Below are 282,424 nucleotides of genomic sequence, written 5' to 3' on the forward strand. Positions count from 1 at the left end.
ACAAATGAAAGAATATTGCTTATGCCTCCTCAAGGATCATATAGAACTGTTCTGAATTTGGGAGGAGGACTATGCTAACACACACATGCACGCATATGTGTGCATGCACATACATGTACCCCAGTCTATTTGCCAGGGATGGCAAATATCAAACAAGGGAAATATGTAACCCAGAATTCTCTGGGGATATCTAGATTCATCCCCAGCTATGTAAGTAGGAGTGACCTCCTTTTATTGGTAGTTCGCATCTTTAAAATTGATGAGACTAAGCAGATCTATCTTTGAAATTGCTCTCTCTCCACCATACTCTTTCTGCTGTACCCAGCCTGGATGCCATGCACTAACCCAGTGAAGGAGGAAGGACTTTCCTTCTCCTGCTCCCCTTCTTTCACCCACCTCCAAAGGGCCCAAGGGCATTTGTTTCTGTTCTGTATTGTTTGTACTCAGTTTCGGGTTCTGGAAGTCATCCCCATAGGACTCAGGAGCTCAAGCCATGGTACTCTTGGAGACTAATTACAGATAGGGTCATACAGCCAACCAGTTTGACAAAGAAGCCCTGAGAAGCGAGAGTGCCTGAGACTGAAGACCAAGGGGTACTTTGGGCTTGGAAGTGGAACTGTGCTCTATTGGAACCAAGATAGGCTACATCATCAAATCCTTTTCCCCTCCCTAGAGACTGATGTGGTGCAGGATAGTGGGGGAGGTAGATTATGCCTCTAACATGTTGGAGGAATAAGTATCATATTTGTAATTACGTCTTCTGAAGTAAATATTTCTGCATAAAAGCTAAACTAATTGTTCATGGCTAAATGGAATTGGGGTGCAGGGTCCCTCCTACAGTTGGGATCGAGCACTATCTATGGAGGCTGGAGCCATTAGCAGAGAACTTAACAACTCCCCCTCACCTCCCAACACACACACACCCTTACCCCACTCTAAACCCCACTGGACCATTACCAGTTGTCTTGACTTATGTCTTGCCACTGAACTCCAATGACTGGAGAAGACAGTGAGGCTGACAATTTTGCATAGCTCTGCCTCACTTACATTCAATTCAAGCACAAATCAAGATATCATCCTTGGGGTGTCATTGGTCCTTTTCAAGAAGAAGCAAGAGCAACATCAAGAACACACCCCCTTCCTCTTAAGAGTATTAGAGAAGTGAAAACACACAGGACCTTTCAGCAGTGAGGGCCAGAGTAGTCTGTCACATAGACATCCAGCTATTCATCAGGGAGACCTAGGGCAAAGTAATGAGTCAAAGACTGATTTTTGAGAGGTATTCAAGATTGAATTCAGACTATAGAGCTTTAGTTCTGAGTCATAAATTACACACCATTAATCGTCAAACAAATTCATGTAAAATACAATGGACAACACTGGTATTGACTGGCTAAAATTAAAGCACACATCTTTCTTTTATTTTAACAAACTGTAAAATAAAAAAGCATAAGTTTGCATGTACTATAGGTTAAAATCATTCTTATGTTTTTTTATGTTGTTTTGCTTAATACTTTCAGGGAATATATTTTGATGGGGGTTTGTTTGTGGGTTTGATTAGGTTTGTCTGCTTTATGAAAATAAAATCTATTTTTAAAAAATTATGTGTAATAAAAGTTTGTACCCAAAGTTATAATAAAGGCAACGACTAAAAGCTAAGGATACAAATGGACAGCAACAATTTCATGTGCCTTCTACTGAGACTGATCAACAGTCAACTGATTGTGTCATATGTTACTAGGGATAAAGTAAACCAATCAACAGAGTATTCATTTATCTATTTAATCTATTTCAAAAAATTTCAAATGATTTTCTGCATCAACCAATTACATCTATAATATGCAACTAATAGAAACAGCAAAACAGATGGGTTTTAGAGGCATATTCATCCACCATTACAATTTTTTCCTCACAGAATCCCTTGGATCGCTTTGTAGAATCCTAGAGTTCCATGGAACACAGTCAAAGAAACATTGCTCCAAGTCATGAAAAGAAGACTTAAATTTTCTTAATAAAACACATACACCAGAAATACTCTCTGAACCTGCTTTTAAATTGGTAGGCTAAAAGTGTCTGATAAAGGCCTCATTTCTCAAATACATGGAGAACTGAGTCAAACTTATAAGAATATAGGTCAGTCCCTAGTTGACAAATGGTCAAAACATATGAACAAGCAGTTTTCAGAAGAAGAAATCAAAGCTATTTATAGTCATATGAGAAAAGGTTCTAAATCATTATTAACTAGAGAAATGCAAATTAAATTAACTCTTAAGCTACCACTTCACACCTATCAGATTGGCTTATGACAGAAAAGGAAAATGATAAATGTTGGAGGGGATGTGGGAAAATTAGGACGCTAATGCACTATTGGAGGATTTGTGAACTGATCTAGCCATTCTGGAGAACAATTTGCAATTATGCACGAAGAGCTATAAAACTGTGCATACCCTTTGATCCAGCAATACCCCTACTAGGTCTATATCCCAAAGAAGTCATAAAAAGGGGAAAGGACCTACATGTACAAAAATATTGATAGATTCTCTTTCTATGTTGGTAAAGAATTGGAAATTGAGGAAATGTCCATCAATTGGAGAATGACTGAACAAGTTGTGGTATATGAATGTAATGGAATACTATTATGCCATAAGAAATGATAAGCAGGCAAACCAGAAAAACCTGGAAAGACTGACATGAACTGAGGTTGAGTGAAGTAAGCAGAATCAGGAGAATATTGTACACAGTAACAACAGTAACAGTGATGATCAGCTATGACTGACGGTTTTTTTCAGCAATGCAATGATCCAAGACAATTCCAAAGACTCATCTATACAAAGAATTATGGAGTCTGAATGCAGGTCAAAGCATATTATTTTCACCATTTTTTGTTTTCTGTTGCCTTTCCCTTTTGTTCTGTTTCTTCTTTCACAAAATGATTAATGTGGAAATATGTTTACATAATTACATATGTATAACCTGTGTCAGATTGCCTACCATCTTGGGGAGGGAGGATGAGAGCTACGGAGAAAAAGGTTGAAACTCAAAATCTTTTTAAAAATCAGTGTTGAAAACTATCTTTACATGTAATTGGAAAATATAAAATATTTTTAAAAAATAAAACAACCATAAACACAAAAAATTAATGTTAAAATTATCTTTACATGTAATTGGAATAAAAGAAATATTATTTTTAAAAAAGAATTGGCAGATTGGATCCCTAGAGCTCTGTTACTAAATCCCCTCAGGGGTCTAGGGGTAGACCTCAAAAGTTCTGGGTTGTCTCTTCTAATGCTATAGCTCATAACTCCACCAATGTGCTTCTTCCTTGATTATCAATTAATAAGAGCTAATAAAAGCTAATGCTTACTATGTATCAGACATTGTGCTAAATGCTTTACAATTATAATTTCATTTGATCTTCACAACAGTAGGTTAGAGGAGAAAGGAAGAGGCCAAGGCACTTTTTATCTCCCACAAGTACTTTCTCCCCAGGCGTTTTGATCTGAAGCTCTGTCTCCTCTGCTGCCACATATTTGAATTCCCAGTTTAACTCTCAGTAGTTTTATATACGCCCCAGAAAGTTTATCCAAGACCCTCACTCAGAAGGAGCAGATTTCCTGTTGTAACCAGGGAGTTCATGCTACTGATAAATCCAGACTATTCTTACTTGGTAAACATATCAGGGCCAAGTGAAATGAGATCAGTTAGATTCTAACTTATTTTGATATGATGATAGGCAAAGATCTGCCTACATGGTGTGAATTAGAAGTGCCTCAGAAGTCCCTGTCTGCTCTCAAATATCTTATCCCCCAGCTTATTAAGTGTAATGTGAAGGGAGTTTGAAGATCCTCCCTTCCCCTTAATAGGTTCATGTGACCTGCTTTTAGCATTGGCCCAGTCCATAGTTTGAGTCACATGAAGCCCATGGTGGGAGGAGCTCGCTGAATGGGTAGAACAGGAAGGGTACAGCAGAAAGAGAGAGTGAGACAGAACTGAGAGAAGCATTGCTGAGCAGAGCAGAGAGGCTAGCATGAGTGAGAGAGGGAGTGACTTTGCCTAAGGGAGTTTATTTGTAGGAAGGCCTGATGGAGGGAAGGTTTGGGGATGGCCATGTTCCCTTTACTGGTAATGTGTATGAACTTTGTTGTTACCATGGTTGAATTGGCTTTCTGGTATCTGAATAAATATCTTGGTTTTGTCTTTGAGGAAGAGAGTTTATATTTTGCGAATTTACCCTGGAGAAACACCTGCATATCCATAGTGGCTGCAGTGGGTATCACACTGGAGTTATACCAAAGATACCAGAAATTCCTACTATCATCATATCTCTGGTTCAAGTCATTGTCTAAAACGCCCATGCATTATTTGGAAAAAGAGAGGTCAGTGAGTCCTCCAGAATACACTTACACCTATTAACATGTCACAGTGGGAGAGACAGCATGATTTGGAGTCAGAAACAGTTGAGTTAAAACCCACTTTTGACATATCCTGACTGAATAGCCCTTGGGAGGGTCACTTTACCTCTCACTGCTCCTAGGTAATTCTCTAAAACTATACATTGCAGAACAGTGGCTGATCTGTAACGACAGAGGAAGTTTCCTCACTAAACATTACCTATGGCAATAAAATCATAAGATTTGAAGTCAGAAAGAAGACAAAAATAAATAACAAAAATAATAAATGATAATTAAATATACATCAGAATAAGCTAATTTATTAGATAATTTGTCACTTTCTAGAAGGCCTAAGAAAGTGAGATATTCATAGTCTCCTTTTCAATCCTACTACCACCATAGCAGTTCATACCCTCATTAACCTTTTTTTAAATAAAATTGATTTATATCTTTTGTTTTTACATTGCCTAAATTTCTCCCTATATCCCTCTCCTTCCCCTTCACCAAAGTCATCATGTAACACAAAATCTTTTTTGAAAAAAGAAAAATTGAAAGAGAAAAAAATCAGCAAAATTGATTGATACGTAGAAAAAAACCTTGACAATATATGTAGTATTTCATACTCATAGATCATCTTCCCGTTCCCCTTACCCTCCAGCATATATACACACAAACACCTATGCAAAGATTTGAGAGGAGGTATTTTCTCATATCTCTTCTTGTTCTTTGTAATTTTGCAACATCCATTTTTTTGTTGTTTTATGGTTGTTGTTCTTTCCATTTATATTGTTGTAGCCATCATGTATATTGTTTTCTTGGCAGTGATTACTTCAGATTGCATGAGTTCATGTAAGTCTTTCTATACTTCTGTGTATTCATTGCCTCTTACAGCAAAGTAATATTCCATTGCATTCATGTACCACAATTTGTTTAGCCATTTCCCATTCATTGGGCATCTACTTTGTTCCCAATTCTTGTTACCAGAAAAAGTTCTGCTTTAGAAATTATGGTGTCTAGTCCTTATTAATTTTCACATGTACTTTCAAAATAGCCTCCTAACTGGCCTTCTAATCTTGTCTTTCCTTCCTTTGATAGATCTTTCATACTGCTTTTAGTCATTTTCCTAAAACACAACTCAGGTTATATTGTTCTCATATGTAGAGACTTTTAAAGGCTTCTCCTTACTGATCAAATAAAGTCCAGATTCCTTAGTCTGATATTTAAGATCCTTCATAGTCTTACATAACTTCATCTCCCATTATTCCCTTTCCTACGCTGCATAAAAAGTGGATTAGTCACCATTTCCCAAGCACATCCTCATACTTTCCCAGTTCTATTTCACTCCTCACACTAAGTTCTTTTCCTAGAATGCACCACCCTCATTCCCATCCCCTTATCCCCCACACATCTGCCTGTGGAAATTCTTGGTATCTCCTAGTTCCTAGTTCAAATGGCACCACCTCCTCCATGAAGCCTTTCTTAAACTTTGCTTATCCCTCTCCCTCCTCTAAACTCCCATAGTACTTGTCTAATTATCCTTGTAGCATTTACTCCACTTTACCTTCTATTATAGTTATTAGTGCTTTATTTTATCTCTACCATTAGGTTGCTAGCTACTCATTAAGATGATTAAATGTGTCTGATCAATATTTTTATCTCTTCCTACCTCCTAGTACAGACTTTATATCTATAGTAGATGCTTATAGAATATTTGCTGAATGAATGAAGAAATAAATGAATTAACAAGTAAGTTTTGATGGAGGAGAAATAATAAATAAATGAGCCCAAGGCATGGGGCATTGACTGGTAAAGGTATATCTGGATACAATATTGCAGCAGATGACCCTGGCAAGCATTGGATCTACATGAAGTTCATGAGTACCTGAATAGAAACCAGGGTAAGGTTGATGGGTATGAGAGAGAAGGGGGCACTGAAAGAAGGTTGGGATATGGGGAGAAAACTTCATCCAAATTTAATTATCTTGGGCCCAACCTGATAATAATGTTCAGTGGGCACTGACTAGGATCAGATGTTCATGACTCAGAATGGTTCTCCATGTCCACAGGATATTGCTCTTTCCAAATTAGGCCTGGTGAGAACAACGTATGAAAAATATCCCCTTTGAAATTTTTAAACTGCTATTATTATTTCTAAAAAATAATAACCAGAGGCTCCCTGAATCAACCACAAGTTTCCACCCAAAATCAAAACATGTTCAATGAGATGCCAGCAAGTAAGATGACTTATGAGTACAATACCATAATTTATTATACTCATCTAGCTGGTTGATGTTGTAATGAGGAGGGACCAGGAATCTTTGCTACTACGGGACTCTACCTTGGAAAAATGCAAATCATTATAAGATCTCAAGAGGAATGTTGTATAGAGCAGAAAATCTTTTTTTAATCATCTTTTGTTGTTAAAACATACTTAGGTAGAACCATGATTTCATTGGCATTAGTGTGTGTGTGTGTGTGTGTGTGTGTGTGTGTGTGTATAGATATAGAGATAGAGATAGATGGCATATATGTGTGTGTATATACATACATATTACACTCAAATATCTCAGGGTGTCCCAAAAATCTTAATGCACATAGTAGGCTTATTTCGTCTGTGTGTGTGTATGTGTGTATGTGTGCGTGTATACACTCTATGTTATCATCTAAAGCTCATTCTCTTTTGTTGAAACAGTGGAAACAGAATGGGAGTTCAGTAGCTAAATTTTCTCTCCACTATCATCCTTCCTTCTCCTCTTTGATTGTCCTCTTGCCCTGAACATAGCTTTAAAAGTCTTTTGTTATTGTTTTTGTCTTTGCAGTCAAATCTCAATCCATGCATGTACCTGAGCAGATTTACCCTTCAGCTACCATCCAGTCCAATCACAGGATTAAGAACTAGAAGGGACCTTAAAGGCCACCTAATTCAACCTGCTCATTTCACACAGATCAGAGAGGTTAAAGTAACCCAGTAGCAGAGCTAAGATTGAAAACCACATTTTCTGATTCCAGATCTAGGGATGTTCCCACTATGCCAGGATGATTTGTTGGGTTTCCATCTCAGAGGAAGGAAGGAAGGAAGGAGGCGGCTAGATGGCTGAAAGGATAGGGCTATTGAGTGAGAAAAACTGGAGTTCAGATTTGATCTTACTGGCTTATTTACTCACTTAACCTCTACCTGCCTTAATTTCCTCATCTATAAAAAGGCCCCTACCTCCTAGGATTATAGTAAGGATAAAACAATTGATTAAAAAAAAAAACCTTTTCGAATCTTAAAACATTGTATAAATGCTAGCTATTATTATTCCCTATTGTTAGAGAAGATCTATGATACTAGAAATGGACTTGATTTGAATTACTTCTAAATCAAGAGATAAAGTTCCTCTGGGACTCAGTCAAACAAAGAGTTTGGCCTTCAAACTGTAGTGGCTTGTAAGTAACTGCTGGAAACCAAAGATCTTATCATCTCAATCAATTTTTATCATCCTGATGATCCAATTATTAGTACTTAATGGTAGAGAGTATTATTTGGAAATTATTGCAGTCTAGAATGCTAGTGATTAATTTTGGGTAAACTTGCCTGGGTATAATATTCTTTCAATGTAATGCATATTTATAGGTCTCTTTTGTTCATACCCTGGGCATCTGGGGTAAATAGGAGTCAGGAAGACCTAAGCTGAGATCCCACCTCAGACACTTACTAACTGTGGGGCCCTGGGCAAGTCACTTAACCCTGTTGGCCTGAGTTTCTCATCTGTAAAATAAGCTGGAGAAGGAAATGGCAAACCCCTGCAGTATCTTTGCCAAGAAAACCCCAAATGGGGTCACAAAAAGTCAGACAGCTGAACAAAATTGTTTCATGCCCTGGATGATCAATGAGAATATGGTGATGCAAAGGTGATGTTTGCTTCTCAGATATCTGAGAACTTCCTGGTATAATAATTATAAATTCAAGAGGATTTCATTAATTTCTCAAGATACTTATTTAGTGTCTTCCTTGTTGATTCTCCTCAGAAGGCCCATGGAACTCTGTAGATTAGTATAAGGCCAATTAATTTCCAGGCTCAAAGACTAGAGGGAGAGACCTGGTGCCCTGAAACAGAATGAGTTCCCTCCCAAGAGCCATTTCAAGTCAGAATCATAGATTTAGAGTTAAAACGAGCTTTGAAAGTTATCTAGTCCCACCTCCTCATTTTTCAGATGAAAAGACTAAGGCCCAAGGAGGTTAAGGCCCAGGATAGAATATATGTACCCCAGTTGGCCCCCAGTCTCTCAGGGACTATATTTGTTATATTTTACCTTCTTTCCAGTACTCTGAGAAGATTAGGAAGTTTTTCTTTTTTTGTTAACTATCTGAGCCCGGACAAATTGTGTTTACCCCATTCTTAGGGGCCCTCTGACTAAACATCCAGTTCTATTTTACCACTTAACATCAGACTGGCTTTTACAAAGGGATTATTTACTTCAAATGTATAGCAAAATGACTATATATTTCTAGTGAGTTTTCGTTTTTCTTGCTTTTTCAGTGAGGAGAGGCGGGGAGGAAGGAAAGACACAATTTGGAACTGAAAATTTAATTTTTAAAAAGAAATATATGGCAAATAAACATACAAACATTTTCCCCCCAACACTTCAGGGACAAAATATCCCCCTTATACCATCACCTCAGTTTCTGGGGAGTGAGGGGGATTAGGTTTACAGATTAGTTCAATTCCTACACAACATTAGTCCCACCAAGTTCAAGTCAAACGTCTTCTGATTCCTGCTCCTTAAGGCCTCTCTCTTTGACTGGCTGCAGCATCCAGCCTGGACTTTCAGATCCTCATGGTTCAGAAAGTCCTGGGCCAAACATATGAACATTAAATATAAAATCCTCTTTCTGGCTTGGTCTTCATAAACTGGTTCCTTCTTAGCTTTCCAGTTTTCTTATACTTTATTCCTCTCCAAGTACTCTACAGTCCAGTGACACTGGCTGCTTTGCTGTTTCTTTCAAACAACATGCCATCGCCCAACTTTGCGTATTTTCACTGGTTGTCTCCCATGCCTGGGATTCTCTTTTTCTCTGTCTTTCTCTTTCTACTTGTCTTTCTCTCCTCTCTTCCCTACCTCCCTTCAACTCTTAGCTAAAATCCCACCTTTTATAAGATGCCTTTCCCAGTCATCCTTACTCTTAGTAATAATCTCCCTGGGAGATTATTTTCAATGCTCTTTGAGAGCAGGAACTGTTTTTGCCTTTAGTATAGTGCCTGACGCATAGTGGGTGTTCAACACAGGCTTATTGACTTGTCTTCTTGTTAAATAACTGACAGAAAGGTCCTCAAGTAGTAAGTGGCAGAAACAGAATATAAATCCTTCAGTTCTTCCTCATGAAACACATTGATTTCCTGGAAAGCACCAAAGCCAAAACCTTCTTGCTGGGCCAGATCAAGAGAAACGGAGAAGAGAGATACTTGGCCAGTGTCTTAATAGCCAACATAATCCAAATCTTGGTCACACCCAGCTACTATACAGCTGAGAGGGTAGTTTTCGTTTGAGCCTCAAGGTACCACTCCCTATCACACAATAGTGAGAAAATCGCATCTCTTTGTTCACAGTATTTTAGATCCCTTTGCTAATTGAAGTGAGTTGAACCTGGAGAACATTGTACACAGTAATAGGAACTATGATAGACTTAGCTCTTTTCATCAATGCAATGATTCAAGACAAGTTCAAAAGACTTGTGATAGAAAATACTAACCACATCTGTAGAAAGAACTATGGAGTCTGAAGACAGAGAGAAGTACACTATTTTCACTTTTTTTTCTTTCTCGTGGTTTTCCCTTTCTGTTCTGATTCTTCTTTCACAGCATGACTAATGTGTTTAACTAATCATGTTTAACATGATTTTACATATATAACCTATATCAGATTGCTCCCTTGGGGAGGAAGGAGAGAATAAAGAGAGGGAGGAAAATTTGGAACTCAAAATCTTACAAAAATGAGTGTTGAAAACTATTTTTACATATAATTGAAAAAAATAAAGTACAAATATTTTACATCTGTCCCCAGCTGCTCCTTGCTTTCAAGCAGAACCATATCTCTAGAGTCATGAAAAAAAGAATAAATATTTATTAGCTCACCTACCCCTAAGAAGAGGAGCTTTTACAAAATGGAATGTTTGTTTCAAAAGGCATAATCACAAATATAAAAATTTCCTTTCCCCTAACACAGGGAAGCATAAACTTCCTTCCCCTTGTACCACCATTGTCTCCAGGGAGGGGAAGGTTCATACCTTAGCTCCATTCCCATTGAGCTAGTCCCATGTCTAAGTCCATAATCCTCCTTGAGCTCAGATCCCAGACACCCTGACTCTTCAAGGCTTCCCTGATGGACTAGCTGGCTTCACCATCTCTTCTGAAGCCTTGGCTCCAAGTCACCGTGGCTTAAACTTCCTGGTCCTTTGAGGATCACCTCTGACACTTGAAACTGAGGAAGACAACACATTTACATAGCCTTTACAAAACATTTTCGATGGGTTATCTCAGTGATCTTCACAACCTTGTGAAATAGGGAGTATAGATATTATCATATCCATTTTACAGATGTCATGGGACTTTGAGGCTTACTTAGACTACCTCAAATGGTGTCACTCATGTGGAAGATACAAGAAGGCTTGCTTCTGGAAGACTATAGGACTGGAGCATGTATGGATATTCTGTATTGTAATGACTTAACGACATGGTTGACTGCATCCTTTTTCCTTTGGCTGAATGATTAAAATTGTCCCATCTTTAAAAATGCCTGATTGAGCCTTGTCAGGGGGTTCGGCTCTATTCAGGGAAAGGAGCCCTTCGCTTATAGATGGTAATACCCTTTAGTAAAGGCAAAGGTCTGAAGGCCACCTCATTTTCCCACTTCCACCCCCCACCTCCCATGTGGCCCTGAGAAAGGCTTTGGCCCATTTGTTTGTGCTTTTATATTCTAAGCATAGGCCATGGAGTACAAGTCATGGACATTCTGGAGTCTAGGAATCCAGGCCAGATGTTGGAGTCAGCCCAGCATTGGGGCAAGGTCCTAAAGTGAGCTAGGCTTGGGATTTGAAAGTAATAATACTAATCCCCCTACACTCCCCAGAGATTTAGATTGCTTAAAGGAGGATTATCCTGCCAAAATATAGGGAAAATTTTGTATGTTTGTTCTTGCTATAGCTTTGAAGTAAATATCCCTTTGTAAAAGCTACTATGATGCTAAATGGTTGAGTGGAACTAGGGTGCTAGCAACTGTGCCCCTAAAATGGAAGGAGGTACAATAGGTGATAGTTTAAACCAACGGCAGAGAAGAGAGACTCCCCAACCCTTTTATAGTAATGGAGAAACCTATAGGCCTCACCCTGAGAGATTTGGGCCTGAGCACCCAAGTTACATAAGCTCCAAGAAGTAACATTAATTGCCCCAGATCTCTCACCTAATAAGTGACTGAATCCAGGTCTTCTGATTCTCAAACCAGTGTTCATTCTACTTATAACTCTCTGCTTTAACTAGTAGGGGCAAAGGACTGGCAAGCACTCACTACATCCAGCTAAGAATTTCTCCTATTTTTAAAGATCTCTAGTGAGAGCAATTTTTGTTGTACGTGCACATCCAAGCAGTTTGCAGTCTCAGTTCCTGCCCCCATATTCCAAGAGGATAAGACAGATAAGCACACTGTTTGCTTGATCTAGCAACATCAACGTATATTACCTTATTGAGATGTCCTTTTGTCTTCTTCAGGGAAAGCATAGAAGCCCTTCAGGGTGAAATGTAGGCTTTGGGATCCAGCTCTCAAATATTTCCCAACAGGTCAACTGTTACATCCATTCCAGTCCAACTTGTATTTATTATGACAAGCATCCTAGCCCTATTGTCTTTCTAGGTCATTCACAAGAGTTGCTGCTGCACTGGGAAGTTGCCCAGCTTCCTCAGGACCCATAGTTGGAATGAACAGAACTCACTTCTTCCTCTACAATATCTCTCACATCAGCTCCCTCCTTAAGTTTCCACTGTAATCACAGTAGTTCTGGCCTCCATCTTGGTCTTCATGCATCTGAAGGGCTGTCACATGGAAGAACAATTCTGTGTGTTCTGTCTGGCCAGATGTTACAGTCAGTCCAGCATTCAAGCACAGTCTTAAACTGGGCTGGGCTTTGGATTGGAAAGTAACGATACCAGAGATTTAGACTGTGTAAAGGGGGAAAACTAGAGGCAATGAATAGAAAATGCAAAGAGGCCAACTGAGACGAAGTCAGAAAAAACTTCCTAATCAGAGCATCTGAAAATGAAATGGTCTGCTTTAAGGAGGCAACTGGTTGCTCTTCCTTGGAGGTCTTCAGAGAAAGGTTGGTGGATGACCACTTGTCAAGTATGTTGTAATGGAGAGTCTTTATTCCGGTATAGGTTGAACTAAGTGATTTTTGAGATTCTTTGCGATTCCAAAATTCTGTGATTCTTACCTAAACTATTGCAATAGTCTCCTAATCAGCCTGCCTGCCTCCCATTTATACCAAGTCCATCCCCTCTTCAACCCACCCTTCAGTCACCTAAGTATGCCTTCCCATGAACTACTCTGATCATATTATGCCTCCCTTCAACAGCCTGCAGAAGCTTCCCATTGCTTACTGAAACACATACACACACACATACACATGCACATGCACACACACATACCCACACATGTATATACTCTCCTGATCCTAGCATTCAAGGTCACCCACATTCTGGCTCCACTTTTCCATCTCCAACATTATCTAAGATTTTATCTTTTTATATTCTCCCTGTTCCCAACAATGTGGATCACTCCTGCCCTTTCTCATTTTCAGATCATTTTCATGCTGTCTTCTACGCCTAAATGCTAGAATGGACTCCCTCCTAACACCATTTTATTGATACCCCTCATTCCTTCAAGGCCCTGTTCAGGTGACACTTTCTCTATGAAGACTTCTGCAACATCCCCCTTACCGCCAAGACAAAAGAGACCTCTCCCAAATTTCTTGCAAATATATGTACATATATATATATACATATATACATATAAATATCTATCTCTTTCTCTATCTAATTTCCTCCTATTAGATTATAAGTTCCTTGAGAGCAAATTCTTCCTCAATATATTTCTGTATTCTCAGAATTTATCACAATTGGGACTTACCTAATGTTTGTTGAGTGAATAAATGAATAAATGAATGAATGAATGATTTGGTGCTACTTGGTATTCAAACTCATAGCTATTACAGGATAATGCTGCCCCGTCTCCAATAATTTCCCTGCTTATAGCATCTCTGAACCACTCTGCTTCTTTCTATATACCCTCACTTACCCCAGGCCAGGAGAAGAGCAATATGCATACACACCCACCCACACCCACACACACACACACATATATATATATACATATATATACACTTGTACACTATATGTATATGTGTGTGTATATATCTGAGACTCCAAGGAGTCTGAGCTTACAGGTGTTAATATGGAGAGAGATGCCAAAATAATTGTCAGCCAATTTGAACCTACTCATTATTTCTGACTCCTTTAGTAATTCATTATCATCATCAAATGGTACTTAACCATGAGAGAGGTTAGGATGACCATACTTATTATCATAAATAATAACAGGAATAATAACATATATCATGAAGGTGACGATGCACCAAAACTGCCCACCAGCTAACCAGCTCGCACAGACATTCTGCTTGAAGGGGCAAATGCTATTGGTAAGCCTCTTGTTTGATTTAGTGCATCTCTGAAGAAAGTCTGCAATTTCCCAAGCTCTGTCCAGGGTCCTGGCACCTAGCCAGCCTCCTCCCCCACCATCCCCTTCCATTACTGGTCAGAGCAGCCTGAGCTAGACATGGGCAGTTAGTTCTTTCTTTCTCACTCAGGTTTATAGGTCAGCCAATTAGCCCAAGTCATAAAATCCAGTAAGCTCAGGAGTTGGGGTTGTGCTTTCAATTAACTAGGAGGCTCCTGCTTGTGTTTGCCCTTGGGTGGAGCTCAATACTGCTAGTGATGTCCAGCCAGTCAAATAGACTACACCCCCTAAAGTCCTTTGTTCTTCCTACATTACAACTAGGTAGATTGTAATGTAATGTTTCCCCCTCCCAAGCTGCCCTGGTGGGAAGAACTGTTCTCACATTGTTTGCTTGAGCAATTTTCTTCTGCTACCACCTGGGAATAGAAATATAGTTCTTCCCCAAAGATTGTATCTGTGGAATTTCCCTTTTTCCTTCTCTTGTCAGGCCTCTCATCCTTCTGCCACAATATCCACTTTTGAAAATTGAGTCATTTTCAGTAATGTCTAACTTTTATGATCCCATTTGAGGTTTTCATGGCAAAAATAGATACTAGAGTGGTTGACCATTTCCTTATCCAGCTCATTTTACAGATAAGGAAACTGAGGCAAACAGGGTTAAATGACTTGCCTAGGGTCACACAGCTAGTAAGTGTTTGAGGCTACATTTGAACTCAGAAAGACTCATCTTCCTCATGCCAGGCCCAACACTAACCACTGTACTGCCTAGATGCCCACAACAGGATATCAAACCATGGCAGTCTTTTTGAAGGTATACAATAATAACAAATTGCATTTATATATTACTTCCCCTGTCCCATCAGATCTGTGAAACAGAAAGTACAAGCATCATCATTCCAATTCACAGATGAAGAAACTAAGACTCAAAGACAGTGGACAGGGCTTCCTTTTCCTAGGTGTTAACCAACAGTCCCTTAATGGTGATGATGATGACGATGGTGATGATAAAAGCTAGCATTTATATAGCACTTTATCCTTTACAAAGTGCAGGAGATATGTGTATGTACAAATATATGTATAGATACACACATATGTATATGTAAAATCTCATTTGAATTTTAAATATTCTAGAATTTTACACAGAATCAACATCATCAGCAATACCACCACTGAGTCTATAGGACTCAAGGACAGAAGGAAAGGCTCCATATAAACACAAATATTTATAGTAGCACTTTTTATGTTGGCAAAAAAAAAACTGGGGAAAAATGGGCACTCATCAATTGAGAAATGACTAAACAGATATTGTTATATTAATATAATGGGGTATAATTGTACCACAAAAACCCAGAAATATGAAGAATTCAGAGAAATTTCGTAAGTTTTGTATCAAATGAAGTAAAGCAAAATAAACAAAATCCAAAGAACCATTTACAAAATCACTACAGTAGTGTAAAGGAAAATCAGAATTGTGGTTAGTCCAGTGACTAATTTTGACTTCATAGAGAGGGGTATTATAGGTTCATAAAGAGTCATAAATTGTCAGTTACCACCAATGGGCTTTGCTTAACTTGCTTGTTTTGCTAATGTAGCAATGTTAAAGAATAAACATTTCTCCTCCATTCTGGGAAATAGCATCAAAAAAAATATGAATTCTCTTTGTCTTTTTGGTAGCTCCGAGTACCCAGCCACAGACAACACTTCTGACAAAGTACTTAGTGGTAGCTCTGTCTCTCTCTTCTCTTCAATTTATATTCCCAGATGAACAATCTCAACTAGAAAATGCTAGGAGTAGTACTGTTATAAAGAGAAAGTGTTTACTAAAACAAATAATGGTAAACAAATTTCCCTCCATGCCTGGAGGAAAATCATCAGGCTATCTTGAAATAATTGAAAAGTGTAAAGGAGAAATCAGATTACAACCCTGGGCTCTGCAGTTCAGAGGTTTCCATAACACACCTGTTCCAACACATCTCATGCCTGATTGAACCAAGCAGCCTTGTTCCCAGAGTCCTGGCACCTTTCTCTGTGATGATGGCTCCTACCCATGATTCAGCTATTTAAGATCCTCAGCAAACCCTTACAGCTTCACCTTTCTCCAGGATTATTCAGCTAGACCTGTAAGGAATTAGGTTCCTCTTCAAATATTTCTCTTGGATTCAATGAAGTGACCTGTAAAGGTCACCCCAAAGTTGTAGCCTAATCATTCTTCATCCCTTTATCTCTAAAGGCAGTTGGGTGATCCAGTGAGTTGAGTGTTGGGCCTGCTGTCAAGGAAGACAAGTTCAAATCCTGGTTCAGAGAGTCAATAGGTGTGTGATCTTGAGCAAATCACTTAACCACCACCTGCCTCAGTTTCCTCAACTGTAAAGTGGGGATAATAAAATTATCAAGTTTGTTGTGAGGATCAAATGGGAAAATATTTATAAAGCATTTATAAAGCCACATAGGTGTCTTTGCTTCTTTCTTTCCTTTATGATTCACTCATTTGATTCATTCTTCTTCATAAAGGGATTACCTGGCATTACCATATTTGACATTTACATTATCCTTTCTGTGCTTAGGACAATGAAAGACCAGCTTTGGCATTTAATTATGTTTCTTTATGAGGGAGGAGGATTTGGTTAAGGGGAGAAGAAAGTTATAGAGAAGTAACTGCAACATAAAAGACAAAAGGGCTTCAATAAAATACATTTAAAAAAAATAAAGGAGGTCAAGCTCCATGGCCTAGAATTTGTAGATTGTACTTTCTTTCTTTTTTGATAATCAGGACAATATTTACCTATCTCTACTCCTGTGGGATTTCTCCAGTCCTCCAGGATCTTTTAGAGATCACAGCCACCAAGTCTTTTTCAATACTTTGGGATGTAGATTATCTTGGCCCTGGACTTGAGCTCATCAAGAGCAGCTCAGTGCTGTTTTGCTATTTCTGTCCTTATCTTGCATTTCAATCCTCTATCAGCCATTTTTCTTCTGTCCTTTTCAGTCCAAATGCCATTCTCCCTGGCAGAGAAAAGAAAAATAATTGAGCAGATCGGCCTTCTCTCTATTGTTTTTATCATCATTCCTTCCACCTCAAGCAATGATCCTAACCATTCTTCTCTTTTTTCCTTAATATAGCTAATAACAAAGCAGAACAAAAACAAACAACCATAACAACCTTTGGGTTTAGCTTTCCCAACAGGTTCAGCTCATTCTGAGTCTTAGCACTCCTGACTACAACACCCCACCCCACACCCCTAGTCAGTAGAGTAAATACATTTATAATGCTGACCTGAAAACTTGGTTAAAGAAAAGGCAACAGGCTAAATGCATACATTTTATGATTTAATTAATTAATCAATCCTTATTAAAGAAAATGGTAACATAATGCATTATGGAGCCAGAAAAATGTTCTGGCTATCTAGTACAGAAATCTTCTGGCTTATATACATTTTGCCATGAGAAAGGAACTCTCTTAGTTGAACAAATCATAAATTCAGTAAGACAAGACAATTAATAGAGCAATGTCAGTTGAGCCTTGCGATTCCAGGCTGGGTAAACATATGTCTCAGTGACATACGACAAGAAAGGAAATCCCACCACTAGTGAGTGGCAGGCTTCCTGCCCTAAACAGATATTCAAAATAGCTGATATAGGAAAGGGTAAACAAAGTTCAAATAGAAGTTACAGCCTAAGATGTCTGTATTTTCTTTACCATTAACATGCCATAACATAGTATATGTCTACAAATATTAAGATATGGAAAACATCCCATTATTCAAGATAGTGTCAGGTTAAAGATCTCCCAAGGAATGTTAAGTCAGCCTTGGCTGGCTTTTGTTGACATAGGAAGAGGCATTCTCTGAGTTTGCTTCAGAGAGAACAAAGAGATTATTCCAAAATTTTATATTAAACACTATCAATAAGTAGCCAGTATAAAGAGGCAAGAGCAGGAAATAAGATTGCAAAGGAGAACCTGGAAGTCACCCACAGACTATCCCAAAGATCAAAGTAGCATAAATTACAAATTACCAAAATTCACAGCTTGGTAATATGTGCTGAATCAGCACAAGCCATCCAGGTGCTGCTGTCAGGATCCTATAATATGTAAATTCAAAACAAACTCCACACCTCTATAGTTCCAAATCAGCAGAATATAAAAAAGTTGCTGATAACTTTGACATGATAACTTGAAAGTTTTACCTATAACTTTAAGATGATTTGGATATGTTAATAAACTAACCTCCACAGTGGCATAGATAAGAGTTAGTCTGTTCCTACTCCGTACCCCAAATGCTATTGAGTAGTTGAAGAGACCTCAAACTCTTGCCCCAACCCCTGGAAGTCTTCCATCTCCATCAGGTTTATACTGCCTAATGCTCCCAACTCCATTCCATGGTTACATGAGTAATACCATTTGCCCTTCCTCCTCCATGTCCTCTTCATCACATTGTCTTCCTTCATCATCCCATGCTCCCATTCCCACGCTATGCCATCTGTATCCTTTTACTACTTATCTCTGTACCCTCTCTGCTTTTTTAAAGTGTAATTACAGCCGCATTTCCCACTGCCATAATGGGCTTTCCCAGAGAGTGCCTGCCCCCAATTCAAAATGTCACAAATTAATTATCAATTTATTTCTATAGCTGCAGTTATACCTAGCTGGTCCCTTTTCTTTCTTCTCTTTGGAAAAAAAAATAAAAAGGCATGTCCCATTTGCTTTTTTAGTTTGGTGAAGCCCCAACAAAAATGGGTACTTGAAGAAGGGGCATGGTCTCTCAGAATTCTCCAGAGAATATTGACCAGAGTATGACCAGAACAAGGCTATCAGTTGACAGGTTCATTGGAGGAACAGGACAACCAGCTTAGAGGACCCTCAAGGGGCTAACCTGACCTGAGGCACTTCATAAGATCACCTCCAACTCTTTACCTTCAAACTGCAATTCCATTGAGAAGAATGGATTTGCATTTTTGTTGTAGTTCAGTCATTTTTTTTCAGTTGACTGTTCTGTGACCCGATTTGAGGTTTTCTTGACTGAGACACTGGAATGATTTGCTATTTCCTTCTCCAGCTCATTTTGCAAACTGGGTTAAGTGACTTGTGAAGGGTCACACAACTAATAAGTATCTGAGGCCAGATATGAACTCTTCCTGATTCTAAACCCAGTGCTCTATCCACTGCACCACCCACCTGCCCAGATCTGCATTACCCATTCCAATGTAGCACTTTTTACCAGGCAACTTCATTTCTATCCCTCTCCATGGGACCTAATGGCAAATGTTTCTTAGAGCTCTCTCTGAGGGGCAGAATACCACAGAAAAAGTTTAGATCTTACTATATAACCGGATTCCTTTAGGATCAAATGTAAAATCTTAACTTAGATAGCCCTCCACAATCTGACTCTGACCTTCTTTTCCAACATTATATATCATATACTCTTCCCATACTCTGTGGTTCAAACTGGTCTTCTTGTCTCCTCACCTGAAGTTTCTTCTCTGCTCCTTTGTACTGAATGGCCCAGAATACCTAGAATACATTGACACCTTACCTCTATCTCTTACAATTCTTGTTTTCTTCAAAATTCTGCTCAGTTGATACCTTCAATATGATGCCCCTTTGCTGCCAGTGACTTTCTACTTACTTTGCATATACACTTTTTCTCCCCAGATAAACTGTAAGCTTGAAGGGAGGAACTGTTTCACTTTTGTCTATGTATCTAGTACAGTGCCTAGCACATCATAGGTACATAATAATAAATGTCCATTGATTGGGTGATTAATTGATATGAGGATAGATGAAAGAATTATCCAGACTAGACCCAAACCCTTCGAGGAGCTGGCAGTGTCCCAGTTAGGGTTCCTAGACTCTAGGGACTCTGCTACTCAGATATTTCTAGGAAAGAAATCTGATCCTCTCGGCATAGATACCACATTCCACCTGCTCCATACTCACCTCTGCTTGCCTGATCTCTTCATCTTGTGTGTATGGATCACAGCCAACCCAAACAGATAGGACATGTATGTGTATTTGGGAAAGGAAACCTGTCTACTCTGACCTGATAGTTCTCTGTTGTACCCCACTGTGGAATTTCATTCTTAAGATCATAACAGAGGCTCCAGAGGCCAGGATCCTAGGACATTTCCATGGGAACAGAGGTGAGCCAGGTTCAGTCTTGCATTTCTGACTCGCTCTGTTCCTGATAAGGCAGGCTTCTGCCATGGCTCGTTGAGTTCAGGAAAAGTAAGATTTTCTCAGCACAGAAAGAGAAGAAGAAGTAGAGGAAAGCTAGAGACTGAAAACAGAACCATGGGGCAGCTTTCATCAACTGAGTAGGGCTATGGGCATCATAGAATAGTAGAAAAAAAGTGGGAATTCTTGATCTCTTCATGTCATGGAGTGCTTTGGCAGTCTGGTGAACCTATAAGGAAAAATGGTTTTTTGTCTACATCTATAATTGAAGGAAATGCTAAATTTCAGTTAGAAATCAATGAAAATAAAGATGTATTTTTTTTTCCATCCAAGTTAAAAAACCTCCTGAAATCTATCCACAGGCCACGTGAAAGTCTAGGGATGCCTAGTTAAGCATCCCTGATGTAAGGGCAAAGAACCTGAGTTCAATTCCCAAATCAGTCACAGATCATTCCTCTGTAAAGTGAAGAGGTTAAATGACATGATCGTATAACTCTATATGACTTTGGTCACACAGACAACTCTTTTAGGGAGGAGAAGTACTAATGAAACTTGACAATAGGTGTGGACTGCCTCCACCCTCCTGTCACAGCTTTCCTGTCAAGTCAGGAAAGAAAACAGTGGAAATGGCCATAGTTTCTGATAAACAGGTAAGATGAAAACTCCCACCCAGTTCTGTTTTCTCTGATGATTTTTAACCAGTTCCACCCTTGTACCCCATTACCTACTCTCTCTGCACCCCTTTTCCTAACTAGATCATGGATTTAGTACTAAAAGGGATCTCAGAGGTAATTTAGTTCAATCCTCTTTCTTACCAAAAGAGGAAGCAGAGGTCTAGAGGTTTAAATGGTTAGTCCAAGATCATACAGGCAGTAAATGGAGAAGCCAGCATTCCAACCTACATCCCTCAATTCTGAATAAACTGACTACCTCCTCTCTATGCCCCTGGTATACTCTTCCACTTAGGTTTTTCTTAAGGCTTTATTGATGCCTTGTTTTTTATACCAGTCACTTCTTGATACATGTTCCTAGGTCACTCTTTTCTAAGAAACTTAAATAAAATCTTGTTTAATTAAAAGGCTATTTTACAATTAAATAAAAATAATTGGCATAGTGACTACATATGACAGTGTATACCACAGTCTTCACTAGTAATTCTTCACATCTCCTCTGAGAGAAAGGAAGTTTCTTCTCCCTGCTTTTGCATCACTGTTGTACCAAAGCCACAGATGAGTAACTGAATGATATTGGACGAGTCCCTTTTATCTCTGAGTCTCATTCCTTGTCTACAAAATGAGACACATATATGTGTGTATGTATATGTATGTATGTATATGTATATATGTGTATATTATATATGAATGAATGGATACATTTTGTAAAGTACACAGCAGATAGACTCTCTCTCCACATGTGTGTATATGTATATATATGCAAATAGTAAAGCATTAAGCATTATACTACAATATCCAGCTTTGACATATCATATGCAAAAGAAAATTTGGGCTTGTGCCCAAATGAAATATCTTCATTCTTTGCTGATCTAGTAAAAGAAAACAGGACTTATCTATGACACATTTGATTTAGTGGCCCTATTTATTTATTTTGTTGCTCTTTGCAACCTGACTCATTTTTTAAATTTTTTATTCAACTTTATTTTATTTTGAGTTCCAAATTCTTTTCTTTCCCCCTCCCCCTTACCTCCACACACTGGGAAGGTAATAAAACTATTATAAATATGTATAGTCATGCAAAACAAATTACTGCATTGGCCATGTCCAAAAGGAAAGAAAAGAATTTTTGTCATGAATCCTTTGGAATTACAGATAGTTAACGTGTTGATCAGCATTACTAAGTCTTTCAAAGTTGACTACAACATTGCTGTTACTGCCTAGATCGTTCTTGTGGCTCTGCTCACTTCATTTTGCAACAGTTCATAAAAGTCTTCCCTAGTTTTCTCTGAACCCGAACTCTTCCTCATTTCCTACAGTAAAGTAGTATTCCATCACATTAATATACCATAACTTACTCAACCGTTCTCCAATTGATGGGCATCCACTTAGTTTCTAACTCTTTGAATGGTCCAGTTTACAATATGTATAAACATATTTAACTGGGTTTCAGACTCAGCCTGGGTCATTTTACATGTCATATTTGCAGAGGGAGATGTGACTTCAAATCAGTAGAGATACTGCTGAAGTGATGCTGTGTACCTGTGTAAGGGGTAAAGTTAGTGTCAGAGCTTCCTGCAGTTTGGACATATGGTTCCAGAAGCCTTCAGAAGAAAAATTTGTAGGCAGAATATACTCCAGGGAGGAGAGAAATATTTTGGAAGCTACAGACACATAAGAGAAGCAAGTTTGCCAACATGTTCTTGATTTCCAGCTTGCCTCCCTAGAGAACTCAAAGAGGAAATTTCCCTTTGTGTAAAGTCAGGCTTTCCTCTCTCTCAGTTTGAGCCCAGATCTTATTTTACTCCCAGCAGAAGAATTTCTTCACTCTTGTGTATTTTCTAATATATTCTAATCTGTACAACTTTTTCTCATTTTTCTTGACTGTTTTTGCTTGGATAAATGGATTTATTTACTATTTTGCTGTTTCTGGTGGCCTTTTCTTTTTTAATAATATTTTCCCTAATTACATGTAAACGCAATTTTAACATCCATTTTTTTAAATTTTGCATTCCAAATTCTCTCCCTACCTCTCCCTCCTCCCCACTCCTTGACACAGTAATCAGTTTGATATAAGATATGCATGTGCAATCATGCAAAATATTTTCCATGTTAGTCATGTGAAAGAAGACAGACCAAAAATTTTAAAACCCATGAAAAAGAGCATTCTTCAGTCTGCATTCAGAATCTATCAGTTCTTCCTCTGAAGGTAGATAGCATTTTTCATCATGAGTCTTTTGGAATTGTTTTGGATCTCTGTATTACTGGGAATAACTAAGTTATTCATAGCTGATCATTGCACAATGTTGCTGTTACTGTGCCATGTTCTCCTGGTTCTACTCACTTTGCTTTGCATCAGTTAGTGTAAATCTTTCCAGGTTTTTCTGAAATCATCCTGCTAGTCATTTCTTACAGCACAATCGTATTCCATTACAATCATATGCCACAACTTGTTCAGCCATTCCCCAACTGATGGACATCCCCTCAATTTCCAGTTCTTTGTGGTAGTCTTTTCTGTAACCAGTGTTTGGTGGGAAGGAATTAAGCTAACAAATGTAAACTAGGGGTTACTCTCTGCCTTAAAAGCAAGCTGGGAAGCAGCTTTTGTTCAGAACCTATTATATCCATAGATGAGCAATAACTGTGGAAGCAGATAGATATAATTCTAGTCCAAATATACCCTTGAAATAGGTGAGGGAATAAGTAAGTGTCCAGCCCTGGCTCTTTTCCTACTCCTTTCAAAGTGGAAATGTAGATATACAGAAATATCTATCCACACAACCCACAAGTCACATCTATACATTAAGATAATACAAGTGAACATAAACATCTTACATGAAGCATACATCCTACACATATATAACCTTGTGCCAGGGCACCTATGGCACATTATTATTGGGGGGGGTGATATGACATTTCATTCAGAAAATTTTCCACTGGACAATCCAGAAGATTGGTGATAGTTGCCTATTTATAAGCACAGTTATTCCAGTACAGTACAGTACTGTACTGTACAGTACAGTAATATGTACTTTTAAGAAGTAAAAACTGGGAGTGGTGATAGGGATAGTGACCCTGTTGTGTAAGATGCTCACACAGAAGAAAGTAAACTAATTTGCTGGCTAGCTCAGAGCTTCTGGCTAATTTAATCTTTCTTCCCTCCCCTAGGCTGGCTCATCTGGACGTAACAATCTGTTTTTTCTGCATTCTTGACCATATATTCCAAAAGGTACAGGGATAATATTTCACCTAAACACTGAATCTCTCCCAAGGCTTAGGGGAGTGTTTGGCACACAACAGGAATTTAATTCATATTTGTTCTATTGGACTGGATGAGTTCTCAAGTCCCCTCCAGCTCTCAACATTTTATGTTTTTAATGTAGGAACACTGCTATAATCTTGACCTGTACTTTCTGTATTCCTGCTGACTCATGTTCCTATATACTGGCAGCACCCACACCACTGATGCCAGACCTCTACATGGTTTCCATGGCTGGCAGGCTACTCTTCTTCATTATTCAACACTGTGAAAGTGCAAAAAAAATGCATTTTAGCCCCAGACACCACCATATGTCTGATTGCCATTTGTCATACTCTGGTCAGAATGGAGATGTGGATACAAAGCTAATGGATACTTGCTTTAATAAGAAAAAAAACTAAGCCACTAGATCTTTTCTTTACCTACATATGTCAACCAAAGACACAATTCACCTGTTTCCACTACAAAGTTCAACAACCTGAAATTTTATGAGAGCCAGCCTACCTCAAGAAGAATATGGTCTAAGTTCTCTTCTTTATCCTTTCAGAAATTGAATAGATCCTTTTCTTCATTATTGTGATAAAAGAATAAAAGTCAAAGAATCTTGATACTAGAAGGGATCCAAAAAGTTAATGCAGCTTATTTCCCCATTTTATAGATGAAAAAAATGAAGTCTTGAAATGACTTGCCCCAGTTGCATACATACAAAGCATAGCCTGAGCACATTGTGTACCTATCTTCCTAGTTATTACTTGGCAAATTTGGATTCTCCAAACCAGACTTGTTCCCTTTGCAGTAGAAATGCCTGAACAATGTACAGGCTAATTAACTGCAGTTGACTCCTTGAGCATCATAAGGGCTCTGTAACATACTGTTCCTACATGTACCCATGTTCTTTCATGGTTTTAAACCTTGGCTCACTCTGTTCCCTCTATGTGCTATGTCCTTACTTCTCCTTTCTACTCATCTAAATATTTCAGGGCCTTGTTCAAGTCTCACCTATTCCAGGAAGCCTGCCTTGAACATTCTATCCCTTTCTCTTCTTACATGGATGTATCTCCCTCACTTCTCCATCCTCCTACAGTGGAAAGAGCATTGGATTTAGAATCAAAGGATTCAATTTCAGTGTCCAGATGTACAACTTACTCCCTGTATGATGACCATGGTTAAGTAATTCAACCTCTTGAACACTAAATTTCCTCATCTGTAAGTTGGGGATAACTGCAAAATCAACTGAACTCACAGGATTTTTATGAGAAAAACTATTCATAAGCTTATGTACTTAGGAGTTTACTATCACTTCTTTTGGAAAGAGATCCATCATGTACAAGTCCAAAGGATTCTGGGGAGTAGGACTGTGGTGTTTTCTCAAAAATTGTTCTTCCATTTAGATCACCTCAGACTCAGATAAAGTTAGCCTAGAGCCCTGAGTCCAAAAGCCCTAGGAACATGAATGGTTCCCCAAACCCCTGACTTTGCTTCAAAGCCAGCCCCTACAATCATCAAGGAGTCAACTCTTGTGGAGATGTCTTTCCTTAATTTCCTTAATGCTAATGTCTTTCCTCCATTAATAATCTCCAGTTTATCCAGCATATGTCATGTCTGTATATAGTTGTTTGCAGGTTGCTTCCCTTATTACATTGTGACAGTGCCTGGTACACAGTAGACATTTAATAAATGCTTGTTGACTTGACATGCAACCTGTAACTGCTTCTCTGGGTACTATAGCACCTACTTCTTCAGTATCTACAATAACTGAAGACCAGGAAAACATAGCTTTCACCACCAAAGTCCTTGGTGCTGTCAGATGGTTCAACATCAGAAATGAAAATAGTTTTATTAGTGAAAATAACATTAAATATGTATTACTATCTGCTTTGCCATTGCACTCTAAGGACCATGAGACCTTTCCATATGACTTGTAGTTAAAACCTCTTATATATGTTGGTTGCCTGTCCTAGAATATGAGATTCTTGAGAGGAGGGACAACCTTTCCTCTCTTGTATTCCCTGTGCTTTGTACATAGAAAGCACTTAATAAAAGCTTTTCCACCCATTTCCTCTTTTTTGAAATATAGACTTTAGACTACATTCAGTGTTCTGATACCTATCCTGTTTTCCACAGTTCCTCCAAGATTACCAGTGACAATTCCATAATTATGTCAGCAAATTCTATCAGTATCTTGGTATATAGCTTTTCTAGGCCTTCAGACTTCAATTCATATCAAGAAGCTTTTACAATCTTTTACAAGCCTCTCTGGGACCTCAATTCCCTCTTAATGTTTCCTCTGCCCCTTGTAATTTGAAGATCCTCTCCTTAGTAGAAAAAAATGAAACAAAATTGGCATTGGATAGCTTCCTGCTTCCTTTCCTTTGCTTACTATGTATAACTTCATGTATATAAACTACATATTATCATTTAACCTCCATAGGGTCAAGTTTCCACATTTATAAAGTGAGAGTGCTGACCTAGAAAGATCTCTAATGATCCCTCCCAGGTATTAATCCTATGATCTTCTGATTAGATGATCTCTGAGAGGCCTTTGAACTTAAATTTTATGATATTATGATCCCTTAACAGTATTGTTGGCAACGTCCATTCTTCTTATTCCAGATATACGTAAAAAAAATTTTTGTTCTCCTTACCATTTCTCACAAACCTTGATTCATTCTGGATTTAACTTTTTTGGTAATATTTTCATAGGTTTGTGCTAGACCCTTTGTTCAAGTTCCGTTACAAACATATCCTTTCATATTTAAATAGTTGTCTCTAAAAATTGGAACTAGTCAAAGGGTTCCCCTGTGCTACGTAAAGTGTCCTCCTTTGCTCCCTCTGCCTTCTCTTCTTTATCAGAATGATTTACTTTCCTCTTTCCTTCCTATCAGGGTTATTTGCCATGTTGTGTCAAAATGCCTCCTTCATAGCCCCTAGCCCTTTTGAGCTGTCTAACCTACTAGAGTCTGTCTATGGGATCCATCTGTCTTGCTCCTTTTTCACTTCCACAACATGCCCCCCCCCCATCATCTCACATCCCTTCAAATACTGGACTATATTATGTTAATAAGCACATACACACAAGCACATGCACACACACACACATGCAGCAGGAACTCTCCAATAACTGTCCTGGTTTTCAACTAATATAACCATGCGATATGTACAGATTTTGTCTGTTTCTATATATCTCCACTGAAGTGTACTCTGAGCCTGACAACTCATTTTCTCTGTCAATATTCTCTATATCCAACTAGGGAGTGGCTTGAGAGAAAGAATAACTGACTGGTAGTCATCTCAAATAGTCAGTAGCTCCCGTGTGTCTTGGTACCCTCTAGTGGTGATTGCATGTATCTACAATATATCCTCATGAATTATGTTTAAACTGTACAAACAATATTGTGCACCTACTGCATGCAGTACTAAGCTTCAGAAAAATTAAAAGATTTAAGAAAGCCCTCAAGGGGCTTACATTTTAGGTGGAAAAACATACTTAGTGACTAAGCAACCATGGCTAACTCTCTTAGCTACTAAGCCTCAGTTTTCTCAAATGTAATATAGTAATAATTTTCCGAATACTAATCCCACAGGTTTTATGAAAATTGAAGGATACAACATGTATAAAGCTTTTTGCAAATCTCCAACTGCTAAAAATAAAGAAGATAAATCGTAGGTAATGGTGACATTGCTCCTTGGAAATGGTTAAAATAATAAATCCTTAATTTTGTATAGTTCATAACCCTCTAAGAGTTTGAAAGCTAGAGGTAAGTTTGAAGAAAATATAAGGTGGGAATATGGTAAAGAGAAGCAAGTGACTAAAAAAACAGGGATGAAAATAGATTTATCAGAAAAGTGTAGAGAGGGATTAGCAAAGGGAAATCAAGCGAAGAGCCTAGCAGACCTATACCTCAAAGAGACAAAGAGAAAAAGGGCTTGTGTGTACGGAAATAAGAGAGAAAGAGTCTCTTTTATTATGGCAAAGAACTGGAAGCTAAGGTGGCTCTTAGTTTGGGAATGGCTAAACAAATTTATGCTGTACAAATGTAGTAGAATATTTTTGTATCATAAGAAATGATGCAAGAGAAACCTGGAAAGATGTATATGATTTATAAGAACTGATACAGAGTAATCAGAACCAGAAGAACAATTAGTACAATGTAAACAGCATTTCAGAAACAAACAACTTTGAAAGACTAAGGATTTCAGTCATTGAAATGATTAACGATCATACTAGAGGACTGATGATGAAGAATGTTGCCCTCTTTCTGACAGAGTAGTGAGAGACTATATATGTAGAATAAGACACGCATCTCATGGTCAATAGAGAAATTTGTTCTTCTTGACTGTATATATATATATGTAATTTCATATACATATACATATATATGGAGGCAACTAGGTGGTTCAGTGTCTAGACTGCCGGGCCTGGAGTCAGGAAGATCTGAATTCAAATCTAGCTCAGACACTTACTAGCTGTGTGACTCTGTGCAAGTCACTTGACCCTGTTCACCTCGGTTTCTTCATCTGTAAGATGAGCTGGAAAAGGAATGCTACACTATTCTATTGTCTTTGCCAAAAAGAAGCCAAATGCAGTCATGAAGAATTGGACATCACTGAAATGATGAAACAACAACAAAATACCAAATATAGTGTTGTATAGTCTACTATACTATGTATGTATATATACATGCAACATTGTATACTATATACTGTATAGTGTTGACTCTGTGTATGTATGTGGAGGTACATATGTATTCTAAGTGTATTATTTTCCTCCCCACTCCCTACCACCCCACCCCAAGTCTGTTGGGAAAAGAAAATAAATGTTTGGTAAAAATAAGTTTGAAAAAAAAAGATGTGAATGAGAGTAGGATAAGAGGTAGAGAGACAGGGGGAAAAAAGGAATTAGAGAATAGGGACTGGGCAGAAAATAGGGTTTCTTAACCTCCCTTCTCCCCAGTTAAATGCTATATCCATAACTGGATAGAGGGCCCTGTAATAGGGACATTGTAAAGAATATTGATACAATCAGGAGACCTGGCTCATCCAGCTTAACCACTCTCTCGGAACATTGAACAAATCACATCTCCAATCTAGGCTTCAATTTCCTTATTTTTTTAAAATGAGAGAGTTGGACTAGAGGATCTTTATGGTCCTTTCCAGATATGAAATCTATGATCCAGTCTCCTCTCACCTTGAGTCCAAGTCTTTTTACCCTATTCTTTTCCCCAGAACATCATTAACACATTGGATAATTAACACAAATATCCTTTGAAATCAATGAGGAAACTAAAGCTGAGAGATGTTAATTAACTTGTCTAAGATCGCATAGGCAGTAATCAATAAAACTTGGACTGGAACCCAGACGCTTTGACTCCATATCCTGAGTGTTTCAAAAATATTTGGTCCTTAGAATCATATAATTGCTCCTAAGTTACTGACTTATTTTTGAGAAAGGGAGTTATTTTTATGACATATCAGGATTTGATAAAGAAGCTCATGTTCACCCCATCTATCAATCAATTTTACTGGTTTATTTACAGCAGTCCATATATACATCTTACTTTTCCCAAAAAGCAAAGCAAAACAAAACAAAAACTGTGAAAGGATAATTGCTAATAATTTAATTTTGGTAATTTACAAATAACTAAAAGGAAATATTTATGAGTATTCTTTAATGATATAAAAATGGTGTCTCTAATCATAACAGGAAGGCTCCCAAACCATACAAGTTTGTAGTCATGGGATTAGATTGTTGGAGCTGGAAGGAACTTTAAAGATCACTTAGTCCAACCTCCTCATTTTATGGATAAAGGAGCTAAAATTCAGAGAGGGGAAGGGACTTACTCAAGGTTAGACAGCCAGTCACTGTCAGAATATTCATTCAATTTCATATAATTCAAGAAATGCTTATTAAATGCTCACTATTTCCAAAATAACTCTCTAATACTATACATTTCAATCCTTTATACTATAAATTGCAGAACATGTACTGATCTGCATTGATAGGGGGAATTTCTTCTCAGAAATTTCTATATTTTATGAAATCAGAGGTCTCACTGAAAAAAATATACATACAAGGGGACAGTTAGGTGGCTCAGTGGATAGAGTACCAGTTCAGAGTCAGAAGGACCTAAGTTCAAATCTGGTCTCACATGTTTGACACTTACTAGCTGTCACTTAACACTGATTGCCTTATCAAAAAAAGAAAAAATACAATACAAAATACAATAAAGATACAAAAATAAAAATAACAACTAGCTATTGCCTTTGGGGAGTTTATTGTCTTATTGGAATGAATAACACGTGTTGACAAATAACTAAGTTACAAGAAAGAATATGATAAGTGCAAATAAATCCAGACAAAATGCTATAAGAAGTCAGGTGATGGAGGGGTCAGTATCAGTGGGAGATCAGGGAAGGAAGGTTTCATTGAGGAGGTGACACCTGAATTGAGTAATGATGGAAAGAGTTCTCAATAGGAAGAGATGAGGATTGGAAAGAGGAGTTCATTTCAGATATAAGACATGGTAAGTAAAAACATGGAGTAGGGAAAGAAGGGAAACAACAGAGGGGACTATGAATAATTAGATATTCGCCCAAGCCTGGGGCATTTTGTTTGTAGCTCCACATACGGAAAGAGATGTGACTTCTAGTTGGAGGAGAGAATGATGAGGCAACACTGTGTACCTGTGTAAGGGACAAAATTTAAGCCAGATCTTCTTGCGGGAGAGATACATATGGTTGCAGGGACTCTTCAGGAAAAATGCACATGGAAAGAGAAAGACTTTGGAAGCTGGAGACATGTAGAAAAAGTCAGCCCTTAGGTTCCAGCTTGCCTTCCATGGAAACTTCGAAGAGAAATACTCCGTGAGTGAGACTTGGCCCTCTCACTTGTTTGTAATTAATGTCTCATCTCACTCCAGCCCCTGTGGTACAGGCCATCACCATTACACATCTGGAGTATTTCAATAGTCTGATGGTTGGCCTTCCTGCCTCAGGAATCTCCCCACTCCAATCCAACCTCCACATAGTGGTCAAATAGATCTTCCTAAAATCCAGGCCTGACATCATACCCTATTCAATAAACTCCAGCAGAGTTCAGAATTTCCTGTTTTTTTCAGTATTAAATGTAAAATCCTTTGTTTGGACTTTTATAACCTGGCTCCTTCCTACCTGTCCTGTTTTCTTATACCTTACTCCTCTCCACTCCCCACTCCAGTGATCCAGTGTGATCTAGGGACACTGGCCTCCTTATTGTTCCTCGCATATGGCACTCCATCCACAGACCCAAATGTGCTGGCTGGTAGTCCCCCAGGTCTAGAATTCTCTCACTCTCTTTATCTCCCCCTTCTAGCTTTCTTCAAATCTCAGCTGAAGTCCTACCTTCTGCAAGAAGCCTTTCTCAGTCTTCCTTAATCTTTTCTCTTCCCTCTGAGATTACCTCCAATTTATCATATACATAAATATGTATGTCTATATATACATACATGTATATGTGTGCACATATGTATTAAATAGTTGCTTTCATGTTATTTCCCCATTAGACTAAGAGCTCCTTGAGAGTAGGTACTGTTCTTTGCCTTTTTTTGTATCTTCAGTGCTCAGCACAGCTCCTGATACAGAGTAGGTAGGTGCTTAATAAATGAGAGTTGACTTGACTTGACTCACTCCCATCTAAAATAGTTCATTCACTCTTGTATATTTTCTGATATATTCTAACACAGGGGTGAGGAACCTGAGACCTTGAGGCCACATGTGACCTTCTAGGTCCTGGGGTGTGGCCTTTCAACTGTGTCCAAGTTTTACAGAATAAATCCCATTTTATTAAGGGTATTTATTCTGTGAAATCTGGATTCAGTCAAAGGGCCATACTTGAGAACCTAGAGGGCCACATGTGGCCTTGAGGCCACAGGTTCTCCACCCCTTTTCTAATATATATAACTTCTATTTGCTTAGATAAATGGGTTCATTAGCTATTCACTATTCATGATGGTCTTTTATACAATCAATGTTTGGTGGGAACAGGACAAGTCAGTGGGTATAAGCTTGGGACTACTCTCTCTCTCTTAAGAGCAAGCAGGGTTTTGTTCTGAATCAGACTGGCACTCTGGGATGAGGATATATGGTCAGATAGATATAATTCTTGTCTGATACCCTTTCCTAAGATAGTTGAGGGAAGGAGCAATCACTCAACCAATGACTTTTTTCTTGTTCCTTTCAGGACAGAAATCTCAGTCCTTTGGAGAGGAGTGAGATACATTGCAAAGATATCTATCCATGCCATGACAAAGCTGACATGATCAGTGCAGAAAATTAAGACTACCTAGGCAGCACATTGGAAGGTGAATTGGAGAGGAGTATCTAGAGGAAGAAAAGTTAATTAGGCTATCATATCACAAAGGGGTAATAAAGGCTGAAGAAAAGTGGATGCTATAAAAGGAAAAAGGAAGGAAGAGACTGAAATAATACTGCATTTGAAATAGAATGATCAGGATTTTTATGACTTTTGGATTTTCATGTATACATATGTACACATATATACATATATGTTCATGGTCTTTTAGAGAAATTGGATACACATTTGTCTTCCCATTCAATCTCTTCCCTTCTTATCCTAGGTGCATTTCATTTTATTTGTGGAGAAGCTTTTCAGTTTCATATAATCAAAGTTAACTATTTTATCTTTTATAATTACCTCTATCCCTTGTTTGATTAAGAATTCGTCTCCTACCCAGAGCTGTGGAAAGTATACATGTGATCTTCTAATTTTCTATAGTATGGTCTTTAATATTAAGGTCATACATCCATTTAGAATATATTTTGCAATATGGTATAAAGTGATGATCTAAATCTAATTTCTGCCAGACTGCTTTTCATTTTTCCCTGCAGTTTTTGATCAAAAAGAAAGTTCTTCTGTAAGTAATTTATGTTTTCCAGTTTATCAAACAATGGGATAGATGCTGAATTTTATTGTTTCAAATTCTCCTTTAGTCTGTTCCATTGATTTACCTCAATATTTTTAACCATATTATATGGTTTTGATGATTGCGATCTGGAAGTGCTATTCTGTACCTCTTTTAACTATTTCCCATGATATTCCAGAACTTTTCTTTTTCCAAATGAATTGTTATTATTTTATTGAGTTCTCTAAAGGGATGTTCTTTTAATCCTAGATTCACTCTAAACTGAAATCTTGCTAAAGGCATAGTAGGCTCGTTGTACTCTGTTTATATGTCTATTCAATTAAGGCTAGTTAGGTACCATGGGTAACTAGCTTGATTTACTTCTGTACTCTCCCTCTACAAAGAAAAATGAAGAAAATGCAGAACAGCTATGTTTTTCTCACATCTTCAAAAAGTTCAGAATTCAAGTAACATGTTACCCCCAAATTCACAAAAGACAACACTTTTCTATACATCAAACAATACAGTAAAAAAAGGGCAGAGCAATCATGGTTTCATCCTAGGGAACTGAAATTTGTGTTTCTTTGCTCCTACCCCACCACCTCAACTATCTCCCTAGCCAGTGGCCTAATTAACATAGGCAGCCCATAGTATCACCACACCTTCCCCCCCCCCCACCTCCGGGAAAATTTGGGGGAGCACTGGTTAAGCTATGGGGGACTTACAGCTATTGCAAAAAATCCAGCAATTCATCTTATTTGTGTTTAGCTATCTCCAACAATATATTACATGACAGTATACTAAATAATCAAACATACTATCTATAGACAAATGTCTTGAACATATTTATGATTATTTTTATATGTCAGTAGAGGCAATTAATAAAATAGAAATCCATTTAAAAGTGTTAGAGAATTCATAGCAGGTTCTGTCATGATGTATTTTCTCCATCAGTGGATACTAATTTGATTCAATAAATATTTATTAAGGGTGATTTACTGTGTGTAAATGTACTACCTGCTGGAGACCCAAAGACAAAACAGAATGGGCCCTGCCTTTAATGGTGTCATATTGCACAACTAATGATACAATTACTATCATGGGGGGGTAGGGGAGAAGGGTCATTGAAATATTTTATGTTAAAAAAGAGAATGTTAACTGAGTCAAATTTATATAGAAAACAAGACATTCTCCCGTTAATAAATGGCAAAGGGATACGAACAGGCAGTTTTCATATGACAAAATCAACAATATCTACAGGCACATGAAGAAGTACTCTAAATCACTTTTGATTAGGGAAATGCAAATTAAAACAACTCTGATGTACCACCTCACATCTATCAGATTGGTGAATATGACAAAAAAGGAAAACGATGGATGTTGGAGAAGATGTGGGAAAATTGGGATACTAAGGCACTACTGGTGGAATTGTGAACCGATCCAACTACTCCAGAGAGCAATTTGGAACTATACGCAAAGGGCATACCTTTTGATCCAACAATACCACTACTAGGTCTGCATCCCACAGAGATCATAATAAAGGGGAAAGGACCTACATGTAATATGTGTGTATGTGTATGTATGTATACATATACAAATATATATGGGCAGCTAGGTGGTGCAGCAGATAGAGCACCAGTGCAGGAATCAGGAAGATCTGAGTTCAAATCTTACCTCAGACACTTGACACTCACTAGCTACATGACCTTGGGCAAGTCACTTAACCCCAGTTGCCTCATCCTGGGTCATCTCCAGTCATCCTGATGAATATCTGGTCACTGGATTCAGATGGCTCTGGAGGAGAAGTGAGGCTGGTGACCTGCACACCCCTTCCTCACTCACAACAAAGTCAAGTGCAAGTCGTGTCATTATTTCTCTGATGGCAGGTCTTCTTTAACAATGAAGGATGAGCACACACATATGTGTGTGTGTGTATATATATATACACATATATATGTATACACATACAAATATCTATTTCTTTATACATAAACATACATATATATGTATATATATACATACACATGTCAGTTCTTTTGTGGGTGGCAAAATATTGGAAATTGAGGTGAACTATCAACTGGGGAATGGCTGAACAACCAGTACTATAGAAAATGTAATGGAATACTATTGTGCAATAAGAAATAATGAGCAGGCAGATTCCAGAAAAACCTGGAAAGATGTATATAAACTGATGCAAAGTGAAATGAACAGAACCAGTAAGTGGAATAGGTTTAGTGAAGACTTCTCAGATTGTAATTCTTCTCCCAGGGGTGAGGTAAGACCAAGAGGCTCAAGGTTACAATATTTTTAGAATGGAATAATTCCATATAAGGATATAAAACTGTGTAGTACATTAGGATCTCAGTGATTGGATAAAACTTACATAATTCTTCGGTGTCTTCATTTCAAAAGGGATTGGTTAGAGTTCGTGTCTAGAATGTAAGATCATATTCTCAATGAGGATAATGGTCAGTGGAGGGAGGTGGGTCTTGCGTTAGGGTCTATAAATATCACTGCTTCTCCTTTGTCTTTGGCTTTCCTACTCCAGGTGAACTGGTACAGGATTGCCCCACTTCCCGAGAATCGAATAAATAAACTTTCTGGCATCACTTTGAGAGGCCTCTGAGTAATTAATTAAGTAGGGATCCGAGCCATCCCACACAACCAGGAAAACATTGTACACAGTATCAGCAACATCATGTGATAATCAACTATGAATGACTCAGCTCTTCTCAGCAACACAATGATCCAAGATAAGTACAAAGGATTTACTAAGGAAAATGCTATCGACATCCAGATAAAGAACTGTGGAGTCTGAATGCAGATTAAAGCATACTTTTTCCACTTGCTTTATTCATCTTGGTGTTTTTTTCCCCTTTTCTGATGTTTCTTCTTTCACAACTGTGACTAATATGGAAAAGTTTTACATGATAGCACATGTATAACCTATGTCAAATTGCCTACCATTTTGGGAAGAGGAGAGGGGAGGAAATGAGGGAGAAAAAATTGGAGCTCAAAATTTTATAAAAATGAATGCTAAAAATTGTCTTGACATGTAGTTGGGAAAATTATTATATATAAAGGAACCAGGTTAAAATAGCAACAAAAAAAAGAGAGAGAGAGAGAGAGAATATTGTAACATTGTGTACCTAAGTAAGGTACTCTAGCCAAAGTGCTTATTCTCTGTTCCTCCAAATATGCCCGCTGCTTTTTTATCTCTCTGCCTTTGTTCATGTTCTACCCTTGGGCAGCTAGGTGGTGCAGTGGATAGAGTACCAGTGCAGGAGTCAGGAGGACCTGAGTTCAAATCTCACCTCAGACACTTGACACTCACTAGCTGTGTGACCTTAGGCAAGTCACTTAACCCCAATTGCCTCATCCTGGGTCATCTCCAGTCATCCTGATAAATATCTGGTCACTGGATTCAATATCTGGTCACTGGCTCTGAAGGAGAAGTGAGGCTGGTGACCTGCACAGCCCTCCCTCACTCAAAACAAAGTCAAGTGCAAGTCATGTCATCATTTCTCTGATGGCATGGTCTTCTTTGGCAACGAAGGACAAACACATACCCTAAGGTATAAAGAGTTAGAGTTGGTTCCTATCAGAACCTAAAACTATAATTATGCCTGTCAAAGTGACGAGGACTAGAGAAATAGGGGTACAGGAACTCCAAGACCCAAGTTCCCTGCATGGCCCATCTGGAAAAGAATTCATGGACTTAAGCATTGTTGAGGTCAAGGTGGTAAAAATTTATTACACTTTTCCACAGGCAAGAGTTCTTAGGGAACCTGCAACCTTAGAGGAATATAGGCAAAGTTTATGTAGGATATTCTCTAGTAAAACATGTGCCAAATGGGATAACTAGGCAATTCAGAATGGGATTAGGGAGTAGTTAAGAAGTAGTTAGTTCTTAACGGAACATGCACTTTTAGTATCTACTTCACAGGTGCAGGTATTCTACCCAGAGTTCATCAGGAAATAGACCAAGTTTGGGCTATATGGAGGTGTGGTTTTAGGCCTGAAATGTCACTAAGTCAACTAATGGTCAAGACTAAGTAAGGAATACCAGGCTGCTCTCATCAATGTCTTGTTAGACAAGATAAATATAGGGGAGTATATGTATGTCTAAGTCTAGGATGCATATGATTGGTCAGTGAGTAATAAACGTCATCATTACCCAGTTCACAGCCAATTCAGCCAGTACACAGCTGGTTCAAACTAATAAATTCTGTATGTGTAGCTGGCTACTGTAGCAGGAAGGGAGATAACAGTTGTTGCTAGGGCAGGCTGTGTCCTTGGGTTAGGGAGAAATTGCCAGGGATGGTGTTTTGAGGCTAGGGAGAAATGTGATTTTTAGAGGGAAATGTGATTTTAGAATTGGGGCCCAAGCACAGGCACCCAAGCACCCCATCAAAAGCAAGTACCACAAAAAAAGGGACATTATACTATGAAGTGGCTGCTAAGGAGGTCATCACTGATGGTGTAGAGGAGAGAGTAAGGAGTTCACCTAGGATGTGGGAAAACATCACATTTTACCTTCATTGTGTTCATAGGTGGTTTTCTTGCCCCTAATGCAGCAATTTACCCTGTTGGGAATTAATTTGGGTGAAGAACAGATGGGGGAGGAAAGAAAGGTAGTAGAATTGCCTACCTACACTCTTGAAAGTAATTAAGAAGTGGATCTGTTTTATATGTGGATGATATATACCTCATACAGAGGTGGCCAGCCCAAGACGCTGGGACCACAAACTGGACTTCAAGGACTTGTGTTTACAGAGCTATATCAAATCTGACACATACTGATTGTGTGCTCCTAGGCAACCTCTAAATGCCCCAGGTCAAACACTAAGTAATTATCATTGTTATGAATTATAAAGTACAATAGACCGAAGTAAATGTCTAAACTCTTGATAGCTGGCAAAGATGAGACGTCACATCATGCCAACTTGGTTAAAGAAATCACTAGTTTTATATTCTTGCTCTTGGGGAAATCCAAACTCTTACTTCCCATTGTCTTCTAATTAAGTTTTATGTCTCAATAGTCTCCAATACTTTTTTTAAAACTTTCTTTCTCTTTCCTCCCCCAGACTTTGATTAAAGTTTTTCAAAACTGCACCTCTTTTTAATTCAACCTTCTACTTCTCTTTACTACTTTCTCAATCCCTCATGTCTTTATTTCACAAAGATATCTCAATCCAGCTACCAAACTACCTTTCTTTACTCCACTGAAATGTCCCCTTTCCAAATTAGTGGTGGTTTAATTATACAATACCAATTAACTGCAAAACACTACTTTTCCCTGATCAAAACTGAAACTTCAAATAAAACTTTTTCAATTTAGTTCCTTAAGAGCTTGCAAATGCACAATCAATTCTAATTCCTTTAAGGTGACTTTGCTTCTAATTTACCTAGGCAATTAGACTCTATTAAATCATTCACAGAAGGCAGAGGTAAAACAAAGACATTCTCTTAAAATGAAATTTTGCTTTTTGATTTAAATATGCCCCTTTCTTGTAGAGTCAATATTTTCAATATGTGGCTTATAAGCACCAGATAAGTTTGCAAGCTGCAAACAAAACCATTTATTTCTCCTCTTTTCTGCTTTAAGGCTTTCTTAGCATTCTCTAGTTGGTGAAATCCTCTTCTTTTCCTACTCTAAAATAAAAGTCTGTCATTCTCCAGTTAAAGAAGGGAGTAATTAAAGGGTCCAGGTACTATTTGTATGAAACTTCCACAAAGTTTTAATTAATTTTTAAATTCTAGAAGGCAGCATACTCTCCCCCCCAAAAAAAAACCTCACTAGGACATTTCAACATTTATAGAAATATTTAAACCATATTTTGGAAATTCACAGAAAAGAAGTTACATTTCAGTCACAAATTAATCTCTAAGTTTATAATGCCATAAATGTCTGCAAATGGATAAAGGATTTCCTTTTTTCTCTGTCTCTGTCTCTCTCTCCATCTCTGTCTCTCTCTCCACATATATATATATATGTGTGTGTGTGTGTGTGTGCATATATATACTACCAATTTGATCAAAATTAGGAACACAGGATATGAAACTATACCTTTTGAAAGCTTTAAAATTTTACAGTAGAAGAGTTCTAAATCTTGTCCTCATTTTCTACTGAAAGTTTGTTGGAAATGAGACAATTTAACATTGGAAGGCTTCATGATCAAAGGTACCAAATAATGGTCAGGGTCATCCAGTATAATAGGTATTGTTGTTCAGTCATTTTCAGTCATATCTGACTCTTTGTGACCCCATTTGAGGTTTTCTTGGCAAAGTTACTGCAGTGGTTTGCTACTTCTTTCTTCAGCTCATGATACAAATGAGGAAACTGAGGCAGAGTCAAGTGACTTGCCCAGGATCACATACCTAGTAAGTATCCAAGGTTGGACTTGAACTCAAGTCTTACTGACTCCCAGCCCAACACTCTATCCACTGTGCCACCTAGCTGCAAGTATAGGTTTGTCATTTAGTTTGGCAGAATTTAGCAAGTATAGCTAAACCAGTTCTTCCTGAAATTTTTTCCCAATTTGCCAACAGGAAGGAGCCTGGAATGGGTTTTGTTCTGGAACAGATCCCATGCTAACTAATGTAATCTAAGGATTACGTTAACCGCTGGCCATTACAAACAATGAACATTATGTCATCTATCGACTACTGCAACTAAGGATTGTCAGCCACTATTTATTATGACGTTTGAGGATTACATCAAGATTGTCATTATTTTGGTATGGATAAGCAACACTGACTAGAATCTCATGTCAGAACGAACATAATTCAAGAATTTAGATAGAAAGGGTGGCCAAGATGATATGGTAATCATTAAAAAAAGACAGACTATAGAACAAAAAAATACATAAATCATTAACCTCAATCTATAGGTCTCTCGATTTGGAACGTAAAAGTTCAGGACTGCATCTTTATTAGTCCTCTCACTTCCCCCTTCTCCCCTAATTTGATGAATTTAACCTATGAGCAACTGGAAAGTTCTTGAAGATGGGGGTCTGCAAAGGTTGGGTCTGGCAATCCCAGCTAGATCACCATAATTGTCGAATAAATTTTTTTCTATTGGTTCAACTAATTATTGCCAATAAAACATCACAAATTAGAGAAAAAGATTTTATTATACAATTAGAGTATGATACATCCCACCAGCAGCTGAGGAGAATGTGCGTCACAATTTGAGTAGTAGTATTTATATATTACATGAAACAAAGGAAAAAAAGATGGATGTAAATTATAGTACAACTGGTTTTAGAAATTAAAGTGTGCTTGTTAAGGAGAATGAATTGTTAGCTTCAGAAAATAGATAAGGGATGTGTCTTTTAAATGAAAGGGAACTATCTGTCAGTTTAGATCAGGCTTGCCCATCTTATGGCCTGAGGTCTGCTTCCTGCCCACCAAAGGATTTCGAGAGGTCCTCAAAAAATGTAGGGTTTCCACGGCACATTTTCCTTTTTATTCACATGACCCGCAGCAACCAACCATCATCAGTCTGTCTCTAGTCTAACCTACTGACAAGTTGTGCAGGTCTGGTCTAGATAAAGAAGGGAAGCATTCCAGAGATTGTAATTCTTTTTTTTATTAAGCAATTAGATCAATTTGCACCAATTACGGGAGAAAAGAAAATCTACGAAGGGAGCTGGCTGTTGGAGTTGTTCCTGCAGTTCATGAAGGGTTCTACACTGCAAAATGGTGAATATACAACAAAATGGAGTTCATTATATTCTCCCCATAATTCATTTTCAATACCATATAAATAAGCAATTGACAAATCTTGTCATTTCTACAGTCAAAACATTTCATATCTATGTATACATATATACACATATATACATATATGCACACGCTATATGTGTATGTGCATACGTATCCCCTTTCTTCCAGTTGTGTATATGTGTATATGTGTGTGTGCATGTGTGTGTGTATAGATTGTATGTATATATGTAGGCATGCATGTATCCCCTTCTTTCCAGTTAGACAGCCACCACCTTGATTCAGGCCCCCATCACTTCTCACCTGAACTATTGCAATGACCCCCTAATTGATTTCCCTACTTCAAATCTATCCCAAAACCAAAGTGGTTTTCTTAAGGCACAAGCCTGACTATGTTCCACCCCTTTACTCTATTAATAAATTCCAGAGGCTTCCTATTGCCTATAGGATTAAATATCATGGAGCCAAGACAATTCCATTTCCTGTCTCAGTTTCTTCACATAGCCTTCTTTGCAGGAGTCAAAAAGAGAGTCATTCTCCTAGGCAGGCTTCTTCCTGCTTTCAAGAGACCTTGTCTGATTGCAAGTAACAAAGAGATACCATTCTATCACCTGGCAGTTTCTTCTCCCAGCCTCTTCCTGACTGCAGGGGACGGAGACAGACCCCATGCATCTCTCTCTATCCCCTACCACTGCCTTCTAAATCCCTGAGAGCACTCCACCCTGAGGTCAATCCCAAGCTAAGGATGTTAACAACCTACCCAAACTCATGTTTTAATGATTAATAAACTACCACCCAGGATTATGCCGATAAATGTTTACCAAACAGTGCTCTGGGGAAAAAATGTACTCACGATACATTTTTAAATTTAATTTAGCATTTTCTCCATAATTTTGTTTAGCCTAGACCAGAGGTGGAGAACTGCTGCCTCAAGGCCATGTGGTCCTCTAAGTCCTCAAGTGTGGCCCTTTGACTGAATCCAAACTTCACAGAACAAATTCCCTCAATAAAAGGATTTGTTCTGTAAAACTTGGACTCAGTCAAAAGGCTTCACCCAAATACCTAAAAGCCTCATGTGGCCTTGAGGCCACAGGTTCCCTACCCCTGGACAATCAACAAAACAATAAAGTCTAGAAATCAACAAAATAATAAATCAAGCCCTGATTTGTAATGGTTTGCAGATTTCTGAAGCGTATATGCTCACACTGAATATCAGCACTACTCTCTCATACAAGCTGTCTCTAGCACACCACTGCTCCTATGTGTCATACTTTCTTTTATAGATCCTAAACCCTTCCACACCATCATTATTCAAACTTTGCTCTCTATCCTCCACTGACCCCTGCCATTATTCCTATACCCTTCCACCCAGACCCCCAATATCCCATTCTAAAGTTACCCATCTTTTCTATTGCACTGCCTTTAATACTTAATTCATAGGTAACAAATTTGATTTCATCTTAAATCTTTTCCTTTCCAATTCCTTTCACCTTCTGGCTTTCACTGAGACCTGATTCCTTCCCAATGACAGCCTTCCTGGCCACCCTTTTCAGCATGAGATGCACTCTCACTTATTCCCTAACTCCCTGGTAGAAGTGGGGAAGTTGGAATACTCCTTGTTCCCCACTGCCACTTACATGCTGAACCCCTACCACCATCACACAGTAACCTCTCTTCCTTTGTGGTTCTCTCAATCCATTCTACCACCCAATCAAAATTCTGGTAGTTGCTGTTGTCAACTGACCTCCAGTGCAGTTCCCTTCTTTCCTCAATGAGTTCAGTGCCTGAATCACAGGCTTTCTCTCCTCTCCAACTCCAGCCCTCACACTAAGGGACTTCAGTATATGTATTGCTACTACCTCAAACACCTAACCTCCAAGTTCCTCAATTTCCTCATTTCCCGTAACCTCCACCCCACCTTGGTTACAAACAAGGAAGGTCATACCCTTGTTCTTGCCATCACTCATAAATAAGCCACTCACATGTTCATGAACTCTGAAATTTCCTTAACTGATTATACTCTATTATCGTTGCACCTTTCCATCTGCCTTGAAACCCCAAATGTTGTTCTTGTCCTCACTGTGACTTCTAATCCCCCAATTCCTCAGTTCTTTCCCAGGACATCACCTGTGCACTGACTACACTTTCCTTCCCTCCCTACCTTGACCCGTTGGTGAATCTTGACTTCTCCTGCTTCTCCTCCTACCTGTCTGTTCTTTCCCAGTCTCTTTTGTTGGATCATCATCCAAGTCATGTTCTATCTTCTTCAGCAAATTGTTCCTTCTATCATTTTCTGATTTATCTTCAATCTCTGTCTACTAACTGGTTTCCTAATGCCCACAAAAATGCTCATGTCTACCTCATCCTCAAAAAACCCTCCCTTGAGCCATCCATCCCTGCTATCATTCTGTATCTCTCTTCTCTTTTGTGGCTAAATTTCTTGAGAAGTCCATCTACAACTGATGCCTCCACTTCCTTTCCTTTTATTCTCTTTTTGACTGTCTACCTACTGGCTTTTGACTTTATTCAACTGAAACTTCTCTCTCCAGTCACCAATGATATCTTAAATTGCCAAATCTAACAGTATTTTTTTAAATTATCATCCTTCTTGACCTCTGTAGTCTTTGACATTTTTATTATCCTCTTCTCTTTTAAACTCTATTCTCTCTAAGTTTCTATGACACAGATCTATCTTGGTTCTCCTCCTACCTATCTGACTGCTCCTTCTCAGTCTCCTTTGCTGGATCATCATCCAGATGATGCCCATTAACCATGGGTGTCCCTCAAAGTTCTGTCTTGGACCCTCTTCTTCTTCTATACTGTTTCACTTGGTGATCTCATCAGCTGCCATGTATTCAACTATCAACTTTATGCAGATAATCTTCAGATTTATTGTCCAGTCATAACCTCTTTCCTGACCTCCAGTCCCAAATCTCCAACTATCTATTGGACATCTCAAACTAGATGTCTTATAGACATCTTGAACTTAACATGTCCAAAACTGAACTAATTATATTCCTATCCCCCAAACCTCCTGTCTTCTTAGATTCCTTATTACTTGTAAAGGGTACCACCATCTTCCCAGGCACGCATGTTTGCAACCTTAGGTGTTATCTGTGACTCGTCACTCTCTCTCATTTCCCTATATTTAATCAGCTGCCAAGTCCTTTTGTTTCTAACCTTAACATCTCTCACATATGCCCTCTTCTCTCCTCTGGTACAACAATCACTATGGTGCAGGCCCTAATTACCTCATTCTTGAATTACTTCAATAGCCTACTTCAATAGGTTGGTCTCCCTAATTCAAGTCTCTTCTCACTCCAGTCCATTCTCCATTCAGCTGTCAAACTGATCTTCCTATGGTATAAGTTTGACCATGTCACCATACTATTCAATAAATTGCAGTAACTCCCTCTCACCTCCAGGATCAAATATAAAATCCTCTCTGTTTAGTATTCAAAACTCCTACCTTTTCAGCCTTCTTATGCCTTACTCCCCTCCATGAACTTTGGAGTCCCATGACACTGACCTCTTTGCACATGACACTCCATTTTTCAACTCCATGCTTTTTCATTGGCTGTCCACCATGCTGGGAATTCTCTTCCTCCTCATTTCTGCCTCCTAGTTTTCCTGGCTTCATTCAAATCTCAGTTAAATCCCTTCTACAATAAGGCTTTCCTAATCCTTAATCTTAGTGTCTTTCCTCTGTGATTATCTCCAATTTATCTTGTATATAAGTTGTTGTACATAATTGTTTGCATGTCATCTCCCCCATTAGAGTGTGAGCTCCTTGAGAATATGAACTATCTTTTGCCTTTCTTTGTATCCCCAGAAGTTAGAAGAATGTCTGGAATTTAGTGGGTGTTTAAAAAACATTTATTGACTGATTGAAATATCAAAATATCTATTTGGGATTTAAAGCCCTTCACAACCTGGTAACAGTCTACCTTTCCAGCCTTGGAAATTATTCCCACTTCTTGCTCTCTTTGGTTCGGTGGAACTGACCTTTTTACTGTTCCTCATAGTTATATAAAAACACAACTTAAATAGAGAAACCTAAATAAGAAATTAAGGTATAATACCATTCATTAAGCAGAAACCATGTAAAGAAAAAACAGATTTATAATGAAAACTTTCTGTTGAATTGAAATCAGAGACAATTCACTTTTGCTTGTCTTTTCATTGCATAATAGAAAATATTACAACATGACTTCTGAAAAGCTGTCCTAGTCACTGAATGTTATGACATATTTGTTGATTACATTGTGTGTCTTTCAAGAAGTATCTAAAAATAAATTCACCAGCTTGGCTAGTTACATTGCTCAAACTGAAGAGAAATAAAATATAACGAGCTATTAAAGTACACAGCAAAGCAGGTGATCTCATTCATTGTAAACACTGTGTGTTGTCCTTGGATAGGAGACCTGATGTAGCTATGTCTTAATGACTGCCTCAACCTTGCTGTTTTAGGAGTTACCAGGAAGGTTGTGAGCTCTCTCTAAAGGAAGAAGAATGGATTTATAGTGAAAACTTTCTGTTGAGTTGAAATCAGAGACAGTTCACTTTTGCCTATTTTTTCATTGTGTAATGGAAAATATTACATGACTCCTGCTGAAAAGCTATTATATTCACTGAATGTTAGGATTTATTATTTGTTGGTTATATTGTGTAGCTTTCAGTAAAGAAATATCCAAAGAGGCTCTCCACAAGCGGCAGGTCAGAGGGTGGCAGCCCCTCTGCCACCACCACTGAGCCCCTCGATAGGGTAGGAAGCTCCTTTATCCCCATCATTAGGTAGATGGCACTAGGATCATTACACCAATACTCTTAAATTAGAAAAATGAAGAAAATTAAGACTCGGAGATGAAATGAATTTCCCAAGGTCATACAACTATCCTATGCCTGCATCAGAAAAAAGAGAAACACAAGAACAGCAAATCAATTCACTTTGTTGAAAATGATGGCACAACCTCAGAAAGGTTGTCTAAGAAAAGATTTACTAAAAGCGATGAGAAATCAACCAAAGGAATTGATACATGATCAAAAATAACATCTGGATGATGCTAAATATGTTGCCTTGCTTTTATTACAAGATACTGAAATGCAGCATGTCTATTCCTTTACAACATTTATGAGGAATAAGAATCTTGATAAATTTATCATGGCATTTTTATACTACTTATCTCATTATCTTGAAAAACTTTGATTGGAAAAGAAGCCCAAAAGCTACATGGCAGGCCATACAGAGGAAAAGGAGATGAAATTAGTTATAGAGAGGTATATGTAAGAAAGATTTTGTTATCCTTCTTAGAATTAGTTTCTCAGAATCCATGGTTATGGGAATATCTAGTTCCCAGGTATTAGATAACTCCCAGAATAGCCCCAAGGACTCGAGATAGTAGTTTCCAGAATCATAATGACAGACAGTCCTACTGAGTCTGTGCTGTGAGATAAGGGGTGACATAATGTAATATTTATTCCGCTTGCACAGAATGATGCTATTGCTAAAGTTAACCTGTGAGTTTAACGTTGGCAATGTACCTTCTTTGTCTGTTGTCCTGCAAAGCAGGTGGGTGAGTGGGGGGAAATCACAAGTAAAACCCATGGGAGAATCCACAGGGAACTCATAGGGGAATCTATGTGTGCCTCAGCTGGTTCCCACTGAGGCTTGAGAAGTGCACAAGCTGTGCCTGTCTTGATTGATCCCATTGAGACATAGGGGTAGTTGCCCCCCTTTCTCACTGGCCCCTGCGAGAACAGTGATTAGGGAATGCCATAGGAGCTGGTTCTCCCACAACCTTTTGAGAAGACTAGACTAGAATAAAGCTATCTGCCTGTCTGCCCAGATCAAGAGTGAACTTATTAGAGGCTGAAGTACAAAAGCTCCAGTGCCTCCTGTGTGTTATCTGTGAAACAAGCAGTACAGAAATACCTTGCCCTGAAGTATCGAATCCTTGTTTTGGGTTTCAGAATGCTTGACAAGCATCATATAGTCTGTGGAAAAGAAAAAGTTTCAGGTATACAAAAAGACTGGAAGTTCTTTGAGGTCTTCTTCACCTTCTGTACATATGTAGCTTGGGTAGTATTCTTGATGAGGTTTGCGGTGATAAGAATCCCAAGAATGTCATGGTACAAGGTGGAGTTGCCTGGAACAAATTCATGCACTCAAGCAATCTCTTAGCCAAGTGGTAAAGTTTATTGTAACACTTAACAAAGTGGGCAAGGGTTCTTAGGGAATCTGCAAGCTAGTAAGGATGGTGCTGGGACTTATATGGAAAAGGGACAGGGGAAAGAAATGCCAAGGATGCTAATTAGGTAATCTAAGGACTTCTAAGGAAGGGGTCCAGGTATCTTTGGGAGTAGGCACCTATAATCTATGGATGGGAAAATTAGGGAAGTCATCAGAGATAACTTTGCTGATACCAGACATTGAGGGAGAAAAGACAGTTTTTGTTTAATTGCCAGAGGGCATGGTCCTTGGGGATCTGGCTCCAAAGACAGAACTTGGGTCAGTATCCCTATGTCTGTTCTGATAAAGGAATCACAGAGTAAGGCCTGCAACAAAGGAAAATTTTCTCCCAGAGCAAGGGCCTACTGGATGGCTTCCAAAGACATGGTCTTAGGGCTGGGATTCAAGCACAAGCACCTCATCCTTCTGACGTGAGTACCCAACAGAGACTGATGAAGAAATAGGTAGGCTCTTTTGTACTAAGATGTTCAACGGTGCAAGAAAGAGGTAGGAGGATGAAGAACGCCGTGAGAAAAGAGAAGACCAATTTTTGTGCAGTTCAGGAGAATGATGGCCAAGCATCTAGCAACAAAAACAACTATGCATATGCATCCTCCAGCCTTATCCACTCTTCTGCTCAAAAGTTGGGGATGTTTAAAAGGCCCCTTCAATAATCCAACTAAAAAGAATTGTTCAGCCATAACTCAATCACAGTTTTCAGTAACTGGCATCTTAGGGGAATCCTGAAGTCTGTTCAACACCTCCTATACCCGCTTCCTCAATGAATAAGAACTTAACCCAGAGCCTACAAAAAGACATGCTTCCCTTGGCAAAATAATGCCAAGGAGACATTGGAGTTAGGTATGAAAGTACTAGTTCCTCCAGGAATATTAAGCAACCTCTACTGTTCCTTTCTATAATTCATTTCCAGTAGAAGTAAACTATTTTGATTTGCTAACTTCAAGTATGTAACTCTGATGCTGTCTCCTTATTTTCATAATCTTCAGATTAACAAAAGTTTTTTAAACTTAGGTGTCTAAGAACTACAGTTTATAAGATAATGCTTTTAAGAATGTGCCAGAAAAAGAAAGCAAATTTCTGACTAGAAGAACTAGGGGAAAGTTTTGGAAGGTAATTGAGGTTGGTTTATTTAACCTAATGTTTCAAGAATTTTATAAGCTATTTGTTGACTTTCATAACTATTTTATGATCATTTAGAGTAACACATTTGGAAGTTTGATAAATAGTCATAATGATAAGGGTAATTTTGTTATGGTTTCACAGTGAGTAATTTCTTTTGAAGATATGTTTTGTTTCTTTTGAATAAAATTGTTGAATTATTAAATATGCTAAAATAGACTAATTTTTAATAGTAAAATTACTTTTCTAGATCATACCTTTGCTTGAAGTAGTTGTTTTGTGGAGGAAATAAACATTATCCAATTTAAAGACTTGGAGTATATTTCATTCAATCATTAAATATTTATTGCATCAAAAAAAGTATCTAAAAATAAATTCACTCTGCTTGACTTTTGACTCCAGGAAATAACATGCCCACTCCATTTCATCCTCTCAACCGCTGGATAGTTGATCACCTAAAATCTCAACACCACAAAGAATGACTCAAGTTTTGATAGTCTATACCTTTTCAACTCACTGTCAGTTGCCACCCCCGCCCTGATCAGAAAGCTGGAGGACATAGCACTAAACGCATGAAACAACCTTTCTGATAACTCTATTTTCCATCAGCCCCTCTATCTGATTTCTATTCCATGGAAAATATGTCCCCATGTTAGATAACCCCTAGTCTCTCCCCATATACACTTTTCTTCCAGCTTTAGATTATAAATTCCTTGATAGCAGGAACTCTTTTTCTTATTTGTATACTAAGTGCTAAGTAGAGTGCCTGACACATAGTAGGCATTTAATAAATTATTGAATTGAAAAATTAGAGTAAGAATGTTTCTTTAACAATTGTAAAAGTATTTGATCAACTCCTTTTCTTTCCTGCCCTTGAATAGGGAATGCTTTTCATACCAATTATAAATCCTCCCAGTTGCATCCCAAATACTCCTTCAAAAACATTCCCTTTTATCTCTGTTTGATTCCCTTCCTCTCTCCCTCTCACTTCTTGAAATGTGTTACTTAGATATCCTAAACTGCCACAGAAAATTGGTGATTGGCTGTATACAATGTCTGAAAATTTATTTTAAAAAAAGAATCTGTACTCTAAGAAGCTGAAAGTGCTACCAACAAGCAAATTTGCTTTGCATGCTAATAAAGCGTTTTCTTTTCAATTTGGCAACTCAAGTTATTCGATGCCAGTGAATGCAGCTGGTGGATGAGTTTCTCCCTGGTTTCTCTAGAAAGTCAGGCTGATAAGTTCCCCCACAAAATTAACTGAATATTTTAATTTCTAACAGAGAATTATTATCTACAAGTACTCTCCACCCCTCAGGACATACACAGAGATTTAAAACACAATAATGAAGTATACTCAATGTGTCTCCTCAATTAGAATGTGAGCTCCTTTCCAGTGGGGATTTTTTCATTCATTCTACTTCTATCCACAGTGCCTAGCTTACAATAGGTATATAATAGATGTCCATTGATTTATTTGTCTTACTAATTAATGTTATGTTTTATAAAACATTAACAACATTTTAGTGAGAGTAAAAAGTTTTTATCATTAATAAATCTACCTTTTCTACCTCTTAAATTTGTCACTTTCTTGCACTCTATGATCCAACCAAACTTTTTTTCATTAAAAATTGCTTAATTCATTTTTATCTCATCCTTTTAAAGTTCCCATTTTGTGTTTTATAACATGCACAATATCAGCACAGACGTTAATAGATTTGTCAATAAATATACTTAGATTTAGAATTAAAATGTAATTTTAGAATTTAAGCTTTTTGAGAGCAAGACTAAATTTTTATTTTTTTGTATCACCCATGCTTAGCATCGCACATAGTAAATTTTGTTGTTTAGTCGCTTCGGTTATGTCCTACTCTTTGTGACCCCATTTGGGATTTCTTGGCAAAGATACTAGAGTGGTTTCCAGCTCATTTTACAGATGAGGAAACAAAGACAGAGTTAAGTGACTTGCCCAGGGTCACATAATTACTAAGCTTCTGAAGATAGATTTAAACTCAAGAAGAGTCTTCCTAACTTTAGCTCTGACATTCTATCCAATTCACCACCTGGCTACCTTGAATACCACTAAGGAAAACCAAATGAGTTTTCAAAAATTCAAATCTATACTCTCATTGCATTCATATAAGAATGCTGCTGAATCATGGTAAATGGTACTTAATAAATGCTGATTGATGGATTGAAAGTGCATATCCAAAAACTTTACTCATATGAGCTCACTTTCAAAAAAAGGTTTGGAGACCATTGTCCTGCACCAATAAAATTTCAACTCCAGTCCAAAAGAAAATGATCAGCCTAATCAAAGAATCTTAGGGACAGAAAGCTGGACTTGAAATCAGCAAGACATAGGTTAAGTCTTGTCTCCATAATCAATTGAGGCAGCGAGGTGGTACAGTGGATACTGGGCTTGGAGTCAAGCCTTAGTAGCTGTGTGACCCTGGGCAAGTCATTCCACCCCTGTTCACCCCCATTCCTCATCTGTAAAATGTGGATATACTGAAGAAGGAAATGGCAAATCATTCTGGCATCTGTGCCAAGACAACCTCTTGAATAAAAGTCCTTGGAGTCACATAGAGTCAGACACAACTGAACAACAGCCACCATAACTGACAGGCTGGGTGACCAAATGATTCTCAAGTCTGACCATGTCCTGTCTTCTCCCGTTCAATAAACTAGAAACATTCCCATTGCCATCTAGGATCAAATATAAAGTTCCTGGCTCTTTAAAACTCTTTCCAACCTCACCTCCTTCCTACCTTTTCAATTTTCTTACAAGATCTAGATGCATTACTTGCTAATTTTTCCTACCTCACATAGCTTTGCTTTTGGACAGCTTGTGGCTGTCCCCTATGGCAGAAATTCTCTCTCTCTCTCTCTCTTCCTCTCCATCTCTCAATTTCCTTGGCTTTCTTCAAGTCAGCTCAAATCCCACCTCTGAAGGAAGCCTTGCCAGATTTCCCAAGCTGTTAGGTCCCTCTTCTCCCAGATCACCTCCCATTTATTATAATAGACATACTGTCTATTATGTACCTAGTTTCATTTTGTCCCCCATTAAAATGTAACCTCCTTGTAGGCAGAGACAATTCATGCCTTTTTTCCTGGCACTTTGCTGACTGCTAATCCTGATGCCTTGTCTTTGTATAAGTCAATAAGCATTTATTAAGCACTTACTATATGCCAGACACCATGACCGTAGTTGTTCAAACAAAGTTCAGCAAAACTAACCGGCCCCACAACCTGTCCTGACATTGTGAAATATTGTGAAATATTCCATACTCATGGTCTCCCATCTCTCCTGTATGAGAAAACAGCTTGTCTTCATCCCTTCTCCTGACCAGGGCTGTTCATGTTAACTACAGGGTCCTGTTTGCTTCATTGTTTCTTCCCTTACATTACACAGTAACATAGTTTTGGTTACAGTTTATTCCGATTGACGTAACACCACTCCTCCCTCCTCCCCTACAAAAAATACGCACGCGCACGTACACCACGCACGCACGCACTCACACGTCCTCATAACTCCACCCCTCTCCCTCCCACCAGTCTTTAAATTTTAAACTCAAAATTCAAGCCAATGAGCACACAGCGTCTTCCGAAATGACCCCGCCCCTGTGTAAACGTCACGGGACTGGCCCAATCAGAGTTGAATTTCTCTTCCAAGCTCTTCCGGTTAGCGTCAAGAGGGGGCGTTGCTCCTTTGATCTACGTAAGGAAGAAGCCAATAGAAAGAGAATGTAGTTCGGGGCCGAGCGGGAGCCCGGAGCTTCCTCGGCCAATGGGAGCATCTCGTAGGAGCGCGGGAGGCATTTGACTAAGGAAAGAAGAGAATGGCGGTGGCCTTGTGGGCAGAGAGGCTCGAGCCCAGGTTTTAACCAGGGAAAAGACAGAGAAGCGCCTTGTAGGACCACGAGAGCCGCGGAGGAGTGCTGTGTGTGGGGAAAGCGGGGCGCACGGCCTCGGGCCCTCTGACTGGAGGAGTACGAGCTCGAGTCCCCGGAGTTGGAAAACTGGAAGAGGGGCTTGGAGGAGGCGGGGCGGCCCGGGGCGCGCGGCGTTGACCCTCGGCGGGGCGGCCCGGGGCGCGCGGCGCTGACCCCCGAGGGGTGCGCGGGCCCCTCTCAGGCGACATGACCTGCTGTCACAACGTGCTGCTGCTGCTGGACACCGCCGGTGCCTCCAGGAAGAGCCACGTCCAGCTGGTCGCCCTGCGGGTCCTGAACTACCTGAGCTGCCGTTTCGGCCTGGGCAGGGTCCGCTGGGGTTTCCGGTTCTTCGACTCTCAGGGGGCCCTGAGCCGGCTGTCGCAGGTTTCCGATTTCCGCGAGCTGGGGCCCAGCAGCTGGGAAGACTTCGAGGAAGAACTGGAGGCCAGGTTCGGGGATCGGGCCCAGCGACCTCACCTGCCAGGCCCAGACACCAGGGCCACCCACATCCAGAAGGTTCTGACGGGAACCCTGCTGGATTACCCGTGGGACCGGCCCGATATCTCCTCGCCTACGAAGCCCTTCTTGAGGAGCAGCAGGCGACGATTGCTGGGGTCCCCCGAGGAGCCTGGGGGGGCTGATGCCGACCTCAGGGGCTTGATGAATGCCGTTTTCCTCTTTTCCCCATGCCCTCATTCCCAAAGGGAACTGCTGCAGTTTGTGTCCAGGAGTGATGCCCATTCCCAGCACCTGCCACCCACCACCCAGGTGGTCATGGAAAAGCTATTGCCCAAGAGAGTCCAGGAAATTCTGATGGGCAGAAAGATATCTCTTTATTGGGTGGACATTACTGAAACGTCTAAGGTAGGATTGTTACACAGAAGGACGTGCCTGTGGGTGCAAACAAAATGAAGCTTTTGTTCAGTGCCTTAAAGTCAAGGACCATAAACTTTGGGACTGGAAATAGCTAGGTCGGCCGTTTCATTTTATATATTTAAGCAAACAGACCCAAAGAGAAAAAGAGACTTGCCCGACATTATAGAGTTAGTGCAGGGGTCCCAAGTCCTCTGACTCCAAATGTAATGTTCTTTTCTTTAAGCAAGAGGCCTCTCTCCTTAAGTAGAAATAAATTACTCATTCTGGTCGTTTATAAAGCAGAAACACTCCCTGTGTGTTTCACCCTTATTAAGTATCAGTAGAGGTTCCTTTTTTACATTTACAGTATATGTAGTGTGCCTTTGTTTTTCTTCTTTGAACTCTGCTTTACACTAAAGAGTTGTGTGACCTTGGACAAGTAACTTTCTTTGGACTTGGTTCTTCTTTGAAATGACTTTATTTGGTATCTCCTACTTCATATTTCTGGTAGCACTTGCGCTTTCCTTTCCGTATACCAAAACTTTCTGTCAAAAAACTTTTTTCAAATTTGTTAGCATGGAAGTACTTCTTTCATCAGCACATCTTAATCTATAATTGTCCCAGTAGATACCATTTAAAGTCAGGTATTTCTGCTTCTCTATCCACTGAATTATGCTGCCTCTGCCATATATAGAGTAGGTGCTTAATCGAGGTTGAATCAATTTCAAAATTGGTAAGATCACACCAATTATATCATTGTGTTCTTCCCACAGATGCCAAAGAAATGTTTGCTTGATGAACTCAAATCTTGACATTTGATGGACTTCCCAATGCTCATGCCGTCTCTCCTTGAGTCATTCTCATGTGAATGCACTCCACCATCTCAAATTTTCGTAGCTCTTTTGTCTCGGTCTCTTCTTTGCATTTATTAGATTTTGCTTCTGTAGTCGTTGTGTATGCATCTTATATTCCCTTTGATTAGTAGGGTAACTAGCTCATTGTTCTTGAACTTGTAGAACATTGCATTTGGAGCCCAAAGACCTGACTTTAAATCCTGTGTGTTGTTGAGCAGATTACTTAACTTTTCAATTTTGTAATCTGTAAAATGAGACGATTGAAATAAACGTCTTACAAGTTTCCTTCTGGTTCTAAAGCTTATGATCCTTTTACATTGTATGCTCCTTGAGAGTGGGGAATCTTCTTATTCTTTATACCCCCTGAATGTAGAATACAGTAAGAGTTAATTAAGAATATATGATCTGTAGGAGTGCCCTTCACCAGCTGATCTCAGCAAGATTAGTTTAGTGATAAATTTTAGCGAGGCAACATAGTTTGGTGACTAAGGATGTGACCTCAGTGGGTTCAGATTCAGCCTCTGACATATTTCTGTCAGAGGACAAATCATTTGAGAGACCCTGAGCAAGTCATTTAATTACTTAGTGCTTTAGCTAACTCTCTAAGATTATAAATTGCAAGGAAAGGCTAACTTGCATTTTCTTCATCTGTGAGTTCATTTCTACCACTGAAATCACAGATCCCCGTTCCTCTCCCTGACTCGGAGAAGGTAAATGACTTGTACCTAGCACATGGTAAGATTTAATAAATGCTTAATGATTTGTTAAACTCTCCCTAAAACAAACTCTTAAGGTATGGCCAATATATTGGTTCTGCCTCCCTGTACTTTGTTACAAAGGATCGTTCTTATGGGCATGGATATTTGGGAAATGACATTGATTTTAAAAAATAATAATAAAGCATCAATAAAATATTTTCAAAGAACTTTCAAGTATTTCTAAATCCATTTATTCTAGAATTTTATTGTGTTTCTTGCTGCTTGGAAAAAGGTAAACCATTTGGGACCCTGGAAACAGTTTTTTGTGGCTATTCAAGTATCTTGTTTTATTTTTTGGTACAAGTACCATGTATTTTTTTTTTTTAATCTTGACCTATTGCAAGTCATGGCCCTCACTGAACTTGAGTCAAAAGACAGGGCAAATTGGGCATCCTATAAACATTGTATCACTTCTATTTTTTTTTTATTGGGGAAGTATTGTTTTCTTTATACGAAATAGGAAAGATCTTTTATTGGTCTGTTTAAACATATATCATTAAAATAAAAACCACCTATGTACAGTGCTTAATACAGTGTTAATGACTGTATATCATGTCATCTCTAACTGAAGAGCAGTAAAAATTTCTTAACTTTCTTATGACCAGAACTGGATTTAAGTTTCAGGTTAAGCCAATTAACTGCACAAAATTTTCATTTGGTTATGTGGGCTTTCTAGTAACTCTATTCTGTGTCATAAAAAGCTGCATGAAATACTTTATTCCCTGTATTCAGTCAATAAACAAGCTCCTGATACTGTGTGAGGCTCTGCTAAATGAAGGGCTGGGTATATACAAAAGCAAACTTGGAACTGTCCCTGATTTCAAAAATTTACTATCTTAAGTGTATATATACAGTGCATGTACACATCAAATGCAAGGTAATCTTTGAGAGGAATTGAAGGATGGACATTCTTGTAGTGGTATGGATGCTCCATACTACATTCTCAAACTAGACCAAAGTGGGGAAACTTCTAGCTGTTCTTTGCTGGCTAACTATGCCAATTAAATATTTGATTCTGTAATGCAGGTGTGGATTTGGTTTTTCTGTAGTTTCCTTTAACATTACTGATTGATGACCTGAGACTGATTTTATTGCAGCTGCAGAGCTCCCCAGATCACCTCGGGTACTGGACGATGTATGAACTATTCCACCATGTAGGAGGAACTGTTTTGCCTTCTGAAATTTTAGCCCAGTGCTTTAATCAAGATGGCGAAAAGTTGCCCTACCGGGAAAGGGTGAATGCTGACCCAGGACCTCCTCAACTCCAGTTCTTCCCATGGATTTCAAGTCTGCCATTTGACTCTACTTTAAACTGCTTACTATGTCCATCATCCAGATACCAGGCATCATTCCCACAGATAGAAGGGACATTATTCCTGCCTACTGAAGGTAAGAAGATAAGGGAGTTAAGTAAGAAGCTAAATGTGAATACCAGCTTTCTCTGTTCTTTGTGACCTTGAGCAAACCAGTTCAGTTTCTTTGTTATTGTAAAAAAGGCTGTGTAAAGCCCTACATAGATATAAGCCATTATTTGTTGTTGTTGTGTGGCGGGTTTTTGCCGCTCCTTTTAATATCGCTAAGTCTTATGAGCTCCTTTTAGGTCAAGGGTTATTTTTTGACGTACACAGTGCAGTATTTTGACATCACAGCTATTGAAGTATTTATGAAATATGAGTCAAGATGTAAACATGCTAAAGAAGCCATAGAATTATGGTGAATTTCAGCATAGAAGTTGTTAGCTCTTAAGCTTTTTGAGTTTGGGTTTAAAGGTTTCCTTTTTTATGCTTACAAAGTACTGTTTGAATGCTTTTCCCATGAACGTCTGAACTATAATTTTGAAGACATCATCTAGATACTAATTCATGACTGTTATTGGCTACTTCGTTGCCTTCCTCTGCAGAACCAATGACATTATTGCCATTGCCCCACCGCTAGAGTATAAATTTAGAATCAAATAATTGCTTTTGGACCAAAACTGACAAAGTCATTTATTTTTTTCCATTTTTCTTATGAATATGTTTCTTAAATTGAAATTTAATGTTGTTCTTTATAAAACAGGTAATGAACCTCAGCAAACCTGGATAGTTACCCTTGAGCCTTTAGCTGTGCATCAAAGGAACTTTCAGAGACCAGTCAGTATTTTCTTAAATGGCACCGTATCCCACTGGACTCATCCAATGAGCAGCAGCATTGGCACAGAAAGCTGGATGCTACAGAGCTTAGAAAATGAGAAATCAGAGCAAGGGAGGTTGTTTCAGCAACTTGTTAGAAGGCTGTCCGCTGAAGAATTACATTTGGTAAGTATTGCTTATATAAAATAGTTTTGTATAAGAGAGAAACTATAACTCTTTCTGTGTTGACATAGTAAAATATATTCCCCAAATCATTGGAAAACATAAGGTATAGCCATGATAATTGTGAATGTTGGTACATGTTTGTGTGTGTGTGTGTGTGTAGATATAGATATGGAAATATAGAAAGAGGAAAGAAAAGGTGCCCATTTGACAGCATTTTAGATCCCAGATGAACTAGTAGGAGATAACATTCATGGAGGAGTAATACAACCACCAGTAAATGCACTTGCTGCCTTGGCGTTTTGTAATCCAGGTTTTCATGAGTTTTGTCAGTTACCTACTTTCTTCGATTTGTGAAATGATGCCTTGCTGTTTGAAACCAAGAAGCAATAGTCTCTCTAATTTAACCATAAATGTAAAAAGAAACTTTCGACTTCTAATTTTTCACTAACCTATATAATGTTCTGAATATCACAACAATACACATAAGATCATTTGGATTTCCTTTTTCACATGTAGGTTGCTGATGTAGTTCCTGGTGAAGGATGGCCACCTTGTACTGGAATTATATCTCCTCTTTCCACCACTGCTACAATTCTCACTGTGTTTCGAAATGAATGCAATGAATTCCAGAGAAATCTCCACAAATATGTGACAGAGAATACTCAGGATACAACTTACCTTCTTCCAGATGTTGTAAATAGTGTATTGAACCAGATTCATAATGCACATGAAAATTCTAATACTTCAGGTAAGCCCATAATCTAGGGTTAAACTTGAACTCTGGTATCCTTAAATAAGCTTTTGTATTTTCTCTGTCCATAAAGAAAAAAAATCACAGCAGAACTGAATTGCATTTGCCCATCCTTATATCAGGTCTTGTGGGATCGTGGACTGTAGAGCTGGAAAGTACCATAGCAGTAATTTTAGAGATCACCAAAGAGTAGAGTTCCAGACTTTTTTGTGTGTTATGGACCCCTTCTCAGAATACTGTTTTTCAATGCATTAAATACCTGGAATTATAAAGGAAACCAATTATATTGAAATATAAACAAAAGCAAGTTCATGGACCTCAGATTAAAAACCTTAAAAAGCATCAGGAGCTCATACTCTCTCATTTTACAGTTGAGGCAACTGAGGTCCAGAAGAGTTAAGTAATATTTCCAAGATGGCATAAGTAATAAAGAGCAGAGCCAGGAATCAAGCATGCCTAAGTCCCTTGGCTCCAGTTCCAAGTGCTTTCTGTGCTGCCTCATACTACCTCCCTTAACATTGTTGCCATTAGAGTGAAAACTTTACGGTTCATAGGAATTGAGTATGTTTGAATACATTCAGTGGTGATTTAGAAGCAGTTTTTTTTGTTTACTCAATTTAAACTGACCCCATGAAAAAGTGAAGTCAAATTGTTCACTTAAACCTTGTTGAATTTTTGGATGTTGTAGATCACAAGTGTAAATACTGTAATTTTACATAATTTTTTAATAGGCAAGTAAAATCATGTGTTTTGTAAATGAATGCAATTCAGCTGTTTGTTGGATAAAGGGGAAGCAGAATATTTTATTTGATCTCCATGTTCTACTCTGACTTTGTTTCAGAGTAAATTTAAAGATACTGATATTAGTCAGTCTTGCAGATAATCCAAAGTCATTAATTTTATACTATGTTTAGAGTTTCAGTTTAAATTATTTTTTCTATTTGTGGGAGAACATTTCTGGTAGAAATGTATTGTAACTGGTAAGCTTTTTGTTCTTTATGCAAATATAAGATTTCCTCAACCTATAAAGCCTATAAAGTCTTATCAATTTTGAATATATTTCTCAAAACCAGAAGGTCACTAAAAAGAGATTCTGGCAGGTGTATTTTTGGAAGAGAGAGCCATATTTTAAAAATTTCCCCACCAGACCTGATCTAATAGAATTCCATTTCAGAACATAATAAAAAATCTTTAATTTTAAGCAATGAAATAGTAATGAGTTAACAAAAGTTTGATTCTTCTAATCTGCTTTTCATCATGTACTTAATACTATTAGACATTTTATTAGACTTAAGCCATTTTCTAGGCAGTAGTACCTTGAAATTTCATTAGTGTGAGAGTACTCCTTCTATCAATGGAGGTCCTGATTCTTCTATGAAGTAGAAGTTTTTAGGAGTTTCAGTAAGAAATATTCATCAAACTGTGACCAGTTTGGCAGTGAGTGTCCCAGAATGTAGCTAGACTGGTCTATGGATGACACATATGGCCTCTTACCAGGCCTTTCCAGTTTGATAAAGCCTGTTCAAACTCACATTATACACATGTAGCTTTCAATAATTCAGGGTACTTTCACATCATAAGGCATAAAAGTAGTACTTTAAATGGAGGATTCTATGAAATATAATTTTTAAAATAAGAAATATAGACATGTGAGTATAACTTTTTTTTACTATTTATATCTGTCTAATATCTATCAAAGCTTCTTAAACTTTTTATGACATGGACCCCTTTGACAGTCTGGTCAAGCCTACGGATCCCTTCTCTGAATAATATTTTTAAATACATAAAATAGATAACTTTTTACCCATCTAAGTTCACAGATCCCCTGAAATCTATCTACAGACTTCTAGGGATTCTGTGGACCCAGATTAAGAACCCCAATCCAGAGATACATTTCATAATTTGTAGAAAAGTATTATTAGAATGAGAATTGTAAATATATTTAAGTTTTCTTGGTACTGTTGCCACTTTAAATATCATATTCCATAGTCAGTATTGGGGTTTGTTGGCCAAGCAGAACAATTTTTTTTATTTTAATAATTCTTGATTTGGCCATTGGAGAGAGAAATTGAAGAGGGGAGGTCAGATTTTCTAAATTTTTCAGTTTGTTTGTATTGTGTTATTTCCTTCTGTCTATGACCCTTTTTTGTTTCCAGTAGATATCCCTGTTCCTGAGTGGGCCCAGCAGGAGCTTGGCCGGACTCATCCTTGGAGTGCTTCAGTTATTGAAAAGTGGTTTCCTTTTTCTAATCACAGTGGTGCTAGTTCAAATTTAATGGAATCATTTTGGTAAAATATCTTGTTTCTCTGTCTATTGCTTGGTTATTGATATGAATACTCAATTGTCTACATATGGATTATCTAATCAACTAATATGGTCCTCTAGTATGTACCTTCTAAAGTCTAGCTGACACATGCTAAGGGAAAACAAGCTTATTTTAATATCAACCTGAGCAAAAATAATTAGGAATTTGTTTTTTAAAATGTTATAATATAACCTAAAGTCAATTAAGAGTTACTGTAAATGTACTTTTTGGATTATCTGAAATAACTGTGTCCACTATAATCAGTTTGATTATGTATTCAATACTTAATATGTATTGGAAATTGTATTCTGCAGAGTACCAGTTTTTCTTTTTGGTGTCCTTCATGTTGAGTCATATTGGTGAAGTGAATTACTTAACTTCACCATTGAAGAGAACTTTATCCTCCTACATGACTTAATTAATTTGTTTATGATGAAATTTATCCAGTGAAATAAATATTTGTCATGATGGCAGGATTCATGTGTTTTATGGAATTTGATCTAGCAAAACCTTAATCTGTTGGGTTTTTCTAGCATGTGATCTCTAGGTAAACTAGAAATATATACTATAAAATAAGAGTGTTAATCCCACTCACATATTTACCAATCAGAGTTATGTGCCTGTAAAGGGAGGTGGGGGAGAGAAAGGATTAGTCTATGACAACTATATATATACATTTATTGTTCTCATAGTCACACACCCCAACCTGAAATTACATCAAGTAATGGAAGCTGGTAAGAAACAAATAACAAAGGATGAGGCAAATTTTGAAAGTTGTGCTATATCAGAATTTCATAGACATTGAACTTTTCACTATTTGGTTAGGGTTCTACTTGATTTTTCTTCCCAGTATTAAGACAAAATTGAATGATTAAGAGGCAAAAAATTAGAAGGGAATTAACCTCTCCCTCTGACCCCTTATAGTTTGACTTTTATTTATTTACAGGTTACTGCAGGCTACCTCATCTAATAAGGAAGAATCTTCTAAGACAGGAGAGCTAACACATTTTCTCTCTGAGTTCTACCAGAGAAAATCTCGTGAAGAATTTACTGCAGTTGGTCAGGAAGATAACAAAAAGAAAAGTATGTATAGAACAAAATTATTTTCTCTTTTTTAAAAACTTTTTTTATTTGAACTTAACAAATTTTTAAAAATGAGTATTTCCATATTCAAATTAGAACACAAAAAGATGAATAATAATATATGAAACTGAATCTGTTCTATACTACTTGCTTTTTTAAAAAAGCATATGAATTCAGCCCATTACTTTCAAAGTTTTCTTCTTTATCTTTACTTCCTTCTATATTCTCTGCATTTTAAAAAATGTTTCACTTGCTATCTTTTCTTTTCACCTTTATTTTAAGGCATTATCATCACAAAATAAGTTATTCTTGCTTTTGTAAGCCTTTTGGAATAATTGTACTCAAAAATCTCTGTTTATAGTAGAAGCTCCTAGGTCTTGTGTGATCCCGACTATGTCTTCTTGGTACTTGAACTCTAGCTACTTATAATTTTTTTTCTTTGATATGGTAGTTCTGAATTTAGGGTATGATATTCCCCTGACATTTTTCTCAAGAAGTGATTGATGGATTCTTTCTAGTTTCACTTTGTCTTCTGGTTCTAATGGATAAAAGTAGTTTTAATTCGTGATTTCTGTCCAGTTTTTTTTTTAATCATGATTTTTAGGCAGTCCCATAATTCTTAAATTCCTCCTTCCTTACCTGTTTTCCAGATCAGCTGTTTTTGACGGCAGATACCTCACATTTTCTTCTATTGTTTCATTCTTTTGATTTGCTAATATTTCTTGCTGTCTAGTTTAATCATTGATTTCTGTTTGGTCTTCTCTAATTTGGAGGCAGCATGTTTCTTTAATAAGCCACTTATTCCTTCCACTTTCCTCCAGAGATTTTATTTACTTTTTTTCTTCTTTTCTTTTAGGTATTCATATAGTCCAAGTGGAAAAATCAGATTTTTTCCCTTTAAGTCTCTATTTGACATTGTTATAAAATTATTTTTTTCTTTCTAGGTTGGATTTTTGAGTATCGCTATATCTATTATATTTCTTTATAGTGGTATATATCTAATATTTATTCCTCTCTACAGTCTTAGTTCCTAAATTGAGACTTTGCCAGGACCAGGATCTACTACCTGTTACTGCATTTTATATTTGACTTGCTTGATATCAACCTAGGTTACTTGAGTTCTTGTACTGACCTTTGGGTTTAGGCCCACCCTGGATCTTCAAATTCAGATTGACAGATATTTAGTGCCGTCTAGCATCTCAGTACAGCGTGCTGGGGATCTTGGAGCTCTTGGACGTAGGGTCTTAGTCTGAGCACTAGCACTAGCACTTGGACTGGTTGGTGCTGTTCTTGGAGTGGTTTCCAGTGCTGGGGCTATTTCATGAATGAGGGGAGAGGAGGAGGATAAAAAGAAATGCAGGTCACTAACATTTCTGACCATTCTCCAGTGACACTGGTAATCTTCCATCTAATTTCGTGGCATTGACTTCGCTGGCACTGTTCACTTTCCTGTTGTCTGTTGGCTTCTGACCAGTTATGCAGTTTTGGAATGAAGTCATTAGATTTTGTGACCACTATTGGTCTGGTGTGATTTTTAGGTTTGTGCTAGAGTAGACTACTTCCAATGAGGCAGCCATCGTGACCAAGAGTAAGACTTCCCTGGGGCTATTGCTGTATTTTTATTAATATGTCTCTTTGAATAGATGTTCAAACAGCAAATTTCTCAGTGATGGACAGTTTTTAGTTTCTAGAACCGAAATTAACAAATCATCATTGGGATTGCCCTACTGTCATAACATAAAACTGTTTTATGTATGGAAAATTAAGATACCTCTCATTTTCTGAAGATTTAGGAAAATCTATAGAAACATGCTAAGTTATGCCTGATCATGGTGTGGTTTTTTTTGTTGTTGTTGTTCCCAAGCCTAAATGGAGAGAACTCCATTTTTTCTCCTCTTGTATATCTCTTGTGTTTCTTGTAGTACTTATATTTTATTGCAATACTTCTGTAGAATAGTTTGAATAAGTTCTTAATTGTACTTCCTAGAAATGAAAAAATCTTTTTCTTCCTTTGATATTTCCCAGGGGGCGTCCCTGGTACTCCAGTCAGACAAAAGATGAAGAGCATGTCACGTTCTCTCAAGATGTTGAATGTTGCAAGGCTGAATGTAAAAGCTCAGAAACTTCAGCCAGATTGTAGCCCATCTTCTTCAACTGGGGAGAAAATAGTCCAAAAGGCAACCTCCAGAAGAACTGACGAAAAACTGGAAGACAGAGGAAAAATGTTGAGAAGTTCTAAGCCTAAAGGTATTTGTTACACCCTGTAGTTGGCTGAAGCTTCATGGTTGACAGATAAGGGGCCCATTGCAATGGATTCCCTGGCATATATGTGAAAGTGTTTTTTAATGTGTTGTTTCTTTTTTTAAATGTGTTTTAATGGTACTTTTTGATTTTCACCATACTTACTTTGCAATAACGCTCTTTCTCCTCTATCTCTGCATTGAGAGGAGATTTTCTCAGCTCTTTACCAAGTCCTGCTTAGTTATTTTAGTTATACAGAGTTCAGTTTTATTTTATTGTTCTTTCAGTTTGCATTGTTATAGTCATGTATATTGTTTTCCTAGTTCTGTTGACTTCAGTCTTCTCATGTTTTTCTGAATTCTGCCTATTAGTTCTTTCTTATGGTGGCATAATATTCTATTTCATTCATATAACAGTTTGTTTAGCCATCATTCAAAGATTGAGCACTTATTTATTTCCACCTCTTTGCTTCTACAAAAAAAAAAAAAGAACTATACTGTGCTACTGCTGTGAATATTTTGGTAAATGTAGGACTGTTGGGAAGAGTGACACCAAAACTATTCTTAACTCTAGTTTCATGATGTTGAATTTCCTTGAAATATCTTGGTGCCCAGGCAGTTTCACAAATATATTAGTTCTTACTTAGTTTGACCAGAAGAGTTCTCAGTACAGAATTATGTCACTTGGGAGATAGTGTAAATGAAGGGGCAATTTACACGTTGAATTTTAATCTCTGTCTGATCGTTATTTAGTTATTATAAAAAGTAATCATATAGACATATGGAAAGAATTATTTTAGCAGTATCTTCAAAGGATATGTTTATAGGGTTTAGATTCAACAAATGTTTATTCAGTCTCCGGTGTGCCAAACCCTGAGATACGCGCTCAGATAAAACATGGTTGTTGCTCTAGCGAAGCGCATAGTTTAGTAAGGGGATAAAGCATTAACAGATAACTACAGCACACACAGCAGTGCAGAAGTGCGTTAGAGAGCTGAACAACACTGTTAACTGAGCTTCCCAGGTGGACATCTGAGGTAATCGAGGGAAGTGCATGGGTTTAATGGCATTTTGGATTGGTTTTCAAAGGATGAGTTGGAATTCAGTCTGGAGATGGATGATAGTCTAAGCAGAAAACGTAATATGAGTGAACAAAAGTAGATTATGGATAGATTACCTTTCTATCCCCTTGCCAATATTTAGTACTGAAATTGGAAGGAAGAGCTTTGAGTATAAAGGTAAGAATAATTTCTGTCAGTACTGGAGAACAGTCTGATGAGATTGGGCAGATGAGTTGTTTTCATCTCTGTTCTCCACACTCTGCTTCATTAATTTAGTATGAAGATGAAGATTCCTATCAAGTGTTCTTTGACCCTTGCACCAATTTTTCCTACCCTAAAGGTATTTTCCTTATTCTGATTCTTTGTGGTCACTAAGTGAGTAGCCTGTAGGGTTTGGTCTCAAGAAATCAAACACCGTGGATCCAGATCACAGAGAATTAACAACATTGAGGTTTCATTTAACTGTCATCTCATTTTTAGGGTTTGCTCTCAAGAAATCAAACCCCATAAACCCAAATTACAGAGAAGTGACAACAAGATTGAGACTTCATTTGACCATCAGCTTATTTTCATTATTATAGAAGTTGAAGGATAAGTTGATATTTTATACTATACATATCTTTCATAATTTTATAATCTTAAATTATCTCTTAGCCTTCATGCCCTTTAATTGACTGCGTCCCAAAGTTTGCCCCAGAGAAGAATTGAGATAAATAGATGAAGCACTAATTAAAGACTTACTGTGTGCCAGGTACTGTGCTAAGTATTGGAAATACAAAATCAAGAAAACTAGACAGTCTGTGTTGTCAAGGAGCTTGCACTCTAGTAGGGAAATAACAAATATAAAAGGAAGCTGGATAGTAAGAAAAGAATGAGGCCACCAGCTCTGGACCTGGACAGCCTTATAGAGGGTAAATCAGGCTTTTAGAGGAAGGGCCAGAAGGGGAAAGTGGCTGGATTGTCTTATGATGTAGAGTTTCTAAGCAGGGACTCATCAGTCACTAAGTCAGCTTCAGGGTAGGGTCCTTTCACTCCTGGGGTGAGAAATATTGGATATGACGTAGTGTATATACTATTAGAAACAATCTATGTGTTTTATCAGTTTTGCTGAGCTCCATTTTTTCCTCTTTTCTAATCTTGGTGAAAAGGAATAGGTCTCTGAATAGGGGGAGGAAAGGAAAGGATATATTCAGAAATGAAAATGATGCTAAAAACTGCAGTTGTCATTAAAAACAAGATACAAATTTTGAAAATAAAACAAAAGTAATTATTGATTCTCAGTGTGTGCCTCATACTGTATTGTGTGCTCTTAGTGATGGAAAAAATACAGAATGTTATCAAAGAGTTCATAGTTTAGTTATGGATCTAGATCACCTACACACAAAACAAATCAGCCAACAAGATAAGATAGTAAATGTATAATATAGATAAATTTTAAAAGCCGGAGCCAGTAAAGCACATTAAAGACAAAAACAGTTTTGTCATTGTTGAAAGGAAATGATTGTTTATACTGGAAACTGGAATTTTAAAGAATGAAATTGTTTTTGTATTCTTGGCCCAAATTTCCCAGCATTCATTCATCTATATGCGTATTTATTTCTTAAATGTGCCAGTCTCCTTGACTTCTGTCTGTGGTATGCTCCTAAGCACAAATATAATAGAAAGCCATTTTTTAGTCACTTATTCTCCGTAATAAATCTGACAAAAAAGTTGGGCTTCACCACTGTCCTAAAATTAGTCATTTATAGATCTAGAGCTGGAAGAAACGTTAGAGCCTGTCTTACCCACCCCTTTATTTTACAGCTTCATAAACAGGCTCAGAGAAATGCAGTGATTTGCCCACTATCACCCAGTGGGTAAGTAGCAGAGCTAGTACTTGAACTTGGTCCTGTCCTTCCAAGTTCAGTGTTTTTTATTTCCAGCATGTCAGGAATCTCCCAAACAAAGGTCCTTTGTAAGTAATACCGTGCTACTATTAGACTTGGTTTAAACTTGCACCTTTTAAAGCAGCGGCCCAGCATATTTTAATGTCAAGTTGGTTTTTGTCCTCTTTCTGGCAACTTTTTAATCCTCGCATGTCAGATCAAACAATAGATCACACTCCCCAAGCAGAACTGCACCTGAGGCCTTATTTAGTACTTTTATTTAGTATTAATCAGTACTTTCACAGATAATTTCTAGGATGCTTTGCCAGATGTTCATACTAAATATGCAAAGCATCAGTCTTAATTAGATTTTAAATCTCATTGGTTTAGAGTTGAATATAGGACCAGTGCATCTAGTTGTTACTTGGGTCCAATGTCAATTTTTGATTTTGATTACTTGAGAGATAAAAACACTGGATAGATAGAACTGGGAGAAATTGTTATGGGACTAGCCTAAAGTATGTAAATGAAGATGAAAACTGTCCTCAACCCCTCTTTAATTAAGTACATTCATGTGGGAAATCATTAAGTTTTCATGGGTGTGTCATAGTGACTTTGGGAAAGATTTCTAAGAGGATCTTAGCTATTTTTATAATCTGTTGTCTTGAGTTATTATTTATTATCTTCACAGAAAATAGTGTTTAGAAAGCATACCAAAGAATGTTAGCTGCATTTAATATATGTTTTTTATTTTTACAGATTTTAAAACTGAAGAGGAGCTACTATCTCACTTAAATGGAAATTACCAAAAAACTGTGGCCATGGGAGAAGTCTTAACACATACAAGTGCCCAAAATATGATCTTAGCTATTAAAATGTTCTTGAAATCCAGAGTCACCAAAGACTTAGAAGTAAGGAAGATCACTCATGCTTCTTAAAGGTTCAACATAGATAGAACGAATTTTCCCATATTTATGACATACCTGATTAAAATGTCACCAGATTCTAAAGTAAATTGACAAAAATCAGGGCCCATGTGACTTCATAGAAATATGAGTTAAAGTTGTAGTTTTATCTTCTCTTGAGTCAATACCACATATTGCTTACTATTCACAGATTTCTTTGTGTTGTTTCCTTTGAGAGCCAGATTTCCAAAGTCATCCACAACTGAACTTAAATCTGTGTTTAAGCCACATAGCTATTACTTGCTTAGATAAGTTCCTTCCTTAGATGCTTATCTCATTGTATGTCCAAAAAAAGGTCGGAGAGAAAATGGAGAGGAAAGACCTGTCTCCAAATTAAATAGTACATCATGATTTTCTTCCAATTAGATATTTTACATTTTCTTCTGCCTTTTCATTCTTTAGATTTTGTTTGACTGATTCTCGCTGTCTCATAGTCATTAGTTTCTACTTGCCCAATTCTAATCTTTATCAAATTGTTTTCTTCAGTTAACTTTTGCATCGCCTTTTCCATCTGTCCAATTGTTCCTTTTAAGGAGTTATTTTCTCCAGTTAGTTTTTGTACTTCCTTTTCCATTTGTTCAGTTTTCCTTTTCAAAGAGATGTTCTCGTCAGTGAATTCTTTTTTTATACTTTTAAAATCATTGGCCAGTTTTTCTTCTATTTCCTTCTTCAGCTGTTCCAGGAGAGCTGTTAGTGCATTTGAGCAGTTCATAGTCCCTTCTGAATTTTCAGGTGGAAGTACAGTCTCAGTATTGACCTCTTTGGTGTTTGTGTTTTGGTCCTTGTCCCCATAGAAAGATTCTGTGGGTTTTTCGCCCTTCTTTTGCATTTTCTTGTTCATGATGTTGCTTGTGTGTTGTGGCTTCTGGTTATTTCAGTTAGAAGCTGCAGAACTTGGTGTTGAGCTGACTTGGGTGAAAAAGCTAAGAGCAGGTTTCTGTTTTGTGTTTCCTGGATCAGCCCTGGGGTTAGCTTGTTAAGCATGGGGGAGGGGTGGTCTGGTCAAGGGAGATCTCCTCAGCTGAACCAAGGCAAAGGCAAGCTCAGGGGTGATTCCAGCTGCCCTATTGTCTTCCCATTTCCCCTGGAGTGCTGAGGCACACCTAGATCCTAGTACAAGTTTCCACCCCTCCTGAGGTTCCTTGATTTTCTTTACCTAAGAACTACATTATTTTTTTTTCCTTTGGACACGTTTTCTTTTTTGTTATTTATTATTTTTTGTTCTCATTTTGAGTAAAGAATATTTTATACATTTCATCCTTCCCTTTCCTTCCCTCTCCTCCCCCCATTAATCTTGTTTGGAAATGTATGTTTCTTTCTGTGTTTTAAATCCATCACCCTTCTCTCTGCCAAGAGATGAATGGTATGTTTCATCTTCATTCTTTTGGATTCATGGTCTATCATTGTGTTGATCAGAGGTCTAAAGTCTTTCAAAATTACTTTTTTCTGTAATGTTTTCATCATATAAATTGTTCTCCTAGTTCTGTTCATGTTGTTCTTCGTAAAGGTTTTCCCAGTTTATTCTGAAATTCTCCATTTCATCATTTTTTATGGCACATTAATAGCCTATTATATTCACATTATTTAATCATTCCTCAATAAGAAGATAACCCCTTGGTTTCCAATTTTTGGCTACCACAAAATTGACTATGTTAAATATTTTTTTACAAATAAGTCCTTTCCCTCTTTGATTCCTTTGTGATATGGAGATTGAATTGTGAGAAAAATCAGAAATGGGCGTATATAGCCTGTCTAAAACTATTTAATTATTCTGATTCTACAGATGACCTGTCTAGAGCGAGTAAAAAATTACCTCCTAAAGACCAGTAAAGGTCTTCGACAGCAGTTGAGGAAAAATCTGGACAAGGAAGCCAAAGTCAGAGAGTAAGGAAATACTTTATTTTCTTTACCTCAAAAAGGTTAAAAAAAAAAAACCCTCTAATTTCTGTTACACTATTGAAAACACATTTGCCAGCTATTTGGGATATATTTGTACTGGTTAATTTTGCATAGAGTTCTAGCATGGGGTCAAAGAATGTCATTATTACCTAATAACTATATTTATCAAAAGGGGAAATAGAGTAAAAAATGTTTCTCCTAAACTATTTTTGCTAAATTTTGTTTTATTTTTTAACAAGAAGAGCTGTCTATGCTATAGCTATAAGTAATAGTTAAGCAACAGTAGATATGAGAGCATTTTTTTTGTCTACATAGGTACCAGCTTCAGGTGTTTCTTCGTTTGGAGATGTGTTTGCAGTGCCCTTCAATACAGAATAGTTCAGATGACATGGAGCAATTAGTAGAGGAGGCAAGTACATAGCTTAGCTGTATGTCAGTGTATCAAATGCCTGTATCAAATGCCTCACGTTTTCTGAGCTAATTCTCTTTACTTTTTTTCTTTCTTCAGGTGACAGACTTACTTCGAGCAGTTTGTTTAGCTGAGGACCCAGCATACTTATCAGGGTTTTTGGAGGAAATTTTGGGATTGTAAGTCTGATGGACAATGAATTAATTTCAAAGCTACTTTATCAAAGCTTCTATATGAATTATGCCATAGAAATGGAATTCACGGGAATTCATAGAAACATGGAATTCATAAGGATTGAGAAGGAGTCAAAACTTAACATAGAATTTGCAGCAAATTGAAGTTAGCGTTGGATAGAAGAGAATTAGAGAAGAACAGAATGTTTGTTATCTTTTTTTGCATGTAAACAATGTATTCCACAGGTATATTGACTCCATTCCAAAGACACTTGGAAATCTTTACTATAGCCTGGGATTTGTAATTCCCCAGAAGCTGGCTGTCATCCTTCCTGCAGATTTCTTCAGTGATGATTCCATGACACAAGAGGGGGGATCACCAACACTTTCTGTGTCACATACTCATAGTGCAGTATCAGAAAGCACTGAATCTGACCAACTGGAGGAGCTGCGTAGCCGATCAGCTAAGAAAAGGTAAAAGTCTTCCGGTGTTTTATTAGGACCAACAGACTTATTAAAGCCATAGTTTTAATCTGCATTTTCCCTGCTAATGATTGACTAGTGCTTAACTAACCTTGTGAATAACATACGCTGAATATCCATAAATCTTAAGTTACTTAGAAAATAGTACAATATTCTATCCTTCACAGAGTATTCAGAAATCCTCAAATGAAATCAAGTCTTGCTTTGCTCTTTCATATTTGTACATATATTTGGGTCTTAGCCCATCTAAGTATGTTTAGAATTTCAGCCCAGTTTTTGAACTTTCTTCTCAATTTCATTCATAATTATCTAAATGTACACTAAATTACTTCTGGAAGTACTTAATTTGTTTGACTATAATTCAGGTTCTAAGGAAATGTGAACTATACTAATTTTTGTAAGTTTATCTTTTATACTCTTATTTGGCTACAACTGAAATGATTTGTTTAACTAGTTCTCACTTTTTTAAAAATAGGAAACATGCATTAACAAGACATAGGAGTGTGACGGAAACAGCACAAAATCTCCGACAAATTGAAATTCCTAAGGTTCCCAAGAGAGCTACCAAAAAAGTAAGGAGTTCCCAAGGTAGAAAGAGGATAAACCAGGGAATTGCACTTGTAAAATTACTCCAAACTACCTTGAGTTAGAACATTATTAATCTCATGGGTCAAAGAAGGGATTAGAAGGTTAATGATAGGCAGGGTCTCCAGTAATAGGGAAGGGTCTGTTTATATCATTTAACCTTTATAACATATATAGAAGATAGCATAAGGACACTAAATGATGGAAATTTATTTTCTGATCTAAAACTTTGACCAAAAGTACGCAAACCAGGGTTTGACATAGGGAAAACGTAGCAAATAAACTAGGATGGAAAAATTAATTTGAAAGCTTTCCTTTGAATAAGAAAAGCTTATAAAACAGCAATAATTAAAATAAATAGAATGATAAGATAAAGTCTAAATTAAATTTAAAATGATAGTATAATAAGGAGATACAAAGGATTGTATTATAGGGAGCAAAGAGTGATATATAGAGAAGTATTATACCCTGCCTAAGGTTTCAGTAGTCTTTCTAAAATACACAAAATTATGTGGAAAATTGGATTTTGTTACTACCAAAAAACCCAGTTAAAAATATAGAAGGAAAAAAGCCAAAAATGGATACTGATTGGAACTCAAGATAGGTTCCTAAGGAAAGAAGAAGAAAAAGAGTCAAACACAGATTTGACAATTTTCAGTCTTAATAAATTAGCTCTTTGGATAGAGCTTGAGTGAATACAGTATGGAGAACTGACTCCAGAAAAGTTAGTCTTTAAACTAGTAATCCTTCCTTTGTTTCTAGATATTTATAACTGACATCTTGAATTTAGTATGGAATTTCTTTTAAGTTGATGTTTGGCATTGTTCAGTATACATTCCTGAAAAGATGAGTAGTATACATTAAATGTGAATAAGATTAAAATTTTGAATATTGACATTTATGAAGTTCAGAACTGAGGGACCTCACCTGGCTTCAGTCCTGCTTCCTTAGTAGACATGGTCTAAGAATTAATTTCAGCAGTACTCATTACCATTTCATTCGCCACCTAAACAGATGGGGAAGTCAAAGAGTCAGAAGAGAAAATCAAGAATTTTTCTCTCTAAATGCAAAGTGGATATCAACATTACAATTGTGGGGAATAAAAAACTGATATTTTTATGAGAGGAGTCATTTTCAGACTACTGTTCCCTATGAAACGGTCAGTTACTATGACCATTACACAAGGTATATCTGGGGCTTTCAGGTTATCAAGGTAATGAACTCACGAAATGATGCACTTAAAACTATTTTCATAGGACTAATTAATATGAACAGTGATTCTGGTACAGGGAGAAAAGCCCCAACAATAACACCACTCTAGGTAATCCACATGAATTGAAAGAATTCACAGAATTACTCATTAGATTTTCTCGAACTTTCAGGAAAACTTTCATCCTGGTCATCAACAGCCTCCACTCCCAGTAAAAGATTTGGATCAAGGTATGTTTCTCTGTTTCCTCAGTGGAGCACTAGAAATGTCATCTTAAGTATATATATTGAAGTCACTGCAAACAGTTGTTGAACTATGTGGGTTTTTGATTGATAAACTGTACCCAGTAACATGACCTAGAGCACATGTGCAAAAAGTTTACAATAATTTAGTAAGATTTGATTTTTGCCTCCTATGCAAGGTAAGTCAGACGTCAGGGGCTATTTTATAATGGAGAAAAACCTTAATCACGTGCCATTTGAGTCTTCAGCACGTATGTATAGCATCTGTGTAGCATAACTTTTTTAACGTCAAGAAGCAGGAATGTTAGCTTTTATCCAAAATAGGAAGTCTCTGTCTTTGATTTCATCATTTAATGGATCAGGTATCAAAGTAAAGTCTTTATCTATACCATAAGAGGCCACCAGATAGCAATATCACACCACGAAATGCTCTGTCACATTTTTTGTCTCGGGAGAATACATCCTGCATGAGTGTGAATATGTCCGTCTCTATCTTGTCTTCCTCATTTTTTCTGTTTTCCTCCATAATGCAAAACTAAAATACATATTTTTACTTTGTTGCATTTATTAAATAAAGTTTTAATATTATTTTTATATCATATTTATTTCTAAATATATCCCTCTGCTCTTCCTCTACACACTAAGCTATCCTTTGTAACAAAAACTAAAAAAGGAAAAACACAGTTCAGCAAAACCAACAAACACATCATCAACTATGTCTGACAGTATATGAATATTTCATGCTCATAGTAGAATAAAAGGAATGGGAGTACATTATCTTGACTCTTCTATAGGATCAAGTTTGGTTATTATAATTAGTAATACTCAGTTTTTCTTCGTTTCATTTTTTTTTTTTATCTATTTCGCTCTGCATCCATTCATATAAGGCTCCTTGTGTTTCTCTTAATTCTTAACATTCATAATTTCTTTTTGTGAAATATTGTTCCACTGATTTCAGATACAACAATTTGCTTAGCCATTCCCCAAGTGACAAGCATCTACTTAGTTTCCAGTTTTTTGCTACCAGAAAGAATGCTGGTACGAATATTTGGGGATTTTTCTGTCTTTGGATTTCTTTGGGTAGATGCCCAGCAATGGGATTTCTAGGTCAAAGATTATGGATATTTTATTCATTTTTTTATTGCTTTCTAGCATGGTTAGACTGATTCATAGTTCCACCAACTGTATTAGTGTTCTTATTTTTACATAATCCTTGCAACATCAACTTTTCCTATATTCTGTCATATTTGCTAATTTGTTAGGTGTGAGGTGTTTTGATTTGCATTTTTTAGGGATTTGGTATATTGTTTCATATTATTGTTTTAGTCTTTTTGAAAACTGTTTATTCATGTTCTTTGACCACTTATATGTTGGGAAACGGTTCTTGGTCTTATATATCACATATTCTTGAGATCAGACCTACATCAATGATATTTAATCCAAAGATTTTTTTTCCTAATTAATAGTTTCCCTTCTTATCATAGCTGCATTATTTTCACTAGTGCAAAAGTATTTCACTTTTTGTATTCTTAAATTAACTATTTCATCTTTTGTAGTTGATTCTATCTCTTGTTTGATTGCTAATTTTTCCCCAGCTGGAGCTATGAAAGATAGATACCGGTCTTGTTTCTTCTCATTTTTTTTAAATGGCATGACCTTTTATGTTCAGGCCACGGATCCATTTGAATTCATATTGACATATGTTGCAAGATGTTTATTTAAGATTAATGTCTCCTAAGCAGCTCTCCAGTTTTTCTAGTAGTTCTTGTCAAATAATGGGGTTGTTCCTCAAGGAATTTGTGTTCTCTAGTTTATTAATTGTTGGGTTATTGAATTTGAGTGATTTCTGATTCTTCCTTACCTTGTCTGTTCCAGTGATCTATTTTTCTATTCTTTTTTTTACCAATATCAAACAGTTTTGGTAATTACTGTTTTATAGTTTGAAGTAGATAAATGCTGTCAAATAGTTTTGTGTTCCCTATTCTTATTATAGGAAAGATATGTACACATGTGGTATGTAGGAGAGAACACACAATTGTTCCCTGCCTGAAGGGATCTCAACCTTATAGTACTTGAGTTGAAGATACTTCTCAGATTTCTCTATAAGTAATCAAATATACAATGATTCTGAAGTTGTCTCTTGACCAACACCAAGTTTTGAAGGGAAAAAATTTAGACAAATAGATTCTTAGTGCTCTTTCCTTTGTACCTCTTTATTTCCTCTTTGATATAAAAATATTCACATGTAACTTTGTATTCTTGATTTCATTAGACACCTACATAAAAATTCCTAGACATTTGCCTTAAATATTCTTTACTGACAATATATAGATAGCTCTTGTCTATAGCAAATGGACATACAAGTCCTTAACTATTGAATGTACAGGTTTCTGAAATATTTAGGTTTTATTGTATAATTAGAGTTTTGAAGTTCCAGCTGAGCTCTAGTCTTAATTTTTTTTTTTTTGGCCTCTCAAAATGATTTTACCTGTGAAGAACAGATTTAAAAACTAGCTATAGAGGCAGCTTATTCAGGCATTAGCTAAATAAACCACACTAGACAGTGAAAAAGGATGTGATGGAGAGAAAGATAGTCAGAAAGGTGTGGTTCTAATTTTTTTTTACATTGAAATACTCTCTTCTTCATTTTACCACTTTCCCTTCCCTTTCTACCCTTTCATATCCTCTCCAACCACACAAAATCTATAATGGATAAGGTGCTGAACTTGGAATCTCAAACTGCATCTCAAAAAGATAATTCTTTCAGGATAGAACTATGATCCTGTGCAGTTATTGGCAAGGTGGATTTTTGGTAGAGATGATCCTAATTTTTCCTGAGAAGTTTTATAGTATAAATTACTAACCAGGACAAAGTTGAGGTTATTATTAGCTAGTTGGCAAAATGGTGTAGTAGAAAGTATGAAGGATTTGGAGCCAAAAAACATGGATTCAAACCCCAGCTTTGCCACTTCCTACCAGTGTTGTTTTAGGTGAGTCACTGAGTAAGACACAAATCTCTGGGCCTTGTTTTCTTTATTTATAAAATGAGTATATTGGACCAGATAACCTCTGTAGCTCCCTACCACTTCTAAATATATTGTCTCAAATTACTGAGGACCTGAGCACATGTATTTCAGTCGTCAGGTATTTATCACTCTGAGTCTGGAGGTTGTCACACAGAGATAAATAATATATGACCTTTTCCCTCAACATAAGGGATATACATATCCCTATAAGACTTATTTCAGAATTTCCCCTCTCTTCTCTCCTGTAGTAGAGTATGACTCTCATAGTCCTTTGCTTACTTGAATGAATTAGAATTGATATTTTAATTGTTGAATCCCTATAGTGTGCCCAAAGATGAAAGATTCCAGTCCCCTAGAATTTTCCAATCTAATGGTTTGAGAGAAATGTGTGTGTGTGTGTGTGTGTGTATATATATTGCCTTTAGTAACTTACAGTTTTATTCTAAGTGTGAAGTTAAGTGACTGACCATTGATTTTGCTTACCAAAAAGATGATCCTTTCAAAATGTATCTATTCCTATTTCTGTATATTTCCTGCTAACATTGCAATTTTAGGTGAATTCTCAAAAGATGTATTCTGGCAGGCTTTGAGGTAGGAAGTTACCTTCTTAACTGAAAGCTGTTACAACTGCTAAGGGGATATTCCATGTAGACTGAAGAACTTTTGACTTTAAAGTATATTCAGTCTTCATATATTTCTGAAATGTTCTTGTTTTCATTTTTTTCATTGTTACTTTGTGTTTCACATAGCCTCAGAGTAGATTTAGAATTACATTCACAAATAATGAATTGTTTATGAAAAGTATGTATATTGAGTTCATAAATAAACAGTAAGCATTTCAAGTTATCAAAAGAAAAATATTTAAAGGAATTCTTCATAAATCCAAATAATCCAACTTTAATGTGACCCTATTTAGGTTTTGTAAAAAAGCCTTTTTGCTTTGAGTAAGTATCCCTCTTGTCTCAGAAATAACATTAAGGGTAACAATAGCATTTTGGTTGGTTTCAGAAGTAACCAAGGTTCGAAGAAACCTTTTCAACCAAGAGATACTTTCTCCTTCAAAAAGATCAAAGAAAAGACTGCCCAGAAGTCATTCAGTGTCAGCGGTGGAAGGGCTAAAATACAAAACTGACAGCTCCAAGGAGATTCAAGGTATTGTATGTGTCCAAGTAGGAGTAGCCCCAAGTGAAAAAGGATTAACCGTCATAACTGTCCCCTCACCCTTTTGTAAGAGATAGCAGGGTGTCCCTGACTGTTAGAAGGAGCAAATATAGGATGATTGCAATCAAAGTCACATGACTGTCATAGAAACTAGGCTTAAATACCAGCACAAAACATTAGATGAAGAAAGCAAGCTTCTCCCAAAGGGTATGGAAGCCTTAATAACTGGTTATGGAATATGTTTCAAGCAAAGTGGGTGGGGGAAGAGGTGAAGGGGTGGAACTTCCATGGTCCAAAGCCATAGAGACATTCCGGAACATTAAAGGATGCAATTGTGGTCAGTGAAGGATGGCTTGAAGCCCAGAAGAATCATAAACCCTATAGAGCAGTGAATTCCTCATTGAGGGCACCAGATTCTAAAGGTAACTAAAAATCTCACCAATCCTAGCAACAGTATCAACCTGAAAATCTACCTTATTTGAGGGATATGAATAGCTTAGACTAGTATCTAACTCAGATAGGACTGACATAAACCATAATATCTGCTGTAATTGTGCTCATTTCTCCACTTTTGTAATTTGTTTTTCCTTTAGTTTCCTAGTAAAATCCTGCTTTCAAAATGACTGATTTTGGCTCCATTGAACTAAGGGAAAGGTTGTTCACAGCTAAGCTAAATAGCTTTTAGGAGTGTCCCTAGAGGCCAGACTTAAGGAGGGGCAGCTGTGATCCCTTTCTCCCCTACTTTCTCATCCTCATTGGAACTTCTCTTAAAAGCTGTTTGGCTTAATACAATAGATTCTCCAAGTATTTTTTATTCCATTGTATTTTTAGATTTGGAGTTTGATGTAGTTTTAAGTAAAATAGAATGCCTTTCCCTTTGTCCTTGAGGATATGTATAAAATAGATTATATGATTGAAAATACTGCTTTGTAGCAATAGCAGCAAACATTTTATTAAATGCTTATCATGTGCACATATTGCTAAGAGGCACAGTGAATAGAACACTGGACCTGGAGTTAGGAAGATGAGTTCCAGTCCCACCTGAGACCCTGGGCAAGTCATTTAACCCTTATCTGCTTCTGTTTCCTTATCTATAAAATGGGGATAACAATAGCACTGCTTCCCAGGGTTCTTGCAAGGATTAAATGACATAATATTTGTAAAGTGCTTTGCAAACAACGAACCATTTTATCAGTGCTAGCTGCTGTTATGTACTAATAACCCAGAGCCCACAAGATACAGTCCTACTAGTGTGGAGCTTGAAATCTGCACATAAACACAAAAGAAAGAAAATAACAGTATAGGATGCTATGAGTAAGTAGTACAGCCAGTAAATACAACAGGAACACAAAGTAGAGAGGGATCAGCTGCTGTGATAGTTAGAGTAGTTGACATGGAGAAGATAGATATTGGAGCTAGATAATGAAGGGATGATCCTTAAGCAAATGGAGAAGAAAAGGCAGGAAGAATATTGTGTGAACTAACGTATGATGGCAAGAAAACTCACAGGAGCAATAAAGCAGGCCGTGGGGCAAGAGCAGAAAGTAAATGCAGAGAAGTAATAAGAGCTAATCTTGGAGAAGTGGGTCAGGGTAACTAAGGATCCATGTTACAAAGCTATGTATTTGGGTTTCTCCCTCATTTTTAACCTTTAAATGAGTTCATTGGGGAGATGTCATTCCAGCAGCTCTGGTTTCTTAAAATATAGCATGTCCCAAATCTTAGTCTAGTTTTAAGCTTTAATAGCTTAAGATTTCATGAAGGCCTTGAAATACCCTGTGTATGCAAACACATAAAATGTGTATATGTATGTATTAATGTTTATCATAGCAACAGAGGTAGAAGAATGAAAACTTGTCAGCTTACCAACCATACCTGCTTTATCCTTTTTTATCTAACTCTTATAGTACATGGGTGGAAGTAAGGGTTTTTATTGTTTTATTTTTATTTATTTTTTGTAAGGGTCTTTATAAAATGTAAGTCAATATATTTCACATATGTAATTAATGGTAGCAATAGCTATAACTCCCATTTGCTTCAGTTCTAAAGTACTAAAATGACATTAAGATCTAAGATTAAGAAAATAAACTGTTATCTTCTGTGAAACTAGCCAATGTACTTCATCTGGTATATCAATAATGGATAGTCAAACTCTTAGCTTTTCAAGTAAGTTCTTTCATCTTTATAAATTGGAGGGGGAAAAAAATTTAAATTTAGAAAGGTTCAGAAGTCAATGATAACTAAGAACACAGGATGCTTGCTTCCCAACTCTTTGCTGAAGCAAATATAAATGATATTTTATATGAAAGTTTACTATACATTATCCTTTTTGGTGTTGATATACCAGCCAGTCTCAGACCATAATGATTAAATTGAAAAGACCTAAGATCCTTTCCATTCTTGTTAGTAAAATAGTCACTAAGACTTGCCATCCACCTCATCCAACCACAGGCCACTTGAAATTTGAGGCCCCTACTTTAATACTTTTATTTGCCCCTTAAAAAGTTATGTAAAGCTTATAATTTCTGTTTCATACTTTAGGTTATCATAAGCTGCTAACTAAGAGGGTGTCAGAGACTCCATTGCACAAACAAGTATCTAGAAGATTGCTTCAAAGACAGATTAAGGGCAGGTAAGTGGCATTCTTACATTTATCGGCTTCATTCACTCACTGTACCCTTTGTGGTTTTAGTATGATCTTTACCTGACTTTCTTCTGTAACTTCAAATTTGTCTGCCTTGGCTAAATCTGTGTCTTTACAGGTAAAGACATGTTTGGGTATTAAATAGAACAGTGACCAAAATTTGTATAATTTGGAAATGTAAACCCTTGGATTTCCAACAAGTGGACTTCTAATATGTTCAGGTTGGAGATTAGTACTCCATATAGGACATACAGGAAGTTGTCTGGGTCTCAAGAGTTTTAACAGTCATGAGATTCTCTTTTGAGATTAATACCAACAGGTTATTAGTGGGATGACTCCCACATTGTTCAAGTATAATAAAACTCATATGCATTATTTTCCTTTTTTCTCAAGGTCCTCTGATCCTGGCCCTGACATTGAGGTTGTTGAAGAATCTCCTGAAAAAGAAGAATGTGGTGGGTATTTGTGGAATCTTATCTTTTTACTTTTCCTTAGCCTTAATACACCATTTTATCCTGAGTTCCAAAACATTTTATAGAAAGTGATGATAGTGTCAGACCCATAGTAGGAATTCAGACTTTTGTAGTTGGAAGGGCATGAATTGGAAGGACCTCTAAAGTTCATTTAGTCCAACCTCCTACTTAGTGCAGGAATCTCCTCACCTTATAGGCAGATGGTTTTCTAGCTTCTGCTAAATACTTCCAGTGATGGAAGTCTCCTATCATGAAACATCATGCCGTTTTAGGACAGCTCTTAATTACAATCATCTTAAATCTGTTCCTCTGTTACTTTTACTCATTGATCCTATTTCTGCCTTCTAAAATACTTGACATAGTTTTAATCTTCCAGATGACAGACTCAGCTATTTGAAAATGACCATCATATTATGTAGTTCAATAAAAATACTTCAGGTTATTTAATAAATGGTCTTATAAATGAAAGAACACATACCTCACTCTAGAAAGGCAGCCACCTCTTAAGTGAAATCTTGGCTGTTACATAACATCATTGTAAGAGTAGTATAAATTATTCTCTCTTACCTTTAAAATTACTGAGGCAGTTTGTGGAGAAATAACATCCTTATTCAAATGGAAATAGAATCAGGGTGAAGGCTGATATAACCTGCTTTTTGCTGTAAAGTTCTTTGGAGTTTAAAAAAAATGGAACAAAAGTGATGGTTGTATTGGTTTTTATGTAACTTCAGGAAAAGACAGTGCTTCTCTATACTTCAGTGGGGTCACATCATAAATACTGTATATATTGGTAGCAACACTTCAGAAATCTTACTACTAAGCTAGTGGTTGTTCTAGAATTTCCATCTTTTCTTTTATTCATTGTTACACAAATATTATTTTTCCTGTTTAGTGTGAAAATGTCAGGGATCTATTTTCCCTGGATAACTTGACTGTTATTCTGTTTTTCTAGAAACAAGTTTGAGACGAAGCCCTCGCATCAAGCATCTCTCATTTGGGAGAACAAACTCTGCTTCTTTCTACCCTATCTCACAACCAAAGTCTCGAAATAGAGTGTACTTGAAACAGAAGAATGAATCAGGTTACTTATATACTTACCTCTTAGAAGTCAGTTTTGATGGGTGGGAGGTATTGATTTAGTGCTTTGGGGGAATTGTTGAATTTGCCAGGTTTTTTTCCTCTTGGTAGGGACATGAAATATGTGTGGAAACTGTGTGTAGAAAAAGTTTTCCAGCTTTCTGCCAAGATGTATACTTTGGACCAGTATAACATGTTGCCCATGACAGGATATACCTTTGGACCAGTATAGCATATTTCCCATAACGTTATTCTTTCATTTATTCAAGAGAAATTAATCTGTGATGACCCAGAACTTTTTCCCTACGGTCAAGTATGTTATATTATCCATTCTATTCCTCCCTTTCATTATCATGAAAAGCAAGTTACCTGTAGTGTTTTTCAATTTTGGTTTCTGTGTTTTTGCAACATTCATGTTCAAGTAGTTGCCTGTATTCACCAACATATAGGCTGAAGTTGGCTGGTTATAGCAGATATTTAACAAAATACACAAAATCACCAATGTATTAGATCTTTCAATTAGCTAAATTTCATTTTTCCTAATATAATTTGGATGTCTTAATGCTATGGAGAGAGGGCCAGTAGCACTAAAATGTTGTCATGCTTTATTTTTTAGATACTAAGGAATGTCCTGTAATTCAGGGTATCCGATCTCCCAAGAGGCTTCTTTTTGGCGCAGTATCTGAGCTGACTACTCCTACAAAGGAAACGCACCAAACCAAAAGGTCTCCAAAAAACACACTGGATTCTGAGAAGCCTGTTATTTATCAGGTAAATGTCTTAAATAATAAGACACTTTAAGGTCCAAAGTTGGGTATTATGTTCATGGGGGTCATAAGGAGGGATTAGAGGTGACCTTTCTTTAGGGGGCCTACAATACAGTATGTAAGACATAAGCACATGTAATCAATCAATTCAGGGATTTATGGTTGAGCTAGATATATGAGATTTTGTGATAGATTTATTTCATCACTATCGGTTCTTCCTCCACCATTGTAGATTACAAACCACTCATGAGTTGCTGGAGCTAAAAACTCTAACAATGATCCTCTCTGAACTAAGCTGATACCTGGAAAAAAGGCAGTTTTATTTCCTAGATCAGTATCCAAAGACTTTCCAGGTTGGTAGGACCAGCCAGAAGTTAAATTCCACTGGTGTAGCCACTTTTTTCTTTAGTCTTATTTTTCTATGTTCCCACAAATCCTTTTTCTCTCTCTTCTCTCTCCCCAATCACTATTGGTGGGGGAGGAGAAAAACTCTCATTACAAATACGCAGCCAAGCAAAACCAATTCCTTCATTGACAGTGTCCAAAAAAATATGATTCAACCTGCATGCTGAGTACATCATCTCTGTGTCAGGAGGTAGTTCTAATGTTTTATCATGTGACCTCTGAAGTCATCAGAGTTCTTAAGTCTTATAAAGCCATTTTTCTTTACAGTGTTTTGCATAAATGATTCTCCTGGTTCTGCTCACTTTAGTCCTCATCAGTTGATGCGAATCTTACCAGGTTTCTCTGAAAATTCATTTCATTTTTTCTTATGGCACAGCAGTATTCTGTTACATGGATAGCAGTTCTTTGCCACCACAAAAAGAGGATTTTTCCTATTTATTTGATCTCTTTGTGGTATAGGCCAGATAGTGGTATTACTGGATCAAAGGATATGCACAATTGATTAACTTTTGAGGTATAGTTACAAGTTGCTTTGCAGATAATGTGCCTTGTTTTTCTTGGAGCTCCTTTGAGATTTTTCATTTTCTTTTTTTGTGAACTCTGCCAATCTAATGAGTGTGAGGTTGAACTTCAGAGTTGCTTTAATTTTCATTTTTCTAGTTATTAGTAATTTGGGGCTTTTTTTTTTCATTATGGCTATTGATAGTTTAGATTTCTTCCTTAGAAAACTACTCTTTCAGATCTTTTAACTATTTATCAATTGGAGAGTGACCCTTATTTTTACAAATTTTAAACAGCTTTCTATATATCTTAGAAATGATACTCATTAGAGAAACTTGCTGTAACAATTTTTCTCAGTTGCCTGCTTCCCTTCTAATTTTAGCTGCATTGGTTTTAATTTTTTATGATAAAAATGATCTTTTGTGATCCCCTCTACCTCATCTGTTTGATCATGAATTAATTCTTCCTCTATCTAGAGATCTGAAAGGTAATTTCTTCCATGCTTCTCCCATTTGTTTATGATAGCACCCTTTATGTCTAAGTCACATACCTTTTTGGAATTTATCTTGGTATGTGGAAGGAAGTGCCAGTCTATACTTAAGTTGTGCCAGATTACTTTTCAGGTTCCTCAGTAGTTTTTGTTAAATTCCATTTGCGAATCAGTCAGTAAACATTAAGCAAATCTCCTACAATGCACCCAGACATTCTGCTAAGTGCTGGGGGTACAAAGAAAGGCTAGAGGCAAAGAGCTCACAGTATAATGGGAAAACACGAAAACAACTCTATACAAACAAGCTATATACAGAATAAAATGGAAATAATCCACAGAGGGAAGGCACTAGAATTAAGGGGTATCAAGAAAGGCTTTTTGTAGAAGGCAGGACTTTAACTGGGACTTGAAGGAAGCTAGGGAAGCCAGGAACCCAAGATGAGGAGGGAGAGCATTCCAGGAATGAGGGACAGCCAGTGAAAATGGAGTGTTTTGTGTGAGGAACAACACGGAGGCCAGCGTCAGGGGAGGGGGAGCCGGGATGAGGGGGGGAATGTTGTAAGGTATAAGAATAGTTAGAAAATGGGTCAGGAGGGAGAGCCAGGTTATAAATGGTTTTGAAGACCAAACAGTATTTTATTGAGTAGGTTGAGGGTTGGTATGGTCAGATGTGCACTTGAGGAACATTATTTTGACTTCTGAGTGGAAGACTGTAGTGGGCAGAGACTTGTGGCAAGCAGACCAACAGCAGTCTATTGGAACAATACAGGAGTGAGGTAATGTGGTGTTGGCAGTGTGTCACCAAAGGAGATGCGTGCAAGAGGTTATTAAGGTAAATAAACAGGACTTGGCGATAGACTGGATGTAAAGGGTGAGAGTGAAGAACGGTGGATGACACCTAGAATGCAAATCTGAGTGATTGGTAGGATGGTAGTGCCCTCACAATGCTCCTAGTCTTTTCTCTAATAGGGTTTTTAAGAAAGGAAGGTTTGGGAAAAAGATAACAAGTTCAGTTTTGGACATGTTGCATTTAAGATGTCTATTGGACATTCAGTGCAAGATGTCCAATGGGTATCTGAGGAGGCAAGACTAGGTCAACACAGATTAAAGCTGGATTAATTGGTTTTGAAAATCATCCCCATAGCGATGATAATTGGATTCATGGGAGCTGATGAAATAGCAGAGGGAGAAGAGAAGAGAGAGCCCTGTGGGATTATCGGGCAGGACCTGGGTGAAGATCCAGCAAGAGACTGAGGAGGATTGAGCGGTCAGCAGCACGGTCCTTGATACCAGGACGAAAGTTAAGTTCTAGCGGAAAACCAATCTATTTATAACAGTAATAGTTAGGAAAATATTGGGAGTTGATCTTGGAAGGGTTAAGAGATAAAGGGCAACTGGATGTGAGGACAGAGTATGCTTGGCTAGAACAGAATATGAGCAGGAGGTGAAAGGGACCTAAAAAGGACCAACAGATAGAAATAACTGTAGTCCAGCGTATGAAATGGAGATTTCATTTGGAGAGTGGATGGGTTTTGAATCAAATGACAAAACACCTGAAGAAAATGTTTTTAATTGTACCATCAAAATGTTTTGAAGTGTTGTAGGGACTGTAAGTCTTAATTTTTTAAAATTATTTTATTTTTAATTTATGAAATAAAACAAGTATTTTCATAACAGAATTTTTTTAAAAGATTGCACATAAAACTGCACATCTACTATGTACAACTTATTTTACCTCTTAAATAGAAGTAAAGTTATCAAGTAACATTTTTTTCCTTTTTTTTAAAATTCCCCCCTCCCATGGTTACCATTTTGTGTGTGTGTGTGTGTGTATAAAATCATTCTGTTCATTTATCAGTTCTTTCTCTGGATGCACATAGCATCTTCCCTCATAGGTTTTTTGTACTTAATTTGGGTATTTATAATAGTCAAAATGACTTAATTGCTCGGAGTTGTTCTTAAAATAAAATTGCTATTACTGTATGTAGTGTTGCCTTGCTTCTGCTTATTTTGTTCTTCATTGTTTCATACAAGTCTATCCATGTTTTTCTAAAATCAACAAGTTCATCATCATTTCTCATAAGCACAAAAATATTCCATCATAATCATATATCACAACTTGTTCGGCCATTCCCCTATTGATGGACATAAATTTCTGATTCTTTGCCACCACAAAGAGAGTTGCTATATATATTTTAGAACATATGGGATCTTTTCCCTAATCATCTTTGGAAATAGACCTAATGGTGGGATTGCTGGGTCAGAGGGTATAGGCAGTTTAATAACTCTTTGGGCATAATTCTAGATTGTCCTCCAAAACGTAAGTGTTCTAAACACTGGACAAAGGAATTGGAACTGATGATGGTCAAATTTAAGAAATGTTGGAGAGAAGAAATTGGTCAAACTTGATTGTTACCTAGAAAAGAAAACTCCACAGTTTTAGACTTGAATTCAACCAAAGGACACAACCTCTACTTTTCTCCAGTTTTCTTATCCTGTGGCTCTCTTAAATCGGCCTTTATGGGAATATCAAGGCATTAAGCTTAAGAGTTTTGCATTTTAAAAAGCTACTGGTTATAATATTTGAGTTGGAATAATCATTGTCACTTTCTTTATAGACACCTAGGAAAAGTGACCAGGAGCCTCAGACCCCCACTAACAGAATTCTAAGGAGATCGCCTCGAACACCACAAATAGCATATCATACTCCAAGAAAACAAAGAAAAACTACTTCAAAAAATACATCAACAGATCAGATGACTTTTAAGAGTTCTACAAAAGACTTTTCATCTGACTTAGAAGCTGTATCACTATCTGAGGCAAAAGTAATCCCTCAGAAAGGAAGCTCCCTGCAAAAAGAATTCCCCTCTCCTCTTAAGAAGATGGAATTAAAAACTCCCAAAAGGCAAAGAAGTCAGACACCTGCAGTTTTAGAGACTCCTCCTTGGTCACGTCAGAAGAACTGCAGTCTAGCCAATGTTTCACATCCTGTAGCCCAGTTCCCATTTGCTATCCAGACCACTAACTGTCTGACTCCGATTAAATGTTCCCAGAAAACACCTCAGAAATCAGCAGCCTCTGCATCTCCAAGAAGACCTAGCCAAGTAGTTGCAGTGACACCTCTAAGTCAGAGCAACCAAGACCCAAATGTTCTCATACATACAGCTTCTCAGCCAATTGAATACTTTAAGGAATTAAAAGATAAAACTGCCCAAAACATGAAAGGATCAGGGAATATGGTTGCAGTATTCACACCACCTATTTCTTCCCAAAAAAAGAAACTATTTAACTCTCCACCACGTGATGCTTCAATAAAGACTCCAACTAGGAAATCTATGGATTCCCTTTCTCCTAGTGGACTTGGAGAATTTGGTTGGGGCATGCTACAGAAATCACCAAACATGACAAGCTCACCTCTTGCCTGTAACCTTATCTCAACTCCCAGAAAGAGTTCAAGGGTAACTAAACCTAGTGATTGTCTCCCTTCACCACCTCCCAAAACCAGGAAACAGCATATGAGTAGAAGCAGCTCCAGCCTTGAAAGAAGCTTGCCACCTCACCAGTTCAATACCTCTGATGATCCTACAGTTGAACCAAGAGATATGGCAACTACAGACTCATCCCCTAAAAACGGGCAGGAAAAAGGGAACCTTTCTTCTCCATTTTCCCCTAAGGAGCATGCTGGTGTAGGGTATGCATGGCTTCATTGCTCTCCTCAACTCACTACCCAGAATGCAGCAGAACAACAGAGCAGTGATAACTCAGAAGCCTGTATAAGATCAGGGTTAAAGAAGGCTCTTACTTATGAGCAGCTTTCCATATCTAATGAAGTGGCTTCTCCACCTGCCAAGCCCAAGTCTCCTTCAGTACCTTCTTATGCCCTGCGTTGTACTGCAGATAGAAGGCAGAGACAGGCTGCAGCACGGCTAGCAGATCCAAAAACTTCACCGCAGCTTTCAGAAGACCCTCTGAAAGTGATTTCTGCTAATCCTCCAACCTATGAGGTTGAGCTGGAGATGCAAGCCTCTGGTCTACCCAAGCTTCGCATTAAAAGGGTAGACTCTAGTTCTGTCAGTATTGAAAACCAAAAAAAGGTGGACACATCTCTTGAAGGAGAGAACTTTCCTGATCCTGGGTACTTATTGCCCCAGGCTAAACCCAACCAACTTGAAGCTGCTTATGTTTCACCTCCATGTCTTCATTCTTCACATACTACCCCAGGCAAGAGTGGAGGACAGATGTATATCTGTCAGTCCTATACTCCAACTCACTTTCCCTCTAGCACCACCTCCCCCTCCTCGACAGATGTCTGGGTTCCCTGGACACCATCTCCCAGGCACAAAGGGAAGACCACTCCTGATATGATTCAAGACTGGCCAAGAAAAAAGAAGGCAGTGGACAGCAATATTAATTCCTGTGGTGGGAGAAATGAAAGAGGTTCAGATCTCCTGGGGAATGCATCTGGTATTGAAGAGGAGGGAAAGGAGAGAGTTTTTGAGCAGTGCATCAGCAAAACTCCTATCTTGGGGGATTTTGAACTTGAAGGAGTGTATCAGCTTCCAGATCAGTCCCCTTCCAGTGACTGTGAACCTAGAGCTGAGGACAGTTTTTCAAAGGGGCAATTTGGATTATTCTCTAGGAAAAGACCACTTTCCTCAAAGGAGGAAACTGAGCACCAAACCAGAAGATTGTATGGCAGCCAAAAAGGAAGTCAGGTCATTTATGCTGGTAATGAAACAAAGGAAGAAAGGAAATCTCCAAGCAGAAGTACAAGACAGCCTTCCTCCATGGGGGATGATGAGGTATTCATTTCAGGTAAATCTATTCTTGAGGTCTTCTTCCTTTCTGCTTAGGGTATTCTTATTAGGTATTATTATGCTGAGTAAACAGGCAGTTGGGGAGATGAATTCTTAGATGTGCTTGCTTATTTTTTTTTTGTTTCCATGGTCCATGGGGAAATGTAGCAGCATATTTTTCATTTATTGAGCAGATGTTTTTCAGGTGCCTGTTATGGATCAGGCACTGGGCTAAATGATGTGTTTGTGGTGTGGTGTCTCTTTAGGCTCTACCCCACCTAACTGTACTGTGAGGAGTTGTCTCTCTGCTAGTGGTCTTCGGGCACTGACCCAGTCTCCACTACTATACCAAGGAAAAACACCTTCCTTTCAGCGAAAGAATACTAAAGGTAAACCATTGTAACTTTCATCATTTATCAGTCAGCAAATCCTAGGGATTCTTGCCAGTGTCAAAACTATAACCTTGTCATGGCTGCCAGTTCAGTTTAGTATTTATTTTAGTTTGGACCTGTGATTTCATTAGTATAGGGAACTCTAGCATGGAAATATTTTGAGTACCTCATGCCTTAGTAAAGCACTAGGAATTAGGTTAGCCCAGAGTTGTCAGATAAATTGTTTTTTAAGGAGTTAGGGAGAGGGGAATGCATTCTAAACATTCTAAAATATTTTATGTATAGCCTATGATGTTATGTCCCTATCTCAGAAAAAGCCTCCTAATTTGAAGTGACAAGCATTTTTATTGTAAAAACTCCTTGCATTCTTCCAAGCACTTCCAAGTCTTCTCGAAAGCAAAAAAGCAGAAACTGACCATTACCTCCACAAAAACCTAGGCTGGATAAGTAAAACACTGAGGAGTAGACTGAAAATGGTTAATTGTTAAAGAATAGATGGTGAGTTCAAAACAATGGGGAAATTTTCATTTTATCAGCCAGTTTTCTATAATTTGTGTGTCCTTAGGTTTAAATCTGCATTTGTAACATTACCTTCTGATAATTATGCTATCCATTCTAATGATAAGTAGTATAGTATAGCTGATAGAGAAATGACCTGGGGGAAAAAAAACCTGGGTTCAAGTCTTGCTTCTGAAACATTCTGACTCTGTGACCCTGGCTAAGCAAGTCATTTAACCTCTCATTGCTCATAGACAACTCTCTAAATTGCAGAACAGATACCAAATTACATTTATAGAGGGAATTTTCTCACCAAGAGTTCCCTACACTAATGAAATTTCAGGTCTGGACCAAAAAGGGGGGGAACAGGACTTCAGAACCTGTTTTTTATGACTATTCTAAACAAGACTGTTTCTCTTTCATCCCACCAGAGAAGGGGATGTTCTACTAGTTACCTGAAGAATTAACAACCTGTTAACACTGGGTAGATAAGATTTCTTTCTTTGACCATATTGACTGGGAATCCAGGAAGTGATAAAGACTTAAAACCACTGAGCTATAATTTAGTCCTTTTTGCTCTAGAAGAAAGCACTAAAATTATAAATCGTGTGAATTAGCTTAAGCCCACAGTTCTGAGAAGTCAAACTGAAGGTAAAGTTTAGGAGAATTTTGTTGCTTGGCTATTTATTCCCCCCTTCTCTTTGTCTTCAATGATAAGTGCCTTAATAATCTTTATTCAAGATTGGAGGAGCTGATGAAAACTGTATACTTGGTAGTTTTGATAGTCTAAGCCTAGCACTGTATAGTAGTGTCCTACAAATGTAACTGTCCTCTTCATAAAACTTTCCCATCCATCTTTGTATCTATTTCCAGTACTTGGTGACTTCATTCTAAATCTTTGCCTTTTTACAGATGAAGAGATGGATATATTTCCAAGTACTGCAGACCAAGAGTCTCCTTTCAACATAACGACCTCCCGGAGACATCCTATTAATAGAACTTATACTCGGAAAAGGCTGCTCAGCTAGTAAAATCAATTTGTGGTCACTCAGTTATGGCCATTACTAACTTTGTCCGTGGCCATGCTGGCCTGCCACAACAGGGATTCTCTGTTCTTGTCTCTCTTCCATCAAAAGACTGACTTCCATCAGATGTGTCGGACCCTCACAAACTTGTGTTATGAATGAATTTATGAAATGATAACAGAAAACCCTGCACATCTTCTGTGGGACTGAGCTGAGAGATCTTCTGCAATGCCTGTGACCCTTTTCAGAGCTTGAGACAAGGGCTTTTTAAATCATTTGAGAGAGTATAGGGTATAACGGCAAAGAAAGCCAGACAGAAAGGTGCTGGGGACCTGACTTCAAGCCTCTTCTACTGTGCTCAGGCCCCTGAGTCTGGCTTGAAATGAGGGGTTATTATTCCCTGCATTTAATTCTACCATCATTCTTTGCTCCACACCCCACCCAAGACAGCACTAGTACCTTGGAATCATGAAGATGATGTCTGATGTGGCAGAAGAAATTGTCCACATTCCCTCCGTGTCATATAATAAATTGTTACTTGAAGCACTGGGTTTAGTGTACAGATGCAGTATCATACAGAAGAAAGAGCAGTGGCCTCGAGAGTACTCTGTCTCTAAATGACTTGGGACAACATGGCAGCTTGATTCTGCATCTGTAAAACTGGGGATAGCACTCTATCGAACAGATTTATAATCATCAAATGAAAGAACTATAAAATGCCATATACATATGAGCTCTATCTCTACCAGGTTTCTAATCCTCACCATGACTAGACGGAAGTCAGTTGTGACCATCATCCAACTCTAGACTTCTGTCCTTGCTGTTAAGGCTATATTTTTCAAAGTAATACATTTTGAAAGTCACATTTCCATGTTCTGAAACATCTTACTACTTTCTACCTTTCAGGAAAATGCCTAATGAGTTCAAAACAATTTAACTCGGGGATAAGAAAACATTACTTTTTCTCAGTTTATAGATGGATTTGCTACTAAATCAGTGGTATGGGTTTAAGAGAACTTAGACCAACCTTAGATTTCACCCCATACTTTCAATACCTTGCTTATATTTGGCTACCTTTACCTAGGCTAAAAGTGCCAATTAAGGAAATAGTTTGGTTTTTTTTCTTTTCCTAAATAACTTCCTAGTCATATCTAATTAGAACAAAGGTACCCCCACCCCTGTGTCAATTGCTTTAGTCATGCTGATAAAAATACAAGCTGCAATTTCCTTGCAAACTCATTCCCTGGTTCTTAAAACTCACCTTAAAATTTATTTATTACAAAATGATAATAAACATACTTTTAAAATACATTTACAAGGTCCTCAATTCCAGCTGCATATATTGTAGATCACTGAAATCACACAGGCTGGTATCAGCTTCCAGTAGACATGTACCTTTGAGCATTAGCATCCTTCAGCAGACCACAAATTCACTGATCATTGAATAGCATAGTTCTGTCCACTGGGGCAACACCATTCACATTCAAATTCAAATCTCAACCTCTGAGGGCAGGCCTTGGGATTTCTGTCTATACTGGATTTTTCCTAACATCAATCATCCCTTGACTGGCTCTTCGTAATTCTCGCCTTGATTTGGGCAAGGGGCCCAGGTTCCGAGGCAGAAGTGGTTCACCCATAGGCAACATCCTTCCAAGTAGAGGCTCAGATGCTTCTCGCTGCCTGAGCTCCTCTAAGCAGCCCTGCTCATCACTAGACAGAGATGAGCGTTTCCATGTCAATGGTAATGGTGCATGCACTAAGTCTCGGATATCTTCCCTGGCCTTAGGAGTTCCTTCACCAAGTGATGGCTGCCAGAGTTGCTCAGAAGCTGCACCAGTTTCCTCTTCCACTCCAGCTGCCAAGGATGGTCTATTCTCAATGCACACAATCCGTTTCTCCCCTCCTGTCACCAAGAATACAGTTTTGTCAAGAGTGACACTTAACTTCATATTTATAGTATAGAGGTGATATCACAGCCAAGAAGGTAAGAAACATGGCTTTCAGCCTTGATGTCCCAAAAGGGGGGAAAAATGAGCAAAATTACAAGCAGTTCAAACTCGCTGGTAAGGTATTCACATTAAAAGTTGGAAGAGACCTCAGCAGGCATCTAGTAGTCCAATCCTTACACAAAGGAATTCCCCTCTGAAGACACTCAACAAATAGTCATCCAGCCTTTGCTTGAAGTTCAACAAGTTTCTATTCCTTCCCTCTTCTGAATTTATGTTAGGCTGGTGGTTAAGCTTAATAAGAAACCTTCTAAGACATTAGGTGTAATATCCCAAAGGGAAGCTAAGATGATCTAGGTTAGTAACCAACTATAAACTTTACCTTTGCTCTGTCCTGTGGAATTCAAGTTATTAAGCCTCTGCTTCAATTCCTGATTTGTCCACATGTATCGGCCCAGTTCTTTCTCCAGAGCTTGGATCCTATTTTCATACTGCCTCTTGCTTCCTGCGAGTCCTTCACCCAGGTGCTCTGAATATAAGAGGCAAGGTGTGTGTGCAGGGAAGAGCAAGGAGTGGGGAGGAGGAGATGCAGAGATCAAAAGAATCACGCCAACTTGTACTGACTGGAGTAAATGTTACCTCGGCTCTGCTGAAGCAAGAGCTGGACATTCTGCTCATGTTCCTTCTGCTGCAGGGTCAGCTGGCGGTCCATCTCCAGTCGCTGCCTTTCCACCGCCACCTCCAGCCAGTACACCAGCCTCTGCTGTTCCTCTAACTGCATTTCAAGTTCCGAGAAGGCAATTTGCTGCTGGTGCTGTTCTTCCCGAAGTGTTACCACCTGTCCCAAATCCCAGGCTTTGCCTTACCTGCCGATCAAGCCCTCATACTCTTCTGAGGCTCAGAGCTTTGTCCCTGGAGACCCAGAATCTAAATGAAATCCTTCTAGGCAGGGACCATTTTATAATGGGCCAGAAGATCAGAGAAAAGGATAGCAGTGAAGACAGCCTCTGGACAACACTGGGTTTAGGTGAAAATGGTTTTCATGGAGAAAGGAGGGTTAAGGAGTCCTTGGGGATTGTAAATCATCCTAAATTCAGACCCACCACCTAAGGAAATTAGCTATTTTTTGATGCCTCTTTTTAGCATCCCATGGAACTGAACGTCAGATGAGAAAGGGTAGAGTATGAAGTAGTTGCCTACCTTGTCAAAATACTTGCACAGCAAAGCCCGGGTCTCTGAGGAAGAAAGGTAGCTGAGTTTGGCCATGAGATTCATCTCACACTGAGACAACATGGTGGCTGAGGCTCGTAGCACCCGCTGACGACATGTGATGGCCTCGTTCTTATATTCAATGGCTGCGTCCAGAGCTTCAATAGCTTCATCAAGCTGGAATAGAGTTCTTTCCTCCTGTGGGGGCACAGACACCAACTCTTGTGGAAGTAATATATATTAAACTTATGCCATTTGCCAGGTACTGAGTGGATCACACGAATTCAGTACAGGACCTATTTTGAGGTGGGCAATAGTAAATGTTCAATAATTTTAAAAAATCAAAATATAGTCCTTGACCTGTAGTTTATATGCTACAGACTCAAGAAAGCTGGAGCTGGAGACCCAACAATGCCTATTTGCCTGTCTCTATAGGATCAATAAACACAGATGAAGCCTATTTCCATCACACTGAGTATTTCAGTCATACCCAGCCCAAAGGTGAGAAGCCCAAAGGTGAGAACCCCACGTACTGTTTGAGGAGTTTCTTGGGTTATACTGTTGGAACCTCTGCTATCAGTAATTCAAAATAACAAGTACAGAAAAGTTCAAATGACTTAGAAATGTATTGTGCTCATCTTTGTGATTGATTTGCCAACCTGGCTTTGTTTAAGATGATTTCCTGCAACTAACTGATATTCCCTGCGTAAACAATGACAGGGCTTCAAGGAAGGATACCTTGTCAACAGGAAAAACCTGGGGTAGTACTAACTATACCATTGATGACTCTATTGAACTAACCCAGGTACCAAACTGAATTGGAATTCATAGAATCACTTCATTTCAGAGATGGAATGGATCACACAGTCCTACACTCTCACTTTTTATAGATGACAGACTCGGAAAGGTAAACCAGCAAGGACTAGGACCCAAGTCTCCAGGCTCCGGACATCTCATCCAGTGCTCTTTGCATTCTATAGTCCTAGACTGTACTCTTAAATACTCCATTCCCTCTAACCACAGAGAAGGTAGATGAGATTATGCACAAAACATACCATGAGCTCCTCATAGAAACAAGTTGAATTGGAAGGAATGAATTTTCCTCTGTAACGCTCCTGACAAGTGATCATCCAGTCTCCACTCAAACATTTCCAGAAATATAAAAGTTTGATAAGATTATTTCTAATCTAGATTTGCTTCAAGATGGAAGGGGAAGGTGCAGCCACCTGATAGGATGTTGGTCAGAAACTTCAGTGACTGAGGTACCTCATTCTAGAAGGGATTCATGGGTTTGGGAGGAGATCACATGTAAGCAGAACAATACCTCTGGGGACAGCAGGTTGCCCTGCCTCAGTTTACTATCAATCTCTAGTCGCTGTTTGAGCAGCAGGTCCTTTTCTTGTCGCAGGTTGTCAATCTCCACACGTATCTGCTGCTGGCTTTGGGCACTGCCCTGCCGGAGCTGCCCACTCTTCTCAGACAGTTCCTTTTCCAAATGTTCTAATCGACTTGATACTCGCACAATGTCCTCATTGAGTGCCTGCAAAGAGAAAGAATAATAACAGAGAAGCACACTGCTCCCATTCCTAGGAAGCTAGTAAGTTAAAGACATACAGGACATGCATGCAACAGCAGCAGACAATAAAAGGCAGTATAAATACTACGTGGTGTGCTTCAGACTGAGTTCTGAAAAGGGAAAACTCAATGACATGAGGAATCAGGACAGACGTTGTGGAGAAAGGAGAACTGGAGCTGGGCCTTGCAGGATGACTAGCATATAAACAAGGGAAGGATATAATGGGGAACATGAACAAAGGCACAAAAGTAAGGATGAGTCTTGTGTGTTCCTGGGACATGAAGAAAAAGTTTAATTAACTAGGCAGTGCACCTTGTGGAATAAGAAGAAATGGTTTGGCTAGGTGTAGGTGAGGTGAGTCCAAACTGGAAAATCTTACATAAAAGTCAGATAACAGAATTTGTTGATATAAGAAGAGATCTGCTGAAGCTTTTTACTAAGGGAACAGTGTGAAGAATAATTTAGTGAAGACCTTGTCACTCTATCAGTCTTTTAAGAAATAGTTCAGTAGGGCAGAGCCAAGATGGTGGAGTGGCAAAAACCAGTGTGATGAGCTCCCCTGCACAGACTGCTCGAAAAAAGATCTAGAAAATATGCAAGATAGAATTCTGATGAAGAAATCCAAAAAAAAGTCACCATGAGTCAGTCCTTTGGCACCGGGATAAGGAGATGACAGGGAGGTTTGCAGACACTGAGAACTGAATGGGTTAGGAACAAACAGTGCCCAGAGCACTGTGTCCAGGGCCTTGGGAAAAACTGAGTACCAGCACAAGAGAAGTCCCAGACACATACAAGGAACCCTCAGACCCATCGTGAGCCACTACAAAGGGGACGGGTGCCAACTGATAACTTTGTCACCCATTACCCAGTTCCAGGTCACAGATCCAGTGTATCACATAGCAAAAATAACTGACCCGGAAGACAGATCAAGGGGAGGTGGGGCTTATGAATCATTATATTATGTAAATCCTACAACTCCCCCAAAAAAAGCCTAGATATCATATTTCAAGAAATTTTTTCTTTCAGAAGACTGTCCCAGATCTCTTGGAACCAGAGGGCAAAGTGGAAATAAAATCCACCTCCTGAAAGAAACTCCAAAAATGAAAACTCCCAGCAACATCAGAGCCAAAATCAAGCGCTTCCAGGTCTAAAAAAAAAAGTATTGCAAGAAGTCAGAAAGAAATAATTCAAGTACTGAGGAGCAAGTTGGGATCACATACAATTTAGCAGCCACCCCTATAAAGGAACAGAGAATTTGGGATATGATATTCTGGAAGGCAAAGGATATGAACTTATAGCCAAGAGTAACTTAGCTAGGAAAATTGATTATATAGGGGGAGAAAATGGACTTTCAATAAAATAGAGAATGTCCAAGCATTCCTGATGAAAAGAACAGAGCTGCAGAGAAACTCTGAAGTTCAAACACAGAAGTCAAGAGAAACACCAAAACGTAAACGTGAATGAACAATGATAAAGATTAAAGAAGAATAAACTGGGAATATGGGAGGATGATACCTGTGCCCTCTTTGCACCCTATCATCATCAGGACTCATACAGAGTTTCCAATTAGATAAGACCTGGGAGTGGTTCTGTTATGTCTTTGATGTTCTTAAGGAAAAATGGAAAGAGAGGAAAAGAGGAATACACAGAAAGGGAAGGGAAAGGCAGGTTAGGGAAAATTATCTCACACAATCAAGGTGCACAAGTAGACAGCTAAATGAGGAGGAGAGGACAAGGGGGGAATGCCCTCAAATCTCTCTCATCTGAACTGGTCAAAAGAAGGCAGAATACACAAACACACACATAAAGAGTTGGGTACAGAAGTACATTTTACTCAACAGGGAAATGGGAAAAGAGAAGAAATGGGGAGGGGGAATTAGAAGAAGGGTAGATTGGGAGAGACTAGACTTAAGCAAAACCAACTAAGGATGTACAAAAATATTTATAGCTCTTTTTGAGGTGGCAAAGAATGGGAATCTGAGGTGTCCATAAAGTGGAGAATGGATCAACAAGTTATGGTATCTAAATGTGATGGAATACTATTGTACTGAACTCTTATCAAACTAAGAATGAAAAATGCTGTTCACTTCCTGATAGAAAGGTGAAGGATTCAGAATGCAGAATAAGAAATATATTTTTGGACAGGGCCAATTTGGTCATGACTATACGTGTTTGCAATGGGTTTTGTTTTTCTTGTGTTCTCAATTGGGGAAGGGAGAGGAATGGAGTGAGAGAGCAAAAAGGTGTATCTTTATAGCACAAATAAAAAAAAATTTAAATAGCTCAATAATATAGGATGTCCTCTAAACTGAGATTACCTACATTTATATAGCCATTGATGGCTACAAAGCACTTTACATTTATTATCTCACTTGATTTTCACAACAGCTCTGACCTTGTACAAGCTTATCCCTATCTTACAGAGAAATTGAGATGCAAATAAGTGGAGTTGGGGTTTGAATTCAAATCTTCTAACTCCAAATCCAGTACTTTTATACCACAGCTGCTTATAAGTACCTATTGTCTATATATTTTAACACTTGATCACATGCTGCCTGCTTTTTGTATTTGACTGTCTGTTGGGCATTTCTTCAACAACACTAAATTTTCTGGGGAAAGAAAGACCACATTTTCTACTTATCCTACAGAACTCAGATCAGTGTACACAACAGGTATCAAATCAATATTTTAATTGAATTTGAGGATGAGAACTTAGATCCCTTTAAAAATCTAGTCCTTGAGCAAGAATTATTATGCAGGAATTATGCAGGATTACGATTATGCAGACATCCCCTCCCTGCCAGCCTTCTCTAACCTCTAACCTCTTCCTTCTTGGAAGATACTTGACTCCTTCCATCTTCCTGTTGCTGATGCCCTAACCCGATGCTCACCTGACTAGACCGAAGCCTCTTGCTCTCCAGCCCAGTTTTTTCCAGCATCAGAGCTTCCTTCTTAGCTAGAATAGTCTCCCGCTTGCGCAGCTCCTCCCCCAGCTCCTCCAGAGCCCTCCGCTGCTCCAGAACCTTCTCCATTTCCAGGTCCAGCCATTTCTTTTGTTCCTCAATCTTCTACGGGAAAAGATATGGGACCATAACAGCCCACACTCTGGCTCAACCCAGCTGGCCCTCCTTGAATCACAATCTTAAAGCATTCTGAAATGCAGCCCAAGGCCCCTGTGTCCCAGGACGTGCCTTTCTCACAAGGGTCCATGAAGGCCTACCCCAGGTACCTGCTGCTGCTCCAGACTGACCACGGAGCCGTTGCTGCCACTCCTTCTCTTCCTCTGGAAGGCTGCAATCTCTTCTGTCTTGATCTTCAAGATCTTTTGCTGCTGTTCATGCTTGAGCTCGAGCTCCTAAAGGAAGGACCAGAGCCAGGAGGTCAAGAGAAAATGAATGGAACAGATCAGTAGATGACATGCCAGAGAACAGTGCTGGGTGCAGCCTGTTTACAAGGTCACCCTTTCTTCTTGGATTTCCCAGGGACGGTACCCCAGTGTCACAGGGGAGTTTCACCTGGTCCAGGTGGGTCATATGTGAAGCAAGGCCCACCACTCATCTTCTCAACTGCTTTGACTGTTCCCACCTGCCCACTGTCGGCTTCTGCTGCATTACTTTAACTTCCCAGAAAAATTTGTCCCTGGAAGGTGTTTGTCTTACCTTTCCAAGTCTCCATGAACCATCCCCAATCTCATTACCCCAGCCTTGTCACCAGCTCCTGCCTTCCAGGTTCATGACATGAAACCCCCAAGTCCCTGACCTTGACCCGGTGCTGCCTCTTGTGCATCTCTGTCTCCAGACGCCTCTTCTGCTCTGTCTCCTCCCGAAGCCGCCTCTGCAGCTGACCTTGTTGCTGACGCATGAGCTGCACATTCCTCTCCAGTTCCCGTACTCGCTTCTCACTCTGAGCTGAGAGAGACACTAGACGCTCCGTGGCCTGCTTTTTCTCCTTCAGGACCTAGGCCAATAGATAGATTAGTCAGTAGCCCCAAAACTCTGGCTGGCCACCTTCCTAGTACAATGGGCCTAGCAGGTCCATGGAGATATCACACTCCTGGAGAAGAAGCAGAGTGTAATGGATATAGCATGAACGTGGAATCAGGGGACTACCCTACTGAAGGTGGGAGGCAGCTAGGTGGCACAGTGGATAGAGTGCCAGGGCAGGAGTCAGGAAAACTGGAGTTCAAATCCAGCCTCAGACACTTATTAGTTGTGTGACCCTGGCCAAGTCGCTGAACCCTGTTTGCTCGAGAAGGAAATGGCAAACCACTACAGTACCTTTGCCAAGAAAACCCCAAATGATATCATAAAGAGTAAGACAACTGAACAACAAAATGATGTGACATGAGGTTTTGAGGCAGCTAGGTAGCTCAACAGATAGAATGCTGGGCCTGGAGTCTGCAAGACCCGAGTTCAAAGGCCTCAGACACTGACTAGCTGTCTGACCCTGGGCAAGTCAATTAAACTCTGTTTGCCTTAATCCACTGGAGAAAGAAATGGCAAAACACTCCAGTGTCTTTGTCAAGAAAACCCTATCCAGGGTCATGAAGAGTCAGACATGCCTGAATGACTAAACAACAAGAACAACCATATATATATGTATATAAAACTTCATAAATATATGCACATATACATACATCTATGTACATACAGATATAAAATTTATTTATCTATAATATATAAAATTTATATATACATGTATATGTGTATACACACACTCTATAAAACACAGATAAAAATACTTAAGCTACCTAGCTCACACTCCACTAAAATCCTACTCCGATGCCTCACTGTGATACAAAAGTGATTAAGGCCATACCTCTGAAGTGCAAACTCCAACAGATCCTACCAAGTGCAGGCTTGGCGAAAGACTTTACGCCTGCTGCCTGAGAACCAATCTAAGTAATAATAATCCACATCTACACTTGAATACACATGCTGTGATTTAGACAGTTTAAGGGATTCCCAGTATGAGAACTCCCTCCACCAAAGCTGACCCCATGCCATCTATAATGTAATAGATAAACTCTAGAGAATTGCCTGAGACACATGGCATATAAGTGATTGGTCACATCATGACCATATACAACTATCCCTTCTACATAGTGAAGGGTTAGGGGTGTGGCAGCACCACTATGATCTGGAAAATCTCTGTAAAAATTTTGGCCCTTTGACTCAGCAATACTGCTTATACTGATTATAAAAATGGGGAAAGGACCCATGTGTACAAAAATATTTATAGCAGGTCTTTTTGTGGTGGTCAAGAACTGGAAGTTGAAGGTATACCCATCAACTGGGGAATGGCTAAATAAGTTGTGGTATATGAATGTAATGGAATACTATTGTGCTACAGAAAATGATCAACAGGCAGATTTCAGAAAATCCTGAAAAGACTTATATGAATTGATACTGAGTGAAGTGAGCAGAACCAGGAGACTACTGTACACAGAAACAGCCACAGTGATGACTGATTTTGATAGACTTAGTCCTTCTCATCAATGCAAGGACCTAAAACAATTCCAAAGGACTCATGATGGAAAATGCCGTCCACATCCAAAGAAAGAACTATGGAATTGGAATGCAGAGGGAAGCAGACCTTTTTCTTTTTTGTTTTATTTTGTTTTTTCTTTCTCATGGTTTCTCCACTTCCTTATAATTCTTCTATGCAACATGACTAATGTGAAAATGTATTTAATAGGAATATATGTGTAGAACCCATATAAGATTGCACGTCATCTTGGGAAGGGAGGGGGGAGAGAGGGGGAGAAAATTTAAAACTTATGGAAGTGAATGCTGAAAACTCAAGATAAATAAATTGAGGGGAAAAAAAATTTGGCCCTCCCTTCAGACCACAGAAGAAGTCTGAATTATTATGATATTAAAAAATAAAACATATTATACAATACTACACATATGTTTTACACATTTCTGAGTTTCTACACTTTTTCTCTATCATCTACAGGCCTTCACATGTCATTCTAGGGCTACCACTAAACTCCCAAAAAAATTCCCATTCAATTTTTTTATGCAAACCCATGATATAGTGAAACCTCGATGGGGAAAGTCATGATGTGTAAGGGAAAACTGCAGCTAAAAAGTGTGATAGGCAAGAAAGGCCCAACAGTAGAAGACAGTTGGCCATGGAGTGACTTTTGGGGTTACTGTAACCCATGAAATGCAGGAATAAGAACTCCCCATCTCCCAGGCCTATGTGAAGAAAGTGCTTCTCAAATTTCATAGTTTAGCACTTTATTTTCAGTCATGTCCAATTCTCCATGAACCCCTTTGGGGTTTTCTTGGCAAAGATATGAGAGTGGTTTGCTATTTCCTTCTCCCGCTCATTTTACAGATAAGGAAACTGAGGCAAACAGGATTAAGTGACTTGCCCAGGGTCACACAACTAATAAATGTCTGAATCTGGATTTGAACTCAGGTCTTCCTGAGTGTAAGCCCAGCATTCTATCCACTGCACCACCTCACTGCCCCTTAGTGCTTCATAGCACCATATAAATCTTAGCCCCCTATTATACCCACCCCAGAAAGTTGTACCCTGGCCATTCCACCCTTCTTTGGATGGCAAAGGTCCTCAGATGCTGCATACAGTTTGCTTCCTCTATCATCCAGGGCTCTCCTTCCTCCTTCCTTATAGATTATCTATAAGCAAAAACCAATTCTAAACTTCTAATCCATTGGTGGCTTAAAATATTGTTAGACTCAATGCTTAAAGAATACATTATATCCTCACAATAATAACAATGAAAATAATAATTCAAATATTTTAAAGCACTATCCTCATAACCAATCCTGTTTATACAATTGCACTTTTAAAATTTTTAGTCTCTTAGGCTAGGAGAGATTCAGTATTAAGTGGGTAGAAAAGCTAAGGCAAGAAGGAGTAGTGATTTCCCAAAGGAACATGGTAAAATCTATGATAAGAGGCTAGATTTCCACCAAAATGTAGTCAGCAAAGAGTTTCCTCCTTACTGTTGCTCCATGGGACTTGCCAATCAGGACACCAACCTGTACTTGGCTCTGGGCAGCAGCAACCCTCTTGCGGAATTCCTGCAGCCGGGACCTTTCCCCGGGGTCCTGGGGTTCCTTTCCCTCCAGTTCTCGAAGCTGCCTTTGGCCCTCATTCAGTTCTGCTCGTACCCGGTCAGCTTCTCGCTCCAGCTCCCCAATTCGCTGGCAGTGCTGCCGATTCATGGCCTGGGCTGCCTTCCCTAGAAACCCATAGTTTGGACAGATGTCATGGCCTGGATGAGAGGACCCATCACCTCAGCATCTTGTCTAGGGGAGTGTATGTTTTCTCCTAATCCCCACAGGTAGCTCCTCGAGCTGAGTAAGTTTACAGGAAGGTCGTCCCTTGGGACAAGAGACTGAGCCCCTTTGGAATCACTGAGAAGGGAAATGAGGACCAAACATGTCAGGAAATATATTTTTATGGGGATCGACCTGGGCTGCCCTATACTCAGGAACAATGAACGAGGGAACCCGAGCCACCCTGTCACCTGTTCGGATTAGCTCTCCGATCAGCTCCTCCTTCATACGTATGTTAATGGCCAGCTCCCGGATCTTCTGCTGAGCCTGGGCCAGACGCCACTCTGAGGCCTTGGCAGAGGGGCCGTGCCCACAACTAGCTGATTCCTTTCTTTCTCCAGCTGCTGTAACAACACAGGATGACAGATTCTCAGAGTTGCCTCCAGATTTCTGAGGTGAGCAGGGGAGAGGGTAAAAGGGACATCTACTCATGAGTTTCACAGCACAAAATCACAGGTTGTGTGAGAAGACATGAGAAGACTATGGGAGGGAAAAGAACAGATTTGTGGTGGTTTCTGTTCCCCACAACCACTCCTGCCTTCTCCCCAAGGATTCAATGACTTTGGAGCAGAAGGTGAGGATGTTTCCTGGGGTCTGAAAAAGGCTCTCTCAGCCACCTTGCTTTCCTTCCAGAGGTCTGACCCTTCATCTAGGTAAGGGCTTCTTAAACCTGTGGTTGGATGGGAAAAAATTATATCTTTATTTCAATATGATTTATTTCCTTTGCAATCTTATATATTTGAGTTTATGCATTAAAAACATTATTCTGAGAAGGGCTCCACAAGCTTGCCCAGATTGCCAAAGGGATCTATGACATAAAAAAAAGTTAAGAAACCCTAAGGAAGTAGAGTATAGTGGAATTGGATTTAGGAAAGCCTAAGTTTGAATCCTACTTCAGACACTTACTAGCTGTGTGACTCTGGGCAAGTCACTTAACAATTTGGGTCTCAGTTTCTTCATCTGTCAAATGAGGAAGATGACAGACTCAAACTTGTGATCCTGTGATCTAGGGGAAAGAGTATCACTCCCCAAGGAGAACACACCCTGCCCATTTTACAGTTAGAGAAAAAAAAGCCCAGGGAACAAAAGTACCATGTCTTTTATTTCCTTATGAAAGCCTCACCTTGGATATTAAAGAGACAGAGGGTGTGTACTTGGCGGGAATGGAGGTGATGGAATAGGAGGGAGGGAGGATGGTGGCTAACTGCTCAAAAGAATCAATTTGAGAAACTGCAGTTCAGTACAGGCAGTCTTATCCAGAGCCCCCACAGCAAAAGAGAACTAGAGGACCCCTGCCTAAGATGCTCCTGGTGAGATGAGGAGGTTGGGGGAAGGAAATGGGGTTAGGGCTAGTATTGCCAGTTGCAATGCTGTTAGCTTCACCCACCTCTGGCCACACGAGCAGCAGTCTCTAACTCCTCTAGGTGAAGTTCCAAGCCTTTATTCTCTCCAAGAGGTTCTCCTTGCCACTGGACAGTAGCTTCCTTCTTACTCCAGCTCCCAATGCCATTTCTAGAGGGCAGGACCCAGAAAAGTGTACACCCTTTCTACCCACAACTTTGGCCATTCAAAGGGATAATGAGGACTAGACTTAAAGCTTCTGGAGGTACTGGAACCTCCCTCAGAACATCAAAGATTAACTTCTTCTGTGGTGGCAAAGAACTAGGAACTGAGGAAGTGCCCACCAACTGCAAAATGGCTGAGTTATTATAGTATATGAATGTGGTGGAATGCTACTCTGCTGTAATAAGAAAAGAAGGCAGTTTCAGAGAAGCCTTAGAAGACATGAACTGATGCAGTGAAGTGAACAGAACCTGGGGAGCAATTTATCCAATGTCAGTAACACTGTAAAGACAAGCAACTTTGAAAGACTTAAGAATTCTGATCAAGGTGATCAACCATGATTCCAGACAACCAACAATGAAGAATGCATCCCACCTCCTGACAAGAGAGGAGATAGACTCAACACACATTATGAGACTCACATCTTTTAGACATGGACAATGTAGGAATGTGTTTGGCTTGACTAATGTATATTTGTTATATGAGTTTTGTCTTGCTTTTTTCTTTTTCTTTTTTCTCATGGGAGGGGATGGTGAGATAGGGAAAAAAACAAATGCTGGTTAATTTTTATAATTAGTTTAAAAAAAAAAGATTCATAGGGCAGGAAGACCCTTTGGATCTCTTGAGATCTGGGGGAGTTTCTAGCTGCCTGCAAAAGTTTGGTTACGGCTTACCTCCGAAGATGCAAGGATCGTTTGGGTTCTTCCTCTTCTTCTTCCTCTGAGGGTGAAGAGGAATGAGTTCTGGGCCTTGCTACTTCGAGTCCCTCATCCCTGTTTTCTTTTCTGTTAATCAGCTGTTCCAGGGAGAAGTAAGGTATAAAGGTATAAATGAGCTTCCCATTCCCATTTCTTAGTCCTATAAGCCTTCAGTGCAAAGATACTCTCAGGGCTTTCTTAGCTTCCAGTCCTAACTCCTGAGAAGTAGGTTTCAAGGTTGGGAATATTGGACAGACCCAGCTCCTCCCTTACTGGAGAAAAAAACCTACCCAGAAAGCTAAGGGAAGGTGGGAGATGCCAAATATTGGCTTACTGTATCGTATTCAGTCCCATGTTAGTCGGATCCTACCCCTTTATCTGGGGTCACTCCAAAAAAGAATCGTCAGCATTTCATAGCCAGAAAAATAGACTCCTAGAGAGCAGACATGTGTAGTTGGATCAGGTGTCATAGGGTAGTGTCCACTGCCATCTTCCCAAATGAAGCTGGACTAGGACAAAAGCTATGAGGATTTTAAGAAGGAACTCCTCCTCTTCTTTTGCCATATGATAGTTTTCTTCACTTCTCTTGCTTTGAGAGTCAAAGAAACACCTGGCCCCACCCTGTGAGGTGAAGCCACCCTGAGCACAGGGGCAGAGAGCTCTTGGCAAACAAACAAACAAACAAAAAAAGATAGCTCATTTCACTCATGCCTATCCCTTACCTCTCCCTTTTGGGCTACGTCATTCTCATTTTCAAGACATAAGGGGGTTGATATGCCAAGAGCATGAGAGCGAGCTGCCTCCAGAGGGGCTGTGTGGGGCCGAAGGGTGTGCTCCCCCAAAGGAAAGCCCTGCAATAGTTCTGTGGGTCCCCAGCCAGGCCTGGTCATTTCCAGCCGCAACTGAAGCTGCACAATCTCATCTTGCTGTTCTTGAAGCCGGTCACTCTACAACACATTAGAAATAATTAGAGTAACAATAGCAATCCTACCTAACATTCATATAGTTATATTTATACATATTTATATTTACAGTCAGCTCCACAAAACCTATGAAGTAAGAAATGCAAGTATGATTATCCTCATTTTGAAGATGAAGAAATAGGCTCATTGAGGGTAAGGGACTTGCATAGGGTCACACAGCTAGGAAGCGCCAAAGCCAGCATTTCAACAATTTCTCCTGACTCCAAATCCAGTGTTCTTTACAAACTCCAAGCTAACAGAAAGCAAGTTTCCAAGACTCTGTAAAACCCATAATGTCATCATACCCATGGCAGTTATTCAATGTGAAATATTCCTAATGACCTTATAGCTTTATGTATATGTGTATACAGAGTTGGTGGGGGATGGCTTTTCTGACCTATGATTTTCAGTATCCAGAATCCAGGCTGACTGCCCAAGAACAGGAAAGGGCCATAGAAGTGAGTACAAAAAGTGCCAACAAGACAAAATGAGTTTTAGACACAACTGGGGATCAAATGCCTGAAGAATTGGGAGAAGCAGGAGCAGAGCCAAGATGGCGGAGTAGAAACACACAAACACGCTAGCTCTGAACCCACAGCCCATGAAATATCTGTAGTAAAGAGCTGCCAATAAATTCGGGAGCAGGAGAAGCCACATAACAGCGGAGCGGATAAGATTTCTGTTCCAGAGAGCCTGAAAACCTCTCGCAAAAGGTTCTTCGCACAGTGGACTGGGAGCCGAGAATAGCCCTGCCACAGCCGCCCGGGGCCGAGAGGAGCAGATCCCAGTGGGGAGCAGATCCGAGCAGGCTTCAGGGACAGAATCTCCAGCAGCCGCACGGGTCCCTCCACCCACAGGTGACAAGGGTCGGTGAGAGGGTCTCTTTGGCGGGTCGAAAGAGGAGTGGGGAGCCCCCATGACTCAGGCCCCCTCAGGAGGCACCAGCGGAGGCAGGAGCAGACCAGGGCTCCCCAAGCAGGCAGGAGCTTGGATCCATTGTTGAAGGTCTCCTTGTAAACCCCCTGAGGGAACTGAGCCTGTGAGGCAGCCCTGCCCCCACCCAGGCAGCTGAACTTGATCTCACACTGAATAGCAGCCCTGCCCCCGCCCAAAGCCCTGAGGCTGGGAAGCAGCATTTGAGTCTCAGACCCCAAGCGCTGGCTGGGAGGATCCAGAGGCAAGGTGGGTGGGAGGAAAATATTCAGAGGTCAAGTCACTGGCTGGGAAAATGCCCAGAAAAGGGAAAAAAAACAAGACTATAGAGGGTTACTTTCTTGGTGAGCAGGTTTCTCCTCCCCTCCTTTCTGATGAGGAAGAGCGGTGCTCACCATCAGGGGAAGACATGGAAGTCAGTGTTTCTACATCCCAGCCCACTCAATGGGATCAGACCTGGGAAAAGCTCATAAAGAGTTCAAAAAATTTGCAAAATTATGTTAGAGAAGTGGAGGAAAAACTGGGAAGAGCAATAAAAGACTTGCAAGCAAAGTATGAACAACAGATCAGCACCCTGCTAAAGGAGACCCAAAAAAATTCTGAAGAAAATAACACCCTGAAAAACAGGCTAACTCAACTGGCAAAGGAGGTTCAAGAAGCCAATGAGGAGAAGAATGCTTTCAAAAGCAGAATTAGCCAAATGGAAAAGGAGGTTCAAAAGCTCACTGAAGAAAACAGTTCTTTCAAAATTAGAATGGAACAGATGGAGGCTAATGACTTTATGAGAAACCAAGAAATCACAAAACAAAACCAAAAGAATGAAAAAATGGAAGATAATGTGAAATATCTCATTGGAAAAACAACTGACCTGGAAAATAGATCCAGGAGAGACAATTTAAACATTATGGGACTGCCTGAAAGCCATGATCAAAAAAAGAGCCTAGACATCATCTTTCATGAAATTATCAAGGAAAACTGCTCTGATATTTTAGAACTAGAGGGTAAAATAAATATTGAAAGAATCCACCGATCACCACCTGAAAAAGATCCAAAAAGAGAAACTCCTAGGAATATTGTGGCCAAATTCCAGAATTCCCAGGTCAAGGAGAAAATATTGCAAGCAGCTAGAAAGAAACAATTCAAGTACTGTGGAAATACAATCAGGATAACACAAGATCTAGCAGCTTCTGCATTAAGGGATCAGAGGGCATGGAATAGGATATTCCAGAAGTCAAAGGAACCAGGACTAAAACCAAGAATCACCTACCCAGCAAAACTGAGTATAATACTTCAGGGGAAAAATTGGTCTTTCAATGAAATAGAGGACTTTCAAGCATTCTTGATGAAAAGACCAGAGCTAAAAAGAAAATTTGACTTTCAAACACAAGAATGAAGAGAAGCATGAAAAGGTAAACAGCAAAGAGAAGTCATAAGGGACTTATAAAAGTTGAACTGTTTACATCCCTACATGGAAAGACAATATTTGTAACTCTTGAAACTATTCAGTTTCTGGGCACTTGGGATTACACACACACACATGCACATGCACACACTCATAGAGACAGAGTGCGCAGGGTGAATTGAATAGGATGGGATCATATCTTAAAAAAAAAAAATGAAATCAAGCAGTGAGAGAGAAATATATGGGAGGAGAAAGGGAGAAATGGAATGGGGCAAATTATCTCATAAAAGAGGCAAGCAAAAGATTTTTTTAGTTTGGGGAAAAAGAGGGGAGGTGAGAGAAAAACATGAAGTTTACTCTCATCACATTCCACTAAAGGAAGGAATAAAAAGCACACTCATTTTGGTATGAAAACCTATCTTACAATACAGGAAGGTGGGGGACAAGGGGATAAACAGGGTGGGGGGGATGATGGAAGGGAGGGCATGGGGAGGAGGGTACAATTTGAGGTCGACACTCACGGGGAAGGACAGGATCAAAAGAGAGAATAGAAGTAATTGGAGGCACGATAGGATGGAGGGAAATATAGTTAGTCTTATACAACACGACTATTATGGAAGTCATTTGCAAAACTACACAGATCTGGCCTGTATTGAATTGCTTGCCTTCCAAAGGGAGGGGCTGGGGAGGGAGGGAGGAAAAGAAGTTGGAACTCAAAGTTTTAGGAATAACTGTCAAGTACTGTTCTTGCCGCTAGGAAATAAGAAATACAGGTAAAGGGGTATAGAAAGTTATTTGGCCCTACAGGACAGAGGAGAGGATGGAGACAAGGGCAGAGAGGAATGATGGAGGAGAGAGCGGAGTGGTGATGGGGGCAATTGGAATGCTCGGTGTTTTGGGGTGGGGGGAGGGGACAAGGGGGGAGAAAATTTGGAGCCCAAAAATTCTGTGAAAATGAATGTTAAAAGTGAAATAAATAAATAAATAAAAAGATTGGGAGAAGCAGATAATCTCTTTGCATTGAGTCGATTACATGCAGTCAATTACTACTTATTGAAGTACCTATTATGTACCAGGCATGGTACCAAGCGGTATAAATCTGCAAGGAGCCCTACCTGGAGCTTGTACTGTTCCATAGCATCTTCCAAGGCAGCCAGAAAGTCTTTGTTCTCCTCCTCCAGGCGGGCTACTTGGCTCTGAAGGCTCAGCAGCTGCTGTTCGCCACCTCCTTCATGGCCCTTGGAGAAAAACTGACATGGTGTCATGGAAGGGGATTCTTGCACACAAAAAAGGAGAGCAATTCCTGGAGATTCTCTGCGCTCTACATTCTTTATCTACACACAGCTCATCTTTTTCTTATTTTCCCCACACCTCTCTGTCCTCCCTCCTCTTAAAGCCTTCATTCTTTCTCTCTCTCTCTCTCTCTGTCTCTCTCTCTCTCTGTCTCTCTGTCTCTCTGTCTCTCTCTCTCTCTCCCCATAAAAGGAAGCTTTTAGGTCTGGTGCCATCTCTAACACCTTTTTCTCTTCTTACGTATTTCAACCCAATTTCAGTTCACTCTTTACAGATGTTACCTTTTCCTCACATAGTGCAGATTTAAGATGATAAGATTTACAGTATGAAGGGACCTTAGAAATCATATAGTCTTACAGGTTCTTAAAATGTTTTGTGTGTCATGGACCCCCTTGGCACACTAGTGAAGACTGTAGATCCTTTCTCAGAATGTTTTTAAATACATAGTATACATTGGATTATCAAGGTAACCAACTGTACTAAAATACAGTTATTAAAATATTTTTTTAAAATAAGTTCAAACACTCCAGGTTAAGAACCTGTGATCTATTCCAACCTTTTCATTTTACAGATGAGGAAACTGAGGCCAAGAGAACTGAAATGACTTGCCCAAAGTCACAAAGGCAATAAAGATAGAGCCAGGACTCAAACATAGAGATCTACTGACTCCAAATCCAATGTTATTTCTATAATACCACAGCACTTCCCTTTAGCCTTGAAAAAGAGATCCACAGTCAATGGCCAAGGGACCAACAGCCATGCTTCCTGTGTGTTTCCTCTCCTATTGCCGTACCTGAGTCTTGGATGGTTTTATCCCAAGTACCCGGGGACACTGATCATTGGCTGAGGCACTCTCGATGCCACTGTCAGGTCCTGAGGCGGAGCTCAGGGCACTGCGTTCACCCTCCACAGCACAAAGCCATTCCCGAACTTTCTGGGTCATCTCTTCAGGCAACCCTGCTTCTCCCCGCAACTCTAGCAGGAGGTGGTAGGCTGCATCGGTGCAAGCTCGGTAGCGGGCACACTCTGCCACAAGGCGGGCAGACAGCTCTGGAGCGCGATGCTGGCGGTGTACAGGTTCAGGCCTGTGGATGATGCGAGTTTCTGAGCGATGCCGCTGCTCTAGGGCCCGCTGGAGACTTCGGATCTGCAGCTGCAGCTCCTCTACATGCTCTGGTTCCCGCCGGCAGTTGACCCTTGCACAATTGCGGATGTTTTGGGCCCGGCTAGCATAGTTAAGGGTATTGAGAGTCTCATCGAAATCTGAAGAAGAGGGGCTGATACAAGCAATCATCACTGTCTTGGCATTTCCACCCAAAGAGTCTTTTAAGATCCTGTGGAGAACCAGAGAGAGGAAATGTTGGGGCTGCCATCATAATGAGCCACATTGGTCCCCAGTGGTCCTCTTCCAAACATGTTGACAACTTCTTGGCAACTTATAGTCGTATGAGAATTTTCAAGACTGCTAAGGAATATATGACTAATTGTATCACAGCAGGACTTAAACCCACATCTTCCTGGTTAGCTCTTTATCTATTACGTTGCAATGCTTCTTGTTACCCATTGCTAACAGTGCTTCTACAAGTGGAAGCTGATTCCCTGACGGTCACAGGTAGGCCCCAGAGAACAGGAGAGAACCCAGGCTGCCCCTCTCATGCCAGACAGAAAATTGTCCCCAGCAGTCATGCTACCTGACATATTGTACATGACAAAGGTGAGGAGACACAGGCTCAAACATACCTGGTGATCTTGGAGTCCCGATAGGGAATGTGGCTGCCCTTGCGGTGAGGGTCACCCAGGGCACTGATGACATTGCCCAGGGCCAACAGGCTGCTATTGATCTGGATACTCTCCTTCAGCCTCTCACCGGTGTTGCCTGTTTTCAGTACCCTCTCAGAACCTGCTAGGTCCACAAAGTGGAACTTGGAGGAGAGAAGCTGGCCAGAAATGGGACCCATGGAGGGAAGGCGAGGCAGACGGCCAGCACCTCGGCGCTGCTCCATGATCACTGTGAAGATGGTGTGGGAACGGCTGGACAACCGGTTGATGTGAGTGGCCCCCGTGTGCCGAGCTGCATTGCCCACCTCTAACAGGCTCAGCACCTCATCCAGACCCTCCACTTCTACCTCTTTGACACCACACAGCACTGCAAAGAGAAACATTTCATTAGAAACTCAAGGAGCCAAATGAAGAAAGAGAGGTTCATAAAATGGTGATCCTGAAAAGAACCTTAGAGATCATCTGGTCCACTTCCCCCTCTTCTCCCATGAGGTTCAGAGAGGTAAGTGACTTACTCATGAGAAGGCATTCATGTTTCTTCCATAACACTGTGTTATTTGCATAAGTCAGGAGAAGGGAAATAGATTTGGTCCATTGGGATAGAAGCTAAGAAAGGCCCCAAAGCAAGAACTATGAAGATACTGCCCTTTGTATCCTCTTATTCCTAAAGCCACTCTCTGCTGCTTACCTCTCCAGTAAGCCCAAGAGTGGATATAGCAGGTCTTCAAAAAACATAGAGACACTTTTATGGAGCAGAAAAACTAGGGAAGACTGGACCAGTCATAACAGAGTCTCTGCAGAGTACCTAGGAAGATCACTCTCAAGAATTGCAGAGAACTTCTTACCAACATTTCCTTTGTCATCCTCTCGTAGCTGGATGTCTCTGCTGGCTGTTCCCACTTCCAACAGATCTCGGAACTCCTCCTTGTACACCTCCAGGTAGGACACACGCACAGTGTAGTCCAGCAGGTCATTCTCATCGATGAGCTTAAAGGCTTCTGCCATAGCCCGAGGAATGATACCCTGTTCATCCTCGTGGAGGGAAGCTGGAGGAGAACACAAGGAACTCAGGACCTTTGAGAGGGAAAGATCTCAGAACTTAACTGACATCTCGCATCAGGATGAAATGAGACACAGGTGAAAAGTCTGGAGGCTTTCTACTTTAAGACAGCCAAACAGGCACTCCCTTTACCCAAAAGGGAAATTTCTTCAAAGAGCCCTAATGCTGCTCAGAGCCCCCCAACATTCATAGGCATATGCCTCTAGCACACACAAAAAGGGTCTAAAGAAAGAAATCAGTTAAAAAAAAGAGAGATGACTGCACTTAGGGCTATAAACAAAGGGTTGGAACAGGAACTAATAGTAGGTTGAGGGTGTGGAGTAGGAGTGGAACCATAGATTATTTTATAACAAATTTTTATTAATACATTTTGTTTTTACAACATCTAGATTTCTCCCCATAACCTTTTCCCTATTCCCTTCTAGTAGGTCATCTTTTATAAAAATAAAAAAAATTTAAAAAAAAATTTCAAAGGGAAAGAAAAAAGAAATGAGGAAATGAAAAAAAATTCTGTAAAACCAATCAAAGAAAATATCTGATATTATAGGCAATGGAACCATAAAATATTAATAGCTAGATGATACTTTAGAGGTCATTTTATCCAGCCTTCCCCTCCATGCAGAAATCCCTTCAACAGCCCTGATAGAAAAGTATAGTCTGTTTGAATACTTCTAGTAATGAGAAACTCGCTACCTCATGAGTAATTTTATTCTGCCTTTAGCTTTAGGTGTTACTGTTCGCATTCCTCAGTATAGGCAGCTCTATCCATTTTTAACTGGCTTTTGGCTTTCTACACTTTTCCAGTGTCTTAGAAACATATTAATATTATGGGGCTTCAAACAATGCCAGGGGCTCAAGGGAGAAATCTCCACTGTGTGTGTTAAGCGAGTTACTATCTAGCTATCCTCCTTAAACAGAGATCTTCCTCTCCATAACTTCCATCCAGTAGTCCTAATTCTGTCCGTAGGGACATCACAGTCCAACAGCCTCAACTCTCAAATATTTGAAGACATCTGTTATGTCTTCACTTCATCTCAATTTTCCCTTTCCTCGCTAATCATCCCTAGTTCCTCATATGACATGACTTCTATACTTTTCACCATCCTCGTCACATCTATATACCAAGACTGTCAGCATGTTTAAAACATGCCACCTGGAACCAAGCACATTTTTCTAGATGTGTTCTGAATAGTGGTGGGGAGCTGGTCATTTGTCCCACCTTCCTTTCATGGGTCATCCTGTCCTCTAGGACAGTGACTGCTGCCTCCCATGATCTGTATGTTAGTCTTTTACTAAGGTAGCCTAAAACTCTTAGTGATATTTGGATTTCTAGCACCTGGCATAGAGTAGGTACTTAATTAAAGCTTGTTGACTGATAATTATTTTTAGCAACTACATCATGTTGTTGGTTCATACCGAGGTTGAGAACAACTAAAACCCTCCTGACTAGCTCTAGGAATTGGGTGAGAAGGTGGTGACTTTGAAATATTATACCCAGAGTTCACTTTTTTTAACCAATATTTAGTCAATTGAAAGCATCCTTGAATTCCCCACCACCCTTCTCTATTGGACTGAAGACAGGAGAGTTTAAATAGATAGCTAAGTTAAAGTACAGGGAGGGAGTGGGGGAGACAGCACAGCAAATTTGGGAATGCGGTGCTTGAACAAGAGCACTCACCAACACTGGCCTCGCCTATGGTATATGTCTTCCCTGAGCCAGTCTGACCATAGGCAAACACAGTTACATTGAAACCTTCGAAGAAAGCCTCTAGAAGGGGCTGCACACAGGTCTGGTACACCATTTCCTGACCCGACATCTCTGCAAACACCACATCGAAATCAAAGGACCGGTTTCGGCCCAGGATGACCCGACATTCCTCTGGTTCCACCTGCAGGCAGCTCTGATGTCCATGTAACAGTTCTTTGGGCAAAAGGGGCCTGACACGCAGGGCCACTCTCACAGGCGTCTCCTCGGCCTTAGGTGGAACTGGGGCTTCCAGTCCCATGGTTAGGGCCTTGCACAGCTCACTGTTGGGGAGAAGAGAGAAGAGAGCTCCTTACCATTACCAACGATGCAGTGAGTACCTGCCCACCCCAGGTTAATAAATGCTAGTTGAATTAATGCATCCCTGTGGCAAAGGCGCAGCACTACAGGAGAAAGTTTCTAGGAGGAATTCTTCCTTTGATCTGCTATTGGGCAAGTCACTTAGCTTCTCTAGAATGAACTTAAGAACTTTAGTCAACTCCATGCCCATGATCACAGGACCAAGGATGAAGGATGCCTCCTACTTCCTGACATGTAAGTCCTCACGGACTCAGGATGCAGGATGACACAGTTCTGGACAAAGCCAAGGTGAAGAGCTGTTTTGCTTGACTATGCGTATTTGTTACCAGGGTTTTATTGCGTTTTGTTTTGTCTTGTTTTCCTGGGGTGAATAGTGAGAGGGAGAGAACTTTTCGTTCATCAGAAAGATATAAAATTTAATTTAAGGCTTCTCTAGGGCTCCATTTCTCTTTCTCTAACAGGTTAGGAGAGCAAGATCAGGATTCCCATAACACACAAGGGAAACTGCTCCGGAGAGAACTGGGCAAAGTCCCACAATGTTCATATGCCTACAGGGCACACAAAAGGAACAGAAAGGAGGAAATCAGCTTAAAACGGATAGAGCCGGCTGCAGCTAAGGCAGCGAACAGCAGCAGCTAGGCTACTGCGGTCCTAGCCGCGGTGCCTAGGTCCAGTCCTGGCTGCGCCACGGAGACGTGTCCATGAGAACATCAATGTAGCCCCGACCTGCAGAGCCCTTGGGTGCCTCTCCTCCCCCCGGGCCCCTTAAAGCACTACGGAAATGCGAGGTTTTGTCCTTCTTCTCACAGCGCTTCGTTCGGGAACGCGATCCGCGGCGCAGCTGAACGCCACAGGTCCGGAGCAAGTTCCCAAATCAGGCCGGGGCACCCCGCCGGGGGCCGGCAGCTCCGCCCCACACCGCCACCCCCCCCGCCCGGGGTCTCTCTAGACGGGTTAATGGGGGGCTCACCCCGAGGCCCCCGGGGCCCAAGGGAGCCTGCCGCGTGGCCTCGTCTAGACCCGCAGCCTGGCTGCCTCCTCACCACCGGGCAGTTCCGAAGTTTCCCCAACTTGTACAAACCAGCAGCAGGGACCTGGGGCCGCGCCGCCCGGCCAGGCCAGGCCAGGGCCAGCCCCGGACTGCGGGAGGAAAGAGAAGCTCCCCCGCCGGCCCGGCCAGTCCGGCCCTCCACGGCCAACGTGTCCCCTCCACTCCCCGGGGCGGCCGCGGGCGCCAGGAGGAGGGTCCGCGGCAGCCCCACCAGGACGGGGCGAAAGCGCCAATCATGAGCTGGCTCCCACTGCCCCATTAACGGACGGACGTTGCAGGAGGCGCAGAGAGGCAGAAGCAGCCACCCTCCTCTCCCAATCCCTTTCTACTTTCTGCCCTGGGCCCCGTCCCCTACCCCCAACCAGCTCCCAAACTGGTCCTCGAGCCCTCCTCAGTCCGGCCGGTCAAACTTGGGACCCGGGGTGGCCCCGGCGCAACCTGATGCCGTCATCTCGTCCCCCTCACCCTAAAAAAATCCCGCCCCCCTTCCCTCCACCCCGGCCCAGCCCACAATGGAGAGAGGGAGGAGAATGCGGGAGGCGGGAGCCGGCTGTGCCCAGGGATTCGGGGGCCACGTTAGGGAAGCAACGTCTTGTGCAAAACAGGGACCGAATTGCAGGACAGAGCAGGGTTTGGGGGAATCTAAAAAAAGATGACAAGATAGGGCAGCTGCGGATGAGGAAACTGAGGCCCCCAAAGTGGCTTGCCTAAGGTCATACAGCTAGCAAGCGGCAGAACCAGGACTTGGACCCCTAAAACCTGTGTTCTGTCCACTATCCTAAGCTGCTTCTAAGAAAGATGTAGGGAGAGGATGCGGAAGAGGACTGGAGAGAGCCAGAGTGGGAGGGGCCTGACCACTCTAAAGTAGACCGGTCTTGACAGGCACTGAAAAAGGCTATTCTCCATCACACTTCAGAACACACACACACACACACACACACACACACACACACACACACACACACACACACACCAGCATCTCTGCCATTCATCCCTAAAGCACATATTCCTTTCCTCAACACACTATCCCCTTCTGCTTATGGGAGCATTCTACACTAATGGGCCCCCAGAAATACTTGGATTTTCATGAAAAGCCTAAAAATGTAAGTAATTGGGGGAGAGGGTGGGTTCCATTTGGAATCCTGATATTCCAGAGGTAGCCCCTAGCTGCCAGCTGGTTTGCAGTCCTGCATTCTTTCCACAACCACTTTCCACAAGTTACTTGGTTGGGAAATTCTTTGCTTCCCCCACAGTATTCCCATTAAGTCTCAGGAGCCACAGTCAGACAACAGCCTTGCGGTGGTTATTTGTAAAGCTTTTCCCAGGTCTTTGCATCTTCAGTGTCTGTAGGAAACACAGTGCCATGAAAAAATAGGGACTGAATAAATGTTAGTTGGTGCTGTCCGTGCTAGGAGCAAGCATGGTGTAATGAAAAAAGGGATGGACTTGGAATCAGAAAAAAGTGGTTCAAATCATGCCGCATACGTTAACCACTGCTCCTAAGTCAAACATTTCTTTTAGTCTCAATTTTCCCAAGTTTTTAATAATAGCCCCCACTTCTGGGGAGTGGGGTGGGGGCTTGAATGAGATATAACATATGTAAAGGCAAAGGTTGAAAGGAAGGATTTTCCTCACCAGCTATTCATGGATCCAAGGGAAAACAACCCCCCAAAAAGGTCTGAGGAAAACCAGTCAGTGTCCTGGAACTGCAGGGACCTGAGCTCATCCAGTCTTTTACAGATCAATCAATCAACAAGTGATTATTAAATGCCTATTATGTTCCCGGCTCTGGGGATCCCAGGACAAAAGCAAAATACCTGGGTATCTCAGGTGCTGTTCTTTTTATATCCTTTACAGGATCTAAATGTTCATTTAACGGCATCTTCTGTTCATTTAAAAAAAAAATCTCTTCAAGCAGATCACATTTTGACAGGGGGACAACAAGTCCACATGTAGATGTACATAAAACATATACAAAGCGGATAAAATATGAGTTGGGAGTAAGAAGGGTGGATGTGGGGAAGATACTGGCAGATGGAGAACCAGGAAAAGCCTCCTGCAGAAGATAATCCTTGAACTGACACTTAAAGCCTGAGAAAGGGAAGAAAAAGGACACTTGTACAAAGAAAATTTAAAATTGTATTTGAAATAAAATTTGAATTTGTATATTCAATACAAATTGAATTTGTATTTCCTTTTCCAGAAGAGGAAAAAGAAGATTGAATGCAGTTAGGTTTCATAGCGGGTGGCATTCTGGACCTGGAGTCAAGAAGACCTGAGTTCAAATTTGACCTCAAACACTAGCTGTGTGACCCTAAGCAAGTTGCTTGATTTCTGCTGCTTCAATTTCTTTGACTGTAAAATGAGGGCCATAATAGCACTATCTAATTTTGGAATTGTTGTGAGAATTGAATGAGATAATATTTGTACAATGCTTGGCACAGTGCCTGACGCATAGTAGGCGTTTAATAAATGCTTGTTCCTTATACTCCAAAGAACGATCTGAAGTAGCCCCAGAAGGTATGAGCTGAGAGATCATCCAGAAAGGGACAGAGGACAAAAAAGAAAAATAGCAGCAGTCAGTCTTTCCCTGTTCAGGATTTGTCAACTCAATAGGTTCATCATCTTCCTAGGGCATGTAACCAAGACATAACAAAGAACCACCTGAGATTTATAAAAGAGATGCAGCCACCAACTTCTGGTGATTTATGTGGCCACAAATAACACTTCCTGAAAGAACCTCAAAACTGTTGTCAATGATTAAAAAGTCTTGGGCAAAAAGCTGAAGACCAAGAGGGCACACACAGACTGTGCTTTTTCACCACTGTCAATTGAAGGCAAGGAGAGAGAAGAGGAAAATTCATTTAGGAAGTGAATAGTTGGCGAGGAAGGTGCCGTCTGAGAATGAGGTTTGGATTTCTGCCTCACAGCTTACAATACAGAATTGAAAGATGCTTGACCAGAGGTGACCATGATTTGTTGTTATTGTTGCTTTATTTTAACCAGTGGTACTGTGTGACATCCTATATGATGGAACTGATTACAGCAAAAGTTCATGGATACAAATAAAAGAGTAGTCTCTCCCTTGTTCTGTCACCCCAGGGTACCCTCTTCAGAGGGCTTGGCAGATGGGAGCAATGATGCTCAGAAATCAAACCAGTTAAAGTCCAAGCTTCTAAGACATGCAGTCTCTCAATGCATGTGGTGCATACCCAAAGACACATAGATACACAGACACAGAAGCTTTTTTTGTGATGGGAAAAATAAAAAATGGAAACTAGGGGAATAACCATCAATTGGAGCATTGAGGAATAAATTTTGGCACGTGAATGTAATGGAATATGACTGTGCTATAAGAAATGAGGAAAAGATGATTTCAAGGAGACATGGAAATACATGTATGAATTGATGCAAAGAGAAGTGAGCAGAGCCAGAGGAACAATTTATACTATAACATCAAAATAATCAAACAGTTTTGAAGACTTACATGAACTGATGAAGAACGAAATGTGCAGAACCAGGAGAACAATTTGTCCAATAGCAGGAACACCCTAGCAACAAATCACTTTGAAAGCTATAAGAATTTTGATCACCATAGTGACCATCCATGATTCCAAGGGACCAATAATGAAGCATACTAATTCACCTCTTCACAGAGAGATGATGGACTCAGGAGGCAGATTGATACAGTTATATTTTGGACATAACCAGTGAAGGAATTTCTTTTACTTGACTATGCATATTTGTTAAAAGGATTTTTTCCCAATGGAGTGGTAAGAAAAGATAGATTTCTGTTCATTTAAAAATTATTTAGGTACTGTAAAGGATATGATAAGAATAGTACCTGAGATACCCAGAAATTGCCAGGACATAAAATCCCCCAAAAAAAGATCCAGAAGAAAAATCCACAGCCTCACGTGATACTCAGATACCCAAAGTTTAGGTAACAAACAAGACGAACTAGATGGGGCAAGTTTGAAGTATTTATCCCTGAGACTTGGTCAAATGAAACACATGAGGTGCAAGGTTGCATTGTATATTAAGTAAGTATACTTGTGAGGAAATCCAAGAATTATTGAAGGGACAGCATGAAGGAGAATATTTGGATGAAAGTCAATGAAGGGAAAAACAGAAGAATTTCCCTTCATTCAAGTACTCTACTGACCACCTGGAGAGAAAGAGAGAATAGAAGAGAAGACTGATCCAGAGACATGGTACATCAGTGATAGGAGACTATTGGATATTTTTAAGTGGATGTACCATAGACAATAGGGAGAAGTTGCTCCATTCTTGTGTTGTTTTTATGTTCTCTCCAAAGAAGAATGACCTGGGAAGGACAGAACAGAAATAACTAATAGGGAATGGATTTCCAAGATAAACAGGGAGAGAGCATGCTAAAGTAGATGTAATGGCTCAGTCATTGTCAGTCTTCTTCAAAAGATTATAGAAAACAGGAGCACTGCAAAGTTGGAAAAGTCTAAATATCCCAATTTAAAAAAAAAGGAAGAGAACAGAGTTTCCAATTAATTATATACTATGTGACTTCAATTCCAGGGAAATTTCTAGAATGCATTATTAAAGAGACAGTTGGCAAACATCTAGAAAAGAAACATGATGACAAAGAGTCAATTCACTAATAACAACTCATTTCTTTATTCATAGCCCAATTTCCTCCCCTTCTGGGGGAGAGACGAGATTATTAAACTAGTTAATGAGGAAAATGCTGAGAATACAGTTTTACCTGGATTTGAGCAAACTATTTTTATACTGTTGAAAGTTCATCTTCAGGAGAACATAATTGACTCCATTTTGTCCTATATTTGCTATTTTTTCTTTCTATTGTGATGCCTCTTTGATAGATATTGAATGCTTCCCACAATACCACCCTTCCTCCAAATAACTTTATAACTAACTACGAGAACAACAAACTCAGAGGATCTCAATAGTTCAAGAAAATCAATCCCCTTCCTTCTCTTTACCCTATCTAATAAAATCCTTAATGGGCCCTTAACAAATGCTTATTGACTGACTGGCTGATTCACTAAAAAAAGGCAGTGTTTTTTTTTGTTCTGATATAAATGACTTTGCTGGCAAGGGACACATTCTTTCCTTTGTAACAAAGTACAGGTATCCTCTTTTGTTGTAGTGTTTTATCTTGTCTACATGTTTTACTTTCACTTACCAAAACTACTTTATAAGAAACTTTCTCTCACGTAGCTCAGTAGGAGAGAAAAACATACACACACAAACATATATATGTATATTTACATCTATACATACATAAACATATATACATCTATAAGATAGATCTACATATGTAGATATATAGATATGTACACACACATTTATTTGTTTCTCATTTTTTATAGCACAATAGTATTCCGTTATATTCATATACCACAGTTGGTTCAGCCATTCCCCAATTGATGGTGTGTGTGTGTGTGTGTGTGTGTGTGTGTGTGTGTGTGCGAGTATGATGCAATGTATGAAAACACACATACACACATATACATATCACCTGCAGAATAATAAGATACAGATGTCCATCCCCTACTGAAGGTGTGTGTGTCACAGTCTTGAGTGACAACCTCATTTTTCCTGTCTGTCTGAATCCTGTGTTGACTTATTCAGGCAGAAGCTAATGAGTACCCTAAAAACTCTCATAATTATTTTTCATACTATTCTTATGGACAAGATGGAGAAATATGGATTACAGAAGAACACAATCAGATTCTTTCAGAACTGGTTGAATGACCAGTTTCAAAGACCAGTTTAATGGTTCAGAGTCAATGTAGTAGGAGTGAAATACCTCAAGGATCTATGTCTGGCCCTATGCTATTTAACATTTTATCAATTTAATTCAATATGAACATTTATTAAACACCTACTATGTTCCAGGCACTGTTCTAAGCACCGAGGATAACAGATAAGAAAAAGAAAGACTTCAAGGAGTTTATAATCTAATGGGAGAAGACAATGAAAAAGGAAACTGAAAAGGGGTGGGGCTGCCAAGGGGTACCTGGTACTAGGGCACGATGTTCCATGGAGTGGAAACCAAGCAGAGCCACTGATGAAAAATGTAGAGTTTTTCTGCAAACTACTGAGCTATTTATAAAGGAAGGCTTTGGGCAGAGTTACTTGCTCCACCCTCGATGTTGAGCATCAAAAACTGTGTTAATCTGCATGGTTATGAGGTTTCAGGTGACCTGCTTATCCTGGAAGAGGCATGATGTTCTGTAGAGTAGAAACTATGCAGAGCTGCTAAAGGAAAATGGAGAGTCATTATGCAATTACTTGCATAATAGCATCCATGGTATGTTCATCATATATGCAGATGATCCAAAGCTGGGAGGAACAGCTAACATCCTAGATGACAGAATCAGGATACAAAAGGATCTTGTCAGGCTGGAATATTGGGCTGAACCTGGCAAGAAGAAATAAACTAAAAATAAATAAATAAATTTTAAAAAATAAAAATAAAAAAAAGAGGAGAGGGAGAAGAAGCATGTTCAGTGCACTGTTCTGTAATGACCACAGAAAAAGGGTACCTCCTTAGGAGGTAACAGCAAATACCAACACCTCCCCCAAAATTTCTTTTCATAAACCACATGGACCACATAGATAGCTGTTTTGGGTTGGGGCAAGTAAAAAGGTAATGAGTCCAGGTTTTAGGGTCCAGGACAGCTGCTGGGATGCTTGGGTCCCCAGGTTATCCCTGGAGGGACAGAGCATACTGTGTGTCTGTCTGGCTCCATCTTTATATATAGCTTACAGTGAGCAACATGCTATTTAACTGAAAATCAAGAGCTGAATTACAGGAAAAGAAGTCACAAAGAGGTGGGGAGTCGAGAAAAGGAAAGGGATAGTCCTGACTATTTGCCTCAGTGAGGGTAGATAAGTAGATGTTATATCTAGGTGGTATGTGTGTGTGTGTATGTATGTATGTATGTATGTGTGTATGTATGTATGTATGTATGTATAAAACCTCAGTCCTTTAATAAGCCTCTTTGGTCTTCCCCACTAGCTGCTTCTCAGGATGCTGGTCAGATGTGAGCACCATGTTCCTCTCCACTCCCAAGTGTATATGGAGAAATATGAATTATGAAATAACACAATCAGATCCTTTCAGAACTGGTTGGATGACCAGTCTCAAAGAGTAGTTCAGTGGTTTGATGTCAATGTAGTAGGAGGTTTCCAGTGAAATACCTCAAGGATCTTCCTCTCCCCTTCCACTATCTTACCCCTCAAACATAGGACCCTAGGGCTAGTGCCAATCCTGTGAACCTTCAAGATGGCTTTGCCCACTGTCCCCTCTCTTCCCTGGTGCCCCTCCCCTAACTGACTTCGGCATTTTTAAGACTACAGATTATAAGCACCATGGGGGTGGTGGGAGGTCCTGGTGCGCAAGTCTGCCCACCCTAGGTGTATACTTGCTAGGTGTCTTCTGCACGGTGCTGTGCCCTCTGTGTACATACTCTGAAGGAGTCTTACTTAACATTAAGTGCTCTGTATGTGTCCTCTCCTTCTTTTCTGTTCACTTTTCCCCCCTCCCCGAAATGGTATGACCCATGTTGATTACCTGTGTCCAGTCCAGGAAGGGAGTCTGCATTTCAGTCTCTTCAGCAGCCTAGGCAGAAGGGCAAGGTTGGCTCTCCCGATGGTCCTCCGGTTCCCCTTGCGCCGAAGTGCCAGCTTTACCCTGGAGTGCAAGACTTTGTTTGAGACACCTGACCCTACCATTCTTACCATGGAAGCCAATGTGTTGGTGATGGGAGCAGAAAACGTTGGGAAGTCAGGTGAGAACCCCCATCCTAGTACATAAGTCTAGATCCTTATGCTTCTGCCATACCAGGAAAGGTTATTAGGGGCAGAACATGGGAAGGATAAGGCTGATGGAGTGCCTTTGGTATTGGGTAAGATTAACCTGTTGACAAGTTGACTATCTGTCTGGTACCCCTGGCAGAGAAGTGTAACACAGCACTTACCTGGAGCAGTTAAGCCTTGGTTACTGCCAACGTGTCCAAACCAGAGCTCAATCATTGATAGTCCCTTGGACCAGTGTTCAGCCAAGACCCAACAGGTGCCCTTCTGTGAGCAAGACCTAGGTATACAGGCAACTCTGGCAGTGTTTAAGATCAGAGTGAACTAGGGTCATCTACACAATATGAGTATTACATTCTCCCAAGACTGACTTCTCTCCTTGACCAGGGATCTTCCCTCTGTTTCCCTTTGCCTTGCAGCTCTGACTGTTCGTTTCCTGACCCGACGATTCATTGGAGAATACGGGGACCTCGGTGAGTCCTGACCTGGTTGTTACTGGGCAGAGATGTTGCTGACTGTTTCCTCCATGTTCAGGGCAGAAAATATGGCCCACTTAACAAAATGGGAGTTGTTGGTTAATTGGATGAGGAAGTAACAGAAAAGATAATTGGCACAGCCTCCGGTGTCCAGCCCTAATTATGATCCTCCTGGGGACCAGGCTGCTAATGAGACTGATGAGGCTCTCATCATGCTCAGAGGCCTTTTGTCACCTTCCCTCTAGGAGCTCAGGAAGCCCCCTCCAAGTTCTATACACCCTCTGGAAACTTCCATCTCTCCTTCAGCTCCCAGCTCTTCTCTAACCATGGCTTCTTCATGGTTAGAATTCTCTCATTTATTTTTCTTGACTGGCAGGTACACCAGATGTACAGCACTTGAGTTTTGCTTTTTTCCATCACCACAGCCCAAGTGCTCAACACTTCCATAAGCACATAAACCTTCTCTTATCTCAGTGGATGTCAGCATGCTCAGTCCTCCTTGACGGTCCTGCTCTCCCTTGTCCCACCTGTACTGACTCTACACTAATCAGATGACCAGTCCCATCAGCCTGTTTGAGCCATTCCTTTGGGTCACTTATCCCACTTGTCTGGAGGAATCTATGTTTGGAGGATCTATTCCCCAGTAGGTTAGTGACCAATCCCAGGCCAGTGTTATAAAGACTTCCTTGACATGGAGGTAGGGAGGGGAGAAGAAAGAGGCATGAGTGTAAGGTAATGAGATTGGTCAGCATAACTGATATATTCAAATGAATGTTATCTCCCTTAGAATCATCCTCTAGAGAGGAAAGCTATGGACTCCTCCCAGCAGTACAGTTACTAAACATTTTGGGAGGCTCCAGAACAAATTCAGGAACCTTAGATATCCCCTTACTTTATGGACATACTTTGGTTTGGCTTTGCTGGCTGATTATCACCTTATTCAGGCTCCAAATGACTTTTGGCTGTTTCCAAAACTAAAATCCTCTCAAAGAATCTTTAAAGATTAATTCACCACTACTGATGCCAGAAGATTATTTTTGCAACTCTGAACAGAACACTATACAAAATGAATTTATTAAATACCTGCTATATGCTAGGTCATATATACTGGTCAGTAGGGGTATAAATTAAGAAATGAGTAGTTCCCACTGGAGACAATAAAAATGCTGTGTTGTAAAGACAGTGTTGTTTCCTCTGAACCTACAATGTCCAACTCTTGTGTTCTCTCCTTTCCAACCTTGATGTCATGACAGAACTGGAGATAACTTGGAATCTGTGTAGAAGGGATAAGAAGGAAAAGGGCTTAATTGGAGAAGCTTTCCAAAATTGAAAAGCAATAATTTCATTTTGTTCTCTGGCACAGAATCAATCTACAGCCGAAGCCTGGATGTAGAGGGCAGGAAAATTCTCTTCCACATCTGGGACTTCCCCAGTTCCCATGTGAGTATAATCTCACAAGTAAGAATCAACATTTCCTTGGTCAAATGAGAAGCCAACAGAGGTTTCATCTTAGGTCCTAGGGGACAAGAGAGTGACAGCACCAGACAGGCCTGTTGTATCTTCCACATACAGCAATCTCTTAAGCCTAGAGCTCTTACCTAGGACACTGAGTCAAGAAGACCTTGGGTTCAAATATTCTTTCTGACACTTGCTAGCTCAGTAACCATGGGTCGATCACTCAGCCTCTTTAAGGATGTTTCCCCTTCTCTAAAGTGGAAATAATGGCATTTTGTAGTATCTATTTCATAAAGTAGTCATGAGGCTCAAATGAGAAAACCTGTGTAAAGTGCTTGACAAACTTTTAAGCACTTGAAAATGTCAGTTCTTGTTCCATGATACCCCCTGCCCCAGCAGACAACTCAGTCATGCCTCATGAGGAGCCATGTGGTTTCTATGGGAAGGTTCTCGTGAGGGCTGTTGGTTTCTGTGACATGCACATCAGAGCAGGTTCTCTCCCCAGACATTGACTTTGAGTCCACGTGAGGTGATGTTTTAGTCCCAGTCTCTGATACTAACTCGTTGTGTGACCTTGGACAAGACATCTTCTTAGGCTTTAGATTTCCCACCTGTAAAATGAGAAGCTAAGATTAGATGACCTTAAAGGTTCTCTCCAGCCCTAGTATTCTCTGATTAGAGGGCATCCGAGGTTCCTTTCTACTCTCAAATTCTGTCAATCCACAAGCATTCATTAAGCCTTTACAATGTTCCAGGCCCTGTGCTAAGCACTGGGGATGTAAAGAAAGGGAAAAACAAGGTCCTTGACTTCAAAGTCATAATCACCATAACGGGGGAAACAACATGCCAATAATTCTGTGTATCATATAACTACGTACAAGATAAACAAGTTGTAAATAGGAGGCAATTGCGAAGAAAAGGCCTGTGCCATAGAGGGGAAATAAGGAGAAAGGGGCACTAGTGGGGGACTCTTCCAGAACCTTCTGTAACCTGGGCCTTGGGAACAAAATATCTTGGGAGAGGGGAGGGTGTTTATCAGGATGCAGATTGATATTCTTAGTTCCCTAGTTTCGGCGTTGTTTCCCAGTATATCGTGAAAACCAAAGAGCTCGGGAAGTTGTTTGGTGGTTTCAGTCTGTCCAATTTTATGAACTCATTTGGGGTTTTTTTTGGCAAAGATAGTGGAATAGTTTGCCATTTCCAGATGAGGAAACTGAGGCAAAGAGTAAAAGTGATGTGGCCAGGGTCATACAGCTAGCATCTGAGATCAGATTTGAATGCATGAAGATGAGTCTTCCTGGTTCCAAGCCCAGTGCTGTATCCACTGCATCACCTAGCTGCCCCAAGTAGGGTTGAGACAAGATGAATTACCAGGAAAGAAGAGGTTACAAACACCTACCCACCCTTGGCCAGTGTCTCAGGAATGAGGAAGGAACTATAGCATCTAAGACTTCTCTAGATCCACAGATTCACCTTAGTGGTTCTTTACCCTTGATGCTCAACCTCAACTTCTCTCCCTCCTCAGGGCGACCAGCACTCCACAGAAGAGAAGAGGATCCAGTGGGCAGATGGCTTCGTCTTGGTCTATAGCATCTGTGATAGGGCCAGTTTCCACATCCTTCCCACCAAAGTGCAGTTCATTAAGGTGGCCAAGGAGGGCCAGAGCCCTGAGAAGGTGCCTATTGTCATTGTGGGCAATAAGAGGGACCTAGGCCACCACCGGGCAGTTTCCATTGAGGAAGGGCGGCTTCTGGCTCTCACCCTGAACTGTGACTTCTACGAAGTGTCAGCAGCTGAGGCCTCTCATGGAGCCCTTATGGTGTTCCAGGGGCTAGCCCAGCACTTTTGGCAGGCTCAATTGCCACCCCGAAGAGGTACTGGGATCCGAGGCATTGTTAAGAGTATGTCAGCAGTATTTGCTCGAAAGAGAACAGATTCCTTCTAAGCTGGTTCACCCAGCATCAGTTTCCCTCCTAGTAAGTTATGTTAGTCAGTCATACCTTTATTGAGCTCCTACTATGTATAGAGCACTGTCTGGGACTGGGATAAGGGAGTAGGAAAGAAATAGAGTACTCCTTCCCAGATCTCAATAAGCTTTTAATTCGTGTGCCCAGTGACCACTCCACCACCTTCAGCTACCATCTCTAGGGAGTCTACATTCTCCCAGATTAATATGTCATCATTCCAACCAAGATAGTACTGGCTTCCAGATTAACTGAGGCTGTTATGAAGCCCATGGGCCATCCTCTGTAGGCATGGTCCCATTTTCCTGAACTTTAGCAAAGACTAATTTGTGAGATGTGGCACTTCAGTGGTTCTTACCTATCTGAGGACTTCCATATTTGAGGGATCCTTTGTAGTCTAGTAACTCTGGTCTCAGCTACTCAATATGACTGTCCCTGAAGTCAAGGGCAATGTGGCGTAATGGAATTAGAAGTGAATTTGCAACTGACCTTAAATCCTGGCTATGCTTCTCTGACCTTGGGAAAGGCATCTTCTGGGCCTTAGTTTCCACTTTTCTCAAATGAGGGGATGGGATCTGACAATCACTAACATCCCTTCTAGTTCTGATAGAGGTTTGTAAGCCCCAGAGGATGGATCTTTGTGAAGCTGTGCTTTGTGATTGTAGAATAAATCCCCTTTGATGGAGACTTTCTCATTGTCCATAATGACTTGGGGAGGAAAGGGACAACACTTACCGGTCAGAGCTCATAAGTCCCTAGTATAGCAGGATCCCAGGAAAGTTTCCCCTCAAAGGTTTCTGGTGGCCAGATCCATTACACACATACACATCTGGCATCTGTCAGCTTACGTTAAGTTGTCTAATTCCAGCTTGTATAAATCCCCTTCTGTTCTTCCCTGACTCCCAGGGTCCTTTTGCCCCTCTGTTGCTAAACTCAGTTGGTCACTTTTTGCTAGGAATTTCAGAAACGATGTTCAAAACAGGCAGGACACCCAGCTTTGATATTCCTGCTCGTATTCCCCCCTCCCCACCATCTGCTGTTTCCTACCAATGGGAACTGTAAGGGCCCAAACCCCTGGCCCTTAAGTAGCTAGCCATTGTCCACAGTGACCAACCCTGGCAAAGTTGTGGAGTAGACAAAACTTATTCTCATTGTCCCTCTTAGTTGGTCATTTTTCACCCTCTCTATTCCCATTCTTACTCAATGCCTTCATGTTGTCTATCACTTGGCATTCTACAGATTCTTACATCCAAGTCCCATCAAAATCAGGCTCCATTGGATCCTAACTTTCCCTTCTCTATCCCATATTTTAAAATAGCAATGGGGTGTGTCATTCCCTCAGGACCTTATTAAATTTCTTGCTAATCTCATAAACTCGAAGGTGCTAAACCTGCCAGAGATATTTGTTTTTCAAAGGGAGATAATGAAGAAATTAATTTCTACTGGTGGGAATTTCAGAGAATTGAAGGGAGGTTATTCAGCAGGCCCTTCAAACTACACTACTTATATAAGAATAAGCAATTCCGATAGTCCCACAGCTGACAGTGGTCTTAAGGCCCCTCAACCATCTCTGTAATCTGAAACAGAAGAATATTAATGCCTTCCAGAGCCTATTCTCATTCACAATAACTTGGCAGAGGCCTCTAATGGGATAGGAAAAGCCTCTGGTTATGTGCTTCTGGGTTTGTCTTATTCAGGAAAAGGGTGAGATTCTGGAAGAGCAATTCATCCACATCCTCCAAAGAAGCAGTGTTTCCAAGGGCTTTTTAAAGTTGGGCAGCTCAGGAAGACAAAGAGACTAAGTTTTACAGCACTAGGCTGGCCTGACCCCGACAGGATGAAGGAAGAAGAGACAGGGGAGACCCACAGCCAAGCCAACAGGAATATTTATTGTACAGTAGCTTATTATGTTGCATTTATTGTACTTCTATAATATTTGAGGCACAGGAGTAGTTATAGGTAGGGAGATTCTGCTGCCTGGGGCAGTCTCTGGCATCGACCCCAGGAAGATGGTAAAAGGGGTGGGGGGAGGAGCCTGAAGTCCTCCCACAGAGATGGAGCAGCAGAGTGTGGTTTGGAGACTGAAGAGTAGTTTTAAGAGGTTCCCTGGAACAAGGAATGTTTGCTGGTTGCTTTTCTTTCCAGAACTGTGACACAACTGTGTAGCATATGAAGAAACACATTGTTGGAACAGACCCTGGGTATGATACAGGTGTCTGTCTTCTTGGATCTTGGTTTTCCTATTCCTATAGCGGAAAAGCTAAGAGTCTCTTTCACCTTTCCTGACATCCTAGACTAGATCCACCTTTCTACTTTGTCTGGGCCTCTCATAAACAAGAAAGGAGAGAGGTAAGAGAGGAGCTGTGGTTTGAGAACCTCTCCAAAGACTTTTCTGTCATATTCTAAAGGGTGTCAGGGAAGCCCATGTGTCCTAACTCCTAGCTCTTCTTGCCCTCCTCTTCTCTCATTCTCCATTTTCTCTCTTTCTTTTCTTGTCCTTTGCCCAGGTTACTCTCTTCATATTTAGATTATTTAACACTCTTTCATACTTGGCAATGGGAAATGATCCCCATCTTTCTTAGGATCAGACTAAGAGTACTGCCCAAATCCCCTCATAGTCTCTGATCACATGCTTCCTGATCTTTCCATGTCCCTTCCTCTTGTCTCCACAGACCAGGTACATATAGTTTTCTGTCTCTGCACACTGCGTAGAAGTAATTAAACAGGAATTAGGCCTGACCACTGGGCACAGACCAGGCATCTCTGAGATCCAGAGGTACCAATGACGGTGAACTAAAGCCCACAAAGTGATCACACCCAAGCTCTCCCCTGTAACTGAGTCAATTTGCAGGAGCACTTCTGAAACAAAGATTCTGCTTCCTCCTACCAGGGAATTCTCATGGGGGTTCCATGAGGGTGGTTCCATGGGGGTGGAGCTTTTGTATTTAGCAAAATGTAGGTAAGAGGCATCAGTGAGAGTCAACGTAAGGGGAGCCTGAAGAAGCTTTGGGAAAAGGTGCTATAGGTATTAACTCAAATTCTATTTCTAGAGCTAAGGTAACATAAAGAAAATGGTTTGAGATGCATTGTGGTTGTGTATAACAGAAGCACAGGGTGGAAAGCAACCTAGAGTGGTCATCTCTTTCATTGATCTGCCCTTGGAGAACCCTGAAATCAAAATGCAAATGGAAAACCCAAGGTGTTATCTTAATAGATAAAGAAATTTATCTATAAACAGCCTCCAACCCATGGGTAATGGAAGGAAAGGTTACTAGCTAAGAGGAGACTATCAAACCATGAGACTGGTTGGTTTGTTTTTCAGACCAATGTCCTACATTTTACATGCCCAAATGAGTATAGTCTCCCTCAAAGACATAGGCTGCCAATGCTCAGAATACTTTGGGGACAGTTCTTTGGAAATTCTCTTCAGAGCTTGCCACACATCATTCTGAACAACCCCAAAGGGTGACAAAGCTCTCCTCCCTCTAGGATGGATTTGATTTTTGGAAATAGCATAAGTTATTTGGAGCCAAGTCGGATAGATGATTCATCTGGGAATTATAATTTGGGTTCAAAAGTAACAGGGAGGTGGATTTTGAATCAAATGACCTGGGTCTACATCCTATGTGATCCTGAGCTAGTAACAACCTCCCTGTGCCTCCATTCACTCATCTGTAAGACAAGGCAGTTGGACTGGATGGTTTCTAAAGTCTTGTTTATGTTACTATTTGGGAGGTATAACTATAGAGGGAAGAAAGATGGCTTCTTTGCGTCGTTGCAAATAGGCCATAGTGTTTTTTGTCAAGCTCTAAATGTGTTTGAGCAAGGGTTGCACCACTAGAAGACTGTATCAGCTCCCAAGAGCACTGTTCTGAGGGGTACAACTCGGATTTAAATGGATGAGGCAGATTTAAAAACACAAACATCCCTACTCCCCAAATCTCCTTCTTTATATTTAGACTGATTCAGTTACTCTGAGAGCTCCTTGATGTGCTGAGTTTGCAGGCCTCACCTCATTCTTTGGTTTTGGTGACTCCAACCCCATAAGCCCTTAGCTTTTGCCCTCAGGCTGCTCTCAGTGCTAGTGGTATGCTTCTGGCTAGCAGGCAGGGCAAGAGGGAATCTGTCTATTAGAATATCTAGGATTCTGGCAAAGTAATGAATGAGTATGTAGGTTGTAGGCAAATTCAGAGGTCACTGGACTGAGATCTCTTAGGATGCAGGCTTTGCTTTTCTCTATGGAGGCAGTGGTAATAAGCTGGGAGTGGCAAAGGTAGCAGGGCATGAGCACTAACCAGTGGGACCAACCAAGGGCACCAAGGAAAGATCGGTCCTGCAGGGATCTTGGCCTGGGTCAGTTCTTCTTGTAAAGCTGATTGTGGTGGATCCGGTTGTAGATGGGCTCCATGACACTGGGCCGGTAGAAGCTGTCACTGACACGGCGGGTAGGTTTCTCTCGGTGGTAGGAAGAAAACATGGAGCGGCTGGTGGCAGGTGTCTCAGGCTCAAAGGTGGGGCCATGATGGAGGGAGCTGCGCTTCTGGGACACCTGTGTAAAGAGTTTATCTTCTAGGCCCAGGAAGGAGAGAGCATTGGAGTTCCGGGTACTCTTCAGGCTTCCCCGATGCAGTAGTTTGCTTGGGATCCCAGGAGTAGGTGAACTGGCACCTTCACTTCGATCAGTCTCAGATGGAGGGTTATCTATGTCCCGAAACTCACTCTCTGGCTCCATCAGTGATAACCTAGGGAGCTGAAGAGCCAGGGGTCAAAGTTAGAGAGCAGGGCCTTCATTTGAATTCATCACCCTCTCTATTTTTCCCTCTTTACTCTCTTGTTAGGTTCCATTTTTCTTCAATTCACTTCATGTTTATTGAGCATCTGCAAAGGGCAAGGCACTGTGGAGGACACAGATAGCTCATATTTCTGTAGCATTTTAGGCTTCATAAAGCATTTTCTTTAAAACTTTCAGATGTACATAGGGCCCATGTTATTACCATCCCTGTTTTACAGATGAGAAAACAAACTCAAAAGTTAAGTGATTTGTGGACATGATCAAAAGAAAAGTCACAGAAGGGCTGAAAACACCAGGCAGGCCTCAGAGACGGCTGCTGGCCATGGCCATGGGTTGCTTGGAAGAACTTCCCAATGATTAAAAATGTTTGAAAATGGTCCTGGATGTTTTTGTGACTTTAGCTGCAATAAAGCCCCTCCAATTCTGAGGTTCTACAGGAGCCAAGGTGGAGGTCTCCAGGGTAGCTAAAATCCCTTGAAAATCCTCTGTATACCCATTAAGACATTACTGTCATCACAGATCCCTTCTCAGAAAGGAAAATTAGCTCAGTAGAACTTCCTGACAGCTTGATAATACCTGGAATTTATATCATAGTGCTTTACATCATCTCTGGGGCAGCCTCTGGATGAATTGCTTTTCTTTCAAATTATATCTATATTCTAAAAGCCCCTGTTTTTTGTCTGAGAGTAGAGCAGCTACTTGTCACGTGATTAAAGGGCTAGACAAGGAGTCAGGAAGACCTGAGTTCTAAACCTGCCTCAGACACTTACTAGCTCTAAAATCATACTATAGTAACAATAACATAAGCAAGTCTCTTGACCTCCTTCAGCCTGTTTCCTCGTCTGTATCCACCTCTCAGGGTTATTGAGAGATCAAAGTTTGCGCTTTGCAGACCTTAAAGTGCTACATGAATGCTAATTATAAATTACAAATCCATGGCAGGGGAATCAGAACAAAGGGGAGGGAAGAGGGTGCAGAGAGGCACCTAGAGAAATTCAAGAACAGGAAGTAAGACTCTACCTGACCAGGAGGTGAGGGGAGATTTGGATTATTTTTCTTTTAAAGTATTCCAACAGGAGCTGGGAGAGGAGCTTCCTGAGGCAGGTGACCTTAGTTTGGGAGCTAGAGTTCAAGAAGTTCTGGTTATGGCCCAGTGGACTGAGAATGAGGAGAATCTGAACCTAGTCCTAGCTTTCCCACTGACTCTCAGCGTATGTGAGGGGAAGAAATCAGAGGGCCCGGCCACTTATTACCTGTGACCTTATGGAAGCCATCTAACAGCTTTGTTTCCTATCTGTAAGATGAGAGAGTTGGCTATGTGACTTGTGAGGTCCCTTTCAGCTCTAAACTTATATTCCTATGACGTTGGGCAAGTCACTTAATGACTCTGGGACTCAGTTTCCCCATCTGTAAAATGAGAAGATTAAAGTCTCTTCTAGCTCTCACATTCTATAATGTTCCCTGATCTAAGGGAACTTGGGTTTGTTTTTCCCAGAGGCTCCTGGGGCTAGGACATCCAGTCTTCAGGGAGCCCTGACCTCTACTCCCAATAGTCTTCAGTCCTATAGGCCAGAGTGGGGAAAAAGAAAAAGGAAAAAGGGAGTCTAAAGATGAAGAACTGGTAAACATAGAAGAATTCTGAAATCATCTAGGCTAACTCCTTTATTTTACAAATGAGGAATTTGAAGCTTAAAGAGGGAAAGTTGGAATAAAATATTGATCTGTTCTGGTTTTTAAATTCTATGATGCCATAATCCAATTTTTCCTAAATTAATTAATGAGAACTGACACTTGAACCTTCTCCAGGCCTGATTAGAGGACCAGATCCTGGTGTCCAAACTGACCTCAAGACTTAGTATTCAGTCCTCAATGCCCTTGCTCAACTGGGCTTAGACTTCAATCCTCCCTTCCCCCCATGGCCACTCATCCTCCCAGTAGACACTGACCTTTTGCCAGGACTCCTGGGGTGAGGGTGGCTACAGGGGACTACTCACCGGTACATAGTGCACCACTGTGTCCACCACATTATCTGTAACACCTTTCAGGGCATCTGATAATGACATCGCCCTGCCTTTGGCAAAGGTCTCCTGACCAGAAGTGAGGTGAAGCAGTCTTCCAGCGGTGTTGTTCCAGATGGCAAAGGGTGCCCACTTTACAGTGGAGACAGTGGTCAAGTAGGCAGACTGCAAAGTGTGAACCACACTATCTAAGAGGCTCTGGTTCTTGGACATGGTCTGTGAGCAAGAACTCCTGTTAGTGACTTTCCTGTGAACCCCTGACCCCCCAAACACCTTACTACCCTCCATCCCATTCAGATATTCTCTGTTACCTACATCTTCCAGACCTTCTTCACCAGAGCTATTAGCAACTATTTTTGCTCCCAGGCTTACATACCCCCCACCTTGTACCTACTGGCTCCTTCTACACCCACTTTACTCTGTGGACATCTCTCTATGGGATTAGGGAAGCATAAATCCATCTCTGGGTCAGGAGACAAAGAGCAGTTTTCAGGCTTTGCTTGAGGAGGCAATGATAATGGGGAAAGTATTCATTGGCTTTGGAGTCAAGGGACTGGATTCAAATCCTGATTGTGCTGTTTATTACTTGTATGTCTTTGAGCATATTATTTAACCTTCTGGGTTTACCTTTCCTTAGCTATAAAATAAAGGAAACAATGCCGACCATATTCCTTCTATGCTAAATCTAATTAGCCTGGCCCACCCCCTCCCACTGATCCTCCAAGGTACAGCACTCTACTTGGCACATTCTTTTCACCTCATTTAGTTTTTTCTCTTCCTTCTTCACTTCAAGTTCTTCTTCTTCCTCCTCATCTTCCTCCTCCTCCTCCTCCTTGTCATCCTCCTCTTCCTGGGCCTGGTTGTACTGCCAATTTCCCCTTGAGGTGGATCGGGGTATTGACACCACCTGCAAGGCAGCCGACATACCCCACTGGGCCATACTGCTCTGTGGGGACCAAACAACAGGAGGTAAGCAAGGGTGTGCACTGGGGAGGAAAGAGGGGTCAGGAGGAGAGAAAAGGAAGGAGCAAACCCCCTTGCCAATTCTCCTGATACTCAGAATCAGAACTACACGGAACTTCTAAATTCCAGAGTAAATATCATTTGTGGAAGGAAGTGTGGGTATTTATTACTGGTGTTCAATTGTTTTAGGGATGTCTGACTCTCTGTGATCCCATTTTGGGGTTTTCCTGGCAAAGATACTGGAGGGGTTTGCCATTTCCTTCTCCAGCTCATTATACACATGAGGAAACTGAGGCAAACAGGGCAAAGTGACTTGCCCAGGGTCTCACAGCTGGAAGTGTCTGAGGTCAGATTTGAACTTGGGTTTTTTGAGTCTTCCTGACTCCAGGGCACCACTCAGCTGCCTAGCCTGTATGTACATGTATGCAAATAACTGTATACAAACAGATTTTCAAAGACAGTTCAGATTTCAAGAAAAGAAAATATATTTTAAGCAGCTTTGAGGCAAATCCCTGTCCTTATATGAGCTTCAGTTTCCTCAGCTACAAGATAAGGATAATACTGGTTCTATCTACCTCATAGGGTCACTGTGAAGCAAGCATTTTTAAAACTGTCAAGTGAGTTATTATCAAATACTATGTGAACAAGATAGTGGTACCCACCCTTTATTCAGGTAATAAAGTTAGATTTTTAGAATCACCAATTCCTGGGTTCTTAACCTGACTTTACTAACTACTGCCATTGGGACCTTGAACAAAGAACTTAATTTTGCTGGGCTCATGTGTGAAAATGAGGGTCTTGGACCTCTAAGGTTCCTTCTAGTTTTAAATCCTCTGATCTTAGGATCCCAACAAGTCTTTGTGCTCAGCAGCTCCCAGTCCATACTGGAGAATGAGCTCTCTATTTTGGGAAGGTCGAACTAGGATTGAGGGGCTAGGGGTGGAAAGCAGGAGCAGTGAAGATACAGAGAGATGAGCTGTGAATACCAATTCTTGGGCTGACTTGCCTGGAGACCAAGTGGAAACTCACCAATGGAGCCACACCTGGGATCCACTTGGCTAATGCATGGCCCCAGCGGAGGGTCTGGACTGTCGTGTGAAAAGTGTGATGGGAAACAGTGTTGGTTAAAGTTCCAATCCTTTGAAGGAAACTGGGCTTTGGCTTTGGCAGCTTCTCCTGGACTTGGGGAGGATTAGGGTGCTCCACGACCAGGGCTGAGTTAGAATGGAGGTAAAAGGAGAAAAGAAAAACCAAATAAATGGTGAGAAGTGGATCCATGATATCTGGAAGTACTAAGAAAATCCTTTTGGGAAGCAGCACAGTCTAAGAAAAGTGTTCTTAACTTGGAGTCCATGGACCCCAATAAGTCTATGGATAGAATCTGGTCAACTGTGAACTTGAATGGAAAAAAAATGAAACCTTTATTTCATTAGTCTCTAACTGAAGTTTAGCATTTCCAACAATTATGAATGTAGGCAACAAACTATAGTTATATTATTTTTATATGATATTGCAGTGACTGCAGATATCTCAAAATATCATCAACACTCATTGCTACTTTAAAAAGTCCTGATTGTTATTAAATCTGCTAGAAATATTACTATAATTTTGAAAAATATTTTCATAACTTTGATCATTGGTTTCCTTTATGAGCCAATTATTTTATTTTATATTTTTAAAAACATTATTCTGAGAAGGGAGCCATAGTTTTCATCAGACTGCCAAAGGGCCCAATGACACAAAAGAAGAACACTTAGTCTAAGAGAAAGATGCATCCTGGGTACCAGATTGCAGTCTCTATTTTGCCATTAATTTGGGATGTGATCTAGTAATATGTGATCTTAAACAAGTCATTCCCATTTTCTGGGCCTCAGACCACTCTTACTCTGGGTCTTCATCTGCAAAATGAAAGAGTTAGTCTGGAAGCTTTCTAAAATTCCTGAGGCTTTAACATTCCACAGTTTTCATGGATATTGACTACATATCTGAGGACTCCACATTTCATAGAACTTGAGAGCTGGCAGCATCCTTAGAGATCATGCTATCTAACTCCCTAATTTTTACAGATGGAGAGGCTGAGACTCAGAGAACTTAATACAGTTACAGGATCTCCAATTGCAGAACAAAGATGCCTGGGCTCCAGATTCCTAATCTTTCCATTCTATTCTGACTCCTTTGGCTCCCTGACCCCAGTTTTTCAGTCACAATGGAAGCCAGGCTAGTAGAATAGATGAACTAATTTGTAAAATGATGGGTGACAGTAAAGTAAGTTTCTTTCTATTGACATCCCTAAACTTTCCACATTATTTCTGATTTTCTGGGAGCTGAGTCTGGCATTCTCCAGCAGAATGTTTCTGTTTGGTATCTATCTTGCTCTCTCCCCCTACCCCCACTCTACTCAGCTTTCTGGACATTAGATACCTGGATTTTCCTTGGGTGCTGGCATCAAATAGTTCACCACCTTCTCAACACTGCTTAAGGCCAAGTCTGCCCCTCCAGCTGCCAGCTGACCCACCCGGGTGCTGGAGGCATAGTCAACTGTGTCCTGTGCCATGCCCCAAGCAAGCTCACAGCCAGCCAAAGCTGTCCCCAGGACCTTATCTGAAGTATTGGCAATGGGGACACTGAAGCTGTTTCTGGCACTTCGGATCCTGGTGGAAATGGTGTCCTTTAGTTCAGAGGCAATCTGTAAGCAGATGAAATGGCAACAAACATCACCTCAAAAATATTTCTTAAAATTTTATTTCAGAGCATTTTATTCCGTTTTCATGCACCTGCCAAATCTTGTATTTGTCTGTGACATTAGCATACTCCTATACTAAAAAGTAAACTCTTTTAGGAGAAGGATTATGTCATATCTTTGTATCTCTCCCACTACTGAGCACAGTAGGGTCATTGGATTATATAGATTTAGAGCTGAAAGGGACCTGAGAAGTAATCAAATCCAAACTATTCATTTTACAATTGGAGAAACTGAAGCAGAGAAAGGTTAAGTGACTTATTCAGGGTTACTCAGCTAGTATCTGAAGCAGATCCAGGTCCTCTTGTCTCTGAGTTCACTGCTCTAGGTGCTATATCATATTGCACATGGAAGTATTTAATATCTATTTATGGAATAAAGGAAGATTTTTCTTTTTAAAGGTCTTCGGCACTGAATGCTCAGAGCATCTCTAATCTGTTCCATATTTCAAGGACCCTAGCATTTGGATGAACTTATAGACATGTAGTTTTAGCTGGAAAATGGATCCATCCCTCTCCTGTGACAACTGCAGATATACTTCCTAACTCCTTCTCTCTAGGACCCCAAAAGAACCAACATTTCAAGAATGTGGATCTCAGCTCCTTGAGGATCTTGCCTATGTTAAACTACAACCTTAAGGGGCACTATCTCCCCAGTCATCTGGGCTTATAAACTGAATCACCTTTCACTCTTGAGCATCAGCTCTCCTTGCCAGTCAAGGAATTGCCAAGTACTATAATTTCTATCTCTGCAAGATCTGCACAATCTGGCTTATCCTCTCCATTCCCATTGCAATTACCTTGTCTCTTGTTGGGACTTTATAATAGCCCCTTCTTCCTCACTCTAGTCTCTCCATTCTCCAATAAATCCTTCACTTCCTAATGTGTTGCTACTGCTCCATGCAAAAACTTTCAGTGATTTCCCATTATCTACCAAATAATTTTAAACTCTTGATCCTGGCATTCAAAGCCTCACAATCTAGCTTTACCTTACCTCTCTAGACCTGTGCCCTAGTACACCCCTTCACGTGCTCTCTGTTCCAACCAAACTGGACTACTGTCTTCTGCTAAATTGACCAAAACAAGGATACAGAAGCCATGGAAAACTCACAGGAACATCTGATCTAAGGAACTTAGGGTCAAAAAGACAATAGGTCTCAGCCTTAGGCTTTAATGAGGTGATGTTTCCATGGATGAGGATTGAATCTCAGTAACTCTCCTGCAACCCCCACTGCAAACATAATTTTACCATGTTCTTCAGGAAGTAGAAGAAAGTAATTCTGAGATCAGGAGTGGGGGTGGTTTGATCGCCTGAAAAGGAAGCAGGCAGTGAGATACAAAGCATGGGGAGGAGACTTCCTTACCTTTTCTGGAGGGTATTGGAGAGCAGGAATCTTTTCTTCTAGATGGTCTAATCCACGGCAGGCTAGCTCATTGGCAGCCGTGACTGAAACAAAGAACACTGAAGTTAACAAACCCATCTTACTTTGGGAAACCAGAGTTTCGTGAGAGAGATATAAGGCTACAGAACACTGCCAAATCATATATCACTGATCACCTGTCATCTTCACAAACAGACCCTAGAGTTTAATCCCAAGTAACACCATCTCCTTGGGGTTCTTTGGCCTGAGACTGACCTGGGGCCAGGAGGGAGCATCCTGGGGCGATTTCACTTCTAGTTCAGCTTTAGGGATATATGACAGAAAGATAGGTCTTTTGTCCATAGTAGTAGAGGCTTGAGGATTGAAGGCTAGAAGGGAACCTGGTGAACAGATATTCCCTTTAACAAGTTTTCTCTTTATTGACCTGTGAAGTCTCAGGGGCTGCATACACCCCAAAGAATGAAAGACTTTGATACAGTGCCCTGGGAATACTTATTCATTAGACCAGAGATGTCAATTGAAGTAAAAATTTGCTTGGTCCTTTGAAGTTTTCTAAAATTCTGGTCCTTCAACTGTTAAATCTTGCCTAAAATGTTATACAAGATCATAAAAGCCTGGGCGCAGGGCCAAGGTTTTTGAGTCGGGCTTTCTTCTTGCTGACATCTGGAGGTCTCTTAGATACTTCTCTCCTTAAGAGAGTGGGAGGTGCTGGACCTACTGAAATCTAAGTAAAAATTTTGTTCAATGTAGAGAGAACAGTAGATTCTTCAATACTTATATAATAACTTCCGAATCTAGGGCTGGAACTATAGACCCCGAATCCATACCATTGCCTCATTGCTCTCAGTGGGTGCATTGTTTAAGTCAGTGGTTCATCTGTAACTGGCATCTTCTCCTATGGAGTGTGCACAGATCTTTTCTCACTCCAACTTTTCAAAACAAGTTCTAAACCTTGGTGGAAATGTCAGTGGAAATGAAGGATTCTCTGAAGGCTGAATAATGAAATTCAGACAAACAGACAGCCCCAGGTCCCTGCAACTCACATTGTGTTGACAGCCGTCGGACCACAGGCTCCATGCTCCATGCAGCCAGGTTGCTGGCTCCTTGTACACCTTTCTCATAGGCATTACATACAGAGGCTACAAGAGGATGGGATTCCTTGGTGCTGGTGTAGGTCTTTTGGAAACACTCACAGGTGCCACTTACCACAGGCAACTGAAAGACTCTCTGGAGTACATTTTCCTGCTCCTAGAAAGAAAAGGAAGCATTAAAGATTTCCTCCATTTCCCATCTCTTTCCTCCTCTCTCCTTCTTGCCACCCCACCATTTCTGTCAGCAGAACCTCATGCTCACCTTTTCCTTACATGAGATTGGGCTAAGCTGAAGAGTCACAGTCAGAATCAAGGGAAAAGAGAAAGTTGTCATGCCAAGGGCCTCTGGGCAGCCCACTCATTATGTGGAGGAAGGGAATGGGTAGAGAAAGTAAGATGGTGCACATGAAGGTAAAAGGCCTATTAGTTACAGCCCGAGTTTTCAGCAAAAGCCAGATTCTCTTTGTCAAATAGCTAAGCTATATTTTTTCCCTCCTTCCAACCAAAATAAAAGTTCATCTTTTTCAGAAAGTCTTCCATGACCAACAACACCCAGCTTTCTAATCCACTAACAAAATCTCCTACCTTAAATTACCAGTAAGTAATATGTCTATTTCATTTCTCAATACAGACCTTATAACCCATTGCATCTCTGTTGTTCTAAACATTTTTGGACTTCTTGATATCATAGTTAAAAGTTATTTGAAACGGTGCACATAAATTTAATTTATGAGATTAAACAGGAAAAAAAGGATGCTTAGAGTTAGAAATGACCTTAGAAGCTATCTAGGCCAACCTCCTGGCCAATTCAAGAATTCCTTCTACAAAATAATTAACAGATAATCAGTAATCTGTAGCTTGGCTACTTCTAATGATTGAGAGTTTGCAACTTAAAGAAGCAGACCTTCCACAACTGAATGTTTCTAAGTAAAGTACCAGAAAGTTCCTACATATATGGAAATTTTTCAACATAACTGCTATTCATTGCCAATAGTAATACCCTCTGAAGTAACACAGAATGTGTTCACTTGACAGCCCTTTCAATAGCTGAAAAAAGGCATCATCTCTTCCCTTTACCTTTTTACTTCTCCAGGTAAAACAACTCATCACGCTGTTGGGCTTGTGGTTAGCAGACACATCTGTATCTTTTCCACATGAATTTCTGCCAAGCTAGATCTCCCCTATCCTTTACTTGTACCAATGATGTTGAGAATCTAAATATGAGGCTTTATAGATGTACTTGTTAGATATAATTGTGAAACATAAATGGGTCAGTTTTTCAACTTGGGGAGTTGTTCGGAATCTTGATTAAGTCTTCCATTGTGTCAGCTCTCCTTCCCAGATTTATAGCATATGTAAATTTGATAATCATTCCTAAAATGTTAAATGGTACCAGATGAAGGACAAAGGGCTGTGGCACTTCACTAGTTAACTCCAGAGTTAACAACACTGTCATCTACTCCACAATTCACTATTTTATCATATAACTAAGATTCACTATCTCTCTTACATACCCCTGAACTACCAACAATTAACCTTATTAATTGAAAGAAGTTAGTTTGACATAACTTGTTTTCAGTGAATTTATGCTGGCTCCTAGAAATCAGTGTATTCTTTTCTAAATGCTCACAAAATCTGTTTAATTTTGTTAAATTTGTATCAAGTTTACCACTCTGTAGTTTCCAGAATCTGCTCTTTTTCCTATTTTGAAAATCAGGACAACTTAAAGACAAAGGTGTTGTAAACAAATACAAATGACCGTACCATCTAGTTGATGGCACAATTTTGCATCATACTCCTTGTTCCCCCATATCAGGAAAATGAGAGATCTGAGCTCTATGTCTTAACAGCATAGTAGTGGGAGGGAACATATTAGCATAATCATAAACACAGAGGTGCTGCCCTCAAAAAATAAGCCTCATTGGCAATGAAATGTCTTTGATTAATCTCTGTATCTAAGTGTCACTAAGGACTAGAGGGCGCTTGATAATGAAGATTGAGCCTTTAATCAAAATAAAGTCATAGGAGTAGTATTGCGTTATCTTTTATGATGGTGAACTAGAGAATAGTCCCAGGTTGATCCTTACTGCTAGAATGTCTTCACACTAATCCAACATGCCAACCAGCCAAGGTTGGTTGGACTCCTAGATAGGGTACAAGTCCCTCTCTTGCCATAGACTTCACTCAAATGGAAAAGAAACAATTTTCCTTCCACTGCATATTCAGTGAGTTGGTTTTCTTTTCTCCATTTTTACTGAACTTGATTCTGAAGCTGCCGCTCCTCCATCCCTCAGCTGGGAAGAACTAAGTGTTGTAAGTCTTTGGAGAAATGCTATGATTCCCACAGGCTTTGTGGATTTGGGACCATCTCTCCTATAACAGTCATACATATTTGCCTCTCAGTCACAGTTATTTTCCTTTTGTTTAAAGTATGACAAAAAATAGTTGCCATAGTTTGCCAACAAATATTGGCAAAGTTATTTTCTCAAGCAGCCTCAGGCCAAGCACCTTAGACAATCTAGCAGAAGGCAGATTAGGTCAGGGAAGGCAGCCATGTGATGGGTTTAAGAGATTTCTGTAATTTCCAGATCTAGAAGGGGGAAGAAATGTATCTGTCAAGCATATTGGTTAGATGACTTATTGCCAAGTACTTTATATGTTTATGAGGAAAGCACCTTGGGCATTTATAGGATAGAGTGAACTAAAAAAAAAAAAAGTAGTTCCCTCTCCCTGGGATAAATCAGAAACTCAAAAATTATATGAATATAAGCAAGAAAATACTACCTACTATACCTTAAATTGAAAGTGCAGACATAGTTGAGAGGAACCATTTGTGGCAGAGCCAAAATGTAAAGTGATGCTGAGGGTAATAGAATCTCCTGTTCTGAATGAGACTGAGGCTGAGGCCTGGCTGGTCCAGGTATTTTCAGGTCCTTTCCAGCTTCATCAGTCTATTGGGTTTTTTTTATGGCATTTATAAGAACAATGATATTTTAGGGCTAACTTTAGGATAAGGAAGAACACTATTTCAGGACATAATTTTGAATTTCCACAAATGACAAGAAGGGAGTCTGAGTCAGAGAAATCCTTCTGGTCACTGGCGTACACCCTTCAAAGTATGAAGCATTTCATGTAACAGAAGTTCAGGGATACTTTAAAGATACTTAAATTCAGTGACACATTAAATCACTTCACACCAGCTATATTGTGGTATAGTAGAAAGGGATTTGGAATGAGAAGATCTAGGATCAAAATCGGTTAACTCAGTTCCTGTTTGAGTTTGAACCCGGTTATTTTCACTTTTCTGAATCTCATTTTTCTCATCTGCAAAGTAAAGATGGTGATCTCTAAGGTCCTTTCAAGTTCTAAAATCTCATAATCCAATTATGAAACTTTTTTTTTACTATGATTACTAATATAACGGCACAACGATTTTAAAAAAATTTTAAAAAGCATATTTTCAGCTCCTATTTCTCTACCACCTTCCTTACATACCTCACAGATATCAATTCAAATCATACAATATCCATGGTGAAACTTTTTGGGACATCAAGACAATTTCCTCACAGTCAGGAATAATAATATAACCTGGATATATCCTGGTATTGAATCCCTAAACCTATACTCCTGGCCTCCTCTTGTTCCCCTTCCTTAGGGTCCCCATTAGTTGCTTTAAACATGCACAACTTACTGGGTGATTTCCATCCATCATGGTCGGGCTCCTGTTGACTGCCATCTCAACACTTCAGTCTGCAAAGCAGAAGATCCCATGACCATCAGTGTCCAACCCTATGCCCCCAAGGTCAGCCCCCTTAGTACTTGAGGTTCTAGGGATAGGCCACCACAGGGGGTGGCTGGTGGTTCTGGTTCCCTGGCATAGGGCACATGGCACAGAACCACTGAAAAGAGGACACCTTTAACCTCCTGTAGACATCCGCAGCAAGGCTTTTACTAGTCAATAATGGTTGTAGCTGGAAAGGATAGCACAAAGCAAAAGGGCCCAAGTGGATAAAAGTAGGAACATCAGGGAGGGAACAAGCAGCACTAGCAAAGATATAGAGGTTCTTATGTTAGTAAAACTAGGGGGAAAGAAAGCAAATAGGAGAAGACTCAGTTTCTGGCCTTAACATAAAAGGTAGTGGATTCTTCTTTATATACACCAATACATCTTAAAAAGAAAGGACTCAGATTAAATCATATTAAAAGGAAAATACTCAGGCTATAAACCAACAAAATCTTCCTTCTGAAGGAAGGTCTAATGAAGGGTATTTGCCTGGCTCCGTTGTACCTGATACAAGCTAAAAATCTATTTCTGTCAGAATCCCAATTGCTTCACAATCAGTGCCTTCCTCCAGTTGCTACCTTGAGAGCAACTTCCCAGAAGTACTTACCTCTAGCTCTGTCCCCCTAAGCAATGGCAGCAGCACAGACAAGATCCCTCCCAGCAGACCTCACTACTTGCTGCCCTGCAGCCCTTCCAACTCACTCTAGCTGACCGTTGCCCTGCACTGGGCCAACTGGACAGCAGAGCTTGCAGAGTGGACCTCTCTGGCAGTATTATCTCCAGTAGTTCTGGGAAGCCAAGTCTTGGGAAGTCCTATTCACTTCCCCAACCAAACGAGGAGAGAGGGGACAAAAGAGGAGTGGCAGCTGGCTATGGTAATTTGACCAATGGTCCCCCTGGACAAATACTAAACTTTACAGGGATGATTGGATAGCTGAGAGGGTGGTTACTAGAGTTGAGGGGGATCCAGGTTTAGAGAAACTGCTGTTCCAGGCTTTGAATGTAGAGGGCAACAAATATTCTGAAGCACACCCCATACTTTTTGAAGTTTGGGTCTCTAGATGATGTAGTCAATGTCCCTTAAACTCTATTTCCTAATCTAGCTCCCTTTCCACAAAAGGTGCTCTCAGTGTGCCAGTTTCCAGTTGACCAATTCAACTCTTGTGGTTTCTTTTAGTTGCTTGTTAGAGGGAACCTTGAGACTGGATATTGTGACATGAATTCCCTTAGATTATCTCTGCTTGTGAATATGGAACTGAACTACTCAGTAGAGTTGAACATGTTATTCAGAACCAAACTTACCATTGTGTCCTTTGGACAAATGATTTCCAATTTATGACTCTTATCTGCTGTTGCGTATTTTGGTGGGCATAATCCACCAGGTAATTCTTAAGTCATAAGTTATAGGATGTTCCCAAAGTGTAGTGCAGGAGTGACAACTTTTTTCCCCAGCCTGGAGAGGTATATTTTGACTGGTTTGTTCTGCTAACAATAGCTGCCAGATAAGTAAGAACATACATCTACCCATCTCTCTTTATACAAGAGGGTAGGGCAAGTATAATAGTATTGAGGAGCTAATACTGGGCAGACCCCAGGAAGACAAACAGGAAGGTTATGTTAAGTTCACAGGAAGGTGAGTACTTGGTACTTAAGTACTTGGCTTTCTGTCTTATAACCTGATTGAGAAGTTGGGGAAGGATAAAAACTTATTTTCTTTGCTATTAATAGAAATACAATTATCTAACTTTTTCCAGATTGGTGAAGTCTCACTGATCTGTGATAGGTCATTGGTGGTGACAAATAGTTAAGAAGACAGAAAGTCGAGCAGGTGATGCTCCACCTAAAGCTTTAAGTACAAAGAATTCCAAGAGTTTACAATTATCTGCCTAACCAGAGCTTTTTAAGTCCTTGGTTTATAAAAGTGTAAAAGGCATGAAGGAGATGCCCTCTGATCATACTCTCAGCTTCTGGACAAATACTTAATAAGGTTCTGCAACCACTGGGGGACAGAGGTCAGTTTTTAAGTGTTTGGTATAATGGCTTGGGGCCAGAGGGAGTATAGGGCTTGATTTGTAAATAACAAGCTCTGCAGAGGAAGCTGGGTTTTTTGCCCTCTGGAGCTTAGAGCCCAGAATGTAAGTGAGAGGTAAGGACTGGTAAAAGGTCCTGGAAACGCTCCTGAGGTTGTGAAAGAACTTCACTACCTGCCCCACCCCTCCCTTCCAAGAGGCTGAAGGGCACCAGCAGCTAGTATTCTGAGATAGCCCCAGAGCTGGTCTATAGGTCTATTTTACATTTCTTTGGTTCTAAGAACCCTTCTGGGAAGAGCAGCTTCCTTGTTTCAGGATCCAGGACACTTAATTCTGATACCAATTCTGGGGCAACAATGTTTTTTCTCAATCTTACCAAAGCTAACCATACAATTTCATCAGTCTCACAAGGTATATTTCAGAGCCGCTCTTGTCTTAACTGAGCCTGATTTCTAAGATCAGATTCTGCCTATGGACAGTGATCTTATCTAACTCTGGCTTTCTCTCCAGAATTACTTTCCTATGTAAGTGAAGCAGCCTAACAGTAATGAAGGAAGATTATCTCCTTTACTTTCACCTTCCTATATTATCCTCCAAACACATGCAAAAACACAAGGAGTCATATAGGTCCAACAATTTATTAGTCATAATTAATTTACATTACAATTGAACATCATGATGTAAAAAATAGTGTTATTGAGTAAATCTGTCTTGGCCTGACATTTTCCAATTTACTTAAAAAATCTCCAAACTCAATCTCTTTTTCATATTTGGTGCTTTGTCTAAGCAATGGAATTAAGCCATGTATTTGAGTGTTTTTGAGAACCACTCAAAGGAGTAAACTAGACCACTAGACTAAACCACTTACCAACCCCTTAACCGATGATGTGCCATATCAAATTCACTTCAATCATGAGATGCCCATAAGAGCAGAACTAGCATATATCCAGCAAGGATTCAAGACCTAAGGAAGGTAGCTACCACAGAGTGAGCATACAGCATCAAAACTGGCTTCTCACTACAACTGAATACTCCAGATCTGATCATAAGAAATTATGCTTTTTAATGATTGTCTTTCTTTACCCACCACTTGACTCCTTACACCTTCCCCTCTTCCTTCTGCTCTCTGCTCCACTCTCCCCTAGGAAGACTTTATGCCCCACACCCTATAAGCTTAAAAACCTGATTATCATAGAAAATTGTGAGTGGCTTACCCACACTCGGCTTCTAGATTAACAGAATTTCATTTTGTGAAAGCAACTATTTGTAGACCAACTAACCATCAAATGATGGAACCTAGCATTAAATTAGGCAGCTTAGTCATGGCTGTTGTGAGTTCATGTTTTGAAGGAAATCTATAATTAATAAATGGACTTACTCTACTTTTTGTGGGGTAAAGAATCTGATACAAAAAAAAATGCAGTTTTCTAAAATCTTCTTCAATAGAGTGAGTCTCCCTATACCGTCATTAGCTCTTAGACATCAGATGTCCTACTCAAAGACTTCATCATATAGACATAATATATACTATAGACGGGCAGGGTAAAGGGTTTAAGAACTGTAAATGCAGTTTTGTCCTTCCTCAATAGTGGGAGGGTGGGGAAAGGGGAAAGGAATAGGCATTTTCATAGCTTCTACTATGTGCCAGGCACTGTGAGAGGTGCTTTTTACAAATATTATCTCACTGGATCCTCATAACAACCTTTAAAGTAGATTTAGAGACTACCTCTGAACTTAACATTTTTTTTTAGTGCAGTGGGGAAAGGGACAAAGGAATTCATACACATATAGTGTACATACTCACATAAGCATAGGGAATTGAACACTTTTGTGAAAACTGGTTTAAACATACTGAATGTGACATTTTCTCAGCCACAGGCAAAGTGCCCATCCCACTCAGAGAGTCACCTTTTCAAACAGGTGCTATTACCCAACACAAAAGAACTTCAGCAAGTCCTTAGCTTCATCTGTGGATAAGCCACTGTTATCATGCCTATTATGGAGGACAGGAGGCCTCCCAGTCCAATGATCCCAGAATTAGACTTATAAATGTGAAGTTGGTCCAAAGGATTCAGGATATCACAGAGGTTCTTCACTGTGTCCAATAGCAAGGGAGGATGCTTCCTTAAGGATCGAAACAAGAGGAGGAGAAAGGACTGGAGCCACTCTGTTTCTTCATCAGCTATACAAGGTCCTAGGTGGTTCTGGCGCATTGATTTCTCTCTTTTTGCCTTTTCCTGTGCAACTTGCTCCATTTGTAGGGAGATCTCATACACATCTCTGATGATGTGCAGCAGGAGATAATAGTAGTAATGACGGGCAGCCCACTTTCGCCATTTTTCCTTGTTGATGTCGGAAACGAGTCCCACACTCCTCACCCAAAGGATGCTGTCACAGACAAAGTAAATCACACGGTTCAGGTTGGCTATTGTTAAGCAGAATCGGGGTACAAGATCAGATGCATGGATGCTCTGTTGAGTTGCCTGGACAGCATGTACCACGTTACCTAGTCTGAACCCTGTAAGAAAAACCCATGAATTTTAGCACAGCTTCTCACTCACATTGAAATGGGAAAATCGAATCACTGAGGAAAGATAGGTCATTATTGTGGTATAATTTGGATTTTCATCCACTTATTGGCCTTTTGGACTCGGCATCCTGGTTGTGGAGGGAAATAGTTTTGTAGAATATAAAATAAGTAGCTGGAATTATTATGAAAGGCATTGAAGTGTTTTGTTGTGTGCCTATCTCATATCACTCCAATGGATATCTCATTCTAATTCAAGGCCATTCACAAATAAAGACTGCAAAGTCTGGGTTACACAGAAACATTTTTCTAGAATGAAGTTGCTGAATTATCACTATCATAACCTTCAGTTACTACATTTTTTCCCTGAATCAACAAGCATTTATTAAATGCCTTTGTGCCAGCCATTGGGAGCACACAGTCAATGAAACAGCTCCAGTCTTCAAGGAGCTTACAATATATGAGAGATAACATATATATATGCATTAAATGCTCTATACAAAATAATCTTGTATTTACAAAATAACTTTGAGGAGGAAGGAAACAGAAGCTGGGATGAGAGGGATCAGGAAGGACCTCATGTAGAAAGAAGGTGACTTTTCCTCCCTCAAATTTAGTACTTATTTTTAACATTTCTTTTTAAAAATTTTTTGTATTCTAAAATTTGTCCCTCTCTCACACCACTACCCACTCATTGAGAAGACAAGAAATAGCGTATTAATTATACAGGTGAAATCATGCAAAACATATTAACCATGTTGCAAAAAAAAAAAAGAAAATTTTAAAAATTATGCTTCAATCTGCATTCAGACTCCATCAGTTCCTTCTCTGGAGGTGGACAGCATTTTTTCTCATAAGTCCTTCAGAATTGTCTTGGATCATTATATTGCTGAGAATAGCTAAGTCATTCACAGTTGATCATCGTACAATATTGCTGTTACTGTGTAGAATGTTCTCCTAGTTCTGCTCACTTTACTTTGCATCAGTTCATATATGTCTTCCTAGTTTTTCTGAAATCACCCTGCCTGTCATTTCTTATAGCACAACAGTCTTCCATCACAATCACATACCACAACTTGATCAAACATTCACTTGATGAACATTCCCTCAATTTCCAATTCTTTGTCATCACAAAAAGAGCTGCCATCAATATTTTTGTACAAATAGGCCCTTTTGCTTTTCCTTTGATCTCTTTGGTCTACAGACCCAGTAGTGGTATCATAAGCCAAAGGGTATGCACAGTTTTATAGCTCTTAGGGTTTAGTTCCAAATTCAGTAGAATTGGTTGGACCATTTTACAGCTCCACCATCATTAGTGTCCCCATTTCTCCACATCCTCTCCAGCATTTATCATTTTCTTTTTCTGTCATGTTAGTCAATTTTATAGGTATGAAGTGGTATCTCAAAGCTGTTTTAACTGGCATTTCTCTAATCAATAGTAGTTTAGAGTATTTTTTTTCATGTGACTACAGATAGCTTTGATTTCTTCTGCTGAAAACTGCCGGTTCATATTCTTTGGCCATTTATCAATTGGGGAATGGCTCTTATTTTTACAAATTTGGCTTAGTTCCCTATATATTTGAGAAATGAAGGCTTTATCACAGATATTTCCTGTGATCCTCTCAATCTGTTGTCTGGTCATATATTCTTCCCTTATCCATAGATCTGACAGACAAAATTTTTCATGCTCTCCTAATTTCCTTACAATGTCACCCTTTATGTCTAAATCACGTACTCATTTTTACCTTTTCTTGTAAGTGTAAGATGTTGGTCTGTACCTCATTTCTGCCAAACTGTTTTCCAGTTTTCCCAGCAATTTTTGTCAAATGATGAGTTTTTGCCCTCAAAGTGTGGATCTTTGGGTTTATTAAATATTAGATTACTATGTCCATTTACCAATGGATACTGTGTACCCAATCTATTCCACGGGTGGACCATTCTATTTCTTAGCCAGTACCAAATTGTTTTGATGATTACTGCTTTGTAATGTTTTGAGGCCAGATCATGCTAGGCTGCCTTCCTTCACATTTTTTCCTTAATTCCCTTAATATTCTTGAGCTTTGGTTGTTCAGATCAATCTTCCTAAAATAATATTTTTGATGTTATTCACCTGTTTGGAATTGCCAATGGTCTCTCACAGCTGAGAGAAACCAAGGGAGAAAACACTTGTATAGCAACCAGCAATCCTAGGTTCTCATCCTACTTGTCACTGACTAGAAGAGGCCTGCACAACCTGCAGCCCAAGGACTCTGGGCGGCCCATGAAAAATGTGGAAGAAAACATCCTTTGGTGTGTCCATGGGCTGCTGACGGCCCTCGGACCACAGGTTGTGCAGGCCTGAACCAGAACATTACACACAACAATGTTGGGTTTTTTTCTAACATTACTTGTGATGAGAATGATTTAAACAGGTGTAAAATGCTGATTTAATCTTGTATATTTTATACTAAGCCAGCTAGGAAAAAAGCCTAAAAAGATTTACCCATTTCTCCATCATTTACTCTAAGTGAAGAGTAGAAGGAAGAAGAAAACAGGAATTCAGAACCATGTAGTGGGAAGGCATTATTAGCAGGATGAAAATTAGGGTGTGACTGTTCTGCTCCTTCCAAGAGCCTCAATACAGCTCCTAGAAGCCAGAAAAATATGAAAAAGCTGTTTATTTTTCTTGACTTGTCAAAACATTTCAATGATTTAGGGCAAAAATGAGCTAACATACTCTACTGGTCTTACTGGTTTTGGTTATGTGGGAAGAAACAGCATAGCATCAAAAACCCCAGGACCATGCCTGTGGGATGGTCTTTTATTATTAAATCATTTAATTTCTTAGTCTCTTTCAGATACTCCATATGCAAAATGAGATCAGCAATACTGGATACCATCAACAAGTACTATCAAATATAAATTACGATTAGAAAGTGATATGAACACCAAATGTTCTGAGACTAAAGATTCTAAACTAGGAGGCTCTTCCTCAAGGGATGGGGTACTTACATTTACGGCCAGTGCTCACACTAGATTCCAGTTTCTTGAGCTTCATTACCACCTTCTCTCTATCAGCCTTAGGCTCTAATAAATATCTAAGCAACATGCATGTGTATTGAATGGCTCTGGAATGGAAAAAAAGTGAGGAGAATGATTTACAAGGTAAGCAAAACAATACATCAGAAGGGAAAGTACACTGCTAAAGGCAAAGTACTCAGGGTAATTTCTATGAAGCAGAACTTTTAAGAGGAACATTCTGCACCAGCTCCACAAGGCCAAAGGGTAGCACAAGTAATGAAAATGCAACACAAAGGTGATGGCAAAGGACTTTGAAACAATCCAATGAACAGCAAAAACCAGCCTTTTTATTGACTCAAATGGTGGGAATAAAAGTGGATGTGGATCAAAGGGACAAATAGCTCAAAAAGTCATCTCCTGTTTAAATCAAATAAACAAAAGGGACCAGATAGAATATAAAGGACCCATAAGAGACAATGTATAACACTGGTACTATAATGACTAGAGAAGACTGGCCTTAGAATCAGGAAGACCTGGGTTAAAGCCCTGAGAATATACTAGTTCTGTAATTATTGACAAACCAACCAACTAACTTGCTGATTTGTACTGGGAGGTTCCCACACCTACCAAGTTCCTGCCACTGATGAAATGACAAGCCCACAAAAAGCAATATGGATTATTATATACACAAGAAGAGATATTTTCTTATATGTGGTTTTCAAATGGGGTTAAATCTAATAAATAAGGAAAAGACATAAAATACAAATAGAAATTGACTTTAATGAATACTACACCATTTTAATATTTAGTTCAATAGAAGAATGTTATTTCTATGTATCAATCTATAGCCCCAAACATTGTTTCCTAACATAGATACAATAAATTAGAAACCTTGAATCACAGATATTCATAAGCCCCAGTACATCTAGCAGTCTATATGATTAACTAGCTACTTTATAGCAAAGTGCTTCTTTTTCCATACTATATTTCTGTAATCATATTTTAATACTTATATATTAAACATTCTGACCAAAATTTAACATGATTTTTAGAATGTTGTATTAATGATTTTGGAGCCAAAGGTGATAAATTTGGAGGGTTTTTTTGCCGCCTTTTCTTTTAAAAAGTCCTTTCTAGCCATCTGCAAGCACCTATACCCTTTCACCTAGTAACCCATGGGACCATAATCCAAAAAAATAATTAAGCAGAAAAAAAGCTTTAGCTGTACAAAATATATTTACAACTATGTTATTAAAACAGCAAAACACCAAAGTCACCTCAATCACCTTATCCCCTAAATCATCTAAATGTCCTGTGGTTAATTAGGAATAGCTAAACAACCTATGGTATATTAATGCAATAAAAGCATGATGTTGCTGTAAAGAATGGTAAATACAAAAAAATATAGAGTTATATGAAAGTTGATCAAGTATAATAAGAAATTAAAAAAAGAATCATAATAAATACATCCTGCAAACATACTGACAAACTATGTTGAAAATATTTCAGCCTATAAAGCTAAAGAGGTTAATAGTATCACAATTTGTATTGTATAGTTGAGTAAATTCATATATATACATATACACATACACATATGTACATGTGCTCCCTGGCTATAAGTACTCAGCTGGCCTTGGATTAGGCCCAAAAATAAGATATTTTCCCTGAAGGCAAGTTTAAAGACTAGAGGAAGCCTCTCTCATTTTAAAGAAGTCTGCTCCTACTGTTAGTGAGGAAACTGGATAAAGTTCTGCAAAATACTAGAGCAGAGATCTGGGATCTGGCAGAGTATTTGTAAAATGAACATCTGTATACTCATTCTCTGTATGTTTATATTTTATTGAAGTATAATGAAATGTAGCATTTCTGATGCACTGTGAAGCTCATGACAGAAGTCCAAGAATATTAGCAAAATCGGAAAAACAGCCAAATGAAATTGTAAATTTAACTACCTGAACTTGAATTTGAGCAGGCTGACTGGTTACCAGCCAAGTTTCTATGAGGCAACAGTGAAATACTTCCTAACTACAATGGGCTTAGCATGTTATAGGTACAGAACTGTCAGACGAGAAGACCCGGGTTCAAACTTGACTGGGTGACCTTGGGCCAACCATTTCCTCACATTTATAATAGAGGTGTCTAAGTCACTTACAACTCTCCATCTATGACTCCATGAACTAAGAGCTGGGAATAGGGAGCATTATCAGGGGCATCTCGTCTCTAAGTGAAAGATACAAAGGGATTTATCGCAGAATGATTTCTTAGGACCTCGGACACCAGCGTCTAACCCTCAAGTCCTCGTTTTACGAAAGCTCCCCCAGGACAGACTGTCCAGCGCTTCCTTTCACTGGGAGAAAGTTATTGAGAAACAAAGGCACGGGTTTTGGGCATCAGGGTACGCTGCGAGGGTGCCCTGCGTTCTGCCCCGAGAGGCGTCTGTACAACCAAAGGTCCTCGGTAAGAGGGGAGGTCGGGAGCGCCCGGCTCCCCCCGGCCCGACGGCCTTCCTCCGGGGGTTTCCTCCGGCTTTCTCTGCGTTTCCCCCAAGTCTCACACTCCGAAGGATGCCGATCGTTAGTCTCCGTCCAGCCCCTTCCTCCCCTCTGGGTCCGGCCGGACCCAGTAGGTCCGGCCCCCGGGGGTCCGCCTCGGCGCCGGCTCGCCACCGCTCACGTCCACAAAGACAAGGGACCACGGGGCAGCGAGAGGTCACGTGCAGGCTCCGCGACTCGGCGGAGGGGGAGGGGGAGGGGGCCTCTGGCCGGGCCGGGACCCGGCCCAGCTGGGGCTGGAGGCGCGCGGCGCGGCGCTGTGGGAGGCCGGAAGCCCAGACTCACCTGAAGAGCCGGTCCCTGCCCTGAGTCTGGTTGGTGAAGCGAGTGAAAGCCTCCATGCCGCCGGCCCGCCCCGCCTTCCCCAGCGACCTGCTGCACCCAGGGTCTAGTACGGACCCCGCCCGAACGGAGGGCGCCGCAGTCCCCCGGGGCGCGGGTGACTGGATGCGCTCCGGCCCCGCGGGCTCGGGCTTCCTCCCTCGCGCGGGGCGGGCCCCCTCCCCCCCCGCGGGGCGAGGGCGGGGGAGGAGGGAGGGGCCGTCTCCGCCCCGCCCCCCGCACCTTGAGCCTCCGGCGACGCCGGAAGTGGTCGCGGCTCCGAGGCCTTCCGGGCTCGAGCCGGAAGTGAGCGTTACCGCGGCAACAGCGGGGAGCGACGCCGAAAAGGGAGAGCGGGAAGCTTCCCCGCGGAGCCGGATTCGCAGGTTACCCCGGCGACGAGTCTCCGGTTGGGACGCCCAAGCTCCGAGGCTGCGGCTGCCGCCCCGCGTCCCTCAGGTACGTCCCCCCTCGCCCTCTCCGGCCCCAGGGTTTCCCTGGGCCGCCTGGGGTGCGCGGAGACCCGAGCTCCAGCCCGGCCTCAGCCGCTGAGTGCTGGTCACGTCACCCTGCTGGCCTCAGTTTCCCCATCTATCAGATGAGCCGGAGAAGCGCTCGCGTGTCTCTGCCGAGAGAACCCCAGACGGGGGTCGCGAGAAGCCGGGCTCCCTGCGCAGCCTTGTGCGGCTGCTCGGGTCCGAGGTGGGCCTTCAGGAAGGCTTCGCGGGGCTTCTCCCTGGGGTCCGTGCTGTGATTTTTTTAGTTAACCAAACGTTTATTTTAAAAAACAATATTTTGACAACTATTTCAAAATAGAAGGGAGCGGGAGGGATTTCCTTTGTAATCCTATGTATTTTATTTTGTGCGTTGAAAAATTATTGGGAGAAGAAGTCGAGAGGCTTCCCTAGCCTGCCCAAGGGGCCCCTGCCTCTGCCCCTGCCCCAAGACAACCCCACCACTTTTTACAGGGGAGTAGATGTGACTTGCCCAAGGTCACACGGATAGAGAGTAGGAAGACCTGGATGAGAACAATAACTCACATTTCCATAGTGTTTTCCATATTCCCTTTGAGCCTTACAACAATGCTTTGAATTGGGTGTTTTTATTATTCCTGCTGGGGGTGAGTGGGAGAAGGCATGAAACGGAGGCTGTGTGAGATAAAGTGACTTGCCCAGGGTTGCCTAGCTTGTACGTGACTGAGGTGGGATTTGACCGTAGGTTTTCCTGATTCTGAGTCCAATGCTCCAGGTAGATTCGAACCTACATCTCAAAATTCCAATCACACCACAGTATCTCATCCATAAATATGTCCAGTGACCTTTCTATGGCCTGAGAGATCAACCCCAGTAGTTACTCTGAACGAGTTATTTACTGTTTTGTGCCTGGTTTTTCATACTTTTAAGATGTAAAGAACTAATTTAAAATGACCACTAACACCTTATGAATGACTTAGTAAAGTATATATTAAGTGCTTACTATTTACAAAGCATTGTGCTAAGCTCTGGAGATGCAAATAGAAAAATAAGACAATCTCTGCTCTCAAGAAACTCATATTCTAATGGAGGTGACAACACATGGAAGATTTCATCAGTAAATCAGATGGAAAAATTCCATAGTCGTTAGGGTGCAGCCACAAAGCAGATGTTCATGCCTCTCCTGTATGGTCATTATTTAATGTCACTAGTCCCAGGGTTCTTGAATTCAGTGCCCTGATCTGTCACCATCAGGATCATTTGATGTATATATGTGGTATATACTGCTGCCTCCTATCTGTCCCTCTTAGAGATCATCTGGTCCAACCTCACTGAGGTACTTTTGGGTTGTTTCTTTACCACCCTCACCCACCAATCTCTTTTCCTTCGAGGTTCAAACTGTATGTACCACCCAATCAACATTCTAGTGGCATTGTCTAGAAAACTGAGGGGTGTTCTTCTTCCTTAATGAGTCTAGCACCTGACTCAAAGTCTTTCTCTCTTTCTCAACTCCTCCTCTCATTATAGGGAACTTCAACGTTCATACTAATACTTCCACAAAAGCCATAACCTCTTAGTTTCTCAGCTTACTCATTCCTGATGACCACCATCCACCCAAGCTATATAGAGAGGATCATACCCCTTGATCTTGCCATCATCCGTTAATGTAACATTCCCATGTTCACAAACTACGAAATTAGTTTATCTGATCACAATCTATTGTCATTCCACATCTCCCTCTACCTTGCAGCCCCAAAACCTATTTCTTGCTGTCATCATGACTTTCAGTATTTCCAACCCCATGGTTCTTTTCCAGGCCATCACCTCAGGCCTTCTCCAGCTTACTCTGCATGTATCCTTTTTGTACTTAACAGTTTGCAAGTTGTTTCTGCTTTTAGACTCTGAACTCCTTGAGAGGAGAGACTGTCTTTTGCCTTTATTTGGATCCCTGTCACTTAATATAGTGCCTGGCACATAGTCGGCATTAAATAAATACTAGTTAAAAGACTAACTTGATTTAATTAAAGGCATTTAAAAATTGTGTCATCCTGCAAGCCTAACTTGCATTGAATTCTAGAATATCTAGTTTAAGTTTCAGCAGCTTGGTCAATTTGTACCTTAAAGTCCCTGCCCACTCTTAGTTTTCTCATTAGGAAAGAACTAAAGCTTCTGAATTTATGAATAAATTATTCTTTTTTATGATAGAGTATTTATGGTTTTGCAAAATAGGTGAATTCTGTAAATTATATTATGTGAGACTTTGGAAATCAGGGAGGAGAAAAGGTTATCCAGAAGGGTGGGTAGTCAGCAGTCTCAAATGCTGCAGAGAATTCAAGGCGGATAAAGAATGAGAAAAGGACTTTGAATTTGTCATTGAGGAGGTCATTGAATGACTTTTCAGATGGCAGTTTCCAGTAATGATGGAGATGGAAGCAAAAGAGTACTTTATGAAGCAGAAGCATGAAGTAGAAGATACTTTTTCAAGAAGTTTGGTGCTGAAGGGAAAGAAATACATCAGATAGTACTTGGACATAGGTGGAAGAGTCAAGGGAGGGTTTTTGGGGGGGAGGGGGAGGAGACCTGAGACATCTGTAGGCAGATGGGTAGAAGCCAGTGGAAAGAAAAGCTGAAACATAACGTACAGTTTTTGGAGAGGGATTCTTAAAGAGAAGTGATGAGGAGATGGAATTAAGAGGACAGGTAGAAAGAGAAAGGAGGACATTTCTTTTTGAGTCAGGAGAAAGGAAGAGGAGAGAGCAAGAGATGATACTGAGAATTCCTGAGAAAGGTTTGTTAGCAAGTTTTTCCATGTAGTCCAGACAGGACTGGTCTCTAACCTATGAATACCCGGAGCCACGCAAAGCAAGCCAAGAGACACAAGTAGCAGTTCAATTAATCAGTTTCAGAGTGAGGAATTCTCTCTGTGCTGGAGTAAAGGCACAATTTATATGTATAAATCACAAATGGGGAGGAGGGAGAAGAGGAAAAGGGGGATTACAGAACAACAAGCCCATGAGTCTATAATACAGGTGTTCTGGAGTCATGTGGGAACAGTATTGTTTCATGTCTTTGGGGTCATTACTTAGTGGCAACCAGAGTTTTGTGACAGGAATAGGTTCTACAATCTTTGATTCACTTCACTTAATGTATACAGGCACAGGAATGTAGTGACTGGGAAAGCATTGTCAAGGGTTTGATTGATGATTTCAAGCTTCATTGTAAGTCCCTGACTCCCAAGCCAGAGTCTCCTGAGAAATTTAATTATTAGTATAGTCATTTCACGTATCACATAGATTAATATGAAAATCATAATTCCCTTCACAAGGTGAGGGATCAATGATCTTAATCTCAGTAAAGCAGGCTTAGCTCACCACTGTAAGCTGGGGACTTAAAGAAAGAGTGAACATTTTGGAATAGCCACTGTAAAATGTTTGTAATTTTACAGATGATGAAAGGAGATACATTAAAGTGAAGAAGGAATTTTTAAATAACAGAAAATCTGATGTCATTATTTGTGCCATTCTGTGCACTAGAGATACAAAGAAAGGCAAAAACAGCCCCTACCTTTAAGGACCTCACAATCTAAAGGAACAGGACACCATGCAAACAACTATGTACAAACTATATACAGGATAAACTGGAAGTAATCAACAGATGGAAGGCACTAGAGTTGTAGCGTGATATTAGATGTAATCACTTTTAATAGAGTTTGCTAAATACTGAAAAAGCTTTACTTGGGGAAACTATGCAATATTTATTTTTCTTGGGAACAATATAGTGACTTTAAGTAATGTTCCTGAAATTTAGAAAGTGAGAAAAAACAATTCAACAAACACCGTACCTGCTATGTACAAAGCAACGTGCTAGGTGCTGGGAAGAAATACAAATTTTAAATGATGAGCATTATAACAGTTCATATTTTAAAACACTTTAAGATTTACAAAGTTATCCCACCCCAATAACCCTATCAAGTAGAGAGGTCAAGTCTCATTATTCTCTTTCTTACAGAGGAAACATGTACTTTGAGGGTAATTTCTCCATGGTTAGTGAGTGCTGGAGCCAAAGTATGAGCCTAGGTCTCTTGAACCTGAAACTCTTTTCCTGTATCGTTTTTGCCTCCCTCAGCACCATCCTTGTCCTTATGACATCGCTACACATTATAGTCTAGTAAGGAGGACACAAACATAGATAATACAATGTTATAAGTGCATTAGAGAAGTACTAAAAAGGTACTATGTAATTTTATGATGTTCATTCAGAGGCGGTGATACTGGATTCTTGGTCAAATATTCTTCCAATTCTAAGATTTTGTTTTTCTTTCTAAGATTCAAAGTTGATATTGACAGGTAGGTTTAGAGAAAACTTCATGGAGGAAGTAGCATTTGAATTGGGCTTTAAAGGATTGATAGGAAGACAATAGACAAAGACCAAAAGGGAAAACATTGCCAGCAAAGGGAATAGAGTGAACACAGGTAGACTAGAGCTGTGGTAGCGAGGCTTGAGAGTTCATCCCAGATTTTTGTTTTAGTGCCCAAAGTGAAAAGAACAGCTTTGGATATAAGAGTTAACAGTAGTTGATGGAAAACCAGAAAATGAGATTGAATAGTTGGAGTTGTTTTCCTCTTCACAATCTTTAGTTTGCTCCAGGTAAGTTAGTAGTATGATGAGGGCAGTATTATCAAATATCGTTTGGGTCACAGGCCTTGGAACATAGGGCATATCTATTTAGGAAGCCCTGTCATCAGTGTATGTATTTCCTCCACTACTATTATAACTCCTCCATAACTTTTAATCCTATGTTTTTCATATAAAGTTTTATTTATGTCTTTTGCATTTATATTATGATCATTTCAACCTTACTCCCAGATTGATAAGAAAAACCCCACCTTCCTTATGACAATGAAAAGCAAACAACAATATCCCCTATGGTGACTACATCTGACAATATATAAAATATTCTGTTCTAGTAGTCTCCCTCCTCTCTGCCATGAGGTACGAAGTATACTTCATTATCTGTCTTCCAAGACATTTATTAGTTCGTCAGTTTCCTCAAAATTCAATTTTGTTCCATATCTTCATGTTTACTCAGTATTTAACTGTTTTAATTGTGTTTCTTATAAGCAACAAATTGTTGGATTTTGTTTTCTTTTCCATTTCTTTATCCTTTTTACCAGAGAATTTAATTCATTCATATTTAGGATTATAATTGTTAACTTTGTGGATTCCCCCCACTAACTTCATACATATATGTACACATACAGTATTGCCATATTACACACGTATACATGTATGAATATATATGTATATGTAGATTTACCTCCTCTTATAAATAAGGCTGTAGTCTCTAAAGTTTGTTTTGTTCACATTTCTCTGAACCCATTCTCCTTCCAGCTTCTTCCTTCCATTACCTTGCCCTATTCAAAATTCCTTTATTTTACTCTTACTGTTTCTCTCTCCCTTGTTTATTTTACCCTAACTCAGATAAGACTGAGGTACTTAGTCCTCCCTTTCCTCCCACCTTCCATTTATTTATCCATTCTTCTACTTCAGTGATAGAAATATTTAATGCCACTTTCCAAGATTTATTTTATTTTATTTTCTCAACTACATGTAAAACAATTCTAACATTCGTCTTCTAAAATTTTGACTTCCAAATTCTCTCTCTTCTTCCCTCCCTGAGACGTCAAGCATTTAGATATAGATTATACACGTGGAGTCATGTAAAACATATTTCCATATTAGCCATGTTGCAAAAGAAAATGCACTTCAACATTTATCATTTTCCTTTTCTGTCACGTTAGCAAATCTGATAGGTGTGAGGTAGTACGTCAGAATTGTTTTAATTTGCCTTTCTCTGATCAGTAGTGATTTAGAGCATTTTTTCTCCTGGCTATAAATAGCTTTGATTTCTTCCTCTGAAAACTGCCTGTTCATATCTTTTGACCATTTATCAATGTATTGTTTTTCATTATACTCCCTTTCTTATTCCTTACCACTTTTAGGATTCTCTAAAATGGAATTCTCAAATATTTTGGTCTCAAGAAACCTTTACATTATTAAAAATATTGAGTACTCCAAAGAGCTTTTGTTTCTGTGGATTATATATTAGTGAGAAATGTTCTATAAAACTAGTCAATGGGATTTGATCCTGTTCTTTCTAGTTTCCTTCATGGTTTATTCATTTTGATGTCATGCTGTCTTTTGACATTTGAATTTAAGACCCCTTGTTTAACCCTCTCTGAGACTGACCTTCCTGAGTGCCCAAAGGAAACGCTTCTTCTCCCCAGTGGGAGTTAAACTGAGATGCACAGCCATGTCTTGTAGAAGCTGATCTCTTGAAGTGTCTGAATCCTCCCCCATCACCGGAAAGAGTTTGTCTCACTCCTTTTTGCCTCTGTAGGAATACTTCATGCTGTTCTGAGATAATTTCTTTTCTTTTCATTGTACCCAGTTTTAATTCCTTCTCTGGAATGTCCCATCAATGTCAAATGTCCTGTCTTTACTCTCAGTACCCCAAAGGCAAGGGAAAGGTTAAAAACCTGTCATCTACCTCGAGAGTTTTTTCAGTTATTATCTAAGCATCCTATCTTCTCCTCATCTGAAAGTCATTTTCCTGCTGCCTATAATATTTACTAATGAAGTGTTCAAATACACATATATGAAATATAAATTCCCTTCTTCCGTACTTTCATTTCCTGATTTTCTGGATAGAACTTCTGTTCCTTAGATTCTTTAGCCTATTAATACTCTCTCTGCCTTGAGACTGTCACTTAGATGAAGTATAAGAGGGTTTTTTTTCCTGTTTTTAAGAAAATTAAACAGCCAATGATAAGATCCCCCCCAAAATCTTTCATTCATGTTCTTGTCTAGCACTATCCTTATGAAAATCAACATTACTAGACTTTCAGTATTGTTTAAAAGTATTTAACTGTATGCTGTCTCATTAGTTGCGTATTCTCTTGAAGGAATCATTTTAATTCTTCTCTTTTGCTAAATATCCAATTTTTTTGATGCTTAGGCTTATTTTTGTAGGATATTTTATTTTGGGGGTAACAATACATCTCTCTTGTTCTTCATAATGCCATATTCAAATTTTTCCTTCCAGGTTTATCTCATGTTATTGATTTTAAAGAAACCTTGGAATGTGAAGAGTTTTTTGTTTGTTTGTTTGTTTGCTGCTTGCAAAATTTGTTCTTGGATTTGTTGTTCTGAAATTTGACTAACTGGCTAGATGATTTAAACTTGAGCTTTCGTTCCTGGCTCTGCTACTCTTTGCATTTCTCTGTCCTGCCAACTGTCTTCCCACCCCCTATCCTGATGCTGTGTTGGTAACTCTCTCACTGGCACTGCCATTTCAGGAGGTACTCCAGCCATTCTCACTTTACTCCCAGCTTGACTCACTCTCCAGACTTTTCCGTGTCCTCATCAGCCATCTTATACCCCTTGTATGTGCCTCACCTTCCCCTTTCTCCACTTTCCAGCTCTCCTTTATATGCATTCCCCAATTAGCCTTGAATTGTCTATGTGTGTGTTCGTCCTTTGTTGTCAAAGAAGACCATGCCATCAGAGAAATGATGACATGACTTGCACTTGACTTTGTTTTGAGTGAGGGAGGGCTGTGCAGGTCACCAGCCTCACTTCTCCTCCAGAGCCATCTGAATCCAGTGACCAGATATTCATCAGGATGACTGGAGATGACCCAGGATGAGGCAATTGGGGTTAAGTGACTTGCCCAAGGTCATATAGCTAGTGAGTATCAAGCCTAAGACCATGAAGAATACTGTCCCTCACATAGACTCCTGATGATGAGTAATCATTCTCTCTACCACTGAGGGAAGTTTTATTGAAATACCTAGACTTAAACCCTGAGTTACATGAATCTCCTTCCTTTATCACTTTATTGTTCCTAAGGCTTCAAACTAATCCACAGCCACCCCATTTTTTTCTCCTCCTATCTCAGAACTGGTCTTATTTATGTACCTCAATTCATCTTGGCAATGAGATTCTCTTTGAACACTGCTAAGAAGTTAATTCCAAAAGTCAAGTGTTTAAAACTGCCCTGGCAGAGGCAGTTACAAGTTTGTCCTGGGTCAAGAGAGGACTGTGAGAGTAGGGAGAACTTATCTATTTTATTGCTTTTATAGAGGGTCCAACCAATGTTCTAGAAGCTGGCCTCTGCTTCTTTTAATGTCCTGTGGATATTGTTTCATCTATCAGGCTGAGCATGTTTTATTTCTCCCTCCCCTCTCCTGAACACTTTTTTTTCCTTTCCTACATATCTGCAGGTAAGTCATCAGTGGTAATATTCTGCACCATACTTCTTCCTACCAAGAGTTTCTTGCCTTTTGGGTCACTTCTAGTTAGGATTCTTCTGAAATTATAGTCTTCCCTTATTTATAGCTTTATAGCGTTCCTGGAAGTTTTGTTTTCCTTTCTTTTTTTTAAATTAACCTGTAATTTCATTTTTATTATGAGCTCCTTGTGAAGTACTCCTCTACCAATGTAGATCTGTGCTTCTTTGCAGCTTATGTGATATTAAAAAAATTAGTGAAAATGATCTTCCATTTTAAAAAATCAGTCTATCTGATTATCATCCTTTTATTTAGATCTGGGCCAAGCTCATAGTCTGTTTTCAGTAGCTGCCCAAGACACATGGACTAACTCAATAGGACTACTCATCTAATTATATGTTGTAACCTTCACAATGTGAATTTGAAATTTTCTTTATTTTTACATTGTAAATATTTGAATAAATTCATTTAAATGGATATATTGCTTTGCTCAAAAGAAGTTTTATGGTATTCCAGGACCCAGTGCAATTAAAATAATGAATCATTGATTGTCAGAACTGAAGTAACCCTAGAGATAATTTAGTAATAAGAACAATTTCTATCAGTGATATGCAAAATCAGTATCTTTCTTTTATAGTCATACATTCTATTGGATTCAAGATAGGAAATATGCCTGACTAGTACCTAAAAAGTCTCTAGGGATTTAATGATAAGTATCAGGCAGACTATTGAGTATCAGTAGAGAAATTCCTGACATCACAGCTGACAGCAGGGAATATATTCGATGAATAAGGTAAGGAGCCTGGTATAATGAAAGTTCAGGTTTCCAGAGGGAATAGACTCATTACATTTGAATTAATAGGAAATCTGACTCAGATAGATTACATGTTATCCTTAGAAAACTACTTTGTATTTCTTTTAAAGCATCTCATTTCTTCAGCAACGATTCAGAATTTTGCAGAAGTTCCTGGAAAAGCAATTGCCACTTTCTACCATTATATCTCCCAAAGAACACTTCTTTTGAGAACAACAGGTAGACCAATAAGATCAAGATGCCAGTATATATCCGAAAAGGACCTCAGGAGATCCCGGATTATGAAGAGCAGGATTGGATTAAAGATGAAGAAGGAGATTATTTCCTAAAGGATCCAGATCAAATTCTTGATTCCCTGCCTCAGCCCTTCCGGATGATCAATAAACTGGTGAACCTATTGTTTGATCGGGCGTGGGAAATCATTGAGGAGAGAGAAGCAGCAAAGGCAGTTACAATACTTAAGATTCAGCCAACTGTCTATTTACCAACTCACAAATTCCAGGTATATGAATTTGTTAAAATTAGGCTGGCACAATAGGCATCACAATATTTAATAATAATAATATTTATATAACAGTTTAAGGTTTGCAACGCACTTTAAAAATATAATCTCATTTTATCCTCACAACAACCCTGGGAGATAGGTGTTACTATTATCCCTTTTTTCAAGTGAAGAAACTGAGGCAGGATGAGGTCAAGTGAATTTACCTGAATCACACAACTAGTAAGTGCCTGAAGTTGAATTTGAACTCAGGTCTTCTTGACTCCAGGTCTGACAGTCTATCTACAATAATATCTAGCTACCATAATATACTACTATAATATTACTATAGTAATAATGTTACTATCTACAGTAATATCTAGCTATCTAAATGTTATATTAAGTTTAATATAACAGTAAATAAATATAACTTGGAGACCACTGAGATTTTCATCCATTAACTTCTGATTAGTGGGAAAAGGAAGGAGGAAGATGAATCTAGTTTGGGGGAGACATTTTCCTAATATGGTAGAAAGCAAATGTTTCCTATTGCATCTTTGGTGAGAGATAGTAATAGGGGTATTTGAGCAGAGGATGGGGCAGTTGGCAGCATTATATAGTAGTTTAAGAGCTAGCCTAGGAACCAAGAAGACTTGGCCTTAATGCATACTGATTGTGTAACGTCTGGTCAAGTCACTTACCCTCTGACACTATGTTAATGAAAAGGTAACCTGAACCCATATGGGTAAAGGGAATTTACTACCTAGGAAGTTCCCAGTACTAGTAAGATCCCAAGTCCAGTCCCTATCCTTATCTGTGATAGTCGACTTGATTCCGTAAGCATGTATGGGTGAAGGACACTGTGCTAGCCCTAGGGATAGAAAGTCAGAAAACAACACAGACCCTGCCTTAAAAGGGTTTACATTTATATGGAGGATAAAACATCTACCCAAATAGCTAAAATGTGAATTATAATATAAGTGAATAAGACAGGTCAAATGAAAAGATAAAATTTTAGGAAGAGAGGGATTGTTCCAAGCTGGATGGCTTAGGGAAGGCTTCACACTGAATAGCATCTTGAAGGCAGAGAAGGATTTCATGGGTAGAGGCCTGGGCAGTACTCATTTCAGGTATGGAGTACTTTCATAAAATAAATCATTGTTGATTCTTGAAGATTAGAATTAATAATGTGAGAGGTAAAAGAATATATTCCTGAAGATTCTTCTCTTCTTCGACAGCAGCTCATGTTATAGAAGATTTTTGGACTTAGAACATGAGAACAATGACAACTGATAGATGTTGTACTCTCATTTGTCTTCACAGCTTTCGAGTGTACCAAACTGCATTACCATCTGCAAAGGCTATGTGTTTGTTGGGTCATCCAAAGGATTGAGAGTCTTCAATTCATTGTTAAATTATTCGAGGGTTTGTAGTTGGGATTCACTCAAAACTGAGATCGTTTCCATCTGGGTTACAGAAATGGGGAATGAAATATTTGTTGCTACTGTGGATGAAATGGGTACTTACTCTTCCTGGTTTTGGTTTTTTGTTTTTGTTTTTATTCATTCTAGAGCTGCCTGCAGGTTTACATCGAAACAAAAGGCAACCTGTCTTCTGATAGGGATATATACGTTTTCTGTGTGGGTGGAATTGTATTTACTAAGATTTGCTTACTAAATCTAAGTGTGTACACCTGAATCTAAACAAATATTAGACCTTGTATGTGAATAATATAGCAGTTGTGAGACTATGGAAAAACACAGAGTTTCTTTGAGGCTCTATTTGTATTCATATGAAAATTATTCAGTGTGCTTCTTTATACCTAAAGGATCCATGCTTTCAACTAAGTGAGTAGTCTTTCTTCTGACACAAAGGGCAATTTCATTATAGGTCTTAAGAGTTATTGTGGCTGAAAAATTAATCACCCTCAAGTCTTTTTTAATTTAGTGAAGCTGGTTCTGTATGTCTGTATGACAGATATATAACCATCACTAGGCCTATATTTGAGGCCTTTCTAGTGTCAGGATCTAAATGAACCTGTTCTCTATTGATAAAACTTTCACATTAGAGCTTCAGAAATAAAGGTTGCTGTTTTTTATTTTTATTTCAACTTCTTGATTTGAAGTCTGAACATAATATGGTCAACACCCTAGGGACCTATAGTCCTTACTAGGCTGTCACTGGTAGTGTGCCAGATACTTTTGTAATCCTTATATTGTAGGGATGGAGACCAGATTAGAAATAAGGAACCAGGTCTTCAGGATGAGAAATGATGACATGCAACCTTATATTAAAGCCTCTTTTAGGCTATACAAATAATGGTGATAGAAGAACTGTGATAATTCAGCATATATACCTTATAAATATTTGTAAACTATATACATATTTGCAAGTGTGTGCTTCTAATGAATATACTGCAGTGAAGTTCTGTGGAGAGTATATGAAATTTGTTTTATTATCTCTGTTCTCAAAATGCTTACAGTCTTATTGAGGAGGCAAAAATATACACACTTTTAAAATGTCAACAACTACAAGGCAATATGTGATTAAGCGGCAAAATGAGTGATATAGGTGATAATTTTGGAAGGAGTTCAGAAAAGAAAGATAAGTATGGATTAGGGCAGTTGAGGAAGACTTCGTGGAGGATATGGAACTTCAGCGGGACCTAAAAGATGAAGAGTTTCAGACAGGTGAAGAGAACTGGGGGGGCATTTCAAGTGAGAATAATGATACCAGCATTTTAGGGTTGCAGGAGTGGTAGAAGCTGAAGTGAGTGTGGTAGGTTTGGGCAGGACAATTAGGGAGCTGGGCTAATGCATGGAATTACCTATCATTTCAATTTAATCAAATCCAACAAGTTTTTATTAAGGGCTTGCTGTGTGCCAGCCATTATCTTAGGCACTGGTAATACAGAGACAAAAGTGGGACGTCCTTTGCCCTCATGGAGCATGTCCTCTGCTGAAAGGGAAGGGGCAATGTGTTGTAGGTGGCTTAAGGAGGGAAGGTTGGAGGAACGGAAGCTTTAGGGTACGCCCCAGAGGGCTATCAGGAAAAAACAAAGAAATCTGTTCAGGAAGGGCCCAGCTGAGATTATGTAACACCAATTGGGGCAGCAATTCAACTACCTGTTTAGGAAACCAGACTGCCTTGCCTTTTATAGTGACTTGTTTTCTGTTTCAGGTGTTGTTCGTCTCTTTTATTTTTACAAAGAATTTCTTTTCCTAATCAAAGCCGTCAATGAAGTGGTGAGTCTTCCATTTTTGTCACTCATATAAAGACTACATTGGAACACTGGAGGGATGTATTAGATTAGGAGGAAAAATGGGTTTGTATTATCAAAGAAGACCCCATTGCCCCATTAGCAATGTTTTCCACACCTATAAGAGAGTATATACTATAACCTGATAGAGAGTGAGAGATGAATCTTTTTACTAACCCAACTGTTAGAAAAAAAAATAAAAGCAGTCTTGCTCCATAGTCCCCTTAGGGCCAAAGGAAATATGTGATTTTTTTAAAATAGGAATTTGTCTTATAAGAACTTTGATGCCTAATGAGCAGACTAGCATAGTAAGGCTACACTCAATCTATATCCTATTGAATAGCAATACTACCTTATTTTTTAAAATAATATTTTATTTTTCCCCAGTTACATGTAAAGACAATTTTTAAAAATTTTGACTTGCTAATTTTCTCTCTTCCTCCCTCATGTTCCCCTTCGCTGAGATGGTAAGCAATTTGATGTAGATTATACATGTTCAATCATGCAAAACATATTACCATATTAGTCATGTTGTGAAAGAAGATACAGAACCAGAGGAAAAAAATCCATGAAAAACAAATTTAGAAAGGAAAAATAATATGCTTTAATTTGCATTCTGATTCCATCGATTCTTTTTCTGGAGATGGATAACATTTTCCATTATGAGTCCTTTGGAATTGTCTTGGATCATTGTGGTGCTAAGAATAGCTAAGTCATTCACAGTTGACCAACATCCAATATTGCTGTTACTATGTTCTTCTTACTTACTGTGTATCAGTTCCTATAAGTCTTTCCAAGTTTTTCTGAAATTGGTCTATTCATCATTTCTTATAGCACAGTAATATTCCATTACCATCATATATCGCAACTTGTTCAGCCATTCTCCAGTTGATGGACATCCCCTCAATTTCCAATTCTTGGTTACTACAAAAAGAGTTGCCAGAAATATTTTTGTTAAGAAAGGTTCCCCCAGCACCACCTTTTTTAATCTCTTTGGGATACAGACCTAGTATTGGTATTGCTGAATCAAATTACAGTTTTATAGCACTTTGGGCATTGTTCTAAATTGCTTTCCACCATAGTTGGATCAGTTTACAACTCCAACAGTGCATTAGTGTCCAGATTTTTTCATACCCAACATTACCTTATTTTAATGATATGTGATCTTAATAGAAATTTGTCTTGTAAAAATTTTGATGCTTAATATTGAGTAAAGTTGCAGAGAAACTCAGAACTATACTCAATCAATATGTTATTAATCAGCAAAGATACCTTATTTTTAGTGTCAACTAGAACCTGCCTATATCCAATAAAGTGATGTAGATGGCTTTGGTCTGTATATGTCTGCTAGCCTGCCAGGGTATCAAGTGACATGAAATTTTCCTAAATCATTAGATTTGGAAAATCCCAAAGATTTTAAACATAGAAATAATATATGCTCTTGTCCTATTCTCGACTGAAGTGAAAGATCTTTAAGTATGTTTATGTAATGCCTGGATTGGTATTCCTCATTGCTTCTTTCAGCAAATGGTTTTTGGAAAATGTCTTTAATATGAACAACAAATTTGAGACATTTGTTTCTCTAATGTCAGCCAGAAAATAAAGCAAAATATATTTTTCTCTCTCATTGAGCTGAGTATAAGCTGTAGTGATATTTCTGTTTTTTCTTTTTCCAGGAAGATATTAGCAAGCAGACTACATGTTTGAATTTGCAAGTTTCTCCTCAAGGGAATTTTGTGGCCATACTTCTCCAAGGCAAGACAGACTAGGAACCATTGTTAAAGTGTGCAGACCTGCCATCTCTTTCAGATATATATTTATTTTTTCCCTTAGGGAACCTTCAAATGAGATCCCATCCTACATAGGAGCAGCAGTCCAGCTCTGATATACTTCCTGTGAGGAATGTGAAATTTCTGTTTCCACATTAGCAGGTATTAGATGTAGAGACTCTATGTTTTCAAAATACCCCCAGCCCAGCAAACTTCCATAGTCAGTTATCTTCTGTGATATTAGTCAACCAGTCAATAAGCGTTTAAGTGTCTGCTGTGTTCCTGATGCTATGCTAAGCACTGGGGATAGAATGACAAAAATGAAACAGAAGCTTATAATCATCATCACCACCACCACCGTTGTAACTAATATGTACGTTGCAATTTAAGGTTTGCAAAGTGCTTTACAAAGTTATCTCATTTAATCCTCGCAACAACCTGGAAAATAGGTGCTGTCATCCCTCTTTTACATATGGGGGAACTGAGGCAGACAGAGGTTAAATGAGTTGCCTTTGGTCACACATTTAGTAAGTATCTGAGTCCAGATTTTAACTCAGGTCTTCCTGATTCCAGGTCTTCACTCTCTCCATTGTACCACCGAACAGCCTACAAGTGTACATTCAGCATTTGTGTGTGTGTGTGTGTGTGTGTGTGTGTAGATATATGTAGACAAAGATACATAAGCATATACAAAATGAACACAAGTTAGGTGGGCACTAGTAACTGAAGAGATCAGGGAAGGCTTCACCTAGAATGTGACACTTAGAATTTTAAAGAAACAAGGGATTCCAAGAGGCAGAGATGAGGAGGAAGAACATTTCAGGCATGGTGAACAGCCAGTACAGATGGAGGAGACAGAGTGTGTAAAGATAACCAGTATGGTAACTGTAGAGTGTATATGGGGGGGAATGTGGAAGAGGATTCAGTGGATAGGAAGGGGTCAGTTTGTGACGAGCATTAAATGTCAGAGGATTATGTATTGGAGCCTAGAGGTAATGGGGAGCTATTGGAGTTTATTGAGTCTGATCTATCAGCCTATGTCTAGCTGCCCTATACTTCTGTCATATTAATGAAGGGCCTTCTTTATACTTTGTAAAGGGGCAAATTTCTTCACATTTACTTTGTACCTTTACACCTCATGGTCCCCATTACTTGCTTCTTACATCTCTCAGTTTCATCAAGTGGGTTTAGGGGAACACAACTCATCAGAAATCCCATGGCTATTTCCCCTCCCCCCATGTGTAAGCACCTCTCCAGACATCTTTCTTTTATAGTTAAGTGTTAAATGTAGAAATCAAAATATTTTGTTTGGAACACATAAGACTTTGAGACAAGGGCCCAACACTAAGATGGGTTGAACAAAATTTCCACTGCTTAAGTATAAAGAATCTGATTTCTCATAAAACTCCATTTTCTTATATGACTGTCCTTAATCTTTCTAGCCTGCAACCTTGATAGTTTGGTGATAACAAGTTGTTTATCCATTTCTAAAGGATCTTATTACAGTAGAAAAATCCTTTCAGGGGTCACAGCTTGCAACAGTGATTGCATCCTCCTAATCCTTCTTACCAAGATATAAAGATTCCCCTGCCAGAAGTTCTGAGAAGGCAGACTATTTTACAAAAGACATTTTGCCTATTTGAACTTGCTCAATGACTGGTTTCCCAATGCAGGAACTGGGGACGTTTGGCTAGATGTATATCGATTGCCCAAGGACTCTTGGCTTAAGGAGATGGAACAACCCCATTCATCTTTTATGTCAAAGAAGAAAATTAGCCATTTGCATCTAGTAAGAAAATGTTTCATTTTCAACCTGTATGTTTCTCTCCAGGTTTACATTCATACCCCAAATCTTCAGCACATTCTAGGCTGAATACCAGAGTGCAAGAGAAAGATTAGAAACATAGGTTCCTACCTGACTGGTTACTTTCCAGTCTAGCTCTCCTAACTCTGTCTCTAGCTAGAATTTGACATTCAAGTCACAGTGCTTTCATTTGGATAATCCTCAATATATAACTTTTTATTTTTAGGTGGAATTTTTTTAAGTCTAACATAGGAACATTTTTCAAAAATTTAACTCTCATCAGTGGATACTTAATGATGATAAAGACAGTGTGATGTAATGAGGAGCTGGTCTCAAATCCAGGATCCACTCTCTGACATACACTAGCTATGGGACCCTGGGCAAATCACAAGCACTCAGTGCTCTAAGCTGCTCTAATGATGTAAGTTGTAGAGAACATTGCCATCCTGCTTTGGTAGAGAGAGTCCTCTACACCAGGTCTGCTCCCCCTCTTGATCTCCCACTGTACTAATTGTTATGGAAATATGCAAGGAGGCATGACGCATGATCTCTGCAGTCCACTGGTGGAGATAATGCATACACATATATACGTAAACATACATAATACACATACATATGTGTGACAAGATAGGAAAACACCTTGTCCTGGGCCTGTATTTCTCAGATTAACTTCACCAACCATAGGTAAAAAGGGAGAAAGTTCTTTTCAATATATCTAGGTCTTGGTCTTTCTTTCACTAAAGTCTGCTGTGAACTAAAACACAAATGGTTCAGATGCAGCATCAGATTTTATTATAGAAGAGTAAAATTACAGGGGAGAAATGCACATTTAAAGTAAATCATATATGTAGTCTTATATTAGAATATCATTAATAAAATTATAGTATTAGAGCCAAAATGTCCCATAGAGGCCATCTAGTCCAGCCCCCACATTCTATAGGCAAAGGAACTGAGGCCCAAAGGTTAAGTAATTTGCCCAAAGTCACAGTAGCATAGTTGCGGTTAAATTTACCCAGATTATTTGATTCATTATCTAGTTCTCCCTTTACTCTCCCTCTCTCTTTCTGTTTTGATTCTAGGTTCTCATTCCTCTGGATTCTAGTAAAACTCCTCTCCTTGCACCTACCTCCCTTACCAATGCATCTGATGTCCTTCTTGGGTTGCCCCTAAGATTACCAATTATTTTTCTCTCACTCTTGGGCACTTTTCAGTCTTTTCCCCTGCTGTATTATGTATCAACTAATTTTTTATTTCTTATATCTCTTCTTCTCATGATCCCTCCTGGGTTTAATTATCATTTTTATGTGAATGACTGTCGGATTTACATATATAACCCCATCCTGAGTTCCATTCCATATCACAAATTGCCTATTGGCATTTCAAACTGTATGTCTCTTGACATCTCACACTCTATATGTCCAAGGCAGAACTTGTTAATTTTTACCCCCAAATTCACCCCCTCTTCTGAACATTCCCATTTCTGTTGAAGGCACCACCATCCTCCCAGTCTTCCTAGGTCTGAAACTAAAGTGACCTCTCACTCTATACCTCACCCCATATACCCAATCAGTTGCCAAATCTTGTTTCCACCTCCAAAATATATTTCACATTAGCATCCTCTCACTAGTAAAACAGCTACCATTGTAGGTCAGGCTTTCATAGCTCCCTAATTGTCTTCTTGCCTCAAATGTCTTACTATTCCAAACATTTGCGTAGCTGCCAGAGTGATTTTCCCTAAGCATAGGTCTGACCTGATATTCCCCTACTACCTCTCTATTGTGATTCTGTGACTAAAATCCCTCTCTCTCCTTCTTCTGACCTTCTGAAGTATTTATTCTCTCATTTGGAACTTAGCATATCCTGACGTTATTGTCACTTTTTATATCCATACCTCACATCTCTCCAATCTGATCATAAGATCTTTGAGTGTAGTCATCATATTTTATGCTTTATATTTCTCCCACATCCTAGAATGACTTGCACATAATAGGTGCACAGTGAGTGTTTATTGGTTTACTATTTAGGAATACAACTTTGGAATAGAGATGTGTTCACTATAAATAATTCAATCTCTGTGCTGAGATACTACTAGCTGAGTAATGGCAGTCTTCATATTGTAGACAAACACCATAAACAGCCTTAAAAAATCTATAACCGCATTGAAATATTTATTGATTGCAAAGATAACTGTGTTCACTTCATATTAAGTCACTTTCTTACTAGTCTCCTCCTCCTCTTGCTTCCAATTCATTTTGTCTAATACCATCAGATTAAACTTCCCAAAATAGTTTTTCTGTCTTCAGAAATTTTCAGTGACTTCACAATACCTATGGGCAAACTGTTTAGAATTCAGGAGCGTTCAAAATCTGATTACGCTCCCTTGAATGCCATGCCCATCCTTACATGCTAGCTCCCTTCTCCCCTCCCCCACTCTAATATCTCTGTGGTGCCTATCTCTTTTTTATTTCAAAATTCTATCCATCCTTCAAGGCTCAATTCAAGTCTCATTTCCTTCATGACCATTCCATGACTTCCCCAATCACTACACTCTGTAATGATTTCTTCCCCTTATGAACTCCTCTAATATTTTCTGTTTATATTACTCCTATGGGCAGCAAGATGGCACAGTGGATAGAGTGCTGAGCCTGGAGTCAGGAAGAAACTTACTAGCAGTGTGACCCCAGGCAAGTTTCTTAGACCTTTTTGCCTCAGTTCCTCAGTCTATAAAATTATCTGGAGGGGGAAATGGCAAATCACTCCAGTATCTTGGACGAGAATATCTCACATGGGCTCATGGAGAGTCAGGCATGACTAAGAGAACTGACCAACAGCAGCTAATCCTGTGGTATTTGATCACATCCTACCTTTTATTATTATGATTTCATGTCTTCTCATCTAGATTGTGATAAACTCCCAGAAGCCATCTATCTTATAACTCTGTATGTCCTTATAAACCCTAGCACCTTCCTGTGCACATGGTAGTATTCAGTAAATGTTGAATGATTATTGGCTCCCCAAGCATCTAAGCCATACTGGGCAATTAGAAGGGGCAAAATGATAGCATGTGAAAGGTGAACACATTTCTGTTTTGTTTTTGTTTGTTTTTTCCTGCAGAAATCCGTTGAATCGTCAGATCTTTCAGATGTGGTAAAAAAGCTTTAAGGAGAATTTCCAAAATTTGGGTTGTATTTTAGAGATTTACTTGAAGATTTACATTTAGTATCAGATTTTTTATTTGTTCTAAGCTCTCCATTCAGTTCTAGGCTCTCTTCAGGTAAGGGTACCTGGAAAGAGAGAAAGACTCTGGGAAGAAGCCAACATGTAGAGGAGCCAGTACCTCAATCATGTCTATTCCCAACTTACCACACTAGAAAAACTGGGGATTTTCCCTTTGCGTGAGATTGAGGACTCTTCCTCTCTTGTGGTTGAGCTGGTGCCAGCTTCTCTATGTGTTGCCTTCTTCCTGAAGTCTTTCTCACCCTCTGAGAACCTCTCCCTGAAGAAAGCCTGGACTTACATGTGTCCTTCTTAAAAGCTAAAGACAGAAGAACTCAGATCTCTTCTTTCCCAAGCTCCTGCCTATTCCATCCCTCACATAGGCAGAGAGTATCAAGTTATCAATTTCCATCAATGAGAAGACTCCTAGGAAAATGAGCTTGAGCCCTGAGTAACAAAAAGATATAGTATGTTCTACAAAAGGATATATTAGGTTCAACCCTAAATCCTCTGTTGTGTCCGATGGGTATTTCAGCATAGTCCCAGGTGGGTTTCCAAAATGTGAGCTTCCCTTTAGGGTTTTTTCTATATGAGGCTAGTGGGTGTGGGTCACATGTCCCAGTGCCTTGTAGTTCTTGAGATCTCTGCCTTCTACTGTGAAGCTCTATAATTTTCTCTTACAGGAAAATTTTTCTGTGAAAACAGACATTAAATTAAGTGGTCCAGTTCCAATTATGAAGCTTAAACCACCCAAGGCAGTTACAGGTAAATAGTATTCAACTTCAAACAATTTGTTGCTTCCTTCTGCGTGACTGTAGGACAGCCTATTTGAATGGTAGGCATCGTGCCAAGAAGAAAATGAGTAGTCTCATAAATTTTAGTATTGCAGATGCAAAGATTATGAGAGTCAGAAGAGAGAGAGGAAAAGAAAGTAGGATTGATATAAAGAAAGAAGGAATATGGGGTTTTACTAATATTTGCCTTCTGCCCTATAAGTAGCAGTGAGCTATTACTGTCTCTGGTCAGGCATCGTGAGGATCTGTTCTATCTACTTTATGAATATCAACCAAATATTCAACCATGGATCAGAGTAAATCAAGATAGTGGGGATACAGAAACATAGAAGAGCAATTGGTGTTTGCATCCCAAACAAAGGGGGGAATGCAGAGGATTGAAGACATGGGCGGATAGCTTAGTGTATCTGAATTTTTAAGACTGAGTTTCAGGAGAAACTAGAAGTGTTGGAACAGCCAGGAAGAAGAATAGAAGTGTGGAGAGTTAAAGAAACAAGACTACATTTGTAGATATAGGCAACCTAGGCCTCAAACTATCAGATCAAGTTGGAGAGTGCAAATAAGTTTTTCTTCTTCTACACAGGTACTTCATTTAAAAGCCCACTGGAAGTCTTTCAAAAGATAGAAGATTTATATGGGTTGGGCTCTGGGCAGAACCACATGATCAAAGATAGTCAATTGGAGCATCAGGCAGCAATCTTTGAAAGTTTATTTAAAAAGTATCTGCATGTGGAATGCCCAGAGGAAAATCCAAGGTGAGATGGAGAAGAAAATAACAAGGGTTTTAATAATCTCTAGAAACTTTGTATAAGTAAGATTTCTAATCTTCTTCCTTGGCTTAGAAGTTCAGTCAGAAATGAATCCAGGATGTCATTCATTTCAACCAGCATTTGTTAAACACTGTGTACAAGACACTGACTAGGGTATTGTGGAGTCAAAAATAAAAGACAACATAAGTCCTTCCTTCACGGCGTTTACATTGTAGTAGGTGGACAGAACAAGGATCTATTAGTAAAGGATTAAATGTATTGGAGAGGTGAAATAGAGTGTGGCTTGAGAGATTCAAAGAGAGGGGGTCTTCTAACTGGGGAAATTAAGGAAGGCATCATTTAGGAGATGGCCCTGAGACGGGCTTTGAAGGCAGGAATAGATATAGAATCCACCTTGGCTAGGGTGTAAAGAGTATTAGTGGGGCTATCATGGAATAATGTTAGAAGAGCAGATGAGAACCACATTTTGCCTTGAATATAAAGCTAAGGTGCACATGTGTCCAACAGATAATGGGGAGCCACTGAAAGTCTTTGATCTAGGTGTTGGGAGTGATATGGTCAGACCTGAGCTTTATGTTATGGTTGCAGAAATTTAGGCAGATGTCTTGGCTAAGGTTATTTGGCATATCTTTGCCAGAAAACTCTCCTAGAGCTCAAATAGCTAGAGCACAAAATCACTTTAATTTTCACATTTGAAACGAAATCCTTCCATGCTACTATAATAAACACCTTTAATTTGAATTTTTTCCCTAGTATATTCAGGATGTTAACCCACAGAGCTGAGCCATAATTAAGGTTGCAAGTGTCTCATGAATTGGAACACGAATGAGTTTGGATTAATCCAAAGGAGGAAAAGATGTTTCAAAATCACTTCCTTCTGTAATGTAGGCATTCTTTCTAAGAGTATAGAGACCTTCTCTGAAAAAGGGAGTACCTTTTGACATCATTTCTGGCCTTCAATATGGGTGACTGACAGCTGAAATTAATATGTATACATATAAATCAGCTCACAAATTTCCCTGTCATCCCCAAGGTATACCATATAATTTAGGTATATCTTACATCCCTAGATAGAGCCTTGAAGTTTCTCCCATTCATCATGCATTCTTGCACCTAAACAAGAAAATCCTGTCCTTGTCACGTAGTCTTCCATAGCTCATTGTTGATTATCTTTTTCTCTCCTAGTGTTGCAATGTTCCATTTTCTCCTCCCTGGACATATACTTATGTTGCCACCTGAAACCAAGGTTCCCTCAGGTAAATTAAAAGTGGATGATTATTTTATAGAAGTTGCAAGTCACTGAAAAAAGATTTTATATCATATTTGTAACTACACTGTCTTGGCTGAATATTGCAAGTGCTTTCCTGTCTTGAGAGGAGAAAGTAAAATGGAGATGAGTCAAAGGCTCATCAGTGATGGCATTGAATTATCAATCAGGGTAGAGGAAGTGGGGAGGGACGTGGTGGTCAAAAGTGCCTTTTTAGCTTTATGTACTCAGATCAAAGAATCTATTAAACAAAAAAGGAAAAAAATGCTTCGAGTTATGAGATAAGTTGTCTCTAAGGCAAGTGATTGTGGGTTTAAATTCCACCTGAGCGCCTCCTTTAGCGAGCAGGTACTGATCATGTTCTCTCAGAAGAAAGAGAAGGGAAGTAGGATCTAGTGAAAAGTTACAGAGAAAAGAGCATTGGATTTGGAGTGACTGGACTTGTGTTTAAGTACTCCTACATTTACTAGCTCTGTGTGACTTGAGCAAATAATTTCCAACTCCCAGAGCCTTACTTCCTCGTGTTCTTTAATTTTCTAATGTTATCCCAGTTAGCAAAATGGGAGCAATAATACTATTTGTACTACTTTCCTCGCAGGTATTGTGAGGCTAACCCTTTGTAAATTATAATACATTTATTTTTGTTATTATTACAAGTTGACTTCAGTCAGCTGTCTCTAAAGCTAGATTGTGGTTCATATTCTAAAGGTGTGGATTCCACTTTAGAGAATGATGAAATATGTGATAAAGAATTTTCTTTGAGGGCTCGTTTTTTGGTGAGAGAAGAGGTGTGAGAAAAGAGGGGATAAGCGATTCAGAGGAGAATCTTGCTTTCCATGTTTTCTGTGGTGGTTTAGAGTCCTGTCCATCAATCATCTTATGCTCTCAAGACAGTATGAACTTATATTAGAGTGTTGGACATCAGATGTCAGGCCCTCTCACAGCTTCTGCCATTAAGCTGTCTGCCAACATTGGTTTTAAATACTTGAGATCTTCCAAGCTTTCCTTTTTAAAACACAAAAGCATTCATTCATTCATTGATTTTTGTTATGTTTTGAGGTGGATGGCATTTTCCATCATAATTCCTTTGTAGTCGATTTGAATAATCATGTTACTCAGCATAGCTTAGCCATCTGCAGTTACTCTTTAAACAGTGTTACTGTATATGACATCCTCTTGGTTCTACTTGTTTCACCCTGCATTCTTTCATTCCAGTCTCTCCATGTTTTCTAAAACCAGCCTGCTGGTCATTTCTCACTGCACAATAGTGTTCTGTCAGAATAATATACCACAACTTATTCAATCATTTCCCCAATTAATGGATGTTACCTCAGTTTCCATTTCTTTGCCGCCACAAAGAAAGCTGTATCAATATTTTAGAACATATAGGTTCTTTTCCTTTTTTCCCCCAATCACCTTGGAAAACAGACCTAATACTGGTATTGCTAGGTCAAAGGGTAGACACAGTTTTATACCTCTTTGGGGGTAATATCAAATTGTTCTCTAAAATGGTTGGATCAGTTCACAATTCCGCCAACAGTGTATTAGTGTCCAATTTTTCCACATCCCCTCCAGCATTGTCATTTTCCCCTTCTATCATTTTAGCCAATCTGATAAATACAGGACAGTATCTCAGAGTTGTTTTAATTTGCATTTCTCTAATAAAAAATTATTTAGAGCGTTTTTAACATGATTATATGTAGCTCTGATTTCTTCTTCTAAAAACTGCCTGTTCATATCCTTTGACCATCTGTCAATTGGGGAATAACTCACATTCTTATAAATTTGACATGAGAAACTGGCTATAAATTTTTTTCCCAATTTTCTGCTTTCCTTTTAATTTTGTCTACATTGGTTTGATTTGTACAAAATCTTTTTAATTTAATGTAATCAAAATTATCTATTTTACATCGCACAATATGATCTCTTTTTTTTTTCATAAATTCTTCTGTTATCCATAAATCTGATAGGTAATGTGCTCTATGCTTCTCTAATTATGATATCTCCCTTTATGTCTAGGTCATGTATACATTTTGACCTTATTTTAGTAAACAGTATAAGTTATTGGTTTATACCTAGGTTCTGCCAGATTGCCTTCCAGTTTTCCCAGCAACTTTTACCAAAAGCTTTTCTTCCAAATTTTTTAGGAATTTTTTTCCCTAAAAGTTTAGAGCTTTGTGTTTATTAAACACGAGGTTCCTGTCGTCATACGGTGTTTTGTATACTGATGCGTCATCCTGTTTCTTAGCCAGTACCAAATAAATATTTCTTCAAATAAATAAATAAATCAGACTTTATTTGTATAAAGCTCAAGCTCTACCAACATTGGTTTCATATGCTCAAGCTCTTCCAGGCTTTCCTTTTCAGGATGATCCCCTAGCAGTTCCTGCTGTTGCTGATCAGTGCTGCATAAGAAGATTTGTAAAGCTTTATTGACCAAGTTCACCTTTGTTTATTTATACCTTAAAAGGTGGAAATGATTGTCCTTAACTTCTGTTCAAGAATGAGCTCCCTGTTCAGGAATGAATATCTTGTGATAAACACTCAGCTTTTTGGGGACAAAACTGCAGGATTAATCTAATTGTTCTACAGCTACTGATTAGATAAAAATAGTTACATGTAATTTCTCCATAATTTTAAAAACCCTACTGGTTGGTTAGCATAACAGTTATGTATGTGTATGTGCGTGTACCTGCTTTTTGATAGAATATTTTAAGTTTCCCATCCATAACAGGATGAAAATGTAGCCTGGGCAGGGCATGGTATAATACTAACTTAATCTGTTCTACTTGGTCCTCCTCATTTGTTCTTTTTTACATATTCTTAACTTCATCATGTACTTGTGTTACTAATGAACACTGTTTTGGAGGCTCCCTTCCAAAGTTAACCCTTTGTCCATCCTAACAAGGAGACTGTTGCCTTATGTCAAAATCTTGCCCCATAAAAGAGAGCAGACATCTCTCACTGTCACTTTGGTATGAGAAGAAAAAGGAATGAGGCTTCAGAGCTTGAGATTCAGCATCAGGTCTCATGGAGAGATCTGCTGTCATAGCAGGACGTTATCACATGCTGTTTTCCAAACCTAGAAAAGAATGTGAATTCCAGAGGTGAGGCCCAAATTGAAAACATTCAAATGAAAATATTTTGAGAAAAATTAATCCAAAATACATACCTCTTGGGAATTACATAGTAGGAAGAGACATGAGCAATATAACAGCAAGGCCAGCATATTCCACTGGAGAGTTCACACCTGTCTGGCTCATCTTTATAAGGCAGCTTTTGTAGAATGAGTTACTACTGATTTTAAAAGTAACAGTTTATCTGCTATCCAAGTAAATGAGAGCCAGCTTCCCTTCTTTGTCTAACCCCTTTTCCCATCTTCATTTCTCAGGTGCAGCCTGTGCTCTGGGTATACACTGGCCTGGAAATCATAATTTCTTCCTCTATTCACTTATCCGGCCTCCAAGAGACAAAGAGAAAGAGAAGGAGAAAGAGAAAGAGAGAGAGAGAATTGGTATGATAATTTGCTGCTGAGAGGAAGCTTCTTAAATCTAAATTAATTTCTCCTTGAATTTCAGTGGCTTATTAGAAGTTTAACTTGCAGTATTTCTTAGAAAGGTTTTAGGAACTGTGCCTGTATAGGGCCACCTATGGGTAGAGCTGGGTAGAGCATATTTTAGAAATATGGAATGGCTTGGGCCCTGGATCATCATGAAGTAAAAGCATTTATTAAGGGCCTGCTGTTTATGGTGGGCAGGGAATACAAAAACCTAAGTGAGACAAAGAGTTGCCCTTGAGAAGGTTACATTCTGATAGGAAAATACTACACATAGGTATAGGGGGTGTTCAGGGAGGACTAGCATCTCTACCGAGCCTTTTTTAGGACTGCTCATCCATCTTTGGTGTCCACCTGTCACTCAGCTCTCACTGGTGGCTCCAAGAAGCTGCAGCATGTGCAGCAGTCACACCCTGGTAAAACCGTCTCAGCATGCAGACAACCAGGCTGACAGTAACTGACAGGCCTTAAATCCACCAGTGATTAAGGGGGATGTCTACCCGAAGCATATGACGAATTCCCCTATTGGAATGGATAGGTGAGAACAATTTGTTCCAACAGTCACGAAGGTGACTGAATCAGGCACTGTGGAGCACTTAGAGCTTGGTTAGAGATCAGAGATGCCAAGGTCGTCCACTGCATCCCAGGCCATCACTTGATTTTTTTTCTTGCCACTGGACTTTGATGACTCTGGAAGAGAGACTGATGCTGACAACTTTGTACATCTCTGCCTCCTGTAAATCAAATTGATATACAAGTAAAGACATCACCCATGATGTCATTGGTCTTCAAAAATAGAGGACACTTTCCCATAGCTCTAGCCTTAGGCAGCAGCAGCTGCAGAGGCCATATGGGGCAGTTCCCACAGCAGCCCCTACAGCAGCCCACATCCACTGTTGGATCATAAAAACCCTGGGGGCACTGAGCAGCCCATTCTTACCTCAGCCCTGTGTAGAGGCCCTGAGGGAGCTGATCTTTATCTCACACTGAATGGTGGCCCTGCCCCCCCCCCCCCAGTTTATCTGAATCTCAGCCCCCAGTGCTGGCTTGGCAGAACTGGAGTCCAGGTGGCTGTGGAGAGGAAACTGCAAAGATCCTAGGCACAAAAATCTCTCCCTGCTCCCAGACCAGTGTACACGCTTGATTGTGCCACCTTGGAGGAACTGAGATCTTACAGATTCCCAGAGTATACCCTACTCTTGACAAAGGACCCAAAAGTCAAGTAACTGGTTGGAAAAATGCCCCAAAAAGGGGGAAAAAAATAAGACTATAAAAGGTTACTTTCTTGGTGAACAGATATCTTCTCCCATCCTTTCTGATGAGGAAGAACAATGCTTACCATCAGAGAAAGACATAAAAGTCAAGGCTTCTGTATCCCAAACATCCAAAATAAATATGCAATGGTCTCAGGCCATGGAAGAGCTCAAAAAGGATTTTGAAAATCAAGTAAGAGAGGTGGAGGAAAAATTGGGAAGAGAAATGAGAGAGATGCAAGGAAATCATGAAAAGCAAGTCAACACCTTGCTAAAGGAGACCCAAAAAAATGCTAAAGAAAATAACACCTTGAAAAATAGGCTAACTCAATTGGCAAAAGAGGTTCAAAAAGCCAATGAGGAGAAGAATGCTTTCAAAAGCAGAATTAGCCAAATGGAAAAGGAGGTTCAAAAGCTCACTGAAGAAAATAGTTCTTTAAAAATTAGAATGGAACAGATGGAGGCTAATGACTTTATGAGAAACCAATAAATCATAAAACAAAACCAAAAGAATGAAAAAATGGAAGATAATGTGAAATATCTCATTGGAAAAACAACTGACCTGGAAAATAGATCCAGGAGAGATAATTTAAAAATTATGGGACTACCTGAAAGCCATGATCAAAAAAAGAGCCTAGACATCATCTTTCATGAAATTATCAAGGAACACTGCCCTGATATTCTAGAACAAGGGGGCAAAATAAATGTTGAAAGAATCCACCAGTCACCTCCTGAAAGAGGTCCAAAAAAAGAAACTCCTAGGAACATTGTGGCCAAATTCCAGAGTTCCCAGGTCAAGGAGAAAATATTGCAAGCAGCTGGAAAGAAACAATTCAAGTATTGTGGAAATACAATCAGGATAACACAAGATCTAGCAGCTTCTACATTAAGGGATCGAAGGGCATGGAATATAATATTCCAGAAGTCAAAGGAACTAGGACTAAAACCAAGAATCACTTACCCAGCAAAACTGAGTATAATACTTCAGGGGAAAAAATTGTCTTTCAACGAAACAGAGAACTTTCAAGCATCCTTGATGAAAAGACCAGAGCTGAAAAGAAAATTTGACTTTCAAACACAAGAATCAAGAGAAGCATGAAAAGGTAAACAGCAAAGAGAAACCATAAGGGACTTACTAAAGTTGAACTGTTCACATTCCTGCATGGAAAGACAATATTTGTAACTCTTGAAACTTTTTTCAGTATCTGGGTACTTGGTGGGATTACACACACACACACACAGAGAGAGAGAGAGAGAGAGAGAGAGAGAGAGCACAGGGTGAATTGAATAGGATGGGATCATATCTTAAAAAAATGAAATTAAGGGGTGAGAGAGAAATATATTGAGAAGAGAAAGGGAGAAGTGGAATGAGGCAAATTATCTCTCATAAAAGAGGCAAGTAAAAGACTTTTCAGTGGAGGAAAAACGGGGAGAGGTGAGAGAAAAAACATGAAGCTTACTCTCATCACATTCAACTCAAGGAAGGAATAAAATGCACACTCATTTTGGTATGAAAACCTATCTTACAGTACAGGAAAGTGGGGGAGAAGGGGATAAGCAGGGTGGGGGGATGATGGAAGGGAGGGCAGTGAGAGGAGGGAGCAATTATAAGTCAACACTTTTGGGGAGGGACAAGGTCAAATGAGAGAATAGAAGAAATGGGGGGCAGGATAGGATGGAGGGAAATATAGTTAGTCTTACACAACACGACTCTTATGGAAGTCATTTGCAAAACTACACATATATAGCCTATATTGAATTGCTTGCCTTCCCAAAAGGGATGGGTGGGGAGGGAGGGAGGAAGAGAAGTTGGAACTCAAAGTTTTAGGAACAACTGTTGAGTTCTGTTCTTGCATACAACTAGGAAATAAGAAATACAGGTAATGGGGTATAGAAAGTTATCTTGCCGTACAGGACAAAGGAGAAGATGGGGGAAGGGAGGGATGTTAGAAGGGAGGGCAGGTTGGTGGTAGGGGTAATTAGAATGCTCAGTGTTTTGGGTGGGGGGAGGGGAGAAATGGGGAGAAAATTTGGAACCCAAAATTTTGTGGAAATGAATGTTGAAAACTTAAATAAATTAATTTGACTACAAATAAAAAGAAAGAAAATACAAGACAAACAACAATACATGGGCAGTAATGGTCAGAGAAGGGAATGCTGATCTGTGGAGTCTCAGAGATTATGAGCAGAGCAATAGGGCAGCTGATTGTCACCCTCTTTGGGAAAAGTGGGGAGTATTGACTAAATTCTTGATATTTTCAGAGACGGAGTTAGGTGAGGCATTACATTTGTATATCAGGGTAAATAGCAGAATGCCTGAGGAGGGCCCTGGTTTGCTGGTAGATGATTGGATAGAATGTAAAGCCTCATCTGGGATAGGACAGTTAGGTGAATTTTCACTCATTGATCAATCAGGACAGCTCAGCCTCCAGCAGAATTCCAAAGCTGAATAAATTAACCCCCTAGGAAGTGTGTAAGATTTTCTGTGGACCTAAGTGGGTCAGTGGCAGAACAAATGGCAAGATGCCAAGGAGACCCTGGTTTCCTGGTGGATGCTTATAAATGAGATGCTTCTTGAAGCTAAGACCACTCAGCAAGGTTGGTTCACAGAGCCCCTTTCTTCTTGTGACATCTCTTGCACTAGTTGATGGAGATTCTTCTAAAGAAGCTCTCCTATTCCAAAGGCACAAGAGGTATGGTTACTGGGCCACATCTCCTTGGAAATGACCAATGAAAAGCAGGATCATACCTGAGAGATTATTAGAGCAAATGAACTGTGAAAGATGCCCCAACATTTGATTACTTTATTCTCATCAGATCCCTACTGCCCATATATCACTTGATGTCTACTTTTCATTACTGCCAGTTAATACTCCTAGTTAGGGACTATGTGTTTGAACTGAGACTCAGATCAAGTTCTAAAGAACTGAATTTTTAAAAAATTTGTAATGTAAGGACTGAAAAATGAGAGAAAATATTGGTAAGGAAGGTTTGAAGTAAATAAATAGAGCATGTCTTCCATTAGACCCTGATCAGAAGCCTGATGGAGTATGGCCAACTGCAGCACCAATTACCAACTCAGCCACCAGCCCCTGCACATCTTACCTACTGCTGGCTTGTGATGATGGAGTAATTACATTGTGGGATAGAGCCCATGGTGAGTTTTCCATTTGTCTATTTTCATCCTGTTGACTAAGTAAGCAGCCTCTCTGTTAGTCTATGAGTGATAGTTGTAATGGTGGCATGTGAGAAGATCTCAAAAATAAAAAGTTCTGAGTATTCTTAAAAATTACAGAAAACTAATGGGTGCCAGCTCACTGATGGAAGGTCACTGTTATTAAGATCACCAGTTCATAGATTTGTAAGTTGAAGGGGGACCTAAGGCCCAGAGAGTAAAGCAACTTGTCTAAGATCACACAGGTACTAAGTAATAGTAATAAAACTGGAACTAAAATCTTCTGATTCTAAATCCAACCTTTCCACAGTATCTGTTTCTTGTTGCTACTACCCTGAGCTAATCAAGCTACCCCACCATTCATTTATTAATCTTTATTCAGAAAATATTTACCAAATACATGCTATATGGAAGTCTTTTGCTAGGCACTAGAATACATATCTTTGACTAATATGGAAATGCATTTTGCATAATTGAATGTATAACCTATATCAAATTGCTTGCTTTCTCAGGGAAGGGGGAGAAGAGAGAAAAAGGGAGAGAATTTGGAACTCAAAATTTTTAAAAATGAATGTTAAAAATTGTTTTTACATATAATCAGAAAAATAAAACATTATTTAAAGTAGAATATGTGTTTTTAGGTTTATCTTGATAAAGTAGTGTTTTTACATCTTCCCTCTCATTAGAGAAGTGGGTGACTACAGGAAAGCAATGTCAAATAAGCTTTTAGTCATGATTTTTTAAAATAAATCTTGCTTAACCATTGTCATCTGCTTTAAGGGAATGGCCAGTGGATTCAGAAATTATTAGGACATATTAAAAGTGGGGCATCAGTATATGAAAGGGGAAGAAGAAGACTCAATTGCCATAAAATAAAGTAGTGTTCTCTCATAATTCTGCCATCTTCAAAAGAGTTACTTTCAGTTCTCTGCTACTCCCAAAGGCTAGCAAAATACCATCACTCGTTACTCTCCCAATCCATGTGATGCTTAGTCACCCCCATCCTTAACTCCTACTTCCTTTCTTTTATCTTTATCCTCTTCAACTCTGTATCCTGTTTCCTATATCAATATCCTATTTCCTTTCTTCCTACACTCTGGAATTTTGTTCTCTGAAATTTCTATTCCTAAACTAAGACATTTTCCTCCATTTTGTATTTTTCTTCTATCTTCTAGTACTTCTAGATAGAGATCTGTCTTCCACAGGATGATACCACATATCTAGCCGTCCTCAATAGTGCTTTGTTTCATACCTTTCCTCACTCATCTCACTGCTCCATAAGAGAGCATTAGAATATTCCTTCTTGTGTTTTCCCTTGTATTGCATCACTCATCAGTCTCCCTTTAAAGTTCACCCTATTAAGTTTGGGGCAACTATGTGGTATAGCGCATGGAGTGATGGACTTGAAACTAACAGGACCTAAATTCAAATCCTACACAGATGCTTACTGGCTGTTTGACTCTTAACAAATCACTTTACCCCTGTCTGCCTCATTTTCCTCATCTGTAAAATGGAGATAATAGCACCTACTTCATAAGGTTGTTGTAAGGATCAAATGAAATGACACATGTAAAGCACTTTACAAACCTTATCTCACTATAGCTTAGAGTGTGAATAGCATGAATTTACCCATAAAATGGAAACTGATAGCAGACTGAAAATTTTGAATTCAATAATATGTTACTTTCAGGAAATTCTATAAAAATGAGAGATATACACAAAGATAAAATAAAGACCAGGAGTACAATTTATTATGTAAAGAAGCAGGGGTAGTAATCTTAATCTCAGACAAAAATTAAAGCTAAAATAGATTTAATCAAAAGAGAAAATTTGGGAAACTATACTATGTGTCAGCCATATTATTCAATATTGTTTTAGATCATTTAAAATAACTAGACACTATTAAATACCTGAGAGTATACTTGCCAAAGCAGACACATAAACTATATGAACATAAACATAAAACACTTTTTATACAAAATTAGATCTAAATAATTGAAGTAATATTTGTTGTTCATGGGTAAGTAAAGCCAATATGATAAAAAATGACAATTTTACCTAAATAAATAGATTAATTCATTTAATGCCATCCACATTAAATTACTAAGAAATTATCTTACCAAGTCAGAAAAAATAATAACGAAGTTCATTTGGACAAATAAAAGGTCATGAACTTCAGAGAAATCGAGGGGAAAGATGTAAGGGTAACAGACTCAGTAGTATCAAACCTTAAACTATATTATAAAGTAAGAGCATTGTTGAAGTATAATATGGATAATTTTGATTATTTTAAATTAAAATTTTCTTGTATAAACAAAACCTATGCAGCCAAAAATAGAAGGAATGCAGAAAATTGGGGAAAAACCTTTCATATATAGTCTCTCAGATGGGATGTGATTGGGTTGGAATATTGGTGTGATGTAGGAAATGATGAGCTGGTTGATTTAGAAAAACATGAGATGACTTGAACTTATGAAGGAAGATGCTATCCACCTTCAGAAAAACAGATGACTAAGTGGAATTAAGTTTTAAGTACAGTCTTACATATATGTGTATGAGTGTATATGTGTATATTTGTGTGTGTCTATAGATATCTATGTGTGTGTGTGTATATATATATATATGTATGTATATCTGATTTTAATTGTAGCCTTCTTTGTGGGGGGAGGATGAATAGGGTGGAGAGAGGAAGGAGAAAAAATTAAAGTGAAAAGTACACAGCAGAAAATAAAAGAAAACCTGTAAGGAAGCAAAGAAAAGCTGGGCAGCTTTGGAAATAATGTGTAATATTTATTATATAGGTTTTCTTGAAATGGAAATTTATTGTTTTATATTAAATCCTCTCATGTTTTTTTCTTTTCTCATTTTGTCTTCAAGTTTAAAATAAATTTTTTAAAAACAAACTTTATATCATTATGTCATTGTTAACTGTTAATAAAATTTATCTCTCAATTCAGCTTATGGTGGTTGTTATCAAAGGGCCTCCAAGCTCCTCCTTCTTACATGTAATTTTATTTTACTTTTTAAAATAAAGATTTATTTTCTCTCCCATCTCACCCTCCATGTAAAAAAGAAAAAAGAAAAAAAAACTTTTGTAACAGACATATGTAGTTAAACATAACAAATTCCCACATAGACCAGTGTCTCATTTTGAATCAAGTGTGTCACCACTTTGTTAAGAAACAGGTTGCATGTTTCATCTTTGCCCTTTGGAATGTATCCGTGTTGCGTTGATCAGAGTTCTTTGGCTTTCCAAGTTGTTTGACTGTACAGTGCTGTTATTGTATAAATTGTTTTCCAGTTCTACTCCCTTCATTCTGCATTAGTTCATACATATTTTTCCAGGTTTCTCTGAAACTGTTCCTTTCAGCATTTCTTATGACACATTAGTATTGTTCCATTACAATTCACATCTCATAATTTGTTCTGCCATTCTCCAATAAATGGTTACCCCCTTAGTTTTCTATTTTTAAAAAAAAGTATCTATAAATACTTTTGTATATTCGAGTCCTTTCCCTCTTTCTTTCAGGTATATACCTAGTATTGGTATCAAGATGGTGGGGGAAGGAGAGACGGAGAGAGCAGACTTTTGCTTATTGAAAAAAAATTTAATTAAAAAGTTGTTTTTCCATTAGCACTGCTCTGACCATTATAATTTTCCTATTCAATAAGCTACAATGGTTCCCTATTGTCTCTACAAAATATAAACTCCTCTGCCATTTAAAATTCTTCAGAACCTGGTTCCAGCCTAACTTTCCAGCCCTATTATGCATTAATTCCCTTCCTGCATGCTACAATCTAGTCAAACCTACCTTGCTATTTCTCATGAATGCCACTCCATATGCCACCTCAGTGCCTTTGCATAACCTATCATCGCCCATACGTGGAATGCTTTTCTTCGTCATAGATCCCTTATAGCTAGGTCCCCATTAGAGTGAATAATGAATCCCATGAAGTCACAGCATTATTTGAATTTACACTATTCTCAGTTATGATCATATGTAAAATATGGCAATTGATTCTAGCCCAATGTAAATATTCAATGAAGATTTTAAAAAGTAAGTTTCTTAATGTAATATAGTAGCAGAAGATAAGAAAATATATATCTGATTCAAGTTTATAATAAATAATGAGTCTATCAAAAGCAAAATTATTGCTGTTTTTTTTACTTACTGAATAAAGATAAGCCTGCACAGACAGTATGATGAAAATGTCATTATGGTGAAAATATCAAAATTAATTTAAAATATTTTAGCTGTGTAGAATGAACCATTTTCTTTTTCTTTAAATCTTCAAACATACGTTGATAGGTACTAAGAAGTTTATCCACTTCTCCAAGAATTTGCTAGCCAAAATTTTCACATGAGGAACCAAGTGTAGTTGGGGTGGAAGAGCTGGGCAAACTACGTTCTGGAGACCAGATCTTGCCCCAGCTCCTTTTGTATGCCCCCAGCTAAAAATGGTTTTTGCATTTTAAAATGTAAAAACCATTCTTGCTGGATGAAGAAAGCAGATGGCAGGCCAGAGTTGGCCTTCAGGTCATACATAGTTTGCTTATCCCTGATGTAGACCATTTTCTAAAATCAGTAATGCCTTAAACGCCACGTTGTTATTCTTGGAATGTTCTCCAACAGCTGTACTGGAACCAGGTTCTGAAGAATTTTAAATGGCAGAGGAGTTTATATTTTGTAGAGACAATAGGGAATAACTTAAAATAACTTGAAAACCAGTCTTTGAAAACAACTTTAATCACCCAGTTTTCTTATTTGACCAATAAAGAACAACACACAATAGATGGTTGTAGCCTCACCTTTCTGAGTAAGAGGATTTGGAAACCAATAAGCAAAGGCTTTAATATAGAACTCCTTTAAGCATTAGCTCTGAAAGCAATGGTCAGGTGATCCTTGGTCACTTTAAATTAAGGTTGAGTCTTTTCTTTCTTAGAAATCTGAGCTCTAAAAAGACCTCCTTTCCAGAATAAGTTCATTTCATCCACATTAAAAATGTATTTTTCATGTGTCTGCCTTCTTTGATTATTTTCTTCAAAACATCAGGATATTTAGCTGCCATACCGTCATCTGCACTAGCCTCTTCTCCCATAATTGTAACATTATGCCACTGAACTCAATATTGAATGTACCAACTACCACTTGCAGTAAAAATGTCTTCACTGTTCCCTTCATTTCTATTTTATTTCACCACCTGTAATGTAAGACTTGAATACTCAATGCTGTAAACTTGAAGCTTTTGTTTGAGACTCTGTTAAGAAGGAATAGATTTTTTAAGAAATGTGATCTTTAAACCATCCAACAAAAAGGTACTACATTTCCACCATTATTAGTCAGTTGGTCAACAAACATTTATTAAGTGCCTACTATGTGTCAGTCACTATGCTAAGCACTAGAAATACAAAAAAAGGCAAAACACAGTCCTTACTCTCAGGGAGCTCAGTCTAACGATGGAGACACCATGCAAACAATTATATACAAACCATCTGTAAATGGGTTAAATTAGAAATATCAATGGTGGTAAGGCACTAGAATTAAGGGGGATTGAGAAAGCTTCCTGTAGAAAGTGAGACTGCAGCTGGGACTTGAAGCCAGGGAAGTCAGGAGGGAGAGGTAAGGAAAGAGAGAATTCCAGGCATAATGGACACCCAGTAAAAATGCATGGAATTGGGAAATGGAGTGTCTTATTTGAGGACAGGCCTGTTTCACTGGATCGCAGAGTACGATGAAGAAAGTTAAATGTAGGAAGACTAGAAAAGTAGAAGAGGCCGGGTTAAGAATAATTTTGAACACCAAGCAGAGGATCTTATAACCTGAAAGTGATAGGGAGTTTATTGAGTAGGGAGGAGTGACATGGTCAGACTTTCTTTGCTTTCAGAAAATCACTTTACCAGTTTTGAGAAGGATGGATTAAAATGGGGAAAGAATATGAACACGACTCTTCCATATAGTTGTTTGCAAACCATAAAAAAATGATGCAGCTTTTTTTTCACCTGCATGTTTTATAATGTTCTGTACCATAGATTCAGGCATTCTGCCATATTCTATTTTAGTTACTATAACCACTGAAATGCCATTCAATAATGTCAATTTTTTTATTCTAATGTAATAACAGCCTTCTTCTTTTTTGTACTGGCAATGTTTTCATCTGAAGTATTATTATTTAACCCATTTTGTTAAGGGTTCTTTTTTTTTAAAAGTTCACACAAGTCTTAGTAATATGATGCACAGCATGTCACACTCACACATAACAATAGGCAAGCATAGACTGAAGATATGGTGATATGTTAAAACCCTCAATTAGTTCTCAGGCATCTCATTAATTGAATTTTGGGTCACATTATGTGCTACCTGGTTTCATTTTATAATTCATACTAAATCAAATTTCACATTATTAAAACTTGCATTAATTAGGACCTATCTGTATTTCCTTCAAGACTTAGTTTTAGCACTGCCTTCTTCTACATTACAGGTTTTCAAACTCATTTGGCCTATCACTTCCGTTATAAAAAAATTATTCAGAGCCCCCTGAAAATCTACTTTTTTAATCCTTTAATGGTTTTTTGAAATTCTCATCATTTCAAAAAAAATAAATTTTTTTAAATGATGCATCTTAAATGTAATAATATATGTAAATTTGTGACTTTTTTCCTGCATTGAAGTTTTGGTGGCACATATTGAATCATGTCAATGTATAACATCGTATTTGTAAACAAGTAATTTAGACGCACATATTCCTGCTGATGCGTGCTGGACTTCTTGACAACGCACCATCTGACAGTGAACTTGACCGCTGATCAGTTATAACTTTCATTTTATGGGTTAATTTGGAAAAGAATGTCATCTCTACAACTTTAACTCTATTACACAGCAGATGTAATATGTATGAACGGTATTTCCAAATATTCTCTTCTTTCCTTATGCTTCCACCACCCCCTTATTTTTATTGAGCTCTCAGTGCCCCCCAATTGCACCTAATGCTATGACCACTCCCCCCATCATCATTCCAGTGCCTCAGCCCCTTTCCTCCCTCCACGGTGTCCTCCCCTTTGGGAACCTTTGTTCTACATGATACTTATCCTGATTCTCCCAATTGCTACTTCCTTCCCTCCCTAAATTACCTTTTAAAAAAATTCATATTCTGCATATGCTTATAGATGTATAGATGTATTCTCTCTTGGTAGAATATAAACTCCTTAAGAGCAGGAATGGTTTCATTTTTGTCTTTGTGTGGGTAGTGCCTGACTCGGTACCTGACGTATAGGAAGTACTTAATAAATCCTTATTTACTGATTGATGAATGAGGTCACTCTTTATCCTATTTACAGCACCCCTTCTTTAGTCCTAAAAGCTCTCTTAACATTGGTTAGACACGTTTCTTCCCAGCCTAATCAACCCACATTTGCCAGGAGCCATGCCTCTCATACCTTTGGCTCATATTACATGTGACCTGATATCATTTTATAATTCACACAAATTAAAATTCACATTATTTAATCTTGCATTAATTAGGACCTATCTGTCCTTCAAGACTTATCTCAAGCACTGTCCTCTATGTGAAGCTTATCCTGATTGTCTTATAGAGAAAGAATCTTCCCCCTGCGAACAAGTTTTTTTTTGACCAGGCTGTGGGCATTGCTTTTTCTTAGGATTCCTACTTGCTGTGGTCTCCCTTCCTGAGGGGTGTTTATGCAAAAGTCTCCACTTCATGATAAATTCTGGAAACCCCAAGGAACACCCATTCCCACAGGCCGTGGCTGCCTCCAAAGTACAGGTTCTGGTGTTGTGCACCGATGGGTCTCTTCACCTGATTAAATCTGAAAGATCCAAGGAACCCAGCATCAGTGTGATTGTGGAGAGGTTAGTGATCTAAACACAATTTATTATGTATTCTGAGGACTTGGATAAACATGACAAGCATTTTTGTGTTTTACTGTTGTTTTGCCTGAAAAAAAGCAGCCCTGTGATGTACTGTCTTTGACCCTGTATTCTCATCCTCACTTCTAACAAGGAGATGAGTAGAAATGGGCTGATGCCATCAGGCCAGTGTACAAGTATTTTCTTTCATACAGGTGTGTCCAGTGGCAAGTACCCTTCTGGGCATATGAAATTTCATAACTGACTAAAGAAGATACCTGCAAATATCTGCTTTTGAATTCCAGGGCCCTTCTAATTGTCATTGTTCCTTAGTGAACATCTTACAATCCACAATATTTTCTTGTTGTTCATAGGCCTGTGAAGCATCCAAATGAAACTATTTGTGCTGTGGCTCCCATCTCATCTTTACCTTCTATGGTAAGTAAGTGATTTTCAATCTTTAAATTTGGTGAAGACCCAAATAAGAAGGGATTATAGGAATAGAACTCATCCCTTTGGAGGACCTGAGCTCCTCTAACACACTCATGGGCTAATTTAGGCCTAGTTCTGTGGCACTCGGTAGAATGTATATGATTCCTAGCTCAGTGCTGGGCCTGAAATCCTGACCCCTCTTGTTATTAACAAATATCATGAGTTAACAAATAATACTCCAACAAACAAACTGTTTAATGGACCATTTTCTATTTCTCTTGCTTTAATTTAAAACTCTTGTTGTTTCTAGGCACTGGATGAGTAGTAACAATACAAACTTCTCTTTGGTGTGGCGTTATCCAGTGTTACCATCATTCTACCTTAGGATTCCCAATCCTTTTCACCCTACAGTCCCCAGAGTAAAGAACACTGGCAATATATTTCACTATCCTTGTAATAACTCCAAAGTCTGCTTGCTTCCCCAGGTACTGCTCTTTACTTGGGATGGATCAGTGTATATTATGGATGTGAACAAGTCACAGATCATCTGTGAATTGGGTCCCCCTCCCACTTATCGTTTGGGAAACCCCTGGCAGCCTGTGTTTGCACTGTCTCCAGAGGGCCAGCATGTGCTCATCCGGGGTAAGAGAGAAAGTAAATTCTTTGCTGCTGCCCCAGTTCAAGGATAGAGAATGGCTTAAAAACCCAGGAGATATGGCCATATTGACTGTCTTTTCAGCTTGAAATTCCTTTCACAAAGTAAACACTAAATGTTCTTAAGATCTCTGCTGCTTTTAACATTCTCTGAATCACAGGATGTCATAGCCTTAAAGGACCTAGAGACAGTCTAGTCTAGCCCTGCCTAGCCAAGAATCCCTTCTGCAGCATACTCAACAAGTGGTTATCTGGCCTCTGCTTGAAGATATCCAGTGAGGAGAATACTGTAATGCATCCTTGAACGTTCCCTCCAGTAATGCAGATCATAAGCCATCCTTCCCTTCTGGGCCAGTGCTGTTCTTGTCCATATCCTCCCATGAGAGAACAATCACCCTGCTGTTGCCACTTAGCTAACCCTTTTTTTCTTCTGTTCATAGAATTCCTTTTTGACATCTTTTACTCTCATTCTTTGAAATTCCTCATTGGTCATTTGTTCCAACCTGCTCACACCTAACATACACTGCACCATTATGCTCAGTGTGATCATTTCTTCAGAGACTGTGTTCCCATGTCTCCTATCTATGTCTTTTAAAAACTTGACTTGGATGGTGAGTTCAGTTAGGAGCAACAATGGTCTCTTTAGATAGCTTTGTCTTTTCCTCCTCACCGGAATGATTTCTACTTCTTGAGAATTTCAGAATTTCACTCCTGAAAGAGCTTTCTCTCCCTCTCGGGCCTACTTCCCATGTAAAATATGAACCCATCAGGTCCCACTTATTAATTATCTGACCCTTTTGAAATCTGCTGTCACAAAATCTAAGGGGCATGTCAGACTCCATCTAGCTTTTTTCTCCTTCTCTGCCATGAATTCTATAGTGCAGTGGTCACTCCCAGTTCACCATATAGATTTAGAGCTAGAAGAGACCTTAGAGACCACTGAATCCAAATCCTTTACTTTACAGGTGAGGAAATTGAGGACCAAAGAGATTGTGCAGCTTGCCCAGGGCCACACAGCTAATAAGTATTTGAAGTGTGGTTTGAACCTACGTCTTCTGAACTCCAAGTCCAGTGCTCTCCCCTGCACCAAGATGTTTGCTTGTTAGTCAGAATCTGATTCAGACTACTGAGTTTTCTCATCACTTTCTCTACCTTTTAAAGAATGAAATCATCACAAAAGCAAGGCACAAATGGGCCAGTATCCCTGCTTTTGATAGAGATGGAAAGCTATAGCAGAAATCCAAATCGTTTCAGTCCTCCAGCACGAAAATATTCTGTTTCTGTACCAAGTTTATGATGTTCCTTATATCTGTCATGTAATTCCTCCTTCTAAGTAGTTTGTGGTACAATTCCACAACAAGATAATTTCTCTTTTTTCCCTCCATTTAATCTTTCCCAAATACTCACCACCATGTATTCCCTCATGAATTCCTTGATTTTTCTCCATGTGAGTCTATTTATTTAATATAATGTATATGTAGATATACATATATGTATGTATGTGTGTATGTATGTATATGTTATATGTGTATGTATTTATGTATGTGTGTATATATATGTATCTGTGTGTATGTATATATGTATATATATATATATGTATGTGAAATTCTACCCTAACATACCTCCCTTTTATCTGTTTTGTCCATTTTGATTAAGGTTACTCTTCCAAAGACATGGTCCCATCATGAGTCCCATCTTACCTAGTTGAATTTTGTCTTCTTGCATGAGGATCTTGAGGACACCTGGTTCATTGCCCACACTCTGTGCATTTGTATATAAGCACCTACATTAGAAGGGCTTTATCATTGCCTCTCTTCTTAGACATTGTCTTCTATGAGTTGCTATTTTTTCTCTTCTGCTCTTTCTCCTTTGTTGACCTGCTGCTGAATATAGAATCAGTTGTGTTAGACTGAGGTGGACAGTTTTATTCCTTGCCATCCCTTTTCAGTTTAAAGCTCTCTTTATGAAATTGTAATCACTGTAATTTAAAAGCCCTTCTAAGGTGCACTCCATCTATGGTTAAAAATCCATCATTCCCTTATTTTAAAACTACAGTTTAAAGATCCAAATCTCCTCAATCACCATCTTCTTAGTCAGCTATACATTGGCCAAATTCATCTTTCTCTTAAGCCCCTACTTTTAATTAGGAATGGTGAAGAAAATACCACCTATGCTCCTAAGATCTTTATTTTTCTCCCTTACGATTAGTAGTCTTTAATATGGTTGTTCAATTCCTTCGTGAATCACCAAAAGCCTGGGTAGTGGTTGTCAAGTATGGCAAGTCTTCAGGAGGTGCTCTGTCATGTACAGCCTCAGGAAGACTCCTCACCTTTAGTGTTTATGTTAGGCAGAAAATAACTACTTCAGGTTGCTTTAGCAGGGAGTTAACAACTATCCCTCTGTCTAGTCTTCATTCATTCTTCATGGTCACACTTGTGGGGTCAATAGCATGATTCCTTGGTGAAAAAGAAGCTCCAATTCAGTGCTTTGCAATCATTGTACAAATGTGAGCTGTTTTTATGTAACATTCGATTTATTCTACATTATTTTTGTAATAAAAATTAAATATTAACTTAATATTTAATAAAACAAATATTTAACATTTGATTAAAAGATTAGTTTTATTATTACCTGTTACATAACGCAAATGTTTAATGGTCCTTCTTCACTTCCTTGTCTGTGGCATGTTCTATTACTCTTCTGTATCTCAGCAGATAATATTTCCTCCTCCTCCTCTACCCCCCTCCAGCCTCTTCACATCCTTTTCCTTCTTTGCTTCCTCCTTGAAATACCTCTCTTCATTCTCCTTGATAAAATGTAGAAAAGAAATGTGCACCTTCAATCCTTTCACTTTCTACTTGAAGAGTGAGACCAACTTGAACTCTGTGCTGCACAAGTAGTTGTTAATACTGACAAAAACAACCTTACCTCTATGTATTGCTTGAAGTAAGTTCCACGTTCTTTATTCTCCTTCAGGTAGCTCTTTGGCTAGTCCTTGTGGCAAACACCTTATTTGTAAGATTGAAATCTAACACCGACCACAGTTCCAAAAGACTCATGATAAAAAATACTATTCACTTGCAGATAGAGAACTGGTGGATTCAGAGTGCAGACTGAAGCATTTTTTCCTTTCTCTTTCTTTTTTAACTTTTTGTGTGTGTTTTGTTGTTTAGTTGTTTCAGTCATATCTGATTCTTCAGGACCCCCTTTGGAGTTTTCTTGGCAAAGATACTAGAGTGGTTTGCCATTTCCTTCTCCAGCTCATTTGACAGATGAGGAAACTGAGGCAAACAGGGTTAAGTGATTTGCCCATGGTCACACAGTAAGTGTCTGAGATCACATGTGAATTCAGGTTCTCCTGACTCCAGGGCTAGCACTCTATACACTGTACCACCTCGCTGCCCACAGCAACTTTTTCTTAATCATTCTATTCTAAGTGGGCAGCTAGTGGTGCAGTGGATAAAGCACCAGTGCAGGAGTCAGGAGGACCTGAGTTCAAATCTCACCTCAGACACTTGACACTCACTAGCTGTGTGACCTTGGGCAAGTCACTTAAACCCAATTGCCTCATCCTGGGTCATCTCCAGTCATCCTGATGAATATCTGGTCACTGGATTCAGATGGTTCTGGAGGGGAAGTGAGGCTGGTGACCTGCACAGCCCTCCCTCACTCAAAACAAAGTCAAGTGTCATTATTTCTCTGATGGCATGGTCTTCTTCGGCAACAAAGGACAAACACATTCTACATAAACCAGGCAGGAGACACAGTTAACTACACCTTGACAGGCCAAATTAAAAGGTCCCATAGGAGAAATAGAGCCACCTCTAAAAGAGGGACCATCCATGCGTGCTGGTGTCCCAACTAAATATCTTTCAGTGCAGAGACTTCATAGCATATCTTAGAGAACATGGTGTTACTGTTTTCTTTTCTTTTTTTTCCAGGAGACAAACATGATAATACTAAATATCTGAGGGATAACTGCCTCATTTTCGTTTTTAAATTTGATTCTTACCAACTAATAAAGACTTCCTTATCTGAAGATGAATCTTCTCACCCTGGTCCATCAGAAACTAACAACTTTACCAAGCAATTGCCTTTGAACAAGAGATGTGAAATTTTCCTCCAAAACCGGTAAATAATTCCAGTTGAATCCCTTTATCTCACTGTACAGAGAGCCTGAACCTTCTGTGTATTTAGAAAAGCAGGTGTTTGTATGATGGGAGGAACATTTTCAGCATATCACCAGTTCCCTCTAGGACCCAACTTTGTACTCTTATTCTCATATCTTATGTAGGTTAGTGAAAACAGAGTATTAAGCTGAGGGCAGTGTGAAGGATTTTTTTTTCCCCTCTCATTTCTTATTTTCTCTCATAATTAATCTTTTAAATGTACTTTGAGGGAACTATGCATTTTTAAAGAGAATGATCCCGGAGCTCTTTATTAATCATTTTGAGAAAATGATCTTCGTTAGTTGTGCTGAGATTTCTCTCAAAATCAGACTTAAGTCTGGTCTTCATAATTGGTACATTAACTGTAGTCTATCTGTTAGAGCCATCCTTGATTTTTCACAGAATCAAAAGGATGGACCCTTGAGAGTCAGGAAGACTCTGGGTTTAAATCCTGCTCTCACCTTACTGGCTGGGTGCCCCAGAGCAATTCACGTGACCTCTCTGAGTCTCAGTTTCTTCATCTGCAAAATGAAGGTCCCTTTCAGCTCCAGATCTCCGATCCTGTGATCCATTTCAAAATGCTTCCTTCATAGAAAAATGAGAGCTTTATTATGTTTTTTAAAAACTTCTAAAGAAAAATATTCTACAACCTATTCCAGGAACTTCAGAAAATATTTGTTTCCATTACCTAAGACAGGGGTCCTTAACCTGGGGTCCATTTTTAAAAAATTATTTGATAATTGTATTTCAGCATAAATTGTTGAAATCTTATGTATTTTATTTTATGCACTGAAAAACATTCTGATTCTTCATGACCTCCTTCTCAGAAACATTCTGAGAAAAGGTCCATAGGCTCTACCAGCCTGGAGCTTTCTGGGTCTCCTAGGATCCCTGTACAAGTCTCTTTGAAATAGCCTCCATTAGCTACTCTTCTAAGAGTACCATGATCATGGCTGCAACTTGACAGAGGCAAAAAGAAGACTGTATTCCGACCTAGCAGATCAAGTTTATTCAGGACCCATTTATTCAGGCTAAATAGATTTCTGAGGTCTGGCCTCAGATACTTTCTAGCAGTGTGACTCAGGGCAAGTTACTTAACCTCTATTTTCCTCAGTTTCCTCAACTGTAAAAATGAAAATAATTATAGCACCCCTCCACCCTTCCCACTTCCCGGGGCTCATGACACACACAACAAAGGTTAAGAACCTCTGCTCTAAGCTAACACCACACTTGTCAACTAATTGATCACATTACCATAAATGGCTCTGCACAGATTTCTGTCCCTCTTTGGAACTGTTGCCCATGAGTCCAATCATTAGTCCAGAACTTCTCAATGTAGCCAGTAGATGGTGCCATGAAACCTGTGTGTCTCATTTTATTTCACACTTAGAGATGATGGTCTCAAGAGCCCTGCAGTTGGGAGAGATGTTTAGAGACCATCTACTCCAACCCTTTCATTTTCTAGATGAGGAACCTGAGATCCAAAGAACTGAATGAAATGCCTAGGCACAAAATGACAGAGCTGGCACCCAGACTCGTGTATATAAAGCCAGGACACTTTCTGCCACATGGCCTGTCCACCTCAGTGTCTTCAGTGGGTCTTGCTGATTTAGGAACACATTTTTACACAGAAACAAAACCACAAGTGATTAGGTTCCTAAGGGAGAGGCTGGAGGGTATATTTCTGTAGTATCTACAATGTGGCAGGCATTGTGATAAGTGCTTTTGTTTTCCCCCAAATATTTCCTGACCTCACAATAACCCTGAGAAATAGGCACTATAATTATTCCCATTTTATAATAGAGGAAAATGAGGCAAACAGAAGTTAAGTAACTTGCCCAGGTTCACACAGGTAGTAAGTATTGAGGCCAGACCTCCATTTAACCCACATAGCTGAACTATAGAAACAGTGGGTACTGAGTAAACTTAGTATGCTAGGAATATAGTCTTTTCCTTTTCCTGTCTCAGATTTCAGACATGATCATGGTGCTCTGAGGTTTGGAAGAACTACTAATAGGGGCTATTTCAAAGGGGCTGTGAAGCTTTCCAGTAACAACAACTTCTATGGGAGTCCTAGGGGACTCTGGGAGCTTTATAGGTACTGCTTTGGAGTACATTAGCTGGCCAGATCATAACTTTACTAGGCCATTTGAGGCATTGTCCTATTTGAAGATACCCAGATCCCAGTGGGAAACTATTAGACCCCTGACACAGTTATTTACCTATTGATGTGCCCCATAATTGTTTCTCCTGTCATTTTTAGTACAAAATCCTGCAAAAGGCCCTTCTGGGGATCCCTTGGTAATGGGGCCTTCAGTACCAGCTGAGGAGATGAGGGCCTCAGTAGAGTAAAGTTCATATGGAAGGGACATTTATTAATCAAAGATTACCTGTCTATGTGACACTGACTCTCTTTAACCTCTGGTCCTTTTTATAGATCCTAGTTATAGATGCTTTCTAGCAATATTTCCTTGGGCTCAAACAACAAATTTCCTTTATTCCACACATGTTTGCCCCACATTTTCTGATTAGGTCCCTGTGAGAGAATTAATAATGCACATCATCACATGAGGGAACTTTCTATACTCCCACTCACTGGGGACTCAATGCAAAGGTCTCTCAAAGTATTTTCATTTCCATCTTTTGTTTTCACTTGTCCCTGGAGTCTAAAATATCTTTATTTGGGGCTAAAGTTAGACAAAATTTTAAGGGAGTTAAATAGGAGATAGTGCTGGTCAGAGTCTCAAATCTGAAATTTTCCTGAATTGCCTTCAAGTATTCAAAAGTTTTATCAAAAGCCACATTAATATAAAAGCTATTATTAGTGTTTTTAAGTTTTAGGGTGTCATTGTAAATGTGGACCCATTACTTGGTACTTTGATGAGTTTTGGCTTGTGGCATACTATATACATTATTAAAAACTGTCTTCATCTGATCCCTGAATTAGAGATTCCCTCTACCAATTTCTATCACCTTGCAGAGTGAGCAAAATTCAGTACAGGAATCCTGTCTTTCTTGAGGTATTTACTTATTAACTCAAGCTCTGATCCACATAAAGCCCTGGGGACCTAAAGAACAATAAACTTAAAGAAATTGCCTCATACTTCCATGGTCATGTTGTTGGCAGACTTAAGAGCTCTGACAGTACCCAGGACTACGGACCAGACTATTTGTTTCAACAGCGGAAAAACTCCTTACTTCTGGAGAAAGAAAGCCACAAAAAGACATGATCATCCGTTCCTCAAGATCTGATGAGAAAGGTACTCCAGCTCTCCAGCTCTCAGTAGATGTCACCTCGACTGAGATTTGTTGGTTTCATAGTCAAGACTTTTTTTTTGTTTTTATACTTGTGCCCATCCATCCCCAAACAGTTGATGAAGGTACTGAATGAATATGATGTCAAGAAACTAACACTTTATTTAGCATGACACTGGAGATAAGGGACATTTTCCAAAAAATTAACTTGAGGACATCAGTCTGCCACAGTAACTAGAGGCAACTGGAGTGAAAAGTCTAGGGGGCTCTCACTTGTAGGTCTTTCCTCTCACACTTGTACAGATTGGATTGAAAATCAAATCATCCAAATAAAAAGCAATTTGTTTTCTAGTCACTAAATATCGTTTGGTTTGTAACCTCCTGTCCCAAATCAAAAGCAAACCCTAGCAGGACTGGTGTCTACAGAACTCTGTGAAGGTATAGTTATATTTTTTTTCATAGCAGTAATTAAAAATCCTCAATTCATGAGTTGTCATCAGGAAAATTGTCTAGTTGGATTTGATTCTTATTTGGTTTGGAGGAAAGATAAATCAGAAGCTAGGTCAAGATATTAATCCAAGTTTAGTACAGTTTGGGTTGTTTTTTTTCCCCTTAATAGTATTTTTTCCCAATTACTTACATGTATCATAGTATCATGTATCATTACTCACATGTTACATAGATGATTTTTGACATTCATTTTTGTAAAATTTTGAATTCCATATTTTTCTTCCTCCCTCCTTCCCCTTGCCCCTCCCCAAGACAGCAAGCAGTCTGATATAGGTTATACAACTACAAGCATGTTAAATATATTTTCACGTTAGTCATGTTGTGAAAGAAAAATCAGAACAAAAGGGAAAACCCATGAGAAGGGAAACAACAAAAAAACAAAAAAAAAAGTGAAAATAGTATGCTTCAATCTGCATTCAGATGCCATAGTTCTTTTCCTGGATGTGGTTAACATTTTCCATCACAAGTCTTTTGGAATTGTCTTGGATCATTGTATTGCTGAGAAGAGCTAAGTCTAATATTATTAATTATCGGACAGTGTTGTTGTTACTGTGTACAGTGTTCTCCTGGTTCTGCTCACTTCACTCAGCATCACGTCATAAGGCCATCATTCTGAAGTCCTCCTGCTCATCATTTCTTATAGCATAATAGTATTCCATTACATTCATATACCACAACTTGTCCATCCATTCCCCAATTGATGGGTATTCCCTCAATTTCCAATTCTTTGCCACCACAAAAAGAGCTGCTATAAGTATTTCTGTACATGTGGCTCCTTTTCCCATTTTTATGATCTCTGTGGGACACAGATCTAGTAGTGGTATTGCTAGATCAAAGGGTGTGCACAGTTTGGTTGCCCTTTGGGCATGGTTCCAAATTGCTCTCCAGAGTGGATCAGTTCATAGGTTGTTAGAAATCTTGAAAGACATACCGATGAGAAAAGTTGTTTGTTTGTTTGTTTTTTAAGAAAAGAAAAATGATCAGGAGAAGCTCCTGCATCAGGATAGATTTAAAATATTTGCATTCTGTCTCAGGAGTGTGCTTAAAGTCTACAAAATCATGAAGTATTTAACCAAATATTTACCAAATCCAGTGTAAAAGGGACAAATTTAGGACAAATACTGAAGATAAAGACTAATACATTTATAGAATTCTAGGCTGTTATCTTTTTGTGCATGCTAAAAACAAAAAACTACCCAAAAAAGGAAATGTATAAATGATAGGGTAATAATAGGTTATTAGTGGAAATAGGACATTTGAGAGTATTTGCATTGCCCGTGCTCATCTCTGGCTCACAGCGCAGAACCGCAGTCTCAGGGCAAGGAAGAGTACTAGCACACCAGAGCTTGTGTCTTCCAGGGCAGAAAAGAGTACTTGTGGACACTCACAGATCAGAACACAATCCACAGGAGTATTAAACACACCTCTCCTTAGGTCACAGCACTCTGGAAGAACTGAAAACTTACAGACCCTCAGAACTACCTTTGAAAACAGCTGCACAAAAAGCCTAAAGCTTGGAACAGTGGTCCTTCCTTCCTGGGAACCAAGCCCAACTTTAAAATAAAGTTAAAAGTCAAGAAATAGTGGGAAAATGAGAAAACAACACAAAAAGAACCTAACCACAGGAAGTTACTGTGGTGACAGGGAAGATCAAAACACACACTCAGAAGAGGACAACAGAGTCAAAATCCAAAGCCTCAGGCCAAAAAAAGAATTCCTAGAAGAGCTCAAAAAGAAGTGTTAAACTCAGATAAGAGAGGTAGAGGAAAAATTTGGGAAAGAAATGACAGTGATGCAAGAAATCATGAAAAACAGCTTTATAAAGAAGGCACAAAAAAATACTGAAGAAAATAACACCTTAAAAAACAGAACTGGCCAAAGTGTAGAAGAGGCACAAAATTCCACTAAAGAGAAGAACTCCTTAAAAAGTATAACTGACCAAATGAAAAAAGGTATACAAAAATTAGCTAAAGAGAAGAACTTAAAAAGCAGAATTACCCACATGGAAAAAGATTTCCACTGAAGAGCTCCTTATAAAATAGAATTGCTCCAATGTAAAAGGAGGTACCAAACCTCACTGAAGAAAATAAATAATTCCTTAAAAATTAGAATTGGACAAATGGAAACTAGTGACTTTATCAAGAAACAATAAAACAAAATCAAAAGAATGAAAAAATAGAAGAAAATGTGAAATATCCCATTGGAAAAACAGCTAACCTGGAAAATGGATTGAGGAGAGATTTAACTTAAGAATTAGTGGACTAAATTCCCAAGAATAATTTAGCCAAATTCCAGAGCTCCCAGATCAAGGAGAAAATATTGTTAGTAGCCAGAAGGAAGCAGTTGAAATATCATGGAGCCACAGTCAGGATAATATAAGATTCAGCTACTTCTAGATTAAAGTATCAGAGGACTTGGAATATGATATTCTGAAGGGGAAAGGAATGAGGATTACAACCAAGAATTAGCAAAACTAATATAATTCTTAGGGGGGGAGGAGAATGAATATTCAATGAAATAGAGAACTTCCAAGCATTCCTGATAAAAAGACCAGAACTGAATAGAAAATCTGACTTTCAAATACCAGACTCAAGAGAAGCATAAAAAAGTAAATAGGAAAGATAATTCATATGGAATTCAAAAAGGTTAAACCGTTTACATTACTACATGAGAAGATGATACTTGTAAGTCCTAGGAACTTTCTCATTATTAGGGCAATTAGAAGGCGTATACATCAACAGAGGATATGGGTGTAAGTTGAACATGATGGAATATCTAAAAAAAAATAAAATTAAGGGGTGAGAAAGAGGAATGCATTAGGAGAAGGGGGAAGGAAGAGGTCAAATGGGGTAAATTATCTCACATAAAAGAGAAGCAAAAGATCTTTTATAGTGTAGGGGAAGACAAGGGAGATAAGAGGGAGCACTTGAATCTTACTCTCGTTGGAATTGGCTCAAAGAGTGGATAACATATACATTCAGTTGGTTATAGAAATATACCTTACCCTCCAGGGAGTGTCTTCCCTAATTTGTTCAAGGTGATGTCAGAAAAGACAATGATTCTCTTCTACTGTACAACTCTTGGCACAATTATCATAAAATGAATTTTAGGTTGGAAGAATCATGAGTCTGTTATGAATGGCAAGGTCACAGAGTGCCAGGAAGAAGCTCTCCCCTCCAAAAAAATCTTTCAAAAAGATGTAGAAAGTGCACCAGGCCAGGGATTTCTCTGATAGGAAAATCCAAGAAAATTCAGTGAATCATTTTTCCAGTCCCGGTCACCATAGTGAGACAGACAGAGAAGACTGTGAGTACTGGGGGCAGAATCTGGCCTGCACCATACAGAGCTCTCCAATTTAGGAAGAGACTGAGCATGAAGGCAGAAGTCAGTGCCAGCCCCATACCAAGGCATCTTGATCTCCAACAGAGTATAGAAACAGGTGTCAACTGGCAGCTTTGTCACCCATACCCAGTTCTAGATCATACATCCATGTAGGACTAAGGAAAGGACTACCAGTAGTGGTACTTATAGATAAGGAGTCTGCAACAGAAAGGGGGCTTAGACCCTAGGTGTAGAGCAGGATCTCAGTTCCAGGCTCCAGCCCAATCTGAGACTTCCAGAGGAGTAACCCCGGAAAAAAAATCACAGACCAAAGAGAAGCCTTCAGTTCTGTCACTCTGACCCGGCAGAGCTTCCCATCTGACTGATAGTCCAACATCATTCTGTGACTAACAGAATAGTCCAACAGCATTCTGTGGTCTCTTTTACCCGAACTCAGGTCAGAAATTTGCAGTGTTCAGACCAGGAGGCAGTCATCAGACTTTGCTCTGGATTGGACCACTTTGGGAGCATTTAAAGTTCATAGGTCCCCAATATGGACCATCCCTGAGATCCTGGAATTCTGTTCTTCTCCCTGGGTTACCAAGTTCCCTTTGTATCTTCTCAGGCTGAATGTGTCAGAAGCCTCAGAAGGGTGTTAGGAGGAGGTCCTATTTTTATTGGTGGCTACTTAGAGTCCTTGATACAATGGTTTCCAACTTAAAGTTTATTTCATAGTTAAATGACCGGGGGAAAAAGTGCTGCTCATATAACTAGCAACAGAGGGAAAAGCTACAAAACCCTGGCAGACCTTAGAGATGTGCTCAGAGCACATTAAGTGTGGATATGAAATACAGGAGGAAATTGGCTAGAGCAGGGTTCAGAGGACACCGACTGTTGACTTATCAATCTGGTGGGGGAAAAGAAACCTTATTTCTCTGATGCAGTTATAAAAACTGGCATGGCCCCAGAGATCTGAGATCATAAAGAAATGAGGTTCTAAGTACTAAGCATCTTCCACATGTTCTACAAAGATATGAGCCATAACAGTGATGTTTCATTGGTTCTTCCACTGGTTATTGCAGCTTTGCTATCATATCATCTACCATTAAATGTTTTGAAAGAGGTGAGAAAAACTGCATATTTATTTTGTGATTCATTCTGCCAAGCTTTTCCAACAATGCCATTTTAGAGATGATATGGTGCACCCCCCTAATTTTACAAATGAAGAAACTGAGGCTTTGAAAAATTTAGGGGCTTGCTTAAGGTCACACATTTGTGTAGGTAAGTGGCAGGGTCAGAATTTGAATGCAGGTTCTCTGGCTGCAAAACCAGCACTCTTTCCATATCTCTGTTTCTGAATCTTTTCCTTCTTTCCTGGCCTAGCTTATACGATACCTCCTCTGGTAAGCATTTCTTTAAAAAAAAATTTTTTTTGCTAAATTTTTGTTGGTGTTTTCATCATTCTATCATGTTCGCTTACAAATATATCCCTCCTTCTTTGCTACCTACAAGTCATCTTTCATAATAAATATTTTTTGAAAGAGGAAAAAAAAACATTTCAGCAAAGTCAACCAGCATATTAACCACATCTAGTAGCATATGCAGTGTTTCACACCCATAGTCCCCCACCTCTGCAAAGAAGGAAAGGAGGCACATTTTCTTAACTTTTCTGTGAGGCCAAGCTTGAACGATGTTCAGAGTTTTTAATTTTTATTATTATTCCTTATGTTTAGACTGTTGTACATTGGGCACAACAGATAGAGTGCTGGAGTCAGGAAGACCTGAGTTCAAATTTGACCTCAGATACTTTTTAGTGTGTGATCTGGACAAGTCCCTGAATTCTGTTTGCCTCAGTTCCTCATCTATAAAATGAACTGGAGACGACAAAGGCAGTCTACTCTAGTACCTTTGCTAAGAAAACCCCAAACAGGGTCGTGAAGAGTCAGATGTGACTGAACAACAGCAGACCCCTCCTCTCTCTCCCTTAGACTGTCGTGGTCATTGTTTATGTTGCTTTCCTGGTTCTGCTTACTGTGTTCTGAATCAGGTGATATGTTTTCAAATTATTCTCTGAATTCTTAATATTCATTGTTGCATATAGTTAGGCAATATTCCATCACATTTCCATGCCACGTTTTATATATTCTCCATTCCAGAGGCACCTATTCTGTTTCCCATCCTTTTTTTTTTTTTTTTTGCTACAAAAAGTGCTGCCATGAATATTTAGGTGCGTATATTGCCTTTTTACGTCTTTGACCTCTTTAGGGTTCATGCATTTAATCTCTGTGTCAAAAGCTATTAATATTTTTGTCATTTTTAGCATAATTCCAAATTGTTTTCAAGAATGGTTAGAGCAGTTCACAGCTCCTCCAAAACTGTATTTATGTGGAAGTTTCTGAAACCTCTCTAACATTGACTATTGCCTTTTTTAAAAATCATCCTTGCCAAAATATGGGTATGAGACAATAAATGAGGGGGACAGATATAAAAACAAGCTATCAATAAAAATTATTGCTTTTTAAATTTAAAAAAAAGTGCATTGATAACTCTGGAGAGCACAGTTTCAATTGGGTGGTGAAGAAAGAAACCAAATTATGAGGTTGAGAAGTGAGTGGCAGGAGAGAATGAATGAATAACTATTAAGTGCTTACAGTGTACAAAGCCCTGTGCTAAGCACTGACATCACAGATAGAAAAGCAAGACAGTTCTTGCCCTTGAGCATCTCATATTCCGATGGGGGAGACAAGACCTATAGCAGGTTTTAGCTGTAAGATAGAAAAGTCCCACAGTCTTTCAGGTGCAGCAGTAAAGCAGATGGTAATGCCTCTTCTTTAATGTCATTTTTACTGATATAATCATATCAGTTTCTAATGTTGAACCATTTGACAGTGCCAAGGACTTTCGTATGAAGAACCGTCTTTTCTGGGTCTTCCATAGATGCTGCTATCTCACCCATAAAAGCCAGTGACAGGCTGAATTTCCACAGAGTCTATTTCCCCAGATGACGACTGTGGGTTCTGGGTTGGAAACTTTGCTCTTCCCAGGGCTCTTGGATTCAGGATCCTAGCTCTCTGGGGTCTGAATAAAGATGATGGTTGAGGTAATGGAAGTAGTTTAACTTGTTTGACCCATGCTGCCTCTTTTCTCTCCCCGGGGGAGACTTGCTGCTTCAGTGAGGCTGTTTTGCCTGTCCCAAAGGTGACAGCTTATAGGAATGACTGGCCAGTCATTTCTCCACAGACGCTGCTTTCCTAATGACTGCTGGAGGTGGGGATTGGGCTGACAGGAAGACTGGTGTTGTGTGTGGTTCTATAACTCCCTGGCTCTTGAACTAACTAACCAATGGATGGCAGTTCTTCAGCATCTGGTGGTGGTAGTGATGAGGAAGGTGGTCTCCTTCATAATGACTGCTCCCCTCAATGATGACTAGGAGTCATCCCAGAAATGGGTCTGGGGTGGGGGAGGATGGTGCTGCTGCTATTCCCAAGGCTCTTGGGTTAAGGGACCTGGGCTATCTCCAGGTGCTATCTTGGGGTCCAAGGGAAGTTAATGCTCAAGGTGGTGGTGATTTGACTTGCTGGCACATGCTGCCTCCTATCTCTCCCTTAGGGTATCATGCTGCTTCAGGTGAGGCAGAGTATAGTAGACGTCTTCCAGGCCTTTAGCTATATAAATTCCCAATCTTATTCCCTTCTGAGTTTTGGCTCTCAAGCTATCAATAAAAATGTATTGCTTTCTAAATTTTAAAAATTAGAAAAAAAACTCCCACTTCTGACCACAAGCCTGTGTAGGTATTAAATGTTACAGGCTTGTTTCTGCATCAGTTTAAAACCATTCTAATCATGTGTGCAGTGATTTTTTGGTGTTCATGCAGAAATTATGTCAAACTGATCATCTATGAGTAAGTGTTGTTTCCAGCCTACCACAAAGGTTCAGCATTCAAGCTCAAGTTCTCAAGGAATGGTCAGACACATGCTCCAGCTCTCATTTGCACCAGAGTGGTTCGCTTATTTCCCAGGGTTACCCTGTGATTGGACTTCATCAGCGGTGTGATCACATGACCAAGATGTTACAAATATTTCTGATCTCGTAACACAAATGTCAGGCTGTTTGAAGACTATGATTGCCGACGGCTCGTGACACGTGCCTCACAGCCATTACACTGCCTGAAACCATCACAGACCATCACAAACATTCTGCAGAAACAACCTTTCTGTGATATTAAGGCTATTTTCCAATTTTGATATATCCTCTGTTTATGAGACTGCTCCTCTATCTAGTGGATTTTCAAATGAACTGGCTGTTTATATTGGTCATTCATTTAGAGGAGTTTCTAGGAGAGTGTAACCAATTCTCAGTCCATGATGGAAGGTTATATGTAAACACTTAAAAATGAAACAATGTATGCAATCGAACATCAAGTACATTTATCTTTTAATGCAGCACTTGTTAACCAGCAGAAAAATAAATATTTTTACAACATAACTGGCTACTTATTTTTGTCATTTGGCTAGTTGGCCAAAAACAAAAATATTAATTTCTTTCTCTCAGCAAGAAAGCTTTTCACGCTATTTTCCACCACATATTTGTGTGAGCATGCATTTTTACTTTATTATTGTTTTAAAATGAAATACAGAAATAAACTTGATGCAGAACTAGATTTAAGACTATGTTTGATGTTGAGCCAAATAGCACAAATATTTGTTCAAGAAAAAAAGTCCAACATCAAAATTAAAGCTCGTATATGATTATTATATTGTGTTAAACATCTTCCAAGTTCTAATTAATTTCACTAAAAATGTGATTTATAATTAACAAAATATGTGATATGAAGTTTAAAATGAAGTCTTACGGATAATTGTAACCATATGAGATCTTGCTAGATTACTTCTAATTCTTATAGAATGTCTCATAAAATATTTGTAATTATTTTATAATTCATTTTATATCTAGCTTTCATAATTATAGATAGAATTAAATTTATACTTTATAATTATGTGGTATAAATTTTAATTTTGAGCTTTTTAGACCAAAAGTTATCATTATAGTTATTGGAGAGCACTTAATCTAAATACTTTTATGAGTGGTATATTAAATTACCCTGGAGATTCCCAGAACTTTTTTTATTCATGTTAATACAAGCTACTAGCCTAACAGCAGTTGAGATGCCCACCGCAGCAATAGCAGTGCAGGTCCCATTGGGAAAATGCCATCTTCCTGCAGGATATTCACCCTCCACCTCTCCAATTACCTTGTGGCTGCCTCAAGCACTCTTTAGGGGGCAGACTCTTGCCCTGCAGCAATGAGCAAAAACAACACACCCTTCCTTTGGAGTGGAATTGAGAGGGTCTCACAAGATGAATAAGCAGGGACTGCTTGAGATCCGTATCTCAGATCTCATTACATTATCTTTACCCCTCAAATCCTTCCCCCCCAACTTCCTCATTTCTGTCAAATCTATCACCATTCTTCTAGTCACTCAGGTTCCCAATCTCAGTATCATCCTCAACTTCTCATTATCACTAGCCTCACATATTCAATAAGTTGTCAATGCCTGTGGTTTCTGTCTCCTCTCAGCATCTGTCTTCTCTACTCACACAGCTACCACCGTATTTCAGACTCTCCTCACTTCTTACCGGGATAATTTCAATGATCTAATTCATCTCCTGGCCTCAGGTCTCTTCCTTCTTCCTGAGATCCTTCACACGGCTGCCAAATTGATTTTCCTAAAGTGCAGGCCTAAGACCAAATATTACTTCATCTTTACATCGTCCTTTTGAAATTTCTGTCTCTTATTTATGTTTTCTAATGACATAATTATTAGTTCAGAAGTTCATGTACATAATTTACAAATAAATAAACACATATTGGGATTGCACACTCAAAAATTTTTGATGGGATAGGTGATCCAAAAATATGGAGGTCACTGCTATGGGATGTGACTTGGAGTAGATAGTGGCCAAAATCCCTTCCAATTTTCAACTTCTGTGATTGTGTAATTCTGTGACAGTAGCTTGAGAAGATAGAAGGGTCAAGTCAAAAGGTTTTTTGTTTTGTTTTTAAGGGTGGGAGAGGCAGCTGGGAAGGAGCCTCTGGGAAGACTGAAGATTAGAAAAAGGGAAGGGAGGCAAGCTCCCAAAGGAGATGGAAAGGCCCTTGGGAAGATGGGCCAGCTCTTCCTCTAAGTCTACAAAGGATGAAGGATGGTATTGAGGAACTTTGGGATGGAGATTGGATAGATGACCTCTACTTTCTCAATAATGTATGATTGGAGGTGCTTTCCTAAGAGGGAAACAACACAGGGTAGGTAGTGGAAGAGACTTAGAGAATAGAGTAGAACCTGGTTGGGTCAGAGAGAGGATTCTAGAAATGAGGATTTCTCATTAGTAGTGGAGGGAGTGAGCAGGCCCTAATGCCGTTCTGTTCTCTGATTCTCAGTTACTCACCAGCTTTTCCCCATCCTCATCCTGCTTCTCTCCCACCTGCTGAGAAGGCAGGGCCCTAACTGACTCCAATGCAGGGATAAAGAGAAAAGCCTAACACTGGGGCTGGCCAAGGCAAAAACATTTGTATGTCAAAGGTTTTGCTCCTAGAATGAAGGAATTAAAGTTATTAGCAAGTCATTTCACAGGTAACTGGGGCTCTTTAGCCTGCACCCCCTTCCATGCAGTGGGTCCCTCCCCGCCTCTCTGAGGCCCTGGGTGAGGGGAAAAGAGGAGGTGATTGTTTATTAGCACCTCAGTGTGAATCTCCATTAGCACCTCCATGCTAATAACGTAGCCCAGACAGTTCTCCAGTTCCATAGCCAGCTGTAGTCCAGAGCTGAGAGAGATGGGGCTGGGAAGTAAGGCTTCTCCCACGCCCCCTTCCTGCTAGAGCTCCATCCTTCCCAGGAAATATTCCTGGTTTGTATATAGCTGCCATCCATACCATATATTTTTGTCAAATGTGGGAGGATGCCATCCATAAGTCTGGGCTCCGGCAAGACATTCTGGGTATAGAGAGCTCTATAGTGGCTATGATTGCTTTCTGTACTAGAGCCCTTTCCTGCTTGAGCACTGTACCACAGTTGGCTTCCATAATGTGGTGAAGCCAAATGTGCATCCCAGTGGGGCACCTTCACTCCACCCTCTGGGGGAAAGGGCCTCCCCTGAGAAGGCTCCCTGCATTTCCAAGGACAACACCCAGTGGGTGATGGGCCCTTCCTGTGACAGCAGAAGATCTGTTACCAAGCTTGTTGCTGTGGTGTTGTAATGGGAAGAACATGAGTGTGGTCCATTCCCTTTTCCTTCTCCTCTTAGCCTATTGAATTAGTACCTATCCTTCAAGGTGGAAGAACGGCTGTTCAGCATGGGCTGAGGTGGGATTCTCCTGACTCAGTTTCCCCACTGACACCTGGCAGACTTTAAGCCTGACTGAATACAAGTGGATAGTCTAATACTGCCTGGGGTTGACATGAAGTTGGGGAGATATTGTATTCCTGCAATGTCCTTACTATTGGTGGCAATTTCCTATAGTCAAAAGATTTGTAAGCTTAATACCAGATCTATTCAATTATAGATTATGTGTAGGGGAACATCCGAGGGTGTCTAAAATTAAGCTATTAGGCATAGGACTTTAGACCAACAACAATAAGTTAGGGTCCTTTAATTCTTAGTAATAGTGTGGAGACAATTAGGTCAAGAGCTTGTGAAGTTAGTAACATAAATATTATTTGTGTCTCAGTTAATTAATGTTTAAAAAAAATTCTTTTGTGGCCCATATTGTAAATGCTTTAAAAAGAAGTATCACCTAACCAAAAGTTTGAATTGCTTTATCTGTTATAAACTGTGTTAAAAATAAATTTAAAAAGAGAAAAGAAAAGAAAACTACCTATCCTTCAAACCCCAACTCACATACTTTCTTCTCCATGAAGCCATCCCTGAACTCTTCTGGAGAGTACAATCTTTTTTTTTTTCTCAACCCTCTTAGAACACTTTATTCTACAACTCTCTAATGCACTTAAGTAATAATGGATATCATATTTATCTTTGGTTTCTTACCTACTCTTCCTCCCCCCTCCCCACTATAATCTGCATATGTCAATGAATCTATGATCTTGTTATGGATGTGGGTACTTCTATTCCTGTGATACAGATCACAATCTATCCAAGCCTTCTCATCACATGAGATTCTAGTTGGGCCTCCCTCTAGACTGCAGAATTCTATGCATATCTGTGAAGCCTTGGGGCTATTTTTTGTCATTTGTTCTTGCTACATGACTGGGCCATCTCCTTTTCTGATCAAACATGACCTAGATGATACCTTGTCTGCTTCTTGTGTGAAAGTCATCATTGATGATAACACTACCCAAATTATGCCTATGAGGACATAGGTAGGAATATGTGGGGATAACGAAGACAAGTACTTTAAGAAATAAGCCCACAGAAATGGTTTATTTTGATGCCTGGGGTCCAGAGAATTGAGAGATCATCACCCAATCAACATCACTTGAAAACTAGGTTTGGCACTAATATATTGTTGTTGGAGTTGTAAACTGATCCTACCATTCTTGAGAGCAATTTGGAACTATGCCCAAAGGGCTACAAAAATGTACATACCCTTTGACCCAGCAATACCACCTTTAGGTCTGTATCCCAAAGAGATCATACAAATGGGAAAAGGACTTACAGGTACAAAAATACTTACAGCAGCTCTTTTTGTAGTGGCAAACAATTGGAAATTGAGGGGATGCCCATCAGTTGGGGGAATAGCTGAACAAACTGTGGTATATGAATGTAACTGACTACTATTGTGCTATAAGAAATGAAGAGCAGGTAGACTTTGGAAAAACCTGGAAAAGACTTGAATGAACTGATGCCAAGTGAAGTGAGCAGAGCCATTGTACACAGTAACAGCCACAATGTTCGATGACTAACTTTGATAGACTTATCTCTTTTTAGCAATGCAAGGATCCAAGAAAACTCCAAAGGACTCATGATGGAAAATGCTGTCCACATCCAGAAAAAGAATTGTGGAGTCTGAATGAAGATTGGAGCATATTATTTGCTCTCTCTCTCTCTGTCTCTCTGTCTCTCTGTCTCTCTGTCTCTCTCTCTCTCTCTCTCTCTCTCTCTCTCTCTCTCTCTCTCTCTCTCTCATTTATTTCTGGTTTCTTGTAGTTTCTCCCATTGGTTCTCATTTTTCTTTACAACATGACTAAGGTGAAAATAGGTTCAATATGAATGTATATGTAGAGGCTATATCAAATTACATTCTTGTCTTGGGGTGGGGGAAGAGGAAAGATGGGGAGAAAATTTGGAACTCAAAATCTTACAGAAGTGAATGTTGGAAACTAAAACTAAAACTTTTAAAAAAAGAAAACGGTTTGGAATTAGGATTCAATGTGTGTTCGTAGATAAACCCAGGCTACTCGTCCATTCCATTTTCTGATAGTCTGTTATCTATTAGCAACAACTTACCTGGGTTCAGGTCCTACCCCTGGTGCATATTAACTGTGTGACCTTGGGCAAGTCACTTAAGCACTCAAAACCCCCTAGACAACTCTCTAAAACTTTGAGTTACAGGAGGTATCACTACATTGGGAGAGAGAATTTACTCAACTAGCATTTTCTTTTATCAATGAAATCATAGGTCCAGTCTCTTTCATCTAGTCTTAGCTAATCAATCAGTCAGTAAATATTGATTAAGCACCTACCATGTGCCAGGCACTGTGCTAAGCACCAGAAAGAGACAAAAGACAGTTCTTGCCCTCAAGGAGCTCAAAATCTAACATGGGAGACAATCTGCAAATGAATATATACAAGCAAACTATATACAGGATAAGTAGGAAATAATTCATAGAGGGAAGGCACTAGAATTAAAAAGACATGACAAGACTTCCTGGTAATAAGTAACAAAAATTACTAAATAAATGAAAGAATTTTTTAAAAATACTTATTAAAGTATTTACCATGTGTTATACTATGTTGAGAGCTGGGTATACAAATAGAAAAAGTGACATAGTCTCTGTTCTAAAGAAAGCAACATTCTAAATGGAAGAGACAAAGAAAGTTCGGTTGAAGGATGAGCGGAAAGCCAGAAATCCCACAAGTTCAGTGGAGGGGTGAATGTTAGGGCTCAGGGAGCCTTAGATTACATTGGTAGTTCAGATGACTGTCCTAGAAATCGAGTATATAGAGGCAGGGTAGATGGTAAGGCCTGAGAGTCTTCCATCTCACTCTAAGGAACAGGTTTGATGCCTTCTCTCATCTCATCTCATCTCTCATGTGATCATTCAAGCAGCAGGGTTGGGTTGTGGACAGTCCAGAAGCAAAGGAGTGGGCAAAGAGAAGGCACAGGAAAAAGGGCACCTCCCCCCAAATCTTCCTGATTTTCCATCCAGAATGGATTCCAGGCAACCTTGGCTTGAAGAAGGAGGAAACATGATGAAAAAGGTAGCTCCTAAATGCCATAGTGGACTCACCATAACAATGGAGGTAATAAATAGTCCTTTCCTACTAGGAATCCACATCTGGATCAGACCACATCTGGAATACTGTGTCCAGTTCTATGCAACTCATTTTAGGAAGGATATGAATCAAGTGAAGAGGTTCTAGAGGAGGATAACCATGGTGGAGAGGGGACAGTAGACCATCTGTACAAGGGCCAGGTGAAGAAAGCCTGAGAAAGAGAAGGTTATTATGTAGAGGCCAGAACCAGGGAAAATGGGTGAAAATTATAAAAAGAGTCAGATTTTTGCTGGATGTAAGCAAGAATTTCCAAAAACAATCTCTTGCAAAGTGAAATTGTTAAATCCATATACCTAAGAATTCATAATATAGTCATTCGAATGTGTGTTTCTCTAACAAAGGAGGTCTTCAAGTAGAATGGGGAATGTCGTAGAGGGAATTTCTGTTGAAGTCCAGATTGGACCTCAAAGGTATCTTCCCACCTTAAGAAGCTGTGATTCTGTGATTTAACCATTATAGGAATTAACCCAGAGAGTTTTGGATTCAGATATCATCTTTGATATAAGAAGCTCAAGCGGGTATACGTGGAGGTGGGAGGAATGTCTCCGGGTAAGATAAAAATATCTGTTCTTAGTTAATCATCAACGGTGATAGAGAAGATCCATGTTTGGGTCTTTCACAGAAATAGGACTTATCTCCAAAATGAAAAGTGTTACAGAGTCTTTAATTTTCTTATTTGAGACAAGGTCTTTGGACAGTGGTCTTTTCCCTGCTTAGGAAGCAGTGTGGCACAGTGGAAAGATTATTGAATTTGGTTCTGTTAATTACTAGATATGTGACTTTGGGCTATTCAACATTTCTGGGCTATAGATTCCTCATCCTTAAAATGAGGGAGTTGGAATAGATGATTACTAAGGTCATTTCCAAAGCTACTACAGCTGGGGCTTCCACTTTCCTTAGCTGACACTGTCTCCTCACATGAGATCTACTATGATCCTGGACAATAATCAAAACTGGCAAACAAACCTGCCCTTAAAGCACTTTACTGGAAAGTGCCCTGTATTGAGAATCAGGAGACCTGGGTTCTGGTTTCGAGTCTGCCACTGACTTTGGCTTTAGGTAAATCAGCTTACCCTTTCTGAGTTTCATTTTCCTCATCTTTAAAAATTGGGGTTGGACTAGTGGATCTCTGACATGCTATTCAGTTCTATGACTGTCTTCTTTCAATTTTCCTTCTTTTCTTATAGAAAAGCACCTTATAAATCCAAGAGGTTTTGACTATATTAGTGATGTAATCCTCATTCTTCTCTTATGGGGTGAATGTGAACTAGTGTCTCTATAATAGGCAGAAATCACCTTCTAATCAATTCTGTACTAGTGTTGAAGAGTTCAGGTTAATTCTATTAGCACTGATTAAATGTCAGATACCATATTAAAAAGATGCTCTGGGGGAATGCAGAAGAAACACAGAGCAGTCTCTGCCCTCAAGGAGGTTAAGTTCTACTTGAAGAGACAAGACACATAGGTATGATATGGTAAAAAAAAAAAAAAATAGCACTAATTTATGTGCCAAATCAAATGGTAGAGAAAGTGCAATAGCAGATATGACTTAATTCCATTCAAAATTGACTTAAGTACTTTCTAGCAAAGGATACAAAGATAGACAAAACACAAACCCTGCTATCAGGTGCTTCTAATAGAATTGCTTTTAGATCCAGATTCCAACTCAGTTCTGCTACTTTATCTGCGTAAGTTGGTTTCCTCATGAGTAACCTGAAGGGGTAGAACTAGATAAAGGGTTCTTAACCTAAGGTCTGTGAATGTGTTTTTAAAATATCATGATGACTTTCCTAACTAATAAATTGTCAAAGGATATGAATAGACAGTTTTCAGATGAAAAAAATAAAGCTATCTATAGTCATATAAAAAAAGCATTCTAAAGCACTACTGATTAGAGAAATGCAAATGAAAACTCTGAGGTACCACCTCACACCTATCAGACTGGCTAATATGACAGAAAAGGAAAATGATAAATATTGGAAGATGTGGGAAAATTGGGATACAAATGCATTGTTGGTGGACTTGTGAACTGATCCAACCATTCTGGAGAACAATTTGAAACTATGCCCAAAGGGCATCAAATTTTGATCCAATAATACCATTACTAGGTATCATGTAAAAGGAAAAAGGACCTATATGTTCAAAAATATTTATAGCAGCTCTTTTTGTGGTAGCAAAGAACTGGAAATTGAGGGAATGTCCATCAATTGGGGAATGGCTGGACAAGTTGTGGTATATGAATACAATGAATACTATTGTGATAAGATAGGATTGAACAGATGGATTTCAGAAAATACAAGAAAGACTTACACAAATTGTTGCTGAGTGAAGTGAGCAGAAGCAGAACACTACATAGTAACAGTAACATTGTTCGATGACCAACTTTGATAGACTTAGCTCTTCTCAGCAACACAGCGATCCAAGACAATTCCAAAAGAGTCATGATAGAAAATGCTATCCACATTCAGAGAGAGAAGTATGGAGTCTGAATGCAGATTAAAGCATATTATTTTCACTCTTTTTTTTGTTTGTTTTTGTGGCTTTCCCCTTTTGTTGTTTCTTCTTTTACAACATGACTAATGTGGAAATATGTTTCCATGATTGTACATGTATAACCTATATCAGATGCCATCTTGATGAGGGGAGAAGAAAGGGAAGGAGGAAGAAAAATTTGGAACCCAAAATCTTATAAAAATGAAAGTTGAAAACTATCTTTACATGTCATTGGAAAAAATAAAATACTATTTACCAAAAAATTATGATGACTGTGATTGGTTTTCTTCATAATCCTAAGTATTTTATTTTATGCATTTAAAAACTTCATTCTGATAAGGGTTCACCAGAATAGGCTTCCCCAGATTGCCAGACTGTCCATCTCTCACACACACACACACACACACACACACACAAATTAAGAATTCCTAGTCACTAGGTGGTCTTTAAGGTTCCTTCCAGTTGTAAACCTTATAATCCTTAAGTCAACTTAAGTCTATGGGCTGAGTGTGCACTTAGGTGTCCCAGATAACCCTGAAACACAGAACAATGTAAGCAGCCCACATCAATTTCAGACAAGTCATTACTCAAACAACCCATTGATGTAGTGGAGTTTAAAATTTTGTCCCACCAGGTTGTACCCTATTCCAATTTGGGGAGTAGGGGTGTCCCTTGGTGCAAAGATTCTCTTTATATTCCTGTGCAAACAACCCCAATCCTCAGACTCTAAAAAGACGCAGAAGGAAAGAAAGTTTTGCTGACCTGGTTCTGAGTGACCCTAAGACAGAACTTAGGACCACTAAAATGGTGAAATCTGCGGTCCACCCCAACCCTGCTCTCAACCCTGCAGGAAATTTCCTGCTGTCTATACCTGCTCTGTGTCTATAAGCAACTTTGTTGTGATCATGTGGTTTATTCAACATAGTAAAAAAAATTGCAAAGAAATTGTCCAGGGTTCCACTCCTACGGAGCTTCTCTCATTCACCTTCAAGCCTCATCCTGCTTACCCTCTTACCTCTTTGGGGTGATTGGGGAACAGTCTTGTACTACTTGCTGCTGCAAGTTATAGAAAGGATTAAGGGAGAAGTTTTCTGTGACTATAAGCACAGGAAAGTAGAGGATACATCCATACATACATATACACATACATATATGTGTGTCTGTATAGAGATGGGGGCTGTGATGAGAGGGGAAGGGGGGTACCAGATTTTAGAATGACCTTTTCACCAGCCACTGACCTTTCTGAACTTCACCTGATTCAGACTGCTTCTTAAACTCTGGTTCCCAAGTGAGTGCCCAGAATCAGCTTTGCTGGTCTCCTTGGATAGGAGGCTAGGCCTCAGCCACCACTCAGTGGGCTCAAAGCTCCTGGCCTGACTGCCATTGCTTTTCCTACCCCTGTACTTTGTGAATGGTCCACCTCCCATTTCCCCTCCTGGAATCTACTTATACCTTGCCTCTGCCTCTTAGAATCTTTTTTTCCTTCAAAACTGTTGAAGCATCACCTGATACAGGAAGCTTTCCCCAGTTGTTGGCCCTCCCACTTCCCTTTTTATCCTCCTCCTCCTCTCTCCAGATTTACATAGCATATATATGTGTGTATATGTATGCACATACACACATGCTTTTTGTTGTTGCTCAGTTGTTTAGGTCATGTCCAAGTCTTCGTGACCCCATTTGGGGTTCTCTTGGTAAAGATGCTGGAGTGGTTCATCATTTCCTTCTCCAGCTCATTCCACAGATGAAGAAACAGATGAGGCAAAAAGGGTTTAGTGACTTGCCCAGGGTCACAGAGCTAGTAAGTATCTGAGGCCATATCTGAAATCAGGAAGATGATGCTTCCTGACTCCAGACCTAGTACTCTATCCATTTTGCCATCTATTTGCCCTCCACATATATCTATGTATGTGTATGTGAATATGTATACAAGTGTGTATATATGTAACAGTATATGTAATTATTACCTATTGTCTTCCTCTTCCCTTGAGGGCAGGGAGTGTTTGCTTTTCTAGTGCCTAGCTCAGTGCCTGGCACACAGTATGCATATAATAAGTGTATGTTGATTAATTAAATCAGCATCCATACTAGGGAGGAAAAAGGGAGAAAAGCCAGTCCCAAGATTTATATGTCCAAATAAAGTCGATTAACGGATATTTTTATGGTCATCTGGAAACAGAAAGGATATTTCAGTCTTCTAAGTCTACATCTAAATTGCAGTCTAGATGTAGCTTTCATACAGAAGAAATGCCATCTCTGGTGATTATTTAGAGATACTCCTCAGATCTGGGGAGGCTCCAGGGGGGTGACTGGTGGGGAAGCAAGGGATTGCCTGTTACCTCCACTTTCAGGTCTGTTCTTTGTGATTTTTGAGCATTGTAATTAGCTATTAGGGCAAAGGAGGGAGGTAAAGAAAAAGGGAGATGGTATGACTCATCATCCCATAGTTAACTTTGAACTTTGTTCTTATAGAGATAGGAGCCTGCTCTTTACTGACTTGGCTAGACTTCTGAGAAACTTCCCTGCACAGGTGGTCATGAACTTGTATAAAGAATGAAGATGTCAAAGTTTCATGTTCATGACCTAAATTTCTGATTTAACTCAACTCTCATGAACCAGTCTCCAAACTGGAAAACATGCTATAGGTGTAGTGAGAATGTTAACATTCATTCTATGTTTCTTATTCAGTACTTCACCCATTAGAGTGTCTTGTATCTATGACATGGGCCAGTAGGCAGTTGCCCATAGAAAAATTAAGAGTAGGCCCTAACATGGGCAACAGACTGTGCAAAGGCATAGAGATGGAAGAAGTATGACAAATAGCAGAGAGGCTTATTTGGCTGAATTGTTGGAGGTGACCATGTAATAAATCTGGAAAGGTAAGTGAGAGACAGACTGTGAAGGTCTTCAAATATGAAAAAGATAAATTAGCCTTTGATCCTAGAGGTCATTGTGGCTTTTTGAGCAAAGGGAGTAACATGATGACATCTGTAATTAAAGAATATCATTTTGGCAGCTGTGTGAAGAAATGGATTGGAGAAGGGAGAGACCTGAGGAGACAACTGCAATAGTCCAGGGAGAGATGATAAGGGCGTGAAATAGGGTGAGATTGGAGAGAGGGGGGCAGATGCCAGAGATGTTGAGGAAGGAGACTCAACTGATTGGCTATGAGGTATGGGAGGAAGAGTGGGAGGGCTTTGACTCATTCCAAGGTTGTGAACCTGAGCTATTAGAAGGATAATGATGCCCTCAACAACACCGGAAGGAAGGAATAGAAAAGAAACAGAAGTAGGGGAAGCCAGGAGAAATAGGAGATAGAATGTGACTCAATGAAAGAGAATAATCATTTTAACTGGGGGTGCGGATGGGGTGGGGAATATAGAATCTATGGACCCTGATCTTGAGCAGAATTATTCAGTAAAAAGGAAGTGATAATGAAGGGACCAATATGATAAAGCTGATCTAATATTTGTTTGATCTTGGGAAAGTCACCGATCTGTGTAGAAATGGCAGTCCTATCCCTTTGAGTCCTTGGTGCCAGCTTATGGGTCAGGATTATAGACATGTATATATGAGCTTTGACCTTTGTTAACTTCATTCAGCAACTCAATTCAGTAAACATTAAGTCCGAATGTCTTCAAGACCTTGTGATACAAAGACAAAAAATGAAATTGTCCCTGCCCTCAGGAAGGGGAGAAAGCGAATGAGGGTTTATATAATGCCCACTATTTGCCAATCACTATACTAAACACTCGGTTTTTTTGCAAATATTATCTCGTATCTTCCTCACAGCAATCCTGAGAGGTAAGTGCTATTATTCTAATTTTACAATTGAGAAAAATGAGACAAACAGAGGTTAAGTGACTTGCTTAGGGTTCACTCAGCTGGTAAGTGTCTGAGGCTGGATTTGAGCTCAAGTCTTCTTGACTCCAGGACCAGCATTCTAACCATGAACTTCCTCAGGATGCTGCCCTAAGAATCCCATTCCCACCCTATATATTGAACCAAGAGCATCACTGACCTGCCAGTTCTCCACATCCCCTCCACCCATAAGTTCAAATTAAAGTCTGAAGCATTCCATAGCTACCAAGCCCAGGACTTCCCTGTGTCTGTGTCAAAACCCTTAGATTGATTCTGTGGAAAGAAGCATTGCGGGGACCCTTTTTCTGACAAATCCCTTTGGTTTCTTCAGATGCACATCATTCTCTAATAAAGATAGTCATTTATTCATTTAAACAACAAATCTTTTATGATCATATGTCCCAGAACGATGAAGGGGAGAAATTCTTAGTGGGTAGAAAGGTACATATACTTTTTTTAATCAAGAAGAAATTGAAATATTAAATGAAATACTGTATATATTAAATGAAATTGTTACATTCAGTAGTATGTAAATTCTTGGAGGGTAGGGACCATTGATTTTTCTTAATTGAATTGAATCCCCTACTCTGTGCAAAGCCCTTCAATTGGCCAGGGTGAGAACTGCCCTTTGAACTTTGACCAGGAATGACAGATGATTGGGGAGAGTAACACCCCCACAAATATTCTCCCTCTCTGGTATGGCGGTGTAAAAGAGTAAAAGCTCTTAGGAAAGAGGGTCATTGTTGTCCCCACACACAGCAGAAGACTTAGACTGCAAAAAGAGCAGTAAGGAATTTATGTTTTTACCTGAGGCAGAAGGAATTTTCCATTGGACTGCATTCAAAAGCAGATGATTTATTATTTACAAATAAATAAATACAGAGGAGACATCTCCTCGATCCTTCCTTCTCCATCCCCAAGGTGGCAGTTAATCCCTCCCCGTCCTAACCCTTCTCCTGGAGAAATGAACAGTCTTTTTCTCAGGCGGTATTTCAAGATCGCACCTGGGCGGGTACGGGGACTGGAATCAAAGTCCTTAGCTGCGTACTGAAAGCCAGGTGTAAGTGAGCTCAACTCAAAGGCAGCCTGGAGTCTTTGACCAGGATCTTGCTCCTGACTTCTCACTCCATCCCCAGCCTTGATCTCAATTCTCTAAAGTCCAGCTTCTCGGTTCTGAATTTCTGAAGAATGTTGACTTGGGCGGGAGGTCAACCGCTTCCGCCCGGCTGTAGAAGGCAGTGAAGGGCTGAGCGTCTTCATCCGTGGGGCTGAACGTCCCACTCGAGCTCTGATCTTTCGAGAGCTTGGTCACTCCTGTGGTAGGAGAGGCACCCAGGTCTCCAGCAAGGATAGCACGTCTCCGGGAAAGATCTGTAGGGACGGGAGGTGGGGCATCTTGGTCAGAAATTTAGTACCCTCGGGCGCCACCTCACTGGGGTCACCGGCGCCTCCCTCTATAGGAGGGTGCAGGAAATATGGATAGTCAGGGAGTCCTTGGGTGATAGAAAAAACCACTAATGGGTTATGACCCCTTCATCTGACCCCTGAATCCTTTTTTCTATTTCCTTTCCCCTTTCCCTCCTCACTTTCTTGCAGTTCATTTTTGGTGAGGTTAAAATACATACACTTCGGGGCTTAGGGAGACCGGCTGGGATGAGATGAACGAGGCTAGGCTTTATTCAGGAAAAAAGAAAGGATTCACAAGCAGTCCTGCATTTTACACCCTGGCCAATGTCTGACACAGGATAGCAGTCCTAGCCTGTCCTCTCTTCCCCTCCCCCCAGACTGGTCCCTACCCTTTGCTCAGTTTCCACTCTAGACGAGTTAAGTGGTCCGTCACCGGAGCCAGACTGGTCCTCAGCCCCCAGACAGGACTGTGGGAGTCTGCAGAGGAACTTCGAAGTGACTAATTAGCACAAGCCTATCTACTCCGGGTCGAAGGAGGGGAGGGAATGGGAGGAGGACTAGCTGAAGGGACCAAGGACCTGGGGAGTGGGGAAAAGGCGGGAAAGGTACGCACCGAGGACGAGTCCAGATTTGCCACCTGCTCTTCTAGGAGCAAAGCATCAGCATCAAGGATCTGACCCCCACATCTCTCGAGTGGGACAGCTGGGCAGGAAGGTGGGGACTCCCAGCCGTCGGGGAGCTGGGGGGAGCGGGCCTCAGGGACCGGGGAGGCCGGGCTGAGGCCATGGGTCCATTCGGAACAGCAGCCCAGTCCATTGGGGCAGAGCGGACAGCCCCGGGGTGCGGCCTCGCTCCTCTGGTGCCTCAAGCTGTCCTCGCTGAGTCCCAGCAGGGCCGACAGGTGGCCGATGTAGCGAATGGCCAGGCGAAGGGTCTCGATCTTGGTCAGGCTCTGGCCAGCGGGAGCCACGGATGGCGGCAGGTAGCGCCGTAGGTCATGCAGCGCTCGGGACAGGTTGCGCATCCGCAACTTCTCCCGCTCGCTGGCGCTCTGCCGCTGCCCACTGCCCAGGCGGCCCCTGCCAGCTCTCCGGCCGGTCCCTGTCCTGGTGCTAGGCTGCTTGGGAGGGTGTCCAGCTGGGAGGAAGCGGGCTTGGGATCCTGGGGGGGAGAGGCCCCAGGAGTCGGAAGAGGAGGCTGGAGAGCAGTTGCAGTCTCCTTCCGACGGCAGCGGCTGCAGCAGGGGCGCAGCCCCCCAAGCCCAGCCTTGCGGAAGGAGCCAGGAGTCCGAGCTGAGCAGCGAAGCTGGAGAGTGGGCCATGACGGAGACCAGGGGCGTCTGAGGAGCCAGAGGGGATCGCAGCCCGCTTTATCCGGAGCCTGGAGGTGTGAAATAGCACCTTCCAGGCCCCATCAGCACATCAAAGCCGAGCAGGGCTGGGGCCTGAGGGACTAGCCCTTTGAACCTGGGGTGTCGAATTTAACCCGGGTTGGTCAGCGTGGGGCGCGGCTGGATGACCATCTGCGGGCCGGAGCGAGGCCACCTCTTCTCCGCCACCAGCCCGCGGTCCCCCTACGCTAGCCCCTAACCCATGATCCTTGAGGATGCGTACAGGGCATGGGGGCAGCAGGGGGTTCCCAGCAGTGAGGAGAGGCGCTGGAGACCTGGCACAAGGGTGAGCACAGAGCTCCGGACGCAGGTGTAAAGGCCGCAGGAAGGAGGCTGGGGGAGGGGGCTGGCGCCTTCCCGGCTTATTTCCACCGGATCTACCAGGACCGCGGACAGCTAGAACTGAGAGACCCAGGCTCAGGGTATAGGTGGGAGGAGGGGGGAAGGGAGGAGAGGAGGAAGCGGAAGAGGAGCACCTTTCTGTGCTGCTAGGTTGGGCTCAGTAGAAGCATCTCCACATCTCTGTTGACCTGGTAAGGGTTTAAAAGGAATGAATACGGTTGGCTTTTGAGAACTCTAGGGGTGACCTGTGTATATGGCCTTTGAGGACCCTGGGAGGCAGCCTAATATTGTGGAAAGGGCCTTGCCTCAAATTCAGGCTCTTCTACTAACTAGACTGCTCGACCTTTGCCGAGCAGTCACACCTCACTGGTCTGAGTTTCCTCATCCGTAAGTAAGGCCCCTTGCCCTAGCCCAAGATGGAAAACTGAAGAGTAGTTATGTGTAAAAGAGTGGTGAGATGCTGGTGGCTAATAACCCCTTCCAGCTCTAAGTTTGTGATTGTATGACCTTAAACATGATTTATGGTAAACATAGATCCTATGATCTAGCTGAGTGACCCTGGGCAAGTCACTTAACCTTTATCTTTCTCAGTTTCCTCACCTGTAAAATGCGGGGAATAATAACACCTACCTCCCAGGGTTATTGTGAGGACCAAATGATGAAATTTTGGTAAAAATATAGTTCCTGGAATAGAGTAGTTACTTAATAAATGTTCATTTCCTTTCAATTGATTATAGGGCCACAGATCTGGAGCTGAAAGGAACCTTGGAGAGGTTAGATTTGGTTTCTTTAGAATGCAGTTGGGAAAAATTAGTTATATAATGATATGGTAAGGAGTTTAAATCATAATCCTCCTTCATGCCTCAGCATGAGTTGGGAATGGAGGTCCCTCTGGTCTGCTCTGCTGGTCTCACTGAGTTAGTAGAGGTCAGACTGTAGGATGAAAGAGCCTGGGATTGGAGAAATAGACCAGTGAGTTGGATCCAGAACATTCAGAACAAGAGCAGATTGGTAGATTTCCTAAAATGCTATTGTCTTTGTAGCCAAGAGGGAGCTGGAGGCTCTTAGCTTAGGAAATCTCATAATGGACCCTCTAACTGATGTCAGAAGACCTCAGGAAGTTCAGGGACACTTCCTCTGGGTCCAGGCATATTTCTTTTATTAGCACTTCCAAGTATCTTGTCATGAATTTGTCAGTTTTCTTTCTCCCCCTAAATAATTCTAGACAGCCATTCTCCTGTTTCAGTCTCATTCAGTTTTGTTCATCGAAAGATCATGAACTGCAGCTCCATTTCTGAGAGAGAGACAATAAATAGAACAGGCATTCCTAACCTTTTTGGTGTCATGTACCTTTGTCAACCTGATGAATGAAATACATGACCTTCTTCTTGGAATATTGTTTTTTAGTAATTGAAAGAAATGCCAAATTTAGTTAGAGATTAGTGAAAATAAAGATGTATTTTTTCCCATCCAAATCCACAAGCTCCCTGAAATATATCCATAGACCCTTCGGGGATTTGAGGACTCCAAGTTAAGAACCCCTGAAATAGATACATGGATTTGGATCTTTTGGGGTCTGGTCACTGGGAAAGACCTTCGCTATATCAATAATAGAACCAGGGATAGAGAGTTGTGCTAATTCACTTAAAAGACCCTCTTCCCCAGTGGGAGGAAACCATCTTATGATACATCCCTAAATAATATTTTTAAATTCCACCACCCCAAACCCATTTTTAAATTGTGTTCTCTTTTTGCTTCCAAATCACTGAAAGCTTTGAGGTCTCACTGAATGGAACATATGCAGCTTTCTTTCCTTGCCACAAAATAAACATCTGCTTTTGATGGAGATCAGAATTTTCTAGCACTAGAACTAAGTTATGTTAAAAAAAATTGACCTCATTGTACCTTCTATGAGTTTCACTCTAGCTAGATAGGTGCCTATTTTGCATACCATTGGCCAAGCTGCTTTCTATTTTTCTTTGCCTGTCCAAATTCTACCTGTCTTTTAAAGCCCAGTTATCCCAAGTCCTCTGCAGTGCATTCATTGAAGAATCTACTCTCTACTACTAAATCTAATACTTTAAAATGAAATCTACTAGATTATAAATTCCTTGAAAGAGGGGATCATATTTACAAATTCTTTTTTATCTCTCCTAGTGCCTAGGACAATGTATTGCACCAAGTAGGGGATAAATATTTTGTTTTTTAATATTAAGTGACTTAATTCTCTAATGTTTCATGTTCAAATTTTTTGTTTAATTTAATTATAAAATACTTAAAAGCAGGGATGATTATATCTACTCTTCCCCATCAGTAAAACAGGGAGATTGAACTAGGTTATACCCAAGGTCTCTTATAGCTCAGATTCTCTGACTTTGAGTGGGGGATCTCCCGTAATACTAAGCACAGTGTAATGATCTCCTGATTGATCCCCTTCTGCCTTGTGGAGCAGCAGTTATCTAGCATTTCCCTACTTTTTGGTCTCCCACATAATGGTTTTCTCTCCTAAACACTACTTTCCCAAGTTGCTACTGTCCTTGATAACGTTGTCCCCTCATCCCACATTTTCTTTTCAGTTCACAGAGTCTTTGGGTTGGAAGGGCCTTCAGGGATCACAGCATGTGCAGAGCCTCCTCTCAGTAATCCCCAACAAGTGGTTACCTAGCCTTCAGTCGAAATCTTCAAGTGACTCACAGTCCCCTAAGGGATCCTGCTCTACTTTTGAATGTCTCAAAATGTTTGGAAGGATTTCCTTATATTAAGCCTAAATCTACCTCCCTACCAACGTCCATCATTGACCCTCTGGGTCAAGCAGAATAGATATAATCTTTATCTTACTTGACAGCCCTGATTGAAGATAACTGTTGGTCAACTAATCCCCCTCTTCTCCAAGATAAACATCATCATAATAAATGATTATCTTCTGGTCTATTCCCCAGTATTCTCCTCAAATCTCTCTCTGCTTCTGAACTATCCCCCATTTTAATAATATTTTATTTTTTCCCAATTACATGCAAAACAATTTTTAATATTTTTAAAATATTGAGATCAAAATTCTCTCCTCTCCAATATCCCCTTTCTGAGACAGTAAACAATTTGATATGGGTTATACATGTGCAATCATGTAAAACATAATGACCTAGTTCTTTTGTAAAAGAAAATACAGACTAAAAAACCACACAAAAATAAAATGAAAAGTAGTATGCTTCAATCTGCATTGGCTCCATCAGTTCTTTCTCTTGAGGTGGATAACATTTTTCATCATGAGTCTTTTAGAATTGTCTTGGATCATTGTATTCCTGAGAATTGATGTCATTCACAGCTGATAAAAATAGTACAATATTGTTGTTATTGTGTACAATGTCCTCCTAGGTTGGCTCACTTTACTTTGTCTCAGTTCATGTAAGTCTTTTCAGAGTTTCCTGAAACCATCCTGCTCATCATTTCTTATGGCACAATACTATTGCATTACAATCATATACCACACCTTGTTCAGCCATTCCCTAACTGATGGGCATCCTCCCAATTTCCAGTTCTTTGCTACCACAAAAAGAGCTGCTATAAATATTTTTGTACAAATAGGTCCTTTTCCTTTTTAAAAATCTCTTTGCATCCCTCAATTTTAAAGGTGATTTTCTGAAAGCACAGGTCAGAATTAGGGTTAGAAATAGTCATTTGATAAACTACAATAGCTCCATATTGTTTGCAGAATCAAATATCAACTCCTCTGTTTTTAAATTTTCAAGATTTGTTTTCATAAGATTTTGAGTTCCAAGTTTTTCTTCCTCCCTCCCTTGTCTCCTCCTTCCCCAAGACAGCAGGCAATATGATACAGGTTGAATAAATTGCTCTATTTACAAAGTCTTTCACATCCTGGTCCAACCTACCTGATTACATGTTACTTATTTCAAACACACCACAGTCCAATCAAACCGACCTTTTTTCCTACTTCTCAAACATGACACTTTCCCTTCTCCATGTCTGGAATACACTCCCCTACTCACCTCCACCAAATTACAATCTCTAGCTCAGCTCAGAATCCATCTACATCCACTTCCACTCATCTACTAACACCTTCTCCTCAAATTTACTTGGTGTCTATTGTGTATCTACCTATGTTATCTCCTCTCATTAGATAGCAAACTCCTTGGGGAAGACACTGCTTCAAATCCCAGCTCCTAGTATGATGCCTAGAACATCATAGGTCCTTAATAAATTCTTGTTGATTATTTGTTTAAAAGCAAAATCTTCCTTTTCCGTCTCATCTCCAACTTTTGCTCCCCTTAGTGCCTCTCTCATCTCCCTTTCCTTTCCATCCTTCAATAATGCCAGCTTGGAGGAAGGTCTCTAGAGAAATGTCTTCATAAATGCCTTCTTGGCTCTATGCACTTACTATTTTTATATGAATGAAGACGTAGACAGTGTGATGCACTGTAAACAGACCTTGACTTGGGGTTAGATCTCTTGGTTCAACTCTCTCTTCTGATACTAGTTAAACCATTGAACCTCTTGGCCTTTATCCTCATTTGTAAAATAGGGATATAATACATAGGACACGAATAAAATAATCTAGATAAAGTATGCTGCAAATCTGAAAGCATTATATAAATACCACTTAGAATTATTACACATTCTTATCAAATTTGCAGATAACTCAAAGCCGAAAAAGCTCTCAAAATACTAAGAGTGAGTTGGAATCTAATAAGATGAAGTTTAGTAAACATGGGAATTCTGGCTCTTGGATTCAGAAAATCAGCTTTCCAAGTCTAAGTCAAGGAAAACATGACCAGAAACAATTAATTTCTCTAAAGAAAAGATCAAGAGATTTTAATGGAGTGAAAGCTCATTATCAATAGTGGTTTGAAATGGGGGCCAAAAAACAAATCTAATGCCAGCTTAACCTGAATTAAAGTCATGGTATCTGCTAAGGAGCAGTAAGGAGCATCTATCTTACAAGATTCTTGTGAGGATCAAATGAGATATTACAGATAATGAAAGTTACCTGTAATCTTACAACTTTTAGCTGTTACTACTGACATTAGTTCCCCTGGCCTCTGCCCCATTCAGACCCATTTGGATTATTGTGTTTGGTTCTGGGCATCCCATTTTAGGATGACTATTAATAAGCTGGAAAGGGCTTATGTTCAAATGCTTAGCTTAGAGAAGAAGAGACTTGATGATAACCGTCATCAAACATGATGACTGTTCAAGTAATCCAAGAGTTGATTTGTGTAAGTATTAGACTTGTTATATACTTAGCCCAAGAGGGAGTAATTAGGAACAATGAGTAAAAGTTAGAGAGAAGCAGATTTAGCTTTGAAGGGTATAAAGAAAAATTTCCCAACAAATGGAGCTGGCCACCAGGGAAGGGAGCTGCTTTGGGAGGTAGGGGGTTCCACATCATAGAAGGTTTTTCCAAAATGGCTAGATGGCTACTTAGTGATTTTGTAGAGAACATTTTTAGTCAAATTTGACAAGATAGTTTCTGAGAGTACCTTCCTACTATGAAATTCTGAAATTCTTCCCTTTCTCGTTAGTCCTTGTCTCCTCCCAAACACCCACAAAGTAACTTTGCTTTCCCACACACACCAATCACAGACACCCCCTCACCCCCACCAGTTACTTCTGACAAAGTACAAAGTCTTCTTTGAGGGGTTGGTTGGAGGAGAGAGGATGGGGCAGCCATTCATTTGGAGCCATTCTGTTACCAGAGATAGTTCACAGAAAGCTACATGATCATCTTTGTTTCCAGAAACATCATCCTGACTCTCTGTCAGTCTCAGGTTATGTTAAAGGTCATTGCTAGATCTTAACTTCAAAAACCATGCGTCGAAAAGATTTCCTGGAACAGAGTTCAATGTCTTTGGCCTTTTAGATCAAGCTGAGGTGAACTTGAGTTTTAGACAGACGTTTGCCTCTAAAGGCTGAAGTCACATCAGTGATATAACTAGTCAGGAGTAAATGGGATGGCTGTTCCAAGATACAGAATCAGAAGTGGTGATGACACTGAAAAGACCAAAGATGCTTCTCAAGTGTAAAGGGACTTGAAAGGTAAGCATTTGATGCCTCCTTTTCTCTAAATCTGAATGTGCTAAAGTATATGCTGTAATTCATAGGGTCAAGTAATATTAATAAGAGTAATTTTTCAAGAACAGAAAAGACACAGAAAGGGTAGGAGGGTAAGTAGAAGTGTTTAGCAAGGAGAGGAGCTTGAAAAAGTCATGAGACAAGACTAAATAGGAATCCTTCCATATGGGTACCAGGCTTTGGGGACCAAGGTGGAGTCCATTAATAGGTAGAACGTATAACTGTTTTTAAAATTTCCCCTCCTTAAGCAAAGGCAACCCCAGGACAAATAGAGCCTTGAGACACTACAATAAAGACTTTCCAAGTTGTCATTCATCCGTTAATAAGAAAGTATAGCTGCCTCAGTTTTCTCATCTGTCAAATGAGCTGGAGAAGGAAATGGCATACCACTCCATTATTTTTGTCAAGAAAAGCCCAAATGGGGTCATGTACAGTCAGACATGACTGAAATGACTAAACAACAACTAAAAATATTTTGCATTGTAATGCCTTAGTCTAAGATACGAAGTCTTCCTCTACCAGTGGTGGTTGGGCACTCAAAAGTTTAGTGACTTGCCCACATTGACTCCACTAGTATATGTCAGACATCACTTGAACCCAGATATTCATTAATTCAAAGTCAGCCAAATGTTATTATTCAAAGGTCCTTATTAAGGGAACTGTGGGTTCCCTTACTTGCTTAACCCAAGTTAGTTAGCTGGAAGTTAGTGTTGATCGGGGTCTCCACCAGCACAAAGAGGTGTTAGGACCAATAGATAGATTCCTGGAAAAGTTCTGAGGCTGATGTCTCAACTTGTTCCTCCCATCTGATTTAAATGTTTTGGGTTTATTTTTTTCTTGAGGGGTCCTTGTCAGCACTCTGAGGTTAAGATTTAAGGTTTCAAAAAAATCTCTAGGGATCTCTGTGGCCTTTTGGATTTTTCTCCAACTCAAAGGGAAGCTTTCAACCTCCTTTCCTGAGCATCTCCTCCAGTCTTACTGAAGCCCGAATGCCGATTTATCTCTTGTTTGTTTCAATTAGCAAGCTTTTAAAAATTAATCTGTCCCTCCCACTGCCCCACTCCCCACTGAGCAAATAAAAAATACAAGCCTGAAAAACAAAACCTCTGATAAACAAGTCCTGAAAAACAAATTCCCACATTAGCCATGTCTAAAAATGCATTTCTCTTTACACATTTTAAGTTCTTTACCACCCTGACAGATGAATGTCATGTTTCATCTTCATTCTTTTGATGACTTATCATTGTGCTGATCTGAGTTCTAAAGTCTTCCAAAGTTGTTTTTCTCTAGTAATGTTATCATGGTGTAGATTGTTCTCCTAGTTCTAAACCCTTCACTCTGCTGTCAGTTCATAGGGACCTTTCAGTTTCCTCTGAAATCATCCATTTCATCATTTCCTATGCCACAATAAAACTATATTACCTTCACATCTATTCCCCAATAAGATGGCACCCCTTAGTTCCCAATTTTTAGCTACCATGAAAAGAGCCTAAAGGCCAATTTAAAGTCAATGAAACCAAAGGGACAACCATTTTTAAAAATTCCCCCTGCTTGATCAAAGGCAGCTGTAGACCAAGTCTATTGCAATTAGTCAGGTTCCCTATTGAAGTAATCAATCTAATCCTCCCCACATGACCAGTCATGACAGGAAAGCCTGTAACATCCCTGGTGATGAGTCCTTTTTTGATATAACAACTTCAGGTATTTGACTTCTTAGGAATTGGACTATGTTACAATTTCTTACATGTGATCTTTCACCCCCTACTGGATAAAGTCCAGTAACCTGAACCCTAGCATTCATGGTCCTTCCTTCACCATGTGGGTCCAACTTCACTTTCTCCTTATCTCCTACAGTTACCCTCCATACTCTCTAAGCTCCAGTCAATCTAGGCCACTTCCTTGAGGTTCCAAAGGCCATTTCTTCTTTCAAGGTGGTGGCACTTGAACTGGCCTAGAAGCTTCTAAGAGGTGGAAGTGAGGAGAGAAGGAGTCAGTGCAGCTGAGGCATGAGGCATGTCCTGTGTGGATGCTTGGAGCACTGGATGGAATACTGAATTTGAATGTCAGCAAGTTATTCCCACTTTGGTGGAAATCTGCAGTGTGTGAAGGGGAATAGTAGGAAATAAATCTGGAAAGGTAGGTAGGAGGAATTTGCATTACATCCTAGAGTCAACAGGGAATCACTTACAAATTTGAGAGTGATGTGTATGTGTTTCAGGGGGGACTAACCCTAACCCTAATTCTGAGGCATGTATGTGGGGGGAGAGTAAGCAGATCTGAAATGTATGCTTCCTTGTGCCTCTTCTTTTTCTCAAGATATTCTCTGTGTCTAGAATTCCCTTTCCCCATCACTCTGTTTCCTGTTGCCTTTTGAAGTTTTTCCTGTACTAATGGCCCAATTCAAATCCTCTTATCTCCCATCCCCGCCATCACCACAAGACAGTAGCGGGTAGCAATCTGCTATCCTGAGCTCATGATGACACATTTGACTTTTCTTTGATATTGTGATTTGGGTTGGAACAGAATAGAGAGGCATTGTGGCATAGTGGATAGAAGTCGGGCAGGCCTTAGAAGCATAAAAGTAATAAGGAAGCGCTGGGTTCAGTTTCTGCCTCTGGAAATACTGCCTGGATGACCATTAGTACTTTACCTCTCAGTGCCCGAGACAATTTCCTAAGATGAGGAGCTCTATACTAGTCCCTGATTTCATGGATAGAAAGGGTTTTCCCCCTAGGAGCCCTCATCCTTCATGAAATCAGAGGGGAGACCCAAGTAATTTTATGACCCTCTTCTAGAGTCAAAGCTCCTTGAGGACTCTTTCTTATCTCTCCTAGTGTTGGAGCTATACCTTGCACATAAATACTGATTGACTGTACATAGTAGGTGCTTAATAAATGCTAGTTGAATATATGAATGACTAGCCTCACCAAACAATTTATTAAATTACCAATTATTATTAATAGTATAAATTACTCCTATTAAGTAAATTGTTTCTGCCTGATGCAATTTTTTACCCAAACCTGCTCCCTTTACCAAATAAAATTTGGCCTTAACTGCCCCTGTTATATAACAACCTCCCAAGTCCTGGAAAATAAAGGAAGTGTCTGATGATTTCAAGATCAGATCTATTCTTAAGGTCCAGGACTTTCAATTTAGTGGGTCTTGGGCTGGATCTCCCCAATGTGCAATGTTTTATTGAGTTATCTATTATCAATTTAAATCATATAAAAATGCCATCAGCCTTGGAGAGAGGCTAAGTGCTGGAAATTTGAATGTGGAGGAGGAGATCTCCCAGAGAATTTGAAAGGCAAATCCCAGGGTAAGGCTAGAAGCAAGGAGGAGAATTCAGGAATATTGGACTAGCTATGGACAGGTTGAGACCACTACTCTTAAGTTAAGGATTTCTATCCTGTGTCATCCCTTCCAGCATTTCCTTCAGTTTCCACTTCTCCATTCCATTCCACTGGTTAGCCTCACCTTTGAAGTATCATTATCTACAAGCCCTTGCTGGTTAGTTCATTTGGGAGCCGCTGGAGTTAATGAGTTCTCCGGACCCAGGGAGAGGGGCTGCCCCTCCTGCTGGGGGTGAGGACTTCACGCCTTCTCCAGGCTGCTGATGTTTTGACAAGTGCCCCGAGCTGCTCCCTCCACGCTCCCTGTCGGTGGGGCTGCTGCTGCTGAAGTGTAAGGCTGGGAATTGGAGACTCCAGCAGAACTCACCAGCGGTAAAGGTGAGAGTTCACAAACTCACAGTCAGAGGTCACTGGCTTTAGGGGCCCAGGACTTCTCTCCTCTTCCTCCGCATTCCAGCCTAGGCTTCAGCCCTGAGCTGTTCCTCCATCGAAGGACTGGGTGTCAGGACTCCTGGGACCTGTTGAGTCCCATCTCCTCACTTGGTAATCATCCATTTATTTCACCTTCCTCCCATTTCAGTTCCTTTCCTTCCCTCCGCCCTCTCCCCTCCCCAACACAGGAGTGCTAATGAAAGGTGCTACGAAAACACCAACCAACTAACTAAGGCTTAATCCAGTAATTGGGGTTGGAGACTTCCCCAGTGGAGCCAGAGGCCCCAGGGGAAGGAAACAACCTCTCATCTCAGCCAAGTGGCCTCATTGGAATACTAAGTAAATGATTCTCAATTATTCAAAGGCTCCTAAGCTTAGTGTCCTCTTCGGCAAAAGCAAAAGTCTCATGCGTGGCGTTGTTTACCACTGGATGATGGACTCTGAGTCAGCTCTCTGTACCCTAGAGTCCCCATAGGCCTCAGTACATGAAGATAATTATTTAGGAAAAACTGGCAAATTTTGTGTTCTTGAAAGATATATGGGTCCCTGTCCAAATCCAAGGTCAAGTTCAAGTCTAGACAGGGTGGCATTTCCATAGTCGGTGTCCTGGAGAAGAGGGCATTAGGAGAAGGAAAGTGATGAACGCAGGAGGTACTATCTCAGCAAAGGATTGTACCATAGTACTGCTGAATTGTAGAGCTGGGAGTGGAGTGGAGGGAGAAGGAACCTTGAAAATCATCTGAAGTAGCATGGCATGGTGAATAAATAGCAAACTCATCCCAGAGAAGGGAAGGACTAAGGGGTCCCCCAGCAATTCTCCAGTCAGTCAACTGGTATTTATTAAATACTTGCTCTGCTCCAGACACTGAGCCAAATGTTGGGGAACTTTTCAATCTAAACAACTATGTGTAAACAAGAGACATATCGGATAAATTGGGGTACTCTTCTAGGGAAGGCACTAAGATTGAGAAGAACTGAAAAGACTTCTTGTCAAAGATAGGACTCTAGCTGAGACTTGAAAGAAACCAGGGAAACTGACTATAAATTACAGAAAGTGATGACTAAATTGGTAGAGGGGTTTCATCATCTGAGAGTTCCCTACACCAGTTAAATTACAAGTGCAGTCCCTATTCTGTTTCATTTTATAGGATACTGAAGCCCAGAAAGATGAAGTGTTTTGTACAAAGTTTATGCAGCCAGTTATTGACAAGGCTCCTCCCATTTCCCCTCATTAAAATTGAATTCACCTTTCAGATTATCTATCCATCCTACCTCTCAGGGGAAAAGAGTGAAAGTAAGAGGGTAGCCTCATTTCTTTTTTAAATTAAAAAAAATGAATAAAATTTTAATTTTTAACATTCATTTTTTTTTAAAAATTTGAGTTGCAATTTTTCTCTCCCTCCCTCATTTTCCCTCTCCCTGGGATTGAAAGCAATTTGATATAGGTATGCATGTGTAATCATGTGAAACATATTTACATTAACATGTAAATGTTGTATTGTAAAAGAAAACACAGACCACAAAAAAAAGAAAAAAATAAAGTGAAAAATAGTATGCTTCAATCCGCATGCAGATTCCATAAGTTCTTTCTTGTCATGAGTCCTTTGGAACTGTCTTGGATCACTGCTGAAAACAGGTATTTGATCATCCTACAATGTTGCTGTTACTGTGTACAGTGTTCTCCTAGGTTCTGCTCACTTCACTCCACATTGGTTCATGTAAGTTTTTCCAGATTTTTCTGAAATCATTATGCTCCTCATTTCTTGTAGTGCAATAGTATTGCATTACAATTGTATTTGTTCATCCATTTCCCAATTGGTGGGCATCCCCTCAATTTCCAGTTCTTTGGGTTGCCCCATTTCAAGGCACTTAAGACTTCTGTTCCTGGCGATCTCAAAATACCTCACATACAAACCTTTTTCTCACATCATATGAAGGGGCTTTGGTTAGGATTTGGTAGGAGGCGAGGAACAATAAGTAAAATCATGGAGTGTTAGATCTTGAAGGAAATTTAGAAATCATTCAATCCCCTCTTTTCACAAATAAGAAAACCAAGTTTCAGGAACCCTAAATTTGTCCCTCTGATAGCTTCCTAGCAACAGTTAAACCAGGTCCCCTGACTCCTAGTATTTCCTCTGGGCTGTAATTAATTAAAAGAAGCACTAGGTGAGACCCCAGTAATTGAAGCCTTCTTTAAAATTTGCATTTTAAACTGTTTACTATCTTCTAACTAAAACTCCAATCTCCTTGCCCTGATTTTTTAAGGCTTGTATGGATGGGTTGTAATTTTCATGGTAGGAGGCAACCTGCAAATCCATGAGATCATAGATCTGTTTGAGTCCTGGCTAACTTCTTAGGACTCAGATATTGGACTTTATGAGTAGAGGCAATCCCCCACTACCACCACCACCATTTCCCCTTCATTAGGATATTAAGAATTCACAGCTTCCTAAATCAGGTCACCATATGGAATAAATTATTCCAGTCCTATGATAATCTGGTTATCTCTTCCACAGTATCAACTGGATATGCATCAAGTGGAAATCCCAGGAGAGTGAGGGGTACCAAGAGGAGGGAGGGAGGGAGGAGGAGGAGGGATTTAACAGAGTCTAGGCTAAAGTCAAGCCCAAACCCCGTATTTTCTATTTGAAGTTCTGCTGATAAACCTGCCTTGAATAAATGACACTTCTCTTCAGAGATAGTCACTGCCCTTCCCTTAGATTATCTCATTTATCTTCACTAGATTCCGGTTAGGAGGGTGTGATGTGGAGGATGGAAGAAGAGGTATTAGTGTATCCTGTTGTGGTGGTCAGTCATGTCGCACACTTCATAACATGGTTTTCTTTTTCAAAGGTACAGAGTGGTTTGCCATCTTTTCCAGTTCATTTTACAGATGAGAAAACTGAGGTAAAGAGGATTAAGTGAGTTGCCCAGTGTCACACAAATAGGACGTATCTGAGGCTAGATTTGAGCTCACAAAGATGAGTCTTTCTGATTCCAAGTTCAGTGTTCTACCCACTTTGCCACCTAACAGCCCCCATGAATGGGTCCTACCAAGGTGATTAAGAGAGTTATGCTCAAAGTTCCAAGGCTTATATGAGATAGAACTGGGTTCAGGCTCAAAGGGAGAGAAAGGGAATAAGCATTTATATAGTACCTACTATGTGTCAGACACTATGCTAAGCACATTACAAATATTATCTCATGTGATCCTCACAACAACCCTAGGAGATGGGTGCTATTATCATCCCCATTTCATAGTTGAGGAAACTGAGGCAAACAGGTTAAGTGGCTTTACAGGGTCACAAAGCTAGTAAGTGTCCATGATTGGATTGGGCTCAGGTCTTCCCTAATTCTAGACCTCCTCCCAAGGATCTCCTTGTTCTGACTCTTCGTTAGACCACCCTGTCTCTTAGGTTTGATCCTGCTTTTGCCACTTTAGCTACCTGTATTACCTTGGAAGAGTTTCATATCCTTTCTGTATCTGATTAACTGTCCTCATTTTGCATTTGCACTGTACCTATCCATTCTGTATGTGTATGGTTGTTTGAATGTCATAGTCCCGTTAGAATATATGCTCCTTGAGGGCAAAGTCTGTTTTTTGCCCTCTTTGTACCTCCAGGGCTTAGCACAGTGCCTTAGTAAGCACCTAATAAATGCTTGTTTATTCATTGATTAATTCACCCCTAAATCTTTGATCCAATGTTGAGTTTCTAGAACAGTGTTGTTGTTCAGTCAGTTTTCAGTTGTGTCTTTTTGTCACCATTTGAGTTTTTCTCCACAGATACTGGAGTGATTGACCATTTCCTTCTCCAGTTCATTTTGCAAATAAGGAAACTGAGACAAAGAGGGTTAAGTGACTTACCCAGTGTCACACAGCTAGTAAGTGTCTGAGGCCAGGTTTGAACTCAAGCAGATGAGTCTTCCTGACTCCAGCCCTGGTTCTCTATCCACTGTGCCACTTAAATGGCACTTTTAAGACAATAGTGTAAACTAATCACCAAGAGCCCTACTTTAGGAAATCAGAGCATAAACAGTATTTTTCAGCTATACACCTGGAACAGTATATGTATTTGGGTGAAACCGTGGCTCGCTATGCCTCAAGTTCTCCAGTTGTAATATGGAATGGTGTTCTTCTCAAGTAAGATTTGTTTAATAAAAAAGCTATCTGTCAAATCTTTCAGATGCTTCAGTAGTTAGATATAATCCCTTGCCATTATCCTTCAGCCTCCAGTTTTTTGTCCCCAGCTCTCCTCAATAGAGAGGGAGAAGGAGGCATTATTAACACTCCTGTGCCAGAACTACGTAATTTGCCCTTTGAAGCTCTCTGGGACTGTGTTCCAAACGTTCTTCTGCATTTGTAGATCTGACCTGAAAGAAATGTCCAGAAGAGTCAGACAGTTCAGTCCCACACAGGAAGGACTGCAAACAAAAAGGTTTAAGTTGTGGCCCAAGAAGGTAACAGAATACTGTAACTCAGCAAGAAATGACGAGTGCAGAGAAACCCAGGAAGGCTTTATATGAACTGATGCAAAGTGAAGTAAGCAGGATCAGCAAGATAATATAGGATGAAGACAGCACTGGTAATGAAAAGAAAAGAAAAGCAATTGAAGCTGAACTCTGTGAAATAATAACAACAAAATTTGGCCTCAAAAAATACAGATGAGTATGCACCTCCCTTTCTGCTTTGCGAGATGACGCTGAGTGTAATGTCACACTTGGTTGATGTGTCAGGTTTTTTAAAATAATATTTTATTTTCCCCCAGTTCCATATAAAGACAATTTTTAGCATTCATTGTTTTTTAAATTTTAAGTTCCAAGTTTTTTCTCTCCCTCCCTCACCTCCCCCTTCCCTGAGATAGTTGGCAATTTGACATAGGTTACACATGTTCAGCCATGAAAAACACATATTGCCATATTAGTCACATGTTTATTAGTTTTGCGGAATGCTCTTCCTGCTTTTTTCTTCATTATAAAGTATAATTCCCTTCTATTCCAAGAGGTATTAATGAGAAGAGTATGTTCTGGGCCTGGATAACAGCTTATGTGAAGGCAAAAAGAAGGTGGGAGGTGAATGGTAATGTCGGGGAGAACAATTACCCCAAAATATAGAATACAAATATGTATGTGATGGGTGTATGTGTCTGTGTGGGGGAGACTAATGTGAAATTAGTCTAGAAAGATAAGTATTAGCAATAAGTAAAATAAGGAAATAGACCAATAAGTTAAAAGAAGGCAAATCAATAATCCTAAAAGAACTTTATAAAAATGAAAAAGGTAAAGAGGACCAATGATCTCTGGGTACAAATTAAAATATAATTTTCTCCACTTTACTTTTCTTGATTTTTTTTTTGCACTATAGCTAATATAGAAATATGTTTCACATGATTTCACATGTAGAATTGATATGTTGCTTGCCTTCTCAAGGGATAGGGGAGGAGTAGAAGGAAGAGAGAGAATTTGGAACTCAAATTTGTTTTAAAAGAATGTTAAAAATAAAAAAATAAATAATTTTGTGGGGGTGGAAGAGGTAATGTGGTACTGTGGAAGGAATGCTGCCCTGGGTTTGAATCCTGTCTCTGCCATTTATTGTGAACTAGGCTTCAGTGTGCTCATCTATAAAATAAGGGAAATTATGTGCCTTCTGAGGTTTAGTCTAGCTAGACTGTAGATCTATGCTACTGAAAAATAATGCAAAGGAAGTAATGAAAACTAGAAAGAATATTATAACTATATATAAGGAATAATACTAGCTAACATTTATATGGCATATAAAGCCAAAGTGCTTTGCAAAGGTTATCTCATTTTATCTTCGAGCAAGCCTGGGAGGTAGGTGTTATTATTAGTCCCATTTTACAGATGGGAACGTCTGAGTCCTCCTGGGCCTTAGAGGGAGAAACTTTATAATGATCCTTTATTTGTTGAAAGTAAATCATTTTAATGTAAATGATTGCTATGTGAAGTTATTTATATTCTGTGTCCAGTTTTTAATAAAACATGTTTCTAAAAAGAAAATATTAGGTAGTTTAAAGAAGACGCCACTTCCTTTGTATTTTAAATCTCTTCAATCAGAGTAGAAGGGTGTCCTCCAGCCTGCATCCCAGGCCCTGGAGATGGGAATGAAGGAAAACTGTTCTCCCACATGATTCCAGCAGAGGGCAGGAGTGCACAGCTGTGGTCTGGTCATTTGCCCTGTCTCCTCCAGGATGGCCCAAGGAGCTGGACTTGCAGCACCTATAGCCTTGCCAATAGGGTCATTGGCCTCTCCCACTTGAGTTAGTGTCCTAGGGCCAGCACTTAGACAGCCTTTACAAACTCTGTAGGGAAGGCATGGAATTCAGTGAGAGAAAATCTGGCCAAGAGCTCTGAGCTCTCAGGACCTCCTAGGCTGAGGACATGGGGTTGAATTCTAGTTCTGACACTGCTTTGTCACTTTGGCAAGGTCATTTTACCTGGCGGGGGGGGGGGGGGGGGGGGAAGGGGAAGGAACCTCCTTTACTTCTCAAAAAATAAAGGCGTTGGGTCCAAAGATCTCAAAGGTCTGTTGACCTTTGAGGTCTCTTGGGGGAGAAAAGGTCTGACTCCATGATCTTATGCAAGTCCCTTCAATTCTCTGGGCTACTCTGTCTGTTTCCTCATCTATAAAATGAGAGGGTTGGATTAGATGTCATTGAGGTCCCTTCCACCCTCCAGCATTTGGTGGTTTTAAGATATTGTTGAATTTGACACTTAATCTTCCTCTTCAGGAGGCAGAGAATTTTTTCTATTGCAAAATAGTCTCAGTTTTCCCCCAAAGCTTCCAGCACAGATTCGGGTAGTCTAAGGTTCTCATCACCATTCCTATCCCAGGGCCAAGGGAGGAGGACTGAGCCTCCCCATCTTGTCTCTCACCATAGAGGTATAGCCAAACCACAAACCCAAAATGAAACCCAGAGGGGGTGAGGGAAGGGGGACCAACATGTTTTTCAGGTTTTATTCTTCTACCAAGTTCCCTGTTCAATTTTCAAACACAATTTAGTTGCCAGCTTATGTCACAATCAGTAGGTTCTGCCTTTCTCTTTCCTCTCTTCCGCGTCTTTTGAAAACCTAGGCAGAGAGTGCGATGTACCATGTATGTCAATGGTCTCCACCTTCCCCTTTCAGAAAAGAACTGAAATGTGTCACACAGAATGAACCTATGTTCAAGATATGTAAAACATTCTCCAAAACATACAACTGCAGTCAGGGCTTCCCTCTGTCTCTTTCTCTCTGGCTCTCTGCCTCTCTGTTCTCTATTCCAAAACCCTTATTTTGCAGATGAAGAAGGATATTGAGGCTGTTAGAATGATTGTCCATGTTAGACAGGTTATAGTCAGGAGGATCAGAGTTTGAAGTCTGCCTTTGACACTGACCAGCTGTGTGATCACTTACCCTTTCTGATCCTATTGCCTCATATATAAATTAGAAATATTAATACCTGCAGTGCCTACTTCATAGGATTAGGTTGTTGTAAGTATAACATGGCTACCCTAGCCCCACTCTCAGAACCAAGACTGCTAGATCTCCCCCTTAGTGTTCTCAGGAACCCTGAGAGGCTCAAGCTCCCACCAGATGTGTTTTGCCCTGCTTGTTAGGGGCCAGTGACTAGCACCCCAGTTCCATTTAGCCATATAACATCAATTGGTTTTTACAAAGGGATTACTTACTTTACAGATATCACCAAAACAAAGGTATAAACATTTTCCTCAACACTTTGGGGGCATAATCCCTCCTATACTACCTTGGTCTCTGGGGGAGATGTCTCATAACTTTGCTCAGATTCTGTATAACATTGGCTCCCACCAAGATCATGTCCATATGTGGCATGAATGCCTGGGAAGCCTGTCACCACTGATGATTAATCTTTGCTCTTTAAAGACATTGATGGTGGACTGTTGGCAACACCTGGCCTGGATTCTGACCACTAAGATTCCCATGGCTTGTGCTCCCAACCACTCCATGCATCTGTCTCAGAAAGGACAAATGAGAGGTCTCACTGGATGCTGTTACTGAAAGAGTCACTGAGCAATCTGAGCCTATAATGGAGCAAAGAAGATCCAAAACTGACTCCAGTCTTTTTGAAGACACTGACAGTTCCAGTTATGGGGATGAAAGAAACGTGTTCCTTTCATCCACGTAACTGGCAAACCAGAACCAGTTACAGAATGTTCTCAAATGCTTCACAATCTCTCCAATGGACATAACTGTCAGACGTGACTACCTCTTCTTACAGGTTTGATGATGGGATGAAACCAGTCATTGGAAAGTCACTGAACTATTTACAACAGGAAGTTTAGCTTGAATATGAAACAAAAACACAGTGGACTTTAGCCCCCCTCCTCTCTATATGGAAACTTCTGGAATGCTATGATGAAAGACATGGTAGCTCTTGTGGTCTTCTGAAATTCCCCAAGTCCAAGGGGACTAGACTGAAAGATACTGAGACTTTTTATGCTCTTAGACAAACAGGATGAGAAAAGGGCACAGTTAAGTCCTAGGGTTAGCTTTTTCTTCATTTAGGGTGGGAGGAAAGAAACTAAGTCAGGAAAAAGCTGGTTCTATCAAATGTGGAAGCCGAGGTCTTCCAGGTGAAGATATAATGGAGGAGCTCTCTGTATGCACCAAACTCCAATTACATAAGATTCAGATGATATAATATATGTGTAAAATAGTTCCACTTTCAGACTTCAGCAAATTTACAGGTTGTTACTTGGTAAATTATAAGAACAATGAGACAGAGACCCTCTATTTGGACTTTGTAGAAAGTGACCACCTTTTCAGATGCTACTGGATCTTTTTATTCCCCATTCAGACTGTATCTGCAAGTAGGAGAGGGCAGGCCCTTTTCAGATGGGAAAGGCTCTTAGTAGCTCATTTATATATGAACCTTACAGAAGAGATAATAGCCTTTCTCCAGGGTATAGATTGCCACAGAACCTTTTTCTCAACCACTCATTTGCATAGATAAACAGGGCAACCTTAAGAATTTGTAAAAATAAATTTTATTGATATCTTTTGTCTTTATATCACCAAAATTTTTCCCTGTATCTCTTCCCTCCTCTCTAAAGAGCCATCCAAAATAATAATTTTTTGATGAGTCTGGGAGCAGCAACCTCACATCTAACTCAGAACTTTCACAGTCTGACCAGTAACCTTGGTTGGAGTTCAGATATTCCCCCAGTTATCCCCAAAATGGCATCTACTGTTAAGAATCAGCTGATTTGGAATGTCCTAAAGGAAGACCAAGTTCCCCAGAAGAAGATCATTGTTGTTGGGGTTGGTGCAGTTGACATGATACGTGCCATTACAGTATCTTAAAGAAGATTTGGCCGATGAACTTGCCCTAGTTGTTTTAATAGAAGACAAACTAAAGGGAGAGATGATGGATCTCCAGCATGGCAGCCTTTTCCTCAAATCATTAAAGATTGTTTCTGGCAAAGACTACAGTGTGACTGCAAACTCAAAACTGGTCATTGTTATGGCTGGGGCCCATCAATAGAAAGGGAAAGTCATCTTAATTTGGTCCAGTGTGATGTGAATATCTCTAAATTCATCATTCCCAATATTGTTAAATATAGCCCTAATTGCAAGCTGTTTATTGTTTCCAGTCTAGAAGATATTTTGACATATGTGGCCTGGAAGCTAAGTGGCTTTCCTAAAAACTTTGTTTTTGGAAATGGTTGCAATCCGCATTCAACCTATTTCTTTTACCTAATGGGGGAGAGACTTGGTGTCCCTTTTTCAAGTTGTCATGGATGAATCCTTGGGGAACATGGAGACTCCAGTGTTCCTGTGTGGAGTGGTGTGAATCTTGCCAGTGTGTCTCTAAAGAACCTTCATCCTCCTTTGGGAATTGATGCTGATTCAGAAGACTGGAAAGATGTTCATAAACAGGTGGTTGAAAGTGCTTAAGAGATGATCAAGCTGAAGGGCTCCACTTCCTGGGCCATTGGCTTGTCTGTGGCAGATCTGGCAGAAAGCATTATGAAGACTCTTAGGAGAATGAATTCAATTTCCATCATGATTAAGGGCCTATATGGCATTCATGAGGATGTCTTCCTCAGTGTCCCATGTGTGTTGGGGCAGCATGGTATTTCAGATGTGGTGAAGGTAAACCTGAATCCGGAGGAGGAGAGCTGTTTAAAGAAGAGAGCAGATACTCTTTGGGGAATCCAGAAGGAGCTGCAATTCTAAAACCTTTTAATGTGCTGCCATCAAGAGAACATGACAGTGGTTAAGGGGTTACATATGATGGGCTTTTCAAACAGGTCAAATCCTTCCTCTGATGAGTGACTGAACACCAGAAATGTAAAACCTGTGAACACACTCTAGTTTATTAAAGCCTGTTAGTTTGCATTTGATGCTGGATATGGCTCGTATAGTCTCAGTGGTTGGTGTGAAGCACAGCCAGAGCCCCACAGGTATATAAACTACCTGCCTTGTATATAGGTGCTACAGGTTCCAGTAGGTCCAGAAGACAACACTCCTGGATACAAAACTCCATAGAGTAGGAATTCTTTATTGATGCATTGATTCCCTTTGTGCTCCCCTCCACTAAGGCACTACAGCAAGGCCCCATGAATCACCTTTCCAAAGGACCTGATTTTGTCTACCTATATATATAATATCAATAGTTGTAAATTTCCATATTACGTAAAAAGATCTGTATATGTACAACGATGCAACCAATTCTTCAAGTGTCATACTAACCTTAGATACTGAATAAATAACAAATAACTGATAAAAAAACCCAAAATAACAACGTTTTAAAGAAAAAAAGAGAAAACTATCCGTAGAATTGATTAATGTGGGAAAAAAATTGAAAAAATGTGCAGTGTTCTCCATCTTGTATCAGATCAAATGAAACAAGAATTGTAAAGTGCTTAGCTTATTATGATGGTTATAGCTCTTCTTTGGGGCCTTGCTTGTCCTTTCTAATTTTACAGTATTTACTTTCTATTGTTTTATGGTTGTTTTAGTCACTGTATATATGGCTTTCTTGGCTCTCCTTACTGTAGTTCGCAGAAGTTTGTGTATGTCTTTCTGTGCTTCTCTAAATTCATCATGTCATTTCTTATAGCATGACAATATTCCATTCCATTTTTTATACTACGCTTGGTTTAGCTATCCTTGAGGAGCATTTGCTTTGTTTCCAATTCTTTGATACCACAAAAAGAGCTGCTATAAATATTTTAGTAAATATAATGATTGATTTTTTTGATTTTTTCTCTTTTTTTTTCTTTGTCTTTAAAATGTACTATTTGTTAAATAGAATATCTTTTGGGAGGGAAAGAGGACTACATACTGGGTAAAACTATGGCAACTTGAAAAAACACGAAAGACTTAAATAAAGACTTATTTTAAAAACTTTTTTTTAAATGAAAAACTGAATAAACCTCTTCTCTCCTACCTCCTGAATGGAAGGTAAAAAGTCTCCGATCCTAAACCTGAGAGAGCAGAATTGGAGAGTCTTCTGCTAGTCTGAGATGAAAAGTCTCTTCTCCTTCTAGAACGGAGTAGTATCTCAAACTAGAACTGCAGCTGAGACCACTGAGAGTAAGCCCCTCTGGCTGCATCTGAGGGAACCTATAAGAACACTATGGAGAGAGAAAAGATTTCTTGACCCTGGAGTAGCAGGAGTTGTGAGTTGCCTAGGCTGCTGAGTGTTCCTGTTCAGTACAGAAGTAGCTGGACAATGTTGGATCTCTGCTATCACTTCCCTAAGGGGTAATTTAAGGGTTGCTCTTTTCTCCAGTTCAGCCCACGCTTTTCTAACCACTTTCTCCTAAAGATTTAATCACCTACACTCATTACAACAATTAGCTCACTTTGAAGTCTAGAAGCAGCACAATGACTTTTAGGTCTGCTTGCTTCTTTTATGGAAATCATGTCAAATACAAAGTTAGCATTGTAATCACAATAGCTCAGAGCCTCCAGTTATGACAACTCCTAACATTCAAGTGGAGTTTGACTCTCTGCCCCAATTTAAATTTTTGGTTATCTATAGCTACCCATTGGCTTCTTCACCTTTAAGGCAAAAAGTCAGGATCCAGGAAACAAGTAAATGTAGAAGAGTACATTGCATTTTTTATTACTGAATAGAAACAGGGAACACAGCAGATCTCTTTTTCCCTCAGGCCTTGAAGAGGTAAGTACAAAGAGTCTTCTCTGAGATGCTATAAGGGGCTTAATGACCTTCAATGTCTCTAGGTTGACTTTACAACTCAGTCTCCTTTTCACTTTCCCCCGTTGCCCCCATGTCATCCAGTGAATCTTTCTGGTCTAGTTTATTAAGCTAAGTTATCCAACTGGAACTGGCCAGTTGGGTCCCCATTCAGGCAGCTTGGACTACTCAGAGATTATGTTTGTCCATTGTTCTTGAAGAGGACCATGACATCAGGGAGATGACAACATGACTTGTAGTTAACTTTGATTTGAGTGAAGGAGGGCTGTGCAAGGTCACCAGTCTCACTTTCTCCTCCAGAGCCCCCTGGGTCCAGTGGCCAGTCATCAGGATGTCTGGAGATGGCTGGAGTTCATAGATTGGATAACAATAGGTCCCTGACCAAGCACCACTTAATGGTTATTTTGGGGTCCTCTGAGCTCAGAGTAAATGTAAATAGTAAATAGTAGCCATTTCTCTTTTAGCCAGCAACCCTGAGGGTTTTCTCTTCCCAGTTTGATTTTTTTTTTTTTATTAAAAGGACCATCCCTTTACTCACTCAAAGAGGCCTCTCAAAGGCCACTCAAAGACTCACTCCAAGTGAAACTCTGATAAGACCTCAGCCTAAAAGGGTTAGGGTCTCCCGTTGCATCCTGGGCCATCTCCAGTCATCCTGATGAATATCTGGCCACTGAATCCAGATGGCTCAGAAGGAGAAAGTGAGGCTAGTGACCTTGCACAGCCCTCCCTCACTCAAATCAAAGTCAACTTCAAGTCGTGTCATCATCTTGACGTCATGATCCTCTTCAAGAATGAAGGACAAACACAACAAATTAAGCAAGGCTGGGGTCCCTTCTCCTTGTCAACATATTTCATTAACCTTGTCCTTTCAATTTTAACTTAGGTGCTGTTTTTAAGCCACTTTGCCCCTAGGTTTATGGAGAGAATGTTTTATAGTTATAATTTTTACTGTTATCCTGGTAAATGCCTTTGCAAAGAGATAATTGTGTCTACTGGCTGATTGTTAACAGGAAGCATCTTGGTGGCCACTCATGAACTATAGTATTAGGTATGAAGACCCACAGGGATACCTCTCAAACCCCAAATAACAGCCACCCTCTGGAGAGCCAACCTGTGAGTTCAAGTTAGGGGAAACCACAGATGAAAGGATTCATGTGTAAAGCATTTTGCAAACTTTAAAGACCTAGGTAAACAGTCAGCTATCATTATTGTGCTAGGTTGCACAGCTAGCCCATGTCAGAGCCAATATCCCAAATAATCTGATTCTAAAGCCACTGTTCTTACTCTCTCTGGCTTCCTAGTTTCAGTAATGTTCCCTACATCCTATCTTGACTGTCTTCTGGTTCTGGTTGGACTAAAATTATCCATTCTAATTAATCATCATTTAAAGTGGACAGGACTAAATAAATGCCTTGGCTTGAATATTAAAATAGTTGAGGCTTTCAAGGCAAACCTGCCAATTTAGGACCAGACTCAGTCCTAGGAATTGGTTTCATTCATTTATTCAATATGTACGTGATACTGTTCTACAACCTAGGGATACAAACTCTGTTGTTAAGTGTCATTTGAATCCAAGACAATTCTGCAGGATCTATGACGAAAAATGCTATTCACCTCCAGAGAAAGAACAGATGGAGTCTGAATGCAGACTGGAGTTTACTGCTTTTGTTTTTGTTTTTTTACTTTATTCTTCTTGGGGGTTTTTTTGTCTGTGTTTTCTTCCACAACATGCCTAATATGGAAATATGTTCTGCATGACTGCACATGTATAACCTTTGTCAAATTGTTTGCCTTGGCAATGAGGAGGGGAAGGGAAAGAAGGGTAGAGATAATTTGTAACTCAAAATTGTAAAAAAAAAACAAAGGTTAAAAATTGTTTTTACATGTAAGGAAAAAAATAAAACATTTAACAGTCTTTTTTAAAAAAAGTGTAATTTGATTAGGCACAAGGAGCTCTGCTCTGTGACTCAATTTCCCACTTCTGGTAACTATATGAGAGAGAGGAATATTGAGAAATTGTTTTATTCTACTATTTATAAACCAAAGGAAAGTAGCAATAATAAAAGTCACCATTTATGGAGCATTTTACTGCTTACAAAGCACTTTTACATACATTATCTCATTTTAATTCCCATAACAAACCTATGAAGTAGCTAATACTAGTATTATCGTATCCTTTTATTGATAGGGAAGGTTCAAGGGCACATTTCCAATCATTGGCAGAGGTGGGATATGAACTCATTGGTTATTTTAAAAAATACATCCTTTGCTTTTACGTCACCTTTATTTGTAAATGTATTCTTCCCCTAGCTGGAGAGCTCCCATAAAAACAAAATAAACAGAAAGAAAAGAGGAAAAAAGCAGTTTAATAAAAATAATCCATACCTCAAAAGAGCATCACAGTATATGCAACATTCCACACCTAATGTCATTTTCCCCTCTCTTTAATTTTAACCATAACATTCTCTCCTTTTTAAAAATTTCCATTGTTGCAGTTGTTATGTATATTATTTTATTGTCTGATTATTTTGTTGTATGGTTTCAGTCATGACCAACTCTTCGTGAAAACCATTTGGGGTTTTCTTGGCAAAGATACTGGAGTGGTTTGCCAATGCCTTCTTTAGTTCATTTTACAGGTGAGGAAACTGAGGCAAGCAGGATTAAGTGATTTGCCCAGGGTCACACAGCATTAAGTACCTGAAGCTGGATTTGAATCCAAGAAGATGAGTCTTCCTGACTCCAGGTCCAGTACTCTGTCCACTCGTCATCTAGCTGCCTTATGTGATAAACCAGTTATAGAGCAGCAGGCAGAACAGGAAACCATCTGTCTTTCCTCCAAGGTGTAAGATCTAGTCTTTTTATCAATGAAAATCAGTAGAAACAATGGGAATGTTGTATGTTGTCTGATTTTCCTGGGGGAGATGGGGGGGGAAGGAAAATGAAAAGAAGCTTTTCACTGTCTAGAAGAGAAGCAATGTGGCTCAGTGAAAAGTGCTACTTTTGGAGTGTAAAGGAGCTGAGTACAAATACTGTCTCTATCACTTACTAGTTATTTGACTTCAGGCAGATTACTTAACCCCTCTGAACCTCAGTTTCCTCATTTATAAAATAATGGTGTTGGATTATATGGCTTTTAAGGTCCTTTTCAGCTCTAAATTCCTGATCCTATGAACTCTCCCAACAATTGCAACCAATTATATTTGACCAAAACTTCAAATATCACAAAGGAAAGGGAGACTGAATCATAGAGAGAAAGAGGGAGGGAAGGAGAAAGATAGAAGGGGAGAGACAAATAGACAGAGACAAAGAGAGACAGGGGGAGAGACAGAAAGAGAGAGAAAGCAAGGGAGAGAGAAATGAGGAGAGAGGGAGAGAGAGGGAGAAAGGAGAGAGAGAGAAGGTGAGAGAGGGGGAACTAAGGAACTTTGGACATTTCTCTCTTTGGGCTAGAAACACTTGAAAATGCTAGAATAATGTTAAATTTAAAAAATTGTTTCTGCCAGACATGTTTAAAGTGCAGAGTACAGTATTATTATGTTTTACCTTGGCAGGACGCATGATTTGGTTGTATGGTGTGCTAGGTCCATAAACCAAAGGTAAGCATCTTCTGCCCAGTCTATTTTTAAAGGCAGTGCAGTATACTGGGTAGAGTGCTGAATTTGGAGTCAGGAAGACCTGGAATGAAATCCTACCTCTAATATTTATCAATGGTCTGTGACTTTGAGTAAGTCCCTAAACATCTTTGAGCCTTAGCTGCCTCATCTGTAAAATAAGGGGGTTGGAATGATGATATCTGAGGTCCTTTCTAGGACCTTGTGATCCTAGCCCAAATTAAGAGGTTTCCCAGATCATCCCTGTTATAATAGCATTTGACAGCTCTAACTAGTAATTATTCACATTTCAGTAATACCTTAAGGTTTCATAATGCTTTTTCCTCATAATGATCCAGTGGAAGGACATAGTACCAGTGTTATTCCCATTTTACAGATGGGGAAACTGAACCTCAATGTGGGAGTATCTTACTCAGGGTCACACAACAAATAAATGTTAAAGTTAAAATTTGAACTCAGGTCTCCTGATTCCAGGAGATTCCAACACTTACCCTTGAACCATGCTTCCCTTTGGATCAGGAGTTCTTAACTGGTATTTTAAAAAAAAATACTTTTATAACTATCCCAATGTAACTGGCTTTCTCTATAATCCTATACTAATTTTAAAAAACTATTCTGAGAAAGTGTCCAAAGACTTCACAGATTGCCAATGGGATATGAAATAGTAGAGAACTCCCACTTTTGACTGAGGCAAATAAAAATTTGCTTGAATTTTCATCCTCTATACCTGGTTCTGCCCTCTGTAACCACACAGATAATCTAACTAATTCTTGTGACAGCTCTTCCAATATGTGAAAACAGCTATTCCCTCTTCCTAGGCTCCTTCACATTTTTTTTTCACTAGGTTAAACATTCCCAGTTCTTTCAAACACTTACCATCACCTCTGCCTCAAACATCCCACTCACTGTTAAAGGGATCTCTTACTATCAACCTAGCCAACATCTCCTCAAGGACAGCCATTCTGTTACTTAAGTGGGGATCTTCCCAAGCCCTCACCATCTGTCTTGCCACCTGATCTCTGCTGACCCCCAAACTGATTCCCTAGAAGAACACAGGTTCTTCCATTTCCTCCTGGGTCTGACCTGGGGCTCCCTAAGAAAGCAAGGTCCTATAGGATGGGCCCCTCACACCCCTCCTGCCTCTATCCCACAGAACATTCTGGGGCTTTCAGGGCTGCTTCCCAGGGCAGTTTTGCTGTTTTGGAGGACCGCTCAGACCCCAGTTCCCAAGTTGACACCTACTGGCCTAGCGGGAGGTGGCACTTGTGTTAACAGGCAGACCCTGAGGTGTGAAGCAGCCACTGAGCTTAGGAGCTGTCCGAATGGGCTGAGGCAAGCTCAGCTTTCTAATGAGAATAACACACCAGGCTCTCCCCTTCTCCAGCCTGTCTACCCTCCCTTTCTCTCCTACTTTGTTCTTTTTTTCTTACCTTCTCCTTCCTATTCTTTCTCCTGAGTTGTTTCCCTCACTTTTCTTTCCTCCCATTTATCTCTCCTCTGCATTCTCTTCTCTCCTTTCTCAATGGTCCCGTCTCCCCCATTCTTCTTTGTCCCGTATTATCTCACCTCCCTTTTTGCCCCTGAATCTCTTTTCTAACTCTCCTCTCACCTCACTTTGCCCATCCCTTGCCATTTCTCCCAACTCTACTTTCTCCTATAGAATATTTCCTCTTCCCCATTCTATAATTCTTCCACTTCTTCTCATGCTACCTTCTACCACCCCGCTCAGCATTCTGTCTAATTCATCCTCCACACAATCTCTAAAGTGAGATTCCTAAAGGTCAGGTCTGACTACTCACTCCCTGCTCATGAAGTTTCAATGGTTCCCTACCACTTCTAGCAAACTCCTCTGTAAAGCTCTTTACAACATCGTTCTAGTATAGCTTATTTTTTTAGGCTGGTTATATACTTCTTCCCCTTAAGAACTCTACCCTCCAGCCAAACTGGCCTCTTTGCTCTCTCTACCCCATATTCAATAATCCATTCCTGGACTCTGTGCTGTGAGCATGCAGGCTTTGAAGTCTTTCCTTCCTCATCTCTGCCTCTTGGAACCCTGCTCACCTCAAGGGTCTGGCCAAGGTTCTTCCTCAAGAGGTTTTTCCTTATTCCCAAATTTATTTGTGTGTATGTGTGTATATACACATATAAGTACACATAAATACACATATAAAACATATATTCTATATATAATACATATATATGCACGTCTTATACTTACTTATCTGCAAATACGCCCTCTCAGTAAACCCTAGAAGGATAGTGACTGTCTCACTTTTACCTTTGTGATCGCAGCACCTAACATGGTGTCTGACACATAGTAGGTGCTTAATGGTTAAATCAATGCTTGTTCATGGATTGATGGATTGATTGATTGATACTGGAACGTGAAAAAGGAAAACAAGTGGTGGAAGTCAGTAAAAAGTGAGCAAAGGTCAGGTTTGCAATCCCTACAAACTCCAGGTTTCATTTATGGAATGTGAGATGGAGATAAAGGATTGGCTCTAAAGAGCCCGCATTGCTCAGTTTTAGGTGTGAGCATTTACGCCTTGGAAGTAGGGATTGGCTACTAATCAGGACTTGAGTGATTGTTTTCTTGCTTGTCTAGACAAGAAACTGATAGACAGAATGTGAAAAATGCAGATTAAACTTAAAAGTGTGTCCTACAGTACATTTTTGGGGGAGGAAAGCCAGTTGTTAAACATCTACCAACAAACCTCTGTGTGTATTTAGGTTTAATATGTTAATCCTTCAAGGACATTTCCCTCATTGTGGGCTCAGAAACATTCATTCTGTCAGAGGCAGCCAGGTGGTACCAGTGGATAAAGTAATGGGCTTGGAGTCAGAAAAACCTGAGTTCAAATCCAGCCTTAGATGTTTATTAGATATGTGATCCTGGACAAGTCACTTAAAAAAAACAAAACAAAACAAAAAACTGCTTTCCTCAGTTTCCCCAACTGTAAAATGAGGATAATAATAGGAGGATCAAAGAAACAATATTTGTAAAGCACTTACCACTTTGTATAGTTGTTCAGTAATTTCAGCTATGTTCAGCTCTAGTTTTCTAAGCATTGTACAATGTACTACCAAGGCTATTCTGCACTGTAGGCATTTAATAAATGCTTGTTCCTTTCCATTGGCCACCTGCTTAGGCTAATTGTTGTCAGAGGATGATACACAGTGTGGGCAGATCCCTATCAGAAACCTTGCCACTGCTTATACTCTCCTGAGACAGGAACCATAATCCCAGAGGGAGGCAGCCCAGTGACATGTTAGTATAAATTAATACTAATTAATAGTATAAATTAATAGATAATTAATAAAAACTAATAATAATAAAAATCTCACTTTACATACAGCACGTTAAAATTTAACAAAGTATTTTTCTCACAACAGCCCTTTGAGGTAAGTAGTTTGTGCAGGTCAAGGATGGACAAACTACATCGACCGGAGGGTCCCGTAGTTTGCTGATCCTCACTGTACGTGTTATGTCAGTACATCTGAGTTCATCAGTGTGGGAACTTCTTGGAATGAAAACTCCCTTCCCCTGTTGCAGGTGGGGAGTTTATCTGAAATTTGGTGTCTTGGAGAGATGCTTGGGGTATTAAGAAATTAAATAACCTGCCCAGGATTACACAGATGCTATGGGGGCGGGGAGGGGAAAGGACTGGAACCCAGGTCTTGTGCCCCCAAGGACAACTACTCTTCTACACACAACAGCATAGCTTTTTAGTATAGATAGTATTACAGATTAGATTTCACAGAGGAGAAAACTAAACCTCAGAAACTGGCTTACAGAGGATTAGCTCTGCTTGTTAACTCCTGGGTGAGTATGCAGGAACAAACTATTAACCCAGAGTTCTTTCAAAATGACATATAAATAGGATGGTAAGAAGATAAGAAGACTAGATCCTCATTTTGAAAAACAAGAATCTGAGAAGAAACAGAGAAATTAGAGCTCCAGGCTCCCATTCAGTTCTGGACTCCCACACACAATATTCCCATTAGTTGGTCACCTAGTCCCTGCTAGAACCTCTCCAATGCCCAGCAGCTCACACTGCCCAGTGAGTCAGTCCCTAATGAACTAAATGAGAAGGCACAATTCATTTCACTTAGAGTCAGCTTGAGATCTCTGCTCTTTGGACCTGGTTGGGAAGGAAGTGGAAGCTCAGTTATTAAACTGTTGACCTAGAAACAGAGCTGTTGCCCCCAGAAAGATAGGGCTTTTCGGGCATCTTGTAGCCTCTTGATGAGTTCTCCTTCTCTATGCCACTGGATCTTCCAAAGGTGTGAATGAAAGCAGTGGCCTAGTAAAACCAGCTGAGCCCACTTAGGACTTTACTCCTAAGCACACCACAGACATTCTCAGGATTTTGGAGGGGGGAGGGGGGTAGCTAGTAAGTTTGCACAGGGACTCAGTCAGTCAATGTGTCAGAATCCTGAGACTGATAGCACTACATTTGGAATTCAAGGACTTGAATTCAAATTCTGACAAGGCTCTGTACGAATTACGTGACTAACACTTAATACCTCTGAGCCTCAGTTTCAGCTAATCAATTAAAATTTGATTGCCTGTTATACACCAAGCACTGTGCTAAAAGCTGGGGATATAAAGAAAGTCAAAAGACAGTCACTACTCTCAAGTGGCTTACAGTCTATGGGGTGGGGGGAGGGAGAGAAAGAGAGACATAGAGAGAGAGAAAGAGAGAGATTTATATCTGACATCTATATCTACATATGATAAATTGAAGATAACACAGGAACTGCAATTAAAATTAAGGAGGACTAGAAAAGGTTTCCTATAGAAAGTGGGATTTTAGCTGGGAAGCTAAGAGGCAAAAATGAAGAAGGAAAGAGGTTCAGGTATGAGAGAGAGCCAGTGAAAATGCCCAGAGTCCGGAGATGAAGTGTCATGTTCTAGGAATAGTAAAAAGGCCAGGCCCACTCTACTGAAGAATCTATGGTGGGGACAGGATAAGGTGTAAGAGGACTACAAAGGTGAGAGGGGAGGAAGGGGACAGTGGTAGGAGACAGGTTATGAAGGGCTTTGAATGCCAAATAAAAGATTTGAGATTCGATTCTAGAGGTTATTTTTTGTCCTTCCTTTTTTTGTTTTGTTACAGTTTTCAATTTATTTTAGTTTTCAGCATTCACTTCTGTAAGTTTTAAATTTAAATTTTCTCTCCTCCCTCCGCCCCCCTCCCCAAGGTGGCATGCAATCTGATATGGGTTCTGCACATACATTCCTATTAAACCACATTTTCACATTAGTCATGTTGCATAGAAGAATTATAATGAATGAGAGCATTCATGAGAAAGAAAAAAAAGAAAAAACAAAAAAGATAGTCTGCTTCCCTCTGCATTCCATAGTTCTTTCTGTGGATGTGGATGGCATTTTCCATCATGAATCCTTTGGAATTGTTTTATGTCCTTACATTGCTGAGAAGTCTATCAATATAAGTCATCAAACACTATGGCTATTTCTGTGAACAGTGTTCTCCTGGTTCTACTCACTTCACTCAGCATCAGTTCCTGTAGGTCATTCCAGGTTTTTCTGAAATCTACCTGGTCATCATTTCTTATAGCACAATAGTATTCCATTACATTCATATACCACAACTTGTCCATCCATTTGATGGGTATCCTCTCAATTTCCAATTCTTTGCCACCACAAAAAGAGCTGTGATAAATATTTTTGTATATGTAGGTCTTTTTCTTATTTTTATGATCTCTTTGGTATACAGCCCTAGAAGTGATACAGTATGTCCTTCATTTTTCAAAGAGAATCAGTGGCATCACAAGGGTGATGGCTTGACTTGCAGGTGAATAGGATTTAAGCGAGACAGAGCTGAAGAAAGATGTCAACCTCACTTACTCCTCCAGAGTCACTGGAGTCCAGTGGCAAGACAAAGGTCAAGAAGATTAGTCATGGCATACGATGCAGTGGATGACCTTGGTGTCTTTGATGTCTAACTAAGCACTCCACAATGCCTGCTTTAGCCACTTTCTTGGCTGTTGGAACAAATTGCTCTCATCTGCTCATTTCACTAGGGGAAGGCTTCACATGCTTGGAGTAGACATTCCCCTAATTCACTATCAGATTTGAGACCTGTCATTTAACCTCAGCCTGGTTTAGTTTATCTGCTGAGATGGGTTTTATGAGATGAGGCCACCGAGCAGGCCACAGCTTCTTAAGGCCAAAAGTGAAAGTTGGGTGGGAAGTGGATACCATAGGTTAATGACAGACCTGAAAAGAGCTCAGCAGCCTTAACACCTGAGGTGCTAGTTCTCTCTGAACACCCCATACAGAAATAATACAGAGTCACTGGAATTTATTGAGCAGGGGAATGACATGGTCTGACCTGCTCTCTACAAAGATTACTCTGACAACTGAATGAAGGATAGACTGGAGTAGGGAGAGACTTATTTCACACATCATAGAAAGATAGGATATAAAAGTTGGAATAGACTCCATCTTGTTCAAGCATCCCTTGTACAAGGATCATCCAGCTTCTTATAGTCATCTAGTGAGAGACAATTCCTGATATGCTCGAGGTGACCTATTTCACTTTGTACATCTCCAGTGGTTGGAAAATGGTTTCCATATAACAAGCCCAAATTGACCTCCCTTCATCTTCTACCCATTGCTCCTAGTTTTGCCCTTTAGGACCAAGCAAAATAAATCTAACCTGTTTTCTATATGACAGTCCTTCAAAAAAGTCATCAAGTCAAGTCAACAAGCATTTATTAATCTCTAAGTGCTACACACTTGTCTCATTGAAACCTTTTCTTCTCCATCCTTAGTTCCTTCTGCTAACTCTCCATATAGCACATTCTCTACTTCTTTTTGCTCTCCTGCTCACCCACTTCTTGTTGTACTCCAGCTTGTCTCTTTCCTTCCTAAAATATGACATCCAGCATAGGACACAGCACTCCAGATGAGATTGAACACATACCATATATTAGAACAACAATGATCCTGAACACCATGAACCCGTTAATGTAACCTATGAGAACATTGGCTTTTTTATCAACTACCATCTTACACTGTTGACTTGTAATTCACTAAAACTCTCAGATCTTTTTCATATGAACTTCTGTCTAATCATGCTTCCTCATCCTGTACTTGTAAGGTTGATTTTCTTTATTCTCAAAGCGGGATTTTACAGTCATGGTTGTAAAATCTTATCTTATCAGATCTCACTCTCCTCAGTAATGTGTTAAACTTGTTTTGGATTTCCCCAAATACTTTAGATAATGCTTGCAGCTTTATGTAATCTTCAGATTTGACAAGCATACCTTCTGTGATGTGAAAAAAAAATGTGGAAGAGAACAGTCTTGGAGAATTCTACTAGTGACACTCCCCCATTAATGACTATTTATTTCAACCATTTAACCAGTTCTGAACTAACTTGTCTAGCCTATATATCTGTATCTTATCTATAAGAATATCACAAGAAAAATGTAAAATGCTTTGTTGAAAACAAAGCATTTGTTATCTTCAGAATTACCCTATCTTATCAACCTCGTGATCCTGTCAGAAAAGGAAATGAGGTTAGCTAATTTGCCCCTCTTAAAATGAAACTATTCTGATCTCTTTAGAATCACCACTTCCTTTTCTAGATATTCAGTAAGCTGTCCTCTTAATATTATTGTGATATGCCAACAAATATCTCTCTTTTGGAGGACCTGGCCTATTTTGTGTCAGGCTGTCACTATTCTAGATTCCTACTTCCTTCTCTATGTTCTGCTATTTACTGGCATAATGGTAGACCATCTGAGATCACATGTAACAACACTGTACATTTTTGTGCAGTGTCATATACATGGAAAATGATGGGGACCTTCTTCTAGGAGACTGGAGTATGCTTGGATATTCTGTCAATATCTTGCCTACCATGTGGTTTGAAGTCATCATTTCCATTGGCTGTGTAGCTGAAAAGATTGGTCTTTAAAGTCCTAACTCAGAAAATCAGGTGGCTTTCTGCTGCATTCACATCTGACGCTAGGGGACTTCTTCATTCACATCATACAGTAAGGAAGGGAGGATGTGAGAGTCACCTATTTCTCCTCCCCACCACCAGGTCATGTGACCCTCAAAAATAGACTTGAGGTTTGTTTGTTTGTGCTTCTCCATTATAGGTTCAAGGAGTGGAGCATGACCATCCTGGAGTTCAGGAATAAAGGCTGACTATTTCAGCCAGCCTAGCAGTAATGCTCTGAGCAACAAGGGTTCACGACACAAGCCCAGTAAGTCAGCAGAAGCTGGTACTCTCAGCCTTGGACTTGAATTTGGTAGAACTAAAGTTACTAGGAACTTGGTAGGACGAAAGTTATATGAACTAAGTCATGAGCCTGATAACTTAGTCCTCCAACTTCTTCCCCATTCAGAGACCTAGATGGGATAAGGAAGGGATTGTACTTCCTAGATATCAGAGAGAAATGTTCGTATGTTTTCCTTGTGATGTAATATTTGAAATAAATTTCTTTCTAAAGTTTAGTCCAATGTTAAATGGCTAAATGGAACTGTGGTGCTAGTTACTGGTCTGTTAAAAATCAGAAAAACCCAGTTGATGGAGGCTCAAGTCAAAGTCAGAGAGGTCCCAAAGTCCCCATACTGAAGAACCTTGGGGATGAGGGTAGGGGAGTAAAATGCAACAGGACTGTTCCAGAGAGAATGGGGCATGAGTCAACCAAGTTACACGAGAAACTTCTAGAAATTTCTATATATCGAACTTATACAAACAGGGATCAGCCAGCCATTTCCTAGCATCACCCTGCCTGTGACATTAGAGATGAGAAAACAATAAAAAAAAATGCTTGAGTAGGAACCAGGCCTTTCTCTTTCAAGTTATAGCTAGGGTCAGATGATCAGGGCTTAATGCCAGGTTGTCACATTTTGAGGATTCTGAGAATACTTGTAGTTCTTTAATGATACAGTGACAAGAGAGCTTAGTGTTTAAATCGGAAACGATTAGACTAGAGGGAACTCTTCCCAGGCCTTCTCCTGTTTCTTCTTCTTCCTCCTGCACCCTCTCTGTTCTCTGCTCATCTGAGAGCACATTTCAGTCCACTTGCCATGAGAATGGCCCCAGGTAAATATCCTCATTTCAACTCTAGTTCATGAGCATTGGTTTGTAGTGTTGGTACACTTATATCTTTTCTTTGTTACTCTAGCTTCCATTTGTCCCCTCAGTGTTTCTTAAAGTCTTCCCCTTTTTCAGGTTAAAATGCATGGTAATAAAAGTTCATTGATTTAAACAAGTACTGGCCTCCCTGACTCCTTTGTGATTCATTCTTTAAATCTCCAAACTATTGCAACAGACTGGGTCAATAGGTCCTAGAATTTTGGCAGGAATCAATGGTAGCTCCACCGGCCTGTAGTTAGCAGAATTTGCTCTCCTTTCTTTTTCAAAAGTTAGCTCAGAATTGGACTTTCTCCTGTACTGTTGCACATTTTCCATTCTCTGTAGTCTTTCAAAAATCCCTGACGGTGGCTCAATAATCATACCTGCTGCTTATTTCTGTGTCCTGGGATGTAGTTCATCTTGGATTGGTGACTTGAATTCCCAGAGAAGGCTGTTGGATGCTGTATGAGACCATCTCCTCCTTTATCTTGGATTCCGACTCCCTGCTAACCATTTTCATTCTGAGTTCATAAGTGAAAAATCATTTATCTTGAAGAAGACAGAAACAAAACAAAAGATCGGTAATACATTCTTGTCTGTTTTCATTATCATCTCAGTCCCTTCCTTGATTGCCGCCTGACCCACAGTAAAGCTTTAAAAAATACCCACTTTTTAATATGTAAAATGAAAGGGTTAAATTAGATCAGCTCCAATTTCTCTCTTATCCGTAGATTCTATGATCCAAGTACTCTCTCTTTTTCTTAGCTGAGAAGGAAGTCCCTTTCTAACAGACCTGGAATTGGTTCTCATACATATTTAAATCCCACACAGACCTAAGGAAGAAGATTTTGTGAATCAAAGAATATAGATCATTGTAACTAGGAAATCATCAAGTCCAACTTTCTTGTTTTACAAATATGGAAACTGAGACCTAGAAAGGTGAAGATCCCCCAAACCACACAAGAGTTATTGGAGATTCTGGGACCAGATCTAGAAAAAGCCAAAAGGACTCACAGTTTTGACCTCCCAGAATGTGTGAATAATAGTAATTCAAATTCTCTCTCCTTTGAATCTAATTCAGAAAAATTGTTTTCTATCCCCCTTCCTACTTCCCTGTGGTTGCTCCTGCTCCTGGGCCTCCAGTCAGTTTCCTCCTCTGAAAATGGTGATAATGATATTTGAACTTCCTAACTCACAGGGCCACCATGATTATCAAATGGGAACAAAGATGCCCACCTAAAGAAGCTCTCACTAGTCGTAGGTCAAATATCTGTTTGGTAGGTGGTAGATGCTCAACAAGTAAGGACCTGAAGTTAGGAAAACCTGAGTTCATATCCAGCCTCAGACACTAGCCATATGTGAAACTAAGCAAGTCATTTAACCTCTGTCTGCCTCAGTTTCCCCAACTATGAAAAAGAGGACAATAATAGCACCTACTTGTCAGGGTTGTTATGAGGATCAAATGATATAATATTTGTAAAGTGCTTTAGCACAATGACTGGCACATAAGTAGGCACTTAAATGGTAGCTCCCTTCTCTTTCTCCCTGCTCCTTCACTGAATAGGAAGGGATAAACTTCAAGACTATGTCACCTAGTGCTTATCCCACAGTCCAGGAAAAGATTGTCCTAAATGAGGAAGGCCAGTGGAGAAGGGAATTAAGTCAGTCTCTTACTACCATGTGTTAATCAAAGATGTGCTCTACTGCTACTAGACCATTCTCATAAAACTTACAGAAAAAGTAGATATATAGGTTGGTAATTGATGTCATGTCAGTTATCCTTCTTGGGGGGAGGAGGAGGAGGGGGAATAGTTCCAAGTATGTTCTTTTCCATTCTTTTGAAATCTTCGCCTCTTTGAGACAGTTTGACAATTTATCTCTTGGTACCTTAAAAATTGTATTGCTCACAATTTGGAATGAGACCCAAAGGGCTATAAAATTGTGTGTGCTCTTTGATCCAGTAATACTACTACTTGGTCTGTATCCCAAAGAGATCTTTAAAAAGGGGAAAAGACCCACATGTACAAAAATATTTATAGCAGCTCTTTTTGTGGTGGCAAAGAATTGGAAATTGAGGGGATGCCCATCCTTTGGGGAATGGCTGAACAATTCGTGGTATATAAATGTAATGGAATACTATTGTGCTATGAGAAATGATGAGCAAGTGGATTTCAGAAAAACCTGGAAAGATTTACATGAACTGATGCTGAGGGAAGTGAGCAGAACCAGGAGAACATTATACACTGCATCAGCAACATTGTTCGATGACCAACTTTGATAAACTTAGCTCTTCTTAGCAATACAATGATCTAAGACAATTCCAAAAGACTCATAATGGAAAATGCTATCCACATCCAGAGAAAGAACTATGGAGTATGAATGCAGACCAAAGCAGATTGTTTTCTCCATTTTTCTTCCCTGTGGTTTTTCCTTTTTGTTGTGATTCTTCTTTTACAACATTGCTAATGTGGAAACATATTTAATATAATTGTACATGTATAGCCCATATCAGATGGCTTACTATCTTAGGAAGGAGGATGGGAGGGAAAAAAGGAGAGATGGCAGGAGAAAAAAATTTGGAATGTAAAATCTTATGAAAGTGAATGTTGAAAACTATCTTTACATGTATTTGTAAAAGAAATACTATTAAATGGTATGGGAAGGGGTCGGAACTTAAACCCCAAAACAAAGATTCCTGGGGAAATAACTTCTTTGTTCAACAAGAACTGGTAGAAAAATTGGCAAGTAGCTTCATAGAAAAATAGCTTAGACCAGTAATTTATATTATATATCATATATCATAACATAATAAATTTCAAATGGACCCAAGATATAGATATGGACATACACATATACATGCTTATGTATACATATATAAGGTTATACCATGAAAAAAGTGAAAGAATATAAGGTCATATTTTTCAAAAGCTATAGATAGGGAAATAATTTATAACCAGTCATGGGATCAATATTATTATGAAAGACAACTTTAGGTATATAAAAAATACAAAATCTTTTGCAACAATAAAATCAATGCAAATAGAATAGGAAAAATTATTTGAACTGAGAAAAATTTTTCTATTAAACTCAAAAACTCAGATGGATCTGTGCTCTCACCAATGTAGGTATCCCCTCCAAAGATGTAGGTAACAACCCACCTATGCCTGCCTATCCTGGGTGATTCTTGTTCTACCATAAATTCCCAACAGGGCATCCACCCAATGAACAAGGGACTTTTCTCAAATTTTCCTGACATTCCTTGGGTACCAAAGGAGAAATCAGTCTTTCCACTGATTATCCAAAATGTTGTGTTAACTATCTCTGAAAAAAAAGATGATATAATAATAACCAATACAGTGCTTTACTAATATTATCTCATTTTATCTCACAACAACCCTGTGAAGTAAGTGTTATTATTATCCTCATATTAAAGATGAAGAAACTGAGGTTGAGGGAGATTAAGGGACTTGCCCAGGGTCACACATCTGATAAGTGTCTCAGACAAAATTCAAACTTATTGATCAACAAATGAGCAATAATTATTTGGAAAAGTGTTCAAAGTGATAGTAAATAGAGAAATATCAACTAAAACAATTCTGAGGCATAGTCTTACCCACATTAAATTGCCTGATATATTAAAAAATCGAAAAACAGTGTTGGAGGATCTGTGGGAAAACAGACATGCTCATTCACTGCTGTCAGAGCAATAATATTGGTCCAACCATTTTGGAATTAGACAAGGAAAGCTACAAAATTGTCCTAATCTTTGATTCCTTTGATCCCACTCACGTGGGATCTTAGTTCTATGTTCTTAGATCTATAGATCTTGGATCTATGATCCAAGGAGATTACTGATTCCAAGAAAAGACTTCTCTGTAGAAAACATCTGAAGCAACGTTATTTATAATAGCCAAAAGCTGAAAACAATATATGTTCCTCCAGATTGAGAATGGCTAAACAAATTGTGTTACATGAATGTAATAGAATGCTACTGTTCTACAAGGAATTATTCAAGGAAATATAGCAATAAAAATGACAAAAACAATATGGCAATGATGATAATAGGGACTGGACTTCTGATTTCATTAGCATAGGGAACTCCCAGGTATGGAATTTCCTTTACTAGTATAGGTTGGCACCTTCTCTTCAACTTTTAAAAAATTGCTTAGATCACTGAAAGTTTAAAGGACTTGCCCTAAGTGACAAAACCCATAAATGTCAACCACGAGGTTCAGCCCAGGTCTTTCTAGCTCTCATACTCACTATGCTATGCCTCCAACAATAAATGCTAATATTGACGTAGCACTCGAAGATTTTTCAAGTACCTTACACATATTGAGTTTGATCTTCACCTTTTGAGGTAGATGATATTATAACCCCCATTTTACAAATGAAGAAACTGAGCATAAGCAATTTCCCCAGGGTCACAGAGTTAATGTCTAAAAGAAGATTCCAACCTAGGTCTTCCCAGCTCCAAGTCCACTACTCTAACTGCCTTCCAGTAACATGAGAAATAAGGGCAGACTTGTGTGAAGTGATTCCGAAAGAAGGAGACTTAGCCAAATGAGCAACATACACCATGACGACAAGTATGTAAATGAAGACAATGTTGACTATCAGCAAGGTTCAGGTCAACTACAATGAACAATGTTAGTACTGACTGATTAAAGTTAAAGTACGCAACTTAATCTTCCTTTCAACAAGAAGCAAACTACAAAAGTTTAAGGTTGCTCAGACTATCAGTTTGGATCATTCCTTCGTGTTGTTTTATTTAACTGCTTTTGGAAAATGTGCTTTGTGGGTGGCTGGTGAATACCTGTGGGTTTGTCTGCCATGAAAAAAGTTTATCAATATAGAATAAAATAAAACAAAAGTGTATATCTCATGATGCAGCCCATTCCATTGATGGACCACACTGAATATTCAAACATTTTTGGCATTAATTAAGCCCAGCCTGCCTTCCTGTCACTTCATCCTACTCATCCTATCTCTGCTTTCACATATTGAATCCTGTTTCTGGATGATGGTCCTTCATGTGCTTGAAAACTGTTATTGTGTGTCTCCCCCATCCCCTTTCTTTCATCTATTTCTGTTTTGTTTTCCTTAAACCCTTGGTCCTGTGACATGATTTTAAGTCTTTTCATCATCTAGGTCACTCTCTTCTAGACATAGTCCATTTAAGAGAAATAACTATCTTTCTGTAAGATGTGGTACCCAGAACTGAATGGATCCAATATGCTAAAGGTTGGCTGACCAGTGTAACAGTACAAGAGCTGGGTTCTACTTTCAAAGTATTTCCCAAGATCTTTAAGTCTACTTTGAGGAATTTCTGGAAGATGGGAGGATAGCAGGCTCTTAAGTTTCACAGTGGCGTCCTTTCCTTCTTTTCCATTCCCACTGCCACAATTATGATTCATACCTTCATTGCCTCATGCTCAAAGTATTACAATGGCCTCCTTGCTTGTCTCTGTTGCCTCCATAGCCATCCACCTACAATCCATCCTGGGCAAATCATCAGCTTAAATTTCCTAACACACCTCTTTGATCATGGAATCCTAGAGAATTATAGGACCTTAATGTTAATCGTAGGGCAGAATGAACATCAGAGATCATCTAATCTAACCCCTTCCTCTTTGAAAAGAAGGAAATAGAGAAGTGACTTTGCAGGTCACGTGGTGAGTTAGTGATATGACACAATAGAAAAGCCAGGTCTCCTGATATTTTGGAGAGGCTTACCACTCACACCCACTGTGATCAAAAGTTTTCAATGGCTTTCTACTGCCATTTGGGGCAGCTAGGTGACCCAATGGATACAGCACTGGACTTGGAATTAGGAAAATCTGAATTCAGATCTGGCCTCAGACTCTTACTAGCTGTGTGACCCTGGGCAAGTCATTTAACCCTGTTTGCCTAAGTTCCTCATCTGTAAAAATGAACTGGAGAAGGAAACGGAAAACCACTCCGGTATCTTTGCCATGAAAACCCTCAGTGGGGCTATGAAAAGTCAGACACAACTGAAAAAAATAACTGAACAAGACTTTATTTCAGTCCTTTCCCCTAGACATCTCACAGAGCTTTATCTCATTACTCAACAGTGCATGAAAAATCTAATTCCTCTTTTTCTTTTTTTAATATTAATTTTCTTTATTTTTAGTATTCTACAATCACTACCATAAAACACGTTTTTTTCCCCCATGTACTCCCCACCATGCTCCTCCCTCCCCGAGACGGCATACAATTCTATATAAGATCTACACATACATTCCTATTGAATTCATTTTCACTATAGTCATGCTGTGTAGAAGAACTAAAATAAATGGGAGAAATCATATAACAAACCGAAATATTAAAGACTCGCCAAAAAAATGATCTGCTACATTCTGCGATTGAATTTAATAATTCTTTCTCTGGATGTGGAAGGCATTTTGCCTTAGAAGATCATTGGGGATTTTTTTTTAAGTCCTTTCATTGCTATGAAGATCCAAGTCTACCAGAAAAAACTCTCACACACTGTGGTCGTTACTGTGCAGAAAGTTCTCCTGGTTCTGCTCCTTTCACTCAGCATCAGATCATATAAGTCCTTCCAGGCCTCTCTGAAGTCTTCTTGGTCATCATTTCTTACAGCGCAATAGTATTCCATTACACTCGCATACCATAATTTATTCAGCCATTCCCCAATTGATGGGCATCCCCTTGATTTCCAGTTCTTGGCCACCACAAAAAGAGCTGCTATAAATATTTTTGTACATGTGGGATTCTTTCCCATTTTTATGATCTCTTGAGGATACAGTCTTAGTAGCGATATTGCTGGGTCAAAGTGTTTGCACATTTTTGTAGCCCTTTGGGCATAGTTCCAAACCACTCTCCAGAATGGTTGGATGATCTCACAGATCCACCAACAATGAATTAGTGCTCCAACTCTCCCACATCCTCTCCAACATTTATCATTTTCCTGCTCTGTCATGTTTGCCAGTCTGGTAGGTATGATGTGGTACCTCAGAGTTGTTTTGATTTGCATCTCTCTAATCAAAAGTGATTTAGAGCATTTTTTCATACGATTATAGATATCTTTAATTTCTTCCTTTGAAAATTGCCTGTTCATATCTTTTGACGATTTATCAATTGGGGAATGACTTGTAATCTTTTTCAAATTAATCAACATTTATTAAGCACCTACTCTCTGCTAGGAACTGTGCTGGGGATATAGCCCATGGGAAGCGGAAACTAAGACATACCCATCTAGAGTCACTTCCTATCTTGTCTACCTTAGCAGATCAGAAGGTGTGAGCTTAAAGGGAACCCAAAGCTCCTTGCTCTAAACATGGCCAACCTTCCACTGTCTAGCTTAGTGACCTTAGGCAGGTAACTCAGCACTCTGTGCTTCAGTTTCCCCACTTGTTTAAGTGGGATGGGTTTAGACCTATAGCACAAAGCCAAGTGCAAGGGGATGATGTCACTCAATCAGTGCCAGGAGATGAGGGGAAAAATGATGATAAGTCATTTTATTATCCTGGTAATCATCATTCCAGTAGCTGAGTTCCTGACCTGGGACCTTTGCCTTCACCCGTACATAGACAATGAACCGTGGTGTTTCCCAAGGCTGGAGTCCTTGATTATAGTAGCTCCTTCCCAGGGTAACTTGTTGAAGGCAGATCTGGGCTGTCTTGAGTTGATGGGGAGAATAGAAATAGTGGGGTGTCCTGGAGCAGGGTGGGGAAGATGGTGAGAATGTTAACAGCTGCCGTTCAGATGTGAATTGTCCTTTCCACACTTTCCTTACTCTATGGAGGTTCAATTAAAGCAGCTAAGGAGTCAGAATCCACACCTCTGCAAATGGGCTCTGTTTCCCAGGGCCCCCCTGCTCCATTCTTTCCCTGGGCTCTGTGGGTTTTGACACCTCCTTGCCACATGACAGGGGGCCTTCTCACACCTTGGTCTTGGGATAAAAACACCAGCCTGCCTGGTTTGCTCCCCAGTCTCTCCCCAGAGCTGCCCCCCAATCATGGCTAACTCTCCTCACCAACAATTCCCCAGGCAGGAGGATTGGCTGCTACCCCAGGACTGGGGCTGGGGCTGGGGAAGCCACTCAGACTCAACCTCCCCCACTTCCTCTTCTGATTCCTATAGCTCATCCCCATCCTACGGACACCCAAGCTCCACAGAAAGCCTTCCCCAAACTCCGGGCTGCCACACTCAAGAGACCCCTACTCCTGTCCCTTTCCAAAGGAACAGAAGGGAACGAGGTGCCAATGGGCAGCGGCAGAGTGCCAGTGAGAGGGAGAAGCTGAGAATGCGCAACCTCTCCAGGGCCTTGCATGATTTGCGGCGCTATCTACCACCCTCGGTGGCGCCTGTTGGACAGAGTCTGACTAAGATTGAGACTCTGCGGCTGGCTATCCGCTACATTGGTCACCTGTCAGCCCTTCTGGGACTCAGTGAGGAGAGCCTAAGGCGCCGGAGGAGGGAAGGGGCAATTCAAAGCTGTCCACTCTGTCCTGACAGGCTGAGTTGTTGTCCAAACCAGACCCAGAGCCTCAGCCCAGTTTCCCAAGCTCCCAGGATCTACTCTCCCCAGCTCCTGGAAGCCTGGGGGTCCCCACCTTCCTGCCCACCAGTTCTGCCCCAGTCCAAGCAATGTGGGGAGCAGAACCTCAACATCAAGTCCTGGGGTTCCCCTTCTTACTGCTTGGGATCACCAACCAGACTTGACCTGCCTGGAGGAAGACATCAAGCTGCAGAATTTGGGAATCCTTCCCCAGCCTGTCCTGGAACACAGACCCCACACAAGTTACTCTGGGAAAAAGCCACTGAATCTGCTTCCTGGGCAATATCTCCACACTCCTCTGAGTTGACTACTCTATACCAGGTACGATGTTTCTTCTTCTATGTGCTCCCTAAGAAATTCAAACCATTTATTTGAGAGACAATTTTCAAAGACCCAAATTTGGAACTAGGGAGGAGAGTGGTGGGGGGCTGGGGTATCTCCTAATCTAATCTTCATAAAATAAGGGGATGTCATAATCAAAAGAGACTTTAGATGTAATCTAGCCCAACCCCATCATTTCACAAATTACTCTGCTATCCCATTTCTACTGGAAGGTACTCATGACCCTTCAATGGTTTAAATATATTCCTCAGGCCTTTTAGCCAACTCCCTTCCCGCCCCCCCCCCCCCCCCCCGACCCAGACCCTCCCCAGCCAGAAACTCTTGGGACCAGTCCAGTCAGAACCCCTTAGCCTGTGCAGATGGTCACACTATGACATCTAGTCCTAAACCCTGGTTTAATTTCCCTTTAATTCAATCTATTATTTATGAAGGGCCTACTATATGCAAGGTAGTGTTGCAAAGGATGCAAGGGGCAAAAGGGACTAGGAATGTTCTTCTAGTGGAGAGGTGGCTTTTTCTCCAGCAAGGCTTCCCCCATTCAGATTTCCTCATCCAAGTGCCCCATTATTCTCTTCTCCCAGGAACACTAGTGGGGACAGTTGGAAGACAGTGTTGGGGAGAGGGTCAGGTGTTCTTGTGGTGCATAGCTCAGTGGCATGTGAGGTCTCTTATAGGTTGGAGAGTAAGGATTCTGATGGAAGTAGCAAAGAATATTGACAGAGGAAATAGAGTGTACATGCAGATAAAAGAGTCCTGGGTTCAAATCTCAAATCTGTTCCTTATTACATCTGTGACTTTGTAAGTCACTTTATTTCTCCAGGTCTTAGTTTCCTTATCTGTAAAAAAAAAAAAAAATAGGGGATTGGAGTAGGTGATATCTAAAGTCCTTATTAGCTCTAAATCTTGTCATTCTCTCCTCTGGGAGCATGTTTGAGTTTCCAGAGGTCCCTTGTCATTGCTTTTAGACTCACCCAAATACTTCTACATTCCACCATCTAGTCATAGGAAAGCAAAGAAACACCCTTTCTTTTCCCATGTCTCTCAGCTTTCTATGGAGAGTGAGCTCATATGTGTCCCTGGGAATCCCATGCCCAGATATAGGCCTTGTGACAGGCAGGGATGGGAGCCCTATGTTGACTCTAGCTCCCACAGGAACAAGTGCCTATGGAAAGAAAAAAGAATCCCTCTGTTATTCTCCATTATTCTATCCATGAGTTAGCAAGTTCTCTTTCCTCTCTAGTTCACTAAGGTGCTTCTGGGAAATATTAGATGGATGACCAGGATGATGAGGAACCTGGAAACTGTAGTGACATGTGGCATCAAGAATCTTTAGCCTGAGAAAGAGAACACCCTGAGAAGGGTTATGGGAGTCACCTTCCAGTATTTGAAGGACTACACGAACCATGAAAACCTAGGAAACCAACCAACACTTAATCAAGTATTAATGTCACTAATCAACTATGTGTCTCTCTTCCTGTCCTAGGTCATCTCCACCTCTCCAGAACCCAGTTTGCCAGCTATCACAGGACCTTGCCAGGCACAGGCCATGCTCCCAAGATGTCAGCCAGAGTTGCCAGTGCAGTGGGGCTGCTGGGGTTACAATGATCTGCCTTCCATACAGGAAACAGACCCTTCACTCATGTTCAGAGAGGACAGGTCCCCTGAGTGCTGAGGTCCTCGGCTCAGGGACTCTGAACTTCAGTAGGAAGAGCTGGTGTGCTCAATTAATTGTCCACGTGTTGTTTATGTCTTAGCCCACCTCCATGAAACCCAGTAATTAAATCTATCTTATCTACTATTGTTCTGAGTTATTTTTTTTTATACTCACTGGATACCACAGAATAATACTTTGAAAGCATCCCTCATTGTATCCCCCTACAAGGTTACAGATTTAGAGCCCAAAGGGACCTTAGAGTCCTTCAGTTGTGTCCCCTTCATTTTATAGATAAGCAAAAAGAACAACAAAGTGACTTGTCTGAGGTGATAACAAGTGATGGGGGGGGGAGGCAGATCTGAAATTTGAACCTGGGTCTTCAGACTCCAAATCCAATCTTATTTGTTTGTTATTGAGGCAGCTGGTAGTGCAGTGGTTAGGGCTCTGGGACTGAGCCTGGAGTCAGAGAGAACTCAGTTCAAATCTGACCTTGGACACTAACTAGCTGTATGACCTTGGGCAAGTCACTTAACCTCTATTTGTCTCAGTTTCCTCAATTATAAAATGAGAGTGATAATAGCACCTGCTTCCCAAGGTTTTTGTGAGAATATAATGGAATAATATTTGTAAAGCACTTAGCACAGTGACTGGTAGACAGTCAGCACAATGTAATGGTTTATTCCTTTCCCCAAAAAACTCTAACACAGTAGCTGATGATGACAAGTTGTTCAGGCCCTCAAATGTTACTGTAGGTTGCTAAGGATGCCCAACACTTTCTGTTCAGAAAGAAGGAAAGGAAGGAAGGAGAGAAAGAAAGAAAAGAAAGAAGAAAGAAGAGAGGGAGTAAGGAAAGGAAAGAGGAAGGAAGGAAGGAAGGAAGGAAGGAAGGAAGGAAGGAAGGAAGGAAGGAAGGAAGGAAGGAAGGAAGGAAGAGGAAGGGAAGAAAGAAGCAGGGCAACAAAAGCTTGATTTCCATCTTTTTTAGTAGATTGTCAGGATGTTTTGTTTTGGTTTGGTTTTTTTGGTTTGTTTTTTGCCTTTTTAATGCATAATGCACTCCTAATCCTTTGGGGAAAGTGCCACTTGCTTCTTGTGCTACATTCAGTTTATAGGCTTTAGGGACTATAATCAGCGTCTCTGGAGGTCCTCAGATTTCCCTATGATCCAGCCCTATGGGTACGTTTCATCAGAGAATGGCTGCTTGGGTTTATCTTCCCCTAAAATCTATCTACAGCAGATTTGATGCTCTCCTCTCTCCTCTCTCCTCTCTCCTCTCTCCTCTCTCCTCTCTCTCCTCTCTCCTCTCTCCCTTCCCCACATCTCTGGGCTTCCCAGAACCAGTTTAGGTGTTGACAGAATCTCTCTGCTGGCTCAACTGGTTGGCCTACTTGGCTGTTTCCAAGAATTTAGTCCCGGAGCAATCAGGCTTTAGAGATGTGTTGTTGTGGCTGTTTGTGAGAATACCTCCTCTCTAAACGTCTGTCCCTAGAAGGCTGGTTAGGGAACTCTCACAGCAGTTTATTGTAGTTTCTTTCCTCCAGCATGGTATAATGGAAAGAATACTGGGTTTGGAATAAGATTTGGATTTGAATCACAGCTCTGCCTACTTGACTTTGGGTAAGTAACCTTCAGCCTCAGTTTCCTCATCTGTAAAATAAAAACATTAGACTGAGTCATTACAGGACTGTAGGCCATGTTAGTCTCTCCCTTCCTCACTTCTCTGCCCCAGAAACAAGGTTTCACAGCAAGAATTTAGATGCTAGTAGAATCTGATGACTCATTGTGGGAGGATTGCTGTACTACTTGGCTATACCCAGAGTCTAGGTGCAGAGTAACCAGACTACAGAGAGGGAAAACCATAGATTTAGAGTTAAAAGAGACCTCATAGATCATCTAGTCCAAATCTCTCATTTTACAGATGAGGAAACTAAGACCCAAGGAGTTTAAGAGACTTGCCCAAGATTATACAGGTGGTAAGCCTCAGAGGCTAGATCTGAACTCCTGTCTCTGGAGATATGATCCTATAATCCAATAATGCTCCTTTTGGAGAAGTGCACCAGATCAGAAAAGCCAATGAACAGCTGTTGCTTTTGCTAAGCATCACTAAGGTGTTATGGTCCCAGAACACTGAAAAAACTGCAAAAGTCTTTCCTGTTATTGACAAACAAATCTCAAAGGAAATGATGCCAAAAACTTTTAGGTCTCCATTGATGGGGGCTCATGTTCCAAGCCTATGGCTCTGCTCTAGCACCTAATCTCAGTTCCCTCTGATTACCCAATGAATCCGATTGACCAGTGAAGGGGGGACTGTCTGACAACGCACAGAATCTGGACACCAGTCTTAACTCTGTTATTAATTTGCTCTCTAATGCCCAAGACTCTCCTCCCCAACCAACATAACTCCATTTTCTTTTATTTTATAAATACAAACTGCTTGCATAAATTCAGGATATTGTGAGGATATATCAGTTATGTCAATGGACTCCCCAGGACGAAGTTTGTAAAGAAATTGGTATTCTCTGACATATGTGCTCTGGAAAACCTGTATCATCTGTGAACTATATTTGGATATGTGAGTACCCCCCTCCACCAACACACATAGCAACTCCTCCTCATTTCATACTTTGATCTGTCCAGAAAGTCATCCTAGAAATATCATCATAAAATGGGAGGCTGGGTAGAGCCTCAATTCATTTTCTAGCCCATTCCTTTGTCCTTTGTTAAGCTCCATTGAAACCTTCCAATGCAACTATAAATCCATCCTATTCTTAAAGAGCTTCAGGAAAAGGCATTTCCTATCCTCCTCAGGCAAATAAATGTACCAGTCAACATTCACTGAGCTCCCACTGAGTGCACAGCATGTTATTTCAATCTTCAGGAGGTTCTAGAGGGAGCGATCATTTTCACTCTGAAGAAGCTTAGGTGGTCATGTGTTAATCAAGATGGTTACCATCATCTGTAACACAAACAGAAAAATATAGACATACCCATATGCTACAATAACTAGACTGCAAGCTACGCAGCATAAAGTTTAGATGTCAAGACCCCCAGGTTCTAGTTTCAGTTCTGCCACAAACTAGCTGAGTGACATTTGGCAAATCACTTAAACTTTCTGGACCTCAGTTTTCCTATACATGAGATGGGACTGATTATCTTTGTTCTACCAACTCCATAAGATTGTCATGAAGCTCAGATGAGATAACGTAGCCTTGTATAATGTCTGATAGGGAAGGAAACTTCAAAATCGTTTCCTTCAAACCACTTCATTTTACAAGGGAGAAAACTGAGGCCCAAAGAAGTTAGATAAGTTGCCCAAAGTCACACTGCTATCAGTAAAGTGAGCACCTCGATGCAGGTGCTCTTGGCAAGCTCTTATCACCACACCAAATGGTACAGAGGTGAATGGTATCAGCTGCTATTTTTAATTTTTCAAAATTCTTAAAGTTTGCTAAACACTTTGCAGACCTTATTTCATTTTATCAAAATGGTTTTTGTAAGTGACAAAAGTAAGTGACAAAGGGCATTATTATCTCTATTTAACAGATGAGAAAATTGAGATGTAGAAATGGCAAGTGATGTGTTCACAACTAGTAAGTGTAGGAGGGTGGATTTGAAGTCTAGTCTCCCCTGACTACAGGGCCAGCACCTTTTCTGTTATGCCTCTCATATGAAGACTATCCTTTGGAAAAAGAAAAAAGTATTCACTCTTACTACGCCCTACTGCTAATGCAGTGTATTCTGATAGGCATGAAGGATTGTGGGCAATGGCCCAGGGATGAGAGTGAATCCAACAAATAACAATAGCCATATGAGATTATTCTGGGAAGACTTCACTGAGGAGGCTGAATTTTCACGAAGTAACAGAATCTCGGAGTACTTCTACTCCAACCTTCATCTGAACAAAAATTCCCTCTACAACATGTCCCGCAAATGCTTAGTCACCTTCTTGAAAACCATCAGTGAAAGCAAACTCACTCTTTAGGCAGGTCATTTCATTTTTGGATAGCTATCATTATTATGGATTTTTCTCTTATGGGTCCTAAATCTGATTTCTCTGGGATCTAAGCAGAAAAAAAAAACAACCATTCCTTTTTTGCATTTAAGAGCCTTTTAAATATCTGAAAGCAACAACCATTCAATGTCCCTCCCCATTAAGTTTTCTCTTCTTCCAAATAAACATCCCTAGTTCTTTCAGCTGATCCTTAATTCCAAGGTTATTCAAAGGAGATCAGCCAAGTAATTCACATAGAAAAAACCAAGTGGATGAAAAATGTATATTGACCAGCTTCTAACATACAATTGGGTGGGTAGACTGCTGAATTAGTCTGTCAGTGTGTTTACCTTGAACAAGAATTGAAGATGTAGTCAGCTTGCACCCAGATTCGAATAGGAAGAAAGCAAGTTGGATTACATTTGTGAAACTGACAACTTTTCAATAATCCTAAACTGCAGACCAACAAATAGAAATTTTTGTGCCTGGAGCAAGCACCACAAACCATGCAAATTCACATATGTTCAATGTAATGTTATGAGATAACAACGTCATAGCGGTGTATACTCAAACCACACACACACATACATATACCCCAGTAATATAGTAAGGGAGTCATGATAAGTGACACAATGTCACATAATATATATTTCCCCTCACATGGTATATGTTGATATCTATTCACTTGCTACACTGTCTCTTCTCCAACCAGCTGCTACCCAGAAGGGTCTGGGTTCCTACAGCTATACCACCATATTATTACAATCAAAATCTCTTAGAGTGCTGTCGGGAACTATGCTGAGAGGAAATGTACTCCCACTGCTCAGTACTCTGGCTGTTAAGCCCCTATCCTCTGTTTTTCATTTACACAAGCAGCCACTCACAATGTGAGTGATATTAACACAACCAGTTTTTAGATCTCAAAGATAAGTATAAGAATAATACCATAAAGCTAAGAACTGCTAACAAAGTAGATGCCCAGCAATTGGGAAATGACTAAACAAATTGTGGTACATGAGTGGAGTTGAATATTACTGTGTTTTAAGAAATGATGTGTGAGATGGATACAGATAAACATGGAACGATCTATTTGAAATAATGCGGACTGAAGTCGGCAGAGCCAAGAAACACTATATATGAGTACAACAGTGTAAATGAAAAGACCAAGGAGTATGCAAATAACACCCCCAACGTACCCCTTCTTGGAGGTGGGAAGTCCATAGGTGCTACATATTCATATGTTTTTGGACTCTTTCTATATATTGATCAGTCGTGTTGACTTTTTTCCCCCTTCCTAAAAATTACTATTTTTCATATGGAATAGGTGTCTGAGAGGGGGAGGGGAAGACAGAAATGGAATGCTATAGTGATGTAAAGAACAGAAAATATTGATTAAAAACTTGTTTTAAAAATAGTAACCTATATTAATATACTAAAGTCAATATATAAGTAATAAATATGACATAATATCATATAAAATTTTATTATACTCCTCAGATAATGTACTCAGTATTTATGGTGAACAGTGGCCATGCATTTATGGGAACTTATCAGGGAAGCACATGAAGGAGGATTCTGGAGGATTTGATGTAATGGACCCCTTTGGGAACATCTATACCACATAAAATTGAGTCTCACTGGCTTGTTTGCCCTTATCACTTTTCAGCTAGATAAATCCTCTTCTCTACTTGAGCAAATCATTTACAAGTTCTTTAAATTTAAAATCACTCTTAAAAGGGTGTTTAGAAAATATTTCCTCTTAAAATGAATAGTAATTTCAGGGGAAGCAGTGTGAGAGAGGATAAAGGACACCACCCATAAGAGGTTGCAGGGAAAAGCCATTGATATCAGTACATGGCCATGGCTGGGAAAGCTTCTCTAAGGGGAGGGGTATAAGATGGGCCAAGGTCATGTTCCTCCAGCCTTGAAGTATTGAAACTCCAATGAACGCTTTCTAAACTTTCAGTTACTTTCAGTCATGTCCAACTCTTAATGACCTCATTTGGAGTTTCTCTTGACAAAGATACTAGAGTGGTTTGCCATTTCCTTCTCCAGCTCATCTTATAGATGAAGAAACTGAGGCAAACAGGGTTTGCCTCATTTAACCAAATGATTTGTCCAGGGTTACACAAGCTAGTAAGTGTCTGAGGTCAGATTTGAACTCAGGAAGATGAGCGCTCTATCCACTGACCCACCCAACTGCCTCCTTCTAAATTTAGCATTCCCTGAATGCAGCACCTTGGGGCAAAACTCTGATCAGCTTATCTTAGTTATAGCTCTGTCAAGCCATTCTCTACTTCAAACGTCTTTTATTTGTCTGTTAATTATTTAAAGCTTCCTGACATTTGTTGGGTTTTTTTGTTTGTTTTATTGATATGCTTTGCTTTTTATATCACAGTCATTTCCAGATATATTTCTTCCCCCATCACAACTAGCATCAGCCAGTAAGCATTCTCTTATAACAAAGAAAAATAGTTAGAGAAAACCAAATGACAGAGGCCATATCTTACTGCATACTGAACATTCCATATCCATAGTCCCTTGCCTCACTAAAGAGAGATCTGTATATTTTCTCATCACTTTTCTGGGACTAAAATAATTCTTTACAATTACACAGCCTTCAGGAAAGTACATCTTATTTATACCATAGATCAGGTAATGGTTTGACAGTGAAACATGGAAAAAACATTTCAACTGGAATAATGCTATGTATATAGGGTCTGAGGTGAGAACAAGCGAAGAATCTATGGGATGGGATTGTCTATACAGGTTTAGAAGAGAGTATATAGCTAGATAGAAGGAAAGTAAGGCAGAGAGGACTGAGAACAAAATCCAGCAGGGATAGCAATGCCAAAATCAGTAACTACCATGGGACTCATTGCCATATTATATCACAACCAAGCTAATAGATATGTCAAACTCTATTAGCCTCTCCTTGTTAAGGCTCAACAGATGACTCCCTTCCTCTGGTTTTCTCGGCTAGGACTCTGAGAGTGATTTCACTCCAGAAGTGGAAATCAAAATTTCAGTTGATATGCTTGCAAACATTCCAAAATAAGAGGGTGACTAAGTTAATGTCTTCATATAAACAATCTTTGGCCTCTTCCACACACTCTCCAGACTCTACCCCCAATTACCTGATTGTTCCTGGTACTTTAAGAGCTTAATCACTGGTCTGGGCATCAGGAGACTTGAATTATAATCTCCACTAACTTGACATAGGACTTTGAGCAAGTCATTTGGCATCTCCAGACTTCAGTTTCCTTAAAATGAGAGATTTGGACTAGATAATCCTTAAAGTTTTTTCCCGTTCTAATAGCCTAAATCTCTCATGGTAATTTCGGTGTTTCTACTCATCTGTAGTCTTTTCATCAGGAATTCCTGGAAGTCCTCCATATCATTGAAGGTCTATTATTCCATTATATGTTTCTATTCAGTTTTGCTGTTATTATTAAATAACATATGTAAGTACTTTGTAAACCTTAAAGTACTATATAATTACTAGCTATTATTAGTATTGGTTGTAGACCTGTATCTTTTGCCTTTTAGAATATCACATTCCAACTTCTCTACTGCTTTCTAGTGGTGGCTGCTAAATTTTGTGTGATTCTGACCAAGTCTCCTTGGTTCTTGAACTCTCTGACTGTTTGAAGTACTTTCTTTTTGTCATGAAAGCTCTTTTTGTTTATGATATTCTGGGAGATTCCATGTTGGATTTCTTTCAGGAGGTTAACTGGTGGATTCTTCATATATTCACTTTTCCCTTTGGTTCTAATAGGTCTGGTCAGTTTCCTCTCATGATTTCTTGAAAAATGTACAGGCAATCAATCTCTTTGGTCCTGGCTTTCAGATTGTCCAGTGATACTTACCTTGTCTCTCTTTGATCTATTTTTCAGGACTGGTTGGCTTGTTTGTTTTAATATGAGATACTTCATAGTGTCTTCAAATCCAGGTGTCCTGGCTCCCAGGCCATTGCTCCTTAATATGAAACTTGAAGCTAGGCTCTTTATCTTCAGTGATGAACCGGAAGGAGACCTTCACAGCAGACCCAGACCATACCAGCCATTAAAGTAGGAAGAACATCCATAACAATCCATTATGTGCCATGTACCGTATCAGGCAAGGGGCTTCAGAAGCTGAGTTCCGCCACTGCTGCTTATTACCTCTGCACAGGAAGCCTTGACTTGCAGCCACATCTAGAGGAAACTCTGACCTTTCATTATCGAGGTATGTGGTTTTTCTCTTCCAGGAAGGTGCATCTGAATGGTAAGAATCATTCAGGGGGATCCTTGAGAGTTCCCCATACTCTGAAAACTTAGCAATTTCAGCCCCTCTTCATAAGAATTGGAAGTCTTCTTGACCCCAAAACTGCTATTTCATTCCCAGTTTAGAATCAGAATATAAGACACTGGTCTTTTTTTGGCTTTCTTTAAGTCTCAACAACAATTTCACCTTTTTTTTTTTTTCAGCATTCACTTTTATAAGATTTTGAGTTCCAAATGTTTTTTCCCTTCCCTCCCGCCTCCCCAAGATGGCAAGCAATCTGATATAGGCTATATGTGTATAATCTTCTTAAATGTATTTTCACATTGGTCTTGTTGTGAAAGAAGAATCCAAACAAAGGAGAAAAACTACGAGGAAGAAAAAACAAAATAAAAGTAAAAATGGCATGCTTCAGTCTGCCTTCAGACTCCACAGTTCTTTCTCTAGATGTCGATAGCATTTTCCATCATGAGTCTTTTGGAATTGTTTTAGGTCCTTGCATTGCTGAGATCTTCTCAGAGAGCTAAGTCCATCAAAGTTGATCATTGCACAGTGTTGCTGTTACTGTGTACAATGTTCTCCTGGTTCTGCTCACTTCACTCAGCATCAGTTCATGCAGGTCTTTCCAGGTTTTTCTGAAATCTGCCTCCTCATCATTTCTTATAGCACAATAGTATTCCATTACATTCATATACCACAACTTGTTTAGCCCTTCCCCAATTGATGGGCATCCCCTCAGTTTCCAATTCTTTGCCACCACAAAAAAGAGCTGATTTTATATATGTGTGTGTGTGTGTGTGTGTGTGTGTGTGTATATATATATATATATATGTGTGTGTGTGTGTATGTGTGTATATATACATTCTTGTACATGCGGGTACTTTTCCATTTTTTAATGATCCCTTTGAGATACAGACCTAGTAATGGCATTCCTGGATCAAAGGATATGCACAGTTTTATAGTCCTTTGGGCATAATTCCTGATTGCTCTCCAGAATGGTTGGATCAGTTCACAACTCTGTCAACAAGGCATCAGTGTGCCAATTTTCCCACATCTTCTCCAACATAAAATCTCACCTTCTACAAGATGTCTTTCCCAATCTCCCTTGATGCCAATACCTTCCCCTTGGCATTGCCTTCAGATGATGCTGTATATAACCTTGTTTGTACATAACTATTTGCCAGTGGTCTCCCCCAATGGAATGTGAGCTTCTTGAGCATGGGGATTTGTCTTTGCCCTTTTTTGCATCCCTAATGCAAAGTACAATGTCTTGTCTATTATAGGCATTTAATAAATAACCGCTAACTTGTCAACTCAAAGGGACCTTGGAGATCAACTAGTCCAAAACTTTCATTTTACAGAGGGGAAAACTGAAGCTCTGAAACTCTGACATGACCTAACTTTGGGTACTGTTATGAGGAAAACATTTTGTGAATCAAAAAAGAGTTATATAAAAGTGAGCTGTTGTTTCTATGCTCAGCTCTCTCACTACCTTCAATGCCAACAGCCAGCCCCAAGCAAATATAAAACAACTCACTTATCTGTGCTTCAGTTTCTTCATCTGTAAAAAAGCGAGGAGAATGGACTTTGATTTCAAAGGTTGTATGTCTAGCTCTAAATCTTCCAACCAGTGATTGCTAAAAATCCAGGTAACAGGACGTGTTCTCCAAAACAGTCTCTCAAGTTTCTTTCCATTCCCAAGAACTTAATGGATCAATTGGCTGCTCATTTAAAGTCTGTGAAGTACATATCCTCTGTAAGAGGTGAGAGATAATCATGGAAGCAATGCAAAGGAAGCTGATATCCAGGCCCAGGAGCCATCTCTATCCCCCAGCACTAATCAGACACCTATTTTCCAATGACTTAGAACAAGGGATCACAGCAGACTCCTTGTTTTCTAAGAACTTTTGGTCAAGAGTAGATGAGAATGACCTAGCCAATGCTTCCTGTCTCCTCCCTGTTTTCCTTGCCTTTGTCAAATCACTCTCTTCCAAAAGAGTTCTGCTTATATACTCCAACTTTGATGCTTCCCTTTTACTTGAGAAGACTGAAATTCTTTGTTTTTAATCTCTGCTCTACCATTCACTAGCAAGTCATTTCTTCCTGGGTTTTAATTCCCTCTGCTATGAAATGACCAGGTTGGGCTAGATCATCTCTAAGATCTTTTTCTGTTCCAAAATTCCAATAGTCCTGCTTCTAAACTTTCACTGGCAGCTTGTATTGAAGTCCTAAGAACTTCTGAAACTAAATATTTTCTGGTTAAATACTTAGAGGCAGATAAAGAAATTCCCATCCTTATAAAAAGTGATGCCAGGGACCTTGGATACTAAGATAAAGCTATTGGGGACAGATAAACAAATTCTCTTCCTTAATAAAAATGATGCCTGGGACTTTGGATACAGGCCCCAGCTGTGGCTTCTTAGGTTCCCCTAGAAGCAAATTCAAACCTTCCTACCTAAGTTGACAATATAAAGACAGATAGACATAGCCCTCCCCCAAACAAAGAAAACTGAGACTGGAGGAGGGAGGTAGAGCTTGACTTTAGTGCCTGGGCAAGTGCTGGGAAGGCCTAAGCGAGAGCCATAGGCCACTGGGGGTTGGCGCCAGGAAAGCTGATTGTTCAGGAAGGAGATGGGGCTGGGTTTAATGAGGAAGAGATTCAGGAAGGGTTTTTTAATTTGGGAGTGAGACACCACAGCTGGCTTAGCTTTGAACCAGTTTCTTCGATGCTAAGCCCCTGTCTCCTCCCTAACACACCCCCAACCCCTCCCCCAAGGTGCTCAAGGTCACTTTGATGTTTGGATGGATGCTGGGGAAGCTGTGGATCACAGGTTTCAGGCTGAGTTCATCTACAACCCCTAGTGCTGAGCCACAAACCTGGACTGGGAGGCAACATGGATGGAGGGATCAGGGGCCTCAGGCCTTAGCCTCTGCTCTACCCTTCCCAGTGGGATGCTGGGCAAGTAATTCCACCTCTCTCTATCCTCATTCCTTCATCTCTAAAGTAATGGGATTGGATTAAATGAGCTCCAAGGTCCCTTTCAGCTCTGACATTCTGTACCCAAGTAACTAGTTTAGTTTGAGTCTAGTAGAGTCAGACCATCAGCCTGGTGATTTTACTTACACACACACCACCTCCAGTTTGCATTTAATGACTTGCACTCTTATAGAACTTTATGGTTGTGAGAGACAATATGGTATAGTGGATAGATAGCTAGTTGGCCCTGCAGCCAGGGAGATGAGTTCAAGTCTTCCCTCTGACACACACACAGGACATGTGAAACTGGAAAGGCTACTCAATCTCAAAATGCTTTTGGCAGCAATCCTAGGTCCCAGAGAAGGTGCTGACCTCCGCTGGCAAAGGATTTCCCTTCATCCAGAAGCCAGGAATTTATTAGGCCAATGAAATCACAGCCTTATTTCTCCTACTGTTATAAAGAAGAGACAGTATACTACCATAGCATCCCTTAGAGTGGGGAATCCCTGGGAACCAGGGAATCAAGAATCGCCATGAACAAACCAGTTAGGGACTCTAAACAATTCTCTAAATCTGTAAGATTTTTAAGGACACCCAGTGAAGGTGGAGTAAAGAGTGCTGGAATTTTTGTCAGAGGGCATGAGTTAAAATCCTCTCTTCACCAGCTGTGTGATCTTAAATAGGTCATTTCCCTACTCTGGGTCTATTTCCTCATCTGGAAAAGTAAGGAATTGGGCTAGATGACCTTTAAGATCCCTTCTGGTTTTAAATCTGGGAAACGTTGGATGAATTGCCTACTCAAATCAGCAGAGTTCTTTTTTTTTTTAATATATTTTTTTTATTATTTTTAATGGTTTACAATCACTGCCATAAAATTAAGATTTTATCCCCCCCACACCTACCCCCCATGACCTCCCTCCCCCACCACAACCACATACAATTCTGTATAGGTTCTACATACACTTTCCTATTGAGTACATTTTCACTATAGTCATGCTGTGTAGTCGAACTAAAATAAATGGAAGAAATCAAATAACAAATCAAAACATGATACACAAAAACATGCATATACACAAACATGATCTGCTACATTCTGCGAATGACTTCCATATTTCTTTCTCTGAGTGTGGAAGGCATTTTGCCTTAGAAATCCACCATTGGAATTTTTTTTTTTAATAAGTTCTTGCATTATTACAAAATTCCAAGTCTACCAGAAAAAACTCTTGCACATTGTGGTCATTGCTGTGCACAAAGTTCTCCTGGTTCTGCTCCTTTCACTCAGTATCAGATCATATAAGTCCTTCCAGGCCTCTCTGAAGTCTTCTTGTTCATCATTTCTTATGGCACAATAGTACTCCATTACATTCATATACCATAATTTATTCAGCCATTCCCCAATTGATGGACATCCCCTTGACTTCCAGTTTTTGGCAACTACAAAGGAGTTCTTGCATTAAG

General features: G+C 39.7%; 8 protein-coding genes and 1 pseudogene across 35 annotated transcripts; 5 read left to right on the plus strand and 4 right to left on the minus strand.

Moving 5' to 3' along the window:
- Nucleotides 1–46,421: 46,421 nt before the first annotated feature.
- Nucleotides 46,422–48,035, plus strand: LOC140509878 (protein phosphatase 1 regulatory subunit 36 pseudogene; annotated as a pseudogene).
- Nucleotides 48,036–52,021: 3,986 nt separating this feature from the next.
- TICRR (TOPBP1 interacting checkpoint and replication regulator) lies at nt 52,022–90,031 on the plus strand. 2 transcript variants are annotated; one of them, XM_072618144.1, is made up of 22 exons: nt 52,022–53,057; nt 55,758–56,049; nt 56,719–56,957; nt 57,474–57,705; nt 59,865–59,997; nt 60,961–61,097; nt 63,123–63,344; nt 67,023–67,174; nt 69,012–69,112; nt 69,443–69,536; nt 69,636–69,715; nt 69,956–70,183; nt 70,668–70,764; nt 72,160–72,217; nt 76,264–76,407; nt 78,958–79,048; nt 79,454–79,515; nt 80,486–80,614; nt 81,227–81,381; nt 85,392–87,588; nt 87,836–87,958; nt 89,372–90,031. In XM_072618144.1, the coding sequence occupies exons 1-22, from the start codon at nt 52,398–52,400 to the stop codon at nt 89,485–89,487; spliced, it is 5,742 nt and encodes a 1,913-aa protein (XP_072474245.1). In that variant the 5' UTR covers nt 52,022–52,397; the 3' UTR covers nt 89,488–90,031. The 2 variants fall into 2 exon arrangements, with proteins under 2 accessions (XP_072474245.1, XP_072474256.1); XM_072618155.1 differs by having other exon boundaries at nt 59,868–59,997.
- A 700-nt stretch (nt 90,032–90,731) lies between these two features.
- KIF7 (kinesin family member 7) lies at nt 90,732–114,795 on the minus strand. Of its 7 annotated transcripts, none has more exons than XM_072618224.1 (19): nt 114,696–114,795; nt 112,903–113,252; nt 111,010–111,210; nt 110,126–110,531; nt 109,179–109,719; nt 108,208–108,330; nt 104,518–104,742; nt 103,772–103,893; nt 102,922–103,046; nt 101,726–101,878; nt 101,235–101,437; nt 97,975–98,172; nt 97,445–97,570; nt 97,107–97,283; nt 93,964–94,179; nt 92,631–92,837; nt 92,070–92,268; nt 91,813–91,959; nt 90,732–91,387 (listed from the first exon to the last, which is right to left on the minus strand). In XM_072618224.1, the coding sequence occupies exons 2-19, from the start codon at nt 113,228–113,230 to the stop codon at nt 91,014–91,016; spliced, it is 4,071 nt and encodes a 1,356-aa protein (XP_072474325.1). In that variant the 5' UTR covers nt 113,231–113,252; nt 114,696–114,795; the 3' UTR covers nt 90,732–91,013. The 7 variants fall into 7 exon arrangements, with proteins under 7 accessions (XP_072474325.1, XP_072474317.1, XP_072474299.1 ...); XM_072618216.1 differs by having other exon boundaries at nt 97,436–97,570; XM_072618198.1 differs by having other exon boundaries at nt 97,436–97,570; nt 101,726–101,875; nt 108,208–108,342.
- A 422-nt stretch (nt 114,796–115,217) lies between these two features.
- LOC140510079 (ras-related and estrogen-regulated growth inhibitor-like protein) lies at nt 115,218–126,741 on the plus strand. Its single transcript, XM_072618405.1, has 5 exons — nt 115,218–115,443; nt 121,930–122,136; nt 122,581–122,634; nt 124,001–124,077; nt 125,618–126,741. The coding sequence occupies exons 2-5, from the start codon at nt 121,998–122,000 to the stop codon at nt 126,035–126,037; spliced, it is 690 nt and encodes a 229-aa protein (XP_072474506.1). The 5' UTR covers nt 115,218–115,443; nt 121,930–121,997; the 3' UTR covers nt 126,038–126,741.
- Nucleotides 126,742–127,924: 1,183 nt separating this feature from the next.
- Nucleotides 127,925–150,395, minus strand: PLIN1 (perilipin 1). 3 transcript variants are annotated; one of them, XM_072618244.1, is made up of 9 exons: nt 150,374–150,395; nt 142,733–142,791; nt 138,994–139,198; nt 137,933–138,015; nt 136,251–136,515; nt 134,859–135,043; nt 133,624–133,812; nt 132,843–133,082; nt 127,925–130,806 (listed from the first exon to the last, which is right to left on the minus strand). In XM_072618244.1, exons 2-9 carry the CDS (start codon nt 142,775–142,777, stop codon nt 130,411–130,413), a joined length of 1,608 nt encoding a protein of 535 aa, XP_072474345.1. In that variant the 5' UTR covers nt 142,778–142,791; nt 150,374–150,395; the 3' UTR covers nt 127,925–130,410. The 3 variants fall into 3 exon arrangements, with proteins under 3 accessions (XP_072474345.1, XP_072474351.1, XP_072474335.1); XM_072618250.1 differs by lacking the exon at nt 150,374–150,395 and adding an exon at nt 143,433–143,786 and having other exon boundaries at nt 133,624–133,773; XM_072618234.1 differs by lacking the exon at nt 150,374–150,395 and adding an exon at nt 143,433–143,783.
- PEX11A (peroxisomal biogenesis factor 11 alpha) lies at nt 145,475–153,357 on the minus strand. Of its 6 annotated transcripts, none has more exons than XM_072618363.1 (3): nt 153,220–153,352; nt 150,374–150,489; nt 145,475–147,373 (listed from the first exon to the last, which is right to left on the minus strand). In XM_072618363.1, the coding sequence occupies exons 1-3, from the start codon at nt 153,273–153,275 to the stop codon at nt 146,802–146,804; spliced, it is 744 nt and encodes a 247-aa protein (XP_072474464.1). In that variant the 5' UTR covers nt 153,276–153,352; the 3' UTR covers nt 145,475–146,801. The 6 variants fall into 6 exon arrangements, with proteins under 6 accessions (XP_072474464.1, XP_072474475.1, XP_072474478.1 ...); XM_072618374.1 differs by lacking the exon at nt 153,220–153,352 and adding an exon at nt 152,535–153,126; XM_072618377.1 differs by lacking the exon at nt 153,220–153,352 and adding an exon at nt 152,335–152,519.
- On the plus strand, nt 153,274–200,912 carry WDR93 (WD repeat domain 93). 14 transcript variants are annotated; one of them, XM_072618268.1, is made up of 14 exons: nt 164,751–164,833; nt 166,495–168,504; nt 170,016–170,131; nt 173,261–173,293; nt 174,046–174,127; nt 174,740–174,911; nt 176,112–176,182; nt 179,585–179,707; nt 184,028–184,159; nt 191,835–192,045; nt 192,417–192,480; nt 192,960–193,116; nt 197,070–197,259; nt 200,425–200,912. In XM_072618268.1, the coding sequence occupies exons 3-14, from the start codon at nt 170,075–170,077 to the stop codon at nt 200,525–200,527; spliced, it is 1,395 nt and encodes a 464-aa protein (XP_072474369.1). In that variant the 5' UTR covers nt 164,751–164,833; nt 166,495–168,504; nt 170,016–170,074; the 3' UTR covers nt 200,528–200,912. The 14 variants fall into 14 exon arrangements, 10 of the variants coding, with proteins under 10 accessions (XP_072474445.1, XP_072474364.1, XP_072474378.1 ...); XM_072618263.1 differs by having other exon boundaries at nt 164,709–168,504; XM_072618277.1 differs by lacking the exon at nt 173,261–173,293 and having other exon boundaries at nt 164,709–168,504.
- A 21,177-nt stretch (nt 200,913–222,089) lies between these two features.
- On the minus strand, nt 222,090–224,039 carry MESP1 (mesoderm posterior bHLH transcription factor 1). Its single transcript, XM_072638731.1, has 2 exons — nt 223,266–224,039; nt 222,090–222,616 (listed from the first exon to the last, which is right to left on the minus strand). The coding sequence occupies exons 1-2, from the start codon at nt 223,971–223,973 to the stop codon at nt 222,554–222,556; spliced, it is 771 nt and encodes a 256-aa protein (XP_072494832.1). The 5' UTR covers nt 223,974–224,039; the 3' UTR covers nt 222,090–222,553.
- A 43,157-nt stretch (nt 224,040–267,196) lies between these two features.
- Nucleotides 267,197–269,753, plus strand: LOC140524327 (mesoderm posterior protein 2-like). Its single transcript, XM_072638735.1, has 2 exons — nt 267,197–268,060; nt 269,565–269,753. The coding sequence occupies exons 1-2, from the start codon at nt 267,197–267,199 to the stop codon at nt 269,751–269,753; spliced, it is 1,053 nt and encodes a 350-aa protein (XP_072494836.1).
- Nucleotides 269,754–282,424: the final 12,671 nt, after the last annotated feature.

This window comes from Notamacropus eugenii, chromosome 1 (assembly GCF_028372415.1).
Source record: "Notamacropus eugenii isolate mMacEug1 chromosome 1, mMacEug1.pri_v2, whole genome shotgun sequence".
Lineage (NCBI taxonomy): Eukaryota > Metazoa > Chordata > Mammalia > Diprotodontia > Macropodidae > Notamacropus > Notamacropus eugenii.

Coding starts and splice junctions, on each gene's coding strand:
- TICRR (XM_072618144.1), top strand. CDS start 52,398: ATGACCTGCTGTCACAACGTGCTGCTGCTGCTGGACACCGCCGGTGCC. Junction 57,706..59,864: donor TGAAAATTCTAATACTTCAG/GTAAGCCCATAA, acceptor TTTTGTTTCCAG/TAGATATCCCTGTTCCTGAG. Junction 67,175..69,011: donor GAGTCACCAAAGACTTAGAA/GTAAGGAAGATC, acceptor CTGATTCTACAG/ATGACCTGTCTAGAGCGAGT.
- KIF7 (XM_072618171.1), bottom strand. CDS start 113,230: ATGGGACTGGAAGCCCCAGTTCCACCTAAGGCCGAGGAGACGCCTGTG. Junction 91,960..92,069: donor CTTGCTTCAGCAGAGCCGAG/GTAACATTTACT, acceptor TCTTATATTCAG/AGCACCTGGGTGAAGGACTC. Junction 91,388..91,812: donor TTCCACAGGACAGAGCAAAG/GTAAAGTTTATA, acceptor TCTTGGTGACAG/GAGGGGAGAAACGGATTGTG.
- LOC140510079 (XM_072618405.1), top strand. CDS start 121,998: ATGGTCCTCCGGTTCCCCTTGCGCCGAAGTGCCAGCTTTACCCTGGAG. Junction 122,635..124,000: donor TGGAGAATACGGGGACCTCG/GTGAGTCCTGAC, acceptor TCTCTGGCACAG/AATCAATCTACAGCCGAAGC. Junction 124,078..125,617: donor GGGACTTCCCCAGTTCCCAT/GTGAGTATAATC, acceptor CTCCCTCCTCAG/GGCGACCAGCACTCCACAGA.
- PLIN1 (XM_072618244.1), bottom strand. CDS start 142,777: ATGGCAGTCAACAGGAGCCCGACCATGATGGATGGAAATCACCCA. Junction 135,044..136,250: donor AGCACCCAAGGAAAATCCAG/GTATCTAATGTC, acceptor ATTCTAACTCAG/CCCTGGTCGTGGAGCACCCT. Junction 133,083..133,623: donor AAGAGAAAAAACTAAATGAG/GTGAAAAGAATG, acceptor TCTTGCTCACAG/ACCATGTCCAAGAACCAGAG.
- PEX11A (XM_072618354.1), bottom strand. CDS start 150,096: ATGTTAGCTCATTTTTGCCCTAAATCATTGAAATGTTTTGACAAGTCA. Junction 147,374..149,864: donor AGTAAATGATGGAGAAATGG/GTAAATCTTTTT, acceptor TTTTTCTTACAG/GGTTCAGACTAGGTAACGTG.
- WDR93 (XM_072618263.1), top strand. CDS start 170,075: ATGGAACAACCCCATTCATCTTTTATGTCAAAGAAGAAAATTAGCCAT. Junction 173,294..174,045: donor CGTCAGATCTTTCAGATGTG/GTAAAAAAGCTT, acceptor TTTCTCTTACAG/GAAAATTTTTCTGTGAAAAC. Junction 184,160..191,834: donor ATTGTGGGATAGAGCCCATG/GTGAGTTTTCCA, acceptor GCTTTTTCTTAG/GATTCCTACTTGCTGTGGTC.
- MESP1 (XM_072638731.1), bottom strand. CDS start 223,973: ATGGCCCACTCTCCAGCTTCGCTGCTCAGCTCGGACTCCTGGCTCCTT. Junction 222,617..223,265: donor CAAATCTGGACTCGTCCTCG/GTGCGTACCTTT, acceptor CCGTCCCTACAG/ATCTTTCCCGGAGACGTGCT.
- LOC140524327 (XM_072638735.1), top strand. CDS start 267,197: ATGGCTAACTCTCCTCACCAACAATTCCCCAGGCAGGAGGATTGGCTG. Junction 268,061..269,564: donor AGTTGACTACTCTATACCAG/GTACGATGTTTC, acceptor TTCCTGTCCTAG/GTCATCTCCACCTCTCCAGA.